The sequence below is a fragment of the Podarcis vaucheri genome (genome assembly GCF_965113315.1).
Source record: "Podarcis vaucheri genome assembly, chromosome: Z".
NCBI lineage: Eukaryota > Metazoa > Chordata > Lepidosauria > Squamata > Lacertidae > Podarcis > Podarcis vaucheri.
The window spans coordinates 35,636,016-35,919,320 of record NC_138758.1 but is presented as its reverse complement, the minus strand read 5'-3'; the positions used below and the strand labels follow the sequence as shown (position 1 = coordinate 35,919,320).

At 45.5% G+C, this 283,305-nt stretch overlaps 10 protein-coding genes and 1 long non-coding RNA gene across 30 annotated transcripts in view; 5 read left to right on the top strand and 6 right to left on the bottom strand.

The window, feature by feature from the left end:
* ZDHHC12 (zDHHC palmitoyltransferase 12) overlaps window positions 1-5,454 on the bottom strand; it is a 6,399-nt gene extending 945 nt beyond the window's left edge. Inside the window, exons 1-5 of the mRNA XM_082208008.1 lie at window positions 5,294-5,454; window positions 3,789-3,925; window positions 2,852-2,938; window positions 1,073-1,239; window positions 1-207 (exon numbers count right to left, since the gene is read on the bottom strand). The exon at window positions 1-207 is cut by the window's left edge and continues 945 nt beyond it. Coding sequence (XP_082064134.1) covers window positions 1-207; window positions 1,073-1,239; window positions 2,852-2,938; window positions 3,789-3,925; window positions 5,294-5,399 — 704 coding nt within the window. The 5' untranslated portion in view covers window positions 5,400-5,454. The remainder of the gene's footprint in view (window positions 208-1,072; window positions 1,240-2,851; window positions 2,939-3,788; window positions 3,926-5,293) is intronic.
* Window positions 5,455-8,745: 3,291 nt separating this feature from the next.
* Window positions 8,746-31,413, bottom strand: ZER1 (zyg-11 related cell cycle regulator). 5 transcript variants are annotated; one of them, XM_082207984.1, is made up of 17 exons: window positions 31,016-31,410; window positions 26,287-26,429; window positions 24,545-24,843; window positions 23,586-23,736; window positions 22,660-23,090; window positions 20,998-21,174; window positions 20,211-20,325; window positions 19,202-19,348; window positions 17,412-17,585; window positions 16,409-16,624; window positions 15,949-15,990; window positions 15,112-15,231; window positions 13,721-13,836; window positions 12,903-13,091; window positions 12,453-12,550; window positions 10,373-10,475; window positions 8,746-9,174 (listed from the first exon to the last, which is right to left on the bottom strand). In XM_082207984.1, the coding sequence occupies exons 3-17, from the start codon at window positions 24,700-24,702 to the stop codon at window positions 9,117-9,119; spliced, it is 2,295 nt and encodes a 764-aa protein (XP_082064110.1). In that variant the 5' UTR covers window positions 24,703-24,843; window positions 26,287-26,429; window positions 31,016-31,410; the 3' UTR covers window positions 8,746-9,116. The 5 variants fall into 5 exon arrangements, with proteins under 5 accessions (XP_082064110.1, XP_082064111.1, XP_082064107.1 ...); XM_082207985.1 differs by lacking the exon at window positions 26,287-26,429 and having other exon boundaries at window positions 10,373-10,472; window positions 31,016-31,413; XM_082207981.1 differs by lacking the exon at window positions 26,287-26,429.
* A 2,864-nt stretch (window positions 31,414-34,277) lies between these two features.
* TBC1D13 (TBC1 domain family member 13) lies at window positions 34,278-62,020 on the top strand. Of its 2 annotated transcripts, XM_082208001.1 has the most exons (12): window positions 34,278-34,498; window positions 42,602-42,675; window positions 45,620-45,660; window positions 48,227-48,288; window positions 49,353-49,452; window positions 49,729-49,811; window positions 49,947-50,106; window positions 50,765-50,975; window positions 51,750-51,913; window positions 53,523-53,683; window positions 55,354-55,411; window positions 57,634-62,020. In XM_082208001.1, exons 1-12 carry the CDS (start codon window positions 34,476-34,478, stop codon window positions 57,697-57,699), a joined length of 1,203 nt encoding a protein of 400 aa, XP_082064127.1. In that variant the 5' UTR covers window positions 34,278-34,475; the 3' UTR covers window positions 57,700-62,020. The 2 variants fall into 2 exon arrangements, with proteins under 2 accessions (XP_082064127.1, XP_082064128.1); XM_082208002.1 differs by lacking the exon at window positions 45,620-45,660 and having other exon boundaries at window positions 34,281-34,498.
* A 2,840-nt stretch (window positions 62,021-64,860) lies between these two features.
* ENDOG (endonuclease G) lies at window positions 64,861-68,165 on the top strand. The gene is made up of 3 exons (XM_082208321.1): window positions 64,861-65,722; window positions 66,594-66,703; window positions 66,919-68,165. The coding sequence occupies exons 1-3, from the start codon at window positions 65,198-65,200 to the stop codon at window positions 67,229-67,231; spliced, it is 948 nt and encodes a 315-aa protein (XP_082064447.1). The 5' UTR covers window positions 64,861-65,197; the 3' UTR covers window positions 67,232-68,165.
* Window positions 68,166-70,687: 2,522 nt separating this feature from the next.
* On the bottom strand, window positions 70,688-108,299 carry LOC309524267 (uncharacterized protein). Its single transcript, XM_082208722.1, has 27 exons — window positions 108,202-108,299; window positions 107,143-107,313; window positions 95,378-95,500; window positions 93,950-94,008; window positions 92,460-92,610; window positions 91,483-91,632; window positions 90,700-90,786; window positions 90,148-90,276; window positions 89,117-89,237; window positions 88,737-88,813; window positions 87,867-87,956; window positions 86,732-86,918; window positions 85,231-85,307; window positions 84,365-84,451; window positions 84,048-84,115; window positions 80,857-81,031; window positions 79,682-79,724; window positions 78,934-79,050; window positions 78,440-78,599; window positions 77,730-77,819; window positions 77,298-77,347; window positions 74,954-75,084; window positions 73,991-74,063; window positions 73,591-73,689; window positions 72,795-72,897; window positions 72,555-72,702; window positions 70,688-71,424 (listed from the first exon to the last, which is right to left on the bottom strand). Exons 1-27 carry the CDS (start codon window positions 108,280-108,282, stop codon window positions 71,350-71,352), a joined length of 2,922 nt encoding a protein of 973 aa, XP_082064848.1. The 5' UTR covers window positions 108,283-108,299; the 3' UTR covers window positions 70,688-71,349.
* LRRC8A (leucine rich repeat containing 8 VRAC subunit A) lies at window positions 107,311-147,805 on the top strand. 4 transcript variants are annotated; one of them, XR_014215687.1, is made up of 5 exons: window positions 107,311-107,503; window positions 114,793-114,972; window positions 135,645-137,808; window positions 144,987-145,503; window positions 147,518-147,805. XR_014215687.1 is itself a non-coding variant. In XM_082208180.1 (4 exons), exons 3-4 carry the CDS (start codon window positions 135,652-135,654, stop codon window positions 145,260-145,262), a joined length of 2,433 nt encoding a protein of 810 aa, XP_082064306.1. In that variant the 5' UTR covers window positions 107,311-107,503; window positions 114,793-114,972; window positions 135,645-135,651; the 3' UTR covers window positions 145,263-147,805. The 4 variants fall into 4 exon arrangements, 3 of the variants coding, with proteins under 3 accessions (XP_082064306.1, XP_082064307.1, XP_082064308.1); XM_082208180.1 differs by having other exon boundaries at window positions 144,987-147,805; XM_082208181.1 differs by lacking the exon at window positions 107,311-107,503 and adding an exon at window positions 109,206-109,396 and having other exon boundaries at window positions 144,987-147,805.
* Window positions 147,806-148,277: 472 nt separating this feature from the next.
* LOC309523934 lies at window positions 148,278-152,931 on the bottom strand. The gene is made up of 3 exons (XR_014215688.1): window positions 152,826-152,931; window positions 151,160-151,360; window positions 148,278-148,479 (listed from the first exon to the last, which is right to left on the bottom strand). It is a non-coding gene; the product is annotated as an uncharacterized lncRNA (long non-coding RNA).
* PHYHD1 (phytanoyl-CoA dioxygenase domain containing 1) lies at window positions 151,299-169,977 on the top strand. 3 transcript variants are annotated; one of them, XM_082208184.1, is made up of 12 exons: window positions 151,299-151,449; window positions 152,570-152,884; window positions 155,424-155,582; window positions 158,057-158,132; window positions 159,628-159,675; window positions 162,134-162,189; window positions 164,803-164,865; window positions 164,977-164,998; window positions 166,880-167,008; window positions 168,252-168,368; window positions 168,642-168,768; window positions 169,261-169,977. In XM_082208184.1, the coding sequence occupies exons 2-12, from the start codon at window positions 152,852-152,854 to the stop codon at window positions 169,310-169,312; spliced, it is 882 nt and encodes a 293-aa protein (XP_082064310.1). In that variant the 5' UTR covers window positions 151,299-151,449; window positions 152,570-152,851; the 3' UTR covers window positions 169,313-169,977. The 3 variants fall into 3 exon arrangements, with proteins under 3 accessions (XP_082064310.1, XP_082064312.1, XP_082064311.1); XM_082208186.1 differs by lacking the exon at window positions 155,424-155,582; XM_082208185.1 differs by lacking the exon at window positions 152,570-152,884 and having other exon boundaries at window positions 151,300-151,449.
* A 305-nt stretch (window positions 169,978-170,282) lies between these two features.
* Window positions 170,283-177,236, bottom strand: DOLK (dolichol kinase). Its single transcript, XM_082208183.1, has 2 exons — window positions 177,216-177,236; window positions 170,283-172,306 (listed from the first exon to the last, which is right to left on the bottom strand). Exons 1-2 carry the CDS (start codon window positions 177,220-177,222, stop codon window positions 170,580-170,582), a joined length of 1,734 nt encoding a protein of 577 aa, XP_082064309.1. The 5' UTR covers window positions 177,223-177,236; the 3' UTR covers window positions 170,283-170,579.
* On the top strand, window positions 172,762-226,020 carry NUP188 (nucleoporin 188; the record flags this gene model as incomplete). 7 transcript variants are annotated; one of them, XM_082208174.1, is made up of 44 exons in its annotated part: window positions 172,762-172,874; window positions 185,479-185,533; window positions 186,625-186,698; window positions 187,647-187,731; window positions 188,051-188,131; window positions 189,019-189,063; window positions 190,282-190,374; window positions 190,478-190,597; window positions 191,146-191,357; window positions 192,466-192,580; window positions 192,903-193,100; window positions 194,006-194,095; window positions 194,275-194,340; window positions 195,044-195,163; window positions 195,470-195,596; window positions 197,669-197,824; window positions 198,420-198,546; window positions 199,678-199,765; window positions 199,871-199,947; window positions 200,756-200,870; window positions 201,335-201,455; window positions 201,908-201,974; window positions 203,095-203,223; window positions 204,106-204,239; window positions 204,735-204,841; window positions 205,670-205,876; window positions 207,018-207,187; window positions 207,363-207,432; window positions 207,904-207,971; window positions 208,797-208,992; window positions 209,352-209,426; window positions 210,560-210,645; window positions 211,928-212,073; window positions 212,686-212,867; window positions 213,499-213,699; window positions 214,832-214,924; window positions 216,095-216,253; window positions 217,417-217,554; window positions 218,861-218,935; window positions 220,260-220,469; window positions 221,613-221,744; window positions 222,452-222,525; window positions 222,874-223,003; window positions 223,527-226,020. In XM_082208174.1, the coding sequence occupies 44 exons, from the start codon at window positions 172,762-172,764 to the stop codon at window positions 223,695-223,697; spliced, it is 5,298 nt and encodes a 1,765-aa protein (XP_082064300.1). In that variant the 3' UTR covers window positions 223,698-226,020. The 7 variants fall into 7 exon arrangements, with proteins under 7 accessions (XP_082064300.1, XP_082064299.1, XP_082064302.1 ...); XM_082208173.1 differs by having other exon boundaries at window positions 208,779-208,992; XM_082208175.1 differs by lacking the exon at window positions 172,762-172,874 and adding an exon at window positions 175,462-176,740 and having other exon boundaries at window positions 208,779-208,992.
* A 4,872-nt stretch (window positions 226,021-230,892) lies between these two features.
* On the bottom strand, window positions 230,893-281,437 carry SH3GLB2 (SH3 domain containing GRB2 like, endophilin B2). 4 transcript variants are annotated; one of them, XM_082207944.1, is made up of 12 exons: window positions 281,140-281,436; window positions 260,801-260,942; window positions 259,617-259,745; window positions 257,687-257,820; window positions 256,447-256,539; window positions 248,705-248,767; window positions 243,578-243,601; window positions 238,704-238,793; window positions 235,994-236,094; window positions 234,768-234,782; window positions 233,840-234,113; window positions 230,893-232,419 (listed from the first exon to the last, which is right to left on the bottom strand). In XM_082207944.1, exons 1-12 carry the CDS (start codon window positions 281,200-281,202, stop codon window positions 232,312-232,314), a joined length of 1,236 nt encoding a protein of 411 aa, XP_082064070.1. In that variant the 5' UTR covers window positions 281,203-281,436; the 3' UTR covers window positions 230,893-232,311. The 4 variants fall into 4 exon arrangements, with proteins under 4 accessions (XP_082064070.1, XP_082064072.1, XP_082064071.1 ...); XM_082207946.1 differs by lacking the exon at window positions 248,705-248,767 and having other exon boundaries at window positions 281,140-281,437; XM_082207945.1 differs by lacking the exon at window positions 234,768-234,782 and having other exon boundaries at window positions 281,140-281,434.
* Window positions 281,438-283,305: the final 1,868 nt, after the last annotated feature.

The window sequence follows — 283,305 nt, the reverse complement described above, 5'->3', positions numbered from 1 at the left end:
TTTTCCACTTCACAATCTCTCAGGTAGGAGATGCGGTGACGGGACATGAACTCCCAGGTGGTGGTGTTGTGGGAGGCAAGGTAAAGGTGGCAGCCCAGGAGCAGAATCATCACCACAGTGAAAACGGCAACCACAAGGAAGGAGAGAAGGAGGAGCAGGTTATACTGAAACCATGCCCATGAGGGATGCTCAAAATCAAGCCCAGACCTTTTTTTTTTTTTTTTAGTGGTGGAGGAAAAAAAAAAGAACAACATCAGAGTTATTGCAAGATTCACAAAATTATAAAAGCAAAGCTTTCGCAGGTGATATTGTCTTAACTTTGGAACAACCTTTAGAAAGTGCCTCAGATCTTCAGATCTAGCTGCATTCCTTTCAACAGGGGTGGGGAACCTTTTTTTCCAGCTGGAGGGCTGCATTTCCTCGCAGGCATCCTTCCAGGGGATGCATCCTTGGATCTGGGATGGCCAGGGGCCCAAAGTGGGCGGGGCAACAGGTGTACCTCTGTAGAGTGGGCTCCATTAAGCCATGCACTGCTCAAGAGTTTCCTATCCATAACACCTCTGACATTCAAGACAATCAAGGGAGAATTCTCAGTCCTATGAGTGGGTGGAGCAGGGCAGTGAGGGGCGTGGCTTGAGGAAAGGGGTGTGGCCTGGGTCAGTTAATGTTGTGTGAGGTTCCGATAAATGAATGAATGGATGGATGGATGGATGGATGGATGAATGAATGACTATTCTTTCATCCCTGGTTACGAGAAAGGAAATTACGACTAAACATCAGGAAGAGTTTTCTGATGGTAAGAGCTGTTTGACAGTGGAAAGGACTCCCTCCAGAGATGGTGGACTCTCTCTCATTGGAGCTTTTTATGCATAGATTGGTTGACCATCTGACATAGATGCTTTAGTTGAGATTCCTGCACTGCAGGGGATGGACTAGATGACCCTCAAGATCCCTTCCAACTTTACAGTTCTATGATTTTAAGATTGGGGAAGGGGGCTGAACACCTTCCTTTAAACACACACACACACTTAAAAAAAATGTCTGGGGGTCTCCCGCCATAAGCTTTGCTTACCAGGCCACTGGCAGGGCCCACAGGAGAACCACAAGCTGAACAGCCAAATAGGCGACGAAGAATGGGTGATTCCTCTCCCCAACGCAGTTGTAAATCCAGGGGCAGTGGTGGTCATAGCGCCGGACGCAGTGCCGGCACGCCTGGCAGTGCCTGGCCCTCATTGGCTGCTGTGAGATAGAAAAGAACAGGATGTGTTTTTGTGCTTCCTTACATTTTCAACTCCAGGAGGGTCTGGGAAAGAGAAGTGCTGCTGGTGGTATGTCAACAGTACTGAGCTTAGCTGGGCTGAGGGTCTGGCATAGGATCAGGAAATTTCCTCCAAATAAGGCCTTAGCAGACTGAGATGGATGCAATATGCAATTATTAATGGTGGGAGGTCTTCGGAGGTTCCTTTCAGCAGCAGCTGGGGGCAACCTTAAAAGAGAGATCTGGGACTGACTGGAACAGGGATACACCCGTTTATTTAACTGTTGAAGACGTCTAAACCAAGGGAATTATAATTGCGCATTATTTCACTAAAAGGCACCATCTGATCAAAAATTAAGATTAAAAGAAGAGGATTATTTATTGTTAATGCTGGACTAAATAGAACTCAAAATAAAAGTAACAATATTAATCTACTGCTCTGGACATTAAAACTTTTTTATTTTGATGTTGATGGTTGTAAAGATCTGAATATATAATTGCAAAAATCTAACCGTGAGAAATGTGGGAGGGGGGGGGAGTAGGCTGGAAGTACTGTTTTTTTTCCCTGTTGAGCTCAGTGGAGTGTCCTTGACAAAGTACTGATAAGGGTAAAAATAACACTCCTGGCTGTGAGAAAGGATCTTTCATTATGGAATGAAATTCTACAGAGGAAGCCAAGAAACAGGGAGAGAATCAGCCCTCTCTGAAGGAAAAATTTTAATTTCAAAACAAACCAGCCAGGCCACAATGGAAGAGTTTGTATGATTGGCTTTTAGATTTGAAAAGAGAATTGTTTGATGAGCTAAAGGAATATGTCAATGAGGCAGCTGTTAAAATTCAGGAAAATATCAATTTAACTTCAGAGGCTGTGAGACAACTAAAGGAGAAGGCACAAACCACTGAGGTAGGAATGATAGCAAGACGAAGTCTGAAGAAAATACAAGGGGGAAAAAGAGTGGTGCAAAACAAAAATGGTAATTCATGTGAAATGATATGGGAGTCTTTCACAGACAAAAATTATATTTTAGGCAAAAGGATTTTGGAGGCTCTTACTGTGATAGAGAAAAAAACAGAAAGGGAGAGCAAAAAGCATAAAAGGTTATTATATGTGGTGGCAATGTAAAATTATTAAAAAGGCCTGGGATAAGACATATAAAGATCTGAAAGCAATGTGGAAAATGATTGTCCAGTAGCACCTTAGAGACCAACTAATTTTGTTCTGGGTATAAGCTTTCGTGTGCATGCACACTTCTTCAGATACCCATGCACACAAAAGCTTATACCCAGGACAAACTTAGTTGGTCTCTAGGGTGCTACTGGACAATTTTTAGATTTATTTCGACTGTATGAGACCAACACGGCTACCTACCTGAATCTGGAAAATGATTGTTGTAATAAATTGTTAACAAAAAAGAGAAAATTTCCTCCAAATAAGGCCCTAGCAGACTGAGATGGATACAATATGCAATGATTAATGGTGGGAGGTCTTCAGAGGTTCCTTTCAGCAGCAGCTGGGGGCAACCTTAAAAGAGAGATCTGGGACTGACTGGAACAGGGATACACCCCTCAGACTCTTTTTCAAGGAACATCTACCTTCAACAGACAGTAGCCACAGCGCCGAAGCCGGAGGTTTAGAGATTCCTGGGAGCTCATTGCTTCCTTCTCATCGCTTACAGGTTCCTACCAGAAACAAAAAAAAATAAAACAGAATGCAGATGAAGGGAAAGGGAAAAAAGAATATAAGCATTTAGAGATTGGAATGGAGGAGTGTCTAAAGCATTTAATGTCTCACACACTCCATATTTAAAGCCTATGGCATTCCCCAAAGGATTCTGGTTTACCCCACAGAAAGTTATGATTCCTAGCACCTTTAACAAATGACTGTAACCAGGATTCTTGAGGAGAAGACATATGCTTTAAATGTATCCAATGGCATTTTCTGCTAGAGTGGGGAGAGGACCCCCTGCCCAAAACCCTGGAGAGCCATTGCTGCCAGTCAGTGTACATAGTGACGAGCTAGGTGACTCTGTTTATGGCAGCTTCCTGCATTCCTATTTAATTCCACTCTTTATTCTGGACAATGAGGGCTAGAATCTTACTTCATTCTTAGGGCACAGGTTTGTAGCTCCATTGTAGACCTCAAGCTTTGCTCACGGAAGGTTCTAGGTTCCATCTCCAACAGCTCTGTAGGCTGTGCTGAGGGCAGGAAGCAGGGGAGAACTCTGCCTGAAACCCTGCAGAGAGCTGCTGCCAGTCAGTAAAGTGGTACCTTGGGTTACAGACGCTTCAGGTTACAGACTCCGCTAACCCGGAAGTAGTACCTCGGGTTAAGAACTTTACCTCAGGATGAGAACAGAAATCACATGGCGAGCGGGAGGCCCCATTAGCTAAAGTGGTACCTCAGGTTAAGAACAGTTTCAGGTTAAGAACGGACCTCCAGAATGAATTAAGTTCTTAACCCGAGGTACCACTGTACTGAGGCAGATGGGCTAATGGAGTGACTCAGTAGAACACCATTCCCATGACATACCTTCTCCTCTTCATCATGCTCAACATATCCTGGGTCCATGAGAGAGACAACAAAGTACAGCGACATGGAGCAGAGAACCAGTGCGAGGAACAAGAGGGGCTGGAGGAGGTCTCCCTGCTCTTCCTGCCTTTGCAGGTCTGAAAAAGAAGGGAAATTATCATGGGGGAAATGTACTGTACATTATTCTGTTTTGGGGGCTCTGACCATAAACAATCCAGCATCTCCTGGGACTATGCACTGAGCTCCCAGAGATGCAAGGCATCCACTCCTATTGGAAGTGTCCCAGCTGGCCAGCCCTGCACCTCCTGGACCACTGATTAGCCTCCACTATCCAAGGTAAGGCAGGTAGCACCTGCAGAAAGAGAGACAAATAGAGCCTTGCTGTGGGGCTCCCCACCTCCAACATGATTGTCCTTTGAGTGCCAGGCAAATACTTATTTTATTGGGGGGGACAGGACATTCCCATGTTTTCATCATTGCTGTAAAATCTATCCATTTGTGTATTTCACATCCCCCTTTTTCTTCTTTTGGTAAAGGAAATAAAATAGAGGAGGAAGAGGAAAACCTGTATTACCTCTGACCACATGCAAAGTGCTCCACCCCTTAACCCCACTGCCCTCAGTCACAACCCAACCCACAGACTATCTTGCAAATCCAGCTCTCTGCGTTAAGTCCCCTTGTGTATATTTATTTCGGAATAAAGAAAACCAACTGCAGCCTGGGCATGCAAGGAGAAAATGAAATTCTTACGTCTTTAAATTATATTTATAGCCCCCTCTATTCCTTCCTCTTGGGAATGTAGGGCAGGGGCAGATGGTTCCCACCCCCACCCCTTTACGCTCCCAATAACTCTGTGGAGTAGGTTGGGTTGAGAAGGGTCTAGACGAGGGTGGCCCAAATGTTCATATCAAGTGGGCCACAAAAGTGCTTCGACACAGAACCCACAAGCCCCACAACTGCCTTGCTGTGTGCTGGGGGGGGGGAGGCAGGACAAAATTTGACGCTCCTGCCCAGCTCTATCACTGTGGGGAAGCTCGGTGGTGGAGGGTTATAAAATTTTGCAGAGGGCTGCCAAAAAAGTCCTTGAGGGTTGGACCACCCTGGGCTAGACTAAGGCCACTCAGCATGCTACACAGGAAGGTGCCTTCATACAGAGTCAGACCCACTGGTCCATCTAGCTTAGTATTGTCTGCACTGACAGGCAGCAGCTGCTCTCCAGGTTTCAGGCAAAGGAGATTCCCAGCTCTGGAGATGCTCCACCACTGAACTTACAAACCTTCCACAATTACCCATGGTTTTATTTTATTTTAAAAATAAAAAAATTAATTAAGGTTTATAGAGAAAAATACACAACTTAATATCTTCCCCCTTTTTGAAACCAAACCAAGATTTTTTGGGGTGCCAGAATGCTTCCTCTGTAGCCTGAGTGCAGATCTGAACCCTAGGGGTCCTGATCCTACCGCCCCACTTTTGGGGAGAGGGAGGAGAGGGAGAGACTGCCTCACCTGTAGGGTAGAGGAAGAGCCCCAGCAGGACACCGCAGGTGAGCCCCACGTACACTGCCCGGACCATGAAACCCCCGCTGCCCCGCGCCCCTCTCCACGCCATCATCGCTGCCTGCCGGGAGCAACGGAGCTCCGCAACCAAGCCGGCCACAAAGTTGCGGAAAGAGGCGGAAAGAGACTGCGAGAGGCGGGCGGGGCGTGTGTCATGGAAGAAGCGTGGCGATTGGCTAGCGTCAGAGGCGGAATGTAGCGAGTTGGATCCGAAGTCTGGAAGGGAGGGGCGGGGCGGACTTCGATGAGGCAGTGAAGAGCTGCCGAGGAGCTTTGTGGCATCTTATCAGTCGTTTTTGACTAATGATTTAAATAACAGTAGCAATGAAGTATTCTGATTATCGTTAGAACCATAGAACTGTAGAGTTGGAAGGGACCCCAGGGATCATCTAGTCCAACCCCCTGCGATGCAGAAATTAACATAACAATAATATATCATGGACAGGAACCCCTTCATCAAATGCAGAAAGCTTCTGACACCATCATTAATATACAACAGAGGTGCATCCAACCAGCCCTGCTGGACACCTCCTTGCTGCCCAGCCCTCCATCACTTTCAGGCCACGCTAAGGCTGCCAGACTTCCAGGGTTGGCCTACAGTCTCCATCTTTGCCTGGTGATGGGGGCAGTCTTGAATCTCCAGGTGAGCCAGAGCACCTTTCAGGTTTTTTTGTTTTTTTTGCTTTTGTACCGTGTCCAGTGTGCAATCAGAGGCGTACCTAGGCTCCCCTCCCCTGCACTCTTGGCAAGGAGCTGTTTCTGAATCTGGGAGACACCATGGACCAGAAACTCAGAAAGTTTGCTTTTCCCTGCCTTTCGTGCTCTGCCAGTGACTTCCCTCAAGGCCATGAAGTCTGCTTTGCTCCCCCTCCCCTCTTCAGGCTTTAAGTTGCCCCAAGTGACACCTGGCTTTTAGGGTGGAAATGACTCTCCACTCCTGCGTTAGGAGACTTTTGTTCCTCAGAGTTTCAGTCACGGAGGAGGTTACCCAATGGTGAACTCAACACATTTTTGTTTAATGGTAGCCACTGATGCACTGAGTGAAGAAGTATCTTCTGTTGTCTGCTTCGAACCTTCCAGCATTCCGGCTCTGAACTGCTTTCATGATGAGTTCATCATTTTTATTGTGAGCTTGGCACAACCCATTTGCTACAGTTTTGTGGTATGGACACTGGATAAGAGTAGTCATAGGCATAGCCAAAGGGGAGCAGGGGGGCAGCTGACCCCCCCAATCAATACAAATCGAAGCTTCTGTCCCCCCAAACAATATCCTCCCCCCCAACAAAAATCCTGGCTACGCCCATGAGAGTGGTGGAGGCAATTCCAGTTCACTTATGAGCACACCTGCTTGATCTGCATGTTGCCATTTAATTTTTTCGATACCTTAAGTAAAATGCAGTGAAGGAAAAGGCCTTTGTGAAACAGCACTAGGAAGGACCCCATCTCGTTCACATCTATTCATCCTGCATAGGTATTGTGTGTTGAGGCAGTGAACATAAGAACCTGATGGATCAGGCCAATGGCCAGTCTAGCCCAGCATCCTCTTCTTGCCACAGCCAACCAGATGCCTGTGGGAAACCTGCAAGCAGCACCCAAGATCAAAGGCATCCGCCTCTCCCGTGGCTTCCAGTAGCTGGTCTTCAGGAACATTTCTGCCTCTAACTGTGGAGGAAGAACACAACCATCATGGCTGGTACCCTTGATCGCCCTTTCCTCCATGGAGTTGTCTAATCCTCTCTTCAATCTATCCAAGTTGGTCACCACAGCCTCCTGTGAGAGGGAGTCTCACAGTAACTATGTGCTGCATGAATAAGTTCTTCCTTTGATCTGTCCTGAATGTTCTAATGTTCAGCTTCAGTGGATGCCCACAAGCTGCAGTGTTAGGAGAAAGGGAGAGAAACTCTTCTCTTTCCATCTTTCTTCAGAGGGAAGTCCCAGAGCTGAGAGTGCTGAGTTCATGTGGTCTGGAGGTTGTTTGTTCCTGGCTGCTGCGATTCTGGATGGAAGTGTAGCAACCAGCTCAACAGGGCCAGGTGACACAGAGCGACCAAGAAGGTTCCACCTGGCTCTGTATGAATCTGTTGCTGAATCTGGCCAAAGTCCTCCATATGAGCAGCTGGGCCCTGGGCAAGGAGAGGAGAACCCCAGGCATGGGCTGTGTGTATATGCATGCACCAAATGCAGTTGTTCAAGCCTCTGTCCAACTCCCAGGCCTCTCTGCAGGTCACTCCTCTCAGTGGCCCTGTTGCACTTCCTTCTTGAGGCCTCTTGCTTGCTGAGATGGAGGGGTGGTTGTGGGTTTCCCAGAGGCATCTGGTTGGCCACTGTGGGGACAGGAGGCTGGACTAGATGGGCCAAGGCCTGATCCAACAAGGCTCTGCTTATGTTCTTAGGTCAAATTAATGAACATGGTGCCAATCATTTATTAGGTCCAATCTGAGTAAGATTTAGGCTACATACACACTGTACATTTAAAGCACCATGATACCACTTTAAACAGGGATGTCGTCGCCCACAGAATCAAAGAATTTTGGAGTTGGAAGGTGACGAGAACCTGCTCGTCATCAATAATCAGCCTCACGCCAAGTTGGATTCAAAGAGCCTAATAGCCAACATTTATTGTGTATAGTAAAAAACATACTCTCTGCCTCCAGCCCAACGTTTATTGTGTTCCATACCCCAAAAGTAACAACCAGAAGAATGCCACCTTGCCGGCAGACAAAGAAGTTGCTATATTTGGGCATCAGGTCATCACACCAGACCATGTAATAAATCAGGCTATACTACGTGGGCCAATCATTAGGATTGCATGAGCTGTCCACGCGCTGTTCATGCTCCAAGCAATGCCTCCTGCTACGAAATCACCCTGCAATAATAAAAACTTTCACCTATGTTCTTATGTACAAACAACCATTTTCCCACAGGAAAGGACCCCAAGGATCATCTAGTCCAACCCCTGCAATGCAGGAATCTCAACTAAAGCATCCATTACAGATGGCCATCCAAACTTGGCCCACCACCTCTAGTCCCTGTAGTCCATTCCACTGTCACAACAGCTCTTACTGGATAAGAAATGTAAAGCATTTTGACTCTGCACTGCACGAAGGAGGATGATTCTGTGATTCTTTTTATCTGTCCTGAACCTTCCAACATTCAGCTGCATTGGATATCCATGGGTTTTAGCATCAAGACGGAGAAAAACCTTTCTCTCTGCTTTCTCCATACCATGCATAATTTTATAGACTTCTATCATGTTGTTCCTTACTTGACTTTTCCCTAAGCTAAAACACCCCTAAAAGAAACAGGGAAATTATTATTATACCCATTGCACAGCTAGATAATTGGGCTTACATTCATTTGAAGCTTTTCATATTCTCCAGAAAGCGCCAACAGACACAGGATATGGTCATTGCTTAATTTTCCTTTTTTTATATATATACAGAAATCATAAACATACACACAAACTCCAATCTGAACCATTTGAAACAAAACAAGACCAAAAAAAGAGGAAGTTGTAGTGGTAGAAGGGGTTAAGGGAGAAATCCATTATTTAAAGGAAAGGGATTGTTGTTGTGCAAAATGGTCCCCACAGCTGGTGCTACTCGGAAGCGCTTTTGTTTGCTAGGGGGTCTTTTTCAAAAGACGGACACACACACGTATTCATAAAGGCTTGTTCCAACTGCTAAGCTGTTGAGAAAGTCCAAACTATGTACAGTGAACGGAAGAGATGTCAAATGCAATGCTGGCAGGTGGTGGAAAGCCAGGGGTGCCTCTATCTAGACGTGTCCATGTTCTCGTCCATAAAGTTATTACAGTATTCTATGACTTTCCTGGAAAGGAAACAGAGGTCAGTGATTTAGGAAATGGCAAGAAACACAGAATGAGATATGACTATTGTAAAACTTTTCCTCCCTCTCTTGTAACAACAGAACTTGTGGACATCCCCTGAAGCAAAGTGCTGGGAGTTTCAGGACAGATAAAAGGGACTTATTCACACAGCACATAGTTAAACTGTGGAACTCACTGCCACAAAAAGCAGTGATGGCCACCAACTTAGATGGCTTTAAAAAGAGGACTGGACAAATTCATGGAGGTGGAGAAGGCCATCAATGACTAGTAGTCACAATAGCTATGCTCTGCCTCCACAGTGGGAAGCAGTAATACTTATGGAAAACAGTTGCTGGAAATGGCAGGAGGGGACGGTGCTTTTGTGCTCAGGTGTTGCTTGTGGATTTCCGACTGCAGCATTTGGTCAGCTGCTGTGAGAATAGGATGCTGGACCAGATGGGCCCAGGGCTCTTCTTATGTTATTACTATTAAATTTATTACCTGTTCTTCATCAGTGGGTCTGAGGACTGGTTGCAACAATTTAAAGTTCATAATTAAAAACAGATTACAGTCATAGGAATAGAGCGGGTCTCCAAAACACACATCTCAGGTGTCAAAGGCCAGAGATGCGCCTTCAGCATCTGCCGCCGGAAGCTGCATAGTGGAAGTGCCAGACAGATCTCTGCAGTGAGGGAGCTCCGCAACTTAGGGGCTGCCACAGAGAAGGCCCTCTCCTAGGCCAGCCCCAAATATCTGAAGGAGGTGGAACTACCAAGAGGGCCCCCTCTGCTGATCTTAACAGCTGGGAGGGTCTGTAGGGAAGGAGGTGGTTGTCAGTCACTATTGACACACTGCTCCGTGGCTGCATCTGCATTATAGCTTGAAGCAGTATCACACCACTTTAAACAGCTGTGCCTTCCCCCAAAGAATAATGGGAGCTATAGTTTGTTCAGGGTGCCCAGAGTGGTTAGGAGACCTCTCTTCCCCTTCAAAGAGCTACAGGTTCCAAGGTGGTTCAGTAACGGATCTCTCTTCCCAAGGATCTCTGTGAATTGTAGCTCTTCTGAAGGGAACAGAAGATGCACCTTTAACAAGCTACTGGCCCGGTATTCTTTAGAGGAGGCAGCAACTGTTTAAAAGTGGTACGATACCAATATAAATGTATAGTGCAGATGGGGCCTATTTCTCCAGAGGACTTACCTTCCCATCTCCTTCGTTTCTGGCCGGGCTGATGCCATTTTGATCATGTCGCTCAGGAGAAGGAGGCCACCTTCTTTGATCAGTAGAGGGCAGTATTTATCTGCTATGAATGGGGAGGGGGAAAGATGAGTTTACAGTGGTACCTCGGGTTATATACGTTTCAGGTTACATACGCTTCAGGTTACACACTCCGTTAACCTAGAAATAGTGCTTCAGGTTAAAAACTTTGCTTCAGGATAAGAACAGAAATTGGGGCCCCATTAGCTAAAGTGGTGCTTCAGGTTAAGAACAGTTTCAGGTTACTGTATTTTTCACCCTATAGGATGCACCGTCCCTTAAGACGCACCTAGTTTTTTTGGGAGAAATAAAGGGGGGGAATTATTCCCCCCCCCCAGGAGCGGGGCTGGGGAAGCCCGAGCTTCCCTCGATCCCAGCCCCCAAACAGGCAGCTCTCTGCAAGCTGTGGGAGCCCAGCGCCGGCTTCCGCTGCTTGCGGAGAGGTGCGCGAAGCCTGGACACGCTGAGCTCAGCGCGCGCAGGCTCCAGCATGCAGGCAACTCTCCGCAAGCGGCGGGAGCCCAGCGCCGGGCTCCCGCTGCTTGCAGAGAGGTGCACAAAGCCTGGATGCGCTGAGCTCAGGGCACACAGGCTTCAGCATGCAGGCAACTCTCCGCAAGCAGTGGGAGCCCAGCGCCGGGCTCCCGCTGCTTGCGGAGAGGTGCGCAAAGCCTGGAGAGCGAGAGGGGTCGGTGCGCACCGACCCCTCTCGCTCTCCAGGCTTCAGGGAAAGGCTTCGCCCCATAGGACGCACACACATTTCCCCTTCATTTTGGGAGGGGGAAAAGTGCGTCCTATAGGGCAAAAAATACGGTAAGTATGGACCTCCGGAACGAATTAAGTACTTAACCCGAGATACCACTGTACTCCCAACTACACTGAATTATAAAAGGACAAGTGATCATATTTTGCTCTTAAAAGAGGGGCTGTCTACACTTCCCGATGCTGGGTTTGACTTCATTGATGGCAGAGGAACTCTACCCAGGAAAGGATATAAAAATAAGGTAGAAGGAAGAGAAATACCATCCTACTTGATGATCCTAAAAAATGTTTGGATACATCCATAGAAGTTATCCTGTAAGTTCAAAAAATTATTTTTCATTGAAGGTTCCCTGTCCTCCCATTTTTATCACATTATTCTTAACTGAATGTTTGCAGGGGAAGGGAATTGAAGAGCAAGAAGTAAACAATATTAAAATAAGAGATTAAGTAAGCAGAGATTAAAATAAGATGCCACATCAGAGTTGGGGAACCTGTGACCCTCCAGCTGTTTTCGGACCATAACTTCCATCTTCCTCTGAGATGATGGGAGTTGGGGGTCCAGCGACATCTGGGAGGTGAAAGAAAAACCTGCTGCCCCCACTCTAAGAGAAACCACCTCTCTTGGGACGGAATGCCTCTTCTAAATAGAGGATTTCTGGCATTCCTCCTTCCATCTCATTCAGGAAGGAACACTGCTTCTTAGAGCAGGAAGGGGAATCTACAGTCTCGCAAATCTTCATTCAGTCATTTCATTCTTTTTAATAGTTCATATACCTCTTAATATAACAAAGTCTCCAAGTGGTCTGCACAATTTGCAATCACATACATAAAGAGTCTAGGAAAACATGAGAACAGAAATACTGAAATTATGTCTATGGGCTGCTAGCAATGCTTCAAAGAAAATACATCAGTGATGCATTCTCACACCCTAAACTGTGACTAATTTTAACTACTGCTTGCTGAAACAACTCCCAGCAACCCCCCAGCAATGGCAAGGGATCATGGAAGTGAAGCCTAGGGGGTAGTTCAGTCAATACAGTGCGAGACTCTTAATCTCAGGGTCATGGGGTTCGAGTCCCACTTTGGACAAAAAGATTCCTGCATTGCAGGGGGTTGGACTAGATGACCCTTGTGGTCCCTTGCAACTCTTAACAATTCTATGATTCTAACATCTGGTGCGGATATTTCCTTAGAGGAACATTCTTAACTACCTAGTCTAAACCTCAGCTGCTGCAGTAGAGGTTTCTCAGGAGGGACTTACGGTAGACAGACACAAGGTTGAAAAGGGCCCACGTAGCCCAGTGCTGGCTCACTGGAGAGCTTCCTTGAGGGATGAGCCTGAGGATTGGCTCAAAAGACCTGAAAAGATGACAAAAAGCAGGGTAAAAAAGTGATCAGGAGAAAGAATGGGAAACCCAACATTCTGCAGGTATTTTGTCGAGGTCAAACAACAATGACAACAATAACCATTTAAAAATGGTAAAGGAAAATATTACAAAACTAATATTAAAAATACAAGGTTTTCCAGGCCAATGTGGGTAGGGGAAGTGAATCGCAGTTTAAGGATATGTCCGAGCCTAGCAAAAGCACTCAAGAGGGGGTGGAGCAGTACCCCTGAGGGTGTTGTCCTGGGGAGAGTCCTGAGGGCCAGAACTAAGAGGTTCACATTTGGTCCATGGGCCTGAGATTCCCCAGCCCAGTCTCTGCCTACCTGTAGTTGATGTTCCTCCTGGAATTGACATCCCACCGCTGGATAGCTGCCCACATCCGGTCAACCACCTCCTCCCTGCGGGGCTCACTGATCATCCAGGCTTCCGGGCCATCAAACATGATGTGGGAGAGGACTCCACAGGCATTGTAGGATACTTCAATGCCGTCAGCTTCACTGTCCAACAGGTTGCTGTTGTATATAAAATAGACGTATAAGCCAAACTGCACCAACCTTTAAAGCCCTGGGTACCTAAAAAGGATTTTTAGGATACCTTAAAGCCACCCTCTCCAAAGGATTTTCTCCTCTGCAATCTTCCAAGATCTGAGTTGTCTGTGATTGGGACATGGGAAAAGGCCTCAGCTCACTGGGCAGACCTAAACATCCCCAGCAAGGGAGGCCAATCACACACCTGATCTGATGGCTTTTCATTGTTATACCAGTTGGTGGGGAGAGTACCTTCCCACTGAGGGTCCAGCTTGTGAGCTTCCAATTGGTGCATCTGTTTGACCACTGTGAGGACTGGGTACCAGACTAAATGGCCAATAGTCTGATTCAGCAGGGCTCTTCTTATGTTCTATTTATTCACTCATTGCTGGAGGCAGGATACCTCTGAAATCTAGTTGATGGGAATGAGGGGCTGCCGTTTCACTCGGGTTTTGCTTTTGGGTTTCCTGTTGGGACATCTAGCTGGCCACTGAGAACAGGGGGCTGGACTAAGTGGGCCACTTTGGTCCATTCCAGCAGCCAATCCCTTCAGATATTCTCTTTTACCAGAGAAGAAGAAGATGGTGGTGCTTAGCCCTAAAAGATGCACCCACCTGAATACACTGATGAACTGGGAGGTCATCAGTTGTGGGCGGAGCTCTTCCACCTCTGCCACGTTTCCCAGGAGGCCCAGCATGTTGCGATGCAGTTCTTGCTTGTCGGGAAATTCCTGCAGGGAAGACAGGTGCGAGGAACAAAGATTTTAACAGAAGAGGGAGAGGGATTCAAAATGGTCATCATGCCAACCTCCCAGCCTACAGCAAGTCACCCTATGACTCCTCTAGATGTTCCTGGCCTACAGCTCCCAACATGCCTGCTGGCTGGGGCTGATGGGAGCTTGAGTCTAACAGTATATGGAAGGTCACAGGTTCCCCACCCCGATCTAAGAAGAGGCATTTCACTTTCTCATAAGGGGAAGCTTCAGGAGACATTGTTGCATCTCTTGAGAAGGAAATGCCTCTTCTTAGATCAGCAGTGGGGAATCTGAACCAGAAAGAAGCATTTCTGCATTGCTTGCAAGCTGCTTTTTAGATCAGGGATGAGAGACTTGTGGCCTTCTAGTTATGATTAGACTCCAACTCCCACCATCCCTGGCTCTTGGCCAGGCTTGTTGGAGGCTGACAGGAGTTGGAGTCCAGCAACGTATGGAGGGCCCCACAGGTTGCTCACCTCTGCCCTAACACACTTCTCACTTGGGGCCAATGTGAGAAACTTTGCCACCCGAGGTAGAAAATGTTCTTGGCAACAGATACCCATGCACACACAGACACAGTGCACACGTCTGGTACATTGCTTCAAAGCATACCATTCATGAGAGTGTTCCAGTGATCTCACCCCCATGTATTTACTGAATGCATGAGAGAAGGTTTCAGTTTGGGTGGGAGAGGTTTATGCACATCACACCTCCGGGAAGCTCGCAAAGAGGACCTGAGCACAACAACACTCATCCTACTCATGACTCCCAGCTACTGCCTTTGACAGTGGAGGTTGAATGTAAGGGTCCTGAAGGATCAGGCCACAGGCCAATCTAGTCCAGCATTCTGTTCCCCCAGTGGGCAATCAGATGGAATCCTACAAGCAGGTTGTTGAGTGCAACAGCACTCTTCCCCCTACCCTTGCTGAGATTCCCAGCAATTGGCATACAGAGACAGGGGAGGGAAAATGAAAGATTCTAGGGTAATAATCTAATTAATACATGAAGGAGTTAATTAATGCATGAAATAGGTTGTCCTGACAGGCTTGGCCAATGTCACTTCCCCTCACCTCGGGAGGATATGGGCAACCAAGCCTTTTGTTGTACTCATGCCCCAAAGGGAAGCCTATAAACAGGACCTGAGCACACCAGCAACTCCCCCACACTTGTGACTCCCAGTGACAGGCATTCAAATGTGATTATTCTGTTTCTGTAGTTCATGTAGCTAATAGCGCTTGAAATTCTGCATACCTTCAAGCACTCCAAGAAGAGCTTCATGCCACTGTAGTTGAGGAACATTTCACAATTGTTTGGGGTCTCATCTGTGATGTTCCACAAGGCGCTCCAGGAGAACTCCATCACCTGATCACACTGCCGGAGTAATGGAAAAGGAAAAAAGATTCAATCTATTGGAGTCTCTAAGGGGCTTCAGCCTCTGGCTTCTGTTTGGCTGGAAATCCTTATTTGTGTCCTCACCACCAATAGGAGTGTGGTGGGCAGGGACAACGGACAGCATGGTTTTGGAGCAGCACTTTGGAATGCTGGAAAAAGTGAGGCATCCCCCTCAAAAGCAGCAGCAGTGTGTGTGATCAGCACCACCAGGGTTAAAATCCTGATACTGCCCCCTGAAGGTCCCTGGGTAGTCTTGGGACAGTCTACCCGCCCCCCCCCCCCACCTATCCTACTTTGCAGGATCGCTGTGATGGTGAAAGCCGGAGAAAAGTCAATACATTTCCTTGGAAGAAAGGGGCAGGAATGAAAATGTAATATGTTTGAAAGATTTGTTCTTTGGGGGGAAAGGTAAAATCTGGAGCTACCTGGGAGATCCTCAGGGTGATCTGTAAGTCACATGAACATAGAAAGGTGCCTTCTTCTGATTCAGACCATTGAGGTCCATCAGTATCAGTACGGTCTACACTGACTAGCAACAGCTCTCCACGGTTTCAGGCTGGGGTCTTTACCACACTCTACCAGCCTTTTGTGGTTTGATTAAAACTATTTGATTTGATTTGTTCCTGGCTCTGGTGCCCTTGTGGGGTTTGCGGGGGGTGGGGGAGGGCAGAACAGAAAACCAGATCTGAGTCATACCGTTTTATCCAACAGCTTCTTCTGAATCAGTTTCAGCATGGTCTGTTGGTGGGAAAAAGAAGCTATGTAAATGTTTAGGATAATTGAGGCCAAGGGGTGATCACTGGATAAAGCAGGCCCAGGGGCCAAATGCTGTCCATCAGTTTCTTCTCCCCCCCCACCCAATGTGGCCCCCAGAACTTGGCCAAGGCTGTATCTCCCTCACCAGGCCACGTCTCTGTTGACCCTGCCCATCATTCACTTGGCATGCCCTCTTTTATCCCCTGGTCTCACCCACTTCCAGCCTCTGGTCCTGACCACTTTTGGCTTCCCTGGCATGCCAGCCCCAGAAGGTTGCCTGTAAGGGAATCTGGATGGTTTAAGTGGGAAAAGACTCTAGAAAGCGTCCTGGAAAGAAATTTTGGCTCAGCCTCCATTAGCATTGAGCAGACGTCTGAAGGCAGCGTTCATGAAAACCCACCATGACAAACCCCATCTTGCCCACAGCCTCCTTGTGGTCGTTGTCCACCTGGCACACCAGGGCGTTACAAAGGTGCACCGCAATGCGCTGGATCGACTCGTCCTGCCGCGTTGGGTTTAGGATATTCAGGAGCAGCTCATTGACCCGCCGGTACTGGAACTCCACCTCCTCAGGGATGCTGAAGTTGCAGAGAGTCAGGCAGCAGTTGCGCTGCACCTGGGGGAGGGAAGAAGGGAGGAAGTAGTGGTGACCAGGCAGCCAGAAAGGGCTGTCCTGCTTTAGGTGAGCTTTGGGCAATGCAGTCTCCCCAGTTTCCAGAAGGAAGCTGTCTTTCACTGAGTCAGACCATTACCCCACTGAGCTCAGCACTGTCTACACTGACTGGCAGTGGCTCTCCAGGTTTCAGGCAGAGAACATTCCCACATTCCTACATGGTGATCCTGACTGAATGTGGGACCTTCTGTTCGCAGTGCAGATGCTCTGCCCACCAAGCCATGGCACTTTCCATGTCTGCCAGAGACACCGGAGAGCTGCTGCCGGTCAGAAAGATATTCTGACATGGTAGAAGGCGGCTTTGTTAAGAGCAGAACTCTGAACCACTTGAAAAAGTCAGCAGTAATCAATCAATCAATCAATCAATCAATCAATCAGAAGCTTCAGCTAATAATTAACTGAAGCTTGCTTGGATTGTTCATAAGACTGGGCATGGGGATTTTAAGTCAATGGAGATGCAAGTTAATTTGTTGCCCATTTTGATCCTGGTGCGTTTTTTCACAAGGAAGTTGAGAACTTTTGCTCTCAGCTCCGCCTCTGAGCCACCAGGAGCAGCCAATCAGATGCTTTCCCCTGCTAGACTCCACCCCAACAGGCTCCACTCCTGATGCAAGATGCACTGCCCCTCTCCCTGACTCTACCTCTTGACTCTTGGGAGCCCCAGCAGACCTGGCCACCCAGGACCCACAATTATGTCAGTGAAATTATAAATTTGGCAGTGACCACTTACAGTGACTTCCTGGTAAGACTCCATGCCACTCAACACCACCTGGACAACCTGGCGCCGCAACTTGATGCTCTGCTCCAAGCGGTATTCTGCATTGGTGAGGTAGAACAGAGTGGCACTTCCTGTCACCTGGATATTCTTATCGTATTTGTGGCACTTCAGAGCTGTTATAACTAGCTGTGGAAACGGAGCAGGAAAATGCCATTGTCACTCAATTTTTTCTTGATTTTATTTTTAGCTTTTTTGCAAACCATTTTTTGAGGGTGTTGTTTTTTTTAAACCCACAATCAAGCAGGGTATACATTTTATGAAATAAATACAATTCTATAAGTTTGTGATTCTCCTCCATGAGAATGTAAGAGCCTGGGCAGATCAGAGAAAAAGTTCTCTCATATACAACGCCCTGGGGTCCTAAAAAATAAGGATTTTTATATTTCATTTAATAACTCATATAAAACAGAGAAAACAGCTGTAACAACATACAAAAAACAAAACTGTAACATAAGCATATAGAATAAGCACAACTGAACTTGGTTTAAGGTAACCAAGTATACATAAAGAATATCATCAAGTCTAGTTCCAGATTTGCCTGGCTTGTGACGAGAGCTGTCTTGAAAACGATGGTTCCATTGTCTATGTCGTCAAGGAACGCCAGAACAGACAGAAAGCACCTGGAGGGTCCAATCCTTGTTGGAATCTCAAATTATGCACAATTTTCTCCATTATAGCTCTGCTCCAGAGTGAGTGGTCCAGTGTTTGATTTGGGGCTGTTTTCCACTGAGGTGCAATTACTCTTTGTATAAGCTTTGAAGATAATCTGTTGCTGCTACCAGTGGGGATCTCAGAAAACAGCAACAGAAATTGCCGGCATTTGGCTGTTCATCCCATATTCGGAATGGAAACCAATCCAGTGAATATAATAGGTATCTGCTGTTGTTGCTGCTTTCAGTCGGGGGACTGAACCCAGGACCATTTGTATGCAAAGCAGATGATCCACCTTTCCTTCTAAATAAAGTAAGGTTCTAGTCCAGCCCTGAATAGAGGGCTGAATTAAATAAGAACATTGGGAGCTGTCTTATACCAATCAATCTCAGTGCTGTCTTCACTGACCAGCAGCAGCTCTACAGGATTTTTACAGGGAGGTTTATTTCCAAACCTTACCCAGAGGTGCTGTTGAGGATTGAACTTGGGACTTTCTGCGTGTAAGGCTCTATCACTGAGGTATCGCCCTTCTCTTAAAACATAGGAAACTGCCTTATACGAGATCACACCATTAGTCCCATTGTGCTGACTGACAGCAGCTCTCCAGGCTTTCGGATAGAGAATTCCCACTCCAGCACTACTTGGATATTCCATTGGGAATTGAACCTGGAGCGTTCTGCATACAAAGCAGATGCTGTACTACCGAGCTATGGCCCTTTCTCAAAAAAGAGAAGAAAAGAATCATAGAATTGCAACTGCAATGCAGGAATATCAAATAAAGCATCCATGACAGACAGCCATCCAAACTCTGCTTAAAAACATCCAAGGAAGGGGAGTTCCCACACGTTCCGAGGGAGTCCATTCCACTATTAAATGGCTCTCACTGTCAGAAAGTTGCTCCTTTTGTTTAGTTGGAATCGTCTTTATTGTAACTTGAATCAATTGGTTTGGATCCTACCCTCCGGAGCAGGAGAAAACCAGCTTGCTCCATATTCCATGTGACACCTTTTAGCTATCTGAAGATGGCTATTGTAACTCCTCTCAGTCTCCTAGTCCTCATGGTTCAGAATAAAAGACTACGACTCGCTCACCTTGAGGGCTCTCAGGTGTTGGTTGCAGTGCTCAATGCGAGTGATGTCAAAAAGGTTGTTGATGGCTCGAGACGTGATCTCAGGACGATGCTCGGTATATGCCTCAATGGCGTTGAGCACTTGCTCTTCACTCTTGCCCCCAGTAACCTGGCATGGAGAATGGGGACAGTTCAGAGGAGGCACAGGAGGTGTGAAGTATGGGGAAGCGGGTAGAGCACTGGTTTTTGGGATGGGGAAGACTTGGCTTCAAATCCCCAAGCACATGTTTCACTTATTTTGTTTATATATTTTGGATCCCAAAGGGGTCCAGAGCTGCAAACAACAAGCAATAAAACAGCTTTAACATGTTTAAAACATCTTTAAAAACAACTTCAGTGCAGATGTAGACTGACAGAAATATCTCAACTTAAAGTGCTTGTTGGAATAGGAAGGTCTTCAGCAGGTGCTGAAAAGGCAATAAAAAATGCACCTGTCTATCATTTTAACGGAACAAAATTCCAAAGTGCAGGTGCTGCTATACTAAAGGCCCAATTCCTACATTGTGGCTAATGGATCTCCTGAGTCGACAGTATCTGCAGGAGGCCCTCACCTGCAGAGTGCAGTGTTCAACTGAGTATATAAAGGGTGAGAAAAACTTTTAGGTATTTTCTACTTAAGACCACTGAAATCGCTGATGGGAGCAGATTAGATTGTGGGGTGAGTAATTTGTTTATGTTACCAAATTATGGATGGCGCTACGTGAATAATATAATGATCTCCCAGTGTAGCCTATGTGTGAGTGTGGGTGTGAAATCTTATTGAGAGCTATGTTTTTTGAACACATTGGCACAAATCAGATCAGTCCCTTTCAGAATCCATGAAGATCATATTCCTCAAGAAGACCTAATATGCATCTATGAGCTGTGTTATTCCGCCAAACGATTAAAAATATTTTTCCCTCAGCTAAAAAGATGCCTCAGTAGCAGATATAGTTATTATGAATACTTTTTGCCGTCTATTCTTGCTTTACCTTGTAGGCTGGGATGTGTGAGAGATGGCAAAGGGAGGTCTCGAAAAGGCCCAGGAACTGGAGAGGCTGCTTCAGGTTCCTGAAAGGGGTGATGCTGCTCATTTCAGGGCTGATGCTGGGGGAAAATAGGAAAGACATGAAAAACCTCACCCAAGAGAAGCAGGCTGCTGGTCAGTCTGGCTAGTATGACTCTGACTGGCAGCAGCTCTCCAAGGTTCCGCCTTCAGCTCCCCCAAGAACCTTTTAACTGGTAGATGCTCAGGGTTGAGCCTGGGACCCTCAGCACTCAAAAAAGAAGAACGTGTGGATTGAGTTGTGGCTCATTCCAGTCTTCTGTGCACATCAACCAGAGTCAGGCCAGTGCCCATTTAGTTGTCTTCAGCAGGGATGGGCACCCTGTTACCCTCCAAACATGGTGGGACTCCAACTCCCATAAATCCTGGCCAATGACCATGATGGCTGGGGCTGATGGGAGTTGGAGTACAATAATATGTGAACACCCACTGGTTCCCCACTTCTGAGGTTCCCTCATGAGGAATGTATCTTCTAAATAGTGGCATTCCTCCATTTCTTGCACGCAGTATGGAATGCTCCTTCTTAAATCAGGGATGGCAAACCTGTGGCCTTCCAACCATTGATGGACTACAGCTCCCATCATCCCTGACATATTGGCCATACTAGCTGCTGGAGGCTGATGTGAGCTGTTGGGAATCTAGTAAGATCTGGAAGGGCCCCAGGTTCCTCTACCCCTGTTTGAAGCCACCAATATGGCTCCCGTCTGACTCACCTTGTCTGGTCCACTTTCTCGTCCTCACTAGAAGAGGAGCAATTCTCCAACATGATGTGGCCAGAGATGTCCAGAGAAGTGAGGTTGACCAGGTTCTCCACAAAGAGGTTCAGGACCCGCTGGGTCAATTTGAATTTGTAATAACTGGAGAGGCGGTCCCTGGAGATGTCCAAGTGCCTGGGAACAAGGAAGAACAGAAGCATGACGGCAAGATAGAAGTGTGTAAAACTATGCATGGCAAGGAGAAAGAGACTAGAAAGGAGTCATTCTCCCTCTCCCGTAACACTTGAACTTGGGGGGGGGGGGATATCTAATGAAACTGAATGTTCAGTTTCACCCCTTCAGGGTGATGCATGGAACTCTTTCCCACAGGAAGAAATGATGGCCATTAGCTTGGCTGGCTTTCAAAGAGGATTAGACTAATTCATGGAGGAAGACAAGGCTATCAATGGCTACCAGCCACAATGGTTATCCTCCGCTCCCATGGCTGGGAAGCAGAAATGCTTCTGAATACCAGTTGCTGGGAATCACAAGTGGGAACAGTTGTGTTGTGCTCAGGTCCTGCTTGTGAGTTTCCCAGAGACACACAGTTGGATGCTGAACTAGACGGACCAGGGGCTTGATCCAGCAGGGCTCTTCTTATGATAATAATATTTATTACTAGGTGCTGTGGCTCCTGCTCACCAACCCTTCTTACTCTTTGCCATTCCTCCACACCTGACCAACAATGCCTTCCCCCTCATTAAACAGTTCACATGAGCTGGCCTGCTGTCCCTCACACTGCACTTGCAATGGCTGCTTCTTGGCAGCTACGCAAATTGCAGAGTGTGCCCAACCCCTTCCATTGCCACATATATTGGAAATTGATATTTATTTATCTATTTAGTTAGTTAGTTTGTATATCGCCCTTCATCTATAGATCTCAGGGCAGTTCACAACATAAAAATACAGTATAAAAACACAAACTACGTAATAAAAACCAATAATCCCCCCTCCCGTAGCACATTTGAAAGGGTATCAGATGTTAATTAGCCAAAGACCTGGTTGAAGAGGAAGGTTTTCACCTGGCACCTAAATATATCTATTTTAGCTCATTCCTTCTGCATTTCTGCTACAGTTATTTTTATAATGTTCTTACTGTGAATAAATATTGGGTTTTCATGGGTTTTATAGGGTAATAGTCAAATAAGTTGTACTCAGAAAAGTGCTGTTGGTTTCAATGGCTCTATTCTAGGGATGACCTTGAGCTTTGGCTTATAGCAAGGAAAGCATTTAAGCACATGCTGCCTGGGGGCTCATGGGAGTTGCAGTCCAAAACACCTGGAGGACAGCAGGGTGGAGGAGCCCGAGCTAAATGCCTGCAAAAACAGTCACATACTTGGGGTAGAAATTCAATCAATTAGAAAGGCATTATCTTGTGGCAACGAGTTCCACAAGTTGGCTCTATCCTGGATGGAGAAGTTAACAATCAGGTCAACCCAGCCTTTGCTAACTCAGTGCTCCCCAGGTGTTTCAGACTACAACAACCATCCATGAAGGCTGGGGGTTGGTGGCAGTTGTAGTAAAAAAACATGCAGGCTGGGGACTGATGGGGGTGCTAGTCCAGCCAGGCAGGGCAAAGTGGCTGCGAAAACAAGCGGGTCAACAGCACCACCAGCTGACCTGAGCTTGCGCAGTTGGGCGATGGCCTGAACATGCTCCTCACAGAGGTCCACGTTATAAAGCACCAGGGAAGCCAAGCTGTCCTTCCATTGGGTGAGGAAAAAGATGTCGTTGAGCTGGATCCCAGAGAGGTCCAGTGCAGTCAGTGAAGCCAGAGGTCGGAGCAGGCTCTCCACATTCACCCCTTTGGTCATCTGGCCCAAGTTGAGGAACCGCAGTCGGTGGAAGCCCTCAAATGTGAAGTCCTTGACCAAGACCTGGCGGGTTGGGTTTAAGTCGTCCTCGCAGCCCCCTGGATTCTCCTCCTCATAGAAAATGTTGGTGCAGCCGAAGAGGCTGAGGGAGACAAGGGTGGGGCTGAAGCTGCCCAGGGTCTGGAGGCTCTTGGCTGTCAGTTTCTCGCAGTTTGTCAAGAATAATTCGACCAGGTCCTAAGGGACGGAAAGGTAGAGTGAAAAGTTAGAAAAGTTCGGCTGACTTGGTTTCAGGCAGCTTCTCATGTCCCTATGAAAGATTAGGTTTGGGAACGATCCTGTGCCCTGTGGAAGATGCCAAACAGAGGGAATGTATGTTGCTCAGTGATAAAACAACTATTTTGCATGCAGAAGGTCCTAGGTTCAATCCACCATTGCATTTCTAGGTAGGGCTGGGAAAAAGAGTTCTATTCCTATTTAATTCAGCTCTTTATTCAGAATCATGGGGACTAGAATCTGATTTTATTTTTTAGGGAAAGGGCATACAGCTCAGCAGCAGAGCATCTGCTTAGCATGCAGAAGGTCCTAGGTCCAATCCCCCAGGGCCTCTTCAGGTGGGACTGGGAGAGACCCCTGCCTGAACCAGCAAGATTCACTGCCAGTCAGTGTAGACAATGCTGAGTTCAAGGGACCAATGGTTCAATGCTACAAATTGGCTTCTTCTGTCTCTACCTGTTTTCGGATGGCTTCCAGGTCCTGATCTTGCACAATATCCTCCCGCAAATGGATTCTTGCCAGCCTGGTGCTCCGTGGATCTGAGAAGAGCGTGAAGAAGTTCTCATTGTGCTCAAAGATAGTGTCGGCGTTTACCAGCTCCACATACCTATGTTTAGAGACAGAGATCAAGGTGAGGAAACGATCTGAGCATTTTTCGTTAATCAAACATCAGCAGACAGAGGGGCTTGGGTTTGGCCGCCAGAAATAAGGATCCAAATCTTTGCTTAGCCCTGAAGCCCTTCATGGCTCCTTCCTGAACTAATAGAATTTTTCCACCTACACTACCTCACAGGGTAAGTCATGAAGATTAAATACAAAAAAGGATACATTGCTACTCATGTGTAAGCCTTATATATTAGGGCACTTAAGAAATTTAAATACAGTGGTCACATCCAGACCATACATTTAAGGCACACAGCTTCAACCAATAATAATGGGAATTGTAATTTGTTCAGGGTGCTGGAAATTGTAGCTTTGTGGGCCGTAAACTCACAGAGTTATATTCCCACTACCTTTAACAAACTACAGTTCCCAGGATTCTTTGAGGGAAGTAATGTGCAGCACAGATGTGACTCAAGTCTGTTTTCTGAAGCATGTGCCACCGTGCTCAAGACTTTACCATGAACCTCAGGAATGAGCAGAACTAGTAAGAAATTCAGCAGCAGAGCATATGCTTTGCATGCACAAGATTCCAGGTTCAACCTCCAGCATCTCAAGTGAAAGAGACTCCTGCCTGACACTCCAGAGAGCCATTTCCAGCCATACAAGGCAGAGCTAGATGGAGCAAGGGTCTGACTCTGTGTAAGGCAGGTTCTTTTAGAAGCATCTCTCTGCCAGGGACTGAAGTGACCAGGCTAGGATAGTGAAGACAAGGTGCTCCCAAATACAATAAATAAATAAATAAATAAACTTACTCATTGACAAGTCTGTCACAAATCTCACTCGGCAGGAAGATGTCTGGGTGGAGACGGAGTGTCTCGTTGTCCAGCAAGTAGCAAAGAGTCCCCTCCAAGTTGTAAAGACAATAATCTGTGCAGAGGGTCATCAGAGGGTCTGGGCTGTCGGAAGCCATCTTGTGGCAGTGAACAGGGGAAGACCAGGGAGAGTGAGGGAGAAGGGGCAAATGTGGGGCAAAAAAAGTGCTTCTTCGTCCCCACCTGGAGTTCCTGTTCCTTTGTTTTAGGGATATTCCCCACTGGACTTTGCGGGAATGCTGCAGGCCGATAGCGGCGGGGTGGAGAGAAGAAGATAAATCAGAGAGTGGGGTGGGACATTTTCCACCACAAAGCACAGAAGTCCTTGCAATATTTTCCCACCCTCAAGCCAAACAAAGATTCAGTTTCAGTGGCCTGAAGGCAGACCAAACAGGGATGGGTGTGTGGTAGTCTTGGATACCAAAACTCAACCTTGACTAAATGTCTAATGAAACGGGGGTGGGGGGGGTAAAGGGGACTTTATGGGGTATTTTAAGGGACACAAAGGAGGGGTAGACAACATGGTGCGCTCCAGATGCCTTGAACTACAACCCCCCTACTCCTCGACTATGGCTAACGGGAACTGTAGTCCAGCAAAGTCTGGAATGCAGCAGGTTGGGGAAGGAGCCTCCAGTCCATTCAAGCAACATTACAATTACACACACACACACACACACACACACACACACACACACACACACCTTTATTTTATTACATTGTTCTTCCACTGCTCCCCAAGGAACATAGGCTAGCATACATTGTTCCCCCTCAATTTTAATCTCACAACCTGAGAGATAAAATAAAAAAATTCCTTCCAGTAGCACCTTAAAGACCAACTAAGTTAGTTCTTGGTATGAGATTTCGTGTGCATGCACACTTCTTCAGATACACTGAAACAGAAGTTGCCAGATCCTTCTATATAGAGAGAAGGTGGGGAGGGGTATTACTCAGAAGGGTGATAGCTCAGCTATCTGCCAATCTCCCATTTCCACCACCCTTATTTTGACTATGGCAGACCAACACGGCTACCTATCTGTAACTGGAACCTGAGAGATAGTTTGATGAAGAGGCAGTGTATCCTGCTTTACAGAGAAGAGGCCTCTATTGGAAGGCTCTTATTTTGAAGAGCTGCCTGAAGTCCAATTTTGGCTTAAAGGGGAAGAATCCCAGGAAGCAGAGGAGCATCAGCAGAAAACAGCTGGGCAGTAGAGTAAGCAAGCAGGCTGCTGCTCAGCTGGTCACAGTCTTCCCAATACCCCACTGAGGTGAGCTTTACCTTTCTTTCTATTCAAATTATAGTCATTATATCTAAATTTGCATATACATGTATAGATCAGTATATGCACATTTTCTGCAAATGTGTCCCCACATCTGTCTTTTTCAATAATGTGCAAGTGACTACCTTAGTAGCCCAGAGAGAGAGAAAGAGAAAGACAGAGAGACAGAGAGAGAGAGAGAGAGAGAAAGAAAGAAAGAAAGAAAGAAAGAAAGAAAGAAAGAAATAGTGCATTAAAAAGCAGTGTTAATAAAAGAAAAAAGGAAAAATATGCACAACATTACAAACTTTTACACCATTTATCAAATATGTGAGAAAGAGACAATTACTTACAAAGTGCCATGAAAACTTACAAACTACCTAAAATAAAGTGAACTTGCAATATCAGATTTTACTAGGTTCTTACAAATTCTTGACTTAGTTTTTCGTTTTTTCTTGTTTTTTAAATAAGTTCAAGAAGATTCAAGAAAAGGGTAAGTTCAACGCTGTTCCTGGTAGCTGTGAGGTCCACATGTTATGGGATTGCCCCAAAATCCAACCCTTCTTGTCCTACAAGAAATATGCAAAGTAGCTAAACAGAAGCCACCCCTTGAACTGGTCCTATTGAATATTTTCCAAGACAATAGCACACACATTATAAAGAGCTTATAACCCACCTACTCTCAGCATCCATAAGCATCGTAGCCAGACACTGGAGAGACCTGTCACGAGTGAACATGGACCACTGGTACCAAATTGTATGGGAAACAGCCTTCCTAGAAAAGCTAACCAACATACTGAAACTGAAAAGGGGACAAATAAAAGAGGACACATTTGCCCCAGAGTGGCTGCCCTTTATTACACACACAGTCCAACAAGACAACAAGAACCCACCGTTAACACACAAATCAGTATGCTTAACTTGACTCAACAACCCCACCGCAAAGAAATCTGCAGTCAACTGAAGGTAACCAACCATGCCCTGGGCTCCCCCCAAAAAACTTTCTAACTGCCAATGAAAACTAATAAATGAAAAGAAAGAGAATCTACCCAAGTGACGATGACACAAAAACCTCACACATACACTAAGTAAAAGAATGTAAGTTTACTACCACCCGTCCCCTCAATCTCTCTCCCCACCTCTCTTCTCCCCCAACCTTATATTGTATACAACATTAATGGCTCACATCAAATGTAACTTATCCATAGAAAAGACTTTGCAACCTGAAAATAGACACAAAGCAATACTTTTCTAACCCAATAAAATCTTTAATAAAAGCTTTTTAAAAAACAAAACCATTTTCATCCAGCGCCTAAATATCAAGACATTAAGCACTTTTCTAATTCCAGGTGGGAACTCATTCCAGATGGCTGGAGCTGCAACATTAAAAGCCTAGCCTTTACTGCATACATAGCACACCTCTCGGGCATGCAGTACTCTCAGCAATGTCCCACCTGAGCAACAAAGTTGACCAGCAAGGATATGGGGCCGAGGCAATTTCTTAGGTAATCTGATCCCAAGGTGCAGGAAGCAAAACACTGAACTGCACCCCATAGCACACTGGATTCTCTTCCAAGATATAAAAAGATGGCAGGCACTAAATACTTATTTTAAAAATAAGTAACCTTCCTAAAAATGCACAGCTTAATTAACTGTGTGTGCCTTTTTAGTTAAGGAAAATAGTTATTATGGCTACTAGCCACCACTCAGTTAAAACCTATGTTTGACCTCCACTGTTGGAGGAAATATCTCACTTGCTGGCAATTGCAGGTGGGCAGAGAGCTCCTGTGCTCAGGTCCTGATTGTGAGCTTCCCATTGGAGCATCTGATTGACCACTGTGAGAACAGGATTTTGGACCAGGTGAATCACTGGCCTGATCCAGCACTTCTCTTCTTATGGCCTTGTAACTGATTAAAGGTTGCAGCTCTACTACTTGCCCAAAGACTTGAAGTCTAGTGCTACTCCCGCTTCTCAAGGCAGGCTGTGCCAACCTCAAGTAATAATAATAATAATAATAAATTTTATTTATATCCCGCCCTCCCCAGCCGAAGCCGGGCTCAGGGCGGCTAACAACAATCAAATAAACAATCAAATAATCATACATTCTAAAAATATTTCATTATAAAATTAGTTAAAATCAAATTGATGGCAACCGATTAAGCAAGATTTTGTGCAGGTTGCCAGAGGAGGGGGTCAGGCTGCGCCCTGACCAAAGGCCTGGCGGAACAACTCTGTCTTGCAGGCCCTGCGGAAAGATGTCAGGTCCCGCAGGGCCCTAGTCTCTTGTGACAGAGCATTCCACCAGGTTGGAGCCGCAGCCGAGAAGGCCCTGGCTCTAGTTGAGGCCAGCCTAACCTCTCTGAGGCCTGGGACCTTGAGGATGTTATTATTTGCTGACCGTAGGTTTCTCTGTGGGACATACCAGGAGAGGCGGTCCCGTAGGTACGAGTAAACTGTAAACTGTGCACCTGAGTAAATCCCTTTTATAGCCTTCTGACAATCTAGCACTGTTTTATAAGCTGTGTAACCTTCCTAGCCAGGGCAACAGAATTGCATGATCATAAGTCTCGCTGCAGCCACTGCTGCAGTTGCAGTTAAGAAGGGAGGTGTGGTGAAAGAAGACAGCAACACAGACCAACATCCAGAGTGGACTAAACCAGACCATTAGATTCCAGCAGAGCCTACAGTTTTGAAGAGGAAAGTGCTTTGACCTTCCTGCTGATGTTCCCATGGATCCCCACAAACAAAAAACTTGGAACAATTCAAAGGCAACCTGCCTCTTCACCTTCCCTTTGCATGAAAGTCTGAAGTTATTTCAGAATATGATACTTAGTGCATGTGCATTAGAAGTCACGTTTTCCACTCAAATCTATGTGTGTTCCTTCCAAATGATGTAGATATCAGATACAGGAGGAAAAGAATGAGACTGACCCTGCAACATCAGATTTAAATCTGATGTACTAGTATTCTTCAAGCATTTATTCCACATTAACTTGAGATCTGTATGTACCATCGTAATTGATTTAAATGGGATGGTACGTCAGTTTCATACACAAGCATTGTTGAACACACTGTTTAACAACACGTAGAGTTGCCAACTTTACAAGTATTGTCTGTAACTGACGTTTATCAGCCATTCATCTGCAGCAAATTAGCAGGTGGCATAAGGTTTATCTCCAGGCTGTGAAGAGCCTCATGGTGCTAATTTCTGCAGATCAAGCGTACACAGAATCAGGGTAGTGATTAGAATGTCAGGTTTGAATCCCCACACACTGTCATGAAGTTCACTGGGTGACCTGGGGTCTATCACAAATCTCTTAGCCCAACCAACCTCACAGGGTTGTTGTGACGAGAAAAGGAGAACTCCATGTAGAAAAGGCAGGAACAGAAATGCAATAATAAATAATAAATGCTCAAAGGCCTGGAAATGATGCCTTATGAGGAACGGCTAAGGGAGCTGGGCATGTTTAGCCTGGAGAAGAGGAGGTTAAGGGGTGATATGATAGCCATGTTCAAATATATGATAGCCATGTTCAAATATATAAAAGGATGTCACATAGTGGAGGGAGAAAGGTTGTTTTCTGCTGCTCCAGAGAAGTGGACACGGAGCAATGGATCCAAACTACAAGAAAGAAGATTCCACCTAAACATTAGGAAGAACTTCCTGACAGTAAGAGCTGTTCGACAGTGGAATTTGCTGCCATGGAGTGTGGTGGAGTCTCCTACTTTGGAGGTCTTTAAGCAGAGGCTTGACAACCATATGTCAGGAGTGCTCTGATGGTGTTTCCTGCTTGGCAGGGGGTTGGACTCGATGGCCCTTGTGGACTCTTCCAACTCTATCATTCTATGATTCTATGATTCTATGATTCTAAATGCACGACATTTCAAAAACAGCAATTTAAGTCCCAAATAGTTGCTCTGGGCAAAGGTAACTGTTTGATCCTCCACTAACATCTACTTTTTTTTGTCCTCCTCAGTTCCCAGTGGGCATTTGGGGCATTTTATAACCATTCAGCAGCCATCAGGCACTCCACACCATCCTCTGTGTTTTCTTTTTCCACCCTCAACATTCCTGCCATTCTGCATACACATAGTGCCTTCCAATACAACTTAAAAAAACTAAAACAGTCTATTTTCTGCAACTGATCAATAAGTATATTTGTCTGCAGGAGGGAGTATTGGGGAAATGGATTTACCAGGAGAGTCCTTTCTATGCATTATATTTTGAGGCATCTCAGCTGACACAGAGCCCACAGCACCAGATTATAGTGGGTAGACACCACATTTTCCTATGGAGCAAGTGGATTCCTGAGGCTTCCTCTCGTTTTACGGAATATTTATTTATTCATCTTATATACTGCAGTTACATGCTACTTGTAGTTTAAGAGCAGCATTATTATATCCTGCACCAGAGGTGGAAAACCCTTTGGTTTCCAGATGCATCTGGACTTCGACTCCCATCATCCCTGACCATTGGCCATGCTATTTGGGGTTGATGGGTCTGGAGTCCAACAATACCTGGAGGGCTGTAGGTCCCCACTAGTGCCCTATGAACACTCACTCACCCCAAGTGGATCTGAGGCAAAGCTGTCTGAAAGGTGCTGTGACCACTTTCCCTGTGAGTCTCCCCCATTCCCAGCAAAAGAACCTGCACAGATATCTGCCTTGGCACATGTGCCATAGGCAAAACACAGGTGGGTTTTGGGCAATACATCATTTGTCAACCCCTCCTCTCAATAAGTGGCCCTCAAGGCTGAGATTTTCCAGTGATGGAATTTCAAGGTTGTGGTGAGATATGGGTTACCAGCTTTCTGAAGAATGTGCATATATTGGTACCCTTGCCACGGGCAGATCCCAGATGGATCAGCTGTCACCCTCCTCTCAACAGGTGGGTCTCAAGGAGCTTGATATCCTTCCAGTGGCGGGGTTTCGAGGTTTCGCCAACCCACCCACTGGGCCCACCGACTGCGCCCTTGCATCCAGTAGCTCCCATGCAATTTGGGTGGGGTGGAGTGGGAGGTGCTGCCCATAATCTCCGCCCCAGCCACGTTACAGCAGGGTGCATCCCAGCGGGTCCTCCACCCCTCCCAGCAATGCACGAATTGCTCCCAGGGTGCCACTTCCACCTTCCCCATCAGTCACACGCGCACTCACCTGGCTCCCCGGCTCCCTGGACGAAAGAGAGTGTCCGGGTTGGAGTTGGTTCCGTTTCCGGTAGGGATAAGAGAGAAGGGGCGGAGGGGGGGGCTGGATAGAGATTAAGCGAAAGAAAAGCTGCGGGGGGGGGAGTCCCTAGTTCCCACCCGGGTCCCCTCTCTTTCTTTCCCAATTCTCTCTCTCTCGATCGCTCTCTCCACCCCGCCGCAAGCAGCAGCAGCAGCACCAGCCGCTGTCAACAAATCGCAACGTCACTTCCGGCAGCCGGTCTCCTCTCCTTTCCTAGAGAATCAGAATGACGTGTCTTTCTCCCCTCCCCTCCCAGAAAATAAGGCTACGAGCGGAGGGTTCCGATCCGACCATTTCACCTCGCAGATTTGGATCGCACATCCACGCTATAAACCTCTGAAGATCCTTCCACCGCCTCACCCAGCAAAGAATCATGGGAACTGTAGTTTGTCCAGGTTGCCGAGGGGCTGTCCTGTAGCTTTGCGAGGGTGACGCTACAGTTCCCATGATACTTGATGGAAGTGTTTGCTCTAAATGTGCAGTTAAGTGTATGGTGTGGATGTGACCTCTAAAGGAGATTTCCCCTTTATTACAGCGACCTGGCCGTTGGCCATGCTAGCTAAGGCTGATAGGAGCAACAGCTGGAGGACCAAATGTTCCCCACACCAGTTCCAAAGGGAGCCCCCATACCAACTTGTCAAGCTTCAGCTGCAGTTTATTTACCCAAATCCAGCCTGTTACCAATTCCACATAGCAGTTTTATGCTTCCATCTTTCACACCAGAATCCTTGTAGTTCAGCTGGGCTTATACTAATACAGAGCCTATTGTCACTTACACCAAATGTGTTCTGACTATATACAATTTTGGTTTTAAGTGTGATCCCCATAATGTAACCCCTGCATAAGTAGAGGGCTTACTATATTTGTGACCCTGTCACTGTATTACAGCAACCAGAGGGGTATAACAGCTTGTTAGTCTGTTGCAAAGCAAACAACAGAGTCTTGAAGGCCTGTACTTAACCAATTTTTAATGTAATGGGCTCTCATAGTGTACAGTACATTATTTAAAGGCATTAAGTGTTACACTTAGCAAACATGTGGGGGGATGTAAACAGTGGGGTTAAATAGCAATGAGATACCAAAAAAATGTCTGTGACATTTGAAAAAATTCAATTTAAATTGGCAATACAATTTAAGTCAAATACACGCACGCATAAAAGCACAGTGATCTTTCACAACAGCAGTTCTAGGACACAATCATCTAAGGCACCTGTGAGCAGGACAAGTCTCTGTTCTACCCTATCTATCAAACTTCATGCTACATAGACAGCTCTCCTAGGATACTTTGGGCTTGAATAAAAGCAAGTTTCCTATTTCGTTAACTCTTAAACTGGGTTTAGGGCCTGCCTCAACATACAAGTTTGGTGATAAATATTCTACAAATTGCAATAGAATAGTTGTTTTAGTTTGGAGAGTCCCCAGAACTCTGGAACTAGGAGGGTTTTTTAAATTGTTTCTTCCTATATGCATAATAATATAAGGTTATTATCACACAACACTGAAAGACTTGTAGTACCTCATCACAATCCAGGATTTGCATTAAGTCAATGGTGAGGGAGGAGAGCAAAGCAGGTTTTAAAATGACAGAATTAATCAGGATTAAGAGAAAAACAGAGCAACCGTGAGAGGCTGGGGGGGGGGGCTGAAGAAGGAGAAGGAGAAGGAGAATTTATTATTTCTACCCTGCCCATCTGGCTGGGTTTCCCCAGCCACTCTGGGCGGCTTTAAACAGAACATTAAAAACAGAATAAAACATCAAACATTAAAAACTTACCTAAACAGGGCTGCCTTCAGATGTCTTCTAAAAGTCAGATAGTTGTTTATTTCCTTGACATCCGATGGGAGGGCATTCCACAGGGTGGGCCCCACTACCAAGAAGGCCCTCTGCCTGGTTCCCTGTAACCTCACTTCTCACAGTGAGGGAACTGGCAGAAGGCCCTCGGAGCTGGACCTCAGTGTCCAGGCAGAACGATGGGGGTGGAGATGCTCCTTCAGGTATACTTTAGGTAAAGACACTCCTTCAGGTAAAAAGATACTGTAGAGGTTTGGGTGAGAGGTTGGCAAGGTGTGTGGGGGGGTATGTAGGGCTGGCGAGCAACTAGAGTAGGGCATGATAATAATCATTCATCTGATGAGGTGTCCTCTCTTGTTCACCAAAGCTTTGTGACAATAAACCTGTTATAGCTTATTCCTATGTATGTCTGCTCAGAATGTCCATTTAATTCAATGGGACTTGCTGCCAGGTAAGCCTTCATCAGCTATTCTAAACATCTTGCCTAGGAGTAAGTTCTGTTGACTCACTGGGGATTACTTCTGAGTAGATGCTAGTAGGACTGCACTGCAAGTCTTAAGGTGTCACAAGAGATATATTAAGGGCATTTTAAAAATAAAGGAATATATCCAATTCATAGTAGAACCACTGAAAAAATGGAATTATGCTCATTAATTTTAGTGCATCCACATTATGACAACCACTGAATTGAACTCAACATGTTGTTTTTTTAAATATATAAATTGCTTAGTTTCTTTTTCTCTATGATGCTAAGAGGTATAAAAAGATAGGAAAATTACATCCAACTAAGTAGATCCCACTGAAATTAATGGAGCAAAGTTAGATATGTCCATTAATTTAAATAAGTCTACTCTTAGTAGAAGTAATGTGAATGCAATATGTTCTAGTGAATAATTGTAATATATTTTAATTGTTTTTAATTCTGAATTTTAAATTGTTGGAACCTGCCTTGGAAGAGTGTAATACATTTAATACTAAATACTAATATTAATGGTATAATTAATAGCTACAACCCAATGGTTCTACCCTCAGTAGGACTAATCTAGGTCATATTGTATAGGTGTCTCGTTATTTATAAAGGCTTGCATTTAATGCTCGGCCTCCTCAGGGTAGACCCACTGGAACTAAGACCTAAACTACTCCTAGTCCCTCAGTTTCAGTGGGCCTACTCTATATAGGACTAATTTAGGTCCTATTGATTTCTGAGTGGTGTGCACCTCTTTGTTTATTGTGGCTTGCATTTGATACTAGTCCTCCACAGACAGACCCTTTCAAATTAATTAAGGCCTAAGCTTGCCATAGCCCTTATTGTCAGCGGGTCTACTCTTGAGGAGGACTAACACCGGCGCCCACCTCCCCTTCCCCTCCCGCCCAATTAGGCAGGCCAGCCTCCCTGGGGCACCTCCTCCTCCTCCTCTCCCTTGATTTATATCTTCACATTCCCCTTCGCCGGGCGGAGTCTCTGCCCGCTGCGAATGGAGCTGGCTGGTGCTGGGCTGCTCGCCAGTGGCTCCGCGAGTCCTGCGAGTGGGAGAAGGGAACAGAAGAGGAGGCGGCGGAGGAGGAGGCGGCGGAGGCTCCTGTTCGGCCTTCACCATGTCGAGTCTCCACAAGAGCAGGTGGGGCGCCCGCGGGACTAATGGTGGCGATAGCGGCCGTTATTGTAGATTAGGGTGGCAGGACTTGCAGTGGGCACAAGCGTGGGCAAATGTGTGCTTGTTTGTTTCGTGTCTTTTCTTTCTTCCCCCTCCAGCCCCGCCGCTTTCTCCCTTTTGAGGAAGGGTGTTTGCTTAGACTAGGAAACGTTTTCTCCTCCCCACTTTTTTTTGCATGCAAATTGCAAGGGGTGATCTCGATATATTAATGTGTGTTAATGAATTGAAGGCGAGAGGTTTGCAATGGGCAAATGTTTGTGTTTTCCTGTTTTTGGGGAGGGGAAGGGGTTGCATTTAGAAAGCCAGTCGTCCTTCCCTTTTAAAGGAAATATATGTTTTAAACTAATAAATAATAATTCGTTTTTTGCAAGAAGTCTGTAAGGGGTGAGTTTGATATTTATTGATATTTAATACGTATTAATGAACCGGGAAAGGAGATTTGCAATGGCCAAATGTTTTGGGGTTCCCCACTTGGCGGCGGGGGATGTATGTGTGTGTTTGCTTAGACAGTTTTCAGCACAGCACGATAAAAAAATTAAAGCATTCTATTCATTTGTTTTCTCTTAGAGAAAAACCTACCCCCCCACCTTTTGGCATGCATTTTTTAAATGAGAACTTGTTATTTATAAATAAATTAGGAAGGGAGACGTTTGTAATGGGCAGTGCAAACGTTAATGGCTTTCCCTCCTTTTTTGAAAGGGTACTGTTTGCTAGAGCCACCCTACTGTTTTGGAAGAAGCCTCCCCCTTTCTCTCTTGCATTGCATTTTATTATTTATCAAATGTTTATTTATTATTCAATCTTATGTTCTGCCCTTCACCCCAAAGGAGCCCAACGGCTGCAATGGATAAGCTTAATTTATTGCTGTTTAGTAGATACTGATATTATTTATCGGATTTGAGAAGGTGAGGTTTGCAGTGGCAAGTTTCTGTAAACGTTATTGCTTTTCCTTTTTGGTGTGTGCTTGCTTGCAGCTGTTCTCAACCTGTGGGTCCCCAGATGTTGCTAGCTAGGGGTGATGGGAGTTGTAGTTCAGCAACATCTGGGGATCCACAGGTTGAGAAAGGCTGATAGAGAGTCATCCCCCACCCCACACAAAAAAACCCTCTTTTTTTCTTTTCCTTTTGCATGTATTTTTAAAGTGTGATGCTTATTGATATTTAATCCCCTCCCCTTTCCTGTTTTGCAAGAAGGATGCCTTCTCTTGTCCAACATTGAGGGGGTTTCTTTTCCTCTCTGCCTCTCATTTGCAACCTTCCCTCTTCCTCTCTCCCCTCCCTGTTGGTTCTTCATCTTCTTTACCCTTATTTTTCAAAATGTAAAGTCACATTATTTCCCTCAAAGAATTCTGGGCAGTGGTCACTGTAGTTTATCCTTCAGAGGGACAATTCTCAGCAACCCTTAACAAACCACACTGCCTGGAATTATTTAAGAGGGGGAAATGTGCTTTGAAAGTATAGTGTGTACACAACTAAAACCACATTTATAACCTACCTTCAAGGAGCTTGTACTAGTATATGTTATCTCCTTTTAATACACACAAATTCCCTGTGAGGTAGGTTAGGCCTAGAGAGAGTTACTAGCTCAGGGTTGCTCAGCATGAACTTGATAGTTGGATGGGGATTTGAACCCAGGTCTCCCTGGTCCAGTTCTGGCATGCTAGCTATGATACCACCTTGCCTAAATTGATTGTTGCTACAGAAGATTAATCATCCTGGTAAACCCAGGTTGTCTTAATTTGAAACTGATTGATTCCAGCTCCATAGGGAGGCAATTCTCCCTCAAGTTTTTAAAAATGGATTATAATTATTCCTAGTTCCACTGAACCCCATTTTTTTTCAGGGGAATGCCATCGCATAGTGGTAGAGGACCTGCTTTGCATGCAAAATGTCCTATGTTCAGAAGCTGGCATCTCCAGCTAGGGCTGGAAATGTTCCTTGTCCAAAACCCATGAGAGTCACTACCACTCAGAGTTGCAGAGTTTCAAGGGACCACGAGGGTCATCATGTTCAACATCCTGCAATGCAAGAGACTTGCACAACATGGGGCTTGAACCCACAACTCTGCAATTAAGGGTCTCATCTTCTGCCAACTGAGCTACCTGGAGAGCCACGGCCAGTTTACGCAGTACTGGTGACGCTGTGGGTTAAACCACAGAGCCTAGGACTTGCCAATCAGAAGGTCGGCGGTTCGAATCCCCGCGATGGGGTGAGCTCCCGTTGCTCAGTCCCCGCTCCTGCCAACCTAGCAGTTCCAAGGCACATCAAAGTGCAAGTAGATAATTAGGTACCGCTCTGGCGGGAAGGTAAACAGCGTTTCCGTGCACCACTCTGGTTTGCCAGAAGCAGCTTAGTCATGCTGGCCACGTGACCTGGAAGCTGTACGCCGGCTTCCTCGGCCAATAAAGTGAGATGAGCGCCGCAACCCCATAGGCGGTCACGACTGGACCTAATGGTCAGGGGTCCCTTTACCTTCAAGCTAGATGAACCAGTGGTATGGCATAGTATAACTAGGCAGCTTCTTAGGTTTCTGCTTAAATTTCTTTTATGGTTATTTTAAAATATGTTTTCTGAAGAGCTCCGTTATCTACAGTGCCAAGGAAGGAAACCACTGTGGCTTGAAAATCGCTCCTCCAGCATTTAGCAATCCATCTTCCTTCCTGGTTTTGTGTGTGTGTGTTTTTTAGGGAGGGGGTCCATTTTCCCTCTGAATGCTCAAAAAATGCAAAGTCAGTTGTTGATGAGGGCATGTTTGTATGCTTAGCCCCCACATTGCAGTGTCATGACATTGCATGACACACAAGGAAAGAACTTGTGTGTAAAGCGCCTTTCCGAAACAAATTTGACTAAACCCCACACGTGGGATGAAGAAGAGAGAGACAACTTCCAGGAGAGAGAGAGAGAGTGCAGCTTTCAGGCAAACTTGACACCTCCCCCCCAAGTGCTTTTTACTTCAAAAAAAAGGGAATCTTGTCTTTTCAACTGATGAAATTCTTTTCACCAATTTGCATGAACTAGTTTGCTTGAATACCATCTAAGGGCACCAACTCCTTGCAGAATCTTAACAGTTTCTGCTAATTGCTAGGCATCGAGTCTTCTACAAAAGTCAGGGATGTGGTAAAAAGAAGGCAAGGGGGAAAGCCCATTGTAGATCAGAAATGTTTCTGAAAACCAATTACTGGAGACCACAGTAGGGGTTCTCAAGTCCTGTTTGTGGGTCTCCCGCAGGCATCTGGTTGGAGACTGGTTGAAAACTGTGACAACAGGATGCTGGAGGAGAAGGGCCTGTCTGGTTTTTTTTCCTGATAGTGGCCAGCAGTGGTGGCTAGAAGGCATTGGGACTGGTGGGGTGGAAGGCAGGGAGATCACCAGTAGTTGGAGCCAGAGCCAGTGGCAGGCAGAGCTGCTTCCTGATTGGTTGTAAGTAAGAAGGCAGGCGGCACGCGGGTGGCGCTGTGGGTTAAACCACGGAGCCTAGGACTTGCTGATCAGAAGGTCGTGGTTTGAATCCCTGTGACGGGGTGAGCTCCCATTGCTTGGTCCTTGCTCCTGCCAACCTAGCAGTTTGAAAGCACGTCAGAGTGCAAGTAGATAAATAGGTACTGCTCCGGCGGGAAGGTAAACGGCATTTCCGTGCACTGCTCTGGTTTGTCAGAAGCGGCTTAGTCATGCTGGCCACATGACCCGGAAGCTGTACGCCGGCTCCCTCAGCCAGTAAAGTGAGATGTGCGCCGCAACCCCAGAGTCAGTCACGACTGGACCTAATGGTCAGGGGTCCCTTTACCCTTTTTAAGAAGGCAGGCATGTGGACTAACATGCAGTTCACATTAGTGAAATAAATATAACATGGGGGACACCTGGCTTACTACAGGGTCTTGATGGATCACAAGCTTAACATGTGATGCAGTAGCAAAGAAGAAAAAAAGTTAATGCTAGTCTAGGCTGTATAGTGTCCAGGTCAAGGAAAGTAATAGTACCACTTTCATCTGCCTTGGTCAGACCACTCCTGGAGTACTGTGTCCCACAGTTTAAGAAGGATATGGATAAGCTAGAATGTGTGCAGAGGAGGGTGACCAACCTGATCACAGGTCTGGAAATCAAGGCTTATGAGGAATGGTTGAAGGAGCTGGGTATATTTAGCCTGGAAAAGAGGAGACTATGATAGGCACCTTCAAATATCTAAAGGAGACAGCTTGTTGGCTCAAATATCTAAAGGAGCCTGCTCTGGAGCGTAGGACCCAAACCAATGGCTTAAAGTTACAAGAGAGTCCAACTAAACAAAAGGAGCAACTTTCTGATGGTGAGAGCTGTTTGACTGTGGAACAGACTGCCTTAGGTGGAGGAATCTTCTTCCTTCCTTGGAGGTGGAATGACTCCCTCAGGAGGTTGTGGGCTCTCCTTCATTGGAGGTTTTTAAGCAGGGATTGGATAGCCATCTGCCATGGATGCTTTAGTTGCAGTTCCTGCAGTGCAAGGTGTTGACCCTGTTGATAGTCAGGATCCCTTCCAATTCTACTATTCTGTGATTCCGTGGCACATTTTTAATATCACACTTTTAATAGCAGTTTTTAATTGGACACTACAAACTTAAATGTGGCTCAGTCTCAGCAATAGTGGCCAACCATAAGTATTTATGAATTCTGGTACGTATGTATGTGTGTACGTACGTATCTTGCTGAATTCAATGGGGCTTACTCCCAGGCAAATGGGATTGGGATTGCAACCTAATTCATTATTTTTGAGCATTATCTCTCCAGCAGCATGGCTTTGAATACTTCATTTGCAAGATAACATTTTTTGCAGGACTGCCTGTACAGTTGAGCCTTCAAAATCCTGTTACATGAAAGATTCTGGGTACCTACATGCACTGTGACAAACTAACTATGTATATGTTAATGCAATTTGCAGATCTTCCTTTTAATATCCAGAATCTGAGAATATATTAAAACATTAATGTGGGTATCATTCTCCTTCTCCCTTGATGGTGTCCGTGTACTCAAGAGTTTTTAAAATGCAACAACATGCTATTACTAGACAAGTAGCTATCTCTCAATTGAGAATTGAGTACCACTTTCTGAATTGAGGATTGCCATCTTTTTCCTGGTGAGTGCCTAGGGCTGCAGCATATGCACATCAGACAACAAGTCAACATGTGATGCTTATTTTATCACTGTATGTCTGAAATGGGGAGGTTCCAGCAGTTTTGACTTCTGAATTCTGCCTGTCATCAAACTGGCGAAGGTACAGAAACCCTGTCATTAAAAAGTTGTAACTCTGGGTGGTACCTTGTTTATCAAATAAGAACAAAACCATGTTTGCTATGTAATACATTTAACTTACAGTAAGTTTAATGATTTTGTTAACACAATTTCAAAGCCTTGATTCAGTACCTGACAGGTGTGTCATAAGGATTTAAGGAATATGTACCTGCAGCATCTGAACACTCAAGCACAATTCAAACACTTATTATGTTTAATTTTTTATTGTTTAGCAGTTCCTCCTAAATAATGGGAGTTGGGAGAAGAGAGGAGACCCCAAACCTCTCCAAGCCAGCCTTTCGGCACCTTATTACATAAACAAGAAAGGAATGCCCACAAACAGAATGAAATAAACTTGGAAAGATAGGTGTCAAAACAACAACAAAGCAACCTCCCCAACTCTTCTTTTATTCCCTTCCCACATCAGTCATGCTTGCCAGTCTTTCTCTCTACCCCCCCACTCCTTCCCTCCACAACTCTGAACAAAGCTCATTTTGCTTAAAAACACATCCATTCACACCCTTTTTTGCTCCTCTAAATTGGACTCAAGGCTCTATCTGGGCTTTCCAAACCACACTCTATCTGAAATAACAGGGTGATGCAGTGTTCAAAACTTGCATTGTTCTAGGCACATTTTGCGACAGGGAATTTCATTAGCGCTGAGCTCTTTAGCGTAGCCATGTTTTGTTTTGTTTTTTGGTGGGCAGGCCTTTTGTTAGGGGGGCAAAACCTCAGTTAGCTATGTGTTTTTATTGATAGCCCTGCTCCCCCTTGGCTATGCACATGGAAGGAAAGGAGGACTTTGTTCTGCCTCCCCACTTCCATCTACTCTCTGAAGACTGGAGAAGAGACCCTCTTAAAAATATTAGGGGGTGGGTGGGCAGGAGACGGACTAGACCACGTGAAAAATGAACATAATATTTTAGCTGCAGTTCATTTTCAGCTTTGTATTCTTGTTATTAAAAAAAGTGCATGTAGACATTCTGTTATTGCGCCCATAACCCAGGTTTTAGGTGCCATTTAACTCCTAGCTTTCATATCTCAGTTTCTAACACTGGGGTGATGGCAGAGAGGGGCTGGAGCAGATGACCGCCTGTAGGAGAAGGAAGAAGCAGAGGACACCAATCCACCCCTCTCCTATTCTCCAGAAACCAAAAGCAGAGTAAAAAATGCAGAGGAGCAAAGGGAGAGAGAGGCAAGAGGCACTGGTGGCTTAAAGACAGGCTGCTCTGGAGAGGGTGGGCTGGCTGAAAAATCAGCTGCAACAGCCTTTGGAATCATGGGGGTAGAGGGTGGGAACAGTTGTCATGTTTAACCATAGAAGGACTGAGCTGAAGGTTCTCGCCCCCATTTTATCCTCACAAACAACCCTATGAGATAGGTTAGGCGGAGAGAGGGGGTGACTGGCTCAAGGTCACACCCAGTGAGCTTCATACCTTAGTGGGGATTTGAACCCTGGTCTCTGTCAGCTCATAGTTCAACACTTGAACTGATGGGTCTTTAGACAGAAGCTGTCACATTTTGCCACATATTGGTGGCAATGATGGCCCCCAACCTGTTGTTGTTTAGTTGTGTCCAACTCTTCGTGACCCCATGGACCAGAGCACGCCAGGCACTCCTGTCTTCCCACAGTTTGGTCAAACTCATGCTGGTAGCTTCGAGAACACTGTCCAACCATCTCGTCCTCTGTCGTCCCCTTCTCCTTGTGCCCTCCATCTTTCCCAACATAAGGGTCTTTTCCAGGGAGTCTTCTCTTCTCATGAGGTGGCCAAAGTATTGGAGCCTCAGCTTCAGGATCTGTCCTTCCAGTGAGCACTCAGGGCTGATTTCCTTCAGAATGGATAGGTTTGATCTTCTTGCAGTCCATGGGACTCTCAAGAGTCTTCTCCAGCACCATAATTCAAAAGCATCAATTCTTCGGCGATCAGCCTTCTTTATGGTCCAGCTCTCACTTCCATACATCACTACTGGGAAAACCATAGTTTTAACTATATGGACCTTTGTTGGCAGGGTGATGTCTCTGCTTTTTAAGATGCTGTCTAGGTTTGTCATTGCTTTTCTCCCAAGAAGCAGGCGTCTTTTAATTTCGTGACTGCTGTCACCATCTGCAGTGATCACGGAGCCCAAGAAAGTAAAATCTCTCACTACCTCCAACCTAGGCAGCTTTAAAAGAGGATTAGGGAAGCTCATGGAGGAGAGGGATATCAAAGGCTGCTAGCTATGATGGCTTGCTCTGCTGCCATGGTTGGAGGCACAAGTGCTTTTGAATACCAGTTGCTAGAAAACAAAGGAAGAGGAGAGGGTTCTTGGTCTCAAGTCCTGTTTGCTAGTTTATCACAAGCACCTGCATAGCCACTGTGAAAACTGGATGCTGGACGAGCTGGGCCAGTGGCCTGATCCACCAGGCTCTTCTTTTGTTCTTTTTAAGAAACTTAAGTAGTTTTGGAAGGGGCAGCTGGCTGCTTCCTTCCCCCACCCCATAGTCTCATGGCTTCGTTTTGCTCTGATAAAAGTCCTTATCTGAACGGCACATTTCTCTGACTGTTTACAATGGGCTTGGCTAAGATTGTAGGTGCCCTTGATGCAAATAGTAATAGTAATATTGAACACCATTCAAGCCTGGGCATTATCTTAGTAAGATTCGGGCCTGGTGGAATTAAAAAACAAAAAACCTCATGTACCCAATGTCTAGATCATATAAGAGCTGGATAATAACAAGCAGCAACCTGGAATGCAGTTGCATTCTTGCGTTAACATTGCTTCCTTCTGATGATTGTTGCATTTATCACCTGCTTCTCTTCTTCCTTTAGGATTGCAGAATTTCAAGACATCCTTAGTGAGGCCAACATCTCGCTAGAGAAGCTCCGTGAACTTTGCTTCAGCGGTAAGTGACTTTGGCAAATTCTCCCTCATAATTGACATCTGCACAGGTCTAGTTTCAAGGGCTAAAGCGAAGGCGGTGATCGAAACTTCCCAGGTGGGATGAGCGTCAACTGATGGAGCCTAGCAAAAAAATAATGCTTTGATCAGGGGTGAAAGCAGCATTCTTCAGGCAACTAAAAACCAATAACAACCCATTTCTGGATTTGGAGATAACCCTTGCTGTTTTTCACCAGTCGTGCCTTGTGGTTGTAAATACGAATGTAACTAGAACAGCATTGTGATGTGAAGAAGGTTGTCTGAATCTGCTGGCATAGCAAAGTGTTTCCTTCCTGAAAATACTGCTTCTCCTCCACTATCAGTCTTTTCCTTCAATGCACAGTCACAATTAAACTGTGAAACTCACTCCTGCAGGTGGCAGCTCGGTGCAGAGCATCTGCTTTGCATCCCCCATGGCATCCCTAGGTAGGGCTGGGAATGTCCCCCTTCCTGAAACCTGGAGAGCCACTTTCTGCCTGTGTTAACTGTGCTGAGCTGGATGGGCCAAGGGTCTGAGTCAGTGTAAGTCAGCGTGTCACTGTCAGTCAGTGTAAACACACAGCTTGCTATGGTATGAGCCAGCTTCCTATCCTGAAAATTAAAAATATAACACAACTGGGCCTTACCAAGGGCTAGAACAGGCAGATCTATGCTCAGAGGGCTGTAAGTGGGTCCCTTAGCCATCAGGGCATTGTGTGTCTGTAAGTGGGTCCCTACACCCATAGAGTTTTTGTTCTTTTCCTACGTATCTCTAATTCCCATCTTAAATACATCACAATCTGTTCCCAGGGCTTTTTGCCTTTTTGCATTATGAATAATACATTTTGCAAAGAGAATCACAGGCTACCTCTGTACTTGGATTGATTGCCTTGTTTGAAAGCACTGTGCAAGTGGTCGGTATTCGCATACAGTCCTGTGTCATTTTGTATTTTCCCCTGCGGTGAGTTAAGGGAATGCTGAAATGTTCTGGATAAAAGGTTCCACAATCTACTTCTGGCTGCTGTTTAAAACAACCAAAGGCCAACCTGGCTGTCACTGAGTTACTATTTCTATAAATATTTAAACATATTAACTCTTGGAAACTTAAAAGTGCTTGTGGAACTGATTTTTTAAAAAAATCTTTTTACACTGGTAGATGTGTAAATGTTGCTTGTCTTGAGATTTGTGTGCTTAAAAAAGAACAGAAGAAGAGCCTGCTGAATCAGGCCAATGGCACGTCTAATACAGTATCCTGTTCTCAGACCGCTAGTCTCATGGCTAGTTTATTAGATTTGGCATAGGCCAACCCAGCTTCAAAACCCTAATCGGACATCTCTGTTGCTCTCTCTGTCTTTCTGTCTCTGACTCTCTTTTTCTCTGCCTTGCCTACCTCTCAGCGTTGTTAGGAGGATGAAACAGAGAAATGTGCTAAAGAGCCAATGTGATCCTGTGATTACAGTGTTTGTCTGGGATCTGGGAGACCAAGGTTCCAATTGGTGGGATAAAATGGGAAGGAGAACCATGTGTGCCTTCTTGAATTCCATGGAGAAAAAGTGGGATGTAAGCATAAAAATTAGACTAAGGTCCAGTTAAAAAGGGATGCGGGTGGCGCTGTGGGTAAAACCTCAGTGCCTAGGACTTGCTGATCGTAAGGTCGGCGGTTCGAATCCCCGTGGCGGGGTGAGCTCCTGCCATTCGGTCCCAGCTCCTGCCCACCTAGCAGTTCGAAAGCACCCCTAAGTGCAAGTGGATAAATAGGGACCGCTTACCTAGCGGGAAGCTAAACGGCGTTTCCGTGTGCAGCGCTGGTGCTGGCTCGCCAGATGCAGCTTCGTCACACTGGCCACGTGACCCGGAAGTGTCTTTGGACAGCGCCGGCTCCCGGCCTCTAGAGCGAGATGAGCGCACAACCCCAGAGTCGGTCATGACTGGCCCGTACGGGCAGGGGTACCTTTACCAGTTAAAAAAAAACAACAGGTAGAGAATACTGGAGGAAATAGAACACACACACACACACACTTGGTGAAGGAGAAGCTGCTGGATGCCTCCCTTCTTTACTTGTTTATTTCCCTTTTTCTGTTTCTCTATTTGTTACTTCTTTGCCTGTTCATGGAGTATACGGTTATGCTTCCTATGCTCTGCCCCCACCAGTGGCGTAGCGTGGGGGGTGCCAGGGGTGCCAGCTGCACCGGGCGCAACATCTGGGGGGGCGTGAGTCCAGACGGAAGGGACAAGTTCCTTCCTCCGCCGGGCTCCCCGCCGCCACCGCCAGCCTTGCGCCCTAGCGCGCGCGCGCGCCCCACCGTCGCTGTGGCTGCGCTCCGCTCACTGCTCGCAGGAGGAGCAGCCGCTGCAGCAGCGCCGACGCCGCCACCGACGCCGGGCACGGGCAGCCTCTGCACCCTGCCGCCGCCGCCATCCCCTCGGCCCAGCCACAGGCGGCGGCTGCTTCTGCCTCCATCCTCCTCCGGGCAAGCAGCGTTGTTTGTGCGGCAGCGCCAGCGGCAACTCGCAGGTTAGGGGTTGGGGGGGCGCAAATTACTTGCCTTGCCCCGGGTTAGGGGGCGCAAATTACTTGCGTTGCCCCGGGTGCTGACAACTCACGCTACGCCGCTGGCCCCCACTGTCCGAAGGCAGGATGCCTCTGAATACCGGTTGCTGGGAATCACAAGTGGGGAGAGTTTCTGCTGCTCTCAGCTTTTGCTTGCAGACTTCCACATTAGGGCGTCTGGTTGGCCACTGCGAGAACTGGATGGATCTTTGACCTGGTCCAGCAGCCAGGCTCTTCTTAGATTCTTATCTTCGGAGTGTCACATTTCCCCTCTGAACTGAGAGAAGGGAAATCTAGGCATGAGGATGAAAGTCAGGCACTTGGTGGAGAAAGGCAGCAACGCTTAATTTCAGTGGTCCTGTTTTTTCTTGTTTCACAGGGATTCCCTTTGAAGGTGGCTTGCGCTGTCTGTGCTGGAAGGTAGGGGTTTTTTTTGACGAGGAACCTGAGTCTTCTCTTGGTGTTTTGTACAGGCTTAAGAGGTTGGGGTGATGTTTTCAAATCATACTGTATCCACTTAGGCAGAGCTCCTAAGTGCTTTACAAACACAGAGCCTTCTCGGTTATGGTTCCCAATTTGTGGAATGCCCTCCCTGGTGGGATCCGTCTCCCTAGTTAAAACTTTCAGGAGGAATTTAGAAAAGCATTCTTGTTCAGCTAGGGATTTGTGTTTTTTTTTTTTATAAAAGATATTTATTGCAAATTTTTAACCAAAAAAAATCACCAGGCATATAAAATACCATCACCAAGAAATAACAATAAAAAAACAACAGAGAAAAACAAAAAAATAAACATAGAATAGAAAAGATACAACGAAAACCACTATCCATAAATCATATTTCCATAACCTTTGGACTTCCTCACAGCTCCCTTTCCTGCATTCTCGATAATAAAGTTATAAACAGCAATTTATTGCCTTGTTTCAATTCTTATTTTGTAATTCTCGAATATTATGTCTCAGACTTTAAATATTTTTGTCAAGTGCTTAACTGCTTAGTCATATTGCCATTCTAATCATCTGTCTATCAACCACACCAAGTCCAAAGTACTGATATTTTCAAGGAGTCGAAAATTATATTCATGGAAATTGGAGGGCACGAAAATTGAACAAGTACATAAATTTAAATATTTAGGAATTTATTTTCAATATAATTTAGGGTGGAAAGCACACGTTGAATATCTTCAAAACAAGACAAAAGCCCTAACACACTCCCTCCTCCGTTTTTTCTACTCTGAGGGGGCCTTATACATCCCTGCGGCCTTGAAAGTGTATAGCATCAAAGTGATGGCCACAATGGCCTATGCTGCACCTTTATGGGCTGCCTTTGCAAACCTCTCACCCTTAGAGTCGCTTCAAAGCCAATTCTTACGCCGACTTTTAAAACTACCAACATGCGTAAGTAATGCGGCTATTCGCTTAGAAATGAAGATCCCCACAGTCGAGTTAGTTTTATGGAGGAGAGTTTTGATTTATTGGATATCCCTATGGCATAAACTCCCGAACCACTACCTCATTCAATGCATGTGGCGGGATGACTTCACAAATTTGTGGTCAGGAAAAATCCATGCCAAATTGCTGTCCTATGAGATCTCGCCCACTGAATTGCTCAAACTGGATCTAAACGTGGCAAAAAGGTGTATAAATCAAAGGCTGGATGATGTGGAGCTATACCAAAATTTCTTAGCTGGTGGTGGAGCCTGCTCACCGTTAAATCTCGGCATAACCCCTATCTACCGTGCTCCGTCCTACTTAACATCGCTTATGGCCGCATCTCACCGATATGCCTTCATTAGAGCTAGGTTCAATGTTTTTCCAACAAACGTGCTGAGACATAGATTCACTAAGGGCCAAGTACCTTCAATGTGTGCTTGTGAAATGAAAACATCTGAATCTCTACATCATGTTATGTTTATCTGCCCTATGTACAGTTCAGTTCGTGCTAGTATACTAAACTCCATAATCCAGCACATGGCTGACAAACCAGTAGACCTACAGCTTGCCTGGGTTCTTCAAGATGTGGATCCTTATATTACCCTACAGGTTGCTAAATTCCTAACAGCCGTCCTCTCGTACAAGAGACGGAATGGAATGTTAGCTGATTATTGATAGTTATAAGAATTTTCGATAATGACATCAGATATTGATTTTAGTGTAGTGTCTAAATTTTTAATCTTAATCTTAAATTTTCCTTTTGAATTGCCAATATTTGTCCTTGTGAGATGTGAATTGTGTTATATTACTTGTGGCTTGTACGAGACCGCTGTTTTATTTGATTTGTTTTGTGTGTTGTGCTTTATGATGGGCGTAAAGCCGAATAAACATTTGGTCTATGAACTGCTTAGTATAAACATAATATTGCTTCAAATTTCATCTTTTTCTTAAACATCACTTATTCTCATAATATCTTTCAACTAAATTGCTGATGCCATGTTGTTTTCTATTGTGCATTTTCTTAACATTCATACAACTTATAATGTTTTTGTAAATAGTCCTTAAACTTTTTCCAGTCCTCTTCCACTGTCTCTTCTCCCAAGTCTCGAATTCTGCCAGTCATTTCAGCCAACTCCATGTAGTCTACCAATTGCGTCTGCCATTCTTCCATTTGTTCAGCTAGGGATTTGATAGCTGAAAGTGGCTGTTCCCAGAAACCTTGAAATTATTAACTATGATAGTATATGTGATTGTTTTTAGGTATGCTTTTAATTGTCTTGTTCATGTATTTGCCATCGTAGGCTCCTTCTGGAAGGAAAGGCGGGATATAAACTTAATAAATGAATAAATAATAGGTTGATCCTTGCAGCAAATTCCCATTTGACAGATGGGAGAAATGTGATTATGTGAGAACACTTTTACCCCATGGGTATATTGAGCTGGATTCCTTTAAGATTATTGTGCTCTAGAAAAACAGGTAGCCAGAAACATTTAGCTAAATAACTGCTGCTCAATAATATAAGGCCCTTATAGTCATCCTGCTCTCTTTATACAGATCCTCTTGAACTACCTTCCCGTGGAGAGAACCTTATGGAGCTCTGTTTTGCAGAAGCAGAGGTAAATTTATCTTTTCTGGGTCCTTCATCCCCCTTTTTATGGCCTTTATATCACTACTATTCTTTAAGATCAATCTCTCTTGACTTCACAATAGCAGCCAATGCTGCAGTGTTTGATTCTATAAGTATTAATTCAAATACCCTTGCACTTGCTTCTCTACTGGAATGTCCACTGTGGTAATTTCATACTGCGGATTGTTAGGACTGAGGGCCATACTTTTTCCTTTTTTTAGTTGCTGATAATAGCAACAGATCAGCAATGAAAAAGCCTTTTAAAAAAATAAATAAAAATTACCTGAATTAAACTAAATTCACTGTGATTTGATCTTCTAATTAAAGCTTCCAACTCTATTTTTTTTAAAAAAAACAAAACACAAAACAGAACTTAAACTAGATACTCCAGTCAGATTAGAACAATGACATTTGGATAGCAAGAGAAAACGTAAGAATAAAGCTTGGCACTTTCTATGTTAATTTAAAGCATATCTAAGAATACTGAGTGGGACGCGGGTGGCACTGTGGGTTAAACCACAGAGCCTAGGACTTGCCGATCAGAAGGTCGGCAGTTCGAATCCCCACGACGGGGTGAGCTCCCGTTGCTCGGTCCCTGCTCCTGCCAACCTAGCAGTTCGAAAGCACATCAAAGTGCAAGTAGATAAATAGGTACCGCTCCAGCAGGAAGGTAAACGGCGTTTCCGTGCGCTGCTCTGGTTTGCCAGAAGCAGCTTAGTCATGCTGGCCACATGACCCGGAAGCTGTACGCCGGCTTCCTCAGCCAATAAAGCGAGATGAGCACCGCAACCCCAGAGTCGGCCACTACTGGACCTAATGGTCAGGGGTCCCTTTACCTTTAAGAATACTGAATACCAGAAGAGCCTACAATCAATTTTGCGTCATTGATGCAACTTTCTCTTTTCCCTCTTTTACTGTACAGCAGGGTTGGGCATCGCATCATGGACCTTCTGGGGTAATCTGGGGCTGCACACTAACTGTGGGTGGTGCCGGTGGGTATTTGGGTTTAAACCTGGTTCCTAACATATAATTCCTTCTCCCTCCCTGTTGAAGAGAATTGTATACCCAGTTTTTGAAGGAAATGATTATACAGCCTGGAATAGCCAAAGCCAACCTCGGAGTCTCTAGAGAAGATGTGACCATGGAGGATCATGTAAGTGCAGCATCAACAGTAAGGCTAAACCATGGTCAGAGGCAGTATGCCTCTGAATAATACCTGTTGCTGGGAACTGTAGGTGGGAAGATTGTGGTTGTGCTCAAGTGCTGCTTGCAGGCTTCCCAGAGAGGCATCTGTTTGGCAACTGTGAGCTAGCTGGGCCTGTAGTCTGATCCTGCAAGGCTCTCCTTAAGTTCTTAGAAGCCCTGCTTTAGCGTCTGAAGGCCTTTCTTACTCTCAATTTGGCTTCTTGTCTTAAACTCTTCCATAAAGCCACTGAATCCAAACCCTGATAGCAGATGGAACACTTACTTCAAGGACAACGAAGTGCTGCTGCAGATAGACAAGGATGTCAGGTATGTGAAGACGCTGAGTGTAGGGGGTGTGGGAAGCCCACCGCCAAAGCTTAATCTGCTTTGGGACGGCTCCCTTTTCGCCATGGTGCTTTGCTTGTCGTTTTTACAAGCCCAATGAATAATTATTTCACCCAGGAGGCTGTATCCTGACATGGCATTCTTCCAGAGCATGACCGAATACCCCTGCCTGTTGATCCTGGACCCCCTGAATGATTTTGAGACCCTCCGGAAGCGAGTGGAGCAGACAACGCTCAAGTCACAGACAGTGGCACGAAACCGGAGTGGCGTCACAAACGTAAGAGAAAGAGAGTTGTGTATTTTTGTTATTGTTGGACTACAGCCCCCATCATCCATAGCCAGTTTGGCCAGCATTCAGGAATGATGGGAGTTGCAGTCCAACATCTGGAGACCCAGGGTTAAAAAAACACTGAAATAGAAAATGCCTTCAAATAGAGGTCGGTCCTTTCTAAAGTAGGGACATGCGGCTACCAGACTAGCTTCCAGCTAGTTTTGAGGCCTAATTCAAAATGATGGTCTTGACTTTAAAAGGCCAAGATATCTCAAGTCCCATCTTCTCCTGTATGAACATGAACTTCTGAGGTGTTTGTGTGTATAATTGAAATTTTAACAATATGAAATAGCAAGAGAGACAAAGTACAAAATATTTTCGAAACAAAGTAAATAAATATACAGTAAAATAAATGGAACAGTGAGGATATGAGTAATCACTCATCATGTTCCAATTCTTGGGCAAGGTTATGAATATAGAGGCATATAGAATAAGTTGATTGATATTATTTGGTTTTAGGAGTGTGGTGATTTTGTTATAAGCATGTTGTGTGCTATTTCAAAAGGTGGGATGTAAGTGATGGAAATAACGGAGGCTCCATTTGCTCCAGATCTGGTATCCGCAAATGGTTTCGTATGTTGTTCTCCTTCCTTTGATTTCTTAGGTAAGTTCTCCTCTGAAAACACTGGCCTCTAACTCGCTGAACGAGTATGAGGTTCTGCCCAATGGCTGCGAGGCTCACTGGGAGGTCGTAGAACGAATCCTCTTCATCTATGCTAAACTGAATCCGGGGATAGCCTACGTCCAAGGGATGAATGAAATCGTAGGACCTCTTTACTACACGTTTGCTACAGACCCCAACAACGAATGGAAAAGTAAGAAGAGCACATGCCCTTCTTAAACATACTGTCCAGTTCTCAAATATTGTAATGTTGAATGTTCAACAAACCCTGGTGTTCCCCCCTTTTTCTTTTTTTTATCGACTTAAGAAAATTATACAGATAGCAAATTGAAGAAGCCTAAATTAACATTGGCTTCTACCGATAAGAAATAATAATAACTATTACAATAACTAAAATACTAAAAATACATTTACTTCCCCTTTTGAACTTCTATTCTGTTTACAATATATTATTATTCTATAAGAATCTATTATATCCTTTGCTGTCCCATATATTATTTTATTTCCCAAATTCAACCTAACCCTCCCCTCCTCCCCACTGTTTCCCTTTACCTGTGTGAGATCTTCCCATCATAATATTTTTTTCTAGTTGCTTTAACAAAATAGAAAAACATGAAAACTGTTAAATTATAATTACTTCTTTTGTCCTTACACACTTAACAATTGCCTATTAAGAGTTCTGCTTTAACACCATATTTCTTCATGTATTTCCCTATGCATTCCCATTCTGTATAGAATTTTTGATTGGAGCAGCCCCTGATTGATGACTGCATCATTCAACAAACCTTGGTTTGTTTCTCTATGGGGCAACTTGTGGCTTGTTGAACAAACCATAGCTTTGGGTTGACTTGACTGTAATACTGCGTTGTAACTTGCTGAGATCCAAGAAACGTGCAAAGCAGGTCACTTCCTGGCTTGTGGTCTTGATAACAATGCTGATGGTATCTTCCTTATCCCCCCGCTATAGAACACGCAGAAGCAGATACCTTCTTTTGTTTCACTAACCTCATGTCTGAGATCAGGGATAACTTCATCAAGAGTCTGGATGACTCTCAGTGTGGCATCACCTACAAAATGGAGAAGGTGTACTCTACCTTGAAAGAGAAAGATGTGGAGCTCTACATGAAACTGGTAAGGAATATTGTTCCACAGTGGCCTTCAAACAAAGTCCTAGGAAGCCTTGGTGGGTGTGTATGGGAAGCATCCTTAATGAAGGGATCATCCATCATAGCATTAAGTGGTATATCTTCCTACATACATAAAAAGGACCAACTGCTCTCTGAAGCACCTGCCCCTTTAAAACTGTCAGGGGATAGACACGAGAGGGTGGATGAGCTGTAACGAGAGGGGGAATTGGTGAGCAGGGGCAGCAGAATTTTGAAACAGAAACACTTAATATAAACCAGGGTTCAAATCTCTACTTGGCTATGAAACTCACTGGGGACCTTGGGCCAGTCTGTACCTCTCAGCCTAACCTACCTCAGGGTTGTTGTGGAGATTAAATGAGGAGAGGGAGAACGATGGAACTCCTTGGAGGAAAAGGTGGTATATAAGTGAAATAAATAAGTCATTTGAATGAACCCAATGGTTACTTGTTCCTTTGCAAAGAATAGCTCTGGTGATCTGTAGCAATTTTTATTTTTCTCAAAAGACTTGGAAGGGGGAAGGAAACTTCTTGAATCAAAAATCCTCCAGAGAGGTATAGATGCTAATTGAAACTTAAATGTCTGCTGAACAGTAACTTAAACTTGCAGAGAATTTATCTACCGTATTTTTCGCTCTATAGGACACACTTTTTCCCCTCCAAAAATTAAGGGGAAATGTGTGTGCGTCCTATGGAGCGACTGCAGGCTCCTTGGCTTCAGCGAAGGCAACACGAACCCTCCGAAGCACAGAGGGAGCGCTCCCTCCGCGCTCCTTGGCTTCGCGTTGCTTTCACTGAAGCCCTCTCGCTCTCCAGGCTTCAGGGATAGCTGCCTGAAGCCTTCGGAGCGCAGCGGGAACTCGCGATGCGCTCCAAAGGCTTCGGGTTCATTTTGCTGAAGCTGGGAGAGCAAGACACTCCTGGCTTCAGCAGAGAGGGAGAGCTGCACAGCGCCCCTTCAGCAAAGTGGGAGGAGAAATGGAAGGGGCTCCATTTCTCCTGCCGCTTCACTGAAGGGGCGCTGAGCATAGAGGAGGAGAATTCCCCCCCCCCCCCGTTCTCCCCCTCCTATGGTCCAGTGCGTCCTATAGAGCGAAAATAGCGAAAATTACGGTACCTTGTAGGTTTGGTTAAGGAAATGAAAAGAGGACCAGCAAGAGCTTTTTAGTAGGCTCAGTTTTGCTCCCCAAAATGTCCCTATTTAACTCAGCTCTCAGTTCAGAGATTGGAATCTTTGTGGTTAAGAGGAAGAACCGTAGATCTGATCCCTCCGCTTGCTTGTGGGCCACAGCTCAGTGGCAGAGCATCTGCCTTGCATGCGGGAGGTCTGAGGTTCAATCCCCGGCATCTCCAGGCAGGGCTGGGAAAGACTCCCTGGCTGAAGCCCTGGAGAGCCACTGCTAGTCAATGTAGACAGTACTCAGATAGATGGACCCAATACTCTGACTACATGCTCTGATACAAAGGAAACTTCTTAAGTTCCCTCTCCCCCAGGTATCAAGGGAACTGGAGCAGATATCTCCAGTCCCTAGTCCCCCTGCACACACACTTTTAAAGAAATGGTCTGAAATAATGCTTTTGTCTCTCCCCCGCCAGCAAGAGCAGAACATCAAGCCCCAGTTTTTCACCTTCCGCTGGCTAACGCTGCTGCTGTCTCAGGAGTTTCTGTTGCCAGATGTCATCCGCATCTGGGATTCTCTCTTTGCTGACGACAACCGTTTTGACTTCCTGCTGCTAGTCTGCTGCGCCATGTTGATGTGAGTTCCAGCACAACTGTTGGCAATGCCCCACATGGATCGCCATACCATCATGGTGATGGCTGTGGCAAACTAATTCTCTTTTTTCAAAGAAACAGAGCAACTCGCATAGGAGGTCAGGTCTGTCTGTGGCCATTATGCAGTATAGCTGTAAAGAGTCTGTGTGTCCAGAGGTAGCTTAACTCTGGAATATGTGTCCAGAGGTAGCCTCTCCTCTGGAGAGAAAAGAAGGATGCATGGATGGCTGCCACCTTCATTGTCTGCTTGTGAGTTTGTAGGTCAGGGTAGGAAAAGGTGTTGTATCAGAAATGGTTCTATATGAATGTCCTTATCAGTGCAAGGATTTCTACTTGCACAATAGAATGTTTCCCCCTTTTTCTTCCCCCATGTGCTGCTTAAATCTGGGGGTTTCTGTTGTGCAAGCAGAAATCCTTGTACAGATGGAACAAGTGAATTAAATACCATCCTGGCCTCTCTCCCCGCCCCCATGGGCCAACTTTGGCAGATGGGTTGCGGGTGCCCACCTGTTGACAGGTGACAAATGGGGAAAGGCTTGCTGAGTCCCTTTGAAAACTGCCTGACAACGCTGATCACCTGATGAACGCTGAGAGCTCAATTTAAAAGAGAGGTGGCTGTTGGCGCTGATCTGCACTGAGAGCCAGTCCTTTCATGAGCTATTTGTATTCAAAACCATTTGCAAATGGCTTTCAGATATGTCCATCAACTGGTTGGCACCAAGAGAGCCCTGTTAACCCCACCAGGGAGCTGCTACCGGAAAGCTTCCTAGTATAGTGGTACCTGTGGATGCGAACGGGATCCGTTCCAGAGCCGCATTCGCATCCTGAAGCAAACGCTCTGCACATGCATGTGACGTCATCTTGAGCGTCTGCGCATGCACGAGTGGCAAAACCCGGAAGTAATGCACTCCGTTATTTCCGGGTCGCCGTGGAGCACAACCCGAAAATATTAATCCCGAAGCACATTTAATCCGAGGTATGACTGTACAACTGATCCCAGCTGAATGTAGCATCAGGAGTTAGGCAGGTTTGGGGAAGAGAGGCCTCAATATGCTACATGCTACGGGCTGTGCCCTTCCCAGCCAGCCCTTTGCCTTTTCCATGCTCCAAGGGTCCACTTGGAACTGTGGTTCCCAAACTCTTCTCATCCATGGACCACTTGAAAATCACCGAGGGTCTTGGTCAACCACAGTGATTTTTTGGCCAGCTGTAGCAATTGTAATGTGCCGTTGCTAGGTGCAGAATGATTTTTAGTTGTATTTTTATTGCTTCTTTGATTTCTTACATAGGCCCCAGCCGCATTATGCATTTAAAGCAGTTATTATACCACTTTATAAACAGTCATGGCTCTATCCCTCCCATAGAATTCTGGAAGCTGTAGTTTGCTGAGGGTTGTTAGGGATCATGTTAACATCTCAATGCATCCTGTTAACAAAGCACGGGTACAGTGGGCGCTCGGGGTTGTGAACGTGATCCATGCAGGATGCATGTTCACAACCTGCAGCAGCGCGTCTGCGCACGCACGGGTTGCGATTCAGCGCTTCTGCACGTGCACAAAGCGTGATTTAGTAACCTGAAAAAATGCAACCTGAAGCATTTGTAACCCGAGGTATGACTGTACTTTGATCATTTCTTTCTCCCCCTCTCTTCCAGGCTCATTCGGGACCAATTACTAGAAGGAGATTTTACTCTGAATATGCGACTTCTACAGGTAAAATGCAGTAGGGGAAGTTCTTCAGTTGTACTGCCTCTAGTCACTACCTTGTCCACCTCCATGCTTTGATTAGTAAGCTAAGGTGGGCAACCACTAGAGAGGACATAAAAAGAGGCCCATCTGGCCCAGCATCCTGTTCTCACAGCGGCCAACCAGATGTCCCAATGGGAAACCCGCAAGCAGGTCCTGAGTGCAACAGCAACACTCTACCCACTTGCAGTTCCCAGTGACAAGTATTCAGGGGGGTAGTACAGATGAGAACTCAGTTGGATACAACTTGTATGTATGTATGTGTGTATGTATGTACAGGCAATGACCATTCTGCGTGCATCCACCGCAACCTGGGAGTGGACTGAAAAGGGGGGCATAGGCACAAAAGGGCAGCGTGGGCTTATGGAGAGCGGGGTATACAAACATAATCCCCACGCAAATTGGTTGTTGCTTATATGTACTACACCCATAAGGTTTCTCGGCCATTTACAAAACATAAAGAATCATTCATCCTGGTTTTGGAGATACTCAATGTGGATATAAGAAATGAACAAGAAATAAAAGGAATTGCATTAGGGAGCAAATTAGTTAAGATCTATAAATTAAAATGTAACACTTGCTGGAGATGTAATATGGCCGAAGGAATGATGTACCATGTATGGTAGGAATGTGAAAGAAATAATTCTGGTGTATTGTACATGACAAATTGAAAAAGATGTTTAAAATATCGAGAAAAAACCAGGTGTTCCTATTAGGTATCTTATCAGTAGACATCCCTAAGGATAAGAAAAAAGGTTTTTTTATATGCCACAGCTGCTGCCAGAATATTAATAGCCAAAAATTGGAAAGGGGAAACAGTCCCATCAAAAGCTGATTGGCAAAATAAACTATGTGAATATATAGCTGCTGTCATCTTGGCCAATTATATCAGACATCAAATCAGAAACTTAGGAAAGAATGGGAAAGTGGAAGAATATATGATAAAACATTGTTCCAAAATTTATTGGATTGATGAAATTTATTGATTAAATAAAATATGGATAGATAATTGCTTTATGGAAGAAAACAAAAACAATATTCACAATAGAAAAAGAAATGTAAGTAGAAGAAGCGGCAGCGTGGTGGTGGGAAGTCACAGGGACAGGAAAAGATATGATATTGAAAATGGTTATAACTTGAATGTAATGTAAAGATCGTTAGAAATGTGCAATTGTATAATGAACGACAACTAAATAAAAAGCAATTTGGAAAAAAATGAAAAATAGGAATTGCAACATGGCACCACTGTTAAAGTGCAGAAAAAACCAGTTCCATTAAATACATACAACTATAAATGACCATGATTAAAATGTGCAATAAAACGTTTCCTGTTAAGGCAATTAATACAAGGGACCAAGGGAATGCCTGTGTAAACAGGCGTGTCTTCAAAAGCCAATGGAACACCGATTCTGACGGGGCCTCCCATGTTTGGCAGCGACAACAAGTTGTCGTGCTTTTTTGTTACTTTATTACTTGCCCTTCATCCTGAGGTCCCAGGGCAGTTTACAATGATTTAAAATACAACATAAAAAACTTAGAAAGGCTTAAAATGACCGAATATGCAATCGCCCCCAAAAATAGTTTTTTTCTGGCAGCAGATTTTTGGGGTGTGATAAGATGTTCATCCTTCGTGTCATTTTGAATAAAACGAAAACCCACCAGAAAAGGGATGTTTGTTTTACTCCTGCTGAGTGAAGCCTTTGCCCTTATTAGTCACGTGGGTGATTCCAGCCAGTGGAATGTCCAGTCTCCCTCACTCTACAACAAATCCTCACCCCCACAATTCAGGTTATTTTTTCACCCATTGTTTCTTTTTTAATTTTACTGATATGTTAACCAAAAGAAAAGAAACAAAAACAAAGAATTAAAATTTTAAACCATTGAGCATCATGCTCTGGAAGGACCAAAGGTACAAAGGCGCAGCTCCAAGGGGATAATAAAGTATTAATTCATAACAGATATTCCCTTTACAGATAATTAAGATAAATAATAATAAAAGTATTATGTGAGTTCCATCATTGCTGAGAATAATGGTTCTTTATGGTCTTTAATGAGCAAGGCATTTGCGTATAGTGATGGCACTGAGTGACCATGTCCCTCAGTGTTTGTCTAAGAAATAAAACTGCCATATTTGGGGTGGGGAATTCAAGCTCTGCCCTTTAGATTTTTGCTCTTTTCTTTTCATGCAGGATTACCCCATCTCTGATGTTCACCTGATCTTGAAGAAGGCAAAAGATCTTCAAGACTCCAAATAGCCCTGGATCGTAGAGAGAGTCTCTGCAGGTACCTGGAGGTGGAGTCCATTGCTGAAAGCTCCTACTTCTGCCTCTAATCAGGGGCCTGACTTGTGTCCTGGCTCTCTGCCCCAGGGGAGGCTTCTCCCCGCTCTATTAATTCACAAGAGAGTGACTTTCAGTTTTGCTGAGCCCTGCACTCTTAACATTTCTTGAATCTCACCTGCTGAAATGATTCCACATCAAGTGACCTATTCCCTTTTCAATTTTGTATTTCTCTGTTAAATGACTCCAGACAGGGAGATGGAAACACCTGTTTCCCTGTTATTATGGAATGAAGAATATCGAGGGGCATTACTGCTGCAGGGCACTTAATGCGCGCACACACACAAAACCTTTTTGGGATACAGACAGGACAGGCACCAGTGGAATTTAGCCGTATGAGGAGAGAACTACCATATTTCAAACCTTGGCTACTTTCTTCTGTGGGGAGTTGCTGGACTCTGCTTCTACTTGTTAAACCCTATTCTGTTCAGTTCCTTCCCGCAACAGCTAAATGCCAGATGGATCTCTGACTTTCTTCCTTCAAGGAAATGGGTATATAGCACTGAATTTCCCCAAGCAAAGCCCTCTCCAAATTCACCTCTTATCTGATCCCCTCCCCTTTTGATCTTGGCTGTACTTGGAAGCTAGTTCTAACCAGTGAAAACAATAGCTTTGTTGAATGAAGTTGGATTGGCCTTATCACCCACTGCCTTAGAGAGGGCGCCCTATTTTTTCCCCTCCTACTCTTATTCCCACTGCTGAGAGATTGCAGACCTGCTGCAGCATTGCTACATAGCTCAGGGCCCTAGCAGCTATTGGGCTGTACAGAAGATCTTGAGACACAAAAGGCCAGTGTGTGTGTGTGTGTGTGTGTGTGTGTGTGAGAGAGAGAGAGAGAGAGAGAGAGAGAGAGAGAGAGACCAAGCTTCTAGGTGTGCTGAACTGAGGTCGCTCCTCAACTGTGGGTTTCTGGTGTAATCCTTCTATCCCTCATTCCAGCTCCTTGGTGCGTGGGTAAAGATTGTCAGTCCTTCTGTAAGTTGGTGGCTTCTAATGAGCCCGTATCTCCCATGTTTTCCTGGAAAAATTAAAAGATTATGGCAAGGCTCGTGTGTGCTTGTGGTGCTGGGATGTAGTTCATCCACAAGGTTGTCATCCTGAGCATATCTGGGTAAGAGTGACAGCAAGAAGAAGGTGTCCAGCAAGTGTGGGGAACCTTTGGCCCTCCAGATGATGAACTACCACTCCCATCAGTCCCAGCAAGCATGGCCAATGGACAGGTAGGATGAGAGTTGTAGTTCAGGAACATCTGGAGGGTATCACAGGTCCTCCACACCTGGTGTAAAGGCTAATAATGGCACAGCACCTACAGACACTTGATGTCTTTTCAGAAGGGTGTAGCAAAATTAGGCTTTTCAAAATAGGACTGGTAGCTTATGTTACCTATGTAAGGAAGGAAGCCTGGCAGAACTGGCTTTTTCTAAATGAGGTGGCAATAGTTTTATCTCTCTCCTTATCTAACACAGCCTGAGTCTTGACACTTCCGATTCTATATTTTTATCTTGTGTTTTCATCTTCTGGGGCAAACTATAGCACTAAAGGTTGGCATTGATTCTGCTCTGCATCAGAACTGGTTTGGAATAGTTCCAAGTCCTGTTTCTGAAGCTTATCAAAAGCTCAGCACATGAGCAGTGCCTCAAGTCTCAGAGGGAAGACAAGATGAGCCTTGGGGAGCAGCTGGAAGTATAAGGTTCAGTGTATTCTGATATTCTGTGTATTCTGGGTATTCTGGTACCTTTATCCTGCTGTCCTCTGTTTACAAACTCTTGGAGTGCTTCAGGAATCCTGTTTTACTAGAAACAACACTAGGATAGAACATGTTTCTCAGTATGTAGGCAAAGGAAAAGATGGCTCTTCCATTCTGCCTTCAAATCTTTGCATTAGAAGAAAAAAGGGACAATTCTGCCTCTGGCTCTGTTAAGAGAAGCAACTGCTTCCTCTGAATAGTGCTGCTGTTCTGATTATAATTAAGAGTTACTTCCCAGGGGCAGGGAGAAGAGCTGCTGGTTTTCTAAATTTGTGACACTCTATTAATATGCCACATCCACGCCAAACATTTGAAAGCATGTTTAAAACGAACTGCTGCCCGCCTCAAAGAGTCCTGGAGACTCTTAGGCGCTGAGCATGGTAGCTCTGGGAAGGGGATAAACTACAGTTTCCAGGATTCTTTGTGGGGTCATGTGCTTTAAACGTATGGTGAAGATGTGGACATAGATGTCAGAGTTCATGCCTTTTGGAAGTTTTTTTTTGGGGGGTGGGGAGAGGTTGCAGAATTTCTTGGTGCTTTTTTGTCTTTTTAGCAAACCAGAATCTGCATGGTAACAGGTCTATAAAAGACCCCTGTGGGAGTCAGACCCCTTCACAGACATCTAAATCTTAACCTCTTTCTCTGCATATAAGCAGATTTGTCTTACAGTGGTGTTTACACAAGACTAGAGTGGGTGCCCTGGATAAACTGGAGAGATTTCTGGATAAAATGATGTCCTGATCTCATTGAGAGGAATGTGTTTTATGGGAACCATGGTGTGGATAAAGCTTGTTGGTTATGGGGAACAAGGAGGTGGGTGAGCACGATCTCTCCAAAGAATGGAATTCTCAAGGAAACGTCAGCCCTAACTCACCACCAAATGTGTATGAGAGGCAAGGGAAGAGGTGACCACAGGAAGCTTCCATTGTAAACTTGGTCAAGCCTTCAGGGATGGGGAACCTGTGAACCTCCCAGAGGTTGTTGGACTCCCAACTCCCATGAGCCCTGGCCAGCATGTGACCCTACAATCAGGGGTTATGGGAGTTGTAGTCCAGGGATATCTGGAAGGCCACAGAATTCCCCTTCCCTGAACTGGATCCTAGTTTACAGTCCATTGAGAGGGGTACAAATAATGACATTATTATTATCGTTACTATGTGCCAGAATGATGTGTCAAGTAGACCACCATGCCAATGTGGACTGCAGGTAGAAAATGCCATTTCTGAATGCTGTTTCATGTGAAGGAAAAAAACTAGTGCATTGGTGGGAGAGGGAGAGATATTATAGAGTTTTCTTTTCCCTGTTCTGCTTGCAGAAATTAGTCACATAGAGCATTTGCAAAAATAAATAAATGCCACTGGCATATTTCCAGCCACCTTGGAACTCTTACCACATCTCCCTGTGTGGATTTTGTCTCAGTGAAGAGACCTAAGTGATAGCCTGTTATGAGTAGCATGCTTAGTTTCTTGGTCTCGGCTTGCATATTTGGCAGTTAGCAAATTCTGGATGTTAAAAAAACTCTTTAAGTAGAACTTTATGCAGTTTCTGAGATGAGTTCTCTAATATTCTAAAAAAAGGAAGGTGATAGTTTTCTGTTACCTGTGGGAGTTTGGGCCTTGGCGTCTGCATTTATTTTTATTTTTTCAAAATTACATATGACGTTTTGCAGAAAAATTGTGGATTAAATGAAGCCAATGGTAACACAGAGAGAAATCTGACTGAAATATGTGCTCACAAGCATTTAGTTTATGTGGAAATGCTCAATGAAATGGTACAGGCTTGGCCTCTCGGCTCACTAACGTGGAAAGGGGAAACTGTTTTTGAGAGAAGCTGCAACGTTCTGCTGAGTATGTATAGTAGGAGTAGAGAACCTCTCATGCACAGGCTTTGCTAGACCTGGAACAGATCCCAGTTTGGCCTACAGGGACATTTCCACCCAAACTACATTTATCTGCCCCACCACAGCTGATGTCAGCTCTGGCACAGGTAAGAATGAAAATAAGGGGCATTGAAAATAAGCTGATTGTGTTCCTTTGTAAGAAGGGCTCGCTGTCGTCACTGACAGCAAGCCCTACTGGGATCTGCTATACACAGGAGTTCCCACTGTATGTCCATTAAATGCACTAAGGATTTCTCTCATTACAGATAAGGTGCCTAGATTATTATTTTTTAAGTGACACAGGGTAAGGAGCTGATTGTCAGATACAGAATGTTCTCCCATCCACCTACCCCCCCATTCTTCTACATTGTATTTTTCCATTATCTTCCTCAGACTTTTTCTTTTTAATTGCCTTTTGGGAAGTTTGGAGCATGAACCACACAAAAAATGGTTCTGGGGTTAGTGCGTGTTCTGTAGTAGCCCAGTAGTAATGTCTTTATTTCTGTATACTGGACCACCTACAATACTGTTACGAATTCTGTTTTCATCAGTGTGGCCTCCCTCTTGATTTCCCCTGCCCCCTCAAAAAAATAAACATGAACCTTTGTAAATCTTGACTTGATTTTTTTACCCTCTCCTGACAGTAACCATAAGGGTGGAAGTGACTGGTGTTAAAATGAAGGAGGCAGGATGTGGCAAATGAGTTTGTACAATCTCAAAATAGGTGTGGGCATGAGGTTTTTTGCAACATGGTCTTCTGCAAAAAATGTGCCACCATAAACCCTATTATTCTGTTACAAAATAAATAAGATGCTGCACAAATTTTGTTGCTATCATGGGCTTGTCAAGTGGCCTTTTAAACCGCAAAAGTTTAAATGATGGAAAAAATCAGTCTTTCAAGAACACAAGAATGTGGTGGATCAGGTGAATGGTCCATTTAGTCCAGCATCTTGTTCTCATAGTGGCCAACCAGACAGATCCCAGTTTGGATCCCAGTTCCCCTGTGGGGAACCAGCCTGCAGTATTTGTGCACAAGAACACTCTCCCCTCCTGTGGCTTCCAGCAACTGTATTCAGAAGCATAGCACTTGTGGCTAGTAGCCATTGACAGCCCTCTCCTCCATGAATCTAGATTGGTAAACATAACTGCCATCCTGTTCCATAACTGTTGCATAAAGAAGTACTTTATTTTACACACATTTCTTAGTGGTTTTTGCTGCATCAGACTAACCAGTAACCCCTCTAAAAGTGATACTGGCATTTTCTCCTGTGTATTTTTTGGGAAAGGATGCGGGTGGTGCTGTGGGTTAAATCACAGAGCCTAGGACTTGCCGATCAGAAGGTCAGCGGTTCGAATCCCCACGACGGGGTGAGCTCCCGTTGCTCGGTCCCTGCTCCTGCCAACCTAGCAGTTTGAAAGCATGTCAAAGTGCAAGTAGATAAATCGGTACTGCTCCGGTGGGAAGGTAAACGGCATTTCCGTGCGCTGCTCTGGTTTGCCAGAAGTGGCTTAGTCATGCTGGCCACACCCCTGAAGCTGTACGCCGGCTCCCTCGGCCAATAAAGCAAGATGAGCACCGCAACCCCAGTCGGTCACGACTGGACCTAATGGTCAGGGGTCCCTTTACCTTTATCTAGATTGGTAAACATAACTGCCATCCTGTTTCATAACTGTTGCATAAAGAAGTACTTTATTTTACACACATTTCTCAGTGGTTTTTGCTGCATCAGACTAACCAGTATCCCCTCTAAAAGTGATACTGGCATTTTCTCCTGTGTACCTTTTGGAAACTTCTTTGTATCTGGACACATGGATGCTTTCTGAGTTCAAGCAGGAGGCTTTTGTCTTAAGTTTGCAGACAATTGGACCCTGTTCTGAATCATGATGGTGAACCAGAGTTTCCAAAACCACTGATTTTAACCACTGATTTTCAAAACAGTGATTCTTTTACTTCTTAGAATTACTGAGCAGGGTTGGGTCTGAGGCTGCTTGGTGACCTATAAATTACATCTTGGTAATTTCTTGAAAAGTTAAAAAGTACAGTTGTAATATATTATTTAAAGTTATAGTGGTTCTGTTATTGTATTGGTTGAACCTACCAACATGCTCTACACAGTGGCATGCTCTCCACACTGTTAGAAATTATTGTTAACGGTCTTAATTCATTACAAGAAGGAAGGCTTTAAATGCGGGTTTATGGAATACAGTATAATATGAAGACAGTTGTAGTGCAATACACCTTTGCTTCAGGCCAGCCAAAGCACCAATCTTGTTCTAACGGCTCCTTAAGGTCAAAGAATCAGCAAGGGCAAGGACCGTAAAGTGTGACGGGCTTTTTAGTGTCCTTAAAAGGGCAATGTTCTACAATTGTTACATGCTCCGCATATACTGTAAAGCAATCATAGAATCATGGAACTGTAGAGCTGAGAGAGACCCAAGGGTCATAGCCCCCCCCCCCTACAATGCAGAAATCCCAGCTAAAGAAACCCGCTGACATGACCATCCAACCTCTGTTCTTAAAACATCCAGCGAAGGAGGATCCACTACATCCTGAAGAAGTCTGCTTCACTGTACAGGACAGCTCTTTTGGCAAAAAGGGACTGCCTTCTTTTCCTGTTAGTTTGGAAGAAGAAGAGTTTGGATTTGATATCCCGCCTTTCACTCCCCTTCAGGAGTCTCAAAGCGGCTAACATTCTCCTTTCCCTTCCTCCCCCACAACAAACACTCTGTGAGGTGAGTGAGGCTGAGAGACTTCAAAGAAGTGTGACTGGCCCAAGGTCACCCAGCAGCTGCATGTGGAGGAGTGGAGACACGAACCCGGTTCCCCAGATTAAGTGACTCCCGCTCTTAACCACTACACCACACTGGCTCACACTGTTAGTGTGTGGTTTTTGTAGAAGCAAGCACTGCTTTTTCTCTCGCGGGCTTTTGCTCCCCCTGCTTAATCTTTGCTAGAGCCACAGCAGTACGCTCTCAGGCGCCCTTCTTCAGGAGAAGTTTACGTAGCCCTCAGCCTTTCCAGAGCCCCAGGAACCGACCTCCTTAACTCCAGTGTGCATTTGGAGGCTGATTTCTTTAGTATCAGGGCCAGCAGAAGACATTTGGGTGCCTGAGGGTGAACCCCAAAATGGCACCCCCCCACCCACCACGGAAGAAAGGGTGAGTGAAGATCAGGAATAAATACTGACATCAGGATCAGCTGCCCCTGTGGGTTCTGCCACCCGAGGCGATTGTCACACCTTGCCTCATGGATGGGCCGGCCTGCTTAGTATTATTGTTACCGTGGGTACTTGTTTTGAAGACAGGAGTGCCTGGCGTGCTCTGGTCCATGGGGGTCACGAAGAGTCGGACACGACTAAGCAACAACAACAGTACTTGTTTTGTGGCAGAGCTGATGTAGCAAGCCACCTTTAGATCACGGCCCACGCGACCCTGTAGCGGGCCCAGGGACCTCCACCAGTCGCAAGACCAACGCGGTATAGCCCGTCTTAGCCTCCTGTTCGAAAACATTGCCCCTTTAAGAAGTCGGCACGACCGACGAAGGCGGGGCTACAGTGTATCCCTTTTTGCTCCTCCTCGAACGTTCTGTCCCACTCGCACCTTCCCTGACCTTCTGCTGATCGAACGTTTCGTTCCATTCACACTTTTTTTCTCATTTTCGGCGTTCCGCTGATCAGACGTTCCATCCCCATTCACACTCTCCCACCCGCAGAACCGAGAGTCCTCGTGTCTGTAGCAGCCGCTTGCAAGCTGCCGCTGGGTCGCTTCCGCCAAGCGGAGCGGATGAAATGAGGCGCTTCTGCAGCGGCAACCGGTGGCTGGTGCCGGCGGCCTCCCTGGCTCTCGGGTTGGGCTTGGGCGCCGGCTTGTCCAAGAGAGGGAGGCAGCCGAGCCAGCTGGGAGCGGAGGCGGAGGGGCTCCTCTCACGGCTGCCGGTCGTGCCGGTGGTTGCCGCCGCCACGGATTTGGCTGCCCGAGGCGGCGTTGGCGACTCGGGGGATCTGGCCAAGTACGGCTTGCCGGGGCTGTCCCTGCTGCGGACCCGGGAGTCCTACGTGCTGTGCTACGACCCGCGGGCTCGTAGCGCCCTCTGGGTGGTGGAGCAGCTAAACCCGGCCACGCTGAGCGGCTCCTCGGACCGCGCTGCCTGCGACTTCCGTTCCGACGACTCTATTCACGAGTACCACCGCGCCACCAACGCGGATTACAAGGGCAGCGGCTTTGACCGGGGACATCTGGCGGCCGCCGCCAACCACCGCTGGAGCCAGAAGGCCATGGGGGACACGTTCTACTTGAGCAACGTCGCCCCCCAGGTAAGGGAGAGTGTACTGGATTGGCTTGTTTGAAGGCAGCGAGCGAGCTATTTTCCCCGGGCGCTCAAGTCCCTCTGTTAATGGTTGGAAAGCTGGTCTTGTCCCCCACCCTAAGCTGTGGCAATTGCACTCTGCATAGCCTCAGAGGCACTTCTTAATTTGATATCGAGGAAATAAAGAGAATGCCTGTCCATGAGACCAAAGGCAGACCTACATTTGGGGGCCCCATAAGCTTTAATTGTTATGGGGGCCCCTTTGCAAGAAGCGGTTATGTCTGTGTAGCCATTGTTAGTTTCTTCAGTGGGATTGTTCCATGACAATCACCAGTTGTGTTTTTGATTTTTACTACATCTCAGATTTTGATTAAAATTGCCCAACTGGATTATCTCATGTCAAAGTCACAGAAGTGAATAAAAATTTCCTATGCCTTACAGTTTTTGAGTTGTGTGACTCAAATTAGGTCTACTAGACCTAATATTTTTAAAGCAATGTGAACTAAAGTCACTTCTGGGTCACCTCTGGGATTAGGCGCCCCACAGAGGCTTTTAAAAGGTGAGCATAGAGTTAAACATAGCACCACACACATAAAGGCTGCTATGGAGTCAGGTCAGTGAGGTCCACCTAGTTCAGTGCTGTCTACTCTGACTGGCAACAGCTTATTTGGGGCTTCCAGCAAGGGACACTCCCAGCCTTTCCCAGGATTGAATCTGGGACCTTCTGCATGCCAGGCACGTGTTCTAACCAATGAGCAACAGTTTCCCCCCCCTTACCACCTTGTGGTTCTGCAACATTTGGACCACACCTAGCCTTTTAACTGCTTCATTATCATCCTCACTTCAGCTACTGAACACAACATTTATTTTGCTTCTAGAATCCTCATCTGAATCAGAATGCCTGGAATAACCTGGAGAAATACTGCAGGAGCTTAACTAAATACAACAAGAATGTTTATGTCTGTACAGGACCACTTTTTCTACCCAGGTAATTAATAAAAACCAAAACAACTTACAGAATTTCCCCTCTGGTTTACTCTGCCAACATCCCCCACCCCGCAATCACAGTTATTATTTTATGAAATAATAAAATATTGATTTTGTTAAATAAAAATTATAATATTGTTTCACATTTTTGTAAAAGGGGTGCTGGAATTACCCCACATCATGGCTTCTACCCCCCCCCCTGATTTCCCCATACAGGATGGAGGCAGATGGGAAGATGTACGTGAAATACCAGGTGATTGGGAAGAGCCATGTGGCCGTCCCCACACACTTCTTCAAGGTGCTCATCCTGGAGAAGTCAAGTGGGGAGATAGAGTTGCGCTCCTACGTTATGCCAAACAGCCCTGTCAATGACAAGATCCCTCTGGAGAATTTCCTGGTCCCCATCGAGAGCATCGAGCGGGCCTCTGGCCTCCTCTTCGTCCCCAACATCCTTAAGAGGACTAGCAAGTTGAAAGCAATCTCTGCTGGAAGCAACTTGAAAGCAATCACAGCTGGAAGCACCACCTAAGGAAGTGATTCCTGAGACCTTGCAAACAGACACTTGCCAGGCGGCAGGATCTGCCCAAGTAGTCAGTAGCTATCCCAGCTCCAACAAGCAACTCTCTCTTTCTCAGCACTCTCAAGGAACAGTACCTGCTTCTCTCTAAAGACAAGAGGCAGTGATGGCCACTAACTTGGATTGCTTTCCTCTGCTTGGGGCAGATGGGGGCTTGTCAACCTGGGAAGGGAGCCCATCTAGGAGAAGGAATCTCTGCTGCCTTGTGGGATGTCTTCAGGAGAAGAAAATGCTAAGGAGTAAACCCTATACAAATCCAGAGTGCGCCTCCTTCTGGCAACTCCTGCAGCCAAGCTGGTACCAAACAAATTGCTCTGCTTTCATTTGGACCACACCAGCAAGGCCGAGACGGGGGTCTTGCCATCTGGGCAGCCCAGGACAGCCCAGACATGCCCTCCAAGGAGGTCACTTCGGTGCTGCTTAAGCAACACAAACAATGTAGGAGGCAGCCATTATGAGTTACTGGTCTCTGCAGCCACAGCTGGCACTGTGAGTCTCCAGTTGTATGACTTCACCCCATACAAAATACAATCCATTGTATTTTGAGAAAGATGGGAGGCCAATAACAAGTATTCATAAAAACCACTTAGCTGAAAGCCACTTCTGCAGTTTCCCCTCCTTTCTCACTGGAAGCTCCGCCACTCCCCAAGAGGGTGTCAGCAGGGGCACAGGGCTTTATCAGTTGTGGCTTCTCAGCTGTGGAATGTTCCTCCCCAGTGAGGTCTGCCTGGCACCATCATTAACATTATTTTGGCCTCAGGTGAAAACTCTCCTAGACATTTGCAGGATTAGGATGGTTTTGTTGCTGGTACATTTTTTTGCTGCTGTTTTATAGGATGTATTTGTTCTGATTTTGCTTTACGCTATTAAAAATTATGCAAGTTCACTTGGAGGCTCATGTGATAAGTGACTAATACACTGAAGTAGTATGATTATCATCATCATCATAGGAAAATATATCAATAAGGGCTTGTATCCAATGCCAGTCCTACTCTGAGTAGACCCATTTAAAACAATGGGCATGACTAACTTAGATCCATTAATTTCAGTGGGTCTGTGGTGGATGATCTTAGTTGGATCCAACCCAGTATTTAGCAGGAGAGAACACTGATTTTCTGTCTGCCTGTAACAACCAGGTAAGTCTAAGAGCTGCCTGAACCACTGTTCAACACCTATTATTGGGGGGTGGTGGCAGTCATCCACACATATTCTTCTCCCCACTGCAGAGGTTGTGCAGAGGGAAGCTGCAGGTTATTGAATAATAGGAGGTGGTGCTGTTAAACTGCCAGCTAGCAATTTTATTGATTAGTGAGATAGGTTTTCCCCCGTCTGAAGCTTGAGAAAAGCTATGGGAGTTGAAATTTTGTGTCAATGTGCACACACACACAGTTCACAACAGTGGGTTCCCAAACTTTGTTTGGGCCAGCGGCCCCCCCCCCACTGTACTGTCAGAAAGTTATTGCTCATGGTTAGTTTGAATCTCCTTTATTGTAACTTGAATACATTGGTTCAAGTCCTATCCTCCAGAGCTGGAGAAAACAAGGTTGCTTCATCCTCCATGTGTCAGCCCTTGAGATATTTGAAGATGGCTATCATGTCTCCTCTCAGTCTCTTATTTTCTTAGCATACCCACCTCCTTCAACTGTTAATAATAATATTTTATTATTTATACCCCACCCATCTGTCTGGGTTTCCCCAGCCGCTCTGTGTGGCTCCCAACCGAATACTAAAAACAATACAGCGTCAGACATTAAAAACTTCCCTAAACAGGACTGCCTTCACTTGTCTTTTAAAATAGTTGCTTATTGCCTTGACAACTGCTGGAAGGGCGCTCCACAGGGCAGGCGCCACTACCGAGAAGGCCCTCTGCCTGGTTCCCTGTAACCTCACTTCTCGCAGCGAGGGAACCGCCAGAAGGTCCTTGGAGCTGGACCTCAGTGACCGGGCTGGATGATGGGGGTGGAGACGCTCCTTCAGGTATACAGGACCAAGGCCATTTAGGGCTTTAAAGGTCAGCACCAACACTTTGAATTGTGCTTGGAAACGTACTGGGAGCCAATGCAGATCTCTCAGAACCGGTGTTATGTGGTCCCGGCGGCCACTCCCAGTCACCAGTCTAGCTGCCGCATTCTGGATTAGTTGTAGTTTCCGCTCACCTTCAAAGGTAACCCCACATAGAGCACATTGCAGTAGTTCCTCATAAGGCTTGATTTCCAGACCGTTGATCATCTTGGTCACCCTCCTCTGCACACTTTCCAGCTTGTCAGTATCCTTCTTAAATTGTGACGGCCAGAACTGGACACAGTAGTTATTCCAGGTGTGGTCTGATCAAGGCCAGTACTATGACTTCCCTTGATCTGGACACATCCCTTGATGCAGCCTAGGGTAGCATTCACTTTTTTTTACTGCTGCATCACAATGTTGACACGTGTTCAGCTTGTGGTCTAACAAGACCCTAGATCCTTTTCACATATACTACTGGCAAGCCAGGTGTATGTGATCATTTATATGTATATATTTTACTTCTATTAATGCTTAATGGTTTAAATAATAAAAATGCAAAAACTCCCCCCCCCAAAAAAAACCCCTGCACAAAACTGAATTAAAACCATTTCATTTAATTCAACAAAATTGATGAACTTGATCCAGTGATACTAGATATTTAACATCTGATAGTCCTTTTCACTCTGCTAAGTAATCCCCCCCCACCAGTGGGCAGTATTGCCCACTTAGGGAACCACTGGTTTATACCTTAAAAAGGTTGGCCGTTTAATACTCCTGGAATATCACATTAGGTCATACACTTGATATGTTTCTTCTTAAACTGTACGTTGCTTGGGGTGGGGGGCAGAGATCATATCCCTAGCAGTCTTAATAGTGTGGATAAAGTTGTTGCTCCTGTGTTAAACATGAACGTGTTTGCAACAGATTGCATTTGAGCTGGAGGGCATCATCCTCCAGTCAATTGCCACACTTAGGTCTTCACTGTTTCCCAAAAGTTCGAAGCAGATGCCTCCTTCTGAGAAGTGGCAGCTGAGCTAGACAGGCCAGTCTCCAAGTCCTTCCCCCTTTCCCCCTCTGTTTGTGTCTGGCTACTCTCCAACCCATGGGTAGGCAAACTAAGGCCCAGGGGCCAGATCCAGCCCAATCACCTTCTCAATCTGGCCTGCGGACGGTCTGGGAATCACCATGTTTTTACATGAGTAGAATGTGTCCTTTTATTTAAAATGCATCTCTGGGTTATTTGTGGGGCATAGGAATTCGTTCATCCCCCCCCCCCCAAAATAGCCCCCCCCAAGGTCTGAGGACAGTGGACCGGCCCCCTGCTGAAAAAGTTTGCTGACCCTGGCAGCAGGGAGGTGAGTTTCCTGACCTCCCAACAGAGAGAGAAGATGGTCCTACATCACATTTCGGTGTTAAGTTGGCTGGGAGAGGTGATGATTAATTTATTATTTCAGTCACAGACCAGTTCCAGCCCACATACAATATCAAAGAAGTAATAAAACATGATAGGGATACATTTGAATTTGCAATTCGGTATAACAGGGACAATACAAATATAGCAACAGTTTAAAAATATATAAATTAAAACTTAGTCACTAACATATAACCTAAAATTTAAGGCCTTAATCATTATGATAGCACAGCTTGTTCCCTAAGTTTTATGGCAATTGCACAAAATTTGCTACCCTTAACGTGATCTCAGGATCCTTGTCCTCTACCAGGGATTTTAGACATTGAAGTTTGGATTCATTTAGAGATTTTTGCATAGCAGGGGTAATAAATACCGAGCGTATATCCCCGTAGAAATGGCAGCGTAACAAGGCATGAGAGACAGTTTCTACCTCCATCAAGCCGCAGGGGCAGACTCATTTCACATATGGTTTACCTTCGAATCTGCCCTGCCACAAGGCAGATGGCAGCACGTTGAATCTAGTGAGGGTAAATGACTGTCTGTATTTAGGTATTTGTAATTTTGACAAATAATTTGCTGGGGCAAATCCTGGGCTGGGAGAGGCAAAGATTGATGATGGTCTGCCCATGTTGGATGCTTGAGTTTCTGCTTCAGTTCAGAGGTTGCTGCCTTTCTTCACTGCTTCTTCGATCCGAGGTCTCAGCGCCGACAGAGAGATGAGGATTGCTTCCTAGAAAGGGAACCCCAAAAATAAATTTATGGCCACTGTGAGAACAGGATGCTGGACTTAGATGGGCTCTTGGCCTAACCCAGCAGATTCTTCTTTTGTATGGGTGCAGGAGGCCACCATAAGGAACAAAAAAAGAGCTTGTTTGGAGGTTCTAGCAGGGGAGCGCAGCTATCGTATACCCTTGACCGAAGAACGGTACACTCCTTCTATCTGGGATGGTCGTCCTCTTTCACCGAGCGCGCAGCTTTGGGAGGGACACACATGGAGGAAGGGGACACCCGCCTAGCCAGCCAGATCAGCCAAATCAACCCTGGCGATCAATGGGGTGACAGATGTCGCAACCAGATCGCCCTCACATCGGCCAATTGGTGTCAAAGAAAGATAGAAACTTCTTTTTGTACGCCACTACAGCAGCAAGAATACTCATCGCAAAGTATTGGAAGACACAAGATCTACCCACTCTGGAAGAATGGCAGATGAAAGTGATGGACTATATGACACTAGCTGAGATGACCGGCAGAATCCGTGATCAGGGGAAAGAGACGGCGGAAGAAGACTGGAAGAAATTTAAAATCTACCTTAAGAACTATTACAAAATTGATGAATGCTAAAATGCCGAGGTTTTGAGAAAGAAAGGGAGATGACAGCGATACAAGACTAAGATTAAGTTGAAGGAAAGATTAGGAAGATATATGTTAGACAAAATTATTTAGAAGTTGCTGAAAAAACTTTGGACATTGGGATGCAGGAAGGGGAGGTATGGGGGAGTCAGAGAAGTGAGGTTTATGAAAGAAAGGTTATGAAATTATACATGTCTGTATGTCTTTTTATATGTTTGTATTGTTTTAAAAATTTTTGTAAAACCAATAAAAATTTTATTAAAAAAAAAGGAACAAAAAAAGAACCTGGCTATCGGATCGGGCCCCTATCAGCATCCTCTTCTCACAGAGGCCAGCTAGGTGCTCCAATGAGAAGCCTGCAAGCAGGACGTAAGCACAGCAGCAATAACAACAACTCTCCCCCCCCTTGTTATTTCCAACACATTGCCTCTAACAATGAAGGGAGAATATAGTCACTGTGGGTAGTAACCATGAGCCTCCATGAACATCCTTTTTTTAAAAAAACCTCACCTCGGTCCTGATGGTGCGGCTGCCCTGCCCCGGACAGGTGTTTAAATAAAAGTCAAACAAAGTGCTTGGATCTGTGACCTCCAGGTTCAGGTCCATGTCCACGCTTGCCTCCAGGCCTTGCAAGCCTCCGAAAACTATCAAAGCATGTCTGGGAGACAGAAGAAATGGTAAAGCAGGTTTGCGGGATGTAGAGAGACGATTCTAGTCCCCATAAAACCTGGTAGGATTGTAAAGGTATACCTGAAAGAAGGCAGAGTTGCCTGGTCCACAGAGGCCCCTCGCTCAGAGGTTCCAATGGAGAGATCGTAGCCTTCTTTATACGGGGACTCAGCAAACACAGCACCTGAGCAGCAAAAGGCAAATGTCAAGCAATGCACTTAAGCCATGGACGGGGAAAACCTGCGGTTCTCCAAATTATTTTTATTATATTTACAAGCCACTTAATGCCACTTAAATTTATAAACTACTTAATGACTTCTAAGCAACTTAAGCCTAAGATCATACATTTCCCAAAATAATGCTGGGAACTCTAGTCTACTTTATTTCATAAAATTTATACACCACTTAGGTGTAAATTTAAAAAAAAAAAATCTCAATGCAGTTTACAAAAAGGATGATAAAAGAAAATCATCAATAAAAACAGCAATAAGTCCAGGCTTTCAGAAAATCAAAATATCAATAGACATAAACAGATTAAGACTCCCACTAACTTTCTAAGCATCTGGGTACACTTGTCTAACTAAAAATGTTTTTAGCAGGCACTGAAAAGAATGCAATGGTGGTGCACACCTGATTTCAATAGGCAGACAGTTCCAAAGGGGAGGTGCCTCCCTACTAAAAGATCATTTTTTTACAGCTGCAGAGCAGGTATAATGTGGGGCCTGTAACAGTGCCTGTTCCCCCAATCAAAGCTGTTGAGTGGGCATAATGACGTAAAGCAATCTTAAGTATATAAAGCCAGTTGTTAAAGGCTTTATATACTTAATCATAACAGTTTGTTATGGGGTCTTTTTAAAAAGTAGGCGTGTACACTTACTCAGACAGGATGCCAAGCGGACGCTGTAGCCCCAGTAGAGCCCAGAAGCAGTTCGGGGCTGGTGCGATGAAACAACCACCCCCTTCTGTGTTTTGCTCTCTAGGAGGAAAGTGGGGAGTTAACAGGGCTGGCTGGCCCACAAGAACCCAGGTTTTTGTTGGGATGCAAATGGGCAGTCCGCCTCCCAGTTGCACGGGAAAAGGAGAGGGTTGCTTGCAAATTATGAAGTTTTTCCTCACAACTCTTGAAATCATGAAGCTCAGGGAAATGTTATGAAAGGGAGATTCTGCCCCCCCCCCACATCCTTGTCTGGGACAAATTTGAGCAACCTGAGTGCAGTGGTAGATGTGGGGCTAGCCCATTCAGCATTTGGGCCAAGGTATGGGGTCAGTCACATTACCTGGATTTTGCTGTGGGTTGAGACGCACTGTAACACGAAGGCCTGCCTCCAGCTGCTTATCGATCTGTACCTCCTGTAGGAAGAGAACATTGGCTTGGGATGTGGCAGATCTCAGGCCTGCCGAATGCACAGCAAGGGAAGGGTGCAATATAAGCTATAGGGGTCAGGTAAGGTGACAACGGGATGTGGGTGGTGCTGTGGTCTAAACCACAGAGCCTAGGGCTTGCCGATCAGAAGGTGAACTCCCGTTGCTTGGTCCCTGCTCCTGCCAACCTAGCAGTTCGAAAGCATGTCAAAGTGCAAGTAGATAAATAGGTACCGCTCCGGCGGGAAGGTAAACGGCGTTTCCGTGCGCTGCTCTGGTTTGCCAGAAGTGGCTTTGTCATGCTGGCCACATGGCCCGGAAGCTGTACGCCGGCTCCCTTGGCCAGTAAAGCGAGATGAGTGCCGCAACCCCAGAGTCAGCCACGACTGGACCTAATGGTCAGGGGTCCCTTTACCTTTAAAGTGACAACACAGTGTAGTGGTTAGGGTGTCGGACTAGGACCTGGTAGACCAGGGCTCTAAATCCCACCGGGCCATTAAGTGCGCTGGGTGACCTTGGGTGGTTCACTGCCCCACTTCACAGGGCTGTTGTGGGGATTAAATGAGGAGAACCATAATCTCCTTGGAGAAAAAGGTGGGATAGAAATGCAACAAATAAATAAATATGAGTAGCTACAGTTTCACATCTATTGCTCTGTCCCCTTTTTGGTCTTTGGCCACATCCCTCACTGGCAAGTGGCCCCCAGGGAGTTATCCATGATGCAATGCAGCTCTAGGGTCCCCCTGATCCGCAGGGACATAATGCTTGCCTCTGCAGAACTCGCTCACTCCATCAAGGATACAGATTGGTTAAGGATCGTGGAGGGTTAAAAGTAGGACCCCCCTTAAGGTATAGCAGCAGGACAGGTGAGGGTTTACCTTTTGCATTCCACAGTTCACAAAGGATCCCCGGCCGGGCTTGGTGGGCCGTGACAAAACCACTCCTTCCCGATACTCTGATTCCTCACTTATCCGCACATGGTGGGGGCTGTCTAGGGGGTTTAAGAGCCCTGAAACAACATGTCCAAGGTGAGTAATATGGAGTCACCCCCACCCTCCCTATCCAATGCAAAACAAACTAACACTGCTGTCAGGGGTTCAGGAGCAGAGGCAAGGGCAAGGGAGGAAACAGAGAGTGAAGGGGAGGAGTCCGAAGGAAAGATGAGCGATGACGACGACCCGAGATCTCCGAGTCTTTCCAGTGAATCGGAAGATTCACAGAAAGGAGCGCCAGTGACCAGAGCAAGGGGGGAGCTTAGGGGGACACCCCAGGAAGAAGGGACAAAAGGGGGTTCAGAGAGCAGCAGTTGGAAATCGGGGCCAACATCCCCAACAGAGCGCAGTGGGGGAGAAGGGCGCCAGGCATCGGGATCAGGCGGCTCGCCGCAGGGGGGAGGACATGAGTCAGGAGTGGCCACACCTCCATCGGAGAGAGAAGAAACGGTCAAACGGAAAGTGGGAGGTTGGGTGCGCGCGCCAAGTTCAAATGCACAGGAAGGCGGCACAGTAAGCAGCCCGGAAAGGGAGCCAGGTCCTAAAGCCCGCCGCAAGGAGACAGAAGGGTCCGGGGGGTCAGCGTCAGAAGAGTCCCGGAAGGAAGAGACCACGGGGGGCAGAGGGACCCAGAGAAGAACGGTCAGGAGGAAAAGGTGGAGTAAGGCTAGGGTATTAAGTTGGTGTACAGGAGGCGGAGACTCAGACAGAGCTTCGCCGGTCTAGCTTATAAGACGTAGAGTTGCGCGCTACAGCTTGAACATGGAAACTGTAAATCAATAAAGACTTTTATACAGTGAATGCTGCCTAGCGTGATCCTCTGTGAGCTTGGATCTGGAAGCAGCTCTGACAACTGCCCACATTGTTCACCTTCTGGCATCCACTGGAGACCAAACAATTTCTCTAAGTCTTTCGGGGTGGGGGTTATATACTCAGCTACTGATTTATTCCAGGGAACCAATCAATTTAGTGTAAAGTTTATGTGCTCTTTTATTTTTTGAGGGACCTTATTGAGTGTATAATATTTGTTTATCTGACTGTGACCTGACCTAAGACTGTTTGGCTGGAAAACGTCACTGAACTCTGATAATGAGGCTGCATTTTAACCTGTCTTTTAAATTGTTTTTTTCTTTTTCTTTTTTTCTTCTTATGTTTTTACTGAAATTTTATTGATGTTAGCCGCCCTGAACCCGGCTCTGGCCAGGGAGGGCGGGGTATAAATAAAAATTATTATTATTATTATTATTATTCCTTTTCATTAGGAGGGACGAGTGTGTGGGGACGATGTCTGGTTTCTGACATTGTAACATACCACTGGCTAAACACTGAAATATACCAATATATAATGGTGTCACTATGTAGAGGTGCGACACAGAAACACCCGCACACACAGAGAGAGAAGAGGGAAAGTAAAGGAAGGAGGATTAAACAACAGGGCAAATTTTATTATTATTATTAACAACTCAGAAGTAAATAACCCCAGTTTATTTTTCCATGGGACTAGCAGTGGCTTCCAAGCAAGCCCCGGCTGGGGGCAGCAGCCTTTCAAAAGTCAGGCTTGGGCAACAACATGGGGGGGGGGGCTTTTAGGAGGTGGAGCCGAAAGGGCTTCCTGCTCTCGCAAGGGCCCTGGCAACCCTCAGGCATGAGGAGGCAGGTCTGCCAGCAGAGAGAGTCCAAAGGAGGAGAAAGGCAGCAAGAAGCCTGGAGGTGCTTTGACAGGCGTCTCCCTCAACCACCTACCAGCCTGGGTCTGCACTTAAAACAAGAAGCTCATGGTGTCTACATTACTGAGGAAAGTTCCCAGGTAGGCTTCTTTATTTGGCACCTGCTCTTGTGGTTCACTGCCCCCTGTAAGAGGCAGTGGAGAGCTGGGGAGGCAGAGCAATAGGGGCAGCAGGAAGCACGAGCGAAGTGATGACTGGCTTCACGGGTTTTCCTACAGCATGATTTTTTAACATAGTGCATGCACACGTTGTGATTCTAGATATATGGCCACGTCAAATATCATGAAACTATTTTGGAAACTAGTTTTGGATGATGTATTTATACATACATCGTGTGTGTGTGTGTGTGTGTGTGTGTGCAGAAATGAGCCTACTATACAGAAGGTAAAATCTGCATTAGTTGTTCTGCCTGCTTTTGCCTCCAGCTCTGTCTACCCCTGGAATACGGCCCCCAGAATGTTGCCCGGAAGGGAATGTGGCCCTCCCATTGCTCTAGGCCTTACCTGCAAACTGAAGGTCCTGGTGTTTGGGGAAAAAAGACTTCCTAAGGTATCTGTCCAATAGAGGAAAAGAAATGCTTTTAGAAGGGAAAATGAGAAGCAGCAGCTTCCAATATTCAGCTGTGATAATGGTCAAGTTATCCAGTGATGATAAAATAAAATACAGCAGCCAACAGAAAAATCAAGCCAGCTAGACCTAAGGCCCCCAAGCAGAAGTGGAGTGCACTCTGAGATATACATGGGGCGGAGGGTCAAAATCTCCCCTTCATCCCATGAAGGACCTGCTGAAATACAAGCCTGTCTAATCCCTGGGGCATTATTGTTCTCTCTCTCCCCCCACCAGCAAATTCCAGTCCTCGACAATAAATATTGAGGAAGCATCGGTAGCGTAAAACCATTAAAGGTGCTTTCCCATGTTTTTGCAGAATGACTTACTGGGGACATTCCAGGTACTGCAGAATCCGGGCCAGCTGCACACAGGCCTGACCTCTCTTCTTGATCCCTTCAAATTCACCTTCCACCGTCCTGAAAAGATTGAGGCGGGGGAGAAAACAGAACAATCTTTGGAATTAAATTTTTAAAAGTTAAACCCTGTTGGCTTTCTGTGGGCCACTCAGTAATAATAATAATAATAATAATAATAATAATTATTATTATTTATACCCCGCCTGTCTGGATGGGTTTCCCCAGCCACTCTGGGCGGCTTCCAACTAAAATACAATAACCTATTAAGCATTAAAAGCTTCCCTAAACAGGGCTGCCTTCAGATGTCTTCTAAAAGTTTGGTAGTTATTTTTCTCTTTGACATCTGGTGGGAGGGTGTCCCACAGGGCGGGTGCCACTACTGAGAAGGCCCTCTGCCTGGTTCCCTGTAACTTGGCTTCTCGCAGTGAGGGAACTGCCAGAAGGCCCTCGGTGCTGGACCTCAGTGTCCTGGCAGAACGATCGGAGTGGAGATGCTCCTTCAGGTACTCAGATGCTGCTGCAGTGTGTCTTATTATAAGAGAGCATCTGCTGTCTTTGTGGTAACAGGTCCCTACTCTAATTCCCCATGGCATCTCCAGGTAGGTCTGGGAAGGAATCCCTGCATGGAAATGATGCCAGCTAGCTAGGGGGAAAGCCTCGCGAGCAAGCAGAATCCTTACTTTGAATCCTCCCCTTGCTCATCAAACACCACAATCTCGTCCACGCAGAAGATGACGCAGGCCCTGGCGATTTGCCCGGCAAGGTAAGTCCGCAACTCTGCCGACTGGGCATTGCTGAGAATGGAGCCCGGAAGGGCAACGCTGACTGTGTAGTTGCGTCCTAGGAAATAAGGAAGTTACTGTTTAGGAGAAGCAGCGCACAATAAACATTCCTAGATTTCACGAGGAGGGTTTTATTACCCATCGTACCCAGCTCAGTGATTAGAGAATCAGCTTTGCACGCAGAAAGTCCCAGGTTACTTCCCTCCTCCATAGCAGCCTGAACCAATCCTGCGCCCCCTCTAAATGCTTTGGAGTACCATCAGTCGTGCTGGCTGGGGCTGATGGGAGTAGTCGTCCAAAACATCTGGAGGTGGCTCCAGATTGCCGAAGGCTGTTCTGTAGCACATTCTAGGCAAAGTTCAGTTTCATTCCCATTCGTGGTTATCCATTACCTTTATCTTCAATGGGCTTTGCCTCCTCTTTCTGTTTCTCTGCCGCTTCCTGCATCATCTTCTTATCCAGTTTCCTCAACAGCTTCAACTCCTTCCATTTCTTCTTCTCCTCCTTCTCTGGAAGAGAGATGAGAACACAGAATGGACAATAAGTGAAATCCCTGAGAGTTAGCATTGGGGTTAAAACAGTTCCAACACAGAAGGCCCTGGACTAAGGTGTACTGGGAATAATCAAGCAAGGACTGTGCAGTGCTTTTCTCCCAGGACTCTCAGGCTTGGAATACTGCTGGTGTGCCAAGCTAAGTCAAAATGAAACATCCACTTGGAAGGCAGGGGGGGAAAGCAGAAACATAAACTTGTTTTTCTTCGTGTGCAGTTTGACAAAAATCTTGTGTTGCAAGGGGGTGGGGGGATCTGGAAAGCCAGTAATGTGCAGTTTGAAAATTGGTAAATTTAAGACACCATAAGCATATGTGTTTATTAGGCACTTAACAACAGGCAACGGCAGGGGCAAGCCTCTGCATACATTGTATAATGGGAGAATGAGCTAATTTTCTACACTAATGGCAAATGGCCCAAACTATATCAAAACACCCTCTTCTTTTGAGTTGGATGGAATGCCCTTTGGCCTGATCCAGCATGGCTCTTCCTATGTTCTTTGGCAGGACAAATTCCCAGTGCTGACGCAAAAAAAAAAAAAGTCTGTGGGGGTGGGGAGAAGACCCAGGAACCCAAAGAGCATTCTTACTTTCCTGCTTCCATTTGCGCCAGTCCATTTTTCTGTCTTCCCCCTAGGAACGAGGAAAGAACACAGATCCCATTAGCTGCTTCAGCGGGATACATGCCTTAAGGATGGTCACACAGGTAGTTCACATCACTCACTTCTGTTCAAGACACACACTCGATTCCAGGATCGATTGGCAAACAGTTATGTACCCATAATAGTGCATTGTTATCATTATTAATTGCCCACCCTTCTCTGTAAGGTCCCTGGGATACACCCTAAGAAAGAGTCTGGCTGTTGGATCAGACCAAAGGCCCATTTGGTCCAGCATCTTATAATCATGAACATCAAATATTAATCCCCATCAGATTATCAGCATCTTAACCAGATGCCCCACTGAGAAGCCCACAATGGGTCCCATCTTGTGGGTAAAAGATGGGCAGCTCTGCTCATGAGCATCCAGAGGTGCTTGGCAAGCCCTGAGTTAGACCCATCTTTCTGCCTGGTGTTTGTGGAACATCTGAAGGGCACCAAGAAGGAGAAGGGGTCCGGGTGAGGAACTGGTATTAGATTAAAGTCTGTGGCTAAAATTGGACGCGGGTGGTGCTGTGGGTTAAACCACAGAGCCTAGGACTTGCTGATCAGAAGGTCGGCAGTTCGAATCCTTGTGATTCCCTCGGTCCCTGCTCCTGCCAACCTAGCAGTTCAAAAGCACGTCAAAGTGCAAGTAGATAAATAGGTACCGCTCCGGCGGGAAGGTAAATGGTGTTTCCGTGCACTGCTCTGGTTCGCCAGAAGCGACTTAGTCATGCTGGCCACATGACCCGGAAGCTGTACGCCGGCTCCCTTGGCCAATAAAGCGAGACGAGCACCGCAACCTCAGAGTCAGTCACAACTGGACCTAATGGTCAGGGGTCCCTTTACCTTTACCTTAAACAAAAAATGACAGCTGAGTGAAACCTCCATGTCCCAACGCTGCCTACCTTGGAATATGAGGTTGTTGGGAAGGGTGTGACTTTACCCTTTGCCTCGCCCTCTCAAAGGGTCTCATTTTCTCCCACCACCATTATTTAAAAGATGTGCCCCTCCTCCAAAAGAACAAGAGGTCCCCCGCTCTCCTCAAGCATCAGCGCCATCTCCTTATTCACCCCAAGAGTGGCCCCGATTTCCCACCCTCCAAGAAGGCTGAGCCCTCTCACCTTCCCCCGCGTAAATGCCCAAGCTGAACCTAATGCACAGCAGCCTCTTCCTTCCAACCCCTGATTCCCACGTGTACCTCCCGCAAGCGCTTCGCCTGGCTTTTCTCCGCCATGTTCCACTCGCCCAATCACCATCCTACAACTTGGGGGCGGGGCCAGTATTATCCTACGACCGCTGATTGGGCGAGAAAGGGAAGGGCCACAGAGCTATGAAACAAAGCAAGAGAGGGCTTCTCCCTGTATAGATTTGTCACTTCCTGGTTCATACTGAGAGATTTTTTTTCCCCGTGCGTGTTAAATCGTCTAACCCTTTCGCGTTCGTCTCTTAATCCCTGGTAAAAGATTGGAGAGGGGAAAGGGACTTTTATAAGGCTGGAAAGGGTTGCATTTCCCCAGATCTTAACGTCGAACGCTAATATCTCATTCGCAACAAACGTGTGTTGTGCGTGTGTGTGAAGCGTATCTCCGGTTGCGTTCCTGCAGGGTTTAGTGATAGTTCGTCTTGCTGACAATATTAAGTGCCCAATTAGTTATTTCTCTAATCAGGACAGAAACCGAGCTGAAAAACCCTTCTGCGGGGAAGGACAGTGACACATCAGGAAGGGAAGGCAGGATTAATCACGCTTTCACTTATTCCTCGGAAAGTTCATCATCCTCCGTCCTAGCAGGTTAAAAGATGAAGAATCAGAGTCACACAGTTTTTTTTCTTCCCTTCAGAGGCTGAGCATTAGCAGCGGCAGCGGCACATTTCCGTGATGACAGGAGAAGTGTTACTGGAAGAGAGGGAGAAAGGAGACCACTGCTGCACGTGGCTGGATCTCCTTCTGTTATGCTTTGTTGAAGGTGCTAAAGTTTTCTTTAATGGGCAGAAGTAGCCTGTCCCTGGCTAAACATACATCAGATTACACTTTCTAAACCAAATAAACATACAAGTTGAGGCGTTACAGAGCCCAAATATTTTTTAAACAACTTCTTGACACGACTAGCCTAGTAGGGAATTGTTTTTCAAATATATAAAATTCTCACACTGTTATGTACTGAAGTTCTCACCCTGGGCCAGCAGGGGGATATTGTAGATAGTTTTCACTCAGGTCTACATATGCAAATGAGGAATTGAAAGTGATGTTCAGTGATTGGATAGTTACAGAAAGTTGTTATGTTGCTTTGTAGTTGAGCTCTATCTAAGCAGGTTGGCTGAACCCTTCAGCCCTGTTCTGTGCCTGTGAATAAACAAGAGCTTTTTGAAGAATTGCTGTGTCGTCTGATATGTTCACCCACAACTTAACACACAGTTGGCTTTCCTGCCCCTTGTGACATTATGATTAAAATGGGAGAAAGACTCTGCAGAGGAAGTAGATGAACAACTTTGGAATAGCTTGCCAGGTTCGACCTCAGTCAAGACTTAGAAAAGACTTTAAAAATAGCACATTGCTGGTACATGTGTCTGGTCTGACTGAATAAAAAAATAAAAACTATGCTGACAGGAAAGTCATTTGCCTGGGTCTCTAATATATATGCAGTAGCCTTGCCCCAAAATTATTTTCTTCTGGGATTTTTTCCCCTTGAACAATTGATCAAATGACAAAACAGCTTGGACCCAAAATTGGTTTTATTCTTCACTCCCCAGACTCAAAATGCAACTGGTAGAGCTCTTATCCTCCATTCACTAACAGCAGCTAAATTAGTGCTAGTCAAAATTTGGAAACCCATAGATATCATTTTGAAGCTGGGATATTTTACATATAGACAAATTAACTGCTCTACAAAAAGAAAAAAGACCAACACCATTAACACAACATGGTATCCATTTACTGACTTTGTAAAATTTATTAAGTGTGGTTTTCATCCTCCATCAACACATGGGATATTATGGAACAACATCTTTATTTGATTGCCTATACTGGAACATAAGTGACTGCAACTTTCAGCTTATATTTAGCTCAATCTTTTATCACTCTCTGCATTCCTATTTAATGACATTCTATGATCCTTTTGTATGTTTATACTGTTAACTTGAAATTAAAAACCCCAAAATGTTTTCTTTTTCTTTTTTCTTTTTTCATGATTATGTTGTCCTCTAAGAACCTCAGTCCCAGCCAGGATGAACAGCGGTAAGGGAAGATGGGAGTTGTAGTACAGTCACACTTTTAAGGGGCTGCAGGATCCCCCACCCTTGTTCAACAGCAGAATTAAGGGAAATGCGAGGATTTCTCATATTGATAGGACCTGTCCTACCCTTGAAGGAGACTGAGGGAAGATAGGACCAGATGTTCTCCTTCCTTGCACTGGAAGAGAAGTGGTCAAGTAACAACTGCAGGGTACAGGCAGGGGGAGAGATCATTTTAGACCCATACCAGTGTTACAAACCACCTACCTGCCCCAACACACACACTTCCCAAAAAGCAAATTTGTAGTGAATTGCAGTCATAACATCACATGCTCAGAAATTTTGTTCGTTAAGGAGCTGCTTCTAAAAATTATTGCACTAATAAGGACAGCCCAGCAAGAAGCACACTCACAGTTTCAGTTAAAAATTCAGATCAAAAGTAATGCAGGGATGCCTTTGGAAGCTGTTGAGCAGGGGATGGGGAGGACCTGGGGCTTTCCAATGTTGCAGGACTACAACTCCCATCACCCCTGACCATAAGGCCATGCTGGGAGCTAATGGGAGATATAGTCCAACAACATCTGGATGGGCACAGATCTCCCCATTCCTATTTATGGAGATGCGTTAAGAGTTTCACAAGTAACACAACAAATTGTAGCCTGTTAAGGAAACAAGGAACTGTAGCTTCCTAAGGAGGAAATTAGTTCCCAGGATTCTTTACGGGTGGGGGAGAAACGTACTTTAAATGTATGCTGGATGTGCTTTAAATGTATGGTGTGGTTCTGACCACAGATATTGGAAGCCTGACAGGCTGTGAGGAGAGTGGCCAGGAGCAGCATTCTCCATTCTGCTGCCTTCCAGATCTTTTGGACCACAACTCCCATCTGGGAGACTATGACAGGGCACCATCACGTTGGTGAATGTGCGATCCCTAGGGCCTAACACTACTTCCCTGCTGCATATGCAAATTGGCAACAGAGGGCTATTCTGCACCCTGATGTCAAGCGGCAAAATAGGCACGTGGGTTTTCTTTCCTTCCTTGTTCCAACATTCTAGCTACAGAGCCTGCTTCAAATGATCATATTACTGCCCCTGTGTCTTCCGACTCCATTGCTGCAAGATGCTGTCTGCGGCTTCCAGAGTTGAGTCTTCCTAATGCACAAAACAAAAGTAAGTTTTAAATGCTGGTGTTTGGCACTGCCAAGATTTTTTATCTGACGCCTGCCCCCCACCCCCACCTTGCACAATCAAAAATAGCTGTTCAACATCTGGAGGGTCACAGCACCCTCATTTTTTGCTAAAGCAGCTCACAAGATACAAAGAAATGTATGCAAACATGTCCCCCTCAAGTGGTGTGAAAAATGTGGGAAATCATTCCAAATAATCCCATGGACAGCTCACCTTGGCAAAGCAAAAGCGAATGAGATGGTCAAAGTTCTTCTTCTGTGGTGGGCTAAAGAAGGCAGAGACCGGAATGGCGGTTAAGCCCTATGGAGGTAGAAGAATTGTGTATTGACAGATTTTCCAGCTACATGATAAAGTATCTGCCTTAGGTTTTTTTTAAAAAAAATTGAAAACGGACACCTATTCTTTGTAAGATTAAAAAACAATTCCTGACTGTTTTTAAATGTTTGTAATTCACCTTGACACACAAGTGAAAGGGGATTCATAGATTAAATACTGTTGCTATTCTTATTAACATTATAATTACACGTATCATTGTAAACCACTTTGAGATTATTATTATTTTACAATCAAACAATGTACAAATTTTATCAAGTAAAGAAAGAAATCTTATTATAATTATTATTATGCACTCTCACTCGTCTGGCTTCATGTCCTGAGTGTTTCCCCCCTGGTTGAAATGGGTGTCTGAAAATGTCTCTTGCTTGGATGGAGGATAGAGGGGTGTGTCCATATACAGAAACTGGTTCACTGTACAAAAGCTAAACACTGCATTCATTGATCCATCCACCTTTGTCTCTAGCCCAGCCCACCACTGGCATATGGCCCCTGGAAGGTGGAAAAAAGTTCTCCACCCCTGGAGCTGAGTTGGATGGAGTATTGGTCTGGCACAATCCCAGGTGACGTTCTATGTTACCAACCTACTGAGTGCCTGAGGCAGAAAATCCAGTGTGGCCATCCCTTCCCCGTGTCAAGAAGCAGCAGACTGGCAATATTGCCACCTTCAGTGTTTTCCCAAATCTGCCACCTAAGGCAGCCACCTCACTAATGGTTTGGCCGGTCCCAAATCTTGGGTCACGTACCTTGTTCTTGATCATCCACTTTGTAAAGCGATAATCGTACGGCTCCTCGGAGTCTGGCTCATCAGGAAGTTCATCTTCTAAGAAGAGAGCATGGGCATTGATTGAGAGGCTAAGTGGCTAAGATTGCTAAGTGGCAGAGCACATGTTTTCATGAAAAAGGTCCCCAGTTCAAATGCTTGGCACTGGAGAGACCCATAGTCAGAAACCCTGGAGAGCTGATGCTGATCAACAATGCAGGGCTTTATGCACAAACTATCTTAAGTATAGTGGACGCTCAGGTTGCAAACGTGCATCCCGCATGGATCACGTTTGCAACCCGCAGGTGCACATGCGTGGGTTGTGATTTGGCGCTTCTGCGCATGCGCAATGCGTGATATAGTGCTTCTGTGCACGCGTGACCACTGAAACCCAGAAGTAACCCATTCTGATACTTCCAGATTTCGGCGGTCCGTAACCAGAAAAAAACATAACCTGAAGCGGCTGTAACCCAAGGTATGACTGTACAGTGGTGCCTCGCAAGACGAGAAGAATTCGTTCCACGAGTCTTTTCGACTTGCGATATTTTTTGTCTTGCGAAGCACGGTCCGTCGCAACTGCGCCTCTTCAAGCAGCTTAAAAAAAAAAAGTGCAAGACGTTTTCGTCTTGCGAAGCAAGCCCATAGGGAAATTCGTCTAGCGAAGCAACGCAAAAACGGAAAACCCTTTCGTCTAGCGAGTTTTTCGTCTTGCGAGGCATTCGTCTTGCGGGGCACCGCTGTATAAGGCAGCTTTCTATATACAGTGGTACCTCAGGTTAAGAACTGAATTTGTTCTGGAGGTCCGTTCTTAACCTGAAACTGTTCTTAACCTGAGGTACCACTTTAGCTAATGGGGCCTCCTGCTTCTGCTGCGCAGCCACCGTGCAATTTTCTGTTCTCTTCTTCTGAAGCAAAGTTCTTAACCCGAGGTACTATTTCTGGGTTAGCGGAGTCTGTAACCTGAAGCGTCTGTAACCCAAGGTACCACAGTATCTCCACTGAAATCAACCCTTTATTCTGAATCCTGAGGACTAGAACTTTACTTTATGTTTAAGGGAAGGACCATGGTTCAGTGGTGGGGCATCTGCCTTGCATGCAAAAGGTTCTAGGTTCAATCTCCAGGCCTGGTAAAAACCTTTGCCTGAAACCCCAGAGAGTTGCTGTCAGTCACTCTAGACAGACAGTACTGAGCTAGGTGCACCAATGGATCTGAATTTGGACTGGGTCTCAAAACAAGCAATATTATGGCTTCAGACCCACCATACATGTACAGCACATGGCTTGACTCAGAGAATCCTGGAAACTGTAGCTTGTTAAGCATGCTGGGAATGCAGCTGGTGAACTACATTTCCCGGGATTATTATTTTTTTGAGAGGAAAATGTGTTTTACATGGATGATGTTCTCTCTTTAAATGTATGTTCTCTCTTTTAAAAAAATAATAAGTGTCCACCATTAACTGGGTGAAGGGGGGTGTCACGCTTACTGAATTCGGAGAGGTCGGCCACTACAAAATAGGAACCCTCTGGGATAATGGGCTTCATGCCAACAGCAAGCAAGCTCTGGACCAGGAAGTCTCGTTTTCGCTGCAGCCGTTGAGGTAGCTGGGCAAAGTAGCTCTCGGGCTTCCCAAAGCGCTCAAACTCTTTCTCTAGCCCACAGGCCACGGCTTCCTAGAGACTCATGAATAACAACAGATGGACATCAACTGCAAATGCAATTATGAGGCAAGGTTAGCAGCGTCAAAGTTGTCACTAATTCCCCCTCCCCCAGGTTGATTATTCCAGTAAGTATATACATTCCATGCTCAGTTCTTTGAGATGCCAAAAAGTATTAATGTGGGTCTTCTTCGGTTTTAGTCCTACTCTGAGTAGACCCACGGACAATAATGGGCATGATTTAACTGGCCCAAAAATTTAAATTGGCTTGCTCCAAGTAGAAGAATAGTTCCCAAAAGCCTGCGGGAAAAGAAGCTTCACCTGCTGGCGGAAGGACAACAAGGAGGGAGCCAGGCTGGCCTCCCAAGGGAGGGAGATTCAAAGCCAGAGAGCAGCCACTAAGTAGGCCCTCTCCTGCAACCCCAGTTAGAACTACAGTGGTACCTCGCAAGACGAATGCCTCGTAAGACAAAAAACTCGCTAGACAAAAGGGTTTTTTGTTTTTTGAGCTGCTTCGCAAGACGGAAACGTCTTGCAAGTTTGTTTCCTTTTTCTTAACACCGTTAATACAGTTGCGACTTGACTTCAAGGAGCAACTCATAGAACGCGGTGTGGTAGCCTTTTTTGAGGTCTTTAAAGACTTTGGTGATTTTTGAAGCTTTTTCAAAACTTTCCCGACACCGTGCTTCGCAAGACGAAAAAAATCGCAAGACGACAAAACTCGCGGAACGAATTAATTTCATCTTGCGAGGCGCCACTGTATTATTTAGTTCTTTCTAGATTAAGACTTGCTTTAATGGATTGCATGTAAACCACTCATAGGATCCATTTGGGCAGTACAAATGTTCTAGATAAATAAAAATAGAAAAACATGGGAGATTGTAGTCCAGCAGCATCTGGAGGGCAACGCATTGGTTACTCCTGCAGTGAAAGGGACTGTTTTGTCCAGCGCTGTTTTCTTACCTGAGCTGCTGTTGCACAATGATAAACTGAGTTTTGATGAATTGTCCTCAGGTGCTTCAAAAGGTGGTCGGGCCCAATTGTCCAGCCAACCTATGGCCACGGAAAAGGAAATGCGGTTATTTTTCAGATCTCTGGATAGCTGGTGTTCTTCATATGTCACTGAGAGTGTGGGAAAGTCTACAGTGGGCAGGTGAGGGGCTCTGCAACCACAGGGCCACATTGCCGCAGAGGCAACCTTCTGAGGAACACCTGTCAGCAGTGGGAGGAACCAGAGGCAAAAGTAGGCGGAGCAATAAAGATAAATGCTACCTTTGTACACCTGGCTGGTTTCTACCCACAAACACACCCTCTAGCCTCAAGAGGCATTACCAGAGTTCAAGGACACATTAGGAACAAAGGAAGCTGCCTTATATTGAGCTAGACCATTAAGGTCCCTCCAGCTCAGTATTGTCTGCACTGACTGGCAGTGGCTCTCCAGGGTTTTAGGCAGGCTCCCAATGGCAGTGCTTGTCCCCCAAGCCTGAGGTTCTCCTGGTCTACGGGATAGTCTCCTGGTCAACACAAAGATAGCTAGGCAGCTCTACTGTTTATGAACAATACAAAGCTATGCTATGACCATCGTCCTAATATTTGATGAAATGCTGTGTGCTTTGAAGTACCTGTCGGCTGATCCATTTTTCATGTGTAGATGAAGATGATTATTAAAATTGCTATGCTGCCCTTCATCCGAAGATCACAGGGCCTGGGACCTCTCACATGAAAAGTATGCACCTTACCATGGACCTATTCCTTTGCCTGCAAAGGATTAGGTAGGAATTTCAACTGGAAAACGGTCCTTAAGTCTGGCTCCTCCTACACCTGCCTCCTCACCTTCCATCCCGTTGCACTGAAGGTTTTCCCGGCACTTCCAATGGTCACGGTTCGTTCCCACATTCCTGGTAAACTGGCTGTCAGCAAGGAAAGAAAATGAAGCTGAAATCTACACGGTGGTGCATTCAAGAGAAAAGAAATCAGGGCTGGAACATTCCTCCCATAAGGGAGAAGCACCCTGAGTATCTGCTCCTTTAAAAACACTGTTCTTTGCAGAGTCTGGAAAGTCCAAGGCAAAATCTTGCAGGAGTCAGACCACTTTGGTCCCAAAAGGGAGAAGAAGGCATAGGGACCCACAAACGCTCATACCAGCTCAGGTTCACAGATTAGGAGGATGATCAGGTATGAAGCCAAGTGTCCAGAAAGCGGATCTGCCTTACCCATCCGGATATGCTTGTTGCCATCGTAGACCAGCCACTCGTATACCTCATCACTGAAGCAGAGGACGTCATGTCTCACACACAACTCTGCAATGAGCTCCATCTCCTTTCTACTGAACACCTGCACAAGAGGGAGAAGACTGGCAACTCTGGGCCCCTTTGACATAGAACAGTGGCAGCTACTCCCACAGTTGGAATAAGGACGTTCCGAACACCCATGGGAAGGGTAGTCTGCTATGCTCAGGAAGGTGTTCCCAGGTGGCAGAGAGAAGTTAAGGAATTTGACACTCTTTAAGACAATAAATAGGGACACGGGTGGCGCTGTGGGTTAAACCACAGAGCCTAGGACTTGCCGATCAGAAGGTCGGCAGTTCGAATCCCCGCGACGGGGTGAGCTTCTGTTGCTCGGTCCCTGCTCCTGCCAACCTAGCAGTTCAAAAGCACATCAAAGTGCAAGTAGATACATAGGTACCACTCCGGTGGGAAGGTAAACGGAGTTTCCATGCGCTGCTCTGGTTCGCCAGAAGTGGCTTAGTCATGCTGGCCACATGACCCGGAAGCTGTCTGCAGACAAACGCCAGCTCCCTCGGCCAATAAAGCGAGATGAGTGCCGCAACCCCAGAGTCGGTCACAGCTGGACCTAATGGTAATGGGTCCCTTTACCTTTTAAGACAATAAATCCTGCTTCATCAGGAACAGATGTCATTCATTCACTGTGTTCATAAATGGAGACTTCAGACAATATTGCTGTCTTTCAAGATTGGTTTATGAAGAGTTTTCTTTTTACAACAAAAGTTGGGAGAATCCTCAACTTTCCCCCCAATCTTGCAGGAGAGGAAAATCTGTCTGCAATGGCATACAAGACTGGGGAAAGGTGGTGGTGGTGGTGGGGATGGGTTCAGCTGAAGCAGAGGTTGATGCCTATGCGATGCCCTCAAGCTACAATGATTCTATGGCACATACTGAACTGCACATACATATTTCAAATGTACATCAAGTGGCCTGTGCAAAATTGCAGGGTTCTTAGTTACCTTTCCCAAAGGGTTGTTGGGAGAGTTCAGCACAATGGCTTTAGTTCGCTTGGTGAACTTTGCTGCCAGCTCGGCTGGATTCAGTTGCCAGTCTCTGCTAGAGTTCAGCTTGCCACCTTCTGCAGCATTCTGGCGGAGGAGATGGAGAAAAAGAGAGAGTCAAGGGAGAGTCAAGCCACTGGACTTCTGCCAATGGGCAAAGGCTCCAGAACTAGCTGTTTCGTTTGATTCAGGTGAAGCTGTGGAAGAGCGGAGCCACCATCTAGGATCAAGGCCAGTAAACTAAAGCTGCATTGGGACAGGACAGAGGCAGTGTTGAGACAAGACAATAGTACTGTTGGTGAGTGACTCATCCATTCAGGGATGTGGAGTTCAGGTTGTTTTGGATGAAGTAGCACTGCCCGTAAAGAAGAGTTGGGCTCCAACCCCCATGACACCCACCCATACCCCAGTCTGTGTGGCCAATGGTCAGGATTGATGGATGTTGTAGTCTAGTGAATCTGAAGTATCAGGGTCACTGTCTACAAAGGCCAGCACAATCAGTCCACTTACTAGTTGCAGAGGTATGAACACAGAAGTCCCACCAGCCATTTTCACCATGGGCTCATAGCAGTCAAAGTAGGGCTCAATAATAATGACCTAAGAAAATGCAAAAGAGGTATCAAGCACATCATTGGTTAGTTTTTATGTTATGTGGTTACAGGATTTCAGACCTCAATATATTACTTGATTTTGTGTGTGTGTGTGTGTGTGTGTACGTACAACATTTTAACAAACTGCCAGACAAAAGGATCATTAACAGCAGTGATGCCACCCATCTGCCTGTCAGGAAGAGAAGAAGGAAGTAAAGAACACGAAACAAGGCTGGCTGATGGATCAGGCCAAAGGGGGCCCACCTAGTCCAGCATCCTGATGTCACAGTGGCAAACCAGATGCCTTAACAAAAAGGCCACAAGCAGGACCTAGATGCAACAGCAACACTCTCCCCCACTGCAATTTCCAGCAAATGCTATTCAGAAGCCTACTGCCTCCTGACAGCAGAGGCAGGACACAGCTATCAGAGTCAGCAGTCATTGATACCCTTATGGATTTGGCCCATCCTCTTTCAAAGCCATCCAGTTTGGTGGACATCACTGCCTCCTGCAGAAGTGAATTCCATAGCTTAGCTACATGCTGTGTGAAGAAGTCCTTACTTTTCTCTGTACTCCCAACATTTAGCTTCATTGGGTGGTTCAGGGAGGCAGAGGCTAGAACCCCCACTTTCCAGTTTCATGAAGTCCGAGAAGCATTGTCCTAGCCATTAATATGTCCCAAAGCACACAGGCACTCTGTTACCTCATCTCCATCATCCACCAGAGCCTGGAAGCAGCAGAAGAGGGCCTCATAGGCACCAACAGTCACCATCACATTTTTCAGAGGGTCCAGGTCTCGTCCGAGCAGCTTCCCAAAAAAGCGGGCCAAGATTGCTACTAAACGTGGGTGGCCCTGGGGAAACAGCAGAGGCTGAGAACACGGAATGGTAACCTGAAGCAAGCAGGCTAGCAGACGTTTATTGAACATTTGTCCTGAACTTGATCGTAAAAACAAGTGTTCTTTCTGCTTACTTGCTGCACTTAGATTGCAGCCTCCCCAGAAATCCTCTTCTGCAGCCCCATCTGCACTATACATTTAAAGCACTATGATACCACTTTAAGCTGTCATGGCTTCTCCCAAAGCATCCTGAGAACTGCAGTTTTTGAAGAGTGCTGAGAGTTGTTAGGAAGCCCCTATCCCCATACCTAAGAGACACGGGCGGCACTGTGGGTTAAATCACAGAGCCTAGGAATTGCCGATCAGAAGGTCGGCGGTTCGAATCCCCACAACGGGGCGAGCTCCCGTTGCTCGGTCCCTGCTCCTGCCAACCTAGCAGTTCGAAAGCACGTCAAAGTGCAAGTAGATAAATAGGTACCGCTCCGGCGGGAAGGTAAACGGCGTTTCCATGCGCTGCTCTGGTTTGCCAGAAGCGGCTTAATCATGCTGGCCACATGCCCCGGAAGCTGTACGCCGGCTCCCTCGGCCAATAAAGCGAGATGAGCGTCGCAACCCCAGAGTCGGCCACGACTGGACTAATGGTCAGGGGTCCCTTTACCTTTACCTTTTATCTCCCTACCTATAGAGCTACAATTTCCAGAGTGGTTTAACAACCAATCCCTCTTCCCGTGGGATAACTGTGCAGGGAACTATGTATAGTAGTGTTCTTGCATGGCAACACTTCAGACTTATGTAAGGTATGCATGCAGCCTGAGAGAGAAAGGGAGGAGATTCTTACGTACAAATTCTCGGGTATATTGGTGCAGCAAGGTATTCTCTCCACCAACGGCCTCTACCAACGCTTCCCTGACAAAGTCCGGTGGGGGGAAATTAGGGAAGCCTTGGCCCAGGTTCACGGTCTTGTACGTGGCTGCCAACTTGACAAACTCCACCCTAAGGAGAGTGAAAGGCAAAAGAGCAGAGAGGAAGAATTAAATCCCACTAGGCCAGCCTCCTGCAATCTCAACCCCAGCTGGATTACAGATACTGTCTATTGCTGGGGTTCAGGGTGTGCAAAGAGGCAAGCCTTGGTTGGGTGGATGGTTTGAATCCCATCATTCCCTGACTCCCTAAAGCAACCTGCCAGCTTAGAGCAGACACATATAGCAGAAGCAAGGGACATGAGATAAAGGAAGGAATGCTGAAAGCCTGATGGAGGCCTGGTTGCTAGGGGAATGGTGACAGAAGTGTGACATTTGAGACCCAAATGGCTTAGGCATTCTTGGGGCACCTCTATGTGATTATGGGGGTGAAGATACCAGTATGGAGCCATGCTTGTTTTACTTCTCATGACCTGTAACCTTGATATATGTAGAAGGATGTTTATGTTTTAAGAATGTTTAGATGTTTTATGACTCTGTGTGCAATCTCTATAAAACCCTCATTCTAATTCTCCTCGTGGAAGAGCTTCTTCTTAAGTGGCAGTTCAGCTAGAACAACCACATTAAGTTTGGCTCTGCCCTATTGAAATAGTATCTAATAAACTCTGGGTCCCTAACTGGATCTGCTGAAGCTTGCTGTAATTGTAATTCTCTTGGTTCCATGTTTTCCTAAAAACCTGTTCCCTCTCATCTGGGTAATGAACAGGTGGTGTAGAAGTAAATTCTTACCACACTTGGACTGCCTGGATCATGTTTTGGGGCTGAACTGATGCTCTGTGCTTGGCTGGCTAAGACTATGCTGCTCCTTGAACTCTGCTCTCTCGGGCAAGCATTTTGACAAAACGCTTTACCCTCCTTGGACAGAGGCCCTAGCACCTAACAGCAACCCTGGACCATAACCAGTACCCCTTCGCCCAAGCAAACAAGATGTTGTTGTTGGTTTGTTAGGGTGGGACTGTGGCTGAGTTGCAGTGTGCCTGCTTTGCATGCAAAAGGTCCCTGGTTCAATCCTCAACAGTATCTCCCGTTTAAAAGGATCAGGGAGTGGGTGAAGTGACTAGGCTAGATGTAAATATAAGGCCTCTTTATCCTGAAAGGGTTCTGCACCTGTTCAGCTTTTATTTTTGCTTGGCCAGTTACCTTAATAATGCTCTGTATTTCTTTTCGTTTTTAAGAATGGTAATTTATGTTTGCATGTTGTAAGCTGTCCTGATATTTTTATTATCTGGCCATACAGAACTACATTTATTAGTAAAGAAATAAATAAATAGTCTGGCCTTGTATAGTCTGGCAGCTGGGCAAGTATGGACTGGGCAAGTATGGTGTATGGGGCCCACCCAAGAAGGAAATACCAGATATTCTTCTCTACGCCCTCCAGCCTCCGAGCCTGAACCATCCTGGACATTTTTGCCTAGAGAAAGGAGGAAAGGGTGGGGGGAAAGAAAGAAGAAAGGAAAGAAAGCATGTTAGAATTGCTGCTGATAATGGCTCTTTAATAACAAAGAACTGCAGAACTTTTTCATCTTCTTTCAGATCTTTTATATGCCAGTAGTTGATATGGTCCCTATAGGTTCGCTTATTTTAGTTTACAGCTGGTCTGTGGAACCTTTGGCCCTTCAGATGTTGATGGACTACAACTCCCAGCAGCCAGCATAGACAATGGCCCAGGATAACAATGGGAATTGTAGTCCAGCAGCATCTGCAGGGCCAGAGCTTCCCAACACCTCATTTAGTGGCATTTAAGAGGGTCTTCTCTAATTTTTCTATGGTGCTTTATAGTGTGTAATTCTTATTAGGGTTTTTTTGGTAATTTTTATAATGTTGAAAACTGCTCAAGGACTAACGTTTGATGCATAAAGTGGTAAATAAATTACTAATAAAAAAGGGAGCAACCTTAGCACAGCAGGCAACAAATACCCCGACCTCCCCTGCTCTGTTCTGTCATCACCAACAAAAAACTTAAACTCCATCCATACAAAGCACAGTCACATTTTCCAGCTGGCTCCTTCTGGTTAAATGGTTTTTCCTATGGCAGGGCAGACTTTTTCAGGCCTAGGGCCACATCTCCTCCAAGGCAACCTTCTGGGGGCCACATGCCACAGGGTAGATAGGGCCAGTGGTGAAAGTAGGAGCAGCAACAAAGGTGATTTCCCCCTTTGTACAGCAAGCAACACCCACTCACACTTCTCATCCTCCATCCAGACAAGGAGGAGACTGGAATGTCTGCAGAGGGTGACTAAGATGATCAACAGTCTGGAAACCAAACCTATGAAAAACAGTTGAGGGAATTGGGCGTGTTTAGCCTGGTAAAGGCAAAAGGTAAAGGTAAAGCCTGGTAAAGAGACTGAGGGGAGATATGATAGCCACCTCGAAATATCTAAAGGGCTGTCACACGGAATATAGAGCAAATTTGTTTTCTGCTGCGCTGGAGGGAAGGACCCAAACCAATGAAATCAAGTTACAAACTTTAGGAAGAACTATCTAATGATTGACAATGAACAAGCTACCTCGGGATATGATGGATTCTCTTTTATTGGAGGTTTTTAAACAGAGGTTGGATGGCCACTGTTAGGGATTCTTTAGCTGGGATTTCTGCATTGCAGGGGGGTGGGACTGAATTGTGTTTATGATCCCTTCAAACTTTAAGACTCTACAACTTTAAGACTTGTTCCAACGAGACCAAAACACTCAAGCAGGGCCAGTGAGGGGGAGAGTTCCAAGGGTTTGGTAGAGAAGCCTGGGAGTCCACATTTGGCTCCTGACACTCCTGGTCTTCCTACCTTAGAGTGATACCAGCAGAATCCAATACGATTATTCCTTCCCAGTAGGTAATGAATCAAGGACAGAGCGATACTTCTAACCATACCACTACAACACTGGTTTGCTGTGCCGTATGCATGGACCTGTGTTATTTCTTACACAGAGAGAGGAATGGGGAAGAGGAAAAGAAATGAGAGGTCAGTTGCATTCAGACATAAACCCAAAGCTGCTCCTTTATCTTGGGAACCGTCATGCAAAATGTGGTTAGGATATCCTAGGTCCAAATATCTCATAGTCGAAATGCACTATGAGAAAATGAACAACTTTGCAAAATACATAGCTGATGTATGAGCATACGTGGGGTGCTGGTGGGACAAATTGTAAAAAGTGAGGTCAGAAGGAAATGAAATTTAGAAAAGTACGGAGGGTTATAATTATTTACTTGCAAGTGCCAAGATGTCTGTGTCATCAAACACTGTTTTGCAAATTACCACTGTTAAGCACTTAATTATCACTTTGTTTTTATATACCTTTTAACTGTTGATTGATTAATTGATTATTGATTGATTGCCTGATTGCTTGCTTGCTTGCATTTATAACCAACCCTTTTCTCTCCAAGAAGCTCAAGAGGGTGTACATTCCCCTCTTCCTCTGTAAGGGAGGTTAGGCTGAGAGGCAGCATCCGGCCCCAAGGTCAGTCAGTAAGCCTTATGGCTGAGCAGGGGGATTCAAACCCTGGTCTCTCACAGGTCCTAGTCAGGAACTATTAACAGCCATACCACCACTGGTTCTGTCTTTACCATTAAAATATTTCAGGATGTTTTATGAGAGGCATTTACACACACACAAGATACACACTCATATACACACAAAATCAGTGGTTAAGATCAGTGCAATTTTGAAAGGTTCAGTCTTCGACCTTACTTCAAAATGCCATCCAACTGTACCCAAACATAGATGAGAATGTGGTCTTCAGTCACAGGAGCCATTGTGCAAAATTTGGTGGTGGTAATTTAGCAAACAGACAACTTTCCAAAATATATAGTAAAAAGCAACACATACAGGTTCCATATAAAATCCGTAACTCCCAGGAACTTGAAATATGATAGCAGAGCATATGGGTTCAGTTACCTACATTTAAGTTAAAAACAAGAAGATATAGCTGTACATGTGTTTTGGTGGAAAGAACTAAGGATCCAATTCATATATGTGTACATCTTATATGTATTCATATTAACTTTGTACTCCTAAAAGAGAAAAGAAGGTTAGAAATAAATTAAGATGGTTATGAAATTGGAGGGAGGGGGTTATCAGTTTGCTTTCGTTCTTGTTTTTATTACTTTTTCTTAATCTTGTATTTTTATGTTTAATTTGCCCTGAAATGTAGTCATGGAGGATGGTATATAAATTTAATTAATAATAACAACAATAACAAAACTTTATTTCATAAAATTCATATACTGCTTAATTGTAAGAGAAAACTTAAATGTGATTAGAATCTCAAACGATGTACTTAAGAACACATTGCTCAGTAACAAGGGTGCCTCTGAGCACATGTAAGCCAGACACTAAAGCAACTTGGGAATTCAGAGAACATGGCTTTCAAGCTCCGAAGACTTTCACTTTACAAGAGTTACCTTGCAATCTTATGCACAGCTGTGAGTAACTAATGGGACTTAGTTACAGATAGGTAGCCGTGTTGGTCTGCCATAGTCAAAATAAAAAAATTCCTTCCAGTAGCACCTTAAAGACCAACTAAGTTAGTTCTTGGTATGAGCTTTCGTGTGCATGCACACTTCTTCAGATACTGAAGAATCTGAAGAAGATACTGAAGTATCTGAAGAAGTGTGCATGCACACGAAAGCTCATACCAAGAACTAACTTAGTTGGTCTTTAAGGTGCTAATGGGACTTACTTCGGAGTGGACATGCATTCATGTGCGTTGCAAGGACTGGCTAGGGTGTTGGTGGAACTGGTCACCCCTTGCAAGAAAATATTAACATGACCTTCCATGGGATCTCAGTTATACTGGTTAGTTATTTCCTGTTTAGGAACTGAGGAAGATTGCATGCAACTTCCTTACTGTGGGCAGATCAACAATAAAGAAGAGCACTAGCAGATTTCTCACAAGCAAGCCAGTTTGGACAAGGGATTTAGTTGCTGCTGTGATCTGCATACTCTCACTGGAAGCAAATACGTAGCCTTGAGCCAGCAAGGTGTAGTGATTAGTACTGGGCAAGGGTCAGGGAGCACATTGGTTCAAAAATCTCCAGTCATGAAATTCACTCTGTGACCTGGACCCAATCACTAACTCCCGGTCTAACCTGACTCACAGAGTTGCTGTGAGGATAAAATGGGAAGAGAGAAAACCGTAAGAACTGTCTTGAGCTCCTTGGAGGAAAAGTGGGATATTAATGTAATGCACGAAACAAATGCTGCATTTGGAATTTGAAGGATGTCACAGAAGCTTCTCTACAAAAGGAAGAGATGCCATCCATCCCTGTCCTGAAGTAAGAGAAATAAAAGCACATTTCCTAAGAATCACATGCTTCCTGGCAGGATCAGAGCAGCTTTCAGAACCAAGCTGAGTTTTGCTGTTTCCTAGCCACCAAATGGATTATTAGGTGTAAACAGATAATCTCAGAGGAACACAGGATGACAAAACTAAGCATATGGGGTTTAATCAAGAATTTTGAAAAACAAAGAGCAAGAACTGTTAGCAACAACATGACCACTATATTTTTAAAGAAAAGATTCCAGAGGAGTTCAAAAGCTGTCACACTTTCTGTCTTATTTCTAGATAAACATATAAATACTTAATATTAATAATAAAGCAAGTCTTTAAACAGGGGGGGAAAGGGGATCCGCTTGTTCTAAAGTTTTCTGGTCTTTTCCAAGCCACAAAATTCACCATGCTTGGCACCTTTCTATTTCCCTGTGTGTGGTTTTTTGTTTTGTTTTTTGAACAAGTGAAATATTTCTGGGAGGAGATATGGCAGGGCTTCCAGCCAATCACAAAAAGCACAAGGAGGATTTTAAATAAAGGGAAGGGGATCTTGTGGCACCCCAGCTAGGGGTGACAGCCTTTTTTCTTTCTTTTTTGGCCTGGGGTCCTCAGCTGTGTTTGCAGCAATGCCATGCCTAGGGGAGGGGGCCGGAAATTGTCACCTGATTGTTCAGCTTCTATTAATGGCACAACTGTACATCAAGGCTGTGTTTAAAGCATTATACTGTATGTTTGGGACGCGGGTGGCGCTGCGGGCTAAAGCCTCAGCGCCTAGGGCTTGCCGATCGAAAGGTCGGCGGTTCGAATCCCCGCGGCGGGGTGCGCTCCCGCTGCTCGGTCCCAGCGCCTGCCCACCTAGCAGTTCGAAAGCACCCCCGGGTGCAAGTAGATAAATAGGTACCGCTTACCAGCGGGAAGGTAAACGGCGTTCCATGTGCGGCTCTGGCTCGCCAGAGCAGCTTTGTCACGCTGGCCACGTGACCCGGAAGTGTCTGCGGACAGCGCTGGCCCCCGGCCAATAGATGTGAGATGGGCGCACAAACCCCAGAGTCTGTCAAGACTGGCCCGTTCGGGCAGGGGTACCTTTACCTTTACCTTTTACTGTATGTTTAAAGCATGATCCTCCCAAAAGAAATCCTGAGAGCTGCGGGTTTGTTAAGGGAGGGGGAAATTTGCTTTAAATGTATGGCGTGTAGGCAACTATAATTGCCCTGTTCCTTACCTTCTTCTGACTAGCTGGCAACCTTAATTCCGATGTCCCTTTTGATCAAGCTGGTGATGGCAGAAAGGAGGCAGGTGGCTCCTTTTAAAGAACTTTGCTCCTCAATCTAGATAAGTAATAAGTAACCTTAAGAAGAAAAAAGGAAATGAAACAAACAAAGCTGGAGGAGGTGTGAATTTGCATGTGCTTGACAAGCCCTCTGCTGGGTGGAGAGAGAATCAACACTGCATACATTCCCCCACCCCGACCCCAGAAGAATCCTGGGAAGTGTAGTTTGTTAAGGGCAGGCACAGGCAAACTCAGCCCTCCAGATGTTTTGGGACTACAACTCCCATGATCCCTAGCTAACAGGACCAGTGGTCAGGGATGTTGGGAATTGTCATCTGGAGGGCCAAGTTTGCCTATGCCTGGTTGAGGGTGCTGGGAAGGGCAGCTCTGATAGGTAAATTCCAGGATTATTTGGGGAAGAGTGTACTTCCATGGAGGGCACAAAGAGAAGGTTACGACAGAGGACGAGATGGTTGGACAGTGTTCTCGAAGCTACTAGCATGAGTTTGACCAAACTGCGGGAGGCAGTGGAAGACAGGAGTGCCTGGCGTGCTCTGGTCCATGGGGTCACAAAGAGTAGGACACGACTAAATGACTAAACAACAGTACTTCTGACTCTGATCCACACAAAACATTTAAAGCATATTCAGCACCCTTTTTTAAAAAAAAAACAAAACCCAAAAGAAACCTGGGAATTTCAGTTTCCCCTCACAGTGCTGCTATTCCCATCCTTTGGCAGGCATGGGGTTTAAATGTATAGTGTGGATCTGCCCTAATTAAATGTACATTGTGTATCTAGCTTTCATTTGAGTGACACTCCCCTTCAAAAACGAGGATAAGAACATAAGAGTCTGCTGGGTCACACCAGCCACTCATCTAATAAAGCATCCTGTTCTCAAGCAGCAACACTCTTCTTATGTTCTGATACCTTTCAGATTACAAGGCTGCCAATGGCCACCAACCAAGCTCTCCCTTCACAGTTGTGTGATAGGAATTTTGAGGTCTTAGATATATGGAAATGTTCATAAATGTACTAACCAAGCACGTACATAGATCAGCACAGGTAGACCAACCTGGAACCATTTTGATTCCTAAACTGAGCAAATGTTTTCTCTGCAAGGTCAAAGTGGGAAACCTCCCATTGTCTCTTTCCTCACAAATCTTGTCTTAAGGGCACATTTAAGATATGAATAGGGTGTGAGCCTGTGACATGGCCCAGGAACTAAGTATTTATCATTACAAAAGACTGGCCAGGCTACCCAGGCAATCCAATCAAGTAACCTGCCAGACAGGAGATAATTCAAATTTCTGTTTAGACCGCCCTTTCTGTGATGTAGGTATGATGTATCTGAGGGGTGGTCTTAGGTTACACCCCTTCTGTGATGTATGTATGATGTTTCTAGGGTTGGTCTTGATCTACAGGGTGGCAATTTCAAAAGTCTTTATAAGGCCTTGCACAGTATTTTTCTGGGTCCCTTCTCTCCTGCGGGTGAGGGGAGCACCCTGTTGCATAAGATCAATAAAGATCAGGCTTACTAGCTGCTTTGCTTCTCAATATTCTCTGGTTGGCCTCTGTTATTCTCTCCTACCAATAGGGAACCTATGTAAGGACTCTATATGGGCTCTTGGATACCCCACAAGGGGAAAGGGCAATTTTTGTTTACAACAGTTAGAGGCAGTGATGCTTCTGAATTTCAGATGCAGGAAACTGCAGAAGGGGACAGTGCTTTCGTGGTCAGGTCCTGCTTGTGGGTTCTCCCTTCAGGGTATCGTTGGGCACTGTGATGACAGCGTGCTGGACTAGATGGGCCACTGGCCTCATCCAGTAGGTTCTTCTTATGTTCTTAAGTGAGAGCTATTTGGGGACTTGGGCTTAGATTTCCCTCTCCCTGTGGGAGGTTATGTCTTCAGGGTGTCTGGATAAGTGAAAGGGTCAACAGGCTACCAGTCTTTGCAGTAACGTCTGACTTAAATCTCAAGAGGCCTGCTTTGCTCTCTGTGCTATGACACTGGAGGTTCCCACTGGAACCTAACCAGAAAGCAAGATCTGTTGGGAGTTAATGCTACAAAACACACCCCAGTTTTATGCTTATAGGAAATGACACCAGTTTCTAGCAAATCACATTCAAAGCAAACCAACCCAGGAGGCACACTGGAGCCCTCAAAACCTTTCACCCCTCTGAGACTGGGGTGTATTTACACCCAAAAAAACAATATTTACATGAACAAATGGAACATACATCCTTGTTCCGAGACTCTAATGACATAGAGGGCAGATCTGCCCCATACATTTAGAGCACATGGCTACCTGAAAGGAATCCTAGGAACTGTACTTTTTTTCTTTCATAGCTACAAGCCCCAGCACAAAACTACAGGGCCTAGGATTCTTTAGAAAGAAGTTGTGTGCTTGAAATGGCCCTAAGAAGGGCTATAAAAATCAATGTGATTTACTGCCAAGTAAACATACTTAGAAATGCAACATTGGTGAAATCTCTAAAAACCACCCCTTAGATTTTAATATGGAAATATATTTGTAAAGACACAGTATTTGTAAAAAGAAAAGAAAAGACCACCTTAAACACTGTGGTTGCTTTCCTGCTCTAATGAAATTGGAGTGAATGCCTTTCAATTCTCCTTTATCAATATTTCAGGAATTTACTATGCAATCAACATTTTTGTGATGATCCAGCCCAATAAAAATGTTGGTGAGTGAATCATCCAAGTGCATCAGAAAACCCACTTTTTATTGATGCTCACACAAAAATTAACATTGGAATCTGATACAATCACAGGCTTGAAAGAAGGCTGCTATCTAGTGGGCAATAAAAGGAACATTTATCTGACCAAATGCCTTAACATTGGGAAACCAAAGTCACAGAGATCCTTCGGGTTGTTAGCAAAGCACATTTCTGTTTGTGAAGGCAAATTATGGAAGGGTAGTCTTCTGGTTTGTTTGCTTTAAAAAATAAATAGTGTGTTGCCTGGAACAGGCAGTAGTTGCAACTATCATTACTGTCTGGAAGAGTGTGGAAGAGTGCTTAGAGAAGGGGTTGTCAACCTGGTCCCTGCCGCCCATTAGTGGGCGTTACAGGATTCTAGGTGGGTGGGAGGGGGTTCTACAGTACAAGCTGAATCCTCTTTCCATCGAGCACTGGTGGGCGGTAAGGAAATTTTACCATCAAGAAAGATGCATTAGTGGGCGGTAGGTATAAAAAGGTTGACTACCCCTGGCTTGGAGCATAAAATTAGGATCAGATAGACTCTGGTTAAAATGCATGAAGCTCACTGCGTAATGGTCATCATCTCTGTGGCCTGGGGAGAGTCCTGAGGGCCAAAAAGCAGTTGGCCCTCTGGGGACTGAGGTTCCCTTCCCTTCTCTGTATCTTGCAAATACATATTAAAATGCTAACAAATTTTTGCCAGGCCCTTTTAAAAAATGATGATGATGATCTGCAGATTGATGCAGAAATGTGGAAAACTGGACTTGCGAAGCCTAGATAAACTGAAATTGGTATTTGCCCTTCTCTAGATGCAGGAGGAAATGATGGGAGGTAAAGTGATTCCTGTTTACACACATTACCCATCTGTCTGTCTGTCGCTCTGCCAATGCAGAGTGTGGAGTGCAGTCATTGTGTCGGTAGGAGCTGGGAAGCCCAGGTTCAAATCTCCCACTCAGCCATTGTTATAGGGGTAGGCTTTTACAGCCTAGCTCTAAATCAAGGGATTCAGTGTCCCCCAAGTCTGTTATCAGTCAGAGGAAAATGAGTGGAACCAGTAGAAGAAAAGCAAGGAAGATATTTATTTTTCTGTTGCATCAGAATTCCCCCTCCCACCACCTTGCAATGAGGTGAGGACCCAGAACAAAGGTGTATAACAGCTTTTAAAGACTTAAGAAATTTCCCACCCCTTAGCCAAAGACCACTCAAAAGCATCCTACAGATTCGAGAGTGTGTCTTATCTCCTGTTTGTCAAGAAAACTGATAATCCTTTCTGATTGCATTATCCTGCCAGTCTTTTGAAGTGATAGCTACCCTAGCTTCTGAAACCTTTGTCACAGACCTCCCCTATTCATACACAAAATGTGCTCTTTGGACTGGATTTGAAGGATTTGTAAGTGAAAAGAACAATTGGGAAAGGTTTTGCTAAGATACATCCTTCTGCAAAGAAATAATGGGGGTCAATAAGAGTCAATAAGACTTCAGGATGGATCTCCCATACTATTGCAGACATGTGGTTTATGTGCTTAAGTATATGTGTTTATATTGTGCACTTATGAACATTCATTTTATTTACAACCCTTTTGAATTCTTATCATGGATCACTGCCTTGTCCTGGCGAAGGGGCTTGAATAACTCAGAGAAGCTATGAGCTATGTCGTGCAGGGCCACCCAAGATGGACAGGTCATAGTGGAGAGTTTTGACCAAACGTGATCCACCTGGAGCAAGAAGCAGCAAGCCACTCCAGTATCCCTGCCAAGAAAACTCCATGGACAAAGACAACAGGCATATAAAAGTTATGACGCTGGAAGATGAGCCCCTCAGGTCAGAAGGTGTTCAACATGCTACTGAGGAAGAGCAGAGGACAAGTACAAGTAGATTCAGAGCTGATGGAGCGGCTGGGCCAAAGCCGAAAGGTCGCTCAGTTGTGGATATGCCTGGAAGCGAAAGGAAAGTCCAATGATGTAAAGAAAAATATTGCATAGGAACCTGGAATGTAAGAACCATGAACCTTGGTAAGCTGGATGTGGTAAAAAATGAGATGGCAAGAATATTGACATCCTGGGCATCAGTGAACTAAAATGGCCGGGAATGGGCAAATTCAGTTTGGATGACCACTATATCTACTACTGTGGGCAAGAATCCCGTAAAAGAAATGGAGTGGCCCTCATAGTCAATAAAAGAGTGGCAAAAGCTGTACTGGGATGCAATTTCAAAAATGACAGAATGATCTCGATAGGAGTCCAAGGCAGACCTTTAACATCACAGTAATCCAAGTTTATGCACCAACTACCGGTGCTGAAGAAACTGAAATTGACCATTTCTATGAAGACTTACAATACCTTCTAGAAATGACACCAAAGAAGGATGTTCTTCTCATTATAGAGGATAGGAATGCTAAAGTAGGGAGTCAAGAGTTAAAAGGAAAAATGGGCAAGTTTGGCCTTGGAGTTAAAAACGCAGGGCAAAGGCTAATAAAGTTCTGTCAAGAGAACAAGCTGGTCACCTCAAACACTCTTTTCCAACAACACAAGAGATGACTCTACACATGGACATCACCAGATGGGCAGCATCAAAATCAGATTGATTATATTCTCTGCAGCCAAAGATGGAGAAGCTCTATACAGTCAGCAAAAACAAGACCTGGAGCTGACTGTGGCTCAGATCATCAGCTTCTTATAGCAAAATTCCAGCTTAAACTGAAGAAAGTAGGAAAAGCCACTGGGCCAGTAAGACACAATCTAAATCAAATCCTTTATGAATATACAGTGGAAGTGAGGAACAGGTTTAAGGATTTAGATTTGGTGGACAGAGTGCCTGAAGAACTATGGATGAAGGCTGGTAATATTATACAGGAGGCAACAATGAAAACCATCCCAATGAAAAGGAAATGCAAGAAAGCAAAGTGGCTGTCCAATGAGGCCTTACAAATAGCGGGGAAGAGAAGGCAAGCAAAATGCAAGGGAGATAGTAAAAGATACAGGAAATTGAATGCAGATTTCCAAAAAATAGCAAGGAGAGACAAGAGGGCCTTCTTAAATGAGCAATGCAAAGAAACAGGAAAACAGCAGAATGGGAAAAACCAGAGATCTGTTCAAGAAAATTGGAGATATGAAAGGAACATTTTGTACAAAGATTACGATAATAAAGGACAAAAGTGGAAAGGACTTAACAGAAGCAGAAGACATCAAGAAGAGGTGGCAAGAATACACAGAGGAATTATACCAGAAAGATATGAAGGTCTCGTACACCCCAGGTAGTGTGGTTGCTGACCTTGAGCCAGACATCCTGGAGAGTGAAGTCAAATGGGCCTTAGAAAGCACTGCTAATAACATGGCCAGTGGAAGTGATGATATTCTAGCTGAACTATTTAAAATTTTAAAAGATGATGCTGTTAAGGTGCTACACTCAATATGCCAGCAAGTTTGGAAAACTCAGTAGTGGCCAGAGGATTGGAGAAGATCAGTCTACATCCCAATTCCAAAGAATGCTCAAACTACTGCACAATTGCGCTCATTTCACACGCTAGCAAAGTAATGCCTAAAATTCTACAAGGCAGGCTTAAGCAGTATGTGGACCGAGAACTCCCAGAAGTGCAAGCTGGATTTCGAAGGGGCAAAGGAACCAGAGAGCAAATTGCAAACATGTGTTGGATTATGGAGAAAGCAAGAGAGTTCCAGAAAAATATATACTTCTGCTTCATTGACTACGCAAAAGCATTTGACTGTGTCGACCACAGCAAACTATGGCAAGTTCTTAAAGAAATGGGAGTGCCTGATCACCATTGATTGTCTCCTGAGAAATCTCTATGTGGGACAAGAATATACAGTTAGAACTACATATGGAATAACTGATTGGTTCAAAATTGGGAAAGGAGTACGACAAGGCTGTATATTGTCTCCCTGCTTATTTAACTTATATGCAGAATTCATCATGTGAAAGGCGGGACTGGATGAATCCCAAGCCAGAATTAAGATTGCCGGGAGAAATATCAGCAACCTCTGATATGCAGATGACACAACCTTGATGGCAGAAAGTGAGGAGGAATAAATGAACCTTTTAATGAGGCTGAAAGAGGAGAGCGCATAATATGGTTAACATCAAAAAGACTAAGATCATGGTCACTGGTCCCATCACCTCCTGGCAAATAGAAGGGGAAGAAATGGAGGCAGTGAGAGATTTTACTTTCTTGGATTCCATGATCATTGCAGATGGTGACAGCAATCATTAAATTAAAAGATTCCTGCTTCTTGGGATAAAAGCAATGAAACCTAGGCAGCATCTTAAAAAGCAGAGACATCACCTTGTCAACAAAGGTCCATATAGTTAAAGCTATGGTTTTCCCAGTAGTGATGTATGGAAGTGAGAGCTGGACCATCAAGAAGGCTGATCTCCGAAGAATTGATGCTTTTGAATTATGGTGCTGGAGGATACTCTTGAGAGTCCCATGGATTGCAAGAAGATCAAACATATCCATTCTTAAGGAAATCAGCCCTGAGTGCTCACTGGAAGGGCAGATCCTGAAGCTGAGGCTCCAGTACTTTGGCCACCTCATGAGAAGAGAAGACTCCCTGGAAAAGACCCTGATGTTGGGAAAGATGGAGGGCACAAGGAGAAGGGGACGACAGAGGACGAGATGGTTGGATACTGTTCTCAAAACTACCAGCATGAGTTTGACCAAACTGCGGGAGGCAGTGGAAGACAGGAGGGCCTGACGTGCTCTGGTCCATGGGGTCACGAAGAGTCGGACACGACTAAACAACAACAAGAATTCTTAGAACATCAGGAAGCTCATCTTTGGCACCTTTGCTTACCTCTCAGCCTAACCTACCTCACAAGGTTGTTGTAATGGATTAAAAAAATGGGGTGGGGTGGGGAGAGAAGCATAGATGCCGCCTTGAACCTTTTGCAGAGGTGGGGAGGAAAAGGTGGGATAGATATGCAACAAATAAATAGCAAACATGCAATGCTAGTTCTATTCAGAGTAGGGCCATTGGAATGGATGAGCATGGCTGATTTAGCTCCATTAATCTCAGCAGGTCTACTGTGAGAATTTATTTGGACGCAACCCAATATGTTGCTTTTTATATATAATATTGTATATATGGTTTATAAATCTGCTATAAAACATCACATTAGTACCTGTTGTCATCAGGATGTGGGGATTAATATTGCCATTTTTACATAATGAGTTGGAGATTTCCCTCCCTTTAAATACTGAGAGGCGCAACGTGTTAATTATATATATTTTAAAAAGAAAGAAAGAAAGAAAGAAAGAAAGAAAGACGTACGTGCGGAAAGCGACCTTCCCTTACCAAGATGGCAGCTTTGCGCTCCTTTCCCCCTCCATACTCAAGATGACCTCCAGGTATCTTTCGCGCTTTCCATTCGCTTCCTCTCCCTCTCGCTCCGTGGGGAATGCCTTGCCCTTCCCAAGATGGCTCCTCTCGAGATGGCGCCGCCTAGTGGAAGAGAGGCGCAAGAGTCGCGGCTGCTGCTTACTTCCGGTTCTGCCGCCGCCGCCGGGGGATGCCCATGCCGGCCGGGTGAGGTCAGCTCCGGGGTGGAGCAGCCCGGTGGTGCAGTGAGGAGGCTGCGAGGGGGGCAAACAAAAGAAAGCCCGAAGCGACCGAGCCGGGAAGCTGCTGCTGGGTGAGTGCGAAGGGTCGCAATAATGACACTGTCAGGGGCTGGCGTTTCCCGCCCCGTCCTGGGGGGAAAGTGGACTGGCAGGGAATCTGATGAGAGATACGAGGGTGTTGAGGAATGCCGAGGCGAGTCCGGAACACTGAGGACTAGTAACCCCCCTTTTTTGATGGGGAAGCGGGGACGTCGGATATGTCCCCTCCACACACACACTCGCGCTGGGTGGGTTTGTTTGATATTTCTTTTTAGTATCGAGGTGGAGGACCAGTAACCGTATTTTAGCTAGTGAGTGGCGGGGGGTCGGGGAAGGACGTGGGTCTCGAGAAATAGAGAGGAAGATTCCCCATCTCCACACGCTGCTTTAGAGTATTGGGGTGGAGAGGGGCGACTGGGAAAGAGGACGTCCTCAGAAACCTCGGGGACCAGCAACTTTTATTTATTGATTGGCATAATGGAGGAGGCTTCTCTCCCACCCCCACTTCCAACCTACACTGGTTTTGTTGAGGTGGAGAGGGGCGTCAGGGAAAAGACAGCCTCAGGAACCTACAGGACCAGTAACCTTGCTGCCAGTGAAAGGGGAAGGAGAGGAACTTGGGCAATGCAGAGCTGGAAGAAGGATCCCCTGCCCGTCGCTGCTTTTGAGTACAGTATTGGGCTGGTCTCTGGGAAAGAGAGTAGGCTTAGTACCTGGAGGACTTAGTAACCTGGTTTTGTATGATGTCAGTGAAGAGGAGGGTGAGCGAGGATGGCGAGAGATGTGTGCCCGGCAGGGTGGAGAGGAGCATGCATGCCTTCAGCTTGTGAGCTTTGCAAGCGTGGGGAGTGGAGAGAGATCTAGGAACCCCTAGGAAAATCCTGGGTTGCAGAAGGACCCGTGTGTGTGTTGGTGTGTGTGGGTGTATGTGTGTGGGGGTGTGTAAAGTTTAGGGCTGGCAATTCCTCAGTTGAGAGCGAAGGCCGTAAGGAAAGGAAGGGGGGATGTGCACGTGTATGAAAGGAATTTCTAGGGGGCTGGGATGGTAGGTGTGTTTCGAGAGTCCGGTAAGACGTGGAAGAGGTATCGATGTGACATGGCTATCAACAATCATACTCGGGGCTTGCAGAGGAGTGGGTGGCAGAGGTTGGGAGAGTGACAATGGGGGGGGGGGAGTTAGGAAGAGTGGGTTTCCCCGGAGATGTGTTGTGGAAGAGATCTGAGACTGGGTTTGTTGTGGGCATGGAGAGCTAGTGAGGGGGGATGTTAGGAAGAGGGAATTATCCAATCCGCCAACCCCAAAATCTGCTATGGCAGAATATTCTTGCAAAGGCAGTCAGTGTTGGACTAGGACCTGGGAGACCAGGGTACACTCAATCAGGAAACTCACTGGGTGTGTCCTTGGGACCAGTCACTGCCTTTTAGCCTAACCAACCTCACAAGATTGTTGTAGGGATTATATGAAAAGGCCCCCTTGAGCTCCTGGGGAGAAAAAAGGTGGAACATAAATTCAGTAAATAATTAAAACGAATGCAGGACACTAGCAGCAATTGAAGGTTTATTGTGGGCATTGAGAGCGAATAAAAGCGGTCTATAAAAAGGGAGCTTTGCTTATGATTCAGAAAATAAGAGGGGAAGGGATATTTGGAAGGGGTGGGGGAGGTGGAGAAGGGTTTCAAAGGCTTGGCAGATGGAAAACAGTCACCTTTTTGTAGGTTCTCAAATTAATTGGTTATTTTCCAAGTGGGGAGGGCGGGATTTATTGGCTGTCTCCCACCTCTAGCACTTGTTGAATAAGAGATGGTGGTAGAGGGGTTGTGAGATGGCACTAAAGAAGGAAACTGAAGCATTATGGATGGGAACAAATTTAGGGTGTGTGTTTATCTCTTGTGCTGTTTTAGAAAGTGGATCTCAAAAGCGAGAAGGTGAGTGATGATAGTTCTTCTTTAAGCTGTTCTTGCAACTTACGGGGCTGGCAAGGGGGAGGGTAAATAGGGGCAGGAGAGTTGTCAAAGGGTCTGAGTCTGAGAATGTGCCCCAGTAACTGTTTATTTTTGGGGTGACAGGGGAAGCATTAAGGGCAAGGAGAGGAAGCAGAGACTCCTCTGCTATGTTGTGTTCCTGGCAATTAAGGGGTGGCAGACAGTAAGTGAAGGAAGGAATAGTGCCTGGTTGGCAAGAAACACTGATGAGTCAAGCTGTGAGCAAGTCACAGAAGGGCTGGAGAAGCTGGGTAGGTGGTGTTATCGTGTTACTAGTCCATGCAATGTGAGTAAAGGGGGGGGAAAAGGGGGACATCTGGCAGGGACCTGTGAAGTGAAAACAAAGGGGTGGCATTCTGTTGCAGAGAGTTGGGTGTGTGTGTGTGTTATTGCATTCAGCTAGCTCAAAGAATGGGTGTGCAAGCAAACTTTTTGGCACCCGTGGGGAAGGTAGGTTGTTGGAAAGGAAGCAGGAGTACCGGGAAGAGGCAGGAGAAAGGGTGTCAGTGGAAGAAAAAGGCCGGGCTGGAGGAGGAAAATATTTGGGTGTGGGACATTGGAGAGCAATGTTTAGCTTTAGGTGCTGCTTGATTGGGATTTTTGCAGTCAAGCCTCCAGAGTGATCTCTGTTGCTGGATGCCTCAGAGCCCTTTAAACTGCCATGAGCCTGTTTTATGATTGTCCTGGCCTTCCAGTAATTGGGGATAGTAGGTTGCTGTAACAACAGCGAGAGGGTGTGCAAATTTCCACTGCAGCAATGTGGCCTCTTTTAAGGTTTATGGGATTATTCCATTTACAGAGAGCAAGGTCATCTGAGGTGATGTCTTTTTGGAGTCCTGGGGCAAGTAAAGGGAACACTGTCAAATGTGAAGGTTCCAGGAAACTAACCAGTGTCCTCAAGGCAGGGATGTGCAAAATCATGGCTTGACTGAATTTCTTTTTTAAATGGAGCAGAGCTTCTGCATTGCCTAATTCTGAAATGCATCACTTTTGGGGAAAGGGTGGGGCTCCTCCTTTAATTACTGCCCACTTGATTTCAAAATTGTTTGTGTGTCATCATTTCAGCAGTATACTGTACATGATATTCTGTACATTTAATGCACCCCAGTGAATCCTGAAAGCTGCTGTTTACCCTCCACAGAGCTAGAATTCCCAGCACCCGTAACAAACTACAGCTCCCAGGATTCTTTGGGAGAAATCATGTTTTTTAGAGTTATAGTGTGGATGTGACCAAAGATCTTATTTAATAATCTTGAAAATGTCGGGGGGTACCCTTTTTATTGTGAAATTGCTTCAACGTACCAGGATGGGACGCGGGTGACGCTGTGGTCTAAACCACAGAGCCTAGGGCTTGCTGATCAGAAGGTTGGCAGTTTGAATCCCTGCGACGGGGTGAGCTCCCGTTGCGCGGATCCTGTTCCTGCCAACCTAGCAGTTCGGAAGCACGTCAAAGTGCAAGTAAATAAATAGGTACTGCTCTGGCGGGAAGGTAAACGGTGTTTCCATGCGCTGCTCTGGTTTGCCAGAAGTGGCTTAGTCATGCTGGCCACATAACCCGGAAGCTGTCTGCGGACAAACGACTGTTCCTTGGCCAGTAAAACGAGATGAGCACCCCAACACCAGAGTTGTCCGCGACTGGACCTAATGGTCAGGGGTCCCTTTACCTTTACTTTACAGGATGTGATTCACAAATTGAATGAAAGCAATAGAAAATAAAATGCTTGTTGTGTTTTAAATGTATCATACTTATGCAGCCTTACTGCTGTGAAATATACTAATACTGTATTCAGCAACTTTGCATGCTGGGATGGAGAAATAAGCTAAGTGGAGAAAGTATACTAGTTCAGGAGCAAAATTCAAGGTGTTGATGTTGCTGGGCGACAAATTCCTTCATCCCTGAATATTGGACATGTTGGCTGCTGGACTCCCATGATGTCTGGAGGACTGTTGGTTTCCGAACCCTGGCTTACAGCTTTATGCTGTGGCTCACCCAGTGAAGTTGGATCGACAGTTGATTGCAAAGTAATTCATCATAAGATACACAATTCAGTTATGGCTTTTTCTGCCACAAGATGCAGCAATGGTCACTTGGCCTAGATGTCTTAAAAGCGAGATAAGTCACATGGCAAGGAGGCAGGAAGATACCTTTCAGTGTCTATTCAGCGAAACCTCTCTCTTCAGATAAGTTATGCCTCTGAAGGGATAACAATGGGCTGTAGTTGCGTGGTAAAGTAAAGGTAAAGGGACCCCTGACCATTAGGTCCAGTTGTGGCCGACTCTGGGGTTGCAGTGCTCATCTCGCTTTATTGGCCGAGGGAGCCGGTGTACAGCTTCTGGGTCATGTGGCCAGCATGACTAAGCCGCTTCTGGCGAACCAGAGCAGCGCACGGAAACACCGTTTATCTTCCCACCAGAGTGGTACCTATTTATCTACTTGCACTTTGACGTGCTTTTGAACTGCTAGGTGGGCAGGAGCAGGGACCGAGCAACAGGAGCTCACCCCATTGCAGGGATTCGAACCGCCTACCTACTGATCAACAAGCCCTAGGCTCTGTGGTTTAACCCACAGCACCACCCTTGTGGTAGAGTACCTTATTTGCATGCAGAAGGTTCCTGGTTCCAGGCATCTCCAGGTAGGAATGGGAAAGATACCTTCCCGAAATGCTGAAGAACCACCTCCAGTCAGGGTAGACAGTGCTTAGCTAGATAATCCCTTGACTTGGTATAATGTAGGTTTCTCTGTTCCTGTGAAACAGTTACTGTCCTCATGCCTTGCCTCTGGAATTCCCGAAAGCATCTGTTTGGCCATTGCTGGAACTTTACTGGTGGTGAAGCCTTCTATTATGTTGTTATGTCTGTTGTGGAAGTTGAAACAGAGGCCTTGTAAACACTTGGTGGTGGTGGTTTGGTGTTTTATGAGTAGCCAAAATTGAAAGAGTGATGCCCAAGTCATGCCAGTTATTGCTGAGAGCATTCTCTGGACCAAGAGTGTGTTTGGTTTGAAACCTGGTCCATCCCAAAGGGTTGAGGAAGGGAATTGTAGTGTCTCAAAAATCTGGACACCCAACAGCTTGCAATGCACCAGTTTGCCCCACTGGCTTGTAGGAGATATGACAATGTCATGGCCACACCTGGAGCTGCCAAGCATACCCTTTGGCCTTAGCGGTAGCTACAAACCAGTTCAGAACTGTAACTAAATATGAAACCTGTGTAAGTGTTGATGCCTGAGGCCCTTCCCACCCCATCCTGGGAACCACCCAGTTGTGAAATTACCAGAGGAGTTCTCTTTGTGGTGAAGACTGTGTTTTCTTTGGGATTTAGGGCTCACCCTGGTGAAGAAGGCTTGACTAGGAAATCCTGAGGTGTTACTCAGTTAAAGTACATTTGTAATTGTTTGCTTTTCCGTCAGTTAGTGAACACCTTCAATAAAAAAATTACATATGAGTGAGTGAGCAAATAAATAAATATTTTTTTATTTATACCCCGCCCTTCCTGGTTCAAAAACCGGGCTCAGGGCGGCTAACAACAAATTTAAAACACTTAATTGTAAAAACAGCATAAAATACAGTATAAAAACACGAATACAGTGGTACCTCTGGTTACATACTTAATTCGTTCCGGAGGTCTGTTCTTAACCTGAAACTGTTCTTAACCTGAAGCACCACTTTAGCTAATGGGGCCTCCCGCTGGCACCATGCCACTGGAGCACGATTTCTGTTCTCATCCTGAAGCAAAGTTCTTAACCTGAGGTACTATTTCTGGGTTAGTGGAGTCTGTAACCTGAAGCATATGTAACCTGAAACGAATGTAACCCGAGGTACCACTGCAACAATAAAATTCAAAGTTCAGAAATCAATTTAGGGGAAATCCATCTAATAAGCATTAGATAATCACCAGGGCTAGCTGGCTGAATTAGTCCTACCTGGGCCAGCGAGGAGGCCAGGGGAAAATTAGCTGTGGGGTCTCAGAGCAGGTAATCTTCATAAAAGGGGAGGGGGAGGGAAGAGAAGAGAAGGGAAATAAAAGATCAGGCTGAATTCAAATTAAAGGCCAGGCGGAATAGCTCTGTCTTACAGGCCCGACAGAAGGAGGTTAAATCCTGAAGGGCCCTAGTCTCATGGGACAGAGCATTCCACTAGGTCAGAGCCATCACTGAAAAGGCCCTGGCCTTGGTGGAGGATAGTATGACTTCCTTAGGGCCCGGGACCTCTAAACTATGGTTATTCATGGACCTTAAGGTCCTCTGCGGGGCATACCAGGAGAGGCGGTCCCGTAAATACAAGGACCCTAAGCCACAAATAGGAAAAGCTTCCTTTGTTTTCAGATGCACTGTCAGGCTTCATCTTAGGCATTTCCAACTTTATGTGCATCTCTTGATACAAGTTTCCCCCCAGCAATATTTGTTTTCATTGGATGCATGTAAGTTCTAGTTGTATTGTGAGACTATAGAGAGGTATTGCTCTCTGCACTTTTTGCATTCCATGCATTCCATTGTATGTGTACTTATCGGAGGTAGGGAGCCTTGCAGGCCTAGGGGCAAAATGTGGGTCTCCAGGGATCTCTGTCTAGCTCTTGGGACTCTCCCTAGACCACACACCTCGCTGGTCCTGCTATGCATCCTCCTCATGTGCTTTTGCCAGGCTGGAGTGTGCCCACAAACTGTGGTAGCACCTTTTGCTTGCCTGGATATGGACAAAAAGAGATAAGTGCGTAGTAGTGCATGGCTGGAATGCTGCATACCTGAATAGTTGCTGCTGTTGCAATGTCTGCTTCTGCCCCCAGCCCCCTCCCACCACCAGAATGCATGCAGGAATGTGACCCTCAGGCTAAGACAGGTCCCCCATCCTTGAAACCAGCCATTGATTTGATTTAGCTGTTTTCTTTTCCTATTCTTAAGGGGCTCATTGGGAGTATGAATGTCACTGAGATGTTTTGTATCCTAAAAACGGTTATTACTAATACAGTGGTACCTCGGGTTACACACGCTTCAGGTTATATACGTTGCAGACTCCGCTAACCCAGAAATATTACCTCAGGTTAAGAACTTTGCTTCAGGATGAGAACAGAAATCGTGCTCTGGTGGCGCAGCGGCAGCAGGAGGCCCCATTAACTAAAGTCATCTTCAGGTTAAGAACGGACATCCGGAACAAATTAAGTACTTAACCCGAGGTGCCACTGTACTGGGATGGTTTTTGGATGAGATGTGCCTTGTGTGTTGAAAGTGGGGAGTGGCTGTGTAGGGATATCAGCCTTTGGGTTCCTTAGTCAAGTATTTTGGGTTGGACATAAAACCTAGCCACACTCAGCGTGCCTTAGTAAACTGTGTGCTTCTTTTTCAGGAATTAGCTCCCATGGCGCTTGGGAAAAGCCTCCCTTCAGCACCCGCCCAGAACCCGACCCTCGGAGGCAGCCTCTATCTTCAGTACAAAGGGCTGAAGTGCAGATAGCAGTATACCCGGGCACAGAGCGGCAGCCTGCATCCCATTCTTCCAAGGGCTCCACTGGTGACGATGTACTTGGTAATGCAATATTAGTATTAATATTATTTTGAAATGCAAAAAGCAATGGTGGTGGTGGGGGGAATGCCTGGTCTGCAGCCAAATGGAAAAAGCCTCCAGGCGAAAGGGTGAAGCCAGAAGAAGGGGAAACAATGTTCTTGCATCTCATTACTGCTTAGGCATGACTTGAATTGGAATAGGAGAACTGAGTGCCCTTCGTTGTGTAACAGCTTCCAAGCCCAGGCATGGAAAAGGGGATTGATGCAGTTTCCGTTCCTTTGTATTTCCCATGCCTTGAGGCCCCCAGCATTCCTGTCCATTTGTTTGTGTAGCGTTTCAAGTTTTCTCCTCCAGGAAGTTGGGGCCTGCCTGCTTTCAAGCCTCCTGGGTGTGAAGTTTGGTCCTCCAAGTGCTGCTGCCTGTTGGGGTTTTCCAGGTCCAGAAAATCTCAGGCCCATGGGGCTAATGCAGCCCTCAGGACTCTCCCTACCCCACACTGCCTCTTCTCAGACCACACCCACTTTGCATCCTCTTTTGAGTATTTTTGCCTGGCTGGAATATGTCCCTGAACTCTGATCATGCCTCTTAGTGGCCTGAATGGAGGAAATAGAGGGTTGTGTGAGTGTTTGTAGAAAGTTCTGTACTGTACAAAGATAAAAATTCACATTTGTCATCCCACTCACTTTCGCCTCTGGCCCAGAACACCATGGGCTGTGGCCTCTGGAAGGTTGACCAGAAGGGAATGAGGCCATTGGGCTGACAAAATGTTCATCACTATTGAGCTCGTGGGAGTTGTGGTCTGGTTCTTTGGTGGCCTGTATGTGTCCCTCCCAGGAGAGGCAAGGTGCAGAGATGGTCTTTCTAGGGCTCTGCCGCGGCTCTGTTTCTTCATTTCAGCCTAACCCAACCTCCTCTCCAAAAACAATCCTGTCTTTCTGTTTCTCCCCCAGCCACAACCAGAGTCTCCCCATGGGATGTCCCAGCCCTTGCATTTTAGAAGTAATGGAGTCATTATTCAATTAAAATGTTGACTTTAATTAACCAATTACAGCTTTCTTCCACCAACAGCCCCTAATGGATATCCTAGTACTGTAATAAAATGCTGTACAGTGTTTTGTTTTGACAGCAGGATTCTGGCTTTGTGTGGTGTTAATGTTTGAAAAGCAGGCAAATAGATTACTCATTTACTTATTTATTACCCACCCTTCACCTCTAGAACATTAAAACATAATATTAAAAACAATTAAAAACAATTTACAATCATAAAAATAGAAGTGACTGAGCTAATCATAACTTTGGAGTTCATGTGAAACTGTATTTGGTCCTTGCAAGGGGAGATTTCTGCCGGGGAGCCACACAGACTCTCTCTCTCTCTCTCTTTTTGTGGGTGTGTGTTGCTGCTGTTAAACTACATTGGAGATTTAAACAGCCAAACGTTCCCTGTGGCTAAGAAGCTTTGCCCTCCCTTTCTTTGTTAATTACTGCGTATGGTTAACATCTAATGGAAGACAGATTTTGTTAGAAAAATGAAGTCATTTGATGCCACTTCCTCTTATCTGCCCCACCCAGTTCCTTGCTCAGTTTTTGAATGCATGTAGAGATAAGGATCCAATGTTGTGGATCTGCATTTGGGGTTGCTACCTTCCCTCCCCATATCAGCTTGCCCTCCTTGAAACCCTGGTCTATGGAGGAGGATCATGGGAAATGTTCTAGGAGAGGGGGGAACCCTCTTTAGCCCAAGGGCTGCCTTCCTTTGCGGGAAACCATGCAGGACCCGTGTGCCAATAATGGTGTGTGGGCCATAAACAAGAGTGGTTGGAATACTAAAAGTAAATGTTGCCATATGTACAGTTTTTACATACATTTCCTTCTGTCCCATCCAGGCATTTTGAGGGTTCAAAGGCGCGTTCTCTCTCTCTTTTTTAATATAAATTTTTATTAGTTTTTTAACATATCATTTTCAACAGTAATTAAACATAGTTTTACATATTATTCAATTTTTTTGACTTCCATCAGTCCTGTCTGAAAATTTTCCAATTTAATCTCTTAGTATGCGTTTATTATTTTCCCTATTACATTTCAAACTCATAACCAATATCTCTATCTTTTTCTACTTTGTAACACTTTGTATATTTCTCCTTACAAAACTTCTTGTAGTCCTACTAGCGTAATTTGTTGATTACAGTTGCTCTTCAAATAATTCATATACTTTTTCCAATCTTCTGTAAATCTCTGGTCCGACAGGTTTCAAATCCTTCCTGTCGTTTTGTCCAATTCTGCATAGTCCATTAATTTCGTCTGCCATTCTTCTTTCGTCGGAAGTTCTTATTGTTTCCATTTTTGGGCTAACAATACTCTTGCCGCAGTTGTTGCATATAAGAACAGTTTGACATCTTGTCTATTAATGTCTTGGCCTATAATAGCAAGTAAAAATGCTTATGTTTTTTTTTTTTTAAATGTATATTTCAACATCTTTTTCATCTCATTATATATAATTTCCCAGAAGTTCTTTACTTTCTTACATTCCCGCCAAATTTCCAACATTACCAACATTTATTATTTGTCTTATACATTTTAGCTAACTTCACTGGTGTAATATACCATCTATACATCATTTTCATAATAGTCTCTTTCAAAGCATTACAGGCTGTAAATTTTATCCTTTCATTCCACAACTTTTCCCATTCTATAAACTATATATTATATCCAAAGTCTTTTGCCCAGTGTATCATTAGCGATTTCACTTCCCCATCTTTCGAATGCCATTCCGACAGTATTTTATACATTTTAGACATTATTTTACATTCATTGTTTAATATTTCTATTTCTAATTTTCATTTTTTATCATCAAATCCTTTTTCCTTTAAATCCTCTTTATACATTTCATTGACTTGGCAGTAGTGCAACCAATCATTTACATATTCTTTAACCTCAAAGGCGCATCAGCAAAAGCACTTGAGTATGCAAAGCAGGGGTGGCTTGGTTTGGCAGAGGGAGAGTCCATGCTGGGAGGGGTGGCTTAGAACTCCTTTTTCTCCCTTGCTATCTGGGTAAAAGTGGTGACTTTAATGTCACAATTGCTGGAGTTTAGAACACTTGTCAAATCTGCATTCTAGAATGCCCAGCTTCTGAGAAAATTGGATATGGGTAGGCAAGCATAAATCTTCAGCATTTAAATATTATTTTCTTAGCTAACCATCTAATTCAAGGCAAGCATCTCCCTAGGCAATTGACAAGCAAGCTTTTAATATTTTGTCAAATGGCTGGAGGAAGATGAAAGTCTTAACCTGGCAGCAGAAAGATGTCTGGGTCAGCACCAGGCGGGCCTCACTTGGGAGAACATTCCACAGCTGTTGGGAGGGTGGGTGCCAACCAAAAAGTGGCTCTCCCTTTTTGCAAACCTCAAAGCCTGGTCGGTGATTTGTGGAGATATGCCTGTGAAGATGCGAGCAGGGTGGTGAGAAAGTTTTTAGTTTTGTTTTTCTGATGCAGCTGGTCATCTTGAGAGATGCCCATCAGGAGAGGAGGGACTCCACCTCCCCCCTCAAAAAACACATTGTGCAGTGGTGTATGACCTGAATGGCTTGCTGCATATAACGTGGGTTGATTGTACTAGATACTTTTTGCTTGATCCACATACTTTTCTTCTTGCTGGAAGGGTTGTTGTTACTTTCAGGTCTTCCTTGCAGTCTTCCCATTGGGGCATCTGGCTCGTCACTGTGAGAGCAGGATTAGGATGCTGGACTAGGTGGGCTGTTGGCCTGATCCAGCAGGGCTCTTCTTGCATCCTTACGTTCCTCTGTTTACCCCTCCCTCCATCTCTTGTGCCCCTTCCACTGCTCCTTTCCCCTGAATTGAGCTTTAAGATTGTCAGCTCCTTGGGGCAGGGATCTGTACTCTTGTACACTTGTCAAATGCCACAGCCCATGGATGCTGTAAAGGAGATAAACAGTTGTTATTTGAAGCATCCTACGGGAAGCTGCTTCTACAGAGTCAGAACACTGGCTCATGTAGCTCAGTATTACCTACACTGACTGGCAGCTTCTCCTCAAGATTTAAGATGGGGAGCTTTTTCTTGGGCCTTCCTAGAAATGCTGCTGGGGCTTGAACCAGGGACCTTCTGTATGCAAAGCAGATGCTCTGATGCTGAGCTGCGTTCCCTAGTTCCTTCACTTCACCAGTTGCGTCAAACTGCCTTAATTGCAAACAATTCCTGGCTTGGTGCAGAGGAGCAGCGTCTGAACGCGATGGTTTTCATCAGCTCCATCCCGCTGCTGCAGCTCCATCTATAAACACCGTGTACCCTCCTCTGCCTATCTCTCTTGTCCTTGAATACACCTGTGTTCAGTCCCCTACTAAAATGCAAATGCTGGTCTTGGACAGGAAGCTTGTAGGACGTGGTGACTTTGCACTTCTATAATTCATAAGGAGGCACTGCCTACCTGGCTAGCTGTCATCTTGCGTCACTCTCCAAATGTGCCCTGCTCTTGTGCAGCCTGCTTTCATGCTACGTCCCCACTGCTGCTTCAGCACATCCCCTGCATCTTCCCAGGCAGGAAGCAGTGGAATCACACACACGTGCTAGAGCTGCAGTGTGCGGGGCTCCCTAGAAAGGGGGATTAATTGTTAAACCATAGCTGTCAACTTTCCGATTTGAAAATAAGGGATCAGCAGCCTTGAAAATAAGGGATCAGCAGCATAACTGTCAACTTTCGGATTTGAAAATAAAGGATCAGCAGCCTCACCTGTCCCGGAGACAGTCTATGGGATATTGAACAATCCGGGATAGCAGCGGGAAACGGCACTGAAATAAGGGAATTTCCCGCAAAAAACGGGAAGGTTGACAGCTATGTGTTAAACCATCCTGAGAATTGTAGCTCTGTGAGGGCAGTAGGGGGTCTCCTAATCACTCTCAGTACCCGTAACCAACTACAGATCCCAGAATTCTTTGGGAAGAAAGCTGTTTTAAATTGACATGATAGTGCTTTAAATGTATGGTACCATTGCGGGTGGTGCTGTGGGTTAAACCACAGAGCCTAGGACTTGCTGATCAGAAGGTCGGCAGTTCGAATCCCCGCGATGGGGTGAGCTCCTGTTGCTTGGTCCCTGCTCCTGCCCACCTAGCAGTTCGAAAGCACATCAAAGTGCAAGTAGATAAATAGGTATCGCTCCAGCGGGAAGGTAAACGATGTTTCCGTGCGCTGCTCTGGTTCGCCAGAAGCGGCTTCGTCATGCTGGCCACATGACCCGGAAGCTGTACGCCGGCTCCCTTGGCCAGTAAAGCGAGATGAGCATCGCAACCCCAGAGTCGGCCACGACTGGACCTAATGGTCAGGGGTCCTTTTACCTTTACCATTGAGGTCCCTCCTTTCCTTCCATTGTATATCAGGGTCCCCAGCCAGAGGAGTTTAAATTAGTTAAATTGGACTATCGTAATGCACTTGTCTGCAGGGCTGCCCTTGAAGATGGGGGGCGGGGGCCTCCTGCCAGTGCAGAATGCACCTGCTAGACTGTAAAGTGGGGCATTCTGATGGGACCATGTGCCGCCATCCTGAAAGTGAACTAAGGATCTCAATTCAGGGTGTTAATACTACTTATTTCTTTATTTAAAATACTTATCTGCCACTTAGTGTCAATAATCTATAAACTGTGTACAAGAAACATGATGCAGAAAAGGTAAAAAATCAGTCAAAACTATAAAATCAAGCTTAAACTAAAATGCCTGTGGAATATACCAGCAAATTGCAATGGTTCTTAACTTTTTTTGGGGGGGGGCTGTCTGATGAAAGCTTTCAACTCTCTTCCCAGAAGAATGCACATAAACACATACACAATAAATTTTCCATCAGTGCAGTTATATTCCATTGGTAAAATAATCTCTGTTTTCTTTTCTTTTTTCTTTTTTGCTCCCAGTTCACAGACCACCTAAAGGTCCATGGACCAAAGGTCAAGATATACAGCTCTAAATGGTACAGCTCTAAATGGCTTGGCACCCAGTACCTAAAAGAGCACCCAACAATTGGCAGGTCTCCACCTTGTTCTTGGCGCCTTGTTCTTGGTGCTAACACTGGGGGCTGCTAGATTGGCATTGACCCATGATTGACTTCTCAGTGGTGGCTCCCCATTTGTGGAATGCCCTCTTTGTGAGGTGCACCTGTCTCCCTCTGTATTGACTTTTGGGAGAAATTTTAAAACATTCCTGATTTTGATGGCTGAAAGGTATGGCAACCCTAAGGCCAATGGTTTGAGATAATGTTTAAAAACTATTTTCAGGTTATTTTTTAATGTGTTATCATTGCTGTGTCTGCTACCCTGGACTCCTTTGGGAGGAAGGGTGGGAAATATGTGTTGTTTGCAGAGGAGGGCAACCGAGATGATTTAGGGTCGGGAAACTAAGCCTTATGAGAGATGGTTGAGGGAGTTGGGTATGTTTAGCCTGGAAATGAGGAGACTGAGAGAAGACATGATAGCCATCTTCAAATATCTAAAGGGTGTCACGTGGAAGATGGAGCAAGCTTGTTTTCTCCTGCTCTGGAGGGTAGGATCCAAACCTATGGCTTCAAGTGACAAGGAAATAGATTTTAACTAAATACCAGGAAGAACTTTCTGACAGTAAGAGCTGTTCATCAGTGGAACAGACTCCCATGAGAGGTGATGGACTCTCATTTCTTGGAGGTGTTTAAGCAGAGGTTGGATGGCCATCTGTCATGTATGGTCTAGTTGAGATTCCTGCATTGCAGGGAGTTGGACTAAATGATCCCTGGAGTCTCTTCCAACTGTACAATTCCATGTTTCCATGATTCTATGAGTAGACGGGCCATTGGCCTGATCCAGCAGGGATCTTACATTCTTATGACAGAGCAACAGGAGCTCACCCCGTTGCAGGGATTCAAACCGCCGACCTTCTGATCAGCAAACCCAAAAGGCTCAGTGGTTTAGACCACAGCACCATCCATATCCCACAGCTCTGTCCCAGCTCCTGCCAACCTAACAGTTCGAAAGAACACCAGTTCAAGTAGATAAACAGGCACTGCTGCAGCGGGAAGGTAAACAGTGTTTCCATCACGGTGTTCTGTTGCGCCAGAAGCGGTTTAGTCACGCTGGCCACATGACCCAGAAAGCTGTCTGTGGACAAACGCCACTTCCCTCAGCCTGAAGCAAGATGAGCGCCGCAACCCCATAGTCGCCTTAGACTGGACTTAATTGTCCAGGATTCCTTTACCTTTACCTTATATTTTTATGTAACAATGGTATGTAAACAATGGTTATAATAATGGCCTCCCATCCCATCCCAAATTTGAACCAAAAAATCTCAACCCATTTCTATGCTGTTGTATGTGAGCCTTTGGGACACCACCTCCTGTATTTGCCCTCAAAACGATTGCAAGAAGATTGGGAATTTGCCTTAGCTGTGGTACTTCCACATGCACCCATTGTTTTACATCTTTTCTTTGAGCTCTCTTGTTGCTAAGAGAAGTTTTCCTCAAAAGAGAGCTAGCATTGCAGAGTTCTTTTCTAAAGTTACACCCACCCACCCTCTCTATCTGTTTGTAACTGCCCTAGTTTTTGAGGCTAAGAGTTTTTCATTGGCTTCCTTCCTCTGCCGGGACAGAAGCAGCTTTGTGCGCCCCCCCCTTTTTTTAAGGATTTCAGGTGGTGCTTTTGAGAAGTTCGCTGTGGGCATGCCTGCTAGAAAAGCAGCGTTCCTGTTAGCTTCCCTCCTATTGCAATATTATATTGCATAATAATGATTAAAAAGGCTGGATATTGAAGCAGTCGAGACCTGTAGATTCCCACCCCTTCAGTTTTCCTGTCTTAAAAACACAGCATGGGGAAGAGACTATGTCTGAGACGCCCTTTCCTTTGTGTTTTCAGACAACAGAAGCTAACTTTCTGGAAGGGGAGGCAGGTAGAATAATATTGCTAGAGAACAAGTCTTCTGTATTTGTGGAAGTCGAGTGATGGAAGATCATATACATGATTGATTAATACTGTAGTCTGTATGAAAATCCAGGGGGGAAATGCGTGAAGATTTTAGAACCTGTGGCCACTTAAAGTACCGTAATACAGGAAAATTTTTTTTGCTGAAAAGGACAGCTAAGTCGTGTGTTTGTCAAGATTGGTTGTGAAATGTCCCAACTTAGAATAGCATTATGAGGACAATGGTTTAAGTTTCTTTTTTCTGTGAATGTATACTTTTGTATTGTACTATCTGGCAAGTTTTGTTTATGGTTACCCCCCTCCTTGGCTGTAGTCTGCATTTAGTTGCCTCATAAACTTGATTGATTACAGTGATACCTCGGGTTAAGTACTTAATTCGTTCCGGAGGTCCGTACTTAACCTGAAACTGTTCTTAACCTGAAGCACCACTTTAGCTAATGGGGCCTCCTGCTGCTGCCGCGCCGCCGGAGCACGATTTCTGTTCTCATCCCGAAGCAAAGTTCTTAACCTGAAGCACTATTTCTGGGTTAGCGGAGTCTGTAACCTGAAGCGTATGTAACCTGAAGTGTATGTAACCCGAGGTACCACTGTAAATATTTCTGTTGGGTGTCAAAGTTTTAAGATTTTAGGCCCCTGAGGGAGGTGGAGAGGATAAGTAATCCAGCTATTAAATTTAAACAAGGGATTATTAATATATTTCATAAAAAAATGCTTGATTGTAAAAACAACCTCAAAGTGTTTGTCTGTAAAAACAGTTGTTTAAAACCTTCAATAAGCTAAAAATGGATTAAAATGCATGTGAACATGCTACAGGTCTGGGCAAGCTTGCCTAAACCAAAGTGTTTTTTAGTGGGCAAGGAAAAGAGTACAATGAAGGAACCTGCCTGATGTCAATTGGCAGGGAGTTCCAAAGTGTGAGTGATGCCACAATGAAAGATTTTAGAAGTCCAGATGTCCGGAATCAAATGCTTCAGAGGCTAAAAGAGATTACATCAAAAACAAGAAGAAAAAAGCATGTTCTATGCAGCATATACTAGTGGCATATCTGGGCCTTCCTTGGATAGAAACAGTGACTGGAATAGACTTTTATGTAACTTCTTGGCTGTATTAAAACAAGAGACATATTAATGACTCTCTTGACCTTGAGAATCTGAAGATGCTATATTAAGGAATATGTGGAGGTGTGAGAGGAAATTGATTGCAAATAGGCCAGGAAATGCTTTGCTGCCGGCTCTTCAGATGGTGGTACAAAATATTGAATGCTGTCCTATCTTTAAATATTGCTGGCTTTTACAAAAGGCACCATGTTTCCTGATTTTAGTTTCTGTGGATAGGCTTCTCAGTGCCAGTACCCATTTTATTTAAACCAGGGGTGAGCAAACTTTTTCAGCAGGGGGCTGGTCCACTGTCCCTCAGACCGGACTATATCAGGGGATGGACTATATTTTGAAAAAAAAAATGAACAAATTCCTGTGCCCCACAAATAACCTAGAGATACATTTTAAATAAAAGCACACATTCTACTCATGTAAAAGCACTAGGCAGGCTCCATAAATAACCCAGAGATGCATTTTAAATAAAAGGACACTTTCTTCTCATGTAAAAACACCAGGCAGGCCTCACAAATAACCCAGAGATGCATTTTAAATAAAAGGACACATTCTACTCATGTAAAAACATTCTGATTCCCGGACCGTCTGCGGGCCGGATTTAGAAGGCGATTGGGCCGGATCTGGGCCCTGGGCCTTAGTTTGCCTACCCATGGTTTAAACCATGCTCTCTGCAGGGGTGTTGACAGTTTCATGTGCAGCGAAGGCATCTGCCATAGGCAGCGATACCCATAGTTGATATCCTTATATCTACAACAGATATCAGGCTATTTTTTGACACCTATTAAAGTTGATGTGAGCTTTCCTATGTTTTTAGTATGTTGTTATTTTAATTTTCTGAAATCTTTAAATTATTGTTGTTAATGTTTCTTATTGATAATTTTATCATGCTACCTTTTGCTTGCAAACTGCCTTGAGGTTTTCTTTTTACAATCAAGCGGCATGTAATTTTTATGAAATGACAAACTACTGTATCCACCATCGTTGCTTTTGTATTCAGGCTGTAATATGGATTAGAATCCCAAAATCCTTCCCATACATGTTCTGTGTGGGGTAGGGCCATAGCTCATTGCTAGACCATCTGCCTTGCATGCTAAAGGTCCCATGTTTTAATTCCCAGTATTTCCAAGTAACACTGTGGGAGGCCCCACTAGAAACCCCCAAAAGCCGCTGCCTGTCAGCGCAGACAACATTGAGGTAAGTGGATTGATGGCCTGCCTTGCTGTAAGGCAGCTTTCTGTGTTCTTATGAAACGGTAAAACAAATTCCTCACCACTTTTGGCTATATCAAGTGGTTATAGACATCCGTTCCATACTTTAGAATAAATCCCATGAAGCTCAGCAAGGTACTTTTGAGTAGGCATTTATCAGAACTGCACCGTAAAAGCTTGTTTGGGATAACTAGTCTGAGTTAAAGTATCTTCAGTGCAAGTTTTCTGAGGAAGCAAGACCTTGTCTTCTTCCACCCCCACCCCCCATGGGTCTAATTAATAAAAGGTTTTGCAGATTTCCTGTCCTCATAGCTCCTTTGGCTGCAGAGGGAATTCACTGGAGTCCACTCCTGGGCTTTGCCAAGGAACAGGAGATAGATGATGGTGCAGCTTCTGTTAATATTTCTAGAGGGGTATATCAGGTGTGGTTTTCAAGCAGCATTTGGCATTTGTATGCTATGCTGCCTGGACCTGTGATCACTTTTTCTGGGCTCTTTGTACTCAAAGTATCCCCCACCAAAAAAAGGAAAGAAAAAGAAAGAAAGAAAGAAAGAAAGATAGATGTATGTTTGCATTTGTTCCATCTTTCTGTCTCTTTTGCTACGCCATCACTTTAATGAACTGCGGTTGCCAGGGTGAGCCAGCAGAAATGAGAACTCTTTGCCATCCAGTTGTCATCTCAAATCTAGCAAAACAACATCACACAAGCCATGCAGTGCCTCTATGTCAGAGGGCTGGAGAGGTGGAGGCTTTTTTGCTAGAGGAGGAAAATTTTGCTGGATCCACATCCATCCCTTAACTTGTTGTCATACCTGGAGGCCCTGCCTGTAGTAATTATTCAGCTCATCCCCACACCCCTTTTTCAGCAATGCTAGCTTCTGAGGCTGATGGACTGTGCTGGGTGAAATGAATTTCTGTATGATTGCTCAAAAAGCAAGACACCCAATATATCCTGGTCATAACTGTCAGACAGGAAAATCTTTGCCAAATGAAACAAATCCAGCATTGACGGTTTTTAGAACTAAAACTGTCTGTAGACCCAAGTTGCACACCAGGCAAGAATTGTCTTTTGACACACACTTTCTTGAGCTGTTTGTTTTAAGCATTTGTAGCCCATTTCAATAATAACAACAACAACCACCACCACCAGCGTCTTTGATTTGTTATTACAGGTAGGTAGCCATGTTGGTCTGCCATAGTAAAAAAAAAAAAAAATCCTTCCAGTAGCACCTTAGAGACCAACTAAGTTTGTTATTGGTATGAGCTTTCACGTGCATTCACAGGGAAGCTCATACCAATAACAAACGTAGCTGGTCTCTAAGGTGCTACTGGATGGAATTTTTAAATTTTGATTTCTTATTCAGCATAAGGTCCTTCAGCATAAGGTCCCAGGGCAGGAGACAGCTAAATAAAAATAAAATATTAAAAACAGTTTAGAACATGGCTTAGATGCGCTGTCTGGTGCATGATTTATTCTTGTCATATAAGGTGCCTACACTTGTGTCAGTGGATCTCAGCAACCCCTGTGAAGAGGAAACTTTTTTTCTGTGCCTCATCATGCACAAGTTGCGCTGGCAACCTCCCTCTTGGTTACCTATAGGATCTCTTGTCTTCTAGATCAGTGTTTCCCAAACGTTTTTGGGCAACGGCACACCTGTTTACTGGAAAAAAATCTCGCGGCACACCACCATTAAAGCCCCGCCCCGTGACGTCAGCGCGCAGCGTCACGCCGGGAGGGACGCACAAAAGTGAAAGTTTTTTCCCTCACCCTTGCCGGGGAACCTCCAAGCTTTGGGGGTGGGAGGAGGCAGCAGAGCGAGGGACTGAGGGACGGCGGCAACTGAGGAGGCGGCGGCGGCTGTTGTGGTGGCGGCAATAGCGGGCGGAGGAGGGGGCGGCGGCGGGGCTTGAGGAGCCGTCGCCGGGAGTTGCTGCTGCTGTTGTTGCTGCTGCTGCCCGGACATGCCGGCCTCCTCCTCCTCCGCTGTCTCGCGCTCCTCCGTTTTGCACGCGCTGCCCCGCCGCTCGGCACCACCACCGCGGAGCCGCCCCCGGCTTGACGCGGATCCTCGCCGCCGCCTCAGTTGCCGCCGTCCCTCAGTCCCTCGCTCGGAATTCAGCTCGGAATTCAGCCTGAGGAAAACCCCAAGTCCCCACATTTCTAGTTTCCCGCGCCCTTTAAAGGGCGATACGAGCCCCACGGCAGGCAGGCAGGCAGAGCTGGGAAGGGGGTTTCCAGGGGACACGGCAGCTCCTCGAAAGGCTTCTCTCAGCTGCGCTCAATCCGCCTCGGAGAGGATTTCCCCTCCGGTCCCATGCGTTCGTTTGGGGCATCGCTCCGGCTGCTCCCTCTCCCGCCGCGCAGGAGCGATGCCTCTCTCTGGCTCTCCCTCCGCGCAGGCTGAGGGAGGGAGGGAGGTGCGCGTGTGACCCGTCTCTGCCGGGAGACCAAACCCAGCGAGGCAGAGTCGCGCGGAGGCGCCCAGGCAGCGCTGCCGGCTGCGAGGAGGAGCGCCAGGCAGCAGCAGGAGGCGCGGCCTCTCCTCGCCGCCGCCGCCCCGCCTCTCGCCGCCCGACTCGCCCGCCTCCCTCCAGGCATCTCGCGGCACACGAGGCAACGTCTCACGGCACACTCGTGTGCCGCGGAACACCGGTTGGGAAACACTGTTCTAGATGGCTTAATGTCAAGGCCATCATCTGCCCCTGCCTCTCTGTCTGGCAGAAAAACAAGCCCATGCATACACACCTACACACCGTATCTTGCATAGGTGCTGATTCAAACATTCTGCAGGTGTTTGTGTGCTTGAGTGCTTTAAACGTGAAGATGAGCTGTCTGTACTGTACTATTTTTGTTTTTCAGCTGTTGAGTGGAGAGGCTATTACAGGCATGTACACTCTCTTTGCGCAGTCCCTAAAATCCGGCCCTAAAGCAATTTGTTTTGCTTCCAGTGAAGTCATTAAACTTGTGGAATGACTTCTGCTTGCACAACAGACCTTTCATTCTCCCCACTCGCCTAAATATTCTCTGGAGGGTTGGGGTGAATCCAGGTGTGGGGAAACTTTGGCTCTCCAGAAGTTGCTGAACTACAGCTCCCTTCCGCCCAAGATAGCTAACAGCCAAGAATGATGAGAGTTGTAGCTGAGCAGCATCTGCAGGACCAAAGGCTCCCCACACCTAACTTAGCCAGTAAGACAACTATTTATTGCTAGCCCCAAAGTGTCACACCCATTCTAAAATTCATTGCTACTGTTATAATAATTTTAAGGTCATATATATATATATATATATATATGCAGGTTTTGGTGTCTTCGGGTGTCTTCCCGTGTAAGAGTCGGGGTGTCTGTGCGACGTTTCGACGAGATCTCACTCATCATCTTCAGGCTGGTGCTTTCGGCTTCTTGTTACTGGAACAGAGCAGAATCTGGTGTTTGAGTTCCTATAAATACTGTTGAGGGGTGTGGTGTATAGCCTCCAACGTTCTGGGCAGAGAGGAAGTTCCTAGATTAGTGTGCCTTTTCTTCTTTTGTTCCTTAATTACTTGAGGGATATCTTGAGTGATTTCATGAGTGATATTCTGAATACCACTGGGTGGGTCATTAAGTGTAGATTAGTTGCTAAAGCTTTTGTGTCTTGACCTCTTGAGCTTGTGAAGAGTTTTTCTGAGAAGATGGCTGTGCTGCATTTAGTTGTGCTCTGGCTTGGCTTCGTGTATAGGGGCGAGCTGTGGTTTTGTGCCTTGTGCCAGCCAGATCTGTGTAGGGATTGCAGGGGGGTGCAGCATCCGGAGGTGCCACTATAGTTTGGCTACTGGATGGAGTCTGTAATATGTCTGTGGAGAGGGTCTGGGTTTGGGTCTGGTGTGGTTGATTGGTGACGGCGTTCTGTGTGCCTCTGGTTCTGTAGTTATTGCATTACACTATAGTGGCACCTCCGGATGCTGCACCCCCCTGCAATCCCTACACAGATCTGGCTGGCACAAGGCACAAAACCACAGCTCGCCCCTATACACGAAGCCAAGCCAGAGCACAACTAAATGCAGCACAGCCATCTTCTCAGAAAAACTCTTCACAAGCTCAAGAGGTCAAGACACAAAAGCTTTAGCAACTAATCTACACTTAATGACCCACCCAGTGGTATTCAGAATATCACTCATGAAATCACTCAAGATATCCCTCAAGTAATTAAGGAACAAAAGAAGAAAAGGCACACTAATCTAGGAACTTCCTCTCTGCCCAGAACGTTGGAGGCTATACACCACACCCCTCAACAGTATTTATAGGAACTCAAACACCAGATTCTGCTCTGTTCCAGTAACAAGAAGCCGAAAGCACCAGCCTGAAGATGACGAGTGAGATCTCGTCGAAACGTCGCACAGACACCCCGACTCTTACACGGGAAGACACCCGAAGACACCAAAACCTGCATTCCTGTACCCGTGAAAATCTACGAAAGCAAATATATATATATATATATATATATATATATATATATATATATATATATATATATGCAGGTTTTGGTGTCTTCGGGTGTCTTCCCGTGTAAGAGTCGGGGTGTCTGGGCGACGTTTCGACGAGGTCTCACTCGTCATCTTCAGGCTGGTGCTTTCGGCTTCTTGTTACTGGAACAGAGCAGAATCTGGTGTCAGACACCAGATTCTGCTCTGTTCCAGTAACAAGAAGCCGAAAGCACCAGCCTGAAGATGACGAGTGAGACCTCGTCGAAACGTCGCCCAGACACCCCGACTCTTACACGGGAAGACACCCGAAGACACCAAAACCTGCATTCCTGTACCCGTGAAAATCTACGAAAGCATATATATATATATATATATATATATATATATATATATATATATATATATAATGTTCATAACAGTATATATAAACCACATGTCTGAAACCCCATAGAAAAGGTCCTGAACAAATTGACCTCAAATATTTCTCTGCAAGGTCAAAGTGGGAAACCTCCCCATTGTCTCTTTCCTCACAGGTCTTGTCCTCACAAATCCTGTCTTAAGGGCACATTCAAGATGTGAACAGGCTTGTGACCTGTGGCCTAGTTTCAGGAATTGAGTAGTTATAATAACAAAAGAGTGGCCGAAACCCAGATAATGCCATCAGGTAACTTGCCAGACAGGAGATAAACAATGCAGTCAGATTTCTCTTGTAGACGCCTTTTCTGTGATGTAAGTATGATGTTTCTGGGGGTGGTCTTCGACTCCAGGGCAAGTAATTTAAAATATCTATATAAGGGTGAGCACACCTTTGTTCTGGGTCCTCCTCCTATCTCCTGCGTGTGGGGGAGCACCCTGTTGCAATAGTTCTTTATTTTATCAGGCTTACTAGTTGCTTTGCTTCTCAGTATTCTCTGGTTGGTCGCTGTTATTTTATCCTACCAATAGATAACCTACAAAAGGACTCTATATGGGCTCCTGGGTACCCCATAAGGGAAAAGGAGCAGGTTTTTTTCTTCTAACACTATGTTTGTTCTTAAATTGTCTTGTTCTCAGTGCTACTAGAAAAACAAAGTTTCTTCTTGTTGCTGTGAGCTGATTGGACTAGAAGGGTTGGGTGTAATGCAATAACTCTTTGCAAAAAGTGAATTGGTTTTTACTGACACTTTTGTGCGATGAACCTGGAATCTTTTGGTGAAGGGGTGGTTAAGGAATATATGATAAAACATATAAAAAATCCAGAAGGCAAAAGCTTGATGGAGAACCGTCACAAAATTGGCTCTTTTTATGATTAGAGAATTAATAGTTCTAGCTCTTGTCATTCAGAGCCTGGGATGTGGTTTGGAAAGTTTTTCAGCTTGAAAAATTTCCACTGTTTCATTTTTGCATTGGACCCCCCCACCCCACCCCACCCCCGGTTTCATAAGCTCATCAATAACAATGGATGGAGGCCAATTGCAGATACGATGTAAGACCGGCTTGGCAGTATCAAAACTGTACACCCCCCCCCCCCGGTTGATGATTCCTGGCAAGTATATGACTCAGCACACAATGTGCAGTTCTTGGGAAAATTAAAATTTATTAGTCTGTATTACATCTTCTTTTCTTAACACCTTTGCATCATTTAAGTAATATCTTCCAATTTTTACAAGTGTTCCAATAAAAACAATATTCATCGTGTAACATTAAGCATTGTTTACTTAAGAACCTGAGAAGGGTCCTCCTGGATCAGGCCAATCTAGCTTAGCATCCTGTTCTCATGGTAGCCAACCAGATGTCCCAGCAGCAAACCTCAAGTTGTGTTTCTCATCATCTGGTATTCATAGATACGCTGCCCCTGGGCAAGGAGGTTCTGCTTTCACAGAAGACTTCCATATGGAGAGATGTGCTGGATTGGACCAGAGCTCCATCTAGTCCAACATTCTGTTCTCACAGTGGCCAGTTAGATGCCCCAATGCAAAACCAGAAAGCAGGACCTGAGCACAAGCACTCTTCCTTCCTATGGTTTCCAGCAACTAGTGTTGAGAAGCATTACTGACCATGGAGGCAAGCACTGCTAGCCATTGTTGGTAGCCTCCTCCTCCTCCTCCATCATCATGAATTTGTCTAATCTTCTTTTAAAGCCATCCAGTTTGGTGCCATTACTGTGGGAGCGACTTCTACAGTTTAAATATGTGCTGTATACTACGGTATTTCCTCTCAAAACATTTCAGATCGCATACTTCTATATGGGGGGATGGAGAGAAAAATCAACAAGAGTGATTTTTTTTAAGCTTTGTTTATCAAAAACAAGTCAAATAAACATGCTAAATTAGATCACTCTTTAGGACCAGAATAGGGAAATCTGTGGCCCTCCAGATGTTCAACTCCCATCAGCCCCCATCAGCATGGCTAAAGGTCAAGGATGATGGGAGTTGTCATCCAACAACATCTGGAGGGCCATAGCCTCTCTGCCCCTCTGGGGCATGAGAAAAAAATAATAATGACGTAAATTACCTTGTGCAGATCTTGTTTTTGTTAGAAAAACTGGCATTGCTTCTCAAAGCTCAATTAATTGGTTCCGTTGGTGGATCAGACCTTGAAGTATTGTGTGTGAATGTGAGCAAGTTGTGCTACAAAGGGAAATTTGTTGAGTGTCTCAAGTGGGTAGGTTGTTAAGCAGAGCTGACATCAAACAGAATGTAGGTAAGGGTCAAGCGAGAATTTCTGAAAGACCAAGGAAGAGCTATTGAGTTCATAGAGCAAACATCAGAGCAAACAACCAACCCAGCCATTTTTCAGTAGTATATTGGGGATGTTTGATCAGGATATGGGATTTATTGCTTCAATCAATATAATGGGACCATCATATCTGCTTAGTTTCTTGAGGAGGAGAGAGAGAGAGAACCCATTGAGTGGGTTATTTATTCATTTTCATTAAAAGCATTTCCAAAATACTTAATATATAAATACATAAGTGGTATACAATAAGTTATGGTTATATTGAACCATAGTCCTGCTCTGAGTGGGCCCATTGAAATCATTGGGCCTAAGTTTGCCATGCCCATAAATTTTAATGGGTGTCCTTATCAGGAGTACTTGTTGGCATCCTTCTGTCTCAAGGGACAATGGAGTGCACCTCTGGAGGTGAAGTTGAACGGCTGCATTAACAGCACTGAAGTGGCCTCCCCTGTGTGCAAGCCTAGGCTGTGTGTATGGAGGTCCTGGGCTGCTCAAAAGACAAGACACTTGGCTTCACTGATTTGGCCCAAAGGAAAGCAGAGCAATACGTTTGGCACTAGCTTGACTGCAGGATGCGTGTGTACAAGGCGCCACCCAGCTATCTTAGGGATGACCCCCCCCCCAGCCCCGCCGATTGTAATCTTGTGAAGAGGGACAGTTTTGTTTCAATCAATTGTATGCAAACCTGTCCAGGAACCTTTTTGACTGAAGAGGGGGTTGCAAATATCTCCAAAGATATTAATTTTTAAATAAAGCATTATATTGTAGACAATAGGATAGAATGACAGAATTGAAGAGTTGGAAGGAACCCCACGGGTCATCTAGGCCAAGCTCCTGCAGTGCAGGAACAGAGTCTTGATATTTGCTTGGTTGCGGTGTCTCTGTGCGATGCCCACACCAGTTTACCCAGATGTGGCTGTGGGCCCCAGGAAGGTTGGCGACTCCAGAGTGGACTGCTTCTGGTTACCCTCATGTGAACCTTTGTCTCTTGAGTCCCAGCAGAGGAGCCTACTGCCAGGCGGGAGTGGCCACGGCCAGGAAATAATCTTTTGATTCCCATCTCCTTTGCATTTCCTTCCGCTTGCTGAGCTCACGGAAATTAGAAAGAAAACGAACAGTGCTTCTTGCACAGAGGCCCAAGTGACTTTATCCTTAGTGCCTATTCCTTTGCACGCATTCGCGTCCACACACACAAAGCCCCCACCACAAAACTTTGTGATTTATACATATGCACCGCACTCTGTCTTCTGCTTCTGCTTCTCAATGTGGTTTTGCAGATACCAGGTGAAAGTTTTGCATAAAGTTACGAGGCAGGTTACCATATCTCAGTGGCTGTATGCTTGAAACAAAATCGGCTGGTTAATGTGTTCCGCAACATTTCTCTGCATTGGGAACAACCAGTTTTCCTGCTTCTTGGAGGAGGACATAAAAAAACCAAAACCACAACCTCTGATTCTTTGGGTTGAATCCCACAAGACTACACTTGCAGTAGACCCGTTAAAATGAATGTGCCAAAGTTAATTCCAGCCCCAAATATCTGAAAGACTGCCTCCTTCCCTGCAAGACCCTCCTGGGTGATGAGATCGGCATAGAGGGCCTTCTTGGTAGTTCCTCCACCTGCAGAGGCTCTGTGGGTGCCACCTCAGCAGAGGGAACTTTCTGCGGTGGCACCTAAGATATGGAACTCTCTCGCCCCAGAGGTGTGCCTAGGACCTCCTTTATACAGCTTCCTCTGTACCTTGGCCTTTGATACCTGTTGTGTCTGTTTTTAGGATCCACCTTGTTTTTATGATTGCAAGTTGTTTTAAATTGTTTTTGATACTATGGTTTAATGTTGTAACCCTCATAGACAATTACAGGATATTTTTAAGGAGGATAACAAAAAAGGCTTCTCATATTCCGTTTCCAACTTCCAAAAGGAAGTGATAGAAGAAAATACAAAATTATTTAAAAAGGCATATAATATTCTTTTGGAGTGGGAGACCAAAGATGAAGAAGTAAAATCAGTAATGATTAAATGGGCGCAAGATGTAGGACATAATATACAATTTCAGGACTGGATAAAATTGTGGAAAGTAAATTTGAAATTTACAGATTGCATATTATTGAGAGAGAACTATATGAAAATGATGTACAGATTATATGTATCACTGGTTAAATTGGCACAAATGTATAAAAATGAAAAGAGAGGGTGTTGGAGATGCGAAACAGAAGGTACGTTTTATCATATGTGGTGAGATTGTAAAAAGGTAAAACCCTACTGGGAAATGATATATAATGAATTGAAGAAAATGTTGAAAATAACTTTTGTAAAAAAAGAAACAGAAGCCTTTCTGTTAGGTATTTTAGGTTAAGACATACCAAAGGAAATGAGGACTTTATTTATGTATGCCACTACAGCAGCAATAATGCTGACTGCACAAAATTGGAAGACTGGAGAAATACCAACTAAAGAACAATGGCAATAGAAGTTGATGAACTATGTGGAACTGGGAAAAATGACAGATAGACTAAGAGAAAAAGACAACAGAGACTTTGAAAAAGATTGGGAACTATTTATATTATATTTGCAGAGACAAAGAAAGTCAATAGACTTGATGGCAAGATTTAAATAAACATTCACATTATTAGCATAAGAAAATGTTTAGGAGATAGTGAAATATGATGGTGCATTTACTGTTACTTTTATGTTTTTAGGCTTGATGTTGTGTTATTAATAACTTTCTGTTAAGAGATAACAAAGTGGGTGAAAATAGAAACAAACCAGAAGTGGAAGTTGAGGGAAGCCTTGGAGGGGAGGGAGGGTGGAATATATAGTACATGTTAAGAATTTGAGATGTATGTAATGAATGAAAAAGAACAATGAATAAAAATATAATAATGATGAGGAGGAGGATGCTGTTGTTGTAACCCGCCCTAGAACCTTACAGTGAAGGCCCCCTCTATACTGTATATTTAAAGTGCTAGTTGCTCTAGCCACTTTTGCCTATATCCCACCCACCTCTGGCATGTGGCCCCCCCAAAAGTTGATATAAAGGGAATGCTGCCCTTGGACTGAAAAATCTGCCTCTCCATCTGCTTCTTTTGTGCAGTTCCATTGACTGCATGTATCTTTGTTGGAACTAAATGTACGATGATTTCAACCCTATCCTTTTGTTGTAATGTAACCCTTGCCACTTCGTAGTCAGTTTGGAAATGTGCTGTTCTTTGTTGGTAACCTCTGTGTTTTTGTGTCCTCCCCCCCCCCCTTCCAGGTGAACCATGATTCCGGTCACAGAATTGCGCTACTTTGCCGATACCCAGCCGGCGTACCGCATCCTAAAGCCATGGTGGGACGTTTTTACAGACTATATCTCCATTGTGATGCTGATGATTGCGGTATTTGGTGGGACGCTGCAAGTCACCCAGGACAAAATGATTTGCTTGCCTTGCAAATGGGTCACCAAAGACGCTTGCAACGATTCCTCCAGGGACTGGCCAACTGCAAGCCTGGACACAAGTTATTTTAACTCCTCTTTAGTGGCAGCCATGGAGCCAGGGCCGACGGGGATTAAATACGAACTTGACAGGCACCAGTACAATTACGTAGATGCTGTGTGCTATGAAAACTGCCTTCATTGGTTTGCCAAGTATTTCCCTTACTTGGTGCTAATGCATACACTGATCTTCTTGGCTTGCAGTAACTTCTGGTTTAAGTTCCCACGGACCAGCTCTAAGCTGGAGCATTTTGTCTCCATCCTACTCAAGTGTTTTGACTCTCCATGGACCACAAGGGCCCTCTCTGAGACAGTGGTGGAGGAGAGTGACCCCAAGCCCACCTTCGGGAAGATGAATGGCTCCATGGACAAGAAGTCTTCCACAGTTAGTGAGGATGTGGAAGCCACAGCCCCAATGCTACAGCGGACAAAATCTCGGATTGAGCAAGGAATTGTGGACCGGACAGAGAATGGCGTCCTGGACAAGAAGGAAGGCGAGCAAGCCAAGGCACTCTTTGAGAAGGTCAAGAAGTTCCGGACACATGTGGAGGAAGGAGACATTGTCTACCGCCTCTACATGAGGCAAACCATCATCAAGGTGATCAAGTTCATCCTCATAATCTGCTACACTGTCTATTATGTCAGCAACATCGCCTTTGATGTGGACTGTAAGGTGGACATTGAGAGCCTGACAGGCTACCGCATGTACCGTTGTGCTCATCCTCTTGCCACCCTCTTCAAAATCCTGGCGTCTTTCTACATCAGCCTGGTGATCTTCTATGGCTTGATCTGCATGTACACCCTCTGGTGGATGCTCCGGCGGTCCCTCAAGAAGTACTCCTTTGAGTCCATCCGGGAGGAGAGCAGCTACAGTGACATCCCTGATGTAAAAAATGACTTTGCCTTCATGCTACACCTCATTGACCAGTATGACCCCCTTTACTCCAAACGCTTTGCTGTCTTCCTCTCCGAAGTGAGTGAGAACAAACTCCGGCAACTGAACCTCAATAATGAATGGACCTTGGAGAAGCTGCGCCAGAGGATCACCAAAAACTCTCAGGAGAAGCTGGAGTTGCACCTCTTCATGCTCAGTGGCATCCCAGACACTGTCTTTGACCTCCTTGAACTGGAGGTGCTGAAGCTAGAGCTCATCCCTGATGTCACCATCCCACCAAGCATCGCTCAGCTCACCAGCCTCAAGGAACTGTGGCTGTACCATACAGCGGCCAAGATAGAGGCCCCGGCCCTTGCCTTCTTGAGGGAGAACTTGAAATCCTTGCACATCAAGTTCACGGACATCAAGGAGATCCCTCTTTGGATTTACAGCTTGAAGACTCTTGAAGAACTCCACCTGACCGGGAACTTAAGTGCTGAGAACAACCGGTACATTGTAATTGATGGCTTGAGGGAGTTGAAGAGGCTCAAGGTCCTGAGGCTGAAGAGCAACCTGACAAAGCTTCCCCAGGTGGTGACAGATGTCGGGGTGCACCTCCAGAAGCTCTCCATCAACAACGAGGGCACCAAGCTCATCGTCCTCAATAGCCTCAAGAAGATGGTTAACCTAACAGAGCTGGAGCTGATCCGCTGCGACTTGGAGCGCATCCCCCACTCCATCTTCAGCCTCCAGAACCTCCAGGAGATCGACCTCAAGGACAACAACCTCAAAACCGTTGAGGAAATCATTAGCTTCCAGCACTTGCACCGCCTCACTTGCCTTAAGCTGTGGTACAACCACATTGCCTACATCCCCATGCAGATCGGCAACCTCACCAACCTGGAGCGCCTTTACCTGAACCGCAACAAGATTGAGAAGATCCCCACCCAGCTCTTCTACTGCCGGAAGCTTCGGTATTTAGATCTCAGCCACAACCTCTTGACTTCGATACCAGCAGACATCAGGCTGTTGCAAAATCTGCAGAACCTGGCTGTCACAGCCAACAGGGTAAGAAAAGGGGATTGAATGTGGTGGTGGTGGTGGGGCACAGAAGCCGTTTGGGCTGGGAGTGGTCTCCCATATCTTTGGTACAAGGCAGGCCCTACCATTAGGCAAGGTGAGGCGACTACTTCAGGTGGCAGATGATGTAGGGCGGTGGCAGTGGCGATGGCAGCCTCCTGGCTTTTCCACCCTACCGAAGGGCAGAGCTGTGTTAGCTACATGGAGTAAGTTTGCTTCTCTAAACTAGGCTACAACAGGTGGGTTATGGCAGAGTCATTGCTGCCATGTTAGATTCTAGTTCAGATTGACTAGACCAAAGGAGCACTGCATGCATGGATTGGGCTAGGGCGCATTCTTCTGATGGTTGTTCTGAACAAGCTGCCAACTAGGGAGGACTGCCTTGAACTTATATAGGGATTTCAAACACACCACACCAAGGGTCAAAAAACTTCAAAACATCTACATTCTACATACATCAAGAAAGGTTACGGGTTATTATGGGATGTAAACATGCATTGCTCTGTACTGATATCAACTTCCCAAGTTTCCCAAGCCGTTTGGCCTCAACTATCATACTTTTAAAATTTTACTTGTTTGTTTGCTTCCTTGCTTTATTAAATTTGTATACTATTGTAAACAAAAATTGCCCTTTTCCCTTATGGGGTATCCAAGAGCCCATATAGAGTCCTTACATAGGTTCCCTATTGGTAGGAGAGAATAACAGAGGCCAACCAGAGAATATTGAGAAGCAAAGCAGCTAGTAAGCCTGATCTTTATTGATCTTATGCAACAGGGTGCTCCCCTCACCCGCAGGAGAGAGGAGGAACCCAGAAAAATGGCGCGCAAGGCCTTATAAAGACTTTTGAAATTGCCACCCTGTTGATCAAGACCAACCCTAGAAACATCATACATACATCACAGAAGGGGTGTAACCTAAGACCACCCCTCAGATACATCATATCTACATCACAGAAAAAGCGGTCTAAACAGAAATTTGAATGTTGTTTTTCTCCTGTCGTTTATCTCCTGTCTGGCAGGTTACTTGATTGGATTGCCTGGGGAGCCTGGCCATTCTTTTGTAATGATAAATACTTAGTTCCTGGGCCATGTCACAGGCTCACATCCTATTCAAACACAGACATACCCTTAAGACAGGATTTGTGAAGGAAAAGACAATGGGGAGGCTTTTCCATTTTCCATTGACCTTGCAGAGAAAACATTTGGTCAGTTTGGGACAGTTTGGGAATCAAAATGGTTCCAGGTCGGTCTTCCTGTGCTGATCTATGTATGTGCTTGGTTGGTACACTTATGAACATTTAGCATATATCTAAGACCTCAAAATGCCTATCACAATACCACCCTATACCTGTAGATCTCAGGGCGGTTCACAACATAAAATTACAGTATAAAAAACACAAAACACATAATAAAAATAAGAACAGAAACAAACCAATACGCTCCCCCTTCCACAGCACATTTAAATGGGCATCTAATGACAATCAGCCAAAGAGGTTAAAGAACCCTTTTTGTCTGGTGCCTAAATGAAGGCGCCAGCGAACCTCCCTGGGGAGAGCATTCCACAAACGGAGAGCAACTACAGAAAAGGCCCATTCTTGTGGTGCCACTCTCCAGACCTCTCCAGGAGCTTCAAGGAGATGCTGAATTTACACCCTAGTGTTAACATTAAGAAAACATCCTGGCTGGCCATTTGTGCCACTTTTAGGATCAGAAAAGATTACATGTTTATATCTTGGAAAGGAAAGCATGAGGGTTGCAAAATGCAGGCACACAGGAATTATTCATTTGACGCATTCTGTCTAAAAGTTAAATGCAGTTAACATTGAATCATTGAAACAAAAGCAAAATCTGTATCTAATGTGTAATCAAATTTCTACATCAACATCAATGGACAGGGCACATTTTTTGGTCCTGTCTCCTCTGTCATCTTCTGCACCATCACCCCAACCACGTCGACATGAAACTTTCCTGACTGAATCGGCTGTTGACGGCTTGATTTCTTCCGTAATTGTTGCAGTAGCAAAGACCTGTTTTTTGTTCTTTTGATTGACTGTTCCGCACACAGGCACTGTGTACCCTTTGGGTGTGGACTTGCTTGTGGAGCTTAAAATACAAAGTGGAGGAATGCTACTTACAGGGGGGTGCAACATGACCATTCATTCTTGGAGTATTTGCCTAGCACTGAGCCATTATTATCAGTATTTGCCTAGCACTCAACCATTGTTTTCACAGTATTTGCCTATCACTGCAGAAGCCAAATGCTGTGCTTTGATAAACCTGCTGGGCCCCGGCTTATCCTAAATAGTGTATGATTTATCAGAGCAGCTCTGCTGCTAGGCTGCTGTGCTTCTTTTTCCCAAAATGCACACAGGATGTGTTACCTTATATTGACTCAGACCACTAGTTCAGCTAACGATTGGCGCATGGATAGCGTTTAACAGATTGGGGTTGAATCATGACAAGGCAGATGTACTGTTTTGGGGGGACATGGGCTGGCCGGCCGTGGGGGACTCCTTGGTGCACAGCCTGGGAGTCATTTTGTCACAGCTGTCCATAGAGGCACAGCTCCATCTGGTACGTCCACTGAGGCCCTACCTGTCCACGAACTGTCTCACCAGAGTGGTTTATGCTCTGGTTATCTCCTGCTTAGACTACTGCAATGCACTCTACATGAGGGCTACCTTTGAAGGTGACCCAGAAACTATACCAATTCCAGAATGTGGCTTCCAGTATGTTTCTGAGCGCAATTCAAAGTGTTGGTGCTTTGGCCCTGGTCCAGCATACCCGAAGGACTGCCTCCACTCTCATTGCTCAAACTGGACACAGGGCCTTATCGGCAGTGGCACCCTCCCATCAGATGTCAAGGAGATTACACAACTTTTAGAAGGAAGCCCTGTATCAGGAAGTTTTATATGCTTGATGTTTTACTATGTTTTTAGATGTATTGTAAGCTGCCCAGAGTGGCTGGGGAAACCCAGCTAGATGGGCAAGGTATTATTACTACTACTACTACCACTACTACCGTATTGTCTATACTCATGTAGAAGCTCTCTAAGTTTTTCAGAAAAGGTGTTGTTGTTTTTACCAGCATGACCCTTTCCCTAAAAAAATAAGATTCTAGTTCTCATAGTTCTGAATATAAAGGGCTGAATTAAATAGGAATGCCAGAAGTTGCCTGAGTCACATCCTTGGTCCATCTAGCTCAGTATTGTCAATAGTGATCGGTAGCAGCTCTTCAGGGTTTCAGGCAGGGAACCTTCCCAGCCTTACCTAGACATGCCTTTGGGGATTGAACCTGGGACCATTCTATGTGCAAAACAGATGTTCTGCCACTGAGCTACAGCACAAGAAGACAGATTCCCTGCTCCAAGGATCTCTCACTGCATCTCTTAAGGGACAGAGAACCAACTCAGCCTTTCCACCACTTGGTAATACTTAGCAATTTGGCTTCCCTTAACGCTGCACATACCATTTGGTGGCAAACAGTTTCCAGTTTCAGTAATGTGTAAAGGTCTGCCGCATTTTTTCTTCTGCACCTTTGCCTTGCAAGGGATCTAGGCGTTCCGAGACGGATCCCAATAACTGCTGGGCTTTTTCCTTTCGTTCTATTTTCAGAGTTGGAGAGCATCAATTACTCCTTTCATTCCAGTATACTTTTGGTGCAACCTGAGAGCTTTCTGCACTTGGCATAAACTCACTTATTTAGTCTGCAAAGAGCTTCCTGAATCACTAAATTAAGACTTCCATCATGCAGGCAGGACTGTTACCATCTGCATCTGCAACCTTTTTCTTTCTCTCCCTCCCCAAGCTGCTCTTTTTTTCTAAATTTTTAAGCATCCACTCTCTGAAGACAAAGCCAGCTCGCTGGTGGGTTTTTTGTTCTGTTCTGTTTTGTTTCTGCATATAGTAGGTTTGAACAAAGGCATTGGTATTACTGCTGTGTTGAGCCCCCTCCTCACCAAATGGGTCAACATGGCTGGCTGCATGCTTAATTAAGCATTGATTTCTCTCCCTTCCTTGCCTCCCAAACCTTTGCTCTGAAGGTTGCCTTGAAGAGAAATATGGTTGGTCACTATGAGAACAGGATCTTGGACTAGATGGACCATTGGCCTGATCCACCTGGCTCTTCTTATGTTCTTAGTCTGTTGTACTAGTGTAGAAGGAAGTCTAGAAGCAGTTTGCTTGCCCGCCTCTCTTTAAGCTGTCTCCTCACTAAAGCCTCATCTGCACTATACATTTAAAGTGGTATTTTCCCCAAGCCTACCTGGGGATGCTGCCAGGGACTGGACCTAGGAGCTTTTGCCTGAAAAGCAAGTGCTCTACTCCTAAAGCAAGTGCCTTTCCCCTAAAAAGTCCTCATACTTTGAATAAACACTTGAATTACATAGGAAGCTACTTCATACCGAGGACATTCTACATGCAAAGCAAATGGTCTACCATTGAGCTCCTTCCCTCTCCTTAATAGCACCAAAACCTATGTTTCAATGTATGCCATTGATTCCCTCCCGTGAAATACTGACAGTCTGGAAAATCCCTCATCCTTAGTAGCTAGCTTATAAGAAGCCAAGAAGCAGGGCTGGGTCCCATCACCTGTTATGGCTTCTTGGTTTTTGTTTTCTTGGAAATAATGTGTTGATCTCATTAGCTCTATGACAACAAAGGATGCAAGTTGGAGAGCCATGGCTACGGTGGATAAATTAACAAGTTCCCCTGCTTCTCCACCCTGAACAAGATGCTTCCTGTTTTCTAGTGTGGGTTTGTTTTCTTAGGAACACAGTTTATTAATAGAGAGTAATTTCTCTAGGGCAGATCTTAGTTAGCCACAGCAGTGTCATGGCAGGATCTCCCAGAAGATATTTCTGTGGTCCAAGAGTTAAAGAACTGTTTGAATCAAGAGCATATTTGCCTGCAGAGGAAGACTTGCTTGGCTGAACATCAGAGCTTTTCTGGATCAGTACAGCTGACCCCCCCTCTCCCCCATGACTAACCAGATCTCAAGTGAATTTCAGACCTTCGTTTTCAGCAGTCATCGTTTTCATGCATTATAACTGCTCCATTGCTGTTTTATAATGGTTACTCAAAGCATCCGAGCAAAAATTCACTTAACGCCCTGCGTAATGTGGGATCTGGTGAAATCTCTGCAGTTGTGACAAAGTCATTCACACTTAATTTTTTTTTTTAAAATAAAATCTATACACTGCTTGATTGTAAAGAAACCTCAAAGCAGTTTACAAAAAAAGATAAAACAATAAAATTGTTGGGTAAAGAAAACACCAACCCACCAAAATTTGTTAACACCTTCAATAAATTAAAATCAGCAATAAACTAAAAATGGATAAATCATGCAACAGCATTCTAGCTACCCGGTTATGTTTTGTTTATGGGAATGTAAGGACACCAACCATCTGATTGCAGGATATTGCTTTGTAAGCTGTAAATGCTTACCCTAAAAACATGCCGGTTTTTGGATAGAACGAACTATGGCCATTGATAGTAGTTTTAATCACAATAAAGTCAACTTTTGCAAGTGTCAGTCGAATGGCTAAGCTGGCATTTTGCCAACGGGGAGGTCACTGTGGGGACTGACTGGCAGGAGATGGAACCTCAGATCATTACTGATGCATAGGGCAAAGGTATTATGTATTCAGTGCCTGCCCATCAGAGAGAAGCTGTCCTAGTCACTCAGAACAACTGCTTGCATGGTCACCTTCTGACGAACTGCCAGGTCTGCCTCCAGAAAGTGGTTCCTGAGTGTTGGAGCATAAGGCTCAAGCCTTTCTGAAGTCCAGTTACAAGTCACAATGCAGCATCACAATACGCCCAAGAAAACAAAAAGCTGTACCCAGTTTATTCATTATACAAATTAAGGATTAAAAGCACCCATTATTTAGTGTTTTCTTATAAATCCCATGACTGCTTGTGCAGGCTTTGCAGCTCCCGGTTTGGGAAATGCTTCTGCAGAAGCATGGCAATCCTGCCACTGCGGTGTACCTACTCTTAGCCCTACAGCGCATCAGGATAAACTGAAACAACTCACATATGGGGAGCACAGCGACAGAGTGTTAGGAGACATCTGTACCAAGCAAGTGTCTGCCACTAGATTATGGGCTCTAAAGTGTCTTGCGCCTTCCTGATAGTTACTTATTCATCGCATTTATACCTCACATTTCCTTCTCTCAGGATCTCGAGGTGGCAAGCATAGTTCTCCCCATTTTATCTTCCCAACAACCCTGTGAGGTAGTCCAGGGAAAGCATTGGAAGCCCCACACCCCACCGCAAAAAAATCCCATGGTGGGTTCAGTTTGGATGGCCAAAATAATCCAGGCCCCCAAACAGGACATCTTTGTTAAAAGCATTGCTATGTGTTGCGACCCATAGAACCAGTTGTAGAGTTGGAAAGGATCTTAAGGGATCATCTAGTCCAACCCCCTGAAGTGCAGGAATCTTTTGCCCAAGTATTTCAAACAGCAGTATTTGCACACTTATTCAAGCGAAAAATAAGCCAATGGGCAGTTATATGTCCATATATGGCAATCTTCCATATATGGCAAAGGGTTGTTAGGTCCATATTTCTTCTGCTGGCTTATACTGGTTTAATCACGAGACATAGCAATTTCCTTTTCTTCCTTTCCCTCCTGCTTCCTCAACAGCTATAGCAATAGCTCCAGTATACATGCCATTCCACCCTTCTCTCAGGGTTGTCTTGCAAACACAGTCTTTACATTCCAAATGTCAATCACTCAGCCCTTTCCCCAATGACTGTACAGTGGTACCTCTGGATATGAACGGAATCCATTCTGGATCCCTGTTCGCATCCTGAAGTGAATGCAACCTGCGATTTGCTGCTTCTGCGCATGCGCGTGACATCATTTTGACTGTGCATGCGCGAGCGGTGAAACCCGGAAGTAACGCGCTCGGTTACATCCGGGTCGCTGCGGAACGCAACCCGAAAGCTCTCAACCTGAAGGTATTTAACCCGAGGTATGACTGTAGTTGTAAACGCATTTAGAAGCCACTAAGGCATTTATTTTGTTTGTTTATTTATTAGATTTTATATAACACCCTTCATCATAAGATCTCAGGGCGGAATGCTTTCTATTAATTGATGATGATAATAATAATAATAATAACAACAACAACAACTTTTCTCCTTTTTTCTCTCCCAGATTGAGAACCTCCCAGCAGAGCTCTTCCAGTGCAGGAAGCTTCGGACTTTGAACCTGGGCAACAACGTCCTTCAGTCGCTGCCTTCCCGAGTGGGTGAGCTGACGAAGCTGTCTCAGATTGAACTGCGGGGGAACCGCCTGGAGTGCCTGCCGGTGGAGCTGGGCGATTGCCCCTTGCTGAAGCGCAGCGGGCTGGTGGTGGAGGAGGACCTCCTTAACACTTTGCCACTGGAAGTCAAGGAACGGCTATGGAGGGCTGACAAGGAGCAAGCCTGAGAGTCTCCACAGAAGAGGAGGTGGGGAGAAGAGGAAGGAAACCCAACACCTCAGGCCAAAACAGCCAGGGGGCGCGGGTATGGGGAGCCCCTCAGGCAACCTTGTCCCCATGTTCCCTTACCCAAGAAAACCCGAGCCAAAACAGACTAGCCAAGGACACCCTGCCCAAGGACCACCTTGAGGAGTTGGGAGAGGAGGTTGCTATTTTCCTTCGGAATTGTGGAGGTGGTGGTGGTCCAAGGTGAGGACTGTGGCTACAAACGAGAGTTTGTGGTTTGTACGGCATAGGAAGTTGAATGCGGCCGCTGTGACCGACCAGGAAACGGAACTCTAGAACTCTTGCACTGAGTTGTTGCAAGTGTCGGGAGGAGCTGGCTGGCATCCAAGCTGGTGGGGTGGGGTGGGGTGGGGGAGTGAATGAGTGGGACCCATTGATCCTGTCCAAACCGCCTGCTGCTATGGTATCTCTGTGAGGGCTGTCCAGGAACCGGGTGTTTTACCGTTGTACAATCAAGGATAGGAACTGTGTTTGGCCTTTGGCCACACATCGTGACACTAGCTTTTTCTTGCACACACTGATTTATTAACTGTTGACTCATCAGTCTGGATGATTTCAGAGGAGCTAATAGGAAAGGACTTCTTAATTTCTCTGTTTCATGCTGACGTTGTTGGTCGTTTCTGTCTTCGGTCATTTTACCTCTTGATCACTACATGCAAAATTTTACTTTCCTTTTAAAACCTTCAATTAAAAATCCCCCTGCTGCCACCATGTGGTGGCCTGATAGTAGGATGTTCCCACATTTGAATCTTTTCCTGCTTGAATCCGGCGTTACATCTGCCTCTGGGTGGGGTTATGTTTCAAGAGTGGCAAGTATGGCTTAAGTGGGGAGATATATATATGAGAATGTATTACTGGAATCTCGTGCCCGAAAGCTAAGGAGACAATCTGCAAAATTATTTTCAGTTGGCAAAACCACAGTACTGCTGTTTTCGACTACGTAGGGAAGGCAGGGCAGGCATACATTCGAATGTTCCTTTTCGCTCAAAACACTGGAATTCAAAACATGTCAATTCAAAGCATCCCTTTTTGATCACAAAGCATGGGCAGTGGGCATTAAAACACTAAAAAGCAGGAGTGGGGAACCTGTGCTCCCCCCCAACAACTTTACTGAGCTCCCATCACTTCCCCTCCCCGTCAGAATGACCAGTAATCAGGGATGATGCGAGTTGTAGTCAATGAACATCTGGAACGTCACAGGTTCTCCATCCTTGATAAAAAGGAACAAGCCAGCTATCCTCTATACTCTTCAGCCTCCCCCTTGCCTAGTGCCTTCCAGATGTTTTGAGCTACAGCTCCCATCAGCCACAGCTAGCATGAGCTAATGGGAATTGCACTCCAAACATCTGGAAGCCCCCAGGTTGGGGAAGACTGATGTAGGTCCTTGTTCTCCCCTCCCTCCCTCAGGTGCTGCCAACATCTTCCATGAGATATAAAAAACAACTTCCATGAGATATAAAAAACCAATTTCTTCTCCCCTCTCTCCTTACTATTTTTATAGCAGCTGGTCTGTGTTTTAATTTTTTATATTATTTTGCTAGCTCCCATGGAGATAGCATTGATACTTGCCTCTTTTATCCGAGTTGTCATTCCATGGGGCAAGAAGCCTGGTTCCCCTTCTCTGCAAACGTAGCAGAGTCTCTCTCTCTCCCCCCCCCCCCCGTTTTTCTACTTCCCTTTTCAGTGTTAAAGGAAGAGCATAAAATGCCTCCCAGGGTGGACTCTTCCCATCCACCCTCATTTTTATTGCAGAAGTCTTGCTCTGGGGAGCGAGGAACACGTATAGAAGAAAAGTAAAATTTGCACTACTGTTTAATACAGGCTTTGCCAAGATTACAACCTCCAGGTGTTTTGTTAAGGCTATCAGTTGTAGTTGTAGTTCAGCAACATCTGGAGCTCACCAGGTTGGCCAAGGCTTTCACAGAATCATGCAGTTGTAGGGTTGGAAAGGGACCCCAAGGGTCATCTAGTCCAACCCCTGCAATGCAGGAGTCACAGGTAAAGAATCTCCAACAGCTAGCCATCCAACCTCTGTTCAAACATCTCCAACGATACTTAAATTTTAATTATTGGGGTCTAATACAAGCATCTAGGCTGGTTTAATATACCTATCTATTGGAAAGGTAAACCATTTAACAGCTAGTGATCTATTGCAAAACAGGTACTGCAAATCTTAACGTACCGTCATTTATTTCAGACAGTTGTTTTGCTTTTTACTGAGATGCCAGGATGGTGTTGGTTTCAGACAAACGTTCGTGTGTATGCACGTTCGAAAATCTCCCCTCCTTGGATGTTTCTGGCAGTGAAGAGAAAGAATAAAATATACTGCTAGCTTCCTGTCTGCGTCTGAAGTCATAGGAAAAAGACCTGCACGCAATTTAGCAATGCTGAGGACACACACAGAAAAATCAAAATCAAATAACCAAACCCAACCAATGTTAACCAGGTATTGTCAATGTCTAAATAAAGCTACATGGAAACCTTATGGAAGACTCTCTTTTTTTATATGTTTGTTTAATACACACGCACACCAGCTGGAAGAATCCTACTGAATCAGGCCAAGAGGAGCCCATCCAGTCCAGCATCTTGTTCTCACAGTGGCCAACCAGATGCCCTAAGCAGGACCTGAGCCCTGGCAACAACACTCTCCCCACTTGTGATTCCCAGGAACTGGTATTCAGGGGCAATGCTGCCTCTGATGGTGGCATTGACAGCCTTATCCTATCAATATCCCCAGTGACTAATGTGTGGACTTTTCAAGAACAACTTTCTGGCTACAGAAACACCTGCAGCGTTATTATTTTATTATTACAGATGGGTAGCCGTGTTGGTCTGCCATAGTCAAAATAAAAAAATTCCTTCCTGTAGCACCTTAAAGACCAACTAAGTTAGTTCTTGGTATAAGCTTTCGTGTGCATGCACACTTCTTCAGATATCTTGTTATTAAAGGGGATAAATGTAGTTTCTAGCTCTCTGCCCAAAAGGTATCTGTCAAGGAATGCATATCTATATTGCAGTGTGCTATCAGTGTTCAAGCAGGGGCAGGCCATGGTGTGAGCTTAGTCACTGCTGCCACGAACATGGTTGGTGAGAACAAGGGTTCCCAAACTTGCCTGTGAGCTTCATTCAGGTGGCTCATGCTGTGTCTATGAAGAATACCTACAATTTGAATTATAGATAGATTTGCCTAAGGTGACCAGCAAGTGCAGTTAATAATATTTAATACACAGCAATACCTTTACAGGTAGGCAGAGCTTTCCAAACTCTACTTTGTGTTCGTGCTGCTTTGCTTAGCCCTGTGTTAAAAAGGAGACCCGATTGCTGGCCTGTCAATCCACATTAAGGAGAATCAACTGACAATCAAAGAATCCCTGCACTGGGTTGTTTCCTCCATTTTATCAATACGATTTCCCAAAAATGCAGATAAGCACAGCCTTCTACCACATGTGAAAGTCAGATCCTATAGATTTAAATGAGGTTTCTTTGCTCTCTGCTGGCCAAGGCTATTATTGCCTCTCGTTCGGCTTAACCTTTAAAAGTATCTAGGCTGTGAAAGCTAAGCCTTCAGGATGATGCTAAGGCAGCATTTTACTGCTGCATTCAAAGCTTGGGCCCCAGCAGCTACTGTCCCACCATACACAATTGTGGCTTCCCCCAAGGAATTCTGGGAGCTATAGCTTATTAAGGTGCTGGGAGTTATTAAGAGATCTCCTAGTCTCCAGCCACAGCTACAATTCCTGGAGTTCCCTGAGAAGAACGATAGTAATAATAATAATAATAATAATAATAATAATAATAATTTATTATTTATACCCCGCCGATCTGGCTGGGTGTCCCCAGCCACTCTGGGCGGCTTCCATAAAAACCAAAAATATAGTAAAATATCACACGTTAAAAACTTCCCTGAACAGGGCTGCCTTAAGATGTCTTCTGAATATCAGGTAGTTGTTTATCGTTTTGACATCAGCTGGAAGGGCGTTCCACAGGGCGGGCGCCACTACCGAGAAGGCCCTCTGCCTGGTTCCCTGTAGCTTTGCTTCTCGCAATGAGGGAACCGCCAGAAGGCCCTCGGCGCTGGACCTCAGCGTCCGGGCAGAATGATGGGGGTGGAGACGCTCCTTCAGGTATACTGTACCGAGGCCGTTTAGGCCTTTAAAGGTCAGCACCAACACTTTGAATTGTGCTCGGAAACGTACTGGGAGCCAATGTAGGTCTTTCAAGACCGGTGTTATATGGTCTCGGCGGCCGCCCCCAGTCACCAGTCTAGCTGCCGTCTAGTTTCCGAGTCACCTTCAAAGGTAGCCCCACGTAGAGTGCATTGCAGTAGTCCAAGCGGGAGATAACCAGAGCATGCACCACTCTGGCGAGACAGTCCGCAGGCAGATAGGGTCTCAGCCTACGTACCAGATGGGGCTGGTAAACAGCTGCCCTGGACATAGATTTAACCTGTGCCTCCATGGACAGCTGTGAGTCCAAAATGACTCCCAGGCTGCGCACCTGGTCCTTCAGGGGCACAGTTACCCCATTCAGGACCAGGGAATCCTCCATACCTGCCCGCCTCCTGTCCCCCCAAAACAGTACTTCTGTCTTGTCAGGATTCAACCTCAATCTGTTAGCTGCCATCCATCTTCCAACCGCCTCCAGACACTCACGCAGGACCTTCACCGCCTTCACTGGTTCTGATTTAAAAGAGAGGTAGACTGCTCTGGGAATTTTAGCTCCCTCTGGGGAATAAGGGTTTTTCATAGCTATTCTCAACACCCTTAACTACATCTCCCAGAATTCCTTTGGGGAAGCCATTACTGTTTAAAGGGATATTAAAGGTAAATGGACCCCTGACCATTAGGTCCAGTCATGGCCCATTCTGGGGTTGCGGCGCTCATCTCGCTTTACTGGCCGAAGGAGCCGGCGTACAGCTTCTGGGTCATGTGGCCAGCATGACTAAGCTGCTTCTGGCGAACCAGAGCAGCGCACGGAAATGCCGTTTCCCTTCCCGCCAGAGCGGTACCTATTTATCTACTTGCACTTTGACGTGCTTTCGAACTGCTTGATCAGCAAGTCCTAGGCTCTGTGGTTTAACCCACAGCGCCACCCCCAGTGCGTTAAATGTATGGTGTGAGAATAGCCTTAAGATCAGGGGCCCAACAATCTCAGTATTGGCTATGGCAGAGAGAAGCCAACATAGGGCCCTGGCTGGGGATGACAGGAATTGGAGTCCAAAAAGATCTAGAGGGCATCACATTGGCTGGTCCTGGGTGACACTGTCAGCACTGTCCTGGAGATGTCAGGGGTTGAACCTGGACCTTCTCCATGCAAGACAGAAGCTTTACAACCAAGCTGTGGTCCTCTCATTAAATGCAAAGTAAGATTCTTATCATCCTAGTTCTGAATAAAAGGCTGAATTAAACAGGAAGCTGCCTTATACTGAGTCAGACCATCCAAGTCCATCTAAGTATTGTCAGCACTGGCTAATAACAGCTCTGCAGGGTTTCAGGCAGGGGACCTTCCTAGCCCTTCCTGGAGATTCCATTGGGGATTGAACTGGGAGCACAAAACAGGTGCTTACCACTGAGTTGAAGGCTCAAAACCTGAAATCGCAGAATAGCAAACCTCTATTAGAAAGAAGCAGCAGTAAACAAGTAGGCATTGGTTGGGGGTGGGAGGACCTTTTTACACTGGCTCTTCTTACATCACGGGGTCGTAGAATGCAGGAAAACAAGTTCTAGCAATCAGATCCTAGTAATCTGGTTGTCATTCTGCACCCTTTCCTGCTTGCAATTCTTTGGCAAAATACTATGAATTCTTCTTCTCGTTCTGGGAAGTAATATAATAGTTTTACCCAAAGAAGCCTCTCTTTTGGAGATTTATTAAGGGGAATGTTCCAAGAAAATTGGCAGGATTTGGGCTGTGCTGTTTGCAGAGCACTGCATGTTCCCCCGTCCTTGGTTTCTTCGCCCTTTGTTCGTCTTTTGAGGACAAGAGGCATTGGCGTGACTCACTGTTCTCCCCATTCCCCTGAGAGTAAATGCCATCAGAACTCCTAACAGCAAAAAAAGAAAAGGGAAAAGAAGAGGGAAAATACATCCTCAGCTCTTTCGGAATGGTCTCTGGTGTCCTGAGAACTGACAGGTAAGATTCCAACCAGCACTTTTCTGGCTCAGGGTTCCTGGCTTGCCACATTTATTTAAATTTATATATATTTTAAATGTTGTAAACAGCCATCAGCAAGATTATAATACACAACAGCAAAGGAAAGGAATGAAGGAGGCCAGGTCTGGAGAAGGAATCATTGCATATTGGACACAGAAGATCAAACAGAAGAGTGTAAAAGTGAACTATTAGGAAAGAGTACCCTGTCTCCCAAACATGAGGAACTCGGGAGCAGTGACATGCAAATATGCCAATTTCATGCTCTGTCAATTTCTCATTTTGTCCCATTTTAAATTCAGTTCTCCACATTCCCACATCAGTTTGTGACTTTAAAAAAAGTCATGAAAATTCATCAGCATTTTAGTGCAAATTTTTCCTAATACACCTTCAGAAAGTGAGTTCTCCTAATATATTGCATTTTGTTACGTAATTTTCAGTATTACAAGCATTGATATGTACACTTTAGCTTAATGTAATGCATTTTTGTAACACATTACTTAGGTGGATAACTTTGCTGCAAAATTCAGAGAAGGGTACATTTTAAAGGATGGCCAATTCTATGGGTCATCTACAGGTCCTAGGATTATTTGCAAGAAGCCATAACTGTTTAAAGTATTATAAATGTGCTTTATAAATTCATTATGTGGCCCATTTCTACTTCAAAATAAATCCCATCAAATTCACTGGGGCCGACTTCCCAGGGAAGTGGGGTTGGTATTGAAACCTATGGGTTGCATTTCATAAAGTTCTATTAAGAGCAGACCAACTGAAAATAGTAAATTAGTTATATCCACTCATTTAAATGTGTTGTAGCCACTGCTAGTCCTACTCAGAGCAGGCCCACTGGAAATAATTAACATGACAAAATTAGATCCATTTCATTTAAAAGGGTTCTACCCTTGAGTTGAACAGAGTTGGGTGCAACCCAGTAGGCCTCCTCTGAGTAAGACTAATATTGGGTACAACCCTAAGTCTACATTTTATATTATTTTTGGCATTACAGAAGCTGCTGCCTTTGATGCGCTTGCAAATTAGCCAGAATATAAAAGGCAGCTGCAGAAGCATCACTTAAATCTTTTTATAAACGTTTGCTTTCCAGCTTAAAAAAAAGAAGAAGTAGCAAAAGGATAATATGCTGATTCCATCTGGACTCTAGAGTCCAAAGAAAAGAATTCAAAGTCTGCCCAAGAGGCCCCTGAAATAATCATCCTGTACACAAATATATATATATATATATATCCGCCTGTGTCCTCATTGGCAATATCACATGGTCCTGGAAGGGATCACAGATACAAGCCGTGGAACATTAACTGTGGAGCCTCAACAAGATTGCACATTGACCACGCTTCCCTTACCTCCTGGCTGAACTTCTTTGCCTTCGATGGCATCCATAACCCAGGAACAGATCCATAAGGTAAGGAGGGAAATGCCAACAAGAAAAGGTGGATAAAAATGTGTGTGCCCTGATGAGTCGCTTTGAATTAGCAAAGCTTTCCACTGATTCCCCCACCCCCGCTAGCCACCCTCTGAAATTGGATTTAGCAATGATTAACTCAATGAATTTATCTCTTGTTTTTTTGTGTGCCCATATGGAGAGAGAAACATCCTGCCATGACTTGAAATATATTGTTGGCCTTTTGCATACCCTTTCTTTTGATCCTTCTCATTCATCTCCTGATCTTTCTCTTTATCCGTTGCCTCTCTTAAACTCTGAAAATCCGCCTCTCTTTATCCATAATCTCCTTGGGCAATGTGTTATCCAAAGTAAGCAGGCACTTCATTCCAGGGGGTTGTTGCTGCGATGGTGTTGCAGGTTAATTTTCTTTTCTTTTTCAATGTTGTTTTGAATTTTGTTTTATAATGCTTTTGTTTGTTGTTTAGTCATCTTAGTCGTGTTCGACTCTCCGTGACCCTATGAACCACAGCATGCCTTGGAAACTCTCACTTTCTTCTCAAAGCTTCTCCTTTTTTTATGTCCATGGAGTTTTCTTGGCAAAATACTGGAGTGGTTTGCCAGTTCCTTCTTCAATTTTTTTTTATAATGTACAGAACAATTATAACAGATGAAAATCAAAACCGTAAAATAGGCACATAGAATAAATACAGTTACTGAGCAGTTCAGTAACAAAGTCCAGGCCAAGAAAGAAAAAAGAATGGAAGTTGTCTTCACACACGAAGGAAGAATATATAACTGTTACTTGATTTTCAAGTAGAGTTCCCAATTTCCCAGGCTTGTAACGAAGGTTGCATTGAAAATAAGTGTTTAGCTGTAAAGGAATGCCAAATCATATAAAAAGATTCTAGACCCTGTCAAAATCTCAAATTATGTGCAATTTCCTTCACTATACCTGCATTCCTGAGTGGTATCAAGTGTCCAGTGTAAGATTTGGGGCTGTTTTCCATTGCGTTGCAATTACAGTTTGAGCTGCAAATACCATATATAAGACAAATCCTTACGAAAATAAATCTACATTGGTATCCTCAACAATTCAATGACATTAATTTTGGACAGCAAACAATAGTTCCTCTGGTAGTACTGATCATTTCTGTCAAAATTAAACAATTAAATAATTCTAAGTATCTTGAACCAACGTACATTCCCACCATAAATGTGTTGTGGTTTGATTTGATAGATAAGAAACAATGGCAAATTTGAATCAATAAAGCAGAAATCTCTCTTGATTTCTTGCTACTTCAGTGGGAACGTTTATCAGGCCATTACGTAGTCAGAGCCTAACATTATTATGAGAAGGATCACCTCTAAGTATGCTAGGAACTCAATTCTTCAGTTGAGAGAACCCTATACAGCACCACTGAAACCACAGATTTAGGGGTTTTATGGTTTTATTTATTTTATTTTATTTCAGTTTCAGGGGCCCCAGATCCCTCCCAGGGCTTAGAGCAGGGGTCGGCAACCTAAGGCCTATGGGCCACAAGCAGCCCATGGGGGTCATTTACCCGACCCATGGACCCCCACCGCCCACTTGGGGACCCCACCACCCGCTCGGTTGGCTGGCTCCCATGCGCCATGCTAAACCAGCACGGAGCAGAGTGGGGACGGCCTTCCGCGATGCTAGTCAGCTTCTCATTGGCTGCCGGAAGCTCCTGCAGCCAATGGGAAGCTGCACATGTCTCCTCTGCGCCAGAAGGAGAGCTGGAAATAGTGTTTGCACATGCGCGTGCTCGCACACACTCCGGCCCACTGTGGCGTCTGCAGGACCGTGAACTGGCCCAAGCCACAAAAACTTTGCTGACCCCTGGCTTAGAGCAAGGGAGAACAGCAGATGCTTTTGTGCAACAAATGAGTCATTGGAAGGAGTTAAGACTTATTGCTCAAAGACCTAGGGCCATCACCAGCTGTATCAGATGATTCATTGAAAAAGACTCCAACATAACTCTATGGAGCACTATGATTTGTAGTACTGTCCAGCAGGGAATAGGGCAGAAATTTGATTTGGTTCACATTTAAAGGAAACTTACCCTGATTTGCACTTTCAGAAACTATCTGTGAACTGAAATGCAGTCATCTTTTGAAATTTGTACTTCTCTGAATGTTGCAATGTTGCTTTTCAGCCAAGTCATGCGTAAAAATAATAATGCACATACTAGGGTATAGCATGCAGAAAAATAAACACCCAAGTAAAAATAAAATACCCCACCCCAAAATAATGCATTCTGTTAGAGGAAATGGCCTTCTTTGCCAAAATGTGTATAAATTGCATACAAAAATGTGTATGTTGGGGAGAGAGTCACATTGAAATGCTGATGAATTTCTGGGAGGACTTTTTGAAAAAGTAAATAAATCACAAACTGATATGGAAATATGGAGAAGAGGGGGGGAGGGGAGAGAAACTGAGCAAAAGTGAAAATGCCAGATTTGCCTATCTCTTGATTCTAGTCATTGTGGTGATGGTGATGGTAACAAGATGTCCTCCCTCCTACCCCCCCCCCAGTTCCGCCAAGATGGCTTCCTTGTTCTTGACCGGTTTTTCAGCTCTGAAGCGTGTGAGGCCATGAGGGCCCAGATCCAAAAGATCATTGCTGACATGGACGTGCCTCCTCACTGCCGTACAGAGTTTTCAACCCAGGAAGATGAACAGCTCCAGGCACAGGTGCAGAAACCAGCTTCAGTCACATCTCCCACCACAGAAACCACTGCAGCGTGGTTAAGAGTGCAGGCTAGTACCAGGGAGACCCCAGGGTTCAAATCCCCACTTCCCTGTAGCTAGATTCGGTTTCATTTATTTGTTTCTAATCCTTAGGCAGTGTGAGCTGTATCTGTATGACAACCAGCTTTAAAAAAGAAAAGAAAAGAATAAGATTTTTTTATTTGTTTTATTGCTTGCTGTTTGCATCCCTGGGCTCCTTTGAGAAGAAGGATGGGATATATATTTAATAAAGGAATAAGTAACATGAAGTAACATGGCACCTCTATTTTGCTATTTGCATTTTTTTAGGACAATATATTGTTGATGACAGTAATAATAATGATTTGCTTCCAACAACTTACACTTTTTCCCGTCTTTCCTTTTTCACTATGCCAACCTCTTTTTGGGGACAGATGCAGGTAAACCCCTTTTTTTGCCATGCAGACAGGATAATGGTCCGTTGCTGCAGAGTAACTCAGAAGAGCAGCCTACCCCTCAGCCCCAGCTTTTTGAACTATTAAGAGCCAGGGTGGCAGAGCAGTTGCTCTGTTGGATAGGAACCAGGGGGAGAGTTCGAATCCTTTCTCAGCCACACAGCTTGCTAGACAACTGTGGGCCTGTTGCAATCTCTCAACCTACCTTAGAAGGGTTGCTGTGAAAGTTACCTTATTTTTCGCTCTATAGGATGCACCCGACCATAGGAAGCACCTTGTTTTAGAGGGGGAGAACAAGAAAAAAAAATCCCCCTCTCTGTGCAGTGCCCCTTTAGCGAAGCGGCAGGAGAAACGGAACCCCTTCCATTTCTTCTCCCGCTTAGCTGAAGGGGTGCTGTGCCTTAGCTGAAGGGGCACCTACCCTTCAGCGAAAGGAACCCGAAGCCTCTGGAGCACTGCTCCAGAGGCTTCAGGCGCTATCTTTGAAGCCTGAAGACCGAGAGGGGTTGGTGCGCACTGACCCCTCTCACTCTCCAGGCTTCAGTGACGGCAACCCAAAGCCTCCGGAGCGTGGCAGGAGCGTTCCCACTGCGCTTCGAAGGCTTCGCGTTGCTGTCGCTGAAGCCAAAGAGCCTGCATTCACTCCATAAGATGCACACACATTTCCCCTTAATTTTTGGAGGGGAAAGTGCGTCTTATAGAGCAAAAAATACGGTAAATGGTTTGAGACAGTGTCATTGTGTGCTCCCCTTATCTCTTAGGAGGAATATGGGATAAAAATATTATATTATTGAAGTAAAAACAATGCACTCACTTCTGTGCATGGATGTACACTTGTGCAACAAAACTCCCCCCCTTCTTCTCCCCTCAGCAGCTTCCCCAGTCAGTTCTGTAGGGTTGAAGGAACCCCATAACATATTTAGGGGGTGCATGAGGTGGGGAGAGGTGTGGAAGTTCCATTGCACAAGCATAAATCCTTGCACTGGTGGAAAGAGTTAGCGCTGCGTTGGAGACAACCAGATATATATTATAGAAGAATGCCTTTATCTAACTGAATAAAATTCCAGTGCCAATTCCAGTGTGTTGTAACTGACATGAGTTATCCAAATAACAGGATATTATAGGCATATTCAATTTCTCATTAATTTGGAAGCTACAGTTTAGTACGAGGGACGCGGGTGGCGCTGTGGGTTAAACCACAGAGCCTAGGACTTGCTGATCAGAAGGTTGGCAGTTCGAATCCCCGCGACGGGGTGAGCTCCCGTTGCTTGGTCCCAGCTCCTGCCCACCTAGCAGTTCGAAAGCACAAAGTGCAAGTAGATAAATAGGTACCGCTCTGGCAGGAAGGTAAACGGTGTTCCATGCGCTGCTCTGGTTTGCCAGAAGCGGCTTAGTCATGCTGGCCACATGACCCAGAAGCTGAACGCCGGCTCCCTTGGCCAATAAAGCAAGATGAGAGCCGCAACTCCAGAGTTGGTCACAACTGGACCTAATGGTCAGGGGTCCCTTTACCTTTACCTTTACAGTTTAGTACACAGGGCTTACTTCTGAGTGAACACATATAGGATTAAACCATGACATGTTAAGTTTGTACAGTCTCAAAGAAAGAGGAAGGGCCATAGCTCAGCAGCAGAACACCTGCCTTGCATGTAGAAGGTCCCAGGTTCAATCCCCAATGGCATCTCCAGGTAGGCCTGGGAGAGACGCCTGCTGGTCTGTGTAGAGCATACTGAGCTAGATGGATGAATGGGTTGACTTTGTTTAATGGCAGTTTCCTAAGTCTTAAAGAATGGGTTATAGCTCTGTAGCTAAAGGGGCCACATGACTTCATTGCAAACAACATTTTTATTAGCTTATCATCATTTCTATATTGAACTTCTTACCAATTTTATTATTTGTATTTGATTTAAGGAAGAAGCACCGTACAAACTGCACAAAATATTTAAATAAGCAGCCTCAGTATTCATTGTGAGATGATAATATTTTTATTTTGGCCTCCAACAGGGCAGCGCGGAATATTTCCTAACCAGCGGAGACAAAATCAGATTCTTTTTTGAAAAAGGTGTTTTTGACAGAAAAGGTAAGCATTTTCTAATTTTTTAAAAAAGAAATCTAGACTTAAAAAAAATAAAGTTAAAATAATAATCCAGAAGAAAAAAGTACAAACCCCTCAATATACTCCACATTTAATTAGATGTTATAACATAAAGCAGCCTGATACAGGAAGAGGAGAAAGCAAATGTTATGATGAATACCAAATAAAGCCACATTTCATTGGGACGTGCCACCCCCATGATTGGCCTATCATATAAGTAGCAAATGACTCCAAAATGAAGGTGAAATCACAGGTACCTTTAATATATGACAATTTCTCAGAAATGAGAATAAACATTACTCTGTGGAAGCAAATGTTTAATGAAAAACCAAAGGACTCCTTTCAGTCCTGTGATACAGCCAAACTATTTTGGGAGTGGGGATGGGGTCAGCTTTTGCTCCCCCCCTAAAATTTTATGAAGGTTTTTTCATAATACAGTACAATAAAAAACAAACTAATCTAAACAAAAACAGAAACTGAAAAAAGAAAGGAAAATGCAGAGTCCTGTCTCAAAGGCATAGCTGTCAACGTTTTCCTTTTTTTAAGGGATATTCCCTTACAGTGGTACCTCCGGTTGCATACGCTTTAGGTTACAGACTCCGCCAACCCAGAAATATTATCTCACGTTAAGAACTTTGCTTCAGGATGAGAACAGAAATCATGCTCCGACGGTGCAGCAGCAGCAGGAGACTCCATTAGCTAAAGTAGTGCTTCAGGTTAAGAACAGTTTCAGGTTAAGTACAGACCTCCAGAATGAATTAAGTACTTAACCTGAGGTACCACTGTATTCCGAATAGGATTCCATGCAAGAAAAGGGAAAAGTTGACAGGTAGCTCAAAGGTAGCTCTGACCCCTTGTCACCCACAGAAAGGGGTGGACCCTTCAATCTCTCACCTGAGAGCTCCCCTTTCTTCTCCCAGCCTCTCACCTTGGGAGATCCTCCCTTGCCTGCCTCACACACAGGGTCCTTCAGCTAGTCATCACCTTCATGAGTGTATAATCCCAGAGGAGAGGACACCAAACAAAAAATAAAGACAGAATAAAGAAGATAAAAGGAAGTGAGAAATAGAAGGGGGGGGGGAGGAGAGAAAAAAGAAATTAAAAGAGCATCTGATTTTCCATCTGTCAGTTACATACATTTCTTCCTTAGAGGGTCGTGCAAACCGTTATAATTAATAATGCTTTTTGTAGGATGGGGGGAGTGGGGATGAGTTGATGGAACCAAAGGTGGCAGTTGCTGAAAAAGTTTGGGAACTTTTCCTAAACTGATCTAAACTGATATAACCAGTGCTTTTTTTCTGGGGGTACGCAGGGGTATGGTTACTCCTAAACATTTTGTGAATTTAAGTTTGGCCTCATTAAGAGGCAGAATTTCAATATGAGTAGTAAAATGTGAGTACCCCTAAACATTTATTTATTTTTTAGAAAAAAAGCACTGTGCTATGTGATTTATGTTGAATTCAACATTTTTCTTTCCTAGGAGATTTTCTTGTTCCAAAGGAAAAAGCTGTTAATAAAATTGGCCATGGTAAGTATTAAAGACAGCAGTGTATGAAAATGATACACACTTGGCAGTCCATTTCTCCATAAAGCATGTTGCAAAAAGCATTTTGCAAAAGCCAAGCCACGGACCCCTACTTTTGAAAATTTTGATAACTCTGTGGTAGTTACCTGTGCAAAGAATTTTTTTAAAGAAAATGTGGGGTAGCCCCTAATAAGAAAAGGATTTTAGGTGTACTAAAAAACAGACCATAAAATTTGTGATATTACCACAACTTGTCTATCCACAGAAAGTAGGAACAACTTGTCGCCATTGTTTCATTACAACTGATTTTTTTAAAAAAGCAATTGTGTCCCTAACTTGCAAGTGCCCTATATGCAGAAAGCTTTTTATATGAGTATTCACACATGCTATTCCTTCCTTGTAATCTGAGACCGTACATCTTAGCAAAACTTTGCAACATAGGGTTCTGCTAAGTAAGGGATCTTGCACCTTCAAGACATAGGTGAAGGCTTGGTCAGGGCTTGATAACACATTGGTGAAGACTGAGTAGAAAACAACTGGGATTTTGTAATGTTGGTAATCCTATTGTTCTAGGACCAATCAGACTGCTGCTTTATGGATCCTATTCAACTCAGTACATAACACCTGGTCTGCAGGTTTTGCCTTCCCCTTAAGAATTGTCAAAACTTTGGTGGTTTTAGGTCTTGGGCAGAATCCTTTAGTCCATCGATGGAATGGAGGGGTAGTGTGGTAACGCACCCCTCCTGCGGCAGTGTTGCAGGGCCCTGTTAGAGGGGGTTTGAGAGGGGAGCCACTGACCATAAGCACTTTCTATGTAGAGGGTCAAACTCCCCTCAGCAACTTGAAAAGGGGAGGGCAGCTGTGTAAACGCACGTTTTGCAGTGTCCCTCATATTCCTGACTGACCCTGCCTAGCCACAGATCCTAGCTAGGGGGCTGAGAGGGATACATGCCCAATGCCTAAGCCAAGGTTTTACTACATCTGAAATTAATAAAGTTGTAGCCAATTTAATCCCATATCTACACTGTCTTGTGTCTTTATTGATTTGGGGCCTGGCTTCTGGGGAGCTGGGTCTGCTCCTGGGGACTCAAGAAGCAGCCGAGATAAATTCCAGTCACCGTGATGTATCAGCATATACCGGTATATAGCTGCTGATATATCACAATGTGAATGGGAATGGGATGCAGGTAGCGCTGTGGGTTAAACCACAGAGCCTAGGGCTTGCCCATCAGAAGGTTGGCGGTTCGAATCCCCGCGACGGGGTGAGCTCCCATTGCTCTGTCCCTGCTCCTGCCAACCTAGCAGTTCGAAAGCACGTCAGAGTGCAAGTAGATAAATAGGTACTGCTCCAGTGGGAAGGCGTTTCTGCGCGCTGCTCTGGTTCACTAGAAGCAGCTTAGTCATGCTGGCCACATGACCCGGAAGCTGTACGCCAGTTCCCTCAGCCAGTAAAGCGAGATGAGCGCCGCAACCCCAGAGTCGTCCGCAACTGGACCTAATGGTTGGGGGTCTCTTTACTTTCACCTTTATATCACAATGTTGAAAAAGAAAGTATTGCCCAGCCCTAAATCATCAGAGCTGTTGTGCTAATCATAGTGGCAATTTGCTTAGCTATTTCCCCTGTGGGACTTCCAAGAGGAGACATGAATCCCACACTCATAAGGCAAGATTCACTGAAAACCCTACCTACAAGCAGTGGGAAAGTCCTCTAAACTTGATAGTTCTTGAAAGCAATTAGAAGTCATTTTCAGTTTAGAGGTAGATAACAAGGGGAAGGAATCGCTTACATTTTAAAAAATGATAATAAGGATTTGAGCTGTTTGCACTCCTTCTCTCCCCTCTAATCGCAAGAGCCCATAGGAACTGTGTCAGAGGTTTGTGCCCAATCCCAGCTCACCTGCTGTCTAGCAACTTTTCCACAAGTTTTTCCCCTGCCAGCAAGCAGGCATTGGTCATGAGCAGAGGCTGGGTGATCTGTGGAAGGCTTTCACTGCACAAATTAAGTGAGCCCCTGGCAGCAGATGGAGTCGCAGACTCCCGGGGTGTGTTCTGCGGACCCCCAGGGGTCCCCGGACCCCTAATTGGGAGCCACTGGTGTGGACAATACTGAGCTAAATGAACCCAAATGGCCTCCTTCACTAGAAGACAGCTTCCTATGTTCTGCAAATGTGTGCCTCATTTCAAACTGAATCATCTGGATGTCAGGCCCCAAAACTCATCAGCACACTTACCTGGTAACGCATTCCATTAAAATATCGGTAAGTGTGATTTAGCTCTTAAGTAAAGATGCATAGGATTGCGCTTTCATTGATGGACCCCCTTCATTGCTGTTTTTAAAAAGGGTATAGGGATGTCCCTTTCCCTTGATCAGGAAGGTGATTGGATGAGATACAGTAAGTTGCAACAGCAAAAAAGCAGGGACAATTTCTACTTGCTTATCTCTTTCCCCACTCTTTTGCAGCGTTGCATGCATATGATTCCACCTTCAAGCAGATCACTCACTCCTCAGAGGTGCAGGTGAGTTCGAGTGCCCACCGAAAGCCCCAAGTCCATTTAGACCACATTTCCACCATGCATTCAAAGCCCCCCTTATACCCCTTTTAACAGTCATGGCTTCCTCCAGCAAATCCTGGTAGCTGTGTTCAGGGTTCTGAGATTCATTAGATCATCCCTCATTCCTTTCCCAAAGCTATAGTTCCTTGAGAAGAGTGGTGGATGGTCCAGGCACTCTGGGAACTGCAGCTGTGTGCATAGAACAAGGGAGTTTTCTAGCAACTCTCAGCACGCTGAACAAACTGCACCAAAAACCATGGCAACAGCAGTTACAAGGGTGCTGAGAGTTGTTAGGAGACCCCTATTTTGCACAGAGAGCTACAATTCTCAGAGCAGTTTAACAATCCATCCCTCTTCCCAGGGAACTCTGGGATTTCTTGCTGGGGGTGGGGGAGATAGGGGGTCTCCTAACAACTCTCAGCACCCTTAACTAACTACAGCTCCCAGGATTCTTTACAGTAAGATGACTGTTTAAAGGGGCACTGTACGGTGTGTATGTGACTTTGGAAAGAACAATATGGGGAATTATTGGTTCATACTCTTTCTGCTCCCAGGTTCACAATAGCCTTATTTTGAAAGGAACTGAGCTACTGGTATGACAAAATCTGGCATGTAGCTTTGCTGGATAAACTTTCCCACCAATGACAGGTGATGAGAGGACAATGGGAAAGTGACCAGTTTTCGGCCATCTGGTTTCCATTGGTTGAATATGCTAATACACTGGAAAATGACTAAGGGCCCAATGATGTACAAATAGGTGTAACTGCTCCAAACCTTCAGTGGAAAACTATATCCTCTTTACATTTGACTGTAAGGAATCTCCTACTCTGAAAAATTTTAACAGAAGGGGAAGAAAGCATTTAAATAATTTAATTACTGCCTCTGACAGCTTCCTTTACATGACTTGCATTGTTATAGTCCAGTGGTTCCCAAAGTGGGCAGTGGAGCCACCTGGGGGAGTGCAAAGAGACAAGGGGGTGGCAGGGGGGCGCTGGAGGTGTAAACAGCTTCGAAGAGCTGGCACCACTGCATCAAGTCCTTCAATTTTGTTGAATTAATGAAACTAAATAGCTTTAATTGGGTTTCAAATAAATGTGCAATTAATTGTTACTGTTTTGAATTTTATTGTGCTATTATCTTCCTTAGTGGGTTCTGCAGACTGCTAATCTGAAACATGCTTTTGGGGGCATAGTGTAGGGAACACCAGGGATGAGTTTATGGAACCAAGGGGGCAGTGGCCCCCCCAAATTTGGGAACCACTGGTCTAGTCCACACTGCACCTGGAATCACACTGTGCAAAGTCTGGACCTGGACACACTGGCGGAGGAAGAGGAGTGTGCGGGGAGTGCACCACCCCCAGCAGCATGATCCCGGTGGGGTGCCATTGCGGCTGCCACCAGGCTGCGTGTCCCGCCCCTGGGATTTGTGCCAGCCCCGCCCCCACCTGCTCTCCGCCCCCCAGTGCTAGAGCATGAAGCTTCGCCACTGTCTTGACCCTGCACTCATACATCTGAGGTTCCTTCTTTGGGTGCCTCCTCCATGAGGTCTGGAGAGTGGCAACACGAGAACAGGCATTTTCTGTGGTGGCTCCGTGTTTGTGGAATGCTTCCCAAAGGGAGACGCACCTGGTGTCATCATTACATATCTTTAGGTGCTAGGCAAAAACATTTTTTTTCCAAACAGGTGTTCAGCTGATTAACATCCTATGGCTTTTTAAGCGTAGTGTTTTTTTGAGAGGGTATTGGTTTTTCTTTTTGTGTTCTCATTTTGTATTTTTCTGTTGTGAACCGCCTTGGGATCTGTGGATGAAGTACAGTATACAAATTGTAATAGTAATAATAAGGTATGGGTCCTGTTTCTTTCCATCAGGCATGGAGGGTTGTTTTTGGTAAGGACATGTTCACTTACCTGTCTTACTATCTTTTTTTCTGTATACTTTACTTCCCTTTTGCAATATGCAAAACTTCATAAATGACTATATGAGAAGGAATGAAGTTCTCAAGCTCCAAAGGGAGAGATGTGCCTTTGTTTGTTTGATTGATTATATGTCTGGCCCATAAATATAATATGAAGAGTTGAAGAATATTTACACATTATAGCCATTAAAACCAAATCACATTTTAAAAACTATTTCTGATTGTTAATACTCTCATTTCAAAAGCCACTGTTTGTGTGAATGTATAATGGAGTTGGAGCCAATGAAGTTGGAGCCATTACAATGGACCTCAGTTAGTCATGCCCATTGATTTCAATGGGTATACACTGAGAGCCCCTATGTTTTGTTACCTGCTCCTTTGTAGTTAGCTAGCTTAACAAGCCTGCTTCATAAACTATGGTTTGAATGTGGCATATTTTGAAACTGACCATTGTAAAAAAGCCACAGCTGCAAGCAGAGTTTAACAGAAACTGAAAGTAAGTTCCCAAAAATCTCCTTCTGGCTATGTGGAACTAAGTGGTGTGTAGGCACAAACCTGAGGGTAGTTATAGCTTGCACATGTCATGACAAACCATATTTCACCATGATGTGTGAACTACTATTTTTATCTAATCTCGTGCACATTTTGGGATATTTTTCAGGTACTGGCAAGAAAACTGGGCTTTGAAAACCCAGTGGTGGTGCAAAGCATGTACATATTCAAGGTATGGTAACCTCTGCTTAGTAACTGAATGAATGAATTAAATGCATTAATAGGACAATCTTTTTGTCGTTTCCTCCTCAATAAAATGGTGTCCCCCCCCCTTGTTTTCTAGCAACCTGGCATTGGCGGTGAAGGTGAGGTTCATACTCTGCCTATTTCTTCAATGAAAGTAGTTCTGAATAAAGGGCTGGATTAAACAGGAACAGAAGAAAGTCAGACTATTGGTCCATCTAGCTCAGTATTGTCTGCACTGACTGGAGGTAGCTCTCCAAGGTTTCTGGTAGGGAACAGTACCAGCCCTACATGGAGTTTCCATCAGGGATTGAACCTGTGACCTTCTTCCCTGGCCCTTCCCTCCAAATTAAAGTCCCAGACCGCATTATTCTAAATAAAGGAAATAAGCTGTTTTATACTGAGTTAGACCATTGAGCTATCTGGCTCAGTACAGTCTACACTGGCTGGCACCACCACCACAAAGATTTCAGACTGGGGTCGTTCTCAGTCCTATGTGGAGATGCTGGGGACTGAACACTCCTTCCTGTGTTGCACCACTCTCTGGCCAAGCTGAGTGCCCTTCTTGAATGCTTTTGGAGGGCACACACGCACTTTGATCGTGTATTTTACTTTTCTATGTTTATATACAAACTAGGTTACTGTGCAAAGCTAAAATTTACTCCACCGACTTCTGCATCTGTCCCTGACCACTCCTTGCATATGGTGCCCAAAAGGTTTGTCCAGAATAGAACGTAGTGCTCTCTTCTCTTGGGAGTAGATGGACTTTTTATCTGATGTAGCAAGGCTCTTCTTATATATAGGCTTTTGGTTGTTTGGCCAAAGATTGATTCTGGTGAGGGGCACATACACAGCTCCTGATAATCTGGTTTCAGTGTAAATCAGTGTTTCCCAAACTTGTCTCTCCAGCTGTTTTTGGACTACAACTCCCATCATCTGTAGCTAGCAAGGCCAGTGGTCAGGGATGATGGGAACTGTAGTCCAAAAACAGCTGGAGACACACGTTTGTGAAACCCTGATCTATACTAAGAAAGAGAGCCAGTGTAGTGTAGTGGCTAGAGTGTCAGACTAGGGCCTGGGAGAGAGCAGTGTTCAATTCCCCCACTCAGCCATGTAGCTCACTGGGTGTGACCTTGGGCCAGTCACGGCCTCACAGGCAACCTACCTCGCAGGGTTGTTGGAGGGGATGAAGTGAGGAGAACTGTGTACTTTACCTTGGAGAAAAAGGTGAGTTATAAATGCAGCAAATAAATAAATGAATAAATAAATAAATGCAAGCACATCTCTTGTTACCTGCTGTCACTAACAAGCCAAGGATATAATAGACCAGTGGCATGGTTAATAGCGAGTGCTGAACTCTTGCACTGCTTTGAGGCTGCAATTCAAGTCAGCAGTGTCCCTCTGCAGTATTACTGTCAATGATAATGTTACAGTCAAGGGAAGGGCAAGTCCATGGAAGAGGAAGGACGGGAAGTTGTTTACTTTGCAGGAAAGCCCATTTTGCCTTTTCTACCAAGACATCTATGCAAGATGTCCATGGATTCTGAAAAGGTTTAAAGTGAACATTGCATGCAGAAGTTTCCCTGGTTCAGGCTAGGAAAAGCCCCCTGCCTGGAATCTGGAGGGCCATTGCTGCCAGTAAGTTTGAATAATACTGAGATAGATGGACCAATTATATGACTTATAGAATTACAGAATCATGGAACAGTAGGGTTGGCAGGGCCCTCAGGGTCATGTAGCCCAGCTCCCTGCAATGCAGTAATCCCAACTACAGCATTCCTTACAGATGACCATACAACCACTGCTTGAAAACCTCCAGTGAAGGAGAGTCTACTACCTCCCGAGGGAGTTTGTTCCATTGTCAAACATCTCTTACTACCAGAAAGTTCTTCCTGGTGTTTAGCCAGAATCTCCTTTCTTGACTAAATGAGGGTTGGAGAAAACTTTTGTTTAGTGTGACATTCGAGCCAGCTGTTTGCATCTGTGCGATCTGTTGCTTCCAGTGACGCCACATCAGGATGCCACCTTTCTACATACGGAACCTTTGGGGCGAGTGATCGGCCTCTGGATCGCCCTGGAAAACGCCACCCTAGAGAATGGCTGTTTGTGGTTCATCCCTGGCTCTCACACAAGTAAGAAAATAGTAGCATGGCATTTGATTTGATGGGAAAGCAACTGCAGACCCACAACATCTGGTTGGCGCCACATTGGCTGCCCTTGCTACAGCTTCATTTGGCACAACAGTGGTACATTTGTCCCGTGCCCCCAGCTCTGTTACTGTCCTTCAGTGGCTCTTCTGCCTATCCTGTCCTGAGCAGCTTTCTCCTCTTGCAGGCTGGTTGCTTGGCCCCTCCCTCCTCATCAGCAAAAGAGCACTGCTAATGAGAGAGTACAGGCATGAGTGGGGCGAGTGGGATGCTTGAAAACCCACCAAAGGAGAGAGCTGGGCATTGGATGTTTCAATGCCCTGCCTTTTGATTGGCAGGCCAGCACAGGGACACAAAGTGGAAGTATGGCTTGGAGGCGGCAACCTTTTGAGGGATGTGGCAGAGCTGACCTGCCAGGTTGGAGAGAGGCTGTGATGCAGACCAGGACCAACAGAGACAGGATGAACAGCCAACCAGCCAGTGGGTGGGGAGGACTTAGTGGGACCTCTGTCTGCAGCTCTGCAGAACAGGTTGACTGCCCCTGGACATGGAGGCTGTGCTGTTGGCTGCCCTGTTTGACAGGCAGGGCGGTGTGTAGCCATATGCTACGGATTGCAAATTGGCCTAGAATTATGATGATGATGATGATGATTCTACGTTGCTTTTTTATATTGACAGGGACTCAATCTCCCCACAATCTAACAATTGTGTATTTAATTATATATACAGTCATACCTCGGGATGAATACGCTTCAGGTTAAGCATTTTCGGGTTGCGCTCTGTGGCGACCCGGAAGTAATGGAACGCATTACTTCTGGGTTTCGCCGCTCATGCAGACGCTCAAAATGACGTCACACGAATGCGCGGAAGCGGCAGTCGCGCGTTACGTTCACTTCAGGATGCGAATGGGGCTCCGGAACGGATCCCGTTCGAATCCAGAGGTACCACTGTATATTAAATTTATTAATTGTATTAAATAATATTAACTATATTATAAACACTTTAATTTACAACATGGAAATTTAAATCAGTGTGTGGCCGGCAGGTTGTGTGTCCAACTACTATTGCAGCCCACTTGGTCTGAGAGGCTGGACCACCTTGGCCTAGAGTATTGCTTTACTTGGAGAGATCTTGCCAGGGCATCTGTGTACAAGACACAAGTCTGTCAACATGTCCTCCTTGGCACTTTCTGTGGCATCCTTCATGTTTCCAACGTGCTGTTTTATAGGTGGGATCACTCGGCGTATGGTTCGTACTCCCCCAGGCACAATCCCCTGCACAAAGTTTGTTGGCTCTGAGCAGACGTACGATGACAGGCAATTCATCCCAGTGCCTGTTGAGAAAGGTAAACTTGACAACAAGGGTAAACATTAAGAGGAATATAGATATTAACTGCTGGGCATCATGCCACGAACACAGTGTAGAGAAGACAGGGGGTGTTCAGGTAAGCGTCTCACTCTCCTTTCTTTGCTACACAACAAAGGTTACCTCAGGTTTTGATTCAGATCCAATAGACAATAGTAGGCTAGGGGGAATGGTAATGGGATTGGTGATTTGTCTTTGCAAATTCATGCACTCGCTTGGTATGACGGTGTGTTGCTTTTAAATCACAAAATAGGTGGCCTCATTCTGATCCATGGTGAGGTTGTCCACAAAAGCGAGCCGAACCTCTCCGAAAAGTCCCGCCATGTCTACACTTTCCATATCATGGAGGCCAAGGACACGGCTTGGAGCCCAGAGAACTGGTAGGAAGGAGGCTGTAGATCAGAGAACACTTTGCAATATAAAAGGGACCTTGGGGGTGATCAGTTGCTAAGCACTATGCACTTGCCCCCACCACAATAGCTTTCAAATCTTAGGAGAAGGGCTGCAGCTCAGTGGCAGAGCATCTGCTTTGCATGCGGAAGTTTCAGAGGTTCAATCCTCAGTAGCATCTCCAGGTAAGGTGGGGGGAAGACCTCCCAGCCTGAAACCTTGGAAAGCTGTTGAGAGTCAGCACAGACCATCCTGAGCCAGATGGACCAAGGGTCTGACTCAGTATAAAGAAGCTTCCTATATTCCTATGTAAGCCGGCCCTTTTCCTAGGAGGTTGCCCAGAAGGGAATGTGCTCATTGGGTCGAAAAAGGTTCCCTACCCCCACCTTCCTTTGGGAGATTTAATTTCCATGCATGTTGTGCTCTAGTTAATCTGTTAGTATTCTATGTTCCAACATACCATACCTTTTTTTGTCTTCTAGGCTTCAGCCAACCCCTGAGTTGCCTTTCCCCTCTTTGTACACACAAAACTAACAACTGGAGTGCAAGGTGGCGACTGACCAGCCCATGCCTTGGAGTTCACTGCTAGCTACTTTACCTTTTTTAAAAATCTAGCTTTGTGATTTCTTGTTTCCAGTCTCGTCTCATCTTTAACGTGGAAGATTCCTCTTCTGGGCAGGATGGGAGAATCAGAGTCAGTGCGGTCCTTAGTGCTAGACTGGGGAAGACCCAGGTTCTAATCTCCACTTGGGCCAATCACATACACTCTCAGCTTAGCCTACCTCACAGGGATGTTGTGAAGATAAAAGGATGGGTATGTGTGGCAGGGAGGAGAGAACCACATACTGTGGAGTTGTATCCAATGGTAGTCCAACTAGCCTAGATCTACTGGGTTGTATCCAATGAAGTTCTACTCAGAGTAGGCCCATGGAATTTAATTGACCTAAGCTAGTCATTTTCATTCATTTAAAAGGCCAGGACAATAGAAGGCATTAAAATGGATGAAAGTGATGAACAGAGGTATTCATTTCATTGGCTCTCCTCTGAGTAGAACTTTGTCAGAGACAACTCTCTGCCTTTTATTCCTTGGAGGAAGCCTGGGATACAAATGTAATAAGTAAGTAAGATTTGTATAAATGATGGAATATAATTACACTAAATAGACTCGCAGCACCAAATAAATCTTAAATGTGTAGGAATATTCTGTGTTTTCCCTGTTTTACAGTGTTGCTTATGAGCAAGGGGGATTTCAGGAAGGCACCAGCTATGTCCTGCAAAAATAACCTATGCATATCTACTGGGAAGAAACTCTCACTGAATTGAGTGGGACATACTCCCAGGTAAAACTGCATGTGTAGAACTGCAGACTTAACAGCACACAAAATCTACAATTCAAGATGTCCATTATGAATTGCCTTCTGACAGGGTTGCTTCTGGGCCGGACACTACAGCCATAGAAAAGACCTTTAATCACCAGGACCATTAAGCCACGTAAAGAGTCCAATATGCTTAGACACGTTGCCTTTCCTTGATTTATCTTTACAACACTGCAATACAACAGAACTAAAGTTGCTGGACTAATTTTGAAAACACAATTAAAAATGACAAGCTGACAAAGATACTTTTGCATGTCCATTTTTAAATATTCATTTGATCCAAGAGCAATTATCTGAACACTGTTATCCCTCTTTTGGAACTTTACAGCCTGATACTGCGAATTCACTACAGTGATTCAAGCCATTGCCCTACCTATAGCCTCCATCCCCGCACCGGTCATGCCAAGATTCCCAGCCAAGGTCCCCTAAGTCATCAGTAGTATTTGGAGGTAGAGAGGCAGAAGTAAATTGTCCACTTGGGTAGTGTAGGCTTCCAAAAGGGAAACCAAACTAATAGATGCCAGAATCCAGGAGTAGCTGGCATTTAGATCCACACCACTGTCAAAGATCAGAATGATGGCAACAGCAATGATCTGGGCAAATATGCCCATCATGGTGCCTTCAAAGGTCTTCTTGGTCCCCGGCCATTTGATCTCCCCCACTGTGCTCCCAAAAATAGAAGCTACTGAGTCCCCAATGCCCACAGCAAGCACCCCAGAGTAAGGGGCCAAGGCCCCAGCCCCAGGCAAAGTAGCCTTTGAGGCACAAGGTCTGGGGAACAGCCAAATAGGGAGGGACATCCCCAGCAGAAGATATATGTGAGTCAAGATCAAAGGCCCACTGTCCCGTTCATCCAAAAAGAGAGAGAGCAAGTTCCTGAGGGTGTGCCCCAAGGGTTTGATGGTGAAGTATCTGATGTACTCTAGAAGAATGAAAACTGCCAAGCACACCACAGCAGCCACATAGAGGAGCTGGCGGTCATAGATGAGTCCTGGGACGTACGTTGCCACCACAATGAAATGGAAATATTTCCTGGTTATGGTTGATGCTTGGTGTTTCTTAGAACCAGATGATCTCTTGGCGTTTTGATACAGAACCACTGTGCATGCCAAAGCAGCCAGGAGGATCCAGTAGGCGAGGAGATAAACTCTGGTCTGTGTTTGAGAGAGGAACTGGGAGAGCCAAAAGAGGGGGTTCTGCCGGATCAAGCGGTAGAGCCACGGCATGACAACACCCAGACCCAGCACCGCCGTCATCATATGAAAGAACATGGAGGAGATCCAGGTCCCAGAATCCATGAAGAAAAAGAGGGCGGTGAAGAATATCCCAAGGAGAACCACCCCAACCACCACCACCAGGAGGAAGAAGTCAATCGGGTCCCCTCTGCTTTCGGTTACGTTCAGAGAACGTTTGATGAGCTGATTGAGGACGAAGCTTATTCCTGTCAGGACGAGCAGAGCCTCACCAGGAGTGAAGCATCGAGGCAGCAAGTATAGCAGTATCATACTGAGGTAGACAAAGATAAGCAGGACCTCCAGGACCTCAATCACTTCAGAGACCGTCAACGAGTGCTTCATGGTGTAGATGATCAGGCTGCCAGCAATGCCAGAGAGGATGCAGGTATTTGTCGGCACAGGTTTGGTAACACCGAGTGCTATCACAGAGAGGAACAGGGCGATGATCATGCCAGTGGACGCTACGATGATGCCAAAACGCTCAAAGTACACAATACCAGCTGCTTGGCATCTCTCCTTCATCACAATGCCCAGCAATGGGACAGCCATGCAAGCTGGGAAGAGGCCACTGTTTGCTCCTGCCCGAAACTGGAAGACAGCGCTGCCCAGGCGGAGGAGGTTGTCCCATTTAAACTGGATATAGAAAGCTTGGATTGCAAGCGCAATGGCGCACCAGGAAAAGCGATCCCAGACTGTGCTGTGCACACAAAGCACGATGGTGAACATGATGAGGGATTCCACAAGGATGGGTTGCTTGCTTAGCATGGTGACAGCCAGACTGTTGCGCTCCCTGTGCTCAGAAAACCCTGGCAGCTGTTTGTTCTGGTCCAATATTTTCAAATGCGGTCTCTCTGTGTGTCTGTCTGTCTGTCTGTTTCCCTCACTGTCAAAAGCTCTCTTGTATCTTAGTGCCCTTCCTAGAAGTGAAAGCAAAAACCATCCCATTAAAAAAAGAGCGTATTATATACACCATCTGCTTCTTCCCTTGTACTGAAGGAAAGCTTCTCTTGTTTAATAAAAACATTGACACGCTCTGGAACTCCATGCAAAGGGAGGATAATTTCTGCCCCTCCTTGCAGTTAAGACCTTCCTATACTGGAAGGGCTTTTGTGGTTGGAGCTCATTGCTTGCCTTGCTAGAATTGATAGGGAATCTTTTTCCTTCTGAAAGCGTAAATTCTAAATTGTTTATTCCTGTTATTATGGTAATTTTACTGTTGGTTTCATTCTATGTGATTACGTTTTTCTTAGCTGTTATGAACTATAAGAGGAAAGACACAGTGCAGATAAATAAAATATGGTTTGGGCACACTCCTTTGTTTACGTGACTTCTGGTATATTCTGTTTAAATCACTCTTGCCTCTCCCTGTTGCATGCAGATGTACAGATGCCAACATGGTGCCCTCCAGATGTTGAACACCCATCATAGAATCACTGTAGAGTTGGAAGGGACCCCAACCACAGCTAGCATGGCCGAGAGAGAGAGGTGAATGGGAGTTATAGTCCAACAACACCCGGAAGGCACCAGGTTGGCTATCCCTTTGCTATAGAATACTTGGTTGCATCTAATGATACCCCCTTCTCATCTAATGATACCCCCTGAGACCTTCGGGTATAGAAATAAAATAAAATACTCAGATTTGCCTCATTGAAATTAATGGACGTAAGTTAGTCATAGAGTTGGAAGGGACTCCAAGGATCATCTAGTCCAACCCCCTGCAATGCAGCAATCATGGTGCAAGAACCCTTGACAGATAGCCATCCAATTTCTGTTTAAAAACCTCCAGAGAAGGAGAGCCCACCACCTTCCAAGGGAGTTTGTTCCACTATTGAACAGCTCCTATCAACAGAAAGTTCTTCCTAATGTTCAGTTCTTATAATTTGTATCCAACTTGTTCAGGCCCTACCCTCTGGAACAGCAGAAAAGAAGTTTGCTCTGTCTTCTATATAACAGCTCTTTGGATAACTGAATATGGCTACCAAATCACCTCTCAGTCTTCTCCTAAGCAACCTAAATATAACCCACTCCCTCAACTGTTTCTCTTAAAGCTTGTGTCATGAACTGCAAGGACAACAGGGAGGAGGAACAGGATCCTGGCAAGCTGTGACTGGGACCCACCAAGGCAAGCTGGGGATGGGAAAGGAGAGATTGGAGTTGTACAGGATGACGGGATGGCAAGGGGGTGGGAGTCAAGGTGCAGGGACCGGAAGAGCAGGATCCCTCAACAGAATCAGAGAGGACTCTGTCTCCATGAACAAGGCAGGCTCTGAAGCGTAGTGAGCAGTGGGAGGTATGCTCTGGGAGGCTGAGGCAGGCAAGGCTCCACAGCCCAGGTGAAGCTCATTAGCCCCACAACCCGGGGTGGGGGTGGGGAGATGTGTGATTCCTCAGCTGAAGTAGGCTCAGAACAGGTGAGGATCATATGGCTTGTCAAGCCTAGATGCCGCAATCAGGATTCAAGAAATAAAATGGAAACAGGTGAGGGGCTACATCTGCTTAACTGCCCATGTTGCTGGACCTTGGCTTAGATGCTCCAGGACTTCCAATGGACTGTTTTCCCTGACTGCTAGACTTTGGACCTGACATACTGTATAAGACAGTGGGACTTGCTGCCATGTATGCTGGGGATTCAGGACAGCTTGGTTTACAGACCCTTGGTCACCTTGGTTGCCTTCCTCTGCACATGCTCCAGTTTGTCAATATCATTCTTAAACTAGGGTGCCCAGAGCTGGCCACAGAACTCCAGGTGGTGATTGACTATGGCAGAATAGAGAGGCCCTAGGACTTCCCTTGATCTGAACACTATACAATGGGTCTACTCTGAGCTCTGAGTAGGAATACCACTGGATACAACCCACTGTGGTTTGGTTGTTTAAGATAGAGAGAATTCTGCCTCACTGTGAGGATGGAGTAAATCATTCCTTCTGTTTCTACTGAAATCCATCTCCCTGATGGGGGAGGGACCACTTATCTTGCTTCATTTCATTTATATGCAAGCAGCCTATATTCTGATGGTATAGCTATTTAAAGCATAAACAATAAATTGATATACTTACATGAATCTATGGCACATCCACATCAGAAATAATATGTGTTGCATCCAATTAAGTTCTGTTTAAGAGTACACCTACTGGAATTAAGGTCAAGTCATGTCCAATCTTCTGCCCAAACTGGTTTTGCATGATTGCTCCATACTCCCTGCAGCAAATGCTATGATTGTGTTTCCCACATAACACATGCAAGGAGTGTTGGCCACTCCCACACCCACAAACCATCAAACACTTAAGCTAGAGTGGTCCAACTTTTCATGCCTAGTAGGCTGCAAGAGTACTTTGACACAGAACCCATTGCACACAGGGGCAGGAAGTGAGTGAGGCAAACATCTGACAACCCTCTAGCCCTCATGTTGCCTTCCCAAAGCTAGGTAAGGCACAGGGATTGGGAAGGAGATTTAAGACTCTGGCAGGGTCCTGAAGCCCTCCCATCTCCTTCCCAATGATGGGAAAGTGCAAACTAGGCTTTGGGGAAGGAGGCAGGAGGCTTCAAGGGCCCTATCAGAGCCCCCACGCCTCCTTCCCAAAGCTGGGTAAGGAGGCACCAGGTAAGGCAGTGCAAGGGCTGTGGGTGGGGCATATAATAATAATAATAATAATAATAATAATAATAATAATAATAATAATTTATTTATACCCTGCCCATCTAGCTGGGCTTCCCCAGCCACTCTGGGTGGCTTCCAACAAAATATTAAAATACAGTAATGCATTAAACATTATAAGCTTCCCTAAACAAATGTTGTTGTGGGCCACCAAAAAAGGCATCACATGTGGTCCCTGAGCCACATGTTGGACCACCCTGACTTAAGCACATGCATTTAGCAACCCTAGATCCATCAGTTGCATTTCCCAAAACTATGTTTCTTACCTATCACATTCGGTCAGTGTGATATAATGGAGAAAGCTGTTGAGCTTGGGTGTTGGAGGACCAGCCTCAAATCCCTGCTCAGTCATAAGGTCATGAAGCAGGGTACATGTACTTGGGCAGGTCAATCACAGCTTAATCTACCTCACAGGACAATTCTAACAATAAAATGAGATAAAGTTAGAGAGTTACACATCCTGAACACCTGAAACAGGCTTAGAGGGGAAATCTAAGCACACAACCACCCTACACTAGGCATGCAGAACTTTCTGCAAACAAGCTCTAATTTAGCTTTTAAAGCTTCCCCACCCCAAGCCATGGCCATTTGCCCCACAACAAATGTCTCACATGTAACCACAAAGGAACAATTGCACTCCTGCTCACTCCTTGGCAAGCGGAATTTGGTGCCAAAGGACCCACTGTTTAGCACAGACAATCCCCATTGGATCTTCCTTTGAAGGCCTGTCTCAAGTTCAAGCAGGACTGCAGACTAAGAAAAGGAAGAATCAGGAGCACATGCCTAGTTCTTTCCTTTGAAGTTGCGTCACCTGATGTCACAGTGGCACCAAATGGTTGACAGGTAGGCAGTTCCACCAACCTGAAAAGTCGCCCACCCGTGGGGTGGAATGAGGATCTAGCTCACCAGTCCTCAAACCCTGCTATCTACCATAGAATTAAGTTGTGTTCACTCCCAATAATTCCCTCAAAAACAGTCTTATGCAATCCATTTAAATCAGTCACAGACCTACCCATATCTACCCCTCCTACAACCGTAATGAAGCAGCGGCCACAGTGAGATACAAAAGGCACCCACTATTTGCACTTTTCAGAAACAATTGCAGGCATTTTTGGTCTGGCAGGCTTTTCCAGCTGGATAAATGGGTCTTTACTGTGAGTGTCCACTTGTTAGAAATTTAGTTTTGTTCTATAAGTATTTGCTGTTTTTAGTTACCTTATTGCCTTGAGATGGTGGTTTAGAATGAGATTAAAAAATCAGTGGTAATACCTGCCTTGACCCATTTTCACATTTCTACTTTCACACCCAAATATCACCTTTATTTTCTATGCCTCCTCAATATGCAGTAAAAAAACAAACAGCAGCAACAATAAGAATACACCTCTCTATCCCCTCTCCCCACAAAGTTGCTTAAGAATATTATCCCATTTTAAAATTTGCATCAACATTCTGTATAGCAGCAGAGAAAACAACTGAGCCTATCTCACAAGGTTACTGTGAGGGCAGAACGACTTTTGCACACTTAAATGAGTCCATGGGAACCATTGTTAATTACTGGTGTGCTGCCAACGCTTCCCATTGCCATTTACTGAGAGGGAGGAAGGCTACTTTGTTCTACTTTTAACGATACATGAAAGGTGTTTGTATTTATGTTTCTAAAGATGCCATTAGGTGCTTGGAGACCTTTGCATAACATGTAAGTAACACATCTGATGGATTCTGTACTTGACCTCCTTTGTAATGTTTTATTTTGAAATCTTTAAGATAATAGCTTGGTTTCCTGCTAGTTATGTCTCTTTCAATGTATACTTTATATCTGACTTCCTTCAGTAATGTTTTATTCTAGATTGCTGTCTTCATGTATTGTAAGTCACTTTGAGATTCCCCCCTTAAAAATATAAAGCGGAAATTAAATGAATAATATTAATATAGAACAGTAATAAGCAAATAGCAAATAACACAACAAACATGAACTCCAGGGTGGCGTCAGGTTGCCTCACTGCGCGATCGGTTACCTTTCTGCATTCAGCACCCTACACTGGGCTACCTTGGCTCTGGCAAACACATTTAATTTATCAAATCTAAATATATAAATAATATTAATAAGCCAAATAAAGAAATGCATTAAAAATATTTATACCCAGCTGCAACCTCAACAGGCCTCCACAAACCTTCCATTGCCTCACCCAGCTGATCCCTCTTCGGTAATAAACTCACCCTACTGGGCGCCGCCATCTTGTCGACGTGCTACGCACAACACGTCACGTCGCCTCCCTCACCCTGCGCCCCTCACGCTTCCTCCCCCCACCACTGGGGCAAGAAGAGGCAAGAGAGAGAGAAGGGCCTTGTGTCACGTGACTCGCGGACAGCGGGAAAGAGGCGCTCTAGCCGTTCGCTCCACCTTCTTCTTTCTCCCTTTCTAGCTCATGGATTGGCTGATTTTGGGAGGGAGAATATCACGTGGGAAAGGGGGTGGGGCAGGGGAAGAGGCAAGATGGCGACTGGGGGGCTGTGCGCGAGGTAAGGGAAGGCGCGCGTTGCGAGGAGCGACTGACTGGGTGAGGGCGAGGGGAGAGAAAGATCGTGCAGTTTCAAAATGAAATAAAATGATTTTATTTTAAATTGTGGCTAAATCGGCCCGAGAAGGGAGATTGTTGGGCCAGAGCTTAGCCCTACTCCAAAGACGGCCCCTTTGAATGAATGCATGTGGTTGGTTTTAGTCGTTTTAATAGGGTCATACCCGCAATTAGAAGCTAGTTGGATTCATGCTTAGAAAGTTGAGGTAATTTTAATCTGTTTAAGTCTTCTAACTTTTGTTTGTTTCAAAGCAGGGTTGTTGATTTTTCTTGATTTTCTTGTTTTATCTTTTTTGTAAACTGCTTTGAGGGTTTTTTTCTTTTAAAGAACCCAGCAGTGTATAAATCTTGTGAAATTAAATAAATGAATAGGAAGCAGCATTCTCATGAGTTAGCCCATTGACCCATCTAGCTTGGTGCTGCCCACACTGACCGGAAGTAGTGGCTCTTTGGGGTTCCTGTCAGGGGATGTTGAAAGTGGTACATGGAGATGCTGTTTGGGACTGAACCTGGGAAACATGCATGCCAAGCAGATGCTTCAGTCACTGGGCTATGGCCCTTCCTTGGAAGACACACCACTTCTTTTTACTGAGTTGCACCTTTGGTCCATCTAGCTCAGTGTTGCCCACACTGGCTGGCAGCAGCCACTCTCCAGGTTTTTAGACAGGGTCTTTCCCCCAACCTTACCTGGAGATGCAGCTGGGGATTGGACTTGGGACCTTCTGCATGCAAATAAGATGCTCTGCCACTGAGCTATATGCATTCACCTAAATGTAAAAGAAGGTTCTAGTCCTCATGGTCTTAAATAAAGTGCACAGTTAAACAGAGGGCAGGGGAAACTGCCGTATACCAAGTCAGACCATTGGCTCTTCTAGCTCAGTATTGCCTACACAGACTGGCAGCCACTCCAGAGTTTCAGACAGGGGACCTTCCCAGGCCTACCTGGAGAGGCTGCTGGGGATTAACCTTTGCCTTTCTGTGCGCCAGACAGAAACTGTAAGCACTGAGCTATGTCTCAGTCTTTAAAATCTAAGTAAGGTACTGAGTTAAAGGTTGATTTAAATAGGATTTTAGGAAGCTGTTTCTTGGTCACTTTGGGCTACATTTTCTTCAGGTGCACAGGAATGGGATGTTCATATTGGCAATGTACATAAGTGTGCTGTGTGTAGAAGTAACTGTACTTGGGGCAGTGTTAGAAACTTGGATATATAAGCTATTCACCAAATGGCCCCTTAAGCCTAGGTTAAGAGTGTGCACGCGTGCGCACACACACACATATATACACACAGTGGTACCTCGGGTTACATACGCTTCAGGTTACATACGCTTCAGGTTACAGACTCTGTTAACCCAGAAATAGTGCTTCAGGTTAAGAACTTTGCTTCAGGATGAGAACAGAAATCGTGCTCCAGCGGCACGGCAGCAGCAAGAGGCCCCATTAGCTAAAGTGGTGCTTCACACTGCCAAAAGTACCAAAACCTGCAGAATGCAGAAGAGCTGAAGGCTGCTATTGAAGCATCCTGGTCTACCTTAGCAGTGCCACAGGCTGATAGCATCCATGCCACGCTGCATTGAGGCAGTAATTGATGCAAAAGGGGCCCAAACTGAGTACATACCATATTTTTCGCCCCATAGGACACACTTTTTCCCCTCCAAAAATGAAGGGGAAATGTGTGTGCGTCCTATGGGGTGAATGCAGGCTTTCGCTGAAGCCTGGAGAGCGAGAGGGGTCGGTGCGCACCGACCCCTCTCACTCTCCAGGCTTCAGGAAGCTATCCGCAAGCCGTGGGAGCCCGCGCCGGGCTCCCGCGGCTTGCGGAGAGTTGCCTGCATGCCGAAGGCCCAGACTTCGCGCAGCTCTCTGCAAGGCACGGGAGCCCGTGTTGGGCTCCCGCGCCTAGCGGAGAGTTGCCTGCATTCCACACCCCGTTGTTCAGCGCTCAAGCAGGCAGGGAGGGAGAAACGGGGCGGGCGGGTGCAGTTCAAACCGCCCGGCGCCCGCTGTCCTTCCCGCCTCCATGTTGTTGCCTGAGGGGAAGACACCGACGCTGCCACAAGGAGGGCGGGAGAAGGAGGAGGCTGAGGCGGCTGCTGTCCCGCATGCGGCGGGACAGAGGGGAAGGCAGCGGGGGTGGGCGAAGCCTGTGGGGCACTGAGGGGAGGGAAGGCGGAGAAGGGGAAGGAGGCGGCGCCTGGGACTGGCGCTGACAGGCAAGGAGGGAAGGCGAGCGGAAAGGCGGCTGCTTCTGTTGTTGCTGCTGTGGCGCAGCGCGGAGACCGGCCTCCTCTGCAGGGGCCTGCCTCCCCTTCTCCCTCCCCTGTTTTCTTCTTCTTCTCCCCCCTCCCTTTTCCTCCTCCCTCCCCCCTCCCTCGGACTCCCCCCCCTAGAGCTGCATCGGGGAAGGAGGCGAAGGAGGGATGAGATTATCCCCGAGGGGAGGGAGGGAGGACAGGGCGGGAGGGGGCTTGATTAGGGGAGGGGGCTCTTTCGGGGTGGGGAGCACCTCTTGCTCCTCCTCCTCCTGGAAAGGGGCATTTTTTTATCTTCTGGCGGGAGGGGGGAGTTAGGTAAGTTTAGGGATCTAAATAGAGGGGGTGTGGAGGAGGGAAGGTGCTGCCTCCAGATGAGGAGGGGGGTCTGAACCCTCTTTTTTGGGGCAAGGGGGTTGGGGGGGGGAAAATGAGAGATCAGAGGCACGGTTTGGGGGGTTACATGTAGGGTGTTTTGAATTGGGTTTTGGGGGAGGGGTAATACAAAGCCTTGGCTTTGGGGTGAGTACGAGTGGGCTGGGCTTTTTTAGGGATCAGCTCAGGGCAGCCATTTAGGAGGCACAGGACAAATTGGGGGTTCTTGAGGGGGTGCGAAGGTGAGCTGCTGCCAAGACCCCTATCTGTATTTTCTCTACTGCTGAAGCAGAGCGCCCTGCGCTTCGGGCAGATATCCTTTTCTCCTCTAAAAACTACGGTGGGTGCGTTTTTAAAAGCTCGGGCTTCCCCCGCGGCTGGGGGGGATAATTTTTTTTCTTTATTTCCCCCCAAAAAAAACTAGGTGCGTCCTATGGGACGGTGCGTCCTATAGGGCGAAAAATACGGTATGTATGCTTCTACTTCTCAGAGGTCTAACATTGATCTATTTGCAATCCTTGTTTTGCTGATAGCATTTAATATTCTAATTTTCTGAGATTGTTAATTTGGGGTTTTCATCAGCTGTACGCCATAACCATCATAATTATAACAAATAAAGGCTTGACATATCTGGCTTTGCATGTCATGAGTCTATCTCATATATTAGTTTCACATTTTAAGTTGAATTACTGAAATAAATGAACTTTTCCACGATATTCTAATTTTTCGAGTTTTACCTGTATGTGTTTTACTGAGAGTTGTGAAACTCCATTTATTTGCTGCTTGTTGTTGCATATTTGTATCATGATTTCCCTCCCTGGAGCTCCAATGCTCAATAGAAGGCCAAATTTTAAAAATAAAAACTTAAGACTATTTTGAAAACTAAAGTATGATACCAATATTTTTATTGTATAAACAAAATAAAACATGTATGTTCTATTTATTCATTCACCTTTTGTAACAAACTTCAGATTTTTTCTCCTTGTCACAGTACTCATAACAAATTGGACAGTACTCTTAGCAAATTAGTGTTACACACTACTGTAGTGATAATAGTGGTTATGGATTTAGCACAAGTAATACATAGTATATTATTGTCATTTAAAGCAGTGTTGTATACAAATCTAGCACAATATTTTATGTAATACACACATATATACTGATATTTATAAATTTTAATTATTCAAATGACTTATGGTTGTCCACTATTGCTGAGGCTCAGCCCCATTTATGTTTGTGGTGTCCAGTTAACAATTGCTAATGTGATATTAAAATGTGTCACTCATGTGAATTGTGTTTCTAAGAAAACGGATTCTAAGAAAAAGGATTACTGTAATTGGTAAAATGAGTGACTGAATTGTAAAATATATTACATTATACACAATTCATTTTTTGCTTCACTGTCTTTAGGGGGAAATGGTGACTAGACATGTCGTTGTTGCACTTTTAACCTAGGTTTAAGGGGCCATTTGGCGAATAGCTTGCTTATCTGAGAGGAACAGAGAGAGTGTGATTCTGTTGCATCTTGATCTCTCAGCAACTTTTGATACCATTGACCATGGTATCCTCCTGAACTGATTTAGTGAGATGGGCATTGTGGCGTCACTGTATTAGAGTGGTTCTGTTTCTATCTTCAAGGTGATGACCAGAAAGTAGCACTGGGTTAGTGCTCCTTGGCCCCTGGCATTTGTGCTATGGGGTTCCACATACTGCCGTGAGGTGTCACCAGTAGGCAGGGATGACACGCAGCTCTACCTCTCCTTAACATCTGAATCAGGAAAGACTGAAAGCTTTGAACCTGTGTCTGGATGCAGTGGTGGACTGGATGATGGCCAGTTAAACTGTTTTTGAATCCTGGGAAGACTCAGGCTCTTTGGGTGGCTGGTTCCCAGGTTTGGGAAGTTGGCAAGGTACCTGCTCTGGATGGGGTTGTACTCCCTCTGAAGGAGCAAGTGCATAGTTTGGGGGTACTCCTGGTTGCATCTTTGCCACTTGAAGCCCAAGTATCCTTTGTGGCTAGGAGCGCCTTTTATCAGCTTCATCCGGTTTGCCAACCACAACCATTCCTGGACAGGGATAGCTTGGCCACGATAGTTCATGCATTAGTAACCTCGAGGCTGAATTAATGTAGGGCAGTGGTGTCCAAACTTTTTTCAAAGAGGGCCAGATTTGATGAAGTGAAGGACCGTGAGGGCCTACCAAAGGGCTGACTAAAGTTGTTGACCATTTTTGGGGGTTGAAGTTGTCAAAATTTTTTTATTTATTTTTTTAGAATTTTACCCCAGGAAATAAACTGCCACAGGGGCTGGATTAAACTGACCAGCGGGCCGGATTAGGCCCCCAAAACGGACTTTGGACATGCCTGCTGTAGGGTGTTGTATGTGGGGCTGCCCTTTGGTCTGGTTTGGAAGCTCAAGTTGCTGCAGAATGCTGCAGCCAGATTACTGATGAAAATTTCTGGCTGCCGTATTTTTCGCTCTATAGGACGCACCGGCCCATAGGATGCACATAGATTTGGGGGGGGGATAAAGGGGAAATAAATTATTTCCCCCCCCCCAGGCGCGGGGCTGGGGCAGGGGAGCCCGAGCTTCCCCCGACCCCAGCCCCCAGAACGGGAGCCAGAACGATGCTGAAGCTGTGGGCAGCTTCAGCATCGCTCTGGGAGCTTGTGCGGCTGGGGGAGGGGGAAGCCCGAGCTTCCCCCGACCCCAGCCTCCAGAACGGGTCCCAGAGGGAGGGCGATCACCAGTTTTCATTGCCTCCTTGTAGCGGATCAGGCGAGGGTGACTGGGGAGCCATATTTGCAACTTTGTAGTCCTCGTGAACGCGCCCTTTCTCTCTCCCTCTCATCCTCCCCTCCCCAGATGTTGCGAAGCTCAGGCATAGTTTTTGGGAGGGTAGGGGGAGTTTGCATTCAAGACAAGGATTGGAGGATGGGTGGGGGGCTTAAACCCTCCGATATAGCGAAGAGGGCAAGGAAGCTGGCGGCCGAAGCAGCCCCTGATGGAGCCACCATCCTCACGCAAACACAAGATACACAAAAAGGCGGGCGAAAGGAAGCGGGGGTTGCTGACTGGTTGAGTTACCCCCCCTTTTCCTCGGGGCTGGACTTGGGATGTTCTGCTTCTGCCTCTAAATAAAGCTGAAACTTTGTCCGAGCGAGGAAGAGGCTGGAGCTGCATTTTGTAAAGTCTCCCAGCCTCGCCCGGGCCATTTGCAACAGATGAAAACACTTCAGCCTGTGTAAGGTTGGGGCGGCGGGGGGGGGGAGAGAACTTGAGGCGCTGCATCCTTCCCACCCCGCCACCCAAGGAGAAATTAAGGTTGCCCGTTTTGAAGGCTGGTCTTCATGGGGAGACATTTGGGTGGCTTCTACTCTGCGTAAAGACGATGGCTAAGGAACCGGAGTGCAAGCTCTCATCTCCTCCTCCCATTCTTTTGCAAGAACTCACCTGTGTCTGGGGAAGCAAGTGCCCCCCCTCCCCATCCCCACCCTCTTCAAATATGTTTTCCTCCGCTAACGCGGGGGTGGGGGCATTTACGTAAGGTTTTAAAATCATAACGCAGTTTGGTTCCACCGTGCTGGTGGCAGTAGTGGGGGAAATGGATCTGTCACCTGCCTCCTTTCGCCCCCATCTCCCTTACTGCCCCTGCCTCGGAAGCAGCAGCAGCTGCAGCTCTCTGTGATTTCGGGCCCCTAGACAAGCGCAAGAACCTGACCTGCAGATTTATGTAGCGTGCTCTTTAAACTTTAAAAGAAAGAAGTCTGGAAAGGGGGGGACACTTTTTATGGCACACACACCGGCGCAGTTCTGCTTCTCCCTCTCTCTCCGTCGCGGGTGTTGACTAAGGCTTGTGCGGGCAGACGCGTCTCTGGCCGTAGGCGTGTTTGTGTGTGCGCTCGTGGGGACTCCGGAGCTGCCTGCTTGTGGGTCGGGAGCTCTGTCGGAAGAGCGCACTCCTCGGTGTCTCTCTCTCTCTCTCTCTCTCTCTCTCTGCCTCCGCCCCGCGGAAAGCCTCTGCCTAACTTGGGTCTCCTCGCTGGCACTGGCCACACACACTCACTCCGAAGTAGGACACGGCGCCATTCCCCCCCCCCCATCGAACTGCAAAGGAGATAAGAGGCTGGGTTGGGAAGCGGAGCTTGCCGGGCTTGGGGGATAGCTTCCTGAAGCCTGGAGAGCAAGAGGGGTCGGTGCGCACCGACCCCTCTAGCTCTCCAGGCTTCAGCAAAAGCCTGCATTCGCCCCATAGGATGCACACACATTTTCCCTTCATTTTTGGAGGGGGAAAAGTGCGTCCTATAGGGCGAAAAATATGGTAAGTCCATGTGACACTAGTGTTCAAAAAGCTGTACTGGCTGCCCATCTGCTACTGAACCAGGTTCAATGTTCTTGTATTGATTTACAAAACACTGAACATCTTAGGTCTAGGACAGGGGTCTGCAACCTGCGGCTCCGGAGCCGCACGTGGCTCTTTTACACCTTTGCCGCGGCTCCGGGGCAGATACTAGCGAGGGGAAGAGGCGCATTGTGCGCCCCGACACTCCCCACTGTGGCGGGCCCTGTACTGGCTGTGATGTCGCATGGGGGCGGTGCATGCGTTAGTCACGCACCGTCCCAACGTCACCTTCCCACCCGCTGTCAGATCAGAGGGCAGCGGCGCGCATGCTTTAAATGTCACAATGGTTTTGCGGCTCCCAGGTGTTTTTTTTCCTTCGGAAACGGGTCCAAGTGGCTCTTTTTGTCTTAAAGGTTGCAGACCCCTGGTCTAGGATATTGTAGGAATCTCCTGAACCCTTATACTCCAGATTGATCACTTCAGCAGTGTCCTTGGTCATTCGGTGACGCTTGTTTGACAACAGTGAGAAATCAAGTCTTATTTAGTGTCATCAGCCCAGTCCTGTGGAATACCCTGCCAATAGAGATTTAACAGACACCTTCTGTGCCAACTTTTAAATGGCTGCTGAAAACTTTTCTACTCCACTAAGCCTTTGCAGATCCTACAATGGTCTATTGATTTTTTAAAAATTCCATTTCCTTTAACTTGTTTTTAACTTTTTATGATGTTACTGTTGGTTTCATGCTTTAATGATGTAAACAGCTGTAATATATGTTTATGATACAGCAGTGTATAAATATTGTATATATAAGTAAATAGATACAATAAAAAAGACATAAAAGAAGCAAAACAGATACAGTTCTTTCTCTTTCAAAATACATTCTTTTTCTAGAAGCAGCAGAGAACTGTGGACCATTCTGTTGGGCAGATCAGCTCTGAGAGAACCAGTAAGTAGAGGATGGGTTTGCCACCTCTTTTTTGTTGGGGATGCTTTTGTGGGATGTCTGCCATCATCACTGTGTAGCCTCTATCCCTGAAACATGTATACAGAGAGGATTTTTCCATATTGTTCACTTTCCATGTAATATTTGTTCTTCCTTATGCTGCACGCTTGTGTAGATTGGTTTTTGGTGTAGACAGGCTATCTCGCCTGGAATAATAATAATAATAATAATAATAATAATAATAATAATATTCCGCCCACTCTGGGTGTCTCCCAACAGAATTAAAAGCACAATAAAATATCAAGCATTAAAAACTTCCCTAAACAGGGCTTCCTTCGGTTGTCTTCTAAAAGTCAGATAGTTGTTTATTTCCTTGACATATGATGGGAGGGCGTTCTACAGGGCAGGTGTCACTACCGAGAAGGCCCTCTGCCTGGTTCTCTGTAACCTCACATCTCACGGTGAGGGAACCGCCAGAAGGCCCTCAGAGCTGGACCTCAGTGTTTGGGCCGAATGATGGGGGTGGAGATGCTCCTTCAGGTATACTGGGCTGAGGCCGTTTAGTAGAGCGGCCTGCTTCCCTGCTTCCCTTATTCCCCAACCCCTAAGGAAGGAGTCCCTGATTGTGAGCTGAACATGCCCAGATTCTGTCTTCTTCCACCTCAAGGCAAAACAAAAACAAGTTTCTTTTCTTTTTATTATAATTTTATCTTTTTTTAATAGAAGAATTCAAACTGTAAATCAGTGATTCCCTGCAGAAGTTCTGGACTACAACCCTATCCATTCCATTGGTATAGCCCAATGGTCAGGGATGATTCTGTTATGTATACTGTAATTTGAATGCTAGGTTGTGGGGGGGTGCCACATGGTGCCCTCCAGATATTGTGGACTATAACTCCCATTAGCCCCACCCACCATGGCTGATAATCAGGAATGATTGTGTTCTGCTTATGCTGGAATCTAAACCATAGGTGATTATGATATTCCTTTTTGCTCTTGTCAGGCTTTGCACATGATAGTGGAAACAAGCATGTTCCTTTTTAAGTTTCAAGCATGGAGAATGATGTATTTGCTATTATTTTGGTCTTTTCTAGGCTCAGATTGAGGAAGAGTTGAATAAACACTGGCGGAGGCTGCTCGAAGGGCTTTCTTACTACAAGCCACCCAGGTACAGTAATTTATTAATTATTATTTATCAAGGCTTGCATCCAGCTCAGTAGATCCACTGAAATGAAAAACTGAAATAAAAGCATATCTGAGACATTTACAAGCTATTAAAAATGAGTAAAACCTACTAATTGGCTATGTAGGTGCTATATTGTCAAAGATCTGTTATTGGAACAGATCATAGAAATGTAAAGTTGGAAGGAACCACGAGGGTCATCTAGTCCAACCCCCTTCAGTGCTGATGGCAGAACCAGACTCTTCAAAAAATAAATCTTTAATTGAAAATTTTCAGCGGGAACAGAAAATAGCTAAACCAAATAGGAGCGTCAAAATGATGACATAGAGCCATGTTCTTTACCACATACTCTGGAGGCTTTTTGAGAATCCTTATGGCTTTTATTTCATTCAGTGTGTGGAAAGATGGGGTGCTGGAAGATAATATGCTGATTATTTTACAAAAATACTTGTGGAGGATTGGTGATGTGATAGCTTAAATGTCACCCATGGCAGCTAAATGGAACTTCCAAGTTCAGAGGCAGTCTAGCACAGAACTTCAGTTGCAGGGGAGGCAACAGCATGAAATAGCTCAGCTGTGACCACCAAAAACCCATAGAAATTGGGGTTTCTGATTGGCTACAATTGGAATTGGCATGTCGGACTAAATGTGTGCTTGGCTAGAACTGGTAGAACTTCTCTTATGTTCTTAATTTCAAATAAGTCAGATGAAGTTTTTATACCTTGTTTCAAGGGCTTGAGCTAGTTGGGTAACATTTCCAGTGCCTAGTTGATAAAGCTTAGTCCTTGTAAGTCCTTCAGAGGGGAGGAAATAGTTTTCACAATACAGCTGTTATGTCTAAATTTCATGCTTGTTTTGCTTTATGAACAAAAAGCTTTTGTGACTTTTCATTACCACAAGTTAACTTTTTAATAATAATAATAAAATCTGCAGTGCAAATTCGGCCGAGAAAGTGAAAGCTGACAAAAATGTTGCTGCTCCGCTGAAGGAGTTGGGTCTGAGAACCAGCAAGTTCTTGGTGAGTAGGTGTAACAGGCAGCTCTGTTGCTTCCTTTGTTATTTCCTGATAAGCTTTCCTCTGGGCAGAAGTGGTGGGAGGAATGCAAGAAAGAGAGTTATCACCATCTAATTCCCTATTTGAATGGCAGTAGTTTCTGGTGGGGTTTGAGATTTGACTCAGCATAATTTGGAAGCACGATACTTCACAGAAGCCTTGAGAGCTAATGGGGACAAATTTAATTTGCTGTACTCTCCTTAAAAAAAAAATTGTCCAAAGGAGGTGTATTGAATGCGCCCACCCCTTAACGGAAGCTGGCTGAATGTGTGTGTTACTCCAGGGTTTGGATGAAGAGCAAAGCGTGCAGCTGTTACAGTGTTTTCTTCAAGAAGATTATAGGGGGACCAGAGACTCATTAAAGGTTGGTAATTTTCAGCTGTGTGGGGATCTATCTTCAGTGTTTATGTTGACATATGTTGCTACAGATGGGTCTGTGTAGCTGGGAATCTGCTAATCCCTTTCTCTGTGTGATGCTGCAAAGTTGGGTAAGGCCTAACTTCTTGGCTACATTAGCCATGCTAGCAATCTCCTTAAAGTGAATTTCATTAAGTCTTTTCCTAACTTGAGGGCCCTCGAGACATTTTGGACTACAGCTCCCATCAGCCTCTGCATCATATGGCTGTGCTGTCTGGGGCTGATGGGAGTTATAGTCCAAAACCCTTGGAGGGCCCCGGTCTGCTGTGCACACTGCCTTCAGGCAACCGTGATGGCCACCAGCTTTAGCCACCAGCTTTAAAAAAGGATTAGACATAGCAATGAAGGAGATGTGGCAAGTAGCCATTGATGGCTTTAATGACTATGCCCTTGCTTCCATGGTCAGAGGCACTAATGATTCTCAATACCAGTTGCTGAAAACTGCAGGTGGGAAGAGTGCTCTTGCACTTGGGTCCTGCTTGTGGGCTTCCCATTGGGGCATCTGGTTGGCCACTGTGAGAACAGGATGCTGTTGGGCCAAAGGCCTGATCCAGCAGGGCTCTTATTATATTCTTTTGTGTTCTAAAAATAGGTCCTGTTGAATTTAACAGTAAGCTAGTTCTTGGTAACAATTTTAAATGCACTAATAAACATTTTTAAGTGAGCTAAGTTTGAAGCTTGAAATCCGGAGGATGGTGGGGTGGGGAATGATAACCAAATTCCCTTGCAGTGCTTCCAGTATACATGAGATTTTGTTTCATGCCACAAGCTATTTTATGATGCTGTTAATGGTTATCAGTTACTTTATGTTACTTTTATTATGGTTCTGCATAGGCTGTTCTGGAAGACGAAAGGCAGAGTCAGGCTTTGATACTGAAGGTCAGTAACTTGATGCTGCAATCTTATTTTGGATGGTCATTTCTACACACTGCTTTTCTGCAGATAGATGGGGAATCTGCTGATGGTCCTTGCAACTCGAGGAGCTGTGGTGGTGATGACTACAATGGATGTGGATTTGCTGGCACTTGTGACAGTCACAAAGCTGCCTCCCTCCCACCTCATCATCCAGATGTGTAGCATATTACAGTCATACCTCGGGTTGAAGTAGCTTCGGGACAAGTATTTTTGGATTGCACACTGCGGCGACCTGGAAGTAACGGAGCGCGTTACTTCCGGGTTTCGCAGCTCATGCATGCACAGATGGTAAAAATGACGTCATGCGCAGAAGCAGCGAATCGCGACCCGCACAGACACAGGTTGCGTTCGCTTCTGGATGTGAACGGGGCTCCGGAACGGATCCCGTTCACACCCAGAGGTACTACTGTAATTGTCCTTGGAGCAGTCATAAAGCCCTTTCGCTTCAGAACAGGTGTTAAAATAAGGGAGTCTTCTAAAAAAGTATATCTCCCCACCAGCACTAAGTAAATGTTTTAATGGATAAACATGCTGGGTGTGTGTGTGTGTGTGTGTGTGTGCGCGCGCGTGTATTTTAAAATGCCACAGTCTTAAGGGACAAGATCAGAAGACTTAAGATTTTCAGTGGAAGGTCCCTTTAAGTAGAGTGAGTTGAAGAAATTGATGACATTCTAGGACCTTTAATAGAAAGGTTGGGGAATATTTTAGCGACAACAACTCCCATCAGATCCAAGCAGGTTGGCCATACAGTCAGGGATGATGGGAACTAGAGTCCAACAACATCTGGAAAGCCACAGGTTCCCTAGCCATGTTTTATAACCCAGAACACTTGGGGTTAAGGGAAAGAATTGACTACAGTGGTACCTCTGGTTACGAACTTAATTCATTCCATAGGTCCGTTCTTAACCTGAAACTGTTCTTAACCTGAGGTACCACTTTAGCTAATGGGGCCTCCCGCTGCCACTGCACGAATTCTGTTCTCATCCTGAGGTAAAGTTCTTAATCCGAGGTACTACTTCCGGGTTAGTGGATTTTGTAACCTGAAGTGTCTGTAACCTGAAGTGTCTGTAACCCAAGGTACCATTGTATTTAGTAGAAAATTAATAGAAGGATGTAGGGGAGGTCATCTAAAATCAAAATGCAGCTACTAGTGTTAACGTGGGGTGACATATATTTCCACAGCTTGCTGACTACTACTATGAAGAGCGGATCTGTATCCTGCGCTGTGTCCTCCAGCTTCTCACATATTTCCAGGATGAGAGACACCCTTACATGGTGGGTATTGGGCTTTTATTTCCTGGTTCTCCGCACAATAGAAACATTAAAATAAATCTGTCCCTGGTGGTGCTCTTAATCAAATTATTTTGCTTTATAAAAGGCCCAGTATTCTCATTGTGTGGAAAAACTGGATAAGGAGCTGGTTCCTAATTACCGGAAGCAGTTTGAGGAGCTGTACCAATCCGAAGCACCCACATGGGAGACCCACGGAAGCCTAATGGTATTTTGTTCCTTCCAGCTTTTTGTATTTCTGACTTTCATTATTTGAATGTTTTAAAATAGTGGTTTATAACTTTTTTTGCTGGTAATTTCATTATTTCATTCATTTTGTAAATCATTTTAAAGGGTTGTTTTTGCTTTTAGAACCAAGCAGTATATACATTTTCAGAAATAAAGGAATAAATTAGCCCCAGCTTTTATTTTTTATTTATGTCATTTAAATTGTTATTGATATTAATGTTGTATTATTAGTTTTAGATTTTATGATTTATGTGGAAATGTTTTCCATTTGGTTGTGTACCTTTTGATGTGTTTTATTTATTGTTTATAACTTTTGTTATGTTGGTAATTATGTAAATCTTGTCATGTTGTAAGCCGCCTTGAACATTGTTTTAACTTTGGAAAGGCGGCATACAAATAAAATGATGATGATGATGACCAAAATCCACATGGGATTGAGTTGCTTAAAAGCTATTTTTTCTCTCTCTCCCCGCCCTAACCCCCACGTCATGTTTGCATGTAATTGTAATTCGGATCCTGCTTATTCAGACCGAGCGGCAGGTGTCTCGCTGGTTCATGCAGTGCCTCCGGGAGCAGTCAATGCTGCTGGAAGTCATTTTCCTCTACTATGCCTACTTCGAGATGGCAGCAGAAGAGCTGCTGACTTTCACCAAAATGTTCAAAGATCAGGGGTTTGGCTCCCGGCAGACCAACAGGCACCTGGTGGATGAGAGCATGGATCATCTCGTCGAGCGCATCGGGTGAGTGGGGGGGCCTCTCAAAAAGGCTGTTGCAGCCCCAAGCATGTTCCAAATTGTTGGAGGATTTAGGGTAGGCAAAAGAAAATCCTTCCTCACACAACACATTGTTTAACTATGGAACTTGCTTCCGCAGGAGGCAGTAATGGCCACCGACCTGGCTTTAAAAAGGGAATTGGACAAATTCGTAGAGGAGGGGGATATCAATGGCTACTAGTCACGATGGCTATGCTTGCAGTTGGAGGCAGCAGTGCTTCTGAATATCAGTTGCTGGAAGCCACAGGAGGGAAGAGTGCCCTTGTGCTCAGATCCTGCTTGTGGCTTCCCTACAGGTTGGCTCCTGCGAGAACAGGATCCTGGACTAGATGGGGCTCGTGGCCTGATTCAGCATGCCCTTCTATTCTTATTTATTCATTGCATTTATATATTACCTTTCTGCCAGGGTACCCAAGCCGTTTACAGTTTTAAAGCACTAAGACAAATGATATAATATGTAAAGTTTTTATTGGGTGGGGGCAGTCCAACTAGAGCAGACCCTGATGTTGTCTGGGCCTGCCTCCCTCGCACTCCTCTCTCCCTTTTTCTTAATGTCTTCACAGCCTGCTTCTCCCACGACATTGTTTTATGTCCAAAGGTGTATTACGGTGGTGGGGTAATACACAGATGTATGTGAAAAAATCCATGCATCTATTTTGCCACATCTGGGTAGATGTCTTGAGAACATGTAGGGAGATCCTGCAGGCAAAGCATATAATACTCTGTGGTTTTACATGTCTTTTTAAAACTATTGTGGGCAAAAGGGCCCACTTTCCTCTTGGCATTACAGTGCCACATTACAGTTTGCTTGTGAGCATTACAGAAACTGGAAGAGAGACATTCCTTCATTTTGCAGTTAATGACTTTGCTGTCTGTTTTTGCTCACCAGCCATCAAAGCTGCTCTGTTTTTTTTCTTTTTTATAGCACATCTCTCAAAGAAAAAATATGTTTGAAAAAATAAAGACATAATTGCACATGATATCCTGAATATTTCTTATTCCAGTTCTAACTTCCTTGACCCACCCTGTCCCTCATCTATATCTTTTTCTTGCCACCTTACTCCCTATCTTCCAGGTACTTCAGTGCTCTCATTCTAGTGGAAGGCATGGAAATCGACTCTCTGCATGAGCGTGTGTTGGATGACAGGAAAGAGGAGCATAAATTCTCTGGCACCGGGCAGATCCGCCAAGTAAGCCCATTGCAAGTCCTGCGTGTTCAGTGGTGAAACAGACAAAAGAATAGTCAGAAAAGCCAGTGGGATGTAGTAGTTAGGGTATTGGACTAGGACCTGGGAGACCAGAGTCTCCACTTGGCTATGAAGGTCATCTTGGGCCAGTCACTTTCTCTCAGCCTAACCCATCTCACAGGAGGATAAAATGGGGAGAAGGATATCTATGCACACCACCTTGTGTTCCTTGAAGGATAGATAAGATATAAATGTAATAAAAAAAATGAATGCTTCTTTGTCCAAGATTCCCTGAGTAAGAGCTTGATTCTCTTGTTCCGAGTAGGAGGTGGACTGCTTGCTGTTAACTCTTGGGGATGTCACACATCATGCCCCAGTTCTCTTGGCCTGGGCTTTGCTGCGGCACATGTTGAGCCCTGAAGAGTCTCCTAGCGCGATCAGAAGGATGGGCAGCACAGCTATTCAGCTGAATGTATTTCAGTACCTCACCAAGCTTCTCCGGTCAATAAGCAGCGAGGGAAATGTGAGTCTCGTGTCTTGTGCAATCTCATGGAAGGCTCTTGAGCAGAGGTGGGTGGAACCTCCAGCCTCTGCGGGCCAATCTTGGCCCACCCAAGGGTCCAGTTTGACCCCTGAGACACTTTCCGCATAACTATGCCAGCTGTCAAGCAGGTGACAAGTTGGAACTTGTGCATAGAAGGGCAACCAAGATGATTAAGGGTTGGAAATCAAGCCTTATAAGGAACGGTGGAGGGAGCTGGTATTTTTAGCCTGGAAAAGAAGAAACTGAGAGGAGAAATGATAGCCATCTTCAAATATTTGAAGGGCTATCACATGGAGGATGGAGCAAGCTTCTTTTCTCGTGCTCTAGAGGGTAGGATTCCAACCAATGGATTCAAGTTACAAGAAAGGAGATTCCACCTAATTTAAGGAAGAACTTCCTGACAATAAGAGCTGTTTGACAGTGGAACAAACTCCCTCAGGAGTGTGTGGACTCTCCCTCATTGAAGGTTTTTAAGCAGAGGTTGGATGGTTGGATGCTGTAGTTGAGATTCCTGCATTGCAGGGGGGTATACTAGATGACCTTGGTTGTGCCAGGCAACAACATTCCTTTTCAACCAGGCCTTTTGCTTTTAACTATGGCTTTTTAAAACATGGGTGTGATGTACTAATGTTGTTCTCTACACCTCCCCCCAGTTTTAATGTATGTGTTTTAATTTTTTTTAGTTGCTGTGGCAAAAAAGCAACTAATAAATTAAATAACCTAAATAAATGTATTCATTTTTACATTTGCAGAGTTTGGGCTTGTTACTTTGGGTTGTGTGATCGTAATAGATGTCTCATTAAATTCTGTGCTCAACTTCTATAGTTTCTGAATGAGTCTTTGTTCACTCCATATCCTTTCCTCCCACTCTCTTTGCTCTGCAGTGCATCGCCAGCACAGCCTGCATGTGCATTTATGGCCTGCTCTCCTTTGTGCTGACCTCCTTGGAGTTGCACACATTGGGCAATCAGCAGGTAGGAGGCCAAAGGCTTAAGACGGGAGTTGGTGGTTCCAACATTGGGTGGGCACCCAAGTTTGGTGAAGTCTGGTTTAAACAATCTTGAACCTGGTTTAATTTTTGAGGTTTACAGTGGAAGAACCAGAAACAAGTGATGTGTAATGTGGTGGGTGGTTTTCTCTCTCCTTTCTAAAGGACATAATAGATACAGCGTGTGAAGTTCTGGCTTCTTCCAGCATTCCTCCACTGTTCTGGAAAACAGTAAGTTAGCTGCATTTGGCCTGCATTTCCTTACATTGTATTCCTTTGACCAAAGCCTTTATGGGGAAATCATCTTTTGGGCTTTGGACCTCTGCTTGCTGTTTTGAGCAAAAGACTTCTTGTGTTGCTCTTCTTTGCATTGTGGCCTTCAGAAAACTATTGGTGATGGGGCACTATTATAGTTGTGATGGGCAGATTGTGTTCTTTACTTCAGTCTGATTAGCAGCAGTGGATTCCAAGACTGACTGGGGAGTAGGAAAGTGGCCACTTGCAGTGCTGGCCAGCCTTGGGCTCTGCATCCATGTGGACTCTGAGGCTGGCAGACAGAGAAACCAGCAGAGCTGGGGATCTGCTGCTGCAGTCTGTTTGGTCTTTACCTCCTTTGATGGCCTGGGCTGCCCATCCACTGCCTTTTGTCACGCTGTAGTTTGCACTGCAGCCAGGGAAACTGCCACATGGCAACACACTTTCATTTTTATTACATAGTGTGTTACAAACTTCTATCTCAACCTTCTATTGCTCATGCACCATCTCCAAACTTGTCTACCTCTAAACTTCCAGTGGCCAGGATGTGGAGCACGCTAGTGCTCTAAAGTTAGGAGCTCCCAATGCCCAAGCTGATCTGACATTAGCAGCTCAAGAAAATGCCTTTGATTAGCACCAGTTTGTAATGAACATTCTGTTCATGTCTTTCTCACACCAGGAGCCAAGTGCAGGTCTGGGCATTATTTTGGACAGTGTCTGCGGGATGTTCCCCCACCTCCTCTCTCCTCTTCTGCAGTTACTCACAGCCCTTGTGTCTGATAAATCTACAGCAAAAAAGGTACATTTGGAGGCTAATAAATCCTAGAGTGCTTTTAATTACCACTCTCTGGAACCAGTGCAGTTGCTAGAATGTGGAAATTATACTAGCGAGACTGGTTTAAAAATATGTATTCAATCACAGGGTGGAGCTTGGGCTTTTAAAGTCAATCTTTCAAAAGGTAGCTGTGGTGATAAAAATAAGATGGGGCATGCACACTACCTTAGATAAAAGAGTGGGGTGGTTATGTGAAAGATATATCAGACTTCCAACTCCTTGCCAAATGAAGGAGTCTCTGCCTTTGTCCCCCCACCTCTCTGCTTAAAGGTCTATAGCTTCTTGGATAAGATGTCCTTCTACATAGAGGTCTACAAGCACAAGCCTCCCGATGTAGTTTCTCATGAAGACGGTACCCTGTGGCGAAGGCAGGCGCCGAAGCTGCTGTATCCCCTTGGTAAGAAAGAAGGCAGGGCTCTTTGCCCCAGGTCATCCCAACTCCTTGTTTGTCCTCTCTAATTATTCTTATTCTTATTACACTCGTATCCCACCTTTCTTCCAAGGAGCTCAAGGTGGTGTACGTAGTTCTCCCCACTCAATTTTATCTTCACAACAGCCCTGTGAGTTAGGTTAGGCTGAGAGGCAATGATTGGCTCAAGGTCACCCAGTGAGCTTCATGGCTCAGCAAGGGGATTTGAACTCTTGTCTCCCAGTACCTGTCAAGCAGCATGAGAAGCAGAAGTTGGGACCATTTGGGATCATACAGTTTTATGTTCTGCTGGGGCAGCCAGCATCAAATGCCCAGGGCCACCTTCTGGGCCATAATTGCCAGCTTGGAACTGTGACACTATCTAATAGCCCAAAAGATTTCCATGATAGCCAAATGATACTGCAAACATCCAAAACAATGGAGAGGCATATGTGTGGCCAAAAAAGTGAAAACTTTAGGAGAGTAATGGGACAATAAACAGGCAGGGCAGGAGTGGGGAATATTTTTCAGGCTGAGGACCACATTCTTTTCCAGGAACCACATGCCAGTGGTGGTGGGGCAAAGGCAGAAGTTGGCAGAGCAGCAAATGTGCATCTTACCAGTAGGCTAGTTTCTACAGAGTCATGGACTCACCTCTCCATCTTCTGTCCAGACAAACCAAAGGCAGCACCAGAGTTCAGGTGCATGTTCCAGGAAGCTGAAAACCTTCAAGGCGGGTGGGAAGCAGGAACAGGAGTGGGTGGCCTGCTGAGCTTGAGGTAGAGGATGGAATGTGAATGATAGGTGTGAGAGATGATGGTATCAGTATGTCAAAACTTTGCTTCCTTAATAATAGAGCCAATAACAAGAAGCTTCTGTGACATTTTCTGATGATTGTGTTTTGATTGAGTTGGTGGTGGGACATAATAAATATTATCACCATCATCATTCCCTTGGCACATAAGTTTGGTGACTGTATGGTAATTTCTATTTTATACCTATCAAAAGAATGTGAAAGTTAAATGTTGGTTTGTTAGTTGTTCTGTATATACTACTTGTACTTAGCTTAAAGGTAAGGGGACCCCTGACAATTAGGGTTGTGGTGCTCATCTCGCTTTATTGGCTGAGGAAGCCGGCGTACAGCTTCCGGGTCATGTGGCCAGCATGACTAAGCCGCTTCTGGCGAACCAGAGCAGCGCACGGAAACGCCGTTTACCTTCCTGCTGGAGTGGTACCTATTTATCTACTTGCACTTTGATGTGCTTTCGAACTGCTAGGTTGGCAGGAGCAGGGACCGAGCAATGGGAGTTCACCCCATCGCAGGGATTCGAACCGCCGACCTTCTGATAGGAAAGTCCTAGGCTCTATGGTTCAACCCACAATGCCACCCACGTCCCGCACTTAGCTTGGGTGAAACCAAATGATCCTGTGATATTTTTCCTTGTATCTGGCTTGGTTTTGTTGTATTTTGTTCTTATGTAATGCCACAAGATAATAAAATTATTAACCAGGCAGGTGCCTTCACTCTTTGTTCTTTTTGGCACCTGCTAACCCCCCCCTTTTTTTTTAGACAAGCCTGACCAGATATCTAGAAAGTCAATGCAAGTATTAATCTATTGTTAACCTATTGCTAGTTTAACTTTATGAAGTGAGAGAGTGGATTGGTTGTCTTATTCTGCAGCTGATTCATGCTATCCTATATATGTGCCCTGAGATGGATCCTCACAGCAGGTAAAGTTTTTAAGCAGAGTCTGGATGGCCGTCTTATCATGGATGCTTTAGTTGAGATTCCTGCATTTCAGGCGGTTGGACTAAATGACCCTGAAGGTCCCCTCCAACTCTATCCAATTCTATGATTGTTGTTGATTCTTCTTATTGATAACTTTTTATCTTTTGCTTTTAGAGCTTTTTTATACAATCAAGCTGTGTATGAATCTTATGAAATAAATAATTCTGGAATGTTATTTGTTTTTTTCCTAAATACAAATGTCCGCAGTTTAAGAAATTTCAACTTGCACGAAGGTTTTGACTTTGTTTTCCTCCATTTCCCCGCTTTTTAGGGCTGGGCCAGACAAACCTACGGATACCTCAGGGAACAGTGGGCCAGGTGATGCTGGATGACCAGGCCTATTTGGTACGATGGGAGTACTCCTACAGCAGCTGGACGCTGTTCACTTGCGAGATTGAGATGCTGTTGCATGTAGTGTCGACTGCAGGTGAGTCTCTCCCAGAAATTTGGAAAAGCAGGGTGGGGACTCTGTAAAATATGTTGTGAGGTGTATTGCCAACTCAGTGACAGAGCAGCAACCTTGCATTCAGAAGGTCCCAGGCTCAATCCCCAATGGCATCTCCAGGTAGGACTGGAGCAGGTAGTGCCTGGAGACACTCCCTGCCTGAAACCCTGGAACGCAGCATTGCTGCCAGTTAGTGTCTACAGTACTAAGCAAAATAGAACCCAATGGTCTGACTCAGTAGAAGGCAGCTTCCTATGCTCCTGTGTAATTCAGTCCTTTATTCAGAACTATGAGGACCAGAGCTCGGTGACATTTGCATAGAGAAGGTCCTAAGTTCAATCCTTGATGTCTCCATGTAGGCGTGCCTGAAACCACCACTGAGAGCCACTGCTGCCAGTCAGTGTAAACAACAGTAAGCTAGATGGACACTGGACTCACACAGTATAAGGCACCTTCCTGTGTGCCTATGATGAGTAAAACAAAAACCTATCAGCTCACTAGTAGCCCCTGCTTCTTACTGTTCCTTGCTTTTACCTTGCCTGGGTGTTTCACACTAAATGCATTCCTTCTTTCCCAGATGTCATTCAGCACTGCCAGAGGGTTAAGCCGATCATTGATCTGGTTCACAAAGTCATCAGCACAGATGTGTCAATCGCCGATTGTCTCCTGCCCATTACTTCACGGATCTACATGCTGTTACAAAGGTAATGGCAGCCTGTGTGGTCATTCTGCTTAAGCCTCTCCAAGAGAGATGGAGATAAAATTCCCAAGTACTTATTTTTTAAAAAAATATTTTTTATTGATTTTAACATATAAATTATAAAATGTAACCACAAAACTTATCACTTATACAATCTTTTTAGTCTTCCATCAGCACCTCTGATGATCCACCGTTTTAACCACTTCTTATGCATTTCTTAACTTTATATTGCCTTTACATCTCTTAACAAATCATCCTTCCCCTTCTCCATTTTTGCAGTACTTCCAATAATACTCCTCACAAAACTTCTTGCAAACCTACGAACGTCGTCTGATCTTCAGAAATACTTTTCAAATAGTCCGTAAATTTACTCCAGTCTTCCATGAATTTCTAGTCGCGCCAGTTTCGAATCCTTCCTGTTAGTTTATCTAGTTCTGTATAGTCCATTAACTTCATCCTCCATTCTTCAATCGTCGGTAATTCTTCTTGCTTCCATTTTTGGGCCAGTAATATTCTTGCTGTTGTTATTGCATATAAAAAGAGCTTATATTCCTTTCTATTTATATCACTCCCAACAATGCCTAGTAAAAATGCTTCTGGTTTCTTTATAAATGTATATTTCAACATTTTTTTTATCTCATTATACATCATCTCCCAGAAGAATTTCACCTTTTTACATTCCCACCACATGTGATAAAATGTTCCCTCTTTTTCTTTACATTTCCAACATTTATTACTGACTTTATACATTTTCGCTAACTTGACAGGTGTAATATATCATCTATACATCATTTTCATCACATTTTCTTTTAGGGCATTGCATGCAGTAAATTTTAAACCTTCTTTCCATAATTTTACCCAATCACTCAGCTGTATATTATACCCAAAATCATTGGCTCAGTGGATCATAACCAACTTAACCTCCTCATCCTTCAAATGCCATTCAAGCAGCAATTTATACATTTTAGACAAAATTTTAGAATCATTACTTAATATCTCTAATTCAAATTTTGATCCACTTTCATCAAATCCTTTTTCTAAAACTCCCAAGTACTTAAGCTGGAACCACGAGATGGTATCATCCTTTTGAGTGTTTTGGAAAAGCTCTATGTATTTATTTTTGCCTCTCTTCCAGACTGACTACTGTTATTTCTCCCCCGGTTGACGTTATTGCTTCTTGCGTCAACTGTTTGACCGTCCTAGCCTCTCGGATGCCTGCAAAGGTAAAGGGGCCCTCTCTGGCTTTGCTTCTATTGGAGTTGTCTCCAACAGGTGTAATGATCAGATGTAATGAACCGATAAATATAATTTTTGCTCTCCCTTTTCAGGTTTGGATGGATCTTCATCACACAGGCTTTTTACCATTCGTTGCCAATCCGGTCTCTAGTATGAGCCACATGATCAGGTAATTTGACTGACATCCATGGAACAATGAATCCACTGACTTCATTGTACAAAACCCTGGATGGCCATTGTGTTTATTGTTACTTAAACACTTACAAACCATTTCTTTTTAAACGTTTTCTAAGCAAATGTACAGCATAATAAATTGTAGCATTATAACAATAAACATATAGCATTATAACAAAAACAAAACATAAATCCAGTGAAATAGTAGTAGAATCATAGAATCTTAGAAATGGAAGGGACTCAAGGGTCATGGGTCATCTAGTCCAATGAAAACAGATATGGCCAAGCGGCATAATTTTATTGACTGTGGTTGGTAATGTGGTTTATTACCAAATATGATTTCTGGTTTGACAATGTTTGAATGTATAGTAATAAACATTTAAGTCATTGAAATATATGTTACTTTCTTTCTGCTCCCTAATTGGATCCCTGACATCGCCAGGTAAGGCTGGGGAAGAGACCCTGCCTGAAACCTCAAGAGAGCTGCTGCCAGTCAGTGTTGATAATGCTGACCTAGATGGATCAGCGGTCTGATTCTGTCGAGTGCAGTTTCCTATGTTCCCGACTGGCAGTGACCCTTCAGGGTTTTAGAAAGTTTTACCCACTTTTACCCTTCACCATACAAAGGAAAGTGCTTTGCCACCAAGAGTATCCTCTCCATCTTGGTATAAGGCAGCTTCCTATATTGCGTGTCGTCGACAATTGCACACTCTTCCAGTTTCCTCAGTTACGGATTGGAGTGCACAGTCTCACACTTCCCTCACTTTCTTTCCCTGTTGCTTGTTTGTCCTCTTCTCTCACAGTGCAGAAGGAATGAATGCTGGAGGCTATGGCAGTCTGTTGATGAGTATTGAGCAGCCGCAGGGCGAATATGGTGTGACGACCTCCTTCCTGAATTTAGTCATGACACTCATACGGGTAAGTGCTTTTGGGGAGAAGGAATACTTCCTGCATCATGTAGTGGGGAACATTTATTAGTGTTTTAGACTGGTGTTTTATTGGTTTAAGGTTGTTCTTGTTTTATTTTATTTTATATTGTATACTGTAAAAAAAATTGTAAAAAAAAATTGCAAGCTGTTTCTGAATGCTTTTGAATAAATAAAAAATCAGCAAGGAATGTTCAGGCTTATCTGCTTTTTTATTTTTGGGGGATTTCCTGATTGACTTGAGATTCTTTACATTTATCCTGTTTTTCTACAAAGCATCTTATCTAAAAAGGAGAATATACATATATTGCTAAAATAAAAAACACAGTTGCACAGATTGTTGCAGTAACTTCAGAAATACAGAAACAGGGTTTGGAATAGGGTAATAACAAAGAAAGCTTGTGGTCTCTTCGTTCCTTTGATTTTGGTGTTGGGTTTTTGACTGCTTTTCCTTAGGGGCAGCTTGGCAACACCCAAAGCCAAGGTCTTGTGCCGTGCATCGTGTTCGTCCTGAAGGAGATGCTCCCCAACTACCACAAATGGCGCTACAACTCCCATGGAGTGAGAGAGAGAATTGGTAAGCACGACTTCTGTGGGTGGATGGAGCTAAGGATTTGGGGTATTCCCCCACCCCAAACTTATAGCATTTGTGACCTGCTTTTCATCCAAAATGGCTCCCAGAAGTGGATTATAATTCATTGAAACAAGACAGTACCTGCCCTCAATCTTGCCATCTTAAAGCACAGCATACAAAGGATTTTCATTTTTATAAAGAGAAACAGAAAGACATAGAGCCAACAAGTATAACAACCATTCAGAACAAGTTACCTTGGACCTTACAATAACAAAAAATGTGAAGGGTTGGCGTTGGGATACAGGTGGGGACCATTTTAAGCACAGCCAACTGACGCACAATCTGGCATGCAGGTTGTTTTGGACGCAGAAGAGAGGTGGGGCAGAACTGGCAGTTTAAGTCCACTCCCCACCCCTGTCCTGACAATGGTTTCCCTCTCCCTCTTGGTTTTTCAGGTTGCCTTATCCTGCAGCTGATTCATGCTATCCTCAATCTATCCCCGGAGATGGAAACTCAGAGCAGGTAAATTTAAGGTTTTTTAAACAGAGGTTATGTGGCCATCTGCCATGGATGCTTTAGTTGAGATGACCCTTGGGGTCCCTTCCAACTCTGCATTTTGTGTGTGTGTTTTGTTCCTATGATTTTTTTTTTGTCATAGGAAGCTTCCTTTCTGTCAGGTCAGACTACTTGTTCCTTCTAGCTCAGTGCTGTCTACTCTGACTGGCAGCAACCTTCCAGCAACGACGGGGTGAGCTCCTGTTGCTCGGTCCCTGCTCCTGCCAACCTAGCAGTTCGGAAGCATGTCAAAGTGCAAGTAGATAAATAGGTACCACTCTGGTGGGAAGGTAAACGGTGTTTCCGTGCGCTGCTCTGGTTCACCAGAAGTGACTTAGTCATGCTGGCCACATGACCCAGAAGCTGTCTGCGAGCAAACGCCGGCTCCCTCGGCCAATAAAGCAAGATGAGCGCCGCAACCCCAGAGTCGTTCGCGACTGGACCTAATGGTCAGGGGTCCCTTTACCTTTACCTTAACATCTGGAGGGCTCCATGTTGGCTGTTGGCTGGGACCTTCTGTATGTAAAACATGTGATTTCCCCTACAGATTTTGTTCCCCCTACCCTTCTGATAATAATAATAACAACAACAACAATAATAATAATTCACAGCCCCATGCACACTTCATTTTCAGAATGGGAGTTGTTGTTGCTCCTTACATCATTTTAATAATAAATCTATGTAAATTTACGATGAAAGCGGAACAAATGAAACATAGGAAACTACCTTGTACTGAGTTGGTTCATCTAATTCAGTACGGTCTACATTGACCTGCAGTAGCTCTCCAGGCCTACCTGGAGATACCAGGGATTGAACCTGGGACCTTTTGCATGCCAAGTGGATGCTCTACCACTGAGCTACTGCCCTATCCCTCAGAATGGGACGAGTTTTTAAATTTATACCCCCACCCTTCCTCCCAAAGGAGACCAGGACACAGCAACCCTGCGTAAGAGTTGAACTGCTAGTACTCATGGCTGTGGAGACGTCAGCTCTCTGCTCACTTTTTTTTTATAGCGCTGGTTGTGTTGGGGGTTAATTGTGAGGACTTTCACATTGAGTTGAGATCCGTGTTCTTGCCTTTTTCCAGCGGGGCCCCTAGCCTGCAGTCCCTCTGCATCTTCAGCCTGGCCAACACAGAAGCAGGACAGGCCGTCATAAACATCATGGGCATTGGTGTGGACACCATTGATATGGTGATGGCCACACAGTCTAGCAGGTGAGTACTTTGTCGCCTGCCCCCCTCTCAGCTCCCCAGGGGCATTCTTTTGTAAGGTATAGCAGATAAAATATTGACATGTGTAAGGAATAGTAGATAAAATATTGACATGTTGCGTTGTAGCAAATAAAACAATACGAAAAAATGCAGTGGTTCAATAATTCCAGCAGCTAGTAAGCCAACGGAAGTAAACATGGTGAAGTAGAAGTTAAAAACAGTGCAGTAAATAAACCACCAAAATCCTAGGTGAATAGGTACCCTGTTGGAGGCAGGGTATACCAATTGCTGGGAATTACAAGTGGGGAGTGTGTTGCTGTTGTGCTCAGGTTCTGCTTGCAAGCTTCCGATTCAGACCTCTGGGTGGCCACTCTGAGAACAGAATGCTGCAGTAAATTGGCCACTGGCCTGATCCAGCAGGACCCCTCTTTTGTTCTCTTTCTCCCCTGTCAGAGGTTGTTTGCGCCTGAATACTGGTTGGTGGAAATCACAAGTGAAAAAAGTTGCTGTTGCCCTTGGATCCTGCTCATGGTTTCCAAAGAGGCATTCTGTGTGAACAGAGTGCTGAGCTAGATAGGCCATAGCAGATGTAGATCTAGCAGACTCTACCACCTTAGTTAGGCACCAGGAACCCAAGGATGCATGGGGTGGTGTAGGTCTTGAACAAAGGCCCCGATGGGAACTGTGCCAGTTATGTGTGTCTGCTTGCACTGTGATCTTACAACCCTAAAAGGAGGGTGGTGGTTATGTGGCCCCAATGCAGAGGTGTGCTTGAGTTTCATACATTGATTTGAGGTTAGCCATTAGCCTCTAATGTGATCAGATTGCTCTGAAAAAGTGCTGTGGAAATGATGGGTTCTAATGCAATTCTCGCTGACAATGCAGTGATGAGTCTCATGGCCAGGGCCAGCTGCTCATCCAGACAGTGAAACTGGCATTCTCTGTCACCAACAACGTTATCCGGTTGAAGCCGCCGTCCAATGTGGTGTCTCCTCTGGAACATTCCCTTACACAGCATGGTAGGTAACTCCTTTTATATGTTCTATAGCCAGGAATGTGGCACACTAGTTTTATGCCTAGACAACCTGTGTGTAGTTTTCTTGTTTCCTTTTAATTACATGTTTACCAGAGAGAGAGAGGAAGGGAAAAGAAAAAGAAAACTACCTCATCAGCTCACAATTGTTATAGCCCTTGACTTTTTAACATTTAACAATTACAATTTCTAATCTACTGTATTCTTCTTCACATTTTTGTTTTAAAAACAGCACCTTTTAAGAAAAAAAATCCAGTGACTATCAGTACATCCATCTTAATTTAAACATATTAATTGATATGTGCCATTGAAATAGGTACCTACAACCTGTGTGTGGTTTTCAAAATTTGCATTTTGAGAAAGGGATGTGGGTTGTTGAAGGAAGCTGCTTTTTTTTACACTTCCTTTGTAAGGAAATATTTTCCTCAGAGATGCATGAATCTTCTTTGTGTTTTTTTTTTTAAAAAACTGCTCTTGCCAGGTGCCCACAGGAACAACCTGATTGCTATCTTGGCCAAATATATCTACCACAAACACGACCCTGCCTTGCCACGCCTCGCCATCCAGCTTCTGAAGCGGCTTGCCACAGTAAGTCTTTTACTGTTTTCTACCCATTAAAGGGCTTTTGTGGTTTTCCCATGGAAATGATTCATTATATTTGTTAGTTGCAATTCTTACAAGGTCATTTAAAGCAACTTCATCTCCCCATCCTTAAAAATAGGACCTCCTGTGTGGTTGGGGGAAATCAGTAGTCACTAACTTTTCTGTCTCCACTGTTGGAAGCAGCAATGCTTCTGAACTCTGGTTGCTGGGAACCACAGGAAGGGAGTGTGTTGCTGTTGTGATCAGGTCCTGATTGCAAGCTTCTCATTGGGGTATCTGGTTGGCCTGATCTAGCAGCCAGGCTCTTCCGTTCTTATGCCCACCCCCTACAGTAAGCAGGACTTCTCAGAATTTCCGAAAAGTCCTGAAGGGGTCACCACTGCATAATACACAGAAAGAGTCCTACTGAATCAGGCCAGTAACCCTTCTTATCTGTCATCCTGCTCTCACAGTGGCCAACTAGATGCCTCCATGGGAAGCCCTCAAGCAGGAACCAAGCACAAGAGCAACACTCTCCCCTCCTGTGCTTTCCAACAATGGGTATTCAGAAGCATTGCTGCCTCCGGCTGTGGTGGCCGAGCATAGCTGTTGTGGCTAGTAACATGTTATAAAGCTTCAACGGATTAGGTTTGGCAAATCTGAGACCTTCTTCCTCTCTATCCTGTTACAGCATCCAAAGTCAATCTCTCTTGAGCTAGCTAAGGAATAGTGAATACCTAAGCATTTTTGAAAAGCATTGCAATACTTTTAAAACATTAGATTGGATTTTGACAACTTTGGTTATTTAGTAGAGTTTTATTTCATTTATTTTAGGTTGCTCCAATGTCTGTCTATGCCTGCCTTGGGAATGATGCTGCTGCCATCCGTGATGCCTTCCTGACACGCCTGCAGAGCAAAATCGAGGACATGCGCATCAAAGTCATGATTCTCGAGTTCCTCACCGTTGCTGTGGAAACGCAGCCTGGCCTCATTGAGCTGTTCCTCAATCTGGAAGTAAATGATGGGACTGATGGATCAAAGGTAGACTCTGTTTGTGTGCGTGTGTCTGAGAGAGAGAGCAAGAGAGAGAGAGCACACAATAATTTTTCACTTTTGTGACCTAGAATCGTCACCTTAGCCACCTCCCTTTTGCTTGAATGATTCCGCCCACATATTTTGATCTGCTTTAATATTTGCATGCTGCTTTCCTATTCACAGCATTGAGTTCAAAGAAGCTCGAGAGAATAGCAGAGCATTAAAAATTAGAACCTCCATACAGTTCAGTGTGCAAACTCACAATAGTTCAAAGAGTATTGTGATAATTCAAAGATCAGAAGTTGCAGGTCAGCACCAGCCCTGAAGCCAGCTGACATAATCTTTCTTCACTCACCGCAGCAGCCACAATCCTAGGCTTTCCACAAAGGAGATCTGGTTTCACTCAGCACTCGATAGAACACCCACACACACAACCTTTACAAAAACATGCACAGTCGCTGGCTACTAGTTCGTGCCTAGGTTTAGGCACAAGGTGAGAAAGGTTGCAGTGTTTGGGACTTTTTAGTTTAGAGGCGACATTATGTAAGCTTATAGACATGTGACGGAGAAAGTGGATAGAGAGAGGTTTTCCTTCCTTTCTCGTAACACTAGAAGGTGTAGTCTTCCATTGAAGCTGAAGTTCTTCACGCAGCACACAGTTAACAATGGAGCTCGCTTCCGCAGAAGGCAGTGATGGTCACCAACCTAAATGGCTTTGGATTGGACAAATTCATAGAGGAGGATAGGACCGTCAATGGCTACTAGCCATGATGGCTATGCTCTGCCTCCACATTCTGAGGCAGCTATGCTTCTTAATATCCGTTCTTGGAAAGCACAGGAGGATCTTACAGGTTTCCCATAATGATCATCTGGTTGGCCACTGTGAGAAGAGGATGTTGGGCCACATGGGGGGGGTCATAGGCCTGATCGATCAGGTTCTTATAAGTTTCCTCTCTGCCACAGAAGGGGCAGAATTCAGCATTCTCTTTTCTCTCCCAGTGACCTGACTACATTGTATGGTTACCACACAGACCTCCACACTCCTGCCACCCTGCTGTTGTAGCTTCTGTGAACTAAAGCATGTCCTTAAAAGTTTTTTTCCTTTCCCACTGCCACTCTTTTTGCATTTTGTTTTTCTCTGGTACAGGAATTCAACTTAGGAGAGTGGAGCTGCCTTCACGTAGTTCTGGAGCTGATAGACACCAAACAGCAGGAGCGATACTGGTGTCCCCCGCTTCTCCAGCGAGCTGCCATTGCCTTCCTTCATGCCCTCTGGCAGGACCGCCGGGATAGTGCTATGTTAGTCCTTCGCACCAAGTAAGTGATAATTTTTCTTGTCTCATGTTGCAACCCGTCTGGGAGTGGCCACAAAGTAGAGCACTTTAATCACCAACACAAACACAGTTATCCTTCTATCCTTAGGAGTGTTTTGAAGTTGGCAAAGAAATGTGAACAATGCCTGATTTTGTCTGTTTTTCTGCAATTTTTGTAGGCCAAAGTTTTGGGAAAATTTAACTAACCCACTCTTTGGAACCCTTCCTCCGCCTTCTGAAACGTCTGAGGTGAGTTGCTTCCATAGTAAGTAGCACTAGTTTGTGGACCTGCATGTGTCCTGCTACCATATTTTGGGTGTTACAGCCTTTAATTGCTATTCCCCCTAGGTAAGATATGCAGGATAGATACATTTTAAAAGAGTAAAGTAAAATTTGATAGATTTCCAAGTTCCAACATCCCCACCCCATCAGTGTGCTTGATGGGACAGAAGGCATAAAATATTCCCAGGTAAATTTGGTTTCTGTCCTTTTGTTTCTGTATGAGCCACCAGCCTGATAGTTCTCGAATCAAATCAAAACAAATCAAAATTGATTGGTCAACCAAATACAGAATATAGAAATGAAGAAAAGAGAACAAGCAAACAGATTTTAGCAAGCAAACAAAGTTAATAACAGCATAATAAAATGTGTAATAAAACACATAGGATACATAAAACATGCATACATACATTCCACATAACTCCCTTTCCCTCTCTGTAGCTCAGCATCTTGGACACCTGTGCCTTGATCATGAAAATCATTTGTCTGGAGATCTACTATGTAGTTAAGTAAGTATCATTCAGAGCATTTCCTAAAAGCCGGTGACCTGCCTCTGCCAGCTCAGTACAGATGTAACAGGAAATTATGGGTTGTATCCAGTGCAGCACTAAGTTGAAATCACTTAGTAGTGCATACTACTTCTACTGGTGAAAAACGTTTTGCATCAGCAGAATGTTGTGCAAGAGAATTGTATAAGCATATGTTGCACAATAGATGGCACAATCTGTTGTAGAGCATGTTACTGCCAGCACAGTTGACGTTCCCAAGTGTTCCCAAGTGGTGTTGCCAGTCCTGTGCTGCTCAGTGTTGCTCCTTTCCACCTCCAAAATTCAAGGTTGAAAGGAGCAAGGCAGGGCAGCTTGCAAAGAAATTGAATGGAAACTGCTCCTCTCCTTGAACAAGGCTTGCTCTGACCACCCATCAGAGGATGGGCATTTGGGAGAAATCCTTGCTCCACCAAAGGAACAGTCTGGTGAGCTCTGTTTGACCCATGGGTCATAGGTTCCCCACCACGTACTTACAGCTTCCTGTAGAATGGCACATGTTTATTTTTGTATACCTTGTTTTTCATTATCTGATACATCTGCTGTAGCTTTGGTGTGAATTCATCAAGGTGACCTATTCCAGCCTGGTGCTGTCCAATTGTTTTGGATTGCACCTCCCTTCAGCTCCATCCAGCTTGGCTCTATGATGTTGGGGCTGGTGGGAATTGTAGTCCAAAGCATTTGAGGTCAAAGCTGCTTTAGCAGGAAGAGACACACTTCTACTTTTCTGCAAAACCAAGAGTAACCAAGAGCAAGAATCACGGCTCTCAGTTTCTCATTTGCCCATAGGGGTTCTTTGGACCAGTCGCTGAAAGACACACTGAAGAAGTTTTCCACAGAGAAGCGCTTTGCTTACTGGTCAGGCTACGTGCAGTCCCTCGCGTTCCACATGGCAGAGACGGAGGACAGCGGCTGCACCTCTATGTCAGAGTATCAGATGCTGATCTCCGCATGGCGGATGATGCTCATCGTTTCTTCCAGCCACGTAAGGAGGTTTTGTCTCTTTGCCTGTCCATAAAATGTTACAGTATAGATTGGGAGGTGGGATTGAATCACATTGCATCCCACATAAGTTAGTTGGGCCAGTTAACAAATCTGTCAAAAAAACCCCAAAACAAAACAAAACACAACAGCTATTACTTGAGAGAAAGAAGGAAGTTGCAACATATTCTGCTCTAGTAATCTCAGATTTTATAGTTCCCTGTTACTGCAGCTGCTGATTGCTCAACAAACATGCATCTTGCATATAAAGGAACTTTTTTGATGTTGTTATTTGCAAAGAAGAAATGGGGGCTGGGAATGATTCTGTTAAAAATTTTTAATGATGGACTTTGATCCTCTCAGGCCGACATCATGCACTTGACTGACTCTGAAGTCCAGCAGCTGTTCCTGGAGGTCCTGAGTGGGACTGAGGCTTTGGTGAGTTTTGTTATCATCACTGCTTTTATCATCAATTTATTAATTGCCTTCTGAACCACTCTCTCACAATTTATGCATAAGATAAAACAGTTAAAACCACCAAAGCAGCAAATGATTTTAAAACAAGACTAAAGCCCTAACAAATGGGTACTTGTGGTGAAGACCCATTTATACAGCTAGGAAAGCACATGGGAACAGAAAAATGCCTCCATTTGGTTTTGGAAAGTGGAAAAGTGTCACAGTATGAGTTACTGCAGAGTGGGCTTCTCAGATCTTTAGAACTTGTAGGAGAGACTCTTGCAGACATCAGCAATCTGCTAGGTGTATAAGGGATAAAGCAAGCTGTATAGGCACTTAAATGTTAGTATTAACACCTTAAACATGACCCTTGGTAGCAGATTGGCAGGCAGCGATGGGTTCTAAGGGTACCATTGAACTAGATCTTACTTTGAGTAGGCCTATTTCAGTTAATGAACGTGATCCTTCTAACAGGTCTACTCTGAGTAATACTTAGTTGAATAGCAACCTTGGTCTTCTACAGCTTGAAGTCATAGAGTTTGTTTAACTTAAGTTAAGTGAAGTTAACTTCTTCTTAAGTGAAGAAGAATGTATAAAAACAGTATGTATCTGTAAGGGGAAAACGATAGTTCCCAGGGTTCTTTCACAGGGGGAGCCATGTGGATGAAACACACTTCAAATTTATGGTGTGCACGTAGCCTGTGTTTCTTCACTGGAGCATGATCAATGACAAAAGTTTGTCCTGGTGAGCATTGCAGGATGCACGAAGAGTTGTCCTGCCAACTTAAAGGTGCTCACAAAACTTAGGACCATTTATGTAGCAGTCTGGATCTTGGATCACACTCCTTTGAGATGCCCACCTGGCTCCCCCTCTGTCCTGAAGCCACTTAAAACATTTCCCTTTCTGTTTTTGGAAATAGAATCAAACATCCTTTTTTTCTTCCCTCCTCCCCCTGTGCTGTTGGTTTATTGGCTTGTATCACATTTTTATTTTGTGGTTTTATTTTAAGGCTTGATGGTTGTCTATTCATGTTGCTTTCTCCTTTGGAAATGTTGTTTAGGGAGGCGATGTTAAAATCTTGTTACTCAGTCCAAATAAATAAATATTTCTGCAGTTGCTGGTTCCCACTTCGGTGTGTTGTCTACAGCTGGGATCCATGCTGTGCACCCTCCTCTTAATCCTGCTGAGACAGTGGAAGAGGTAGGTCTCTTGGGGAAAAGGATGCAGTAGCTTAGTGGCAGAACACATTCTTCTCATTCAGGAGGTCCTAGGTTCAGTTCCAAGCATTTCCAGGTGGCGGGTTAAGAAGGACTCCTTGCTGGTACTCTGGAGAGTTACTGTTAAGAAATCGATCCATAATTGTAAGAATTCGATCTTGTAGTGTGGCAGTACCTACATTTTAGGGACGCAGGTGGCACTGTGGGTTAAACCACTGAGCCTAGGACTTGTCGATCAGAAGGTCAGCGGTTCGAATCCCCGTGACGGGGTGAGTTCCTGTCGCTCAGTCCCTGTTCCTGCCAACCTAGCAGTTTGAAAGCACATCAAAGTGCAAGTAGATAAATAGGTACCGCTCCGGCGGGAAGGTAAACAGCGTTTCCGTGCGCTGCTCTGGTTCGCCAGAAGCGGCTTAGTCATGCTGGCCACATGAGCTGGAAGCTGTACGCTGCCTCCCTCAGCCAATAAAGCGAGATGAGCGCCGTAACCCCAGAGTTGTTCGCGACTGGACCTTAATGGTCAGGGGTCCCTTTACCTTTACCTTCACCTAAACTCTTTTCCTATTGACCCCAGGGAGGCACCTTTACTGTACTCTTTTCAGCCTCTATTTAAAACAAGCCTATCCAGATGTGCTTTAATTTCAGGTTTTTTACTGGTCTTATAAAATAATCTTATATTTTTATTTTCTTATTTGGTATTTTTTATTGATAATTTAGTATTTCTTGTAAACTGCTTAGAGGTTTTACTGCAGTCAAGCAGCATATTTATTATTTTTATTATTACTTCAATCAATCAAATAATTCTTAATATCTCTGAAGGCAGTGGAAATGTAATATGCGATCCCAACCCTGTCTACTCAGCCCTATTTTATTCAGGGGACTTACTCTCCGTTAAGGGGCACCATAAATTTCTTTCTGTGCTTTATGGTCTCTAAAAGTCCTAATCCAGTTTTGAAGATGGCCAACACAAAAACAGGTGTGAACTATAGTGAACCACTGTTTAAGGCAGAATTGTTCGTTGATGGGGGAAACGGGAAAGGGAAGTGGTTTTACCGTGCCCTCCGTGGTCTTCTGCTGGCAGATGATCAAGAGCAGGCAGGTACTAGATGCACTAAGCTGAGGATTGTTGCTCTCTTCTAAAGCAAACTCACCCAGTGAGGTTGTGAATCATGCAGAGCAGATGACATGCTGAGGTGTGTATAATTTTATGCATCTTAATATATTTCCTTCCATTTTGCCCCCCCCCCCCCCCCAATCCCTGTTGTCAGCGAGTTGGGCTCTGTGGATAAAATCATAAATTCCTTGACAAAGATTCTGGATGGAGTGCTGCAGGCAGACCAGCAGATGATGGAAAAGACAAAGGCCAAAGTGTTCTCTGCTCTCATCACAGTCCTGCAAATGAAGCAGATGAAAGGTGGGGAGCTTTATATGGACAACTTCCGTGGGCATCACTCTTGCTGCTTAGCGTAATGCCTTGAGCAGAGATGCTTGTGTTGTGTTATGTTGTTGTTTGTTTATATGCCGCTTCTCTCCCAAAAGAGCCCGCCTTCCCACCCCCTGGGCAAATCACACAGAACAATACACTGATGCAAAATTCACATGCAATACAACTTATTTAGGCAGCAGTTCCTCCTTCTAAGGGTCCCAAGTAGGGGTGTAGGGCAAGGCAGGTGGAAAATCTGGTGCCCTTTGAAGGTTCCAGTGTTTGCATGGGAAAGAATGTGGTTTCTGAACCCAAGCATTCCTGAAGTGGTTTGGGAACAAACCATGGGACAATAGCTTTGGACGCAGTGCTAGCCCACATTATCACAGTTGAGGTGCAGATTCCAGCTAGGCAAATGCACTTGAGGAAGGAACAGAGCAGAGCTGGTGAAGGGGGTATGGTCTAGGGAGAGTCCTGAGGGCCACATTCATCCCCTGGGAGTGATTTCCCCACCTCAAAGTAAGGCTTTTGTCCAACACTAGGCTGCTCTATATGCTTTTCCTTGTGCTCCATATCATATTGCTGTGTGCATGTGTGTTATAGTGAGTGAAGTTCCTGAGTATTCCCAGCTGGTGTTGAGCGTGTGTGAAACGCTCCAGGAGGAATTCATTGCCCTTTTTGACCAGACTCGGCATTGCCTGACTTCTGGGGACTCAACAGATGACAAAGACAGCATGGAAACAGACGATGCCTCCCGGCATAAGCAGAAAGACCAGCGAGACGGGGCAAGTGGCTTCATTAGTCTTGGGGAAAGACTGGTGGGGGGTGGCATCTCCAAGTGGGGCTTAGCTGCCCCTGTGTTGCTCGAAGGCAGGAAATCCTGAAGCTTCAAAGAAACTTGTTAATCCTTTCTCCCTTGAGGCCTCAGTTCATTTCCTGCCTTCATTTGGAGTGGACCACTTGATTCAGCTGACTTGCTTAGCAAGAAGACGGTGATTTAAACCAAAGTTGTTTGGAGCCAAGCTGCACTTGACAGTGAATACATAATTGCACAGCAGAGTGGCCCTACTATGATTAAAACTTGGTTGGATTCAACCTTTGGTCTCCCAGGTCTAGCCTGATGCTAACTACTGCATGCCACACTGTTGTGTAAAAGACATAAATCCTTTTTAAAAATATTTTTTTCATAAAAGTACTTAACACTGCATTAATATGTATATGATGTGCAGTATTTATATGTGATGTGCACTAATATGTATACAATTAAAACACCATATAAAACAATCACAAACTCAAAAACAATTGTTTGCTAGTAGCAGTTATCCTAAGTGGCTTGTTTTCTGACAGTCAATATCCTTCCTTCCCCACCTGGGTGCCCATGTGCTCTTCGCTCCCTGCTCTGCCTCCTCCCAGCAGGTGTGTGTGCTGGGGCTTCACCTGGCAAAGGAGCTCTGTGAAGTGGATGAGGATGGGGATTATTGGCTGCAAGTTACCCGGAAGATCCCACTGCTCCCAACTCTCTTCACCACCCTGGAGATAAGCTTAAGAGTGAAGCAGAACCTGCACTTCACAGAAGCCTCGTTGCACCTGCTGTTGACCTTGGCCAGGACCCAGCAGGTGAGAAGAGGCAAAAGCTTTATGTTCCTTCCACACAGTTTTAGCTAGCTAGTATTGAGCTATATGGCTGAGTCCCGTTTCCCCCAACTGCTTGTGGCTGTATGGGGGAATATGGGGGAACATACAGGGAACATGTGCTCCCTCAGCTGTTGCTGGGCTCCATCTCCCCTCAGCCGTCATAGCTAATAGTCATAAGACGATGGGAGTTTTGGCCCAACAACAGATTCTGTCACTCCTGCTGCGGAAGGTGTTGGTCTGGTTTTGCCGTTCGCTCCCAGCATATATTCAGTGGCATGCTGCCTCTAAACATGGAGAGTCTGAGGATTCTCTGAGTCAGCAAACACATTGCATAGTTTAAAGTACTGGGAAGAATGACTCAAAGTGGCAAAGTCAAATGACATGTGGAGGACAATGTGCGCATAACACAATCACATGGTTAGATTTCAGGGAAGATTGGCACATTGGGGATTTGTATCAGGTGAGCTTGCCAGCATGAAAGAAATATACAGAATCATACTGTTGTAGGAATGAACTCTGCAATGCAGGAGTCACAGCTAAAGAATCCCTAACACTAGTCATTCGACCTCTGTTCAAACTTCTCCAGTGATATTTAATTTTCATTATTGGGGTTTAATACAACCCCCCAAAGCTGCGTACCAGCTCAGAGCTGAGCTCATTGTTTGATCCTCTGCTTGTCTTGTGGGTGGGCTGTTGGATCCAGATACTGGAGAGCCTGAGAGATGAGCAGGTAGAATGTTTTCCATTGTAAACATCAGAAGAAATCTGAGAGTCTTGTCAGAGAGCTCTGTGGCGGCTTCAGTTTAGCTCCACCAACTGGAGAGAGAGGCGGGTGATACCACTTCTCAAGAGCTATTGACCCCAACTCCGTATACAAATTAATGGAGAAGGAGAGGGCAATCAGTGGCTACTAGCCATGATGCCTATGCCTTCACTTCACAGCTGGAGGCAGCAGTACTTCTGATTACCAGTTGCTGGAATCTGCCAGGTTAGGTGGGAAATGCTATTGTACTTGGATCCTACTTATGGGTATGCCACTGTGAGAACAGGATGCTGGGCTAGATGGACCCCCTTTGGCCTCATCCAGCAGGGATCTTCTTATGTTCTCTTGCAGGGGGCAGCAGCTGTGGCTGGAGCTGGCGTCATGCAAAGCATTTGCTTGCCTCTTTTGAGCGTGTACCATTTGAGCAGTGATGGAGCTGGTCAGGTGAGTGACTCTTCTTCCTTCCTTTTCCAGTGTGGGTGACCCACTTTGTCAGAACTTTGCTTTGCTGCCATGGTGAAGCAAGGGGTTACTTTAAGTATATCATTATAATTATCTGCTGCTGCTGCTACTTATGTAACTCCATTGGTGTATGTGGCACTTTATAAAGGTGTTTTTAATGCCAGCTAGCTCTGCCGAGGCTCTTTTTATTAGCACAATATGCAAAACCAGTCAGATACATTTTGGACTGTGACCTTGACACATTTTCCAATCCCGAGATCGAGGGGTGGTACAAAGTTATTTTGGCACCTGTTCCCACCACGTCACTTTCCCCTTGCGCAATGTTTAATCAAAAGAGACAAAGGTCACAGACAGGGCACAGCAGACTTCTAAGAGAGCAAAAGGTTAGATAGAGGGCATGATGTTCAGACAGCTGTGGCTTGTCTGCGGGTGGAAGTGTGCTCCACACCCAGCAATCATTCCTTCATACCACGTTTGATAGACTTATAAGATGCTGCTTTGTTACTAGTGTTCTGGCAAAGCTTCCTTTGGTTGTTAGGGGGTTATTTGCAGTTTTATGTGGTATAATGTTTTTATATTGTTTTTAAATGTGTTGTAAGTTGCTTGGAGACATTCTGGTAACAAACAACTTGGGAAGTCTAATAAATCATATTGTCACTATTAAAATGACTGGCTGATCAGAAAATGCAAGCAGTTCTGTAGGCTTGTCTTCATAGAAAGGGCTTTCAAGAGACACCTGTAAGTCAAAAGCAAGGTGCCTGCCTAATCTCTCCTGGAAGAGCATTCTGTAGCAGGGGACTGACCACAATAAATGCCTAGTGGAGGCCAGTTAGGCCTCTGTAACATGAGAGACAACTAACAGCACTCCTCTGGATGATCTCAGTGATCAGGCTGAGATACGTGGGCTTGAGTATTTTTCAGTATAAGAGCAGTGGTCTCTGACCTGGGGAGCTTTCAATCTAAATTTTACCATAAGGATAGAGGAGAGAAATTGGGAGGGGGGAGGCGGAATATCCAGCTGTAAACAAGGTCTATCCATGTTGACATCCCTAGAGAAACCCAGTTCTATCAGAAAGCAACTGGCCCCTTCTCAGAAACATCTGCATAGCAATGATTTGTGTATTTGAATGGTGTGGTCCTCGTGTGATGCAGGTGCAAGCTTCGTTGCGGAAATCTCTGGATGCCCCTTCCTGGCCAGGAGTCTATCGCCTTTCCATCTCCTTGATGGAGCGCCTTCTGAAGACGTTGCGGTACAACTTCCTGACTGAAGCCTTGGACTTCGTGGGTGTCCATCAAGAGAGGATCCTTCAGGTTTGTTGGGAAAGTGTGTTTGTCATTAAATTAAACTCTTCCGTATGTGTCTTAATTGTTTCCCTCACTAATGATTGGTGTGGTTTTTTCATACAGGTGTATTTCTATCAAGCTTAGAATCCAATATTTCATTAAAATCTATCACCACTTCATCATAAGTACACTCATTTAGGTGTCAAAAACATTTGTAAATCATAGTGGGAGGGAATCTGAATTAGGTCCATAAACATTAACCATGGCTATTAAAGTCTCTGCTATTTTAGCGCATAAAATTAAATAATGCCCATTTACATCATCTGTTTTAAGTCATTTTAAGCTCTGATCTTGTTGGATCAGCTTTAAGACTTGTCTCTTTCAACAAATTAGTATGAGAATCCTCCTCTGCCAATTCCCCTGGCTCAGTAGATAGTGGCGCAGTTAGAATTAAGTCCAGTGTTGATCATTTAGTCCAAGTTGTCATCGCAGCAGGTCATTAAAAGCAAAATAATATGTAATGAGAACTTTTCTTCAGCTGATAATCAAAGTCTTTGTCCACACAGTCCGATGATTCAGAAGTTTGAAAGCATTTTTATCAGGAAAGAGCTGAGAGCCTTGCCTCACAGCATCATCCTGCACCAGAAGTCACCATCATTTCATTTTTGAATCACTTCCCATGGGCCATCCTGAAGCTTCTTACAGTATACCGTAATAAGAACATATTTAAAACAATATATAAAAAAGATTTTTAAAGCTGCATATATAAAAATTGTGTGATTGTGTATGATACACACCGAGAGTTTTAAATCACAACAGCATGTACCAAAGATCAGTTCAGATGCAATCCACATACCAACTTCAATAAAGATCTCCATCTAGAAGTCTTGTTGAAAGATGGGCATCTTTAGCAGGTGCCAGAATGACAATAGAGAAGGTGCCTGTCTGTTATTAGGTGCTGCCACACTGACATGCAGAACAGACGTCTTGACCAGCTTTTCCCTATTCAGAAAGAAAATGGGGTGGGAGATGGTCAGGATGTCTTGTTAGATTGCTGAGAGACGGTAGGGATTCTCCAGTATTCCTGTAGCCGTGGCACACTGAATATCAGAGTCTGCACTGAAAGACAGAGAGAAAAAGAGGAAATTTCTGCTCTTTAATGTCTCTCTCTCCCCCCCCCCCTTTTCCAGTGCCTGACTGCAGTCCGGACTGTACAGAATTTGGCCTGCCTTGAAGAAGCAGATCATACGGTTGGGTTCATTCTTCAACTCTCTAACTTCCTGAAGGAGTGGCACTTCCACCTGCCCCAGCTTCTAAGAGACGTGCAGGTAGGGAGAACTAGTTGTCTGCATGTCCCTGTCCTATTAAATTCTGCTTGCATATTGGCTTTACTGTGTTTACACACGATTAAACACTTTTGCACAACTTTGTCCTTGTGGTTAAAGCAGCATGAGTCATCAAATGTCACCCTCACCCTTACCCCATGTCACCTTATTGTTGATCCGAGCAAAGTTCATTATCCTTAAGCCTGAAACCAAAGCCTAAAGACAAATTGATTTCTCTAATGAGAGAGCCCTACTTGGAAATGGCTATTGGGCCCAGATTGTAAAGAGGAGGTTTCTAGAAGAAAGGCTTTAGAGGATGGGCAGAAGTCACTTTTAAGTAGTAGCAGTTGTTGTTGTTAAATTGCCAGACTCCCATTCTGCAGGTGGGGTGAGCAATACTACTTCCTTTGTCAGATTGGGATTCTTACCCTCCCCCCCCCCATTGGTGCACTCTTGTATTTAGAAAGAGGTAAAGAACTCCCTCATAGTAAACACAAAAGTGGGAGCTCCTATTCATAGGAAGCCTGCAAGGGAAAGAGTTGGCATCATCCAGGATGCATGAAAGAGGATCTCACAGAGCTCCATCAAATAGCAGTTCTGTGAGGTCTCCTTCTCTCCCTGTTTTAGGGGCTCTTCTCCAGTCATCATGGAGCCAGCTAAGGGGGTGGATGGTCCTGCTAATGCTTTAGCCTGTGGACAGTGGTCCTCTGTAGGGAAGACCTGTTGGGGTGGAGGGTGAACTTTCTGAGGAAGAAATGTTGGTGTTTCAGTCTTAACCAAGGTTGTTGGCTTCTGAGGTTTTTCGCCTTTCCTGGCAAAAGGACCGAGGTTGTTAATAGCTTACTGAGAATGAAGTGTTGCATCACATGAGGACCACACCATTCGAGTCCTCAAATATGGTTGCCCTCTGCTTATTGTTAAAAGTAAAAAACAAATAAAAAAGCATTATACTTTTCCTACCTTGGTTCTGAATCGGTTGAGGTATCATTGGTATGGAAGGGTGTTCAATCCTGCCTTTCCTGCTATGTCAGTGTCTTTCCCTGCACAAGGGTTTCTGCTCAGTTTTCTATCCTGGTTAAAGGCTGTTTACACCCAGGAGTTTAGGTGGTCTTCCCCTTTATAATTTGGTCTGCTTTGGCAAGGGAAGATATTCTACATCCAGATGAAAAATAGAGGTTAAGAGGTGACTCCTTCAAGATATCTTGGGCTCTTTGAGGTGGTTCATCCTCTATCCTCCTGATGGGACCCTGGCTTTATTTTCCATTTATCAGGAGATTTGTTATAAGAGACATTTTCTTGAACATTTCAGGTGAACCTGTGTTACCTGTGCCAGGCCTGCACTTCACTTCTGCACAGTCGGAAAATGCTGCAACACTACATACAGGTAAGGGGCTGAGGTGGCTGGTTCTCACTGAAGCTAGGCTTAGCCTGTGCCACTTCAGACTGCAAGTGGAAACTCCCAGGATTGAACAAGAGACCCATGTTCTGATCTGGACCTGGAAATAATTTGAATTACTCTTGAATGACCACATGTGGGCAACCATTGTTGTTCCATGACTTGCCTATTACTACAGTGGTACCTCTGGTTACAAACTTAATTTGTTCCGGAGGTCCGTTCTTAACCTGAAACTTTTCTTAACCTGATGTATCACTTTAGCTAATGGGGCCTCCCTCTGCCAGTGCGATTTCTGTTCTCATCCTCGGGCAAAGTACTTAACCCGAGGTACTACTTCCGGATTAGCGGAGTCTGTAACCTGAAGTGTTTGTAAGCTGAGGTGTTTGTAACCCGAGATACCATTGTATTGTTACTGATGTGTGTGTGTTGTGGAGTGGGCAGTAATTTTACAGAAAGTGGAAAATAAGTTCCAGGAATAGGAAACCTTTGGCCCCAGGGCAAAAACTGCCCAGCAGCCTGCCTCATTTAGCCCCGAGGTCATTTCCCATAAACCATGACCACCTGCCTTGCTAGCGGATGTCAAAGAATCATAGAGTTGGACCCTGTGTGAGAGGCGAAGAAGGGAAGATCTCCCAGGGTGGGAGGCGAATGGAAATCTCTCAGGTGTGAGCTGGAAGGGTCCACCACTTTTTGTGAGAGACTAGGGTTGAAAGCTGCCTTTGAAAGAGGACTCTGCATTTTCTTTTCTCTTTATTCCTTTGCTTTTATTTCAGTTTAGATTAGTTTCTTTTATCTTATTGGATTATGATAAAGCTTTAATAACCTTATTAAAAAAGAAGAAAAAATAAACCCCATAAACTCCAGCCAGCATAGTCAATAGCCAGGGATTATGGGAAGTATGATGCAAAAAGCCTGGAGTGCACCAGATTGTGGAAGACAGCTTCAAATAATAGTTTTTCAACTTTTTTTCAACTCATAATTTCATTCTTTTTTTGTAAACTGCATTTACAATCGAACAATATATAAATTTTATGAAATGGAAGTAAATGAGTGAAATTTCAGTGCTTCCTGTTCTTTTCGTACTTTGTGTGAGGGGCTAGTAATTCAAAGGGGGACGGGCACACACAACAGGATTCCCACTGGCTGCCAGCTTGACCTGAATCTGAACAAAGCAAAGGTTCCTTTTGCAAAAACCTCCCCAGTACTGGTGATAGTTTGCCTGGCGCGCGCGTGTGTGTACGCCTGTATATGTGTATGTAGTCGGTGCTCTTGTCTCATGTCCCTCCCTTCACTTGCTTGGACTTCTTTTCAGACCAAGAATGGAGAGCCCCTCCCGTCTACCATCCTGCCTCATGTCCAGCGCCCCCCACAGACCTCTGCCAAGCCTCCCAGTCCGGAGACGGAGGCTGCTGAGCAGAAGGCTCTGCGCGCTGTGCAGTACAGCCTCCTTAAAATCCTCAGCAAGTCCCTCGCTGCCCTGCGCCACTTCACTCCGGATGTCTGCCAAATCCTTCTTGATCAGGTATAGTAAGCCAGGCTCTTAGGAGGAAGAGTCCAGAATTCTTCGGTGGTGCCCCTGGCATGGACTTCCCCTGGCACCCAGGAAGCACGCCCATTCCCTGCCCTCTTGGTGCTGGCAATGATTACCTTTTATATCCCTTGAAAAGTGCATAAAGTTGAAGGAGGAAGTTGGAAGAGCGACACTCTATCCAATTTCCTCTTTCAAGCTCTATGGTGCCATAGTTGCAGATAAGTGCCACTTAGACCAACTTTTACCCAGATCTGTTGGGAAAGTGAAGTGTGTGTCTAGATGTTCTTTATTTCTCTCTGGGGTGGGGTTGCTAATAAGGGAAAGAGGAGAGGAGAAGTGATCAGGTTGTGTGTGGCACCCATGGCACTCACTTATAAATTCAAATATATGACCATGGATGAGAACTAAGCCTCTGTCATAAGTGAGACTTCAGATGTGACCAGTGGATGTTTATCTCCAGTTTCTGCATAATGGCTTGGGACCCGAGTGGCTTAAAGAGCACCTTCATTATCAACCATTTCTTGGCCTACAATTGGGCCCCTTTTGGTGGTGTTGCCACTGGAGGTCACCTGGTTCGCTTTGAGCTGTGACAGGGCCTTCTTGAGAGTGGTTCCCTGTGTGTGGAATGCCCTCCATAGGGAGGTGTGTCTCTCTACCTCCGTATTAACTATTAGGGGGGATTTACCAGACATAAGGTGGCTGAAAGGCATGGCGTCTGGTAAATTACTATAACCTGAAATTATTAGCTGTTAGAGTAGGTGATAGTTTGTTTTTCTAAAAAATTTTAAACTGCTTTTAAAAGTTTCATTTGCATTTTTTATTATTGACATGTTTGCCAACCTGGGCTCCTTTGGGAGAAAGGTCTGGATGTAAAATGAACAATAAATAGATCAAGTGACTCCTGGTGGTATTGGTGAAATAAAGATTTAGCTGGTCTTTGTGTCTGGCCTGCAGTCCTCCGACTGTTGCTGAACTAAAACTCCTGTCAGCCTCAGCAAGCATGGCTAGGGATGGTGGGAGTTGTAGTTCAGCCACACCCAGAGGGACAGAGGTTCAATCACACCTGCTATACAGCCTCAAGAGAAGACTGATTTTGACTTCCATTTGGTTTTGACCCTGTTTCTTCTGTTGTAGTCACTGGACCTTGCCGAGTACAACATCCTTTTCATGCTGAGCTTCACCACTCCGGCTTTTGATTCTGAAGTGCCCCCCTCCTTTGGGACCCTCCTGGCCACAGTCAACGTGGCCCTGAACATGCTGGGAGAAGTAAGGATCAGGGGAGCCCAAGCTGACCCTGTGGAGGAGCCCACAGCTAGTTTTCCCCCCTAAAAGGGAACTGGGACGGGATGTGCTTGATTGCAAGGAGTTTTAAAAAGTTGTGTGTGAATCATAGAATTGTAGAGTTGGAAGAGACCCCTAGGGGGTCATCTAGTCCAATCCCCTGCAGTGCAGGAATCCTGCCCACAGCTGTCCCTGGGTGGACTCAAACCACCAACCTTCTGGTTAACAGCCAGATGCACTGACCCATTGTGCCACAGAGACCAGTAGTGAGAGGTGAGAGATTGTGGTCAAGGGATTCTCAGTGGATGTTTTGAGATGGCTGGTGGGGATTGAACCTGGGATAGTACAGTCCCTTGTTTTGTGGCAGCAGGGATTTTCCAGAGCTGCTCCTCCATTCACTGTTCGATCAGCAATTTTGTCTAGACATTGTGTGCTGTTCCTTCCTCAGAGTAGAAAGGAATCAAAACTACATTTCCTTTACTGGGAAGAGGCTCCCTAAAGGGTGCTCTAAAAAATAAAAGCTGAATTCTGCATTGAGTGCTGAATTCTGCATTGAGTGCTGAATTCTGCATTCAGTGCTGAATTCTGCATTCAGTGCTGAATTCTGTGCTTGCATGGGGTTACAGAATACACTGGGCCTGGCTGAATGTCTGGCTTTTGAATATAACACAGCTTTTCCCTTCTCCCCAAAGCTGGATAAGATGAAGGAGCCTTTCACTTTGGCTGCAGAGCTGGCCACCCAGCAGGAGGGGAACAAGACCCTCAAGTAAGTACCTATGTTCCTTTTACTGCCCTATGGAACAGGAAACAGGGTGGCTCTCCTCCCTCCCAGCAATACTGTACACTTTATGCATGATTTGCTCTGTAGATCCTAGGTTTGTGTTTCACCTTTTTGCAATTGTCAGTTAACCGGTGGGACACGAGAGGAGATACCTACAGCTTTTGCAGCTGCTGTTGGACAGGCCCAGTCAGTGAGAATGTCCCGAGTGTAGAATCTGTGCTCATGTTTATCTAGGGTTGAAACGGCACCTCTAGCTCCCAGGCTTACCACTGAGTTTCATCTGGTCTTTTGTTTGTCAGCCGGCTTGACACTACCTCTTCCCTCCTCCTCCAGGTCACTTCTGATGTTTACAATGGAAAACTGTTTCTACCTGCTCATCTCTCAGGCTCTCCGGTACCTAAAGGATCCAGCAGTCCACCCACGAGACAAGCAGCGGATGAAGCAGGAGCTCAGCTCTGAGCTGGTAAGTAGTTTAGATGCTTGTATTATACCCCAAGAGTTAAAATTAAATAACATTGGATATGTTTGAACAGAGGTTTGAATGGCCAGCTGTTGGAGATTCTTTAGCTTCTGACTCCTGCATTGCAGGGGGTTGGACTAGATGTTTCTTGTGGTCTGTTCCCTACAACTGTATGATTATGTGAAAAGCCAAAACTGTACCAATGTGTCAGTGTCTACGGTTGTTAATGTCCATGCATAGAGTGAATTAATGCGCATCTTTGAAATTCCATGTGGGTTGCCTCCCGTGCTAGTCCTACCTAGAGTAGATCTGCTGAAATTAATGGCTAATACATTAGTCCTGTTTACCAATTTCACTTTGCATAAAACATTAAGTTCTACAACCTTGTATACCTGTCCCAACTGATCTCCAGGTAAATGTCAGTCTTTGAAATAGTAGAAGGTAGGGTTGTGTCCTGGATTGAAACAAAGTCTGACGGATACCGTATGAAGGAAGGACTCTAACTCTCCCTATGTCTTATTTCCAGAGCACGCTTCTTTCCAGCCTGTCCCGTTACTTCCGCCGGGGTGGCCCAAGTTCTTCTTCCGTGAGCATTCTCTCCTCTTCACAAGGGAAATCTTCCTCAAAGCTAGGCCCCGAGGGGCAGGAGCCACTCTTCCAGCTTGTCCAGGCCTTCGTTAGGCACATGCAGAGATAAGACCCCAGGTGCCATTTTGAAATCTCATGTGAGTTCACTTCCATCAGCTTTTGGATGTAGCCCTGCCACCTGCCTTGCCTTAGCCCAGGCAAAGGAAACTGTGAGATGCCTTCACCAGAAGAGCACAATGTCAAGAGGATGTGGAGTGGTCTGCAAACAGTGCCTCGTTCATACAAAACGAGCCTTGTGTGTCAGGTAAACCTGACGTGACTTTATAAGTATTGATGAACTGATTACTTTTCATAGCTGTTCCACAACCTGAAGAAGGAAAGAGGATGGAGAGGAAAAAGTGGCTTGGAATCTCTTCCCTACCCCCACTACTACCCTGGATTGGGCATTATTTAAGTGTTGCCTCTTCTCTGGTGAAGCACAGGCCAATTGATTTCAGCCTAGAGATCATCTTCCAAGTGCTGTTTTTTATATTTACTGGACCATTCAGAAAGCAAAGGCAAGACGTTTTTAAAGGTGACCACCTTCTCTTCCTGTTCCAGTATGAATTTTGAAGTTAGAACTCCATTGCTTTGTTATCTCACATTTTTGTACCACCCATTTCCTGTTTATACTGATTAAAAAGCATATTTCTAAGTGGTTGTGGAATTCTAAATTTCTCGAGTCCAGTTGGTGTCAGGCTGCTGGTTTATTATTATTATTATTATTATTATTATTATTATTATTATTAATTATTCAACCCTTCAGGGCAAAGTAATTCATAGTAAAAACAGAAGATTCATCAAGCAGTGTGGGGGCTAAGCCTGCTACAGAGCGCCACATACCCTGCATCTTTAAATGTCACAGCTGGCAGAGAGCTGATGTATTAAGTTCACATGACAAATGAGTAGAGTAGGTAGTTCTGGTTTCTGCAGGGCTTTGTAGTGGCCATATTCGCACATAACACTGAGATATGCTTCCATTTTCCAGCTGACTTGCCTCGCAACCCTGGCACTTGTTGGGCATCTGGCACGGAGTGGCTGAAACTAGACTATTGGGTTTGGACGCGTCACCAAACCATGGTTGAAACAATCCGTGGCTTGAGTAGTAACAACAAACCATGGTTACTTTGTGCTGGGTTTGTAGCTCAGTATTATGTGTGAAGCAAACCCATGGCTGCATGCTGTATAAGTATAACACTTAAGGAACACCCCACTTGTGCACTGGGCAGATTATAGTGAAGGAGGGGGCTGTATTTCTTTTTAAATAAGGGTGATCAGGAGACATTTGTTTTCCTTCTACCAGTCCCAAGTGAAAACAGGGGCTTTCTTTAGTCCAGCCTCCATCTGCTGGTGCCCTTCAGTTGTTGTGGACTTAAGACTTAAGAACATAAGAAGAGTCCTGTTGGATCAGGCCAAAAGGAGGCCCATCTAGTCCCACATCCTGTTCTCAGTGGCCAGTCAGATGCCCAACGAGAAACCCACTAGCACAGTTTGAACACAAAAGCAGTCTTCCCTCTTATGGCTCCCAGAAGCATTTACTGCCTCTAATCATGGAGGCAGAGCTCAGCAACATGTTTAGTAGCTTTCAATAGCCCTTACCTCTATGAATTTGTGATGGAGAAAAACCTCATGTTTTGATGATTCCATTTTCTTTTGGGCCTATGGCTAAACTGAAAAAGGGCTGCACCTACATTTTACAGTACAGAGCGAGTTGCTTTCAGGTACAGTATACAGTGGTACCTCGGGTTAAGCACTTAATTTGTTCTGGAGGTCCGTTCTTAACCTGAAACTGTTCTTAACCTGAGATACCACTTAACCTGAGCTAATGGGGCTTCCCGCTGCCGCCACGCGATTTCTGTTCTCATCCTGAAGCAAAGTTCTTAACCCAAGGTACTGTTTCTGGGTTAGTGGAGCCTGTAACCTGAAGCGTCTGTAACCCGAGGTACCACTGTATAGCGAATGTTCGTTCCAGAACACTGAAAACAAGAAACACTTAGAATCTGGTGACCGCATGAAAATCAGCTAGGTATGGCAGTTGTGCTCAATCTTGAAATGTTTTGTAGATAGATGAAAGAGGGTATCAGGAAACATTTAATGAAGAGGAAAACCAGCAAAATCTTAATAAAGAAAGACACTGAAAAATGATTATATGTTATCACATGATACAGTGAGGGCTGATCTGAGAAGCCAAATGATTTTGATTGGTTCAGGATGATGACACTAGGTTGCAACTGCAAAGAGTGTTGTGATTTTTTTGGTGAATAGAAATCACTTGTGTAATCTGGAAGTGTCTATGAAACATTGCTTTGGATGTGTTTTATGGCAGTAGCAGCCTTATTTTTGAGGCTGTCCCTATATGCATTTGTATTTCAATAAAGGACTATTCACTTGGAGCCGGCATCCTTGTCTTTCGGGTTTCTGCGAGGGATACCTTGCAGCCTAGGAACCCCTTTTAAATTTCTCCCAACAGTTTGGTCATTGGGATAGGGATTGACTAGAACACCACATTGTTTAGGGAACCAGACTGAGGTGGAGAGACTGGGATGGGCAGAAGTGCCTCAGGAGATCCAACTCTTTGCCTGCCTGCCCCTCCTTTCAGCACTAACTTCTTTGAAGCTCACGTGGCAGTAAGAGTATTAATCCCTATGTTATTTGACACAGGCTTTAAGTGAAAATCCTTATTTATTTGTAAATTACCTTTGGGGCTGATTTGCTGGTTTTGTTGTTTCTGGTTATATAGTGGTACCTCAGGTTAAGAACTTAATTCATTCTGGAGGTCCGTTCTTAACCTGAAACTGTTGTTAACCTGAAGCACCACTTTAGCTAATGGGGCCTCCCGCTGCTGCCGCGTGATTTCTGTTCTTATCCTGAGGTAAAGTTCTTAACATGAGGTACTACTTCCGGGTTAGCGGAGTCTGTAACCTGGAGTGTCTGTAACTTGAAGCATCTGTAACCCAGGTACCACTTTATTGGTATTTTTTTGGATTTTTGCTGGGTGATTGCAACCAAAAATCTTGTTTAGGGGATTTTTTCTTTTATTCTATTACATTTTGTTTGTCCTATTTGTTTTGTTTGTCCTGGTTGTCTATGAACTGCAGCGTGACTGGTAGCTTAAGTTTCTGCATGTCCCTTGAGATCAGCAGTCTCTTTCCTTTCTCCATCCCTCCCCCCCCCCCCACAAATGACCCTATTGTGATTGGTAAACTTTCCTTGTGACATGGTTCCCTGATGCTGTCAGCAGAGATACCACAAAAAGGATGCCCTACACAAACCTTTCTTAAGTGTGCTTGGGGCCCTAGTACTTACAGGAGTTCAGTAAGCTCTGTTTAGTATGATATCTAAAAAGGACTCTTCCCAGCATGGTTTTCTGAATCTGGTTTGCTCAGGGCACCCTGAACTCGGAGGCGGAGCATATGCCAGCGCTGCTCAGGGTGGGCACACTCCCGAGGGAAGCCTGGTGCGGAGGGTGCCCTCCCAGGCATGGAATAGACACTCAGGTGCCCGGAACGGCACATGCTCCCTGCAGCCAGGGGCAGAGCGAGCTGCCCATGGTGGGCATTAGGCGCACCGCCCGCCCACAACTCCCAAACCTCCCCCAAGCTGTCAATATAAACTTCAGGGAAGTTTTTAATATTTAATGCTGTACTGCTTTTAACACTTGATTGGGAGCCGCCCAGAGTGGCTGGGGAAACTCAGCCAGATGGGCGGGATATAAATAATAAATTATTATTTACATGTCTTCCTTGTGTACATCATATTGGCCAACCACTCAGGGAGAGAACGGAGCTAAGCCTTAAGTTTTAAGCTTGTGCAGAATCCAACAAAAAGTTACTGTACTTTTCCATCTATAAGATGCCCCCTATTTTGGGGGACTGAAATTTCAGGAATTGGGGGGAGATGGCAAAAAGTTGTTGAGCTATTTTTTGCAGAGGATTGCCCAGAGGCGGGGATTACCGAAGGTTGTTGAGCCTTTTTTAGGGGTGTGTGTGCTGAAAACCACTCACCCGTATGCAAGCTGCCAATCTCCTGCCCAATTGCCACAGCACCGGCCAATCAACAACACCCATTATTGATGCAGCAACAAATAACATGCACAATAGCTGCTGACAGCCATGGCAGCAACCAATCAAATGCCCACCCTATGCACTACTCATGTATAAGACGACCCCCACTTTTTAGCATGATTTTTAAATAAAAATACCTAGTCTTCAGAAATGTTTTTCATTTGGGTTTTCCTATTAGAAGATCATGAATGAAAGCATCATTTCTGATGTATCAATATATTTTTTTAACTCTTTAGCACAACTTTTTAAACTTTGCTGTTCCTTGTGCAGTGCAGGTTTATTCCACAAGAACCAGACTCAATAAACATTCTTTTAGGTTTCTCTATTAGGTTTATGTACAGCCGTTCATCACAAGATCTCAGGGAGATTCACAGGATACAATACAGTTGTACCTTGGAATCCGAACGCCTTGCGAGTCAAACGTTTTGGCTCCCGAATGCCGCAAACGTCGCTTTGGAAGCTGAATGTCCGGCGGGGCTTCTGCAGCTTCCGATTGTGTGCAGGAAGCTCCTGCAGCCAATTGGAAGCCATGCCTTGGTTTTTGAACGTTTCTGGAAGTTGAACAGACTTCCAGAACGGATTCTGTTCGGCTTCCAAGGTACGACTGTACAAGGTAAAACAAGTAAATAGTTAAAACAACAAAATAATAATAATATACCTTCCTGAAGAAACCAGAGGCCTTTCTCCTGGGCATGGTCGGCCAATTGGTGCCAAAGAAGGATAGAATTTTCTTTATGTATGCCACAACAGCAGCAAGAATACTTATTGCAAAGTACTGGAAGACACAAGACCTACCCACTCTGGAAGAATGGCAGATGAAGGTGATGGACTACATGGAATTGGCGGAAATGACTGGCAGAATCCGAGACCAGGGAGAAGAGTCGGTGGAAGAAGACTGGAAAAAGTTTAAAGACTATTTACAGAAATATTGCAAAATTAATGAATGTTAGAATGATGTTGGATAGAAATTAAGTGGTTTTTAGCTGTAATATTATAAGGGAATATGAAAAATGGATTATTAACAGGTAAAAATTTAATGTCACAACATTTTAAGATTAAAGACTAGGATAAACAAAGAGGGGAAGGATTTGCTGAACTAACAAACTGAATTGGAATACAAAAAAGGGAGGTGCGAGGAGGTCTGGGAAATAAGCAAATGAAAGATAAGTAACGGAAAGATTGAGTTGTTTTTAACTACTTTTATTTTGTATTTTTGTTTTTTGTTTTTTCATTTTGTAATATTTTGAAAATCTTAATACCTTTAAAAAAATATGAAAGATGCTCCTGGTTCCATGGAGGCCACATGCCCTGGATGGCAAATCCCACCAAATAAGAGGATTTGATTGCAGAGCTGCATCAGGAGGAAACTGACCCTTTGGCCAGAAGCTGACAAAGTGGACGAAAGAACAAGGGAAACAGATCTCTTGATATTCTGAATGAAGACTTTGCAGCAGGGCTCACTACAGAAGAAAGCTTTAAGCTGATGCTGCTCGCCCAAGCAAGGGAAACGGGCAAGATCCCAAGCTTCCCAGAACACGACAGTCCTGAACCCTGGTGATTGGCAACACAGGTGGCTAAATCATTTGTGAATAGCTGTTTGGCAGTGGGTACCACAGTGCAAATACTAGTAACCTCCGCACTTCTGACATTTCGTACCCACCGACGTGTCCTTATAATGTAAGGCCAAGAAAATGAAAAGCCAAGAGAACTTGATTCCTTATTTTTTATGTTCGCGAAAGACCAGAAATAGAATTGTAGAGTTGTAGACCCCCTGAGGGTCATGTAGCTCAACCCCCCGCAATGCAGGAATCTCGACAAAAGCATCCATGATGGATGGCTATCCAACCTCTGCTTAAAAACCTCCAGTGAAGGAGAGTCCTCTGCCTTCTGAGGGTGTCCTTTCCATGGTCAAACAGCTCTCAGCACCAGATAGATATTTCTTCTCACCAATATCACTTTTGTAACAGTTGAACTGAGAACTTTGCTCTTCTGTCTTCTTCAGGAATTAGCAACAGCAAACTACAAAATTGGAAGAGGGTCAGAGGTGACCAGCCACAAAAATTTGAAGCAACATTGACAAGGCAATGAAACTGAGAATCAGCGCTGTGTAAAACATCTATGGAGGCCCATATTGCTTTTTTATTGGGTTTGCTCTCATACCAAGCTACAGGTTTCCTCGATTTTAGGGCCAAACTAATACAGTGGTACCTCTGGTTGCAAACAGGATCCGTTCCAGAGGCCTGTTTGCAACATGAGCAGAACGCAACCCGCAGTGTCTCGTCTGCGCATACGCGGATTGCAATTTGCTGCTTCTGCGCATGCGTGTGACGTCTTTTTGCACGTCTGCGCATGCGGCGAAACCCGGAAGTAACCCTTTCTGGTACTTTTGGGTTGCCACGGGACGTATCCTGAAAGAACGTAACATGAAGCAGACGTAACATGAGGTATGACTGTACCTTCAGACCCTTTCAGCAGTTACTTCAGATTTAAATAAAGGCAACTGTTGGGTTTGTGAACGGATACAGCAGAACACAATGTACTGGTTTTGCTAATTACAGTCTTGCCTTTATTAAAGTATTTAAGTTTAAAGACTTTATTAAGACTTTAATAAAATCTTAATACTTGAATAATAGACAGTGAAAGATGATTGTTATTACATGATAGTACAATGAAGACTGATCTGAAGAGCTAAATGATTTTGATTGGTTCAGGATGATGACACTGGGTGCAACTGCTAAGAGTGCTGTGCTCCTTTGGTGAGTGAAAATCACGTGTGTAATCTGGAAGTGTATACGAAACATTGCTTTGGCAGCCACTATGGACATTCATATTTCAGTAAAGGCCTATCTTTTCACTTGGAGCTATCCAGGTTGGTGGCCATCACTACGTCCTGTGGGAGTGAGTTCCACGGTCTAACTACACACTGTGTGAAGAAGTACTTAATTTATCTGTCCTGAATCTTCCAGTTAAGACACCATGTTGAAAAGCAGGGCTTTTCCACCTATCAAAATTCTGTGTTCCTCTTTGAAGAGGCGGGAGCCCAGTCTTACAAATCTGTAAGCTCTTAGCTTGATAACATTACCTTCTGTGGAATTTGGGTACTGTGGAATTGATCATGTGCACACGCATGCGGGGAACGGACACACACACACACAAACACAAACACACACTGCCCCAAAGAGAGCCAAGACAGAGGAGGCGTGCAGGCTAGGTGTTTTATTGGCAAAAGTCAACCATATGGAAGTGCTCTGAAATCTGTTACATCAGGATAATCCACAAAAGGCTCAAGATGAAAAAATAAAAGTTCAAAACACAAAATAAGCCAGCCAGGTTGTGTCAGCCCAGGAGCAGCAGGATGGAAGGTTTAATCTGCACTAAGACCTGTCCTACAAAAGAAAGTACCCTCCTCCCCCTCAGACAGGTTCTTGTCTTCAGCAAAAGATTTATGGCTTACTTGATACCTGGGCCAGGTGAGAACTGGAGGAGGCCCATAGGTAAGGATGGGCTGTTTCAGAATGCATCTTGCATTACTCCAAGAGTCTCCTGCCCTCATGGCTGGGGATATGCAAGCTGAACCAATGTGGGGCAGAATCGAAGGGCATGTCAAGAAATTGAGCAGTGAACTCTGGTTATGAGCCTTGCCAGTTTCAACAGGGAGGAGGGGAAGAGGATAAAGGTAGCTTTTTGAAAAGTGGAATGTTATTTTGGGGCGGGAAAGACAGCTGGAAATGTAAACTCAGAAATAACACACACACAAACAAACAAACAAATCAGCCCCACATAAAATCATAGCAAGTATTTTAAGCAGCTAAACCAGGCCAAGACAACTCTAACCCATTAATTTTTCAGTGTTTTTCATCTTCCTTTCATTGCCACAGCAATTGTTGGCAGGAGTCAAGAATAATGGGAGAAAGTGAGGATTTTGCCTTCCAGGAGGTGCTACATATTCAGTTGGGTTGCTGACATTTACATCTCTTTAACCCCCACCCCACCCCCTTCATCCTCTGGTTGACTCACAGTTCATTTAAAACATTCTTCTTTGCAAGGGGACTCCAAAGGCTTGGCTTAAATCTGAAAATAAACCAGATTTTTGCGCCACAGATGCCCAGCTCTCCCTACAACTGACTCCAGCAGAATACATAGAATAGTTAAAAGCAGGACCAGGGGGGGTAGGTTGTGGGTGGGTCAAAAACAATTGCGGGAACAAAAGGACGGGGAAGACAGCCTATTACAGGTGACTTCCATTAATTCCATTTGGTTTGACCCAAATAATTGCAGCAGAAACAAGGAGGAGGAGGAAAAAAGCAAGGGGCTAGTCCTCATTTCACCTGTCAGCCATCCTCAAAAGGGCTTATTGGACCAGAGAGGGAATCCAAGTTTGGTCCCACCAACTCTAGAAGCCAGTTGTGGGAATGGTTGACAGAGTCAATCTTAAAAGCCTTGGAAAGCTCATTGGTCGCCTCTGTGCCTTAATCCAAACACAGAGTGAGGGGGGGAAATCTGACCCAGAAGAGAGCAAATGGCCTTGGATGGAAATACGTAGTCATCAGCCTCTGAAAAAACGATGTCAGGTCACGGGAAGGGTGTGTGACTTGCTTGGAGGATCCTCGGCAGGTGTGCTTAACTGAGAAGTTCCAAGTAGGTAACAGGGACTTTGCCCTTTTGATTGCCCCTCTCTCCTATGAGCCAGTCTGGGTCCATCCCTGGGAGGCTGTACACAGTGATCATCTAACAGAGAGTTGTAGGCAATATGTTAGATGCAAACCATTAAAAAGGCAAAAGTCTTTTGACAAAACTTACTGCAGCATTAGTTTTTGTGGACTATAGTTCACGAAGTGTTATCTGGAGTTACAGATCTCTTTCTAAAATATTATATATATATATGGTTGGCTGGGCAGGGGGTTATAAGAAGTGAGATCAAAGGGAAACGAAATACAAAAAACGGCTAATTACATACTTGAGAATATGAGAGCAGCTTGTTGGGTCAGGCCAATGGACCATCAGGTCTAGCATCTTGTTCTCACAGTGGCAAACCAGTTGCCCATTGTGGGAATCCCACAAGCAGGATCCAGGCACAAGAGTACCCTCCCGTCCTGTGGTTTCCAGCAACACAGCAGTTGGTGCTGCAGAGTGTTAGCTGGCAGGAGCGAGGCCTTGTCAGGATATCACACCTGCGCTCAGAGATCTGCACTGGCTGCCCATTTGCTACAGGGTCAAGTTCAAGGTGTTACTGTTAGCATATAAAAAGCCCTTAACAACTTGGGACCAGTTTACAAGATCGCCTACCCTACATGTGCCCATTTGACCACTTCAAACGGCAGAAGTGGCATTACCAAAGGTGCCACAAAATATCCACTCTGCATTTGTAAGAACTTGATCTCTTAATGTGGCAGCACATATACTTTGGAACTCCCTGGCTTTTGACACCAGCCAGGTGCCTTTGCCACACCCTTTTCGGTGCCTGCTAGAAAGGTTTTTATTTAGACATGCCCACCCAGATGCTTAGAAAGCTAATGTGAGTTTCCATCTGTTTTTACTCTATTGTTATTTTAACTTCAAAAATTAAAATTGTTAAGAGCAGTTTTATTGCTTTTATAAAAGGTAAAGGGACCCCTTATCATTAGGTCCAGTCGTGGCTGACTCTGGGGTTGCGGCGCTCATCTCGTTTTATTGGCCGAGGGAGCCGGCGTACAGCTTCCGGGTCATGTGGCCAGCATGGCTAAGCCGCTTCTGGCAAACCAGAGCAGCGCACGGAAACGCCGTTTACCTTCCCGCTGGAGTGGTATCTATTTATCTACTTGCACTTTGACATGCTTTCGAACTGCTAGGTTGGCAGGAGCAGGGACCGAGCAACGGGAGCTCACCCTGTCGCAGGGATTTGAACCGCCGACCTTCTGATCGGCAAGCCCTAGGCTCTGTGGTTTAACCCACAGCGCCACCTGGGTGTAAAGAGAAGGGGGGGAAAGAACCCCAGTTTACAAAAAACAATTGCTTTTCTATTTTTTTGTAAACTGGGGTTCTTTCCCCCCTTCTCTTTACAATCAAGTGGTGTATAATTTTTATTAAATAAATAAACAACACAACAGCTTTGCCCCTAAACCACATTTTGTCTGTAGCATCACTTGGCAGAAAAGAGAGAACCACCAACCTCATCTGAGAGCAGAGACAGCTCAGTGCTGTCTGAGGCTTCATAGTCATAGAGGACCCGGGCCTTCCGTGTCCCGCTGGCAGGGGGCTTCACATCACTGGGGTTCAGGGCTTCAACAGCAGGGGCAGAGTTGGGTGCTCCAATGACAGTGGGCACCACCGGAATGATGGGGACAGCTGGGCCTGTGGCAGCACCTGCAGCAATGGTGGTGGGTGAGGCAGTGGCTGGCGGAGGTGAGGTGGACTCTGCGTTGCCCACAAAAGTTCCAGGAAGCCTTTGCAAGGCAGAGGAAAGAAAAGGGAGAGTAAGAGACAGGGGTGATCGGGCCTGAGCCCATCACACAACAGGTACCTCTACTTCATTTATTAACAGGTTAGTCAGGTGCATCTCCCATGCAAAGCAGGATAAAATAAAATAAAAGGCTATCAGAAAAGTGACACATCTGTCATCTTTGGCACCTTCAGAAGAGCTTCAACTTTCAACAGTCCTTTTTAAAGCTGAGGTCTATCCCAGTCTGCGTCTTTATCGGAATTGGTTTCCAATATGCTTTTTATCGCTTGTTGTTTGAGGCCCTAGACTCCTCGGGGAGAAAGGCCACGGTGGAAATGCCATTAATTTATTCATTTACAAACAAAAGATTTAAAATGCACATGTTAAGAAAAAAGATGCCCACACCCATAAACTCAACAGGAAACCTTTATCCATAGTTAAGGAAAACTCTTGGAGTTGGGTGGGGGGACAGCCCAGTGTCCCCCTGAGAGGTCACTTCTGTAAAAGCAGGGATCACAGAAAAGAAGCCTTCTCTAGTGGAGCTAAGCAGTGTGCCATGAATGCAAAAGGCAACACAATGAAGACACTTTGCCAAGGGTTCTTCCCCCTTCATCTGTCCTACCCTCGCTCTCTATTACCCAGAATGTCTTTTACTTACATTTCTCCTCTGGAACTGAAAGCATGGGAAGAGAAAGGGACAGAAGAAGACAGCCAATGAACAGCCCTCCTGCGTCAAGAAAAGTTGCAGGACCAACCCCAGAGAGCAAAAGCAGGGAAGCTTTCCCAGCCCAAGGCAGGTTTTTCTTTGGGGCAAACCTTTGAGGGCTGCATGCCGGAAGTGAACAGGGCCAGAGGCCTGGAGGAGGACTTACCTCTGTGCAGTAGGGTACATTTATTCATGTAAAATAATAATTCAGCCATGAAAAATTCGGTGGCATGTGCATACCCTTCTCTGTCCTCCATCCAGGCAGCCAACAGGTATCAGAGTTCAAGGACACATCCCAGACAGGTAAAAACACTCAAGGGGGTGCAGAGTGCTAGTTAGGGGTGTGGCTTGCAGAGAGACCCAAGGACCAGACACGAGGTCTTGAGGGCCGCATTCGGGTCCCTGGCCCGAGTTCTGCTGCCTATGTCTCAAAGCCACCTGAGCAACAGAAGGGGGCTCCAATGAGGCTTGTCGTAAATACTTATTTCATGCATCCATGCATTTCATGCACGCTAGTTTGGTCTGCACATTGCATTGAGCCCCAAATGAAAAAGAAACATGGTTTAATGTGAATGGGCGGCAGGTGCTTGTTCATGGAGGTAAACAAACCACAGGACTGAGCTGGGGGCAGGCAGGACAGTGGCTAGCAGACCCCTGCAGTAGGTAAAGCCAAACCCACCCCCATATATTAAAAAGGAGGAGGGTGGAACAGTTAAGAGTCATGGAGCTAAGAACAATGGATGGGGCTCAACTGCCCTGTCCCATCAGCTCATGGATTTCCACTTGTGCAACGGGACTTTCCACTCTCCCCCCCCCCCGCATAGGCCCCAGGCCCTGCCCAAATCCCCTCTGATTGGTTGGGAGGACCTCTGGAATAGATTTAGGGTGTGGGAGGTGGTGGAGAATGTTCTGTTGTGCAAGGAGAAATCCCTGCACTGGAAAAAGGAGAGACTTAGCCCTGTGTTGGATGAAACCCAAGGTCACCATACATTTAAAGAAGTCTAACTCCACTTTAAAAGCAATCATGGGAACTGTAGTTCCCAGCACCCTTCACAAACTACAGCTTACAGTATTCTCTTTTTCTGGGGTGGGGAATGGTATGAAAGGGCTGTAAATATATGGTTGCAGTTGTGACCCAAGTTTCCAAATGGACACATCTCGTTGTGACAGATTGTTACCTTCCCAGCTGCTTCTGCAGGTCCAGCATGTACTGGTAGCATTGGGCATAGTATGTGGCCTGAGCTTCAGCAAACTCATGAAGACAGCGAAGGTGATTGACCTAAAGAAAGAAGGAGAAAAATAGTGAAGTCCTGGGATCCAGGCACTGAGGAGGGGGATCTATTGGCAGGCTTCCCATCGAGGCATCTGGTTGATCCAGCTGCAAGGCTTATCTGGTTTTCTTTTTCCTTTCGTAAAATAGTTTTTATTCATTTTCATTTTTAAGCTGTTTGATATGGTTGCATTTAGATCTATCTTTGTCTGCATTAGAACATATGGCATGCAACAATTACATAAAATAAAAATAAAACCCTCAAACATTTCTGAATACATTAACAAAGTTGTGTCAAAGTATATATGCCAAAATTATTAGTTTCTACAGCTATGAAATTACATGAATTGCTTAGACTTGTAACCATTAGTAGAATGTATTCTGCATCAACAACAATTATAATTTATAGGAATTTGTAAGAGGGGAGGATTTTTTTTAAAAAAAGGGTTTGTGCACACCACAAACTGTGCACAGTTTGCTGTAAACTATGGGTACTATTCTACCATATGCCTCATTATTTGTGTAATCAATAAAAGTTACAGTAGGCTGCATAAAAAAGTTGTGTTTCTTTTGGCCTCTTGCTACTTTTAATATTTGTGTAAGTTTTCCCAATAATGTTGTTTGCCAAATTGCATTATGCCATTGCTCCATAGTTAATAATTAATCTGTGATAATGATTTCTGTGTCCTGGCAATAGGCGTTCTTGTAGTGGTTAACAGATATGTTATAATAATAATAATAAATTTTATTTTTATCCCGCTCTCCCCAGCCGAAGCCGGGCTCAGGGCGGCTAACAACAATCAAATAATCAAACAATCAAATAATCAAACATTCTAAAAACATTTCATTATAAAAATTAATTAAAATCAAATTAATGGCAACTGTTAAGCAAAATTCTGTGCAGGTTGCCAGAGGAGGGAGTCAGGCTGCGCCCTGACCAAAGGCCTGGTGGAACAACTCTGACTTGCAGGCCCTGCAGAAAGATGTCAGGTCCTGCAGGGCCCTAGTCTCTTGTGACAGAGCGTTCCACCAGATTGGAGCCGCAGCCGAGAAAGCCCTGGCTCTAGTTGAAGCCAGCCTAACCTCTCTGAGGCCTGGGACCTTCAGGTTGTTTTTATTTGCAGACCATAGGTTCCTCTGTGGGGTATACCAGGAGAGGCGGTCCCGTAGGTACGAGGGTCCTAGGCCGTATAGGGCTTTAAAGGTTAAAACTAGCACCTTAAACCTGATCCTGTACTCCACCGGGAGCCAGTGCAGCTGGTATAGTACCGGATGAATGTGATCTCGCAGTGAAGACCCCATAAGGAGTCTCGCCGCGGCATTCTGCGCCCGCTGGAGTTTCTGGATCAGTCTCAAGGGCAGCCCCACGTAGAGCGAGTTACAATAGTCCAGTCTGGAGGTGACCGTCACGTGGATCACAGTGGCTAGGTCAGGGCAAGAGAGATAAGGGGCCAACTGCTTAGCTTGGCGGAGATGAAAAAATGCCGCCTTTGTTATAGCTGTAATCTGCGCCTCCATAGAGAGGGAGGTATCAAAGATTATACCCAAACTCTTAACGGATAGTGCTGGCACTAATTGCACCCCTGCAAGAGATGGGAGTTGCCCCCTCAATCCCATATCGTCCCGTCCCAGCCAGAGGACCTCTGTCTTCGAAGGATTTAACTTCAACTGGCTCCCATGTAACCATCCAGCCACAGCTTCCAAACATCTGGTCAGCGTGTCTGGGGCCAAGTCAGGATGGCCATCCATCAACAGATAGAGTTGGGTGTCATCGGCATACTGATGGCAACCCAGCCCAAAACTCCGAACAAGCTGGGCAAGGGGGCGCATAAAGATGTTAAAAAGCATCGGGGAGAGTATCGCACCTTGAGGCACTCCACACACCAAGGAGTGGCGCGATGACAATTCCCCAAGCGCCACCCTCTGTCCTCGACCAGAGAGAAACGAGCGCAGCCGTTGAAGGACTGTGCCCTGAATCCCCACGTCGGCAAGGCGGTGGTCCAGGAGTTCGTGATTGACCATGTCGAAGGCTGCTGACAGGTCTAGAAGAATCAGCAGCCCCGACCCGCCTCGATCCAGCTGCCTGCGGAGATCATCTGTTAGGGCAACCAGAGCCGTCTCGGTCCCATGACCAGTGCGGAAGTTCTTTGTTTCTAATTTGCAACATAATGTTGCTGTACAAATTAAGTAATGCCAGTCTTGGGGCCATGGGACTGTCTGCCTTGTAATCAAAGATATTTCTGTAAGTACATTTCCCCATAACTTTTCTATTTTTTGGACACTCCCACCCCACGTGCTGATATGTCCCTATAGTGGGACATCTTCTCCAACACATGGGAGAACTGTTTGGTTTTATACAGGCTAGGCATCTAGGTATTTAGAACCTAGAGCCTACATTATAGGCTCTATATTTATTTTTGAGAACCAGGTGGAACTGTAATGCAATAATGGGGAAGAGGCCTGGGACCAGAACCTTTGCCCATTTTTTCCAGATCTTGAAAGTTGTACGTGTGAATGGATTTGTTTTAACAATGGAACAATGGAACTGTTTTAACGATGAAGTGCTGTGTGCCTCTTGGCATGAACAGCAACGCGATGTCTTTTCAAGCGAGACTCACATGTGTGCTGCTTATCCCTTCCAGGAGGAGACGGGTCACTTCTGCCTGCCGGTCAAACTCAGTCTGGGCCATCCGGAGCTCGTGTTCTGCCTACAGAGCAAGAGAGTGGGGTGTCATTGGAGAGGAGAGATGGGGAGCCACAAGCCTGGGAATCAAATGTGGATCCCTAGACCTCTCAATCTGGCCCTTGGACTCTTGCCCAATTAGACTCCCTTTCACCATCTGAACCCCCCTCACAGCCACTCCTTGAGAGCTTTTGCCTGGTTGGAACAAGTCGTTGAACTGTAGTAATGCTTCTTTTCTTGCCTGGATGGAGGGGGTGTGTATAAATCCTCTGACCTTTGCTGAAATGGCTAGAAACTGGATGAGAGGAGGCGATAAATGAAAGTGAGGGCCGCCTCCTTTGCTGTGCCAGCTTTCGGCTCTGGCCCCATTGGCCACTCCCATGCAGTCCTTGGAATGTTGCCTATTTGGGAATATGGTCCTCTGGCTGAGAAGGTTTCCCATCTCCTATCACAGAGGGTTCGGGGAGCAAGGGAAAGGAGTCAACAAGCTGGAAAAAGCTGAACACACAGCCTGGTCTTTTTGCTGGTTCGTTCCCGGGCCCAAATGAAGGTGATCAGGCTATTGTTTGAAGCACAGAACGACTCAGGCCCCAAATATCTAAGGGACTGCCTCCTTCCTTACAGACCTATGGGACATTTAAGATCAGCAGATTTTGGTAGTTCTGCTGCCCTCAGAAATGCTGGGGAGGCAGCCCCAGGGAGTGCCTTCCCCAAGTTATGGGATTCCCTCCCCACAGAGATGCATCAGGAACTTTCCCTGTAAAGTTTTTGTTGTATGCTGAAGATGCACCTCTTTGCCCTGACCTTTAACCCTTGAGATTTTTATTTTTTTTTAGGACCCACCTTATTCTTATGATTGTAGTTCATTTGTTTTAAAATATTGCATTTTAAATAGTTTTGACCTGCCCTGGTTGCTTAGGGTGAAGGGTGGATAATAAATAGCTTTGATCTGTGAAACTGGTGCTGCTACAGGTGCCACGTAATACCAGTTTCACTTGTGCAAGAACTTGATCTTTTAGTATGGCAGCACCTACAATTTGGGACTCCCTGCCTCTTGCCATCAGGCAGGCACCTTCACTGTACACTTTTCAGTGCCTGCTAAAAACATTTTGGGTTAGGCAAAGTCTGTCCAGGTATGCAGAATGTTGGCTTGTGCCTTAATCTGGTTTTACTTTATTGCGGGTTTTATTTTTTATTAAAAACGTTTTTACCCATAATTTCCTTGTTTTATTCTTTTTGTAAATGGCTTCAAGGGTTTTCCTTACAATCAAATGGTGCATAATTTTCGTGAAATAAAATAGTTGTGAATGGGAAAATCACTGCTAGGTCATTCCCCTTCCCCCTGAACAACCCCTTTCTCCACTCCAAACGTTCCATTCTGGGGAAAGTTCAGCCCTTACAAGAGTCAGAGCACATAAGCCAACCATCCTAAACTGCGGGACATCTGCCCAAGAAAGAATGGCAGCAGCAGGGCTCCTTCATTAAAGAGGTTTAGACAGCATTAATATTCTATTGTTTCAGAGGGCCCTGGGAAGAATAGATCGTTAGCGGTCCCTACGCTTTTGCTGCAGCTGTTTTAATTAAATTCAAGTTGTGAAAGTTTTCACATCTCGTTCTGCTGCTTTATGGAGCTTGATGGTAGGGGCATAAATGGGTATATTAAAAAATGTGTGCTCAATGGTCCTAAGTAGAAATAAAATGAATGAACAGGATGCATCCAGTGCAGGCACTGAGCAGTACATTTGTTCCTGTGAGCAAAATGTTTTCTGCTTGCGGGATTTTGTTGTGAGCGAGAATACAGAAAACGAGTTCCTGGTCACTTTGCTGAGCAACTGAGAGTACAACCTGTTGTGCATTGACTTTTCCCTCTAGCGCAATTGTTGCGTTGGAGTTCTCTGTTGCGCAATGCAGAAACTCTCCCCAGCTGCCATGGGAAGAAGAGACAGCAGGAATGCTTTAAGGGCAACCAGCCTTACTGCCCAGAACTTTCACCAGCAGGAGGCATCCTCCACTGGGCCCACTTTCCTTTTAAAAGGACATTGGCCACAAGGGGGCAGCAACATGAGTTTTCCCACAGTGAGTTTCCCGAATGATGCTCTGTGGAGGGTCATTGTGGGTCCTGCAACTGCCTGGTGAACCCATCTGGGAACTGCCAAAATAAGTGAGGGCACCCCAATCTGCAAAGCAGCTCCTAGAAGATGTGTTGTCATCAGCTATGGAGAGGAAAAACAAATACGTTTAGGAAGCCACCCTCTGTCAATAAACTTGTCCAGCCTCTCTGAAGATTTTGTGGTACTAAGATTCATGAGCAGAGTCACAATTTCCTGGCCTTTTCAACCTTCATATCCAGTTGTTAGTGGGGGCAGGGGTTTCGTGGTCAAAGTGTCAGCCTAACGGAGCAAAAAACGGAGGTGGAAGGATACCCACAGCTTAGTGATAAAGCAGGCAATGTCTATGCAGAAAGTCGAAGGTTCAGTCCCCAATGACTTCTCCAGGTAGGACTGGGAAAGATTCCGTCTGCAACCCTGGAGAGAGATGCTGCCTGTTGGTGTGAGCAATACTGAGCTGTATGGACCAAAAGGTTCTCCTTCCCTGACAACTGCACACACTTTCCTTTCATCTTCTTCCTGTGATGTCACAGCAATCACCTCTAGATCCACATAAGCACTTAGGGCAGACACCGTGCTGCCACTCCCCACCCCTTCCCTGGCACCAGTGGGAAAATCTGCTTCCACCTTCCTTCTCTGATGTCAGAACATGCACAACACTCACCTCTGAGAAGAGCTCAGCCCACTTGGAAACAAAGCACCCATCCCCTTTGACATGTTTAGGCTTCCGCACACCAGGCCTCCTCCTGTGACCTCACAGCATCCACACAGAGCCATGACCACCCGCCTGCCAGCCATTGGAGCACCCACGCCTTTCATCAAGGCATGAATTGCCTTGCTCTGACAGCCTAACACCGCCCCTGACCTTGCTGGGCCTCTGCTTGTGGCTTTCCAAAAGTCAGCCTGCCTCCCTATGTCCCCCGGCCCACCTCACGTCAAAGCACATCCTCCTTTCATCCACATGCAGATTGCCCTGCTCTGACGTCACAGCACTCTTGCCTCCAACCAGTAAGATGCTGCAGTACCTGCACTCACACAGGGACCTTCTGTGATGTCAACAGCATCCCCAACCCACAGGACCCACTTTTGTGACATCACAACACCCATGCTCACACAGGGGCCTTCTTCAATGGCCCAACAGCCACACTCACACAAGGTCCTTCTGTGATGTCATGGCACACACACACACACACAGAGGCACATGCACCTCCCTGTCCTGGTCCCTCCCTGCCAGCCTTCCCTAGAACAGGATCCCTCCACTGGGACTTCCACCATCTCTCAGCTACACTGACTGGCAGCAGTGGCTTTCCAGGGTTTCAGGCTTGTATCTCTCAGCCCTACCCACCGGGGATTGAACACGGAATCTTCTCCATGCAGAGTATGTGCTCTGCTACTGAGTTACAGCCAGTGGCGTAGCGTGGGTTGTCAGCACCCGGGGCAAGGCAAGTAATTTGCGCCCCCTAACCAGTGGATTTGCGCCCCTAACCCTAACCCCCAGATGTTGCGGCCGGTGCGACCGGGCCCCCCTGCACCCCCCACGCTACGCCACTCTGCAGCAGTAGCTTCAAAACCCACCTTGCCAGTTCCCAAAGGGCACCATGCACAGCAAAATCCAATGCCTTTCGTTTTTCTCATTTATTTTTATTATTACTATGTATCTTTAAAAGATAAATATTCAGCGTAACAAAGAATTTAAACCGGAAGCCTTTCTTTAGCACACACACACACCCTTAGGGGGATGATCCACCACTCATTTACTCGTGAGCAAGCCCGCCAAACTTGCTGACGAAACCGAAAGCCTCTTAACCCGCTAGCGAGAGGCTTAGCCGGGCCTCGCCCGCCCACCGGCTTCCTCTCGGAGGTATTTGGGGAGCGCAGGGCGCGGCGAGGCCCGGTGGCGCGTCGGGGTGCGGAGGCTGCCCGTGCTGGCCAGGCATCGGTGGCGGCGTCGGCGCTGCTGCAGCGGCTGCTCCTCCTGCGAGCAGTGAGTGGAGCGCAGCGGCGGCGGGGGGCGCGCGCGCGCTAGGGCACAAGGCTGGCGGTGGCTGCGGGGAGCCCGGCGGAGGAAGGAACTTGTCCCTTCCCTCTGGACTCGCGCCCCCCCAGATGTTGCGCCCGGTGCGGCCGGCACCCTTGGCACCCCCCACGCTACGCCACTGGTTACAGCCCTTGCCCTAAAATTAAAGTAAGATTCTAGTCCTCATGGTTCTGAAGAAAAGGTGGAATTAAATAGGAAACCGCTTTCAACTGAGTCCACCAGCCATTGGTCCATCTAGATCAGAACTGTTCACACTGAATGGCAGCAGCTCCCTGGGGGTTTCAAACAGGGGACTGAAGCTCGGACCTTCTGTACACAAAGCAGATGCTCCAGCAGGGAGCTACAGCTCTCCCTGCCGCCGCCAAGATTCTAGTCCTCATAATTCTGGACAAAGGGCTGGATTAAATAGTGGCACATGTGCATGTAGCTCATTATTGTCAACAATGACTGGCAGCGGTTCTATAGAGTTTCGGGCAGGGGCTCTTTCCCAGCCTCCCCCCCCCCACCTCCAGAGATGCTGTGGACTGAACCTGGGACCGCCTGCAAGCAAAGCACATGCTCTACCATTTGAGCTACGGCCTTTCCCCCAATGAAACTCATCCTCACCATGGACATTTCTAGCAAAGGAAAAATCGGAGAGCTGGAACATTGGCAAATACTTACTTTTTCCACCTCGTCACTCCAAAGCTGTTGGGGCCACAGAGCAAACAGGAAAAGGTCAGCGTTGGAAGACACCGAAAAGCAACATTCCACAGTGAAAACAACTGTTGGAAGAGGCAGCGACAGGGCACACCAGAGGAACAAAACGACAACAACAACGGGGCCCTGCCACCAGCAATAATGAGAGCAGACAGCGATGCTTCCTCCCAGACATGAGACCTCTGCTTTAGAAAGCTGCTACCCACCCAGGCCATTTCCAGAGGGGCAACACTTTGTATTTTGCACAAGCCAGGTTTTCAGCAGCTGTATCTGTACCCCTGACTGGTGGAGCACTGCCAAGTTAGATGTATTTAACGGTATCTGTAGTTCCAGGCTCAGGCTCAGGGACAGGGAGGAGTAGGAGGACATAGGAAACTGCCCAATACAGAGACAGTTCATTGGTCCATCTAGTTCAGTACTGTCTACTGGAGATGCCAATGAGGATTGAACCCAGGACCTTCTGTATGCAAAGTGGTTGCTAAAACACAGAGCTGTGGCCTTTCTCATTAAAAATAAGTAAGATTCTAGTCCTCATCGTTTTGGGCTGGATTAAACAGGAGCACAGCAGAATGCCTTATCCTGAGTCAGGCCATAGGTCCAGTTAGCTGAGTATTGTCTGCACTGACTGGCAGCAGCTCTCCCAGGTCTCAGGCAGGGGAGAGGCTAATGGGGATTGAACCCAGGACCCTCTGATGCTCTGCCACTGAGCCGATGGACTCTCCCCTAAAAATAAAGGTTCTAATTCTCACCAACAACCTCCCATGGAAGGCCAGCGTTACAGGGACCAATTTTAATTACTAGATTCTAGTCTTGACTCTGGCAGATACTGTACATACATTCTGTTTTCCAGTTGCCTCATATTGGTAATCAAAATGGCGCATTATAATTTTCTGTTTTTGTTTTTAAAATCAAAAGGTGAGCATGAACCCATTACACAGATGGGAGTGCAGAGGACATGACACAGGTAGCCAGAGACTGCTCACACTTAAGTTAAGGCTTCTTACACAACCACATCATATCTCTACTCCCCCCCCTTTTTTTAACTAACTCAGAAGGACAGTTTGGGTCATAGCAAGACTGTCTGCTGACATCTACTGGCATTTGGGCTCAGGGTAATGGAACCAGACAACAGATGCAACATTCGGTTCACAAAATAAATATATAAAGTAAATGCACGGACAGGTTAGGGGGCAGAGGAAAAGGGAGAAAAGGGTGCTGACACCTTCCAGAGAGGAGACTTCAACATTTCTTTACCACAGCAGACCACAGCCACCCCACCCTTAGTTAACACAGGCTAGGTTCCATTAGCAGATATTGATCCTATGTGATTTAGAGGGCTGCAAGTTGGATATTCGGGGCAGGAACCAGGAATAACCAATGTAGCAATGTAAGTTTCTAAGAGGAGGGTTCCAATTTGCAAGGACGTTTCAGCAGCAGCCAGTATGGTCTAGTGGTCAGAGTGTCGGGCTAGGACCCAGGGGAGAACAGGGTTCAACGTACACACACACACACACCCCACTCTGGCCACAAAGCTCCCCTTGTGTGACATCGGGTCACAGTCCCTGCCTCTCAGTCTCTCCTAGCTCGTGGGATTGTTGTGATGATTAAATTGAGGTGGGGGGGGGGGAATGTGTACACTACTTGGGCTCCTAAGAGAAAAAGTTGGGATGCAAACACTATTTATCATCTACATTTTGGCAAGAAAATAAAAGAGAGGTGGAGTAGAGCAGGCACTTCTAACCACCCCCTTTCCCCCCATCCCTCTCCCCCCCTTAGACTTGTGAAGAATCTGGAGGAGGGAAGGGTGTGACATTGTAAGGGTCCCTGTTTCTAAGGGTTGGGAGGTCTTGGTGCCTTGCAAGGGAGTGTGTGTGCTTAACAAGAGAAAAAATACACCCACACCCCTGCAAGGACCATCAGAATGGACCGTTCTTTCAAAATGGCTTTTGGTCCAGACGACTGGTTAGTTGGAAAGAACCGATGCAATTTCCTCGGTGGTTAACACTCTTGCATTTCAGTACATCACCCTGTTAAGCCAGATCCTTGAAGACAGTGGTGGTCCTCAAACCCATCCATACAATTAACGGGGTTGGGGGGGGAGAATAATATATTTCCTGCCAGCCAATTCACTCAGACAACCCAACAGCAAAGCACAGAGCAGGTAGCAAAAAGAAAAGTGGCCCTTTTGGGGGAGAGAGGAGAGGAAGATGGCGAATTGCAGCCCAGAGACAGAATCCAGCCAAGTTATCAGCATGCAAGACCCCTCCCTCTCTTCTGCTGGGCTGTAGACAAAACACCTTGAGGCAGATGCCCAACCATTGGGATGGGGCAGGGTAGCCCCGCTGTTATCTGGAGGTGGTTGTGGTCCTGATGCCACCTGAACACTGCTTACTCAGGGAAACAGGGGCTCTGAGCCTTGGCCTTGCCTTAAAACAATAAGGGGAAATTCTAGTCCTCAGGTTCCAAATAAAGGGCTGGATTTCTTAAAAAAGAAAAGAAAAAAGGAACATGTACTGAGTCAGATCACTGAGCACATCTAGCTCAGTACAGTGGTACCTCTGGATGCAAATGGGATCCATTCCAGAGCCCTGTTTGCATCCTGAGTAGAGCGTAACCCGCGTCTGTGCGTGCGCGGGTCGCGATTCACCGCTTCCACACCTGTGTGTGATGCCATTTTGAGCGTCTGTGCATGCGCAAGCAGCAAAACCCAGAAGTAATGCGCTCCGTTACTTCTGGGTCGCCGTGGAATGCAACCCAAAAATACTTAACCTGAAGCTACTTCAACCTGAGGTATGACTGTATTGTCTACACAGACTGGCAGCGGCTCTCTGAGATTTCAGACCAGAGTCTTTCCCAGCCTTACCTGAGGACAATGTTGGGAATTTAACCTGTGACCTTCTGCATGCAGGGAGGCTCTTAACGCTGAGCTACAGCCTTTCCCCTCTTGAAGGGATGGCCACTTGCACTGTATGCTACTAGCATCCCCAGGGTGCCGCCTGCTCAAGACAGTTGTTGCAGCCCAAGGAGAAAGATCTAACCAATTTGCCTGGACCTCTCAAACTCCTGGTTTCCATATGCTTTTGTACTAATGTTTTATAGAATGCATTCTTCCGAATGCATTGTTATACAGCAAATACCGCTTCTCTATTTTTCCAAAGAAAACAAGTGGTTTATAAACACTCCTGAATTATATAAGAAAAGAATAAATATTTTTAATCTTCCTGTTTGGAGGATTCCTGGCCAGAATCCAGAAGCTCCCCACCCTTTTAAAATTGAGAAAACAACTTCTTCTCTGCCTCATCACATCTGAAGACTGCCGGTTTGGGCTGCAAATACCTCTCTGGAAAAAGACACATGGAATTACTGGGGGGGGGGGGACACACTAATGCTTTAGACATCTTCACCACCACCACATGCAAATACTAGCATTTGCTACCTGAGAAGGGTCCAGAGAGGATCCCCTGTAAAGCCAGCACTGATGCCGTCCCTCTTTGACTTCCAGCAGCTATTCTGTATGCTATACACAGAGAAGCTCCTTCCCAGCAAGAGAAGGCCCATTTTAACCTAATTCATAGAAACGTAGAGTTGGAAGACACCCAAAGGTCAACTAGTCCAACCCCCTGCCATGAGTCGGGGGATTAAGCCATTTAAGTCTTTCATTTTTGGCTAGTCCCAAGCCTTAGGAGGGCATCAGTGTGGTTCTACCAGCGACCCCCGAAGTGACAGTACAAGGCACACACAGAGTTTTCAACATTTTAACGAGACAGTGCAAATAGATCGTGCAATAGGGAAGGCGGAAGAACGGCTCGTGCAAATGCACTTGGTAACAAGACAATGGGATGCAGGGGAAAGAGGGTGGGCTTTTGTTTGCCTGCTCTTGTCCAGCAGAAAGCAATATTTCCGCCCGTTGAAGGGAACTTGAAGGAGGGGGTGGTGAGCAGAGAAAGGAAGATCAGAAGTTGCCTTCATCAACCTGGTGGACCTCCTGGCAGATGTTTTGAACTACAGCTCCCATCAGACCCAGCTGGCATGGCCATGTGACACTGGGGGCTGATGAGAGTTGTAGCACAGTGGGCCTGGAACAGCTGAGCCCAGTGTTCGTTGCTGCCAGTCTTGCCTCTGCTATTCCTGGAGAAGTGTGGCGTAGTGGTTAGAGTGTCAGGCTGGGTGACCAGGATTCAAGTACCCAACTTGGCCATGAAGTTCACTGATAGTGACCTCGGAACAGTCACCTCCCCCCTTTTCTCAGCCAGGCCTACGCCATAGGGTTGTTGTGGAGATTAAATGAAGACCAGGACCTGTGGACCAGGGTTCAAATCCCCCACTTGGCAATGAAGCTGCCCAGAAAAAAGCATCCCCTGCTCAGCACTGGACTGGAAGGAAAAGATACAGAGGAAGCACCCTGGCAGAGTCATGGCAATCATTCCTAAGAATGCTTCTCTATCCTGCCACCCTGGGTGTTGTTACCTGCTCTCTTCCTAGTTCTGATCTGGGGAGGGACTGCTCTTTATCTAGAATGCCAATAATATCACTATTAACTTTAAGAACTGTAACCTTATAGAGCTTGTGCTACAGTTTGCTTTTTCCTCCTCCCTCCAGTTCCTTTTTCCTTGTGTGTTGTGTCTCTTTTTAGCTTGTGAGCCTAAGAGGACAGGAACCATATTAGAACAGTGATTTTGTTTTTGTTTTTTTGCAGGCTGCACGTGGTTTATTTAGCAACTCCTGACTTTAATGGTTTATCAATTAAGGTTTCTTTTTCTTAGTAAACCGCTGGGAGATTTGTAAAAACAAAACAATCAAGCGGTGTACGAATTTTGTTAAACAGAAAATAAACAATAAAGTATAAACACTGCAAATAATAATATAATAAAACAAGCTGCTCAGCCTATGGATGGACAGAACTCAGGTTCCTCTGCCTAGAAAGCTCTGCACACAGTCCTGGATAGCTTCCATTACGTTAAAATGTTGAAAACCAGCAGTAAAAGGCTTGCTCCAGGATGATAAAGGGAAAGGAAAAGGGGAGGAGAGAGAGCAATAAAAAGAGGTTAAAGCACAAACTGTCTAAGAGATGAGGGAGAGAGTTGATCTTACCGCTGATGCGCTGGCGGAGAGAATGTAATTACGTGGTCTAGTCTCGTTAAAGTCAGGCACAGCCTACGGAGGGGGAATAGAATTTCACGTATAGATCATGCAGAAGGGTGAATGGAAGGCTTTCTTTTTTTTCTGGGTGGGGAAGGGGGAACTAGAGGGACAGGTATTTCCTGTAAGAAGCATTAGAGGCTTCCTTGCAGTTTGTGTTGCGAGAGAGAGGGCCTCCAGGGGAACATTTGGAAGCAGAAATACTTCTGAAAAATACCAGCTGCTGGAAGCTGGGTGCGGAGTGCTCTTCTGCACTCTTGTCTTGCTTGTGGCTTTCCCTTGGGGGCACCTGGGTGGCCACTGTGAGAGCAAGATGCTGGACCAGATGGGACTCCTTTGGCCTCATCCAGCTCCAGGGCTTTTCTTACATTCTAGCAAGCTCCTCTAACTATAGCTCAGGCATAGGCAAACTCGGCCCTCCAGATGTTTTTGGGACTACAACTCCCATCATCCCTAGGTAACAGGACCAGTGGTCACGGATGATGGGAACTGTAGTCTCAAAACATCTGGAAGGCCGAGTTTGCCTATGCCTGCTATCGCTGGACCAACGGGGACTCCACTCAATGAGGCCTACCTTTTGACTTGGCGCCTCCTTCCCCAAAGATTTCAACTGCTAGAGATTAATCCCACCCTCTGAAATTTGCTCAGTTCACACTTCAATGTGAACTTGCATTTTTCCAAAATAAAATGCAGCTGTCCTTAAAATTCACACTTCTCTGCATGATGCAGTTCTCCAACCAAAGCAAGCAAACAACAAACAAACAAAAAACCCCCAAAAATGTGCATATAAGGAAAAACAGCAATATACCCCCCAAAAATATTCTTTTAGGGAAAATTCACAGAATCATACAGTTGGAAGGGAACCCCAAGGGTCATCTAGTCAAAAACCCCTCCACCACAATGCAAGAATCTAAAGAATCCCTGGCAGGTGGTCATCCAACCTCTGTTTAAAGGTCTCCAACAAAGGGGGTCCATCGCCTTCCAATGGTGCCAGTTCCACAGCTGAATGGCTCTTACTCTCAGAAAGTCACTTGATTCCGTTGGTTTGGGCCCCACTCCCCTGGAGCAGCAGAAAACAAGCTGCTAAGTGATAGCCCTTCAGATATTTGAAGATGGCTATCAAAATGACGCCTGCCAAATATTTTACATCAGGCAAAACTGCATACAAAGTATGCAATTATTTTAATAATAATGATGATGATGTTATTAAGGGGGAAATGGGAAACAGTCCAATTTATCCATCTGTCAATTACAAGTAGGATCTGGCTGCTGCACCCCCAACCCGCAACCTTCCAGAAAGTTCCCAGTGATGCCCTAAGATATAAATTAGGTGTGATAATGGAGAATAGATCTGTCGGTGGATATTAGCTGAGATAGTAAATGGAGCTATTCATACACCACTGAATTCAAGTGCTAAGGGCAGACAGGTTAGACCAGTTGCCTTCATCCCTGTGCTGGGTGGGCTCCTCAAAGGATTGGGCTGCCCGCTGTTGGAAACATGATGCCTGTTCTTTGCTTGGTGCACCAGGACTCTCATGCTGCAGTGAAAGTCCTTCTGAAAGGAACAGGGGCAGAGCAAGACCAGCTGGTGGGGTATGTGTGGAACACCTGTCCCAGGCGCACCCAGGACTTCTGACATCCATCAGGGCAATCAGAGTCTGTTCTGCTCCCAAACTGCCAGAGCCAGGCAGAAATGAGGCAAAACAATCAGCTGAACTGCAAAGCACCCAAAACAAAAAGGCGTTTTGGTGACCAGGTGGCAGATGGCATAAATCTCTAGATAGAAATGGGGTGGTTGTGGTGTTTCATTCTGGAGAGGCCTTCTCATGAGCTCCTTTAAGGCAGTAAGGGACTTTATCAGGACTGGAGGGCAAAGGGGAGAGGTTTAGCCCCTTGCCAGCTAGCTGCTCCTATTTGCTATGGGCCACAGCAAAGACATCATAAGGGGTGTTTGAAGAGTAGCCTGCAACTTCAGAGTAAGGAATCCTTCTATCACAGTTCATGTGAATGAGTCTGTAGAAGCAAGGGTTGTTTTGTCCAGATCAAAAAACTCAGTGCTGGATGGAGAGTTTGTGAGAGAGCATTTGGAGTGTGGAAGGGGAGTGACAGACACACAAACACAAAGAAAATTATGTGTGCAATTGCTTTGTCCTTAAAGGTAAAGGGACCCCTGACCATTAGGTCCAGTCGTGACCGACTCTGGGGTTGCGGTGCTCATCTCACTTTATTGGCCGAGGGAGCCGGCGTACAGCTTCCAGGACATGTGGCCAGCATGACTAAGCCGCTTCTGGCCAACCAGATCAGTGCATGGAAACGCCATTTACCTTCCCGCCGGAGCGGTACCTATTTATCTACTTGCACTTTGACATGCTTTCAAACTGCTAGGTTGGCAGGAGCAGGGACCGAGCAACGGGAGCTCACCCTATTGTGGGGATTCGAACCGCCGACCTTCTGATCAGCAAGTCCTAGGCTCTGTGGTTTAACCCACAGTGCCACCCACGTCCCTTACTGTGTCATTAAACCTGACAGGGTATTTTGCGGGAGCACATTTGCCACTGCAAAGGCAGCATTCTGGACAGCCCCAAGTCTTGGCTCCTCTGCTGCAGATGCTTCCTCATTTATTCGGGTGTATGGAATACAACCATGGTCAGTTTAAAAGCCAGTGCAAGCGGCTGGCAGCCCCTCACTAAGACTTCTGACCCAACTGCAGTCGTGAAGCACCCAATCACTTTTAAAACACTTAGCCAGGAAAGATGACAAAGCACAGCGTAACCCCTACTCCAACCGATTCCTCCAACCACAAAAAGGCAACATATATTTAATTAAGCAGATACAACTAACTCAACCCTGACTGAAGAGTAACTTTTAAAATCAACGAGATATGCTTAATCTGCAGAGCAGAAATGTCTAGTGAGCAGGGCTATCATTTTATAAGTTTTGCATCAATATACATAAATTTCTACAGCCAAGGGGAGTCAGTATACTGTAGCCTGCATAAAATTATAAACGCATAGGAAACCCCCGGCAATATTTATCAAATCTGCACAATATTTTTCCTGCTGAGATTGGCGGATAAACAAAGCAGTTCTTTTCTCCCCCAAAACCCTCCTTAGTTTTCACCAAACACTCGCAAACCAGTGCCTTCAAAGCAATAGCGACGAGAAACTTGCTTCTTGGGTGTCAAACCTAGCACTCAAGTTCTGACCTTTGCCCAGAACACCCACACCCACATCAGTGAATTGTATATATACAACCCTCAGCAACAAAGCCAAAAATAAAATACCAGTTTTATAGGAAAAGGAAGGTGACCACCCTTAGGGCCCAAATTCAGGTAAGGTTTAGAGGCAGCAATAAGCAACCTAGCAAGATGTTCTTGAACAGGATGTCTGGAACACCTTAACCCTCATTTCTGAGACAGGGAAGTGGCAGAAGGAGAAAGGGAGCCCATTGTCAAGAGCAGGAATCCTGAAGTCATGCCCATGCTTTCTCTTTTTTGACTGCACATGATATATATATATATATTGATATATAGTTCTGAGAGCCTCTCCAAGTCTTGCAGCTCAAGGATGCAGTCTAGCCGAGATACCCACAATGACCATTCTGGCAAAACAAACAAAAAAAAGGAAACTGCAGAAGAGGCAAGCCGCTTCATGCCAGCAAAATAGGAGCTGTGGAAGAGGCAAGCCTCTTTGCGTGCCAATAGCCACCATATGCAAGCAGTGATCAAGAGGCAGTGTGGGAAGCCTGAGAATGTATCCCTCTTAATACTGCGCTGCAAGGATTAGGGCAGGTGTCTGGAACCTGGGTCCCCCCAGGTGTTGTGGAACTACAGTTCCCATTAGCCTCAGCAAGAATGGCCAGTGGCCTGGGATGATGGGAATTGTAGTTCAGTAACATCTGGAGGGCCAAGGTTCCCCACACCTGGATTAGGGAGAAAAAGGCTGAGTTTGGTAGCTCAAAATGCAGTCAGACAGCGCAGCACTGCAGGAATTTTCCAAAAAGCTCATACCCTTTTCGAGAAAGTCTGAGCCCTGATCCTCCACTATCCAGCCCATTATTTATAGCTGGAGAACCATAATCTTGTAGTTCCCATGATAAATCATACACACAATCCACACATTCTTTAACCACACCAGGGCTGTGTGTACTCTGGCTTTTTAATAAATAATAATAATAATAATAATAATAATAATAATAATAATACATGTATCAGAATTCTGCACTGAAGTTCTGTGATCTGCCCAGATTATGCAAACATGCATGACGCCTAATTTGTGCAAAGCGAGCAAAGTGGGAAGGTATTGAAACAGAAATCTCAACCCAGGAAAAATGCATCCCCCCCACCAAAGTATCTTTGTACCCATTAAGGACTAGAAACTTGACTTTAAAATGAAAGTCAAATTTTGCAGCTTAAAAACAAAACAAAACTGTATCGCAACAGGTACACACACCACCCTGACTGCCATTCTCCTCTCCCCACCCCAAAACTCTGCCTCTTGAGCAAACACTTACAAAAAGGCTTTGGAAAACGGAAATGATTGTAGGCTCTGTGGATGAAATCAGCCAGTCAGCTGTTTCTGCCACAGGCAGGTCTCTCTCACACACACATACAAACACACTCTCTCTCATACACACACATTTCAAGTGCATTCTCCAGGGCGAGTCCCCGCTGGGCAAAGGGGACTCTCTTTAAAAAAAAAGATTTCTGGATGGAAGTGGGACAATAAGAAGCATTTCAGGTCAAAACGTCACAGCACCATAAACACAATATAATACTCACATCTCCCTCACACTGAGCAAAATCACAGAATAAAAAAAAAAGACAGAACAGAGAGGTTAGTGGACAAAAACATCAGCAACACAAAAGGCAAGAGATTCAGAAGTTAGGAGGGGAAAGAAACTAACAGACAGGGAAAGAGTCAACTCAGGAGAGCAGGAAAGAAATTTGCTTTGGATGGCAAAATCAGCTCTATGAGAGGATAAGGAAGTCAGAGATAGGGAGAAGGTTTGCAATTCTGCAGTGGGGAGGGATGGTGGGCTGTGGATACAGATGGAGAGAAGGGAGATTCAGTTCACAGTTTAAGGAGAATGTTACCAAATCTGCACTTTCCAAAACAGTGTGCAAACTGAAACACACCCAGCCTTCAAAAATTATCCAAATTTTGCAATTCAGTTCTCCAGCCTAGTGTACAAAAAGCCATTTACTGAGGTCAAGAGTGTATAGATAAATGCATGTATTAGTGAAATGCAGCATAAAAAGGTGGCATTATAAGAGGAGGAAATATGCAAAAGTCATATTATATATATATATATATATATATATATATATATATATATATATGAGAAATTTGCATGAAAATTTCATGCTGCTGAATTTTCATGAAGACTTTAAAATATATATATTATCATATTGATGTGGAAAAGTGGAGAACTGGATTTAAGACTGGAAATATCAGGAATCAGAGACAAGCAGAAATTGACAGCACCCCTAGTGAAAGCTAAAATGGTCAGATCCACCCTCCCCTAGTTTTGGGCGACTGGATTTAAGAGAAGGTGGGATGGAGGTGTGTTTCTTTCAGGCTCCTCCTATTGAAGGGGACCAAGGAGGGATATAGGGGAGGGATAATGGCAGGCAAGCCCCAGAGAGAGGGTGGTGTGGGGTCGGAACACAAGAGAAGCTGGTGCTTCAAACCAAACACTTTTCAGTTCTAGCAAAAAAGGCAAGTACACACAATCGCTTTCCCTGCTCAGGTGGCAGCTGCAACCACTTAATTATGCGCCGTACTCAGTACAGTTTCAGTGTAAACCTCCCAATCCCCTGCAATTATTATTTTTAAGCCCTAGAAAAAACAGGACGAGACTTTTGACAAAATGTGCTGTTATCAGAGAGGTTGGCTAGAATGTGGCCTCACCCTGTAACAGGCACTCAGTTTGCAGGGAGGGGGGAGCGGGAAACCTTGGCCCTCCAAACATTGCTGTACTACAACTCCCACTGTTTCTGAGTATTGGCCATGCTGGCTAACCTGGTGGGAGTCAGGAGTCCCAACATCTGGAGAGCCAGAGGTGTGTGTATGTGTGGTATAAATAGGAAACTGGGCGGGTTTTTTATTATTACAAAGAACGGTTCATGTTGTCATGGTTTTTAGTAAGCAGGCAACCCTAAGAACCAGAAGCACTAGGGCCAACTTGTGTATGTGGCAACCTAGTATTCTAATGGTTCTTGACAACCTATGTGGAATCAGCCAGTCAGATACCTGAAGCTTTGTCGGAACAGAATGGGTAAGGGGGAATAAAGAAGCAACATCACGTTAAATGCATTATTGCATTTATAGATGTCTGGGTCGGTTTTGCTTTTTGTTAAAACACCTGTGCCCCCGCCACCCAATATTGTTGGACTACAACTCCCATCATCCCTGACTACTGGCTATGCTAGTTGGGTGCTGATGGTATTTGGAGTTAAGCCCACCAGGAGGGCCACAAGTCCCCACCCACATTGGTTGAAGGTTTTCCTCTGTGCAACACACAGCCCTGGTTTAAACCTCCCCTCCAGCTTCTGACTCTTGCAGGAGGGAATTGGCTATTGGTACCACGGCCAACAGCTTATTTCCTACAACCAGAAGGGGCTGGAAGAACTGAGCACAGCCTCCTTGTGACACTGGATCCCAGCTCTACCCTTTCCCCCCGTCAGCTAATATGTAACATAAAACTCAAGACGCATTAAATGTGGTCAAGAGTTTAAGTCCCACGAACAACCACTGCTCAGCCCAAAACTGGGGTCAAGCCTTTCCGACAATGACAGTGATCAGTTAAGGGGCTGACTGTGACATTCAATCTCTCCATTGCGTGCCTGGCCTGTTTTATGTACCAAAAAACGGCAGACTTGCCCATTTTTAATGCAGGGTGTGGAGATGAGGTGCAAACACCTCGCCCCCCCAACAACTTCATTCCAGCTGTTCTGCAGGAATCTGCCTCCTCCTGGAGGAAAGTAAGAGTTCAGCTACTCTAATTCACACCCCAGCCCACACTTGGTGCTGCAGCCTAGATCCTATCACCCCCCACTTAGAGGACTGGGCTTTCTGAAGGACCCACCTAGGCGTGTATGACTTTAGATGCAGAATCCCATAGCAAGTGCCAAATGCAGACACATTAGATGGGGCAGGGGTAATTGGTTGAGTTAAAAAGTGGCTGGCCTCTCACTAATGAGCCATGTTCAAGGTCCTTGTATTAATGTACAAAGAGCCCTGAACCACTTATGTCCAGGGTGCCTCAGGGACCACTTTAGTTGTGAGGCTCTTCTGATAACAATTAGAAACTGAGCCTTTACTATCATTGACCCAGTCCTGTGGAACTCTCTGCCACTGGAGATTCAACAGGCACCTTCTGTGTCAACCCGCTGAAAACTTTTCTATTACTCACTCTGGCTTGCAGGTAGGTGGTGGAGGGGGGGGGTCAGGGAAAGAGAGAGGAGAGTTCAGACATCCTAACCCTTCCTCCCCTCCCTAGATGATGCATTGCATGCAGTTCAGAAGAGATTCAAGCCCACCAGAGGGGGGTGGAGTAGCAGAGCACATGTTGGAATCTGTCACATGCAGGCATGAGTAAAAAGACTACGTGGGTGGGAAAGAGGGGGGATAAAACACACAAGAGGATTGTCAACAAGGAAGTAAGTGGGGAGGAGAGGAGAGGAGCATTACCGCTGCTTTGGCCTCTGCAGCCTTTGCTTTCTTCAGCCTTGCTTTGCACGCATCCAGGTCTAGACGGCGGTTCTCCAGGATCCGTCTCTCCTTCTGGGAAGGAGGAAGGGAAGGGTGGGGAGAAGAGTCAAGATTGCAAAAGGAAAAAGGCTCATTTTTCTTACTGCATAGCTACATAAGAACATTAGAAGAGCCTGGCTGCAGGATCAGGCCAAAGAGGAGCCATCTAGTCCAGCCTTCTTGTGGTTGACCAGGTGCCCCAATAGGAAGCCCTCAAGAGCCCTCTCCCCTCCTGTGGTTTCCAGAAACTGCTGTGTTAAAGTGTTACTGCCTTTGGTCTTGGGAGGCAGAGCATAATAGCCTTTGTGACAAGTAGCCATTGATAGCCTTATCTGCCTGCCATTAATGCGTCCAATCCTCTTCTAAAGTGACCCAACTGCAATAGTCTCTAAGTGGTTTGCAAAGATGAAAGAAAAAAGAAAACCAATTAAAAGCTATAAAACCAAGCAGGAATTAAAACAGCTCCCCCCCCCCAGAGAGCTACAATTCCCAGTGCTCTTAAACTACAATTCCCAGGATTCTTTGGGGGGGGCATGCATGTGCTTTGAACCGACTGAGGTGGTATTTGGCCAAGTTTTGCCCAGAGTAGAGCCAATGAAATGAATGAACATGACTAAGTTAGGTCCATTGATTTCCACCGGTGGACTGACAACCACCCGTGGCACAGATGCCGGTCTAACACTACTTATTTCTTGGTCGGAAAATATCGTAGCATTTATTTAATTCCTCCTAGGCATTAATTAACCCCCTCTCATCTCTCTGAAACTGTCTCAGAAGTCAACTCCTCTCTCTCACTGCCACAAAACTGGCCTTCTCATAGGAAGCTGTCTTCTACTGAGTCAGGACCTAGCTTAATATTGCCTTCACTGATTCGCAGAGGCTTTCCAGGATTTAGGCAGCCCTTCCCCTAAGTCAGAAGCTACAGCCCTTTGCTTAAGCATAAAGATTCTAGCCCTCAGAGTTCTGAAGAGCGGACTGAATTAAACAGGAACACAGGAGACTGCCTTATACTGAACAAGACCATTGGTCCACCTAGCTCAGTATTGTCCACCCTGATTGGCAGTGGCTCTCCAGGGTGCCAGGCAGGGGACATTCCTCAGCCCTACCTGGAGGTGCCAATGGGGGCTGAACCTGGGACCTTCTCCATGCAAAACAGGTGCTCTGAGCCCCCTCCACTTACCGAAATAGTTCTCCAGTCACCCTCCAGGAAATTGCGCAGAGGGCTAAGGAAGTTGATGGAGGCAGAGTGGATGAAGTCCCTCTCTGCTCCACCCAAGCGCCGCTCTGTTTCACCAACTTTGATGAGGGTCTTCCCTGCGAGAGAGAAGACACAGCAAAGGGACTTCAGGCAGCTGACCTGGGCAACGTCAGGCCAGCTCCACCTCTCCGCAGGCAAGAGGTGACAATGGTGGTTCAGGGCACTTTTATTAGCTCAAGGGCAAAAGGGCAAAAAAAGGTTTGGTGTTGGGTAGATATTTACAGTATACCAGCTTAAACTTATATGGAAGAAAGGCCTGCAACATGCAAATAAAATATTCTAAATGGTATACGCGCTGTAATAACCCAAACCATACAGGTCTGCCTGAGCTCATGTGAGAGTATTCCATAAAAATCCTATGCGGGTGGCACTACATACGAGCACAAATTGCCTCTATGTCACAATCTCCTCATAGCTGTTGGAGGGATTGTGGGGGGAAAGGAACCTTTCTCTATCTATGGTGAAGCTGCCCACAAGTATTCCAATTCTGGATGATGGCTTGCCAAGAAATGACCAAAATACTCAAACATCCCATTCCAACTTCACCACAGCTTTGTTAACTAAATCTATGGGTTGATAAACTGAAAGGTTTCAACTCTCAGGAATTCTTGACATGGAAACTGGCAGCTGCTGGAAGCTCAATGGTCCCCATATGGAAAAACCTTGCAGAACTTGAGACTTTCAGTTTGTAATTAAAAAAAAAAAAAGCAGAGTTTAATACTTGCATAAAGGCTTGGAGAATCCTGAAAAAAATCCTATGCTGTTTGATGGGATTATATATTATAAACAAGAAATGAGGATGCCCAGGATTCCATCTCTCCAGTACAATGTGAAAATTGGCTTTCCTGATGGTCTTAAGTACTTTACCAACTTAATGTTTTGTCGCTCCCAAATATAGTGCACTGCTTTTTTGCACTTCTGTTTGTTTTTATTGTATTGATTCATGTGATTTACATCAATAATATATTTCTTTTTAAAAAAAGGGCAGGAATCAGGCAGGGAGTCACACCCCTGCTTTAGCCAGGGTGGGGAGAGTAACAGGAAGGCAGGAAACTAAGGCAAGGGTTAGTCAGGAGGAGACTGCATAGTTATTTCAGTTAGACTGATTTTGGCTGAGTTGCAATAATGTGAAGGGGGAGCAGTGATTACAGGCCGAAGAATGAGGTTACATCCCCAAGCAATATTGCACCACTCCCAGACTGCAGCCATTTTCATTTGGATGGGCTAAAGGGAGTTGCGTGGAGTCTCCGGTGTTTGGGTGTGGGTGTGATCACCATGCAATTACAGGAGACCGAGATCATTAACTTGAGCCTCGGGGCCGTAATGGATTTTGCAAGAACCCAACATAATCAAATTGAGGAGCACCAGAGCAGAGAGAACAGGCAAATTCATGCCTGATTGTCCGAGAGTACAAATTTCAGGAGGTTCTGGCTGCGGCAAAAGAACATTTATTGATTTTTTGTGGAAGCAAAACTCTTCAGATGAGCAAAAAGGATGTAGGGGACCCCAAACTTGCCTTCTCTGTCACAGGATGACCAGGAAAAGGCCACCCACATTTGGAGAGTCTGCCACTCCCCACTGTGCCTGACTTCTGGCCATTTTGGCTAGGGCCTGCTGGAGAGTTAGAGGCTACCAACAATAGCTTTGCCTCATTTGTTTTATGGACAGGAGTAGTGGCAGTCCGAAGACTTAGTATGGCTTGTTTAGCCAGCCGTTTTTTCACAGCAACCGCCAACCTCCACACGCAAGTCCTCTGCACACCCCTGAAGATACAATGGCGGTGAGGCTTGACAGGAGACTCACCAACCCTCATCTTCTCCAAAAAGCTATGTACTACATCCACAAAACTCACCATAAGGGGAATTAGGGCCAAAGTCATTGGCTGCCTCAATCATATACTGAGCCAGGAGCTCCCCGTTGGTGACCCGAGAGGGCACCTTTCGGTCCAACTTCTCATAAAGGAACTCTTCAACTCTGGCACCTGGTGGGTGGGAAAAAAGAGATTTTGTTAGGTCCTGAAATAATTTTGGGAAAATATCTTGTATCTCTGGGGAGAGTCAAGCCTGCAGAGCCAGTGACGCAGGCACTTCAGCAGGGATGGCCAATGTTTTTAGATTAATTCTTTAATTGTACAGTGGTAGCTCGTGTTATGAACCGGGATCTGTTCCGAAGGCCCGTCTGTAACGTGAAATGCCCGCAACACGAAGCGCCGCGTCTGCGCAGGCGTGCGGCACGATTTGGTGCTTCTGCGCAGGTGTGAAGCGTGATTTAGTGCTTCTGCGAATGTGCAAGTGGCGAAACACGGAGGTAACCCATTCCAGTATTTCCAGGTTGCTGTGGGACGTAACGCGAAAAGACACAACATAAAGCGGACGCAACATGAGGTATGACTGTACAATGAAAAGTGCCTCTATGACAGTGTCCGACTTTGGAATGCCCCCCACCTCTGAAAGGCTGGTTTGTAGACTTTACAAGCTTTTTGGAAGTGGGTTGGAGACCCACTTATTTGTTTAGCCAATTTGGATGATTTCTTGCTGCTTTTACTTTACGAAACAGAAAACAAAACCACAATGCAGTATTTAAGCTTTTCATGTTTTTAAATCTTGGGCTTGTGGTCGTCCATTATGGTTCTGTGTCACTTGAAATGGCTTTTACATGCTGCACGGATTCATTTTTGTGTGTGTGCGTGCGCTTTTGCCTGCTGCCTTGCAATCTCTTTAATGAGGTGTGGTTAAGAAATGCTTTAAGCAAAACAAAACAACATTTGGGGCTAGCGGCAAATATGAAAGGAGCTCTGCATAGGTTGGTGGAGAGAGGTGGCGGATCTGCTTCCTCCTCTTTGACGACAAGGACTGCAAGGAGAGGACCTCCTCTCTCCATCCCTAGATGCCAGCCTTCCAGGCCCCACATCATGTGCTCCTTCTTCCTCCTTACATCTGGGGCTACCAAACCATGCCAGATTCTGACAGAGCCAAGGGGGCCCCCACCCATGACACCCAATGGATCAATTTCTCCAAAATCTAAAGAGGTGCTTACTAGGGTTTGGCTGCAAGAGGACTTCGGTTTGACGTAAGATTTTCTCCGTCCAGTTTTTGGTGCAGTCTGCTCGGGCCAGGAGGTTTTCAAAGTGGGCATCCAACTCTGTCTTCTCGGCCTGGCCAAACTTCTCCTCTGTGAACTGCAGTGGGGGGTGAGGGAGACAAAAACTGAAAGATTTTAATTTGCCCAAAATGGTATTGGGGGTGGGACGGGACTAATGTATCAGAGCTAGTATGGTGTAGGGCATGGGTAGGCAAACTAAGGCCCGGGGGCCGGATCCAGTCCAATTGCCTTCTAAATCCAGCGCACGGACGGTCTGGGAAACAGCGTGTTTTTACATGAGTAGAATGTGTGCTTTTATTTAAAATGCATCTCTGGGTTATTTGTGGGGTATAGGAATTTGTTCATTCCCCTCCCCCCAAAAAATATAGTCTGGCTCCCACACAAGGTCTGAGAGACAGTGGACCGGCCCCCTGCTGACCCCTGGTGTAGGGGTTAGCGTGCCTTTAAGAGCATTGAACATCGTGCGTCACAGAATGCTGCTTCTTTTCCTTTAAAAAAAAGCCTGGATAGCTCAGTTGGTTAGTGTGGTGCTGAAAACACCATCCCCGTATGGGACAGCTGCATATTCCTTCATTGCAGGGGGTTGGACTAGATGACCCCCCAAGGTCTGTTCCAAATCTTTGATTCTATGATTCTAAAGTCCACCCTTCCAGGAAGTGGTGCAGCCTAGAACCACAACTCATAATTCTGCATGATGGGTGCAACAGAAATTCTAGGCTGCAACCTACGTGCCAAATATTTGCACAAGAATAATACAGCCTGCTAGTTGCTTTGCTGAGAGGATGGAGAGGCAAAAATATTGTAGGGCACATTGCCAGTTCTTTCTTGAGAGCTCCAGCAGAGCTCATCGCTCAGCTTCATGATGCCTCGTTAGAATGGAACTACAGAAGGCTTTTGAAAAGCCACAGATAGTAAATGGTGGGAGGTCTCAGGGTATTACTTAGATAGCAGCAACTGTTCCTACCTTGCCTTCCATATTTCAGGAACACAGGAAGCTGCCTTATATCAAACCAGACTACTGGTCCTTCTATTTCAGTATTGCCTACATTGACCAGCAGCCGTGCTTCAGGTTTTTAATTGTCAGCCCTACCTGGAGATGAACCTGGGACCTTCTGCATGCAAAACATGTGCTCTGCCACTGAGCTGTAGCCCTTAAAAAGTTAAGTAAGATTCCAGTCCTCAATGTTCTGAAGAAATGACTGATTTTAAATAAGAGCATAAGAAGCTGCCTTATCTAGAGTCAGACCATTGGTCCATCTAGCTCAGTACTGTCTACACTGGCTGGCAGCAGCTCTCTAGGGTTTCAGGCAGGGGATCTGTCTTCCCAGTCCCACCTGGAGATGCTGCTGGGTATTGAACTTGGGACCTTCTGCATGCAAAGCAGGTGCTCTGTCACTGAACTATGGGTCTTCCCAGTTTTATTTTAAAACTCTGGCAACATACAGACTTTACCAGTATATTTTTGTGTGTGTGGCTCTTGCTGCAAAACTGGCCACGTTTCCAGCAATTGTACAAATCCTAGCAGAAGCAGGTCTGACTCAAATTATGACTCAGCCACAGTCTTCAGGCTACATATGCTAATTGTATGTAGCCTGATAGATTTGGGTAGCAAAGCAATATGTTCCTTTTTATAGGAATAATGGGAAATATGGTAAATGCAGACAGGGACAATGGAGGCTGCCTTCCACTGAATTGGAACACTTATCCATTTAGCTCAATATTGTCCACAATGATTGGCAGCTGTTCTTCAGGGTTTCAGGCAATGGGTCTTTCCCTAAACCTATCATGAGATTCTAGCAACATCTGTGGGGCACCAGGTTCCCCATGCATGCTTTTCAGAATGACATATCGATGCCCAAACCGTTTTTTAAAATAGTAAATGGGTACACAATGGCTCAGCACATTTCGGGCTAGGATTTGCTGTTTGCAGCAGCAACAACAACTCAAGCATTGCATTGAAAAAGTTGATGGGGGGGGGGAGAGCAAACAATGCAGGAAAAGCCTCCCAAACAAAAGTGGGTATTTTTTTCTTGGGGGGTGCTGGGGGGGGGGAGAGAGAAAGTATGTTTCAGCACTTTCAGCTCAAAATCAGGGAAGTGTAATAAGCAAAATTGAACCAAAACACCCCAAGGCAGACCCACTGAAATTGAAGGGCATGACTCACTTGGATCCATGAATTTCAATGGGTTTTCTCTGAGTAGAACTGAGTTAGCTGCAATACACCGACTGTATAGCATCCGGGGGTGGGGGCAGCAATGGGTGGTTTACAGAAGATTTTGAACTGGAAAATTTCCCACTCCATATCATGAGTAAAGGTAAAGGAAAAGGGACCCCTGACCATTAGGTCTAGTTGTGACCGACTCTGGGGTTGTGGCGCTCATCGCACTTTATTGACCGAGAGAGCCGGCGTACAGCTTCCAGGTCATGTGGCCAGCATGACTAAACCGCTTCTGGCGAACCAGAGAAGTGCACGGAAACGCTGTTTATCTTCCCACTGGAGTGGTAGCTATTTATCTTCTTGCAATGTGTGCTTTTGAACTGCTTGGTTGGAAGGAGCAGGGACCGAACAATGGGAGCTCACCCCATTGCAGGGATTCGAACCGCCGACCTTCTGATCGGCAAATCCTAGGCTCTGTGGTTTAGACCACAGCACCACCCGCATCCCTATATCATGAGTAGGCAGGGGCTTCTGAATGAAAAACAGCAAAAAATGCTAATGCCATTCTCTGCATATTCAATAGATGTTTGGTGTCCAGATCAAGGGAAGCTATTATTTCCTTTTCTTCCTTGGTCAGACCATGCCTGGATAATTTTGTCCAGTTGTGGTGACCTCAGTTTGAGGATATTGACAAGCTGGAATGTGTGTAGAGGAGGGCGACCAATATGATCAAGGGTCTGGAAACCAAACCTTATGAGGAATGGTTGAAGGAGCTGGGTCTGTTTAGCCTGGAAAAGAGGAGACTTAAGAGGAGATATGATAGCCATCTTAAAATATCTCAAGGGCTGTTACATGGAAGAGGGAACAAGTTTGTTTTCTCCTGCTCTGGAGGGCAGGACTCAAAGCAAGGGATTCAAGTTACAAGAAAGGAGATTCTGACTAAAGATCAGGAAGAACTTTCTGACAGTAGGAGCTGTTCAACAGTGGAATGGTCTCCCTTAGGAGGCGGTGGACTCTCCTTCCTTGGAGGATTTTAAGGGGTGGCCATCTGGGATTTTTTAGCTGTGAGTTCTACATTGCAGGAAGTTGTACTAAACGACCTTTTGGGTCCCTTCCAATCTTATGATTCTATGACCTTAATTTCCTGCCCTAAGACACACATTCCTTCTTGGGATCCAACACACAGGAGTAAGTGCAAAGTTGGCAGCAACTAAGCCTCCCCCCCCATCTTCCTCTTTCAGTCTTTGGGCCAAGAGGAGTAAAAGTAACTGGCCTTGTTTTCAGTCCCAGGAAGGCAGGGTCGCATTTATGCCGGCAATGAATAATGTAGGCTGGCGTTTTTGCAGGGAGCCTCTTGCCCACATTGGCGAGGGGAGGCAAGCTGCAGCCCAGGAAAATCAATATTTCATGTTGGAGTAGAGTTTCCTCAGCCTGGAGGTGGGGAGGAGAATCTGCTGCTCAACACGAAATGCGTGCATTGTTTCACTCCCTGGCTAACTGGCACAGAAGGGGAGCAACAATGGAGAGTGGTCCATCGCCTCTGGCACAAAGACTTACTGTTAACCTCAAAGTTAAACCCCCTTTTTTGCAGACTGGGGGTTCCCTCCAGCAACCTATTTATTCAACATGCATCCTGATTTGTCTGCAGAAAGCTTGATTGAAATTTAGATTATATGTCTGGTTTTGAATCCATTCCAGTTTGTCTCCAGGGTGGTGATATGACTATTGTTATTACATCCCACCTTTCCCTGCCGGAAAGGTACTCAAGGCAGCTTACAGATAAAATAGGAAAAGCTAAAACATAGGAAACAATCATTAAAAAGCAATTAAACACTAATTAGAATAAAATATCTGTCAGGGCTGCCTCAGGTCTCAGCTCACAAAAGACCAACACCAGACTCTTCTTATATACAAGGATGTTTATTGCAGTTCATTATTGGTTCCACAACCGAGGCGCGCAGCCCCGCGTCTCTTAGCCTAGACGTTTGAAGTCCCCTCTGAATCGGTCCCGCCCCTACACCAGCTTAAGAGGCTTGTGCTAGTCCACCTCTTCCTGTCTTTCCTTTTCCGCAGGGTCTTTCTGCCCCCCTGGGTTCCTTCCCTCCTTCTCTCTCCTGAAGCGGATTCCTCAGATGCCTGCTCCCCCCTCCTTCGTGCTTTGGGGCCAGGCTCCTCCTCCGGGCTCTCTCCATTTCCGCGCGCCTCCACATTTGAACTTGGCGCGCGTTCGCTACCCCTGACCTTCCTTTTGACACTTACACTACTCCCTGTACTACTCTCCGCCCCTTCCGGCAGGACGTCCTGCCCCGAACTCCTTCCCCTGTCTCCTTCCTGCTCTGCTCCGTGTGTCACACTGGGAACTCCACTCTCTTCACTCCGTTCCTGCTGGGAGGCCGGCCCCGATCTCCCACTCCCACTCCGGGTTTCCCTGCTGCTTCCCTGCTCCTGGCAGGTCCCCCCTGTGACCCCCCTTGGCCTGACTAGGGGCGCCCCCTTCTGGGAATCCTCCGATTCACTTGAGAGACTCATGGAAGACCTCAAGTCATTGTCATCCTCTTCCTCACTGTCCTGGGATTCTTCCCCATCGCTCTCCGTCTCCCCCCTCACCTGTGCCTCTGTCCCTGAACCCCTGACAATCTCTCTCTCTCTCTCTCTCTCTCTCTCTCTCTCTCTCTCTCAGCTCTATTAAAGTATACAGATAATTACAATAAATACATAACAGAACTGGCCCTTTCCAAAAAGCCAGTTAATTCCCAAAAGCCTGTTGGAACAAAAAGGTCTTCACCTGCTAGCAGAAGGAAGGAGCCTGTTTAGGTTCTCTAGGGAAGGAGCCTTCTCCTATGTGCCCACCATGTGTGCCTTTGAGGGTACTGGGTCCAAGAGCAGGGCCTCCCTTGAAGATCTCAGAACCCAGGCAGGTTTGTATGCTGGACTACGGTCTTTCCAAATGTGGTCTAACCAAGGTGGAATAGAGCAGTACTATGACTTCCTTTGATTTGTTGATGCAGCCTAGAATGGCATTAGCTTTTTTTGCTAATACATCACGCTGTTGACTCATGTGAAGTTTGTGGTCTACTAAGACCCCATGATCTCTTTCACCTGTTCTACAGGCAATCCAGGCATCCTGCATCTTATACTGGTGCAGCTGGTCCCTATTGAAATTCATTTTGTTAGACTGGATCTAGACACATCAAAGAAACATTTCAGGTTTAAGCGGTGTAAATTTAAACAGGGAAAACAGATAGAGAAAAATGGGACTCCATGTCACCATCTGGTGGCACAATGTTATATTGCACATACAACACATATAAATCACTTTTTCTTTGCCAGCCTAGCTGAGTCCTCAGTTTGGTTCCAGTTTTCCAATCTGTTAAGGTCATCTTGAATCCTGATTCTGTGTTCTGTGACAATAACTACCCCTCCCAGTGTGGTGTCATCTGCAAATTTGATGAACATCCCCTCAATTTCATCCAAGTCATTTATAAAGACGTGGAACAACAACAACTCCCATCCATCTTTGATTCCCTTCTATTTGAATATTTCTGACCATGGGACTACACCCAGTAGTTCCTTAAGCTTCTGGAAATCAGCCCTCTTCAAGTCCAGAGTTCATGTCCGATTACACTCAGTTTTCCCTTGCCAGTGCATAATGAAAGACATGATCACTTCCTCCCAAGCTTCCTAGTACTTACACTTTGTTGATCAATTACTCTCTCTTGGTGAGGACCAGATCCAATACAGATGACCCCCCTTGTTGCTTCTTTGACCTTCCAGGAAATGAAAGTGTCAGCGGGGCAATGAGGAAATTGGTTGGTCCTTACATTCTTGGCAGTTTGAGTCCCAGCTGATATCAGGACAGTTGAAGTCTCCCATGACAACTATATTTCTCCTTTGTGAATGTTTGGTAATCTGCTCTAGAAAGCCATCATCTGCTGTTTCCCTCTCCTGCACCCACATTCAGTCTGCCTTCCATGCTCCAGGTCATGGATCTCTTCACAAGTGTACACATCCTTTACATAAAATGCTGCTGCTCCTCCCTTCCTGTTTGATCTATTTCTTTTGAGCAAGTTGTACCCCTCAGTTTCTACTTTCCAGTCATGAGTTTCATCCCGCCAGGTTTCAGTAATGCCCGCTGGGTCATATTTGACATCCTGTATTTGAGTTCAAGTTCTTCTTGCTTGCTTCCCATGCTCTGTGCATTTGTGTAGAGACAAGTGAAAGGATGAGTCATTCCTCCACACCCTGATGCCTCTGTCCCCCTCTGTAGGGAGTCACTTGCCACCACCAGACATCTCTTTCTTCTCTGGGGAATCATGTGAGGAATCATTATGCGCACTGTACCTTCCACTGCCACTTTGGTGTGGTCTGAGGTCTGCAGCCGCTGTTCTTGCTCCTCCGGCTGAGAATCCGTGTCCGAGGTGAGGGCATGGAATTGATTTTGCAGCTCCAGAGCCAAAGCATGGGTCCAGGCAGCCTTGCTTTTTTGTGTCACATTCCTCTGGGGGTTTGTCTCCTGCATTGTTTTTCCTCCTACCACTAGAAGGAGCTGCTCCTCTGTTCTCACTGTCTCTCTGTGTTTTCATTTTAAAAATTGCCTACCATTGGCAGCTCCCCCCCCCCCTTGCCAAATTTTCCTCTAGCACCATAAATTACTTAGGATTTGCTATTCAGGATTTCAAAGTAGAGTGGATGAATTAAACTCTTTGACAAAGCAATGCCCAGGAATGGAGGACTAACTTGGCTTTTTGACCTTAGTACCTTATTGACTGCAATGTCAGAAAAACTCACTCATTCTTTACGAGTTTCCAGAGGCAAAGGCAAAGCTATAGACTATGCAGCTAAATGGTGATAATTCATTCAAGTATGATTTTATCTGGATTCGATTCCTGCATTGCAGTGAGTTGGATGAGATGACCCTCAGGGTCCTTTCCAACTTTATTTTTCTGTAATTTTATGTTGTCCAGGACTTATCACTGACTGTTCTGCTGTGCTTCTGTGGGATCATTATCTTATTACTCATGACATTGTTTTTATCTCTCTGCAATAACCATTTCTCTGCATAATTTTCTTTCTTAAGTTGCAGGCCATATGATATCAAACCGGAAAGCCATTGTTCATTTCTGTATCTCTCACTCTTTGTATCGTTGTACATAACAAAATAATTCAAAATTATAGTAGTAATATACAGTATTATTAAAGTAGTAATATGCAGTATTATTATTATGAAAGCAGTATCCTACCAATAGCCTTGGCTTCCCCCAAAGCACCCTGCAAACCATAGCTGAAGGGGTGTGCTAAGTGTTTTTTGCAGATCCCTATATCCCTCACAAGGGACGCGGGTGGCGCTGTGGGTTAAACCAGAGCCTAGGACTTGCTGATCAGAAGGTCAGCGGTTCGAATCCCCGCAACAGGGTGAGCTCCCATTGTTCGGTCCCAGCTCCTGCCAACCTAGCAATTCAAAAGCACTTCAAAGTGCAAGTAGATAAATAGGTACCGCTCCAGTGGGAAGGTAAACGGCATTTCTGTGCGCTGCTCTGGTTCACCAGAAGCGGCTTAGTCATGCTGGCCACGTGAACCGGAAGCTGTACGCCAGCTCCCTTGGCCAATAAAGCGAGATGGACGCCGCAACCCCAGAGTCGGCCACGACTGGACCTAATGGTCAGGGGTCCCTTTACCTTTATATCCCTCACAGAGCTACAGTTCCCAGAGTTCCCCATGGAAGAGAGGCTGATTTTTAAACCCCATCTCCAAGTAGAAGGCCCATCAGAAACCTTGGAGAGCTACTGCCGGTCAGTGAAGACAATACTGAGTTCAATGGACCTTTGGTCTGGCTCTGTATAAGGCAGCTTCTGATGTTCTACCTCCACTTTCAGAGGCATTAAGCCTCTGAATACAAGTTTGCTGGGAATCATAAGTGAGAAGAGTGCTACTGCTGCCCTTAGTTTGTAGGCTTCTCATTGGGGCATCTGGTTGGCCACTGTGAGAACAATGTGCTGGAGAAGATGAGCCACTGCTCCGATTCATGTGGTCTTTTGTGGGAATATAACCTCCGTGCCCAGGGTCAGGCTACCTCTGAATACCAGAGAGTGGGAAAAACAACTGGATAGTAGTGTTAGGCTCAGGTCCTGCCCCATTTGGACAGGCATCTGCTTGGCCACTCTGAGAACAGGATGACCTCCGAAAAGCCCAGTTGTACGCAAGCCTGTTTCAGAACTTTTTGCTGCATCACGACCAAGACATGGACTCACTCCTATGAGCACAGCCTGACTTCTTGGCTCCCCAGACAGATGCAATACGGCCAACTCTTTTGAGCTACAGCAAAGGTCTCCCACTAGTTGATTCCATCTGGCCAATGCAATTACAGTGAGAACATTAATTTTGTTAAGATCGATCGGTGCTGGAAGAGGGATTCTCTGGTGCCACATAAAACTGGTGTTCTGGAGTGGACCATTTGATTGCAATGTAATGGGGTTGAGTAAAAGTGCACGCAAAAACTAGCTTCTAACCAGCACCCCCTTAACCACAATGGGAAGACACCTTTACGCTGCTGTTTGGGAGTGAAAACTACTTTGAGGAAAAGGAGAGGAAGTTCCGTAACAGGTGGAGGAGGGAGACTTCTCTTTCTTTTTAAAAGAAATCATAGTGAATCATAGAATCACGAGAGTTGGAAGGGACCCTAAGAACCATCTCCACTCCAATGCCCTGCAATGCAGGAAAATGCAGCTGTCCCGTGCGGGGATCAAACCTGCAACCCTGGCATTATCAGCATCACACTCTAACCAATACTGCCCTCCCCACTTTACGCGATTTCACATATACGCAGAAACATAACCCCCGGCATAAGTGGTGGGATCACTGTATTGTTGCAGTGTTTGCATTTCTTTTTCCTTTTGGTAGCAGAGAGATTATACAAGTGATTCTGAAATTGCCTGGTACATTTCAAGGGGTCTTAAATCTTACTGTCAGCTGCCTCCGCTCTCACAAAAACCTTAAGGACAAGGTTCCACAATGCCCCTATGATATTTGTGATTCCCCCTTTTATATATATATAAAAAAAGCCTCCCAGTTAGCAGCATGGAACGTTTCATCTGCAAAACAATATGAAGAGGGTGCAATGATATGAATTGCTATTTATAAACACGCCTCTCTCCCTTCTGATATCTGGTGCTGACTCCAACCTACGCCTTATTTTATTTGTTTTAAAGTCTTCAGAAACCCTTACAGATCCGAAACAGGGTATCCTCCCCCGCCCCCCCCCCCCGCCGCCGCCCAGAAGACTCTTCTTTCCTTTTCTTTTCTGAAGTCATTTGTATGAGAATTGAGAAACTGATTCAGGTAGAATAAGGAGGAATACTTAGGGAGCTTTAAAGACCTCATTCTCATTTCCATTACAATAGCAAATAATCAGAGCAGCTGACCTAGGTAGCAATGGTACAGGAGTGTAGAATGCTTTCATTTAAAAAATAAAAATAAAGTTTCTAGTCTTGATGTGGGCGGGAAATGACTGCTGGAATTTGGGAAGCCAGAAACGCGCCTTAAACATGTCTCAGCCCTCTAGTGACCCTGCCCTTCTCCCACAGCCGAGAAAACTAGAATTAGGCAAAAACGATTGGAGGAATTATGCACATTTACTGGGAACATGTTGCTGTTCTATGTCTAATTAAATAACCATGATAATGCCAGGTATTTATATCACATCTTCAAGGTAAAACTCCTTTGGCAAAGCAGCTAACAAAACCCACCAAAAATGAACAATCGGAAGCAATTGTAAGTCAATTCAAACACGAAAACCATAGAAACACAGAAAAATGTATAAAGAACATAAAAATATGAAGCTAGTGTCAAATGCCTTCCAAGCCCATTCAAAACCAGAAGGAGAGGTAGCTGGGCCATTCTCCCGGAGGGTGTGAGTTTGACCGCCACAGGGCTCCCACTGAAAAGACTAAGTGCCATTGACAAAATGGGAATTCAGATCAGCCTGCACTTTAGCCTTCATAGGAAGCTGGCCTTGTCAATATGCAGGGCCAACCAAGTTGAGTCTCACCCTGAACTTGCTTTGGAGGAGGCAGAGTGGGCAAGGGCCATGCAGCTCAGCAAAGCATCTACACATTGAAGATCCCAGGTTCAATCCCTGAGGGCAGCTCCAAATAGGGCTGGGAACACCCCCTGCCTGAAACCTTTGCCCATTGGTCTTCAATTGGTAGGTTTGGACCCACTGAGTTGTGGCCTGATCCATGTCACAACAGGAGCACCACCACCATGCAAATATATAGGAAAAGACTAACAAATGCATGTTTTGGATTAAAAGGATTAAAAGTGGGACCTGGGTCTGAGAATATAAGAACATAAGAAGAGTCCTGCTGGATCAGACCAATGGTCCATCTACTCCAGCATCCTGTTCTCGCAGTGGCCACCCAGATGCCCATGATGGGAAGCAGGACCCAGGCACAAGAGCCATCTTCCCTCCTGGGGCTTCTGGCAATTGGTATTCAGAAACATTTACTGCCTCCAACCATGGAAGCAGAGCAAGGCCGTCATGACTCGCAGCCGTTGATAGTCCTTTCCTCCATGAATTTGTCTAATCCTCTTTCAAACTTGAAGATATATGGTGCAGTCAATACTGACCTAGATGGAACATTGTTCTCTGGAGAGACACAGTCAGCCTGTGTGTCATACAGTGTATGCTAGATGGACCAATGTTCTGTCTAAACAGACTGAGAGGGTTTCAGGAGGAGGAGCCTTTGTTAAAATACTAGTCCTCATTATTCTGAATAAAGGGCTAGATTAAACAGGAAGCTGCATTATTCAGAGACAGAACATCAATCCATCCAGTTCAGCACTGAACCAGTAGAAGGCAGCATCCTATGTTCTTATAAAGGTAAAGGTAAAGGGACCCCTGACCATTAGGTCCAGTCGTGGCTGACTCTGGGGTTGCGGCGCTCATCTCGCTTTACTGGCCGAGGGAGCCATGTGGTCAGCATGACTAAGCCGCTTCTGGTGAACCAGAGCAGCGCACAGAAACGCCATTTACCTTCCCGCCAGAGCAGTACCTATTTATCTACTTGAACTTTGACATGCTTTCGAACTGCTAGGTTGGCAGAGCAGGGACCGAGCAACGGGAGATCACCCCGTCACGGGGACTCGAACCGCCGACCTTCTGATTGGCAAGTCCTAGGCTCTGTGGTTTAACCCACAGCGCTACCCGCGTCCCTCTTATACCACTGTATAAAACTGGAAACTGTGATGCTTGGTATCTGCTCCATTTTTTTGCGGGGGGGGGGGGACTTTTGTAAGACTTCTTCCATTCCCCCTTCTGTCCGTGAGTCTACCTTCTCATAGCAGCAGGCCGTGATGTTGGATGGGAAATATTTCAGCACCTTCATTTTTCTGTGGAAATCCTCCAAGTTCATCAGCAACAATGAATGAATGCTGATCGCTAATGGCCACATTCAGGCAAGCTTGGCAGTGTCAAAGGCTTTCGCTTTGTTTACTAAACGCAAGTAAAACAACATAGTAAATCAAATTATTCTCGGGGGGGGGGGGAGCAGCGGAGACGGGAACACACAGGGAAACATCCAATATAATCTAAAATATTCCTGATGATAATTACCTGAAATTGCCTAGGAAGATTTCCCAGTGACACGTTTTTAAAGCTCCTTTGTGTGCAAAGACTCCCTGCAAGGAGAAAGCTATTTCAGCCTCCTCCCTGCTGTGTTCAGGCCTCCATCACTGATATATCTGTATCATCTTGCAAGGAGTCCCACCACCACCACCTCAATACTGGGGCATATTCAACAGTGGTGACTGGGAGTGGCCGCCGAGACCATATAACACCGGTCCTGAGAGATCTGTATTGGCTCCCAGTACGTTTCCGAGCACAATTCAAAGTGTTGGTGCTGACCTTTAATGCCCTAAATGGCATCAGCCCAGTATATGTGAAGGAGCGTCTCCACCCCCATCGTTCAGCCCGAACACTGAGGTCCAGCACCGAGGGTCTTCTGGCGGTTCCCTCACTGAGAGAAGTGAGATTACAGAGAACCAAACCAGGCAGAGGGCCTTCTCGGTAGTGGTGCCCACCCTGTGTAATGCCCTCCCAGCAGATGTCAAGGAAATAAGCAACTATCTTACTTTTAAAAGACATCTGAAGGCAGCCCTGTTTAGGGAAGTTTTTAATGTTTAATGATGTATTGTGTTTTTAATATTTGGTTGGAAGCCGCCCAGAGTGGCTTGGGAGGCCCAGCCAGATGGGCGGGGTATAAATAAATAAATAAATAAATAAATAAATAGATAGATAGATAATTTCCCTCACTTGCGATCTACCACTTCAGGACTCCACCACCTCATTCCAGTTCATAGGCAGGCCAAGCCTGAGGTTTATTGCATCAAGCAGATGCTCCACCTATGAGTGCAATGTAAATTCCAAGTACCATGACCACCATGGTCAAATCTACACCATGCCTTCAAAGTATATGGCTTTCCCCCAGAGAATCCTGGGAACTGTACTCCACAAAGCACTACAATTCCAGCACCTTTAACAAATTACAGTCTCTAGGATTATTTGAGGTGTGCTTTAAATATATGGGTGTGGACATGGCAGATAATTCCAAGGGTTGTATCCAAGTAAGAGCAGACTCACAGGAATGGAGCCAAGTTCTCCATGCCCATTATTTTAAATAAGAGAGGGTTGTAACTTAGTGGTAGAGCACCTGCTTGGCATGCAGAAGGTCCCAGGTTCAATCCCAGATGGGATCTTCAGGGAGGGGCTGGGATTGTCTCCTGCCTGAAACCCTGGAGAGCCCCTGCCTGTCAGGGTAGGGGCTCAGCTAGACTGGTAAAGAAAAAGCTATTTATGGTACAGTACACAGTATATGGGGATGCGGGTGGTGCTGTGGGTTAAACCACAGAGCCTTGGACTTGCCGATCAGAAGGTCGGCGGTTCGAATCCCCGCGACGGGGTGAGCTCCCATTGCTTGGTCCCTGCTCCTGCCAACCTAGCAGTTCAAAAGCACGTCAAAGTGCAAGTAGATAAATAGGTACCGCTCCGCCGGGAAGGTAAATGGCGTTTCCGTGCACTGCTCTGGTTCGCCAGAAGCAGCTTAGTCATGTTGGCCACATGACCCGGAAGCTGTACGCCGGCTCCCTCGGTCAATAAAGCGAGATGAGCGTCGCAACCCCAGAGTCGGTCACGACTGGACCTAATGGTCAGGGGTCCCCTTTACCCTTTATATGCGTTGTACATGCGATATAACATTGTGCCACCAGGTGGCGATGTGGAGTCCCATTTTTCTCTACCTGTTTTCCCTGTTTATATTTACAACACTTTAAAGTGAAACACTTCTCTGATGTGTCTAGATCCAGCCTAGATGATACTGAGCTAGATTCCTGTTTTCAATTAATTCTTTATTCAAAACTATGAGAACTAGCATCTTGCTTTTCAGGGAAATGGCTGTAGCTCAGTGACAAAGCATCTGCTTTGGATGCAGGAGGTTCCAGGTTGAAAAGCAGGGTGGAGAAGGTCTGTTGCCAGTCAGTTTAGACGAAACAGTACAGGGTGGACGCAACGCACTAATGTTCCTAAAGACAAGATGTTGCTAGCCCTCCTAAATAGCACATTTTCCACCAGGGACAAAACACTGAGCTTTTTAAGTGCCCAGAAATAAAACATCACCACAAAAGTCCAGCCTCGAAGGACGGCAGAGGTTTTGTGTAGGCCAAATGAAAATGTATCAGCAGAAGAACTTTCCGCATCCCTGAGATGGAAGGTTTAAAACACAATTTCTTGCACACCAGGAGTTCCACTCTCCTCCCTCCTTTTACACTGCTGGAAAGTCAGACTCCATCTGCTCCTTTTCATAACTATGAGACAAACCATCATCTGCACAGACTCTGAAGCAAGAGACGGTGCTTGTCCTTTCGATTAAAAAAACAACAGCAATAACAACTTGCTCAAAAGCTAGTCATCCCACAAACAAACAGCTCAGACTGGTGCGCTACACAACACTTGTTTATTTTAAACAGGACTTGATCACTCTCTCCTGCCCACCTAGCAGTTCGAAAGCACGTCAAAATGCAAGTAGATAAATAGGTCTACTGGCGGGAAGGTAAGCAGCATTTCCATGCACTGCTCTGGTTCACCAGAAGCGGCTTAGTCATGCTGGCCACATGACCCGGAAGCTGTACGCCGGCTCCCTCGGCCAGTAAAGCGAGATGAGTGCCGCAACCCCACAGTCGGTCACGACTGGACCTAATGGTCAGGGGTCCCTTTACCTTTACCTTTTTAGATCACTCTCAGGGACATGGGTGGCTCTGTGGTCTAAACCACAGAGCCTAGGGCTTGCCAATCAAAAGGTCAGCAGTTCGAATCTCGGCAATGGGGTGAGCTCCCGTTGCTCGGTCCCAGCTCCTGCCAACCTACCAGTTCAAAAGCACGTCAAGTGCAAATAGATAAATAGGTACCACTCCGGCGGGAAGGTAAACGGCGTTTCCGTGTGCTGCTCTGGTTCGTAAGAAGCGGCTTAGTCATGCTGGCCACATGACCCGGAGGCTGTCTGTGGACAAACGCTGGCTCCCCTGGCCTATAAAGCGAGATGAGCGCGCAACCCCAGAGTCATCCGCTACTGGACCTAGCGGTCAGGGGTACCTTTACCTTTAGATCACTCTCGGAGGCCCTTCCAGTTCTACAATTCTGTGGTTCTACTATTCTATGGTCTGCATATGTCAGAGACTACTGAAGTGGGGGTGCAACCAATGTAGAAGTTCAGACCTTTGGCCCTCCAGTTGTTGCTCACCTCCCTCATCCCCCAACTGCTGGCCATGCTATCTGGGGCTAGTGAAAAAGGTTAGGTGTGAGGCAGTGACTAGCTCAGGTCCAGTCAGTGAGCTTCATGGCCGAGTGGGGGATTTGAACCTGAGTCTCCCAGGTTTTACTCTGACCCTCTAACCACTGCACCACACTGGCATGTTGGGAAGCTTGGAAGCTTCACAAAAGGAAAGTTTGGTTTTGCTGCTGCTGTTCTTTGAGGGGCAAAAATGACCAATACAGGAGACCCATGAACAGATTTGCAAAGCTGTTTTAAATTTCCTGATAACACTGCCAAGTTCAATAGGTGACATTGAAATGGTGCTGGGGTGTGCATGTGTGTGCTGAATCATATACAATTTAGATGTTTAAACTTAAAACACTTAAAATGTATTTATACCAGCCTCTTCTTCTCTTTATATGAACTGCTCCAAAGGCAGACCATCACCCATGAGACCTGTTCAGAGAAACCTTAAGCGACAGGCAGCCATGTATTACCGTATTGGCCCGAATATAAGCCGCACCCAAATATAAGCCACACCTTTAAAATTGGAGGGGGGGAATAAATAAATATCCGAATATAAGCTGCTCCATTCCTTGCTGTTCCTGGCTGCATACTGGGGGTGGGGGGTGGATTGGAGCCGTACTGCGTTGCCAGTGGCCTTTCCCCTTCCTCACTCTCTCCCTTCCCGGACTTGTGAGAGAGGACAGGGGACTACACATGGGGCAGACACTGCTTTGCCTGCTCCTGGTGCTGTTTGCCCCCGTGCTCCTGGCTTCATACTGTAAGGTCGTGAATATAAGCTGCACTTTCCATGGTCGGAATTTAGGGGGGAAGTGGGGCTTATATGCAGGCCAATACAGTATGTTTTTATTCCATCCTTTCTGCAAAGAGCTCATGGTGGAGTACATAGCCCCCAACCCCCTTATCCTCATGACAATTCTGCAGGGGTAGGCTAAGCAGAGACAAAACAAGCCCTACTGCCCCCTCCTCTCCTTCCTGGGGTGAGTCAGACCATTGGTCCATCTAGCTCAACATTGTCCACACTGACCAGCAACAGCTATCCAAGGAACATTCCCGACCCTATCTGGAGACGTCAGGGATTGAACCTGGGACCAGCTGTGTGCAAGGCAAAGGCTCTGCTGCTGAGCTACAACCTTTGCCTTAAAAATAACATAAGATTCTAGTCTTCATGGTTACAAACAGAAGGGCTGAATTGGATGCTGTCTTTTACCAAATCAGACAACTGGTCCATCCAGCTAAGTAATGCCTACATTGACTGGCAGTAGCTCTCCAGGGTTTTTTGCACAAGGGATGTTCCCAACCCTAAAGGTAAAGCTAAAGGTACCCCCTGACCGTTAGGTCCAGTTGCGGATAACTCTGGGGTTGCGCACTCATCTCGCTCTATAGGCTGAGGAGCTGGCGTTTGTCCACAGACAGCTTCTGGGTCATGTGGTCAGCATGACTAAGCCACTTCTGGCAAACCAGAGCAGCGCACGGAAATGCCGTCTACCTTCCTGCTGCAGCAGTACCTATTTATCTACTTGTACTTGACATGCTTTTGAACTGCTAGGTTGGCAGGAGCAGGGACCGAACAACGGGAGCTCACCCCGTTGCGGGGATTCAAACCTCCGACCTTCCGATCAGCAAGCTCTAGGCTCTGTGGTTTAGACCACAGCGCCACCCATGTTCCCAACCCTACCTGGTGATAAAAACAGAGGTAAAACTCAGGACCTCCTGCATGCAAAGCTCCACCATTGAGCTTGACCATTTCTGTACATGGTCAAGGATCAGGAACAATGTTAGGGAGCTGGCAACATCTGGGAGGCCAGAGGTTCCCCATTCTTGCACAAGACACCTGATGCACCTACCACACCCAACCTGGACTTCATTTTTATGGGTTTGGGACAACAACTCTACCTGCTCAGACTAACAAGAGGGTTCATTTGGCATCTCCAAAACCCACAAAATATAGACAATGATTTACTGAAGAAGGGAACCAAAAAACATCCAGGTGAATAAATCCAGCTGACAAATGTGCCAAGTCTCAGAAGCTTTTTCATCTCTAGTACACAACAGAAGCAAACGTGGCAAGATTAGATTAGATCACAGTACAGCTCCAGCCTGCACTTTAAAAACAAAATGAAACAGGACATTCTTTCAACCTTGACACTACTGACTTGCCAACTCAAACAGAGCCTGTCAACCAGCTAACCTTCTAATCACATATGTGCCATTATCCAAGATGGCCCAACACCATGAACTCAGTACCTTGTCCGGAAAAGCCTCCCTCCTGAGAAGAGATTGATTTAGAAGGCAGCTGCAAGGCTTCAGAACTGGGGCTCATTGTGAGACACTGCATTTCCTCGTTATTTAAATGAGAATTGAAGGTACTGTAGATCTGTGGTGGTTCAGCAGTAGAGCATCTGCTTTGCATGCAGAACGTCCCAGGTTCAATCCCCAATGGCATGTCCAGATGGGGCTGCCTAAAACCCTGAAGAACTGCTGCCCATCAGTGTAGACCTGGGGTCAGCAAACTTTTTCAGCAGGGGGCCGATCCACTGTCCTTAGGATCTTGTGGGGGCCAAACTATATTTTTTAATGGGGGGGGGGAATGAATGAATTCCTATGCCCCACAAATAACCCACAGAGGCATTTTAAATAAAAGGACACATTCTACTCATGTAAAAACATGCTGGTTCCTGGACTGTCCGCAGGCCAGATTTAGAAGGCAATTGGGCCGGCTCTGGCTCTCGAACCTTAGTTTGCCTACCCATGGCGTAGACAATGCAGAGCTGGATGGGATCAGTGGCTTGACTCTTTGTAAGGCAAGCTTCTTACGTGCTTTTCAACCCAGTTGGAGGTTCTTCCACTAGTTTCCATACTTCAAGGCATCAAATTTATCTGCTCACATGATTTTACGGGCCAAAGGATTCAGCAATAGGCTCTGTAGGACCCAAACCTAAATCCCTGGAAGACCATAAGGCAGGACCCAGGGTGTGGTGCTGACTAGCAGCTACTGTTCAATATCAGTATCAGTGGTATCCAACAGGATTCCATGAACATAGAAAGAGCCCAACTGCTGGGGGCAACTAGATGTCCCAATAGGAAGCCACCAAGCAGCAACCAAGTACAACAGCAACTCTCCCCTCTGCAGGGATTTCAAATAGTCCCTACAGAGAGGTCTCAGCCAAGAAAGTGAAATAAGGGGCGCAAACCCTGCAGCAATCTATTTATGACTGCATACATACCACACATTTAAAGCACGTTTCCTCCCCCCCAAGAATCCTGGGGATTGTAGTTTGCTAGGGGTGCTGCTCTGTGGGGGGTAAACTACAGCTCCTTGGACAACTGGGTGGGGGAGTAATCATTGCTTAAAGTGGTATGGTCCTGCTGCAAATTACAAGTGCAGACGAGGCCTCGCGCTGCATACACCCCATACATTTAAAGCACATGGCTTTCCCATGATAGTTTGCCCCCCCCCCCGCCCACAAAGAGCTACAATCTCCAGCACCTTTAGTGAACTACAACTTGCAGGAGTGTTTGGGGGAAGTCCTGCAGTTTAAACGTATGGTGTGCACATAGTCCATGTAGCTCCATGTGCATACTGAACTATAAGACCAGACCAGCAGCTGCCTTATGGAGGTTACACATCTACATTTCAGAGGCGAGGAAGAGGAGGGACCTCTCAAGAAATGGAGACGGGCAAGTAGAGTTACAACAGTTTGGTTTCATCACATTACATGTTTAGGACATGCAAATTAAGTGCGTATCTTCAAAGGGTTCCAGCCAAAGAGGCCATGAAGTACGCATCACGCTTTTTGATAGAACAGCAGCAGACACACCTGTCATTTGCACCTGAATAAAGCACAAATTACAGGCCTCCCTGATCCTGGGCCAGTTTATTTAGACAAAGCAAATGTCAAGTTCGATGGGGCTTACACTCAAGCAAGGCTGCAATCCCAGAAGCAAAGGCTCAGGCCCTGTCCTTAGCAGGTTTGTGCTTTACTCCTGAGTAAGAAGGCAACCCTAGATACATGCTAGAGGGCCCGTGTTTACATAGGAAGCTGCCTGATACAGAGCCAGAACATTGGTCCATCCAGTTCAGTGCTGTCCAGTCTTCCAACCCTGGCTAGAGATGCTGCTGAGAATTGAATCTGGGACCTTCTACACACAAAGCAGTTGCTCTGTCACTGAGTTATCGCCCTTCTTAGGAAGACAGTCAAACCCTTGGCCTACCTAGCTCAGTATCGTCTGACTTGCAGCAGTTTTCCTGGGTTTCAGACAGTGAGTTTATTTCCCAGCGCTGCCTAGAGATGCCTTTGGGGATTGAACCTGGGGCCTTCTGCATACCAAGCAGCTGCTCTACCACCGATCTATTGTAGAGTTGATTTACCCTCAAAGCTGCAATAGAGTCTGCTGCATGGTAGGTTCCCTTACTGAAAAACCTTTTCACATTTATACCGCAAAGATAGTGGGTCAACTATGGAGATGAGAAGCCCATTCAGGAGGTTTCTAGCCAGCTTTAAAATCGAGCCCTCTCCACTGCTGCATAAGTCATCGGATGGGCCAACCTCACTTCTAACCATCTGTCTTTTTGCAGGAACAGCGTACAATCCAGGCACTGTATAAAATGTCACACTTGCTATTATCAGGGGACTGCAGCTAAACAAATCAAGGTGTGGGGTTTTTTTTGTGGAGGGGAGAATACTGCCAGACTCAACCCTCTACCAGGGAACTTTACACTCCCCTACCCACAAAACACTCAGCCATTAGTTAAATAAGCCCCCAGTACCAGAGATTCTAGGAGACAGAGGTAAAAAATTGTTTGCAGAGATTATGGATCAAAGCCCACCCACAAAGGCAGGAACCAGGCTGCAAAACCAATTTACTTATAGAAGAAAAACTACAAAAATTATATTAAAAGGAAGCCGATCTGATCCATCTGCAGGAAACCGTTGCTGGATATATAGCTACGATTTTTCAAATGACAGTTTTTAAGTGCCTTGGCCAATGCAGTTCTATGTAGGAGACAGGCTGGGAAAATCTGCTCATTAAAAACAGCAGCTGGGAATATCTATATCTGTATCTATATGGGGTGGTGTATTTTATATGCAAACACAGTTTTAAGCGCAAGGTCAGAAACTGAAGTAGCATCTGTTCTATTAAACCCCTTAACGCTGGAAGCGGAGTGGGGGGAGACATAAGCAAGTAAACATCTTTTCCTCAGTGCAACAGACGGAGGGAACCCCACCCCCCGCGCGCAATTAAGTTCCTGGTAACAATGCCCTGGGACTGCTTTTTATTTATCTTACCTGAACAGCCCTGGTGAAGAAAACGCCCGCGTCGGAGGCTAGCTTCTTCATGTTGAAATCCATGCCCAAGCACCCACAAAAAAATGGGACCGCGGAGAGAGGAGGCCGTGCTAGCGAGGCTGCCGGGGCATCCGTCTCAGCCGCTCCCTGCTTGGATGCTCAGCTCCTGCGCCCTCCTTTCCGCCCACCTGCCCAGCTCTAGGGAGGATGGAAATAAATAAATATCAAGCGGACGAGGCAGATCCTCGAGTGCACACAACGCCTTTTCTCCTCCTCCTCCCACCCCCCAGGAGGACCCATCAGCGCCCTCTGGCATCCTTTGGGCGGCCTCTTAAAGCGCAGGGCGCACGGCGGCCCGGCCAGGAATTTCCATACGGACAGCCTGGCTACTGGATCAGGCCAAAAGGGGCCCAGCATTCTGTTCCCACGATGGCCAACCGGATTCCCCCAAGGGAAAACCCCCGAAGCAGGAAATCAGTGCAGTGGCTGTTCCCCCCCACAGAGTATGAGATAGACTTGCATTTGAGAATTTAACTCCTACTCTTATCTGCCATGGAGAAGAAGCGTGCTGTGAAATAAGGCCAGTGGCCCAAATTCTCTGGCATCCTATTCTCACAGTGGCACAACCAGTAAGCGCACAAAGGGGACCTGAGCACAAGAGCCCCTTTCCTCTCTTGTGGTTTCCAGCAAGCATTCAGAAGCATTACTGCCTCCAACCCAGTAGGCAGAGTATGGCCACTGCCAATAGCATTATTCTCCTCCATTAATTTGTCTGATCCTCTTTTGAAGTTAACCTGGAACCACTGCTGTCTTCTGCAGGAGCAAGTTCCATAGTTTAACTATGTGCTGCTTGAAGGACTTTCTTCCATGAGCACTTGTCTCCTCCATAGGGGTGATTGGTTAATGTGCCCCATGCATTGAAGAAGAGGGGCATTGGGGATCCTAAGGATGCAGCCCCCACAATCTGTTGGCTGTATGCAATGCTGGCCCTACTTAGAGTAGGACTATTGAAATTAATGGACACACAAATACCTAATCTGGGTGGCTACCATGAGAACAGGAGGCTGGGCTAGATGAGCCAATGGCCTGTTCCAGCAGACACTTTTTATGTTCATTATTTTCAATGGTTCTACTCTGAGAAGCACCACCAGTGGAGACATCCCATAATCATAGAATTGTAGAGCTGGAAGAGACCTCAAAGGTCACCTAGTTCACCCCCTGCAATGCAGGGATCTCAAAGCATACAGGAAGGGAAGTCCACCACCTTCTGAGCAAGTCCGTTCCACTGTCAAACAGCTCTTACCATCTGAAAGTGCTTCCTAATATTTAATCAGAATCTCCTTTCTTGTAACTTGAAGCCATTGGTTCAAGTCATCTTGGTCCATCTTGGTCACCCTCCACTGCACATTGTTTCAGCTTGTCCATATTCTTCTTAAATCGTGGCACCTAGAACTGGACACAGTATTTCCAGGTGAGGATAGACCAAGGCAGAATAGAGTGGGACTATGACTTCCCTTTATTGGGACACTAGACTTCTATTGATGCAGTGTAGAACATCATTCGCTTTTTTGCATCTACATCACACTGTTGATTCATGTTAAGCTTGTGGTCTACTAAGACCTCTACATGCTCAGTGTACACAGGGCCCTGAACCTAGGTATGCTGGGTTAGACAAAGAAGCAAACAGTTGAGTTCAACAGGGCTCTCAAGTAGAGCTGTGATCCTGGGGGTTGTATCCAATGTAGTTCTACTCACAGTAGACTGTGAGTGAACTAACATTAAAAAGAATGACCATGACTAAATTAGGTCCACTGGATCAGAATAAGAGTAGGACTAACAATAAGAGTAGGACTTAGTTACATACAGCCCTTGGGCACAGTGTAGTGGCCCTCAACAAAACATGTCAGTCTGCTGCTCTTGAATAAGACCCATTGAAATTAATGGAGCTTAGTTAGTCAACAGATCCACTCTGTGTATGTCTAATGATGGCTACAACCCTTCAAATACACACACACACACACACACACACACAAAGTATCCTAAACCAAGTAGGCTTCTCATTTCAGAAATACTGTTTTTAGCCATGTGCAAACTTTAATCAATAAATTAATGAGAAACTCAATTCTAGAAAGCCAGAAAAAGGCTCCCAGACCTGTTCATTGCGGC

What these genes read in the sequence shown, in the direction of transcription:
- LRRC8A (XM_082208180.1), top strand. Translation starts at nt 135,652, where the DNA reads ATGATTCCGGTCACAGAATTGCGCTACTTTGCCGATACCCAGCCGGCG. An exon ending in TGGCTGTCACAGCCAACAGG is followed by an intron (nt 137,809 to 144,986) that starts GTAAGAAAAGGG and finishes TTTCTCTCCCAG; the next exon opens with ATTGAGAACCTCCCAGCAGA.
- SH3GLB2 (XM_082207944.1), bottom strand. Translation starts at nt 281,202, where the DNA reads ATGGATTTCAACATGAAGAAGCTAGCCTCCGACGCGGGCGTTTTCTTC. An exon ending in TGGCCCTAATTCCCCTTATG is followed by an intron (nt 257,821 to 259,616) that starts GTGAGTTTTGTG and finishes TCTCTCTCGCAG; the next exon opens with GGAAGACCCTCATCAAAGTT. An exon ending in GTGACTGGAGAACTATTTCG is followed by an intron (nt 256,540 to 257,686) that starts GTAAGTGGAGGG and finishes CCTCCTTCCCAG; the next exon opens with AAGGAGAGACGGATCCTGGA.
- ZER1 (XM_082207984.1), bottom strand. Translation starts at nt 24,702, where the DNA reads ATGGCTTCCGACAGCCCAGACCCTCTGATGACCCTCTGCACAGATTAT. An exon ending in GCCCAACTGCGCAAGCTCAG is followed by an intron (nt 21,175 to 22,659) that starts GTCAGCTGGTGG and finishes CCTTGTTCCCAG; the next exon opens with GCACTTGGACATCTCCAGGG. An exon ending in GAAACGAAGGAGATGGGAAG is followed by an intron (nt 9,175 to 10,372) that starts GTAAGTCCTCTG and finishes TTTCCTTTCCAG; the next exon opens with GAAAGTCATAGAATACTGTA.
- TBC1D13 (XM_082208001.1), top strand. Translation starts at nt 34,476, where the DNA reads ATGTCGAGTCTCCACAAGAGCAG. An exon ending in TGGAGCTCTACATGAAACTG is followed by an intron (nt 51,914 to 53,522) that starts GTAAGGAATATT and finishes CTCCCCCGCCAG; the next exon opens with CAAGAGCAGAACATCAAGCC. An exon ending in TGAATATGCGACTTCTACAG is followed by an intron (nt 55,412 to 57,633) that starts GTAAAATGCAGT and finishes CTTTTCATGCAG; the next exon opens with GATTACCCCATCTCTGATGT.
- ENDOG (XM_082208321.1), top strand. Translation starts at nt 65,198, where the DNA reads ATGAGGCGCTTCTGCAGCGGCAACCGGTGGCTGGTGCCGGCGGCCTCC. An exon ending in TGAGCAACGTCGCCCCCCAG is followed by an intron (nt 65,723 to 66,593) that starts GTAAGGGAGAGT and finishes TTTTGCTTCTAG; the next exon opens with AATCCTCATCTGAATCAGAA. An exon ending in GGACCACTTTTTCTACCCAG is followed by an intron (nt 66,704 to 66,918) that starts GTAATTAATAAA and finishes TTCCCCATACAG; the next exon opens with GATGGAGGCAGATGGGAAGA.
- LOC309524267 (XM_082208722.1), bottom strand. Translation starts at nt 108,282, where the DNA reads ATGCTCCTCTCCACCCTGCCGGGCACACATCTCTCGCCATCCTCGCTC. An exon ending in TCTGCTGGTATCACTCTAAG is followed by an intron (nt 94,009 to 95,377) that starts GTAGGAAGACCA and finishes TCCTTTCTCTAG; the next exon opens with GCAAAAATGTCCAGGATGGT. An exon ending in CAACAAGCATATCCGGATGG is followed by an intron (nt 88,814 to 89,116) that starts GTAAGGCAGATC and finishes CCTTGCTGACAG; the next exon opens with CCAGTTTACCAGGAATGTGG.
- PHYHD1 (XM_082208184.1), top strand. Translation starts at nt 152,852, where the DNA reads ATGGCATCCATAACCCAGGAACAGATCCATAAG. An exon ending in CATCCCTGGCTCTCACACAA is followed by an intron (nt 167,009 to 168,251) that starts GTAAGAAAATAG and finishes GCTGTTTTATAG; the next exon opens with GTGGGATCACTCGGCGTATG. An exon ending in CCCAGTGCCTGTTGAGAAAG is followed by an intron (nt 168,369 to 168,641) that starts GTAAACTTGACA and finishes ATCACAAAATAG; the next exon opens with GTGGCCTCATTCTGATCCAT.